General features: G+C 50.6%; 3 protein-coding genes and 3 non-coding genes across 12 annotated transcripts; all 6 read right to left on the reverse strand.

Moving 5' to 3' along the window:
• Positions 1 to 82,058: 82,058 nt before the first annotated feature.
• SDC3 (syndecan 3) lies at positions 82,059 to 135,172 on the reverse strand. Its single transcript, XM_068417869.1, has 5 exons — positions 135,057 to 135,172; positions 93,295 to 93,412; positions 92,243 to 92,841; positions 89,657 to 89,927; positions 82,059 to 88,377 (listed from the first exon to the last, which is right to left on the reverse strand). Exons 1-5 carry the CDS (start codon positions 135,141 to 135,143, stop codon positions 88,211 to 88,213), a joined length of 1,242 nt encoding a protein of 413 aa, XP_068273970.1. The 5' UTR covers positions 135,144 to 135,172; the 3' UTR covers positions 82,059 to 88,210.
• Positions 135,173 to 139,938: 4,766 nt separating this feature from the next.
• Positions 139,939 to 220,619, reverse strand: PUM1 (pumilio RNA binding family member 1). 7 transcript variants are annotated; one of them, XM_068417605.1, is made up of 22 exons: positions 220,526 to 220,619; positions 215,969 to 216,342; positions 200,926 to 200,994; positions 190,183 to 190,288; positions 187,361 to 187,539; positions 185,130 to 185,296; positions 183,876 to 184,146; positions 177,569 to 177,662; positions 175,424 to 175,540; positions 169,511 to 169,662; positions 165,336 to 165,474; positions 163,628 to 163,771; positions 162,368 to 162,664; positions 160,252 to 160,488; positions 154,305 to 154,572; positions 153,140 to 153,269; positions 152,275 to 152,403; positions 150,153 to 150,290; positions 147,874 to 147,999; positions 146,739 to 146,860; positions 145,128 to 145,320; positions 139,939 to 141,769 (listed from the first exon to the last, which is right to left on the reverse strand). In XM_068417605.1, the coding sequence occupies exons 2-22, from the start codon at positions 216,329 to 216,331 to the stop codon at positions 141,638 to 141,640; spliced, it is 3,573 nt and encodes a 1,190-aa protein (XP_068273706.1). In that variant the 5' UTR covers positions 216,332 to 216,342; positions 220,526 to 220,619; the 3' UTR covers positions 139,939 to 141,637. The 7 variants fall into 7 exon arrangements, with proteins under 7 accessions (XP_068273706.1, XP_068273701.1, XP_068273705.1 ...); XM_068417600.1 differs by having other exon boundaries at positions 152,269 to 152,403; XM_068417604.1 differs by having other exon boundaries at positions 175,424 to 175,525; positions 190,183 to 190,291.
• LOC137673357 (small nucleolar RNA SNORD103/SNORD85) lies at positions 144,721 to 144,804 on the reverse strand. The gene has a single exon (XR_011049730.1). It is a non-coding gene; the product is annotated as a small nucleolar RNA SNORD103/SNORD85 (small nucleolar RNA).
• Positions 171,903 to 171,986, reverse strand: LOC137673356 (small nucleolar RNA SNORD103/SNORD85). The gene has a single exon (XR_011049729.1). It is a non-coding gene; the product is annotated as a small nucleolar RNA SNORD103/SNORD85 (small nucleolar RNA).
• LOC137673358 (small nucleolar RNA SNORD103/SNORD85) lies at positions 177,275 to 177,356 on the reverse strand. The gene has a single exon (XR_011049731.1). It is a non-coding gene; the product is annotated as a small nucleolar RNA SNORD103/SNORD85 (small nucleolar RNA).
• A 19,151-nt stretch (positions 220,620 to 239,770) lies between the features above and the next one.
• Positions 239,771 to 249,375, reverse strand: NKAIN1 (sodium/potassium transporting ATPase interacting 1). The gene is made up of 6 exons (XM_068418091.1): positions 249,262 to 249,375; positions 248,966 to 249,103; positions 248,729 to 248,809; positions 245,137 to 245,334; positions 243,711 to 243,771; positions 239,771 to 239,856 (listed from the first exon to the last, which is right to left on the reverse strand). Exons 1-6 carry the CDS (start codon positions 249,373 to 249,375, stop codon positions 239,771 to 239,773), a joined length of 678 nt encoding a protein of 225 aa, XP_068274192.1.
• Positions 249,376 to 286,566: the final 37,191 nt, after the last annotated feature.

The following is a 286,566-nucleotide window of genomic DNA, read 5'->3' on the forward strand; positions in this document are numbered from 1 at the left end:
GAAATTGTGTGATGTTTCAGTTTAAACTTTGTGTTCTTGGGGCGTCCTGGAGAAAAGCCACACGGTGTGCTCTTGGTCTGCCCTTTCATGTTTCATGCTGGAGCTGCTGGTGAAATGGCCTTGAGGGGACTGCTGAGATCCTGCCTGCGTCTGCCTGCGACAGCAACGGGTGCTTGTGACCCCCACAGTGCTGCCTGAAAAGCACTTACAGCTGAATGACACAGGTAAGGGAACTGCAGTCTCTGGGGGGTTTGCCATGTGCTTTCAAATCCTGCCAAAGATAAAAGCAGCAGCATTGCCACCACTTTGAGATCCCTCCTCTCTCAGCCCAGCGCACCAGGGGCGGAGGGATGACAGTACTGCAGAGGGGGAGAAGAGAGCTGGACCTGGTAGACTGTCTCTTCTATGGTAAAACCCCTTTTTTCTTTCCTTCAAAATTTTCACTATAATAAAGTAACTCAATTCAAGAAAACTAATTCATAGACATTCACCAGCATTAGTGAAAACAGCTGGGCACAGGGCATTACATCCATGGGATGATAACTGGCCATCAAGCCCATCTGTATTAAAACAGGGTCCATACACTTGATCCACTCAATAAAAATGTAAACTATTCAGAGAAGTGCTTCAGGAATTTACAGCTCAAATTTATGGATGTAATTAGGTGTCTGGTACCTGGCTGAAGGGAGATGGGAGTCTAAGCTGATTCACAAGCCCTGTGACTGGAACCATGCCATCACCCTTGGGTGCCAACCAAGAACTGAACAGGGCAGCGGCCAAAGGACTTATCTGAGGTCTTCAGGAGAGTCCGTGGCAGAGCACGAGCTTTTGACCATGTTAACCTGCTATGAAGGTTTGTGCTTTCATGCAACCAGCCTGTCTCTGAGCACAGCTGCAGCCTTCGCTGATAGCTCATTTAGGAGCAGTAATTTTCCCACTGAACAACAGACAGATGTATTTTCCTTGCTGTTATGATCACACTTGTAGGTGATGGTAATAAACCAGCCGTAGATGTATTTCAGCTGGCTGAGAATCAGGAGGAAGTACCTGAAATGAAGCATTTCTGCCTCCTGTGCAAGCCTTCTAGAAAGATGCTCCAGGTAAGACAACAGCTAATTCCCCCATCTGGCAGAGCCTTTCCTGACAGACAGGCTGGCCCTTCCCAAAGCACCCCATGAACAAGAACAACTCACTGCAGTGGTAAATTGGGGGCCACAGCAGAGTGATGGGTTTTAGCTCATGTACGGTTTCTTCAGACTGTTGTGCTAGACAAACCAGTGACATCATCACCTCGACAGAAATTAATTTTATACAAAACCTTAACATTCCTCTGACAGGGATGATGGCAGCAAGGATGAAAGCTGGACCTGTGCTACCTGGGTTGTATTAGGATTAGCAAACTGTGGAATAGCAATAACCCAGCAATAACAGCAAAGAAAACTCCTTGACACACTACTGAGATACTGAGAGAAGGCAAAGCTGACCTTCACACTCCTTGCGGCACATCAAAACAGGCTCAAGGTCCCTGTCCTTACCTCCTGGGTCATTGGGTTGAAAATGCCTGAAAGACCAACTAACATCTGGCATGATGAATGTGGCTGAGAGACGAACTCCTTGGCATCACCAGTAAAGGCAGAGCTTATCTGAAGGGAAACAGGCTTTCTCAGGGGAAGACGCTGAAAAACAAGCTCTCTGTCAACATGGGACCAATGCAGACTGCCCTCGACCCCAATCCAAGGGCAAGAGACATTTATCCAACACACCTTCTACACCCCAAAGTTAGTGCAACCACTACAGCTCAGACAAGCAGCACAAAAAGCAACTCATAAAAAATGAAATAAAACTTAAAAATGCCTGGAGAACAGCTCTGGAAAGAATTTACATGGTCCTCAACAGGGAAAAATGAGGAAACTTCTTATGGGACTGAAGTTGTCTCTTTTTTTTTGCTTCTCACAAATAATAAATCCTGCAAAGGAATGAAGCAGTTTCCCTAAACTTTGGAGTTGTTCACTGAACGATTGTATCATTTCCAAAACTGGAAGTGGTAAATGGAAAAGCAGAGCAAAAATTTGCGAAGTTACAACCACGTCCTGGCAGGGCAGGAAGAGCCACGTGGTTGGGGCTTAGGGCTGGTGGATCTTGTCCACCATCACCAAGGACAGGCCACTCTTCCCACAGTGTACCCTCATGACCAAAGTAGTTATAAACCAGCTGAAACAGTGACAGCTTTCAAAAGGAGGGAAGGAAACCCTCCCTGTAATCACCCAGCTAAGCTGTTGCATCCAACCATTTCAGTAAAGGCCCTCTCCCTGCCATCTGCTAGACTGCAGCTAAATCTGTGCCCCAAACACGCTCCTTTACTTAGTCCTCAGAGAGGATTCAGGAACTAGCAGAGGACTGAGAGGAGAAACACGCTTCTGGTGCAAACCTGCAACCTTTCACCTTACCCCGAATGATGCTTGACAGTATTTTAAAATAGATTTACATGTGAAGCCGGGCACATTTGGAGGAACATCTCAGGCAGAAGAGACTCCTTCTTTCTCTCTTTCTCGACCCTTTATCTCTGCTGGCTAATGCTGCAGACAGATCCGAGCAAGCTCTGGTTGCTTCCTCCCTTTCTCAGACTCTTGTTCCATTCATAGTAGAGATTCAGTCTGTCCCCAGAGAACATCTTGCCCAAAGAAAAGCCAAAGGCAGCTGAGGCAAACCTCCCTCTGCCTGCCAAAGCCTACAAAGAAAACCTCTGTAGCAAAATACAAGATGAAAGTCAGGAGAACTGTTCCTAGAGAAGCGTCACTGTGCGTTATGAGTGGCTTTGCTCTGATGCAAGTTATAGAAAAAAAAAAAACAGAAAAGAAGAGGAGGGATGCCTCAATCCTGAAACAAGGCAGGTCTCAGCACCTAAAGGGATTGATAATCCTCAAAGCAGGACCTGCTCAGGATGGAGAATCCAACAGGAGGTTAAAATACTCAGGGCTTGTGGCTTTTGTCTGCTTGTCTTTCATTCCCAAGCTTTGTCTCGTGGGATATTGCACCTGTGACAGCCCAGACCCAGGTGCAAAAGACCCAGTCCAGTGATGTGCTCACAGGCTATGCCTTGGTCTGGATCATCATTAAAAGCATGTTAAATTTAAGTCAAAACTTATCCCAGTTTTCCAAGCAGCTGTGTGTCACAAATGACATTACGCAATCAGAGGAGCCTTTCCACCTTAACAAGAGGAACAAGAGTGTTTTAAAGGTCATCTCCCCAGCTCACCATGAGCTAAAGGTTTTGGGTTGGAAACTGAAAAACTTGGTTCTCTGTAATTGACTTTATATAAATCTCACACATCTTACTTATACTTAATGTCATCTGTCAGCACAGGGTCGTCAAACCCATAGCAGCCTTGATATTACTGTGCAATTTCCCTCTCCTGTTGCAAGTTCTCCCTTTGAATCTCAGAGAAGGTATGAACAGTACATTTAGGCTGAAGGACAGGGTTTGCCAGCCAAAGCTTAGTATCTATGCAGGATGCATAAGAAATAATATCAATAAAAGCACTTTTTCCTCCCCTGTCTGCATTATTGAAACAGCAGAGATCGTGTTATCACAATCGACATGACAACTCTGGCCAGAAAGTTGAGTCAGGGAGAGAGGAGAAGGAGATTAAAAGGGAGAGAATCTGGAAGTATTTCTGCTGAATTTGCTGTAAAAGATGCATCAAAGTAAATTGCAATGAGCCCACATCTTCAACACCTTTCAAATTCCACAAGGTCGCAACCACCCAGACAGCCAGAAGCCAAACGAACATGAAAGATTTCATTATAAAGCATAAAACTGCTTCTTAGAAAGTCTGGTTTTGCTCCTGAACTGAACCTGAACTATGCAATTTGTTTTATCAAGCTGAACTCCCTCTGCCTGTGTCACATCAGGTGCTGATGAACTGTTCCCTGGCCTGAGTCCTTGCCATGGGGTAGATAGTGCCTTGGAGGAGCTCTGAAATTGCTGCTTGATAACTTCATGGCTAAAGGTACTTGCCCATGTACCCACAAACAGAAGAACAGAACTTCCCCATCTTTGGTTAATTCATCTTTTTTATGTACTTTCACCGTTTGTTCTTTCGGTTGCTTAATCTTTTACAGAAGAGGTTTCCTTGAACCACTCATCTCCTCTCTCCAGATTCTCAGTCTTTGTTTGAATTCTCTTGGTCGTGATGGCCAGAGCTGGACATCACTTGGAGCAGCTGATTTCACTCACTGCAATGTATTTCCAGTGTTTCTTTCCCTCCTTCTCAGAGCAGCAGGCTTGAATGAGGCTCAGGCATACCCATGTAATGAACTGTGGGGTTCTCAGCCCAGTGTTTTGCAGGACGGGCGCAGCTCAAACCCGCTGTGAGCACTTACCATCGTGAATTTGCCTCCTTGCGAAGAGCCCCAGCCCTGACCCAAAGTATCATGGCGTGCTGATCCCAGTGGACAACAGCTATCCCTCTGTAGAGCAGGGCACAAGACCCCATTGCTGAAGGCAATGGTTGCAGCTTCTGCCACTGCTTTCTTGAGTGACTTCAGGACTGCCACCCCAGGACACACCCCAGGGAGGGCACCGCTGCAGACCAGCCAAGGAGTGGAGATTTTGGGGCTACCGCTGAATTCTGGCACTAATGTCAGAGAACAGATCTCAGCACGAGCACCCGAGCAACGCTTCAAGGGCAGGGCTGCAGAAGGCTTCCAAAAGCACAGCTGATGCAAGGCATCAGGCAGACGGCAGGTCCTGCCCTCACCATCTGCCTGCTCCCTGCCTCCCCGAGTCCGGCAACTTAGGCAGGAGACACAACCCATCTTCTGCTGACTGGCACCTTAGGGTGCCAAAAGCATGGCAAGAGAGCACCGAGCAAGGCTGGCAACAGCCTGTGCTTCTGGTCCAGCTGGGAGCATGGAGAGCAGGGGATCATCCCATCCCTCAGCCTCCACTGAGCTGATCTGTCAGAGGCAGTTACAAACTTAATCTGTCTTTACTGTGGGGGAAAGGAGGTCCAAGACACAGTGAATTGATCTAGGCATGGAAACATTGCTTTAATTATATCTGCAGAGGGAGCTGAAAGGCCACTAGTGGTCAGCCCTGGCCCAAGCAACTCTCCTGTACTTCTAGAGCATGTTTGGTGCTTCCAGGATCTTCAAAATCAAGGGCATGTCTTAAACCCAGTGACATCAGTGGATGTCTTCTCCAGCACACTTCAGACTGAGGAATCCCATTGGCTCCCACTGATTTCCACACTGATATCCCATATAGCTGTGGCTAGACCTGGGATCTGCAGCACGTGGGACGTTTTCCAGTTAAGTCAAGAAGTCCTGTGTCCTGTAAGGCAGTGGGAGAGAAAGAATGTGGTGTGGAAACCTGCCTGGGCTACACAGCACACCTGCAGCATGGCCAGGGATGGAGTGAGGCAAGTTGGCATGGATGGACCTGCCCCTCCCTTGGCATCTGCTTGTGACCATTACTGGAGACACAGCTGGATGGGCTTCTGATCCAGCATGGTTGCTTTAATAGCACATCTTGCACACTTCAAGCAGCACATGTAAGAAGGACTCAGAGATCAAAATACATTCAAGGGCATCAGAATTGGGGCCTGATGTCTACCTGCCTTTCCCCAAGGAGTTCAACCAACCAGACCCTTCCTGAGCCCTGTGCAGGGGATTGGTAACTCCAACCAGCATTAGCCTTATATTAAGTATATTCCTGACAAGCTCCTGGAGCCACTGGTTCAGTTTACAAGCCAGAAACATTACTGTGGGATGCTTCATCTGTCCCACTTGGCCCCAGCTTGATCATCACCCCCAACAGCACAAAATCCCCTCCACGTCATGCCCACAGCAGGAGTTGTGCTCTGCCAAGTGCTCTCAGGGAAACGTAAGGCAGAAAGCCCCTCAGTTTCTTTAATTTTCTCCCCTGCTCCAGACTGGACAGATTTGTGTCACACCGAAATCCAATTAAGTCAGTCAGCATGGCTAAACCCTCCAAGCCGAACTAATGGATGTCACCGTCTCGCTGAGCAACCCATCAGCTCTCTCCTGCGGTTTCTCCACGGAGACCTGCTCCGTGGGATAGGACAGGGCTGCCTTCAAAGCCCACGGACCGCTTTCCTCCTCCGCTCAGGGGAAGCACAGCCAAAGATGTGCGCCATCATGGGGACACGTCACCGGGACTGACCCTGAGACTCCTGAAAAAACGTTTGAAGTGGGTAATTAGCTTTGATTAAAAGCCTTTTGTTGTGGCAAGGGCTCCTGTAATTTGCCTGGAGGGCGCAGAAAAAGCAGGGAGGGAGCAGATGTTTGGATTTGCTCTTCACAGAACTGGTGGGATTTCATCCGGTTTTGACTGCCTCGTCCCTCTCCTGGGTCCCAGGGCAACGATGTCACAGCACTGCTCACCAGCATCCTCTCCCCAACCCTCTGCCAAGGGCTGCAAGGAGAAGCAGATGATTGCAAACGAATCTGACAGGGGAACCAATTACTGAGGTAAATACTCCCACCCTGCCTATGGCATTAATGCTGCAATAATAGACCAAAGAGGCCATAGAATCATCCCAGATGTGGAGGAGCATCCAAGGACAGAGCATGAGGTGGGTCTGAGTGATGAGTACCTCATCCTCCTCTGCTGCTGCCTGTAACAGTGTGAGGGAAAATGAGGCAGCGTCTCTGTGGCTCTACGCTACCAAATTTGATGTAACATTGGCAAGTGACTTGTCTGTAAGGCAAGGAAAACCAACCTCATGAAAGACTTTGATATCTATAGTTGAAAAGAGCTATTATTTTTATTATTCCCATATGCTTCTCTTGTGAGGTGCAGCCATTGGAGGCCCAATATATTTCCCCAAAATACAGAAGATAAAACAATAGCTGTAAAAGTTAACAACAACTCTGTGGTGCTGCTGGGACCATCCCTGTGAGAGGAGATAATTCAGTCATCTGCCCGCTCTTGCTCCCAAATTAAAATTAATTGATTCCTCTAATGTCAAGTTGTTTATCATGTCTGCAGGCTGGCAATACATGGCAAGTTCCTCAGGTCCTATGGGTTCCTCCTACTTCGAGAAGCTCGATCTATCTTTGAGATAGGCTCGTTACAACAACTAAAATAACCCCTCTCCACGATGTAAGTATTCAAATCTGTCTTTGCAGGTGCATCCCAAACTCAATGCTCCTGGAGGCTTTCTGACCTTGCTCCCAACCAGGTCGCAGTAAGGGACCAGAGCATCCCTGAGGGAACACAGCAAGCCAAAAAAACATAAATTTATTGTGATAAGGGCCAACGGAGTGGTCAGGAAGGGGGAAAGAGAAGGGAAGAACATGACATGGAGAAAGATATGCTCTGCACAACAACACAGCAATATCTGGGGAATGTTCCTATTAAGGGGGTTTTGTTTCCTTGTTTTTTCCATCTGAGAACATGGACTCACTGATGCTAAAACTTTTCATGGGAGCACGCCAGCCTAGACAGCATCCTTTCAAACAGCTAATAAGCCAGTAAACCAGGATGGTTCCTCCAGCTGTTGGAGAGCCTGGTTCAACTCTCAGCGCTGCTCGAGCTGCAGCAGGGATTCCAGCGGGTGTTTTCATGCCCTGCTGAGCAAACAGTCGACTTGGAATATCAAGTTCATCATGAACAAAACACTTCAAAAGGTTTTTGGGTTCATCCAGAGGCGGAACAGACCCAGAACAACAGCGCATTCGATTAAAGTCTAACTGGTAGATGTGACCGCTGGACAGATTTGGAAGGGCACATGATAGCCAGGCTCCTGCTGAACGCAGTGGGAGTTGCCGTCTCTCGCTGGGTATTTAACCTCTGTTTTGGGAAGGAAGAAAGTGTTTGGCATAATGCTCTGAGTGGGCTGCTTATCCCTATCCTTTAGTTTGGGAAAAATGCTTCTCAGTACTACGAAGTTGCCTGCAACCTGGTCCATTTCTGGCAATTGAGGAAAGAACACACCCTGAAATTTTCCTGAATGACTTTTTAAAATAAGGTTTAGGATGGGAAAAAAAAAAATTACCTCAGTTTTAAAACCTGGTCCTCTTGAGAGCTACAAGCTGTCTGCTCTGCCTGACAAAAACACTTCAGTCTCTTTCTGTCCTTCTGAACCTTCGTGAAAACAGGAAAAAATAAAATCCTTTATATTTATTTAATAGATTCTTGGTAAAAATCTCTCCCTATTCCCATGGTCATAACTCCTCAAAGGGTAAATAACAGGTCCCCTGTGCTGCCAGGCCTGCAGGCATTGTCCTCAAAAACAAGTCTGCTCCATGCCCGCTACTGATACAGGACCTGCTTTCCTCCACGAGGACTTGCTAGCTATAAATGCTCCTCTAAAGTTACATTTTCCTTTATTCTCTCCACTAATGAGTAAGAAACTGCCCACAGCTGGACTCCTCGGGGTGAGATATGTGCCTGAGCATCAGAAGAGGTGATCACCCCTTGCACCGACAATTTGGTTGGACAGAGACCGTCCCTGGTTGTCCTGTCCCATCTCCACAGCAGGCAGCAAACCCAGGCGTGCACAGCCACCTCTCCCTGCAGCGCTCATCCTTGCTGCCATGCCAGACCCGCCGTGGGCACCCATGCAGCTTCACTGCCCGGGTCTGCCTGCAGCCAGGCCACCAGCACTGCTCAGGACCCGCACTCAGCCTCTGCACCCATCTGCCTGCCTGGCAGCAGCGGGCACGGCCGCTCCATGGCTCTCGGTGTGGACATCGCTGCTGCCAAAGCCACTGTAGGACACTAGGAAAGAGCCCAGTGATGCTTTTCGGATGCCCCAGCCAGCCCATCCTCGAGGGGTGGCTAACCCATGGTGATAAAGCCCTCAGGGTGGAGCCCACAGAAAGCATCTTTATTACATGAGGAAAGAGACCTCGTTCCCTGTTTAAAAGAGCCTCTCTGCGCAGTAATTAAATGCAGATCTAACCGCTAACAGGAAATGCTGATGTGCCAGGCTTCGCTGTTAATAAGAGCTGCCCAGAGGCTGAGGCTTGTTAGTAACGACCACCATGGGATGGGTGCAACACCCTGAGTTCCCAGAGCAGGTCCCCAGCAGGACCCCCCTGGGATGACCGGTGCCCAGGGTTTATTAACCCCATGCTGTGCCCCTATTTAAGAAGCATCAGCAGAAAGTTCTCCCTCCATGAATAATCGCTGCCTCAGGGCATCCAGGAAATACTTCAAACATCTGCCCTTGTTCAGACTGGCTGCCAAGAAAATCTTTATTTACAGGTCCCTATTCCCATATTCCACTGGGAAGCTGCCCTTGGGCACTTCATGGCTTTGTCTTTGACTTGCGTACTCTTGGGCTAAAGAATAAGAATTTCTTTTTATCTTCTCCCCCATGATACCCACCCAAGGTTTATGAGATACAGGAGCCCCCAGCCTTCCGATTACACCTGGTATTCCTGCCCAGCCTCCCTCCACCCCGATGAAAAACAGCCAGACATGTATTTTACACATCAAGGAGACCAGTAACCTGGGCAAGGCAGCTCCATTAAAATGCAAATATCCAGGCAAGAAGGTGGGCATGAGGGAATCACTGAGGGGAGAAAGGGACTCAAAGCAGCATCTGGGAACAGTTGGCAGAGAGAGAGAGCTGCTGATGGGAGCAACCCAGCTGGGTCTGGATGTCAGTGCCAGGGCACTGGATCAGACCCGTGATCCATCTGGCCTGATCCTGTCTCTCAGAGTCACCCAGCGGTGTATAAACAGGTCAGTTATACAGTGATTCTCCCCTTCCAGAATATTTTCAATCCCCAGAGTCTGTAAGAGACTTTAAGGCAGAAGCGGTGTTTCTGTGTTTGAGCCCTTGAGGCTTTTCCCCCAGCACCCTACGTGACTGTTTTTGAACTCAAAGAAGTTGTTAGCCTCTGCAACATCCTGCAGCAAGGAGTTCCACCGGATAAGCACTTCTCGCACGAGGAACAGCCTCCTCTTGTTCATCTGAACTTACTTCTTGTACAGGGAATGGACCAGGAACAACAGTCCCTTGTTCAGCTTCCCCCGTACTCCGTCCCCTGCCCCAGCTCCTTTTCAATGCACACTTTGCATGGCAATGCCACAAAAGAGGGTCACGAAGTCCTGTGCCAACATCCCCCTTCTCAGAGCGAAATCCCATCCAGGACAATGCATTATTGACTAAGAAAAGGGAGAGGAGGTGATATTCAAACCCCACGGCCCTGCAGCGCTTACAAAACCACCTGCAGCTGCCAAGATTTCCTTTTTCCCCGAGGTACCTGCTCCATCTGGAGCCGGTGGCTTCCCCAGCAGCAGCTACAGCAGTCGAGGCTGCAGGATGGAAAAGCAGTAAAAGCTCAAGTGCTGGGTTGTGCTGCACAAGCCCGGCTGGCAGCGCCCATCCTCAGCTGCAAGGCTGCTTGCTCAAGCTCCGGGTTGTGCATTCAGCCAGCTGAAAGGTTATTAAGGCTTTAGCAAAGCTCAGAAATTAATCTGCCAAGCTCTTGATCCAAAAGTTCCACATAGAGCAGTATAAAAGGGTTAATTAAGCGTTGGTGGCCATGAGTGAACAGATACATGGTGGCTGTAGAGCTCACTGGGGCAATAGGATTTTTCTAAACAGGATTTTTCTAAACACGGATCCACACCAGTTACTCAGAAAAAAAAATTTTCTCTTTTGATCTGCCAGAAAATGTTTTCAATGAGCAGAGAACTGGAGGGCTTGGGGGATCATGGCACCAAGTGCCTCTCCCCACAGGGATGAACAAGGCTCAGCAAAACCACTGAGGATTTTTGCTCTGGCCCAGCACACACAAACCGAGGCTGCAGATGCAAAGGCAAAATTGTTTCCATGATTATTCTGCTGCTGTAAGTCAAGCTTGCAGGAGACGGCAACCCAGCAACACATCCAGGGCCACTTCAGGCTGTTTGGAGCATGTCGAACGAGGCATTAAGGTGATGGTGTGGGATTCAGGAGCCTGAGCTTGCTGACCCTTCCTCCAGCCACCTGCGGTCCCCAAACAGCCTTGTTTCCTTCCCGGGTCTGTCTCTGAGCCCTGGGGATGGGAGCGGAGGGATGCCTGCCATATGCCCAAGGCATGACTTGCATCTCCTCTATGTGCACAGGCTATAGAGCCCCAGGGACAAGGGGAATTTCTGCCCCTTGGGGCACCATGTTTCTTGACATTGAGCTCTTTGGGGAGAAAAAAAACACAAACATTTTTTAACTTTTCTTAGGTAGATAATTCCAGGTAGTTCAGCAACGTTGGAGTCACTTATTGAAGCTTCACAACAGACGTACCACGGAAGTTATGTGAGTCATGGATGCGTGTATTTTGCATATATCCATAATAAAAGGGATTTTAAAAGAATCAAGACAAAGTGATTGATGGTTGAAACAAATATTACCATGTTATGGAAAGGAAATGTCTTGAGCAAGCCTGATCTTTTCCTCTCAAAGTTTTCAGGAAAGTTGTGCTTTCTCTAAAAACCTCAGTGCAAACCTGAAAAGCTCCTGAGCTTTTTTTGACCGGCTCATTTGACACCTTGCAAAGGCAAGTCCTTAGACTAATGGGGAAAATCTCATCAGTGCACGGACAGGTTTGGGCACACAGGACACTGCTCCTGCCACAAAGACTCACCTCCTAAATCAGCTCGACCCGTCCCACCCCACACCCCCTGGCTGCAGCATCCCTGACACCCAGCACTGGCTTTCTCAACACGAGGACATGGCTATCGGTGCCGGGCTCACCAGGCTGATGGTTTTTCTGCAGAGCAGATGGCTGCACCGCGTGGATGAGGCTTGGAAAAATAACCCACGGCTGGATGGATCTCCAGAGAAACTTCTTCCTCAGCACTTCATTATAAAACGGATAAATAAAAGTAATTGTCGCACAATTAGATTTCCCATTTCCTCCAACTTCTTAATCACATCAAGATTAATTATCGGCGCTCTTATTGTTTTGCTTTATGGGTTTCAGTCGTTTGTCTGTTCTTTTGGAGCTGCTCTGAGATGAGAAAAGGCTTTGAAGCGGCTTAAATGTGAAGATCTAGGCGGCAGTTTTGTTAAAGTTGCTGCTTCTTAACAGTCAGCTTCATTTTCTCATCGGGGCTGGATGTTCTGAAGTCATTTAATTGCAATTTAATCTTTCCACTTTCTCCTCTAATATATTTCAGTGCAGTTCACCAGGTTATATTTGCCAATTCATTAACAGCTCTCTGATATCTGACATTTCGCTTTAGGGAAATGCAGGTATGCGATCTTTAATTTTTTGAGGATTTCTTAATGAGATTTAGGGGCTATGGGCTGGGAATTCTGATTTTTTTTTAATTTAAATGTTTACTTCAGGGGAACTTTGGGGAATTTTTCTTGAATTTTCTGATGATGTTAAGACGTGGGGGGGGGGGGTGGAAATCAATGGAAAACAGCAGCAGCATTTGTAAGAGAAGAAACGTGTATCTCCCTCTTGCCTCCTGAGCACACAAGGATTAAAAGTCGTGAGAGTTTCATTTCCTGGTTCAAAATCCCAAGCCTTTTTCCAGGATTTTTGGTTTTTCCTCAAGAAGCACCCTGGGCTTTGCTTGTGCGCTGCTGTAGGAGTTTCTCTGCCAGCTGATTTTGCTGTCATCACACCCAGTAGACAGGGCTCTTTCAGATGCCTTCCCACACATGGCACGTCGCATCCCTTTATTAACACGAATCGCCTCCCTGAAAGCTTTGGCAAAGGTCACGTTGGGATGCAGCTCCCACCGTTTGGCTTTTGCTCCAAAAGCAAAGTAACATTTGCCACGAGTGGAGCTGAGGGATGGATAACTGTCTTTTTGTGATGGCTCACCCCTCTCAGCATAACGATGCTGAAATGAACTCCAGCCTTTTCCTGCTTTCACTTTACTGGTGTGCCTTGAGCTCACTACTTCACGTCTTTTCACCTTGCCTATAAAGGAAATAATAAAAATCCAAAATGCATATATATGCAAGTAACCACAAAACCAGACTTTTAAAGACACTTAAAAAAAAAAACCCAATCTAAAAGCACTTGAGACTTTCTTTTTAATACGCAGACCTCCTAACCCTCAAGGATCAGCACTCGCTGCAGAAAGCCTACACCCCGCACAGAAAAGACCCATCAGATCCCAAAGGGAAAGAGCATTAAAACGGAGTTTTCTGGTGTGACACTTGGCACCGGCTTCAGCTCCATTTCGTGCCTCATTCTCTCTTTGGGCAGTATGGAGTGTGTTGCAGAGAGCTACTGACGCATGAGTTATTGAACACATGCAGCAACTCCTATTAAATGATCATTAGTAGAAATGCAGAGTCAAATATGCAAAAGTTTGGAAATACCAGAAATTAAGGCTGCCTTTACCTCCCTAATTAGGCCCCTGGTGAGCATGCAGCAACTCCCAGCGTTAATCACTTCCCTACAACACTCCAGCCTCCGTTGCTATTGCAGCATTTTTTGAAATTACAAAATATTTATTTTCCTGCTAACCTTTTGCAAAGCACACATCCCCTTCCCACGCAGCAATACCTGCGTGTGCCTCTTTCACTGCAGAAAAAGACCTGTGAGATACCAGTGTGCTTTTTTGGGCAGGAGCCAGCTGATGAATCAAAACAGCCACTAAATGCCATCAGCACAACTGGCACCTGGAAGAGTATTTTGTCTGGCAGGAGGGCTGTTCCATTTATACATTCCAAAGCTGTCTCCAGATAAAGAATGTCTAATTTTGCTGTCTCTTCTCACAAGCAGCATAGAGCAGAGGCTCCTCGTATTTCCCAGCTGTGCCCTCTGCCCCCAGACCATGCCATGCAGCCCAGTGCATCTCCCCAAGCACCCACAGAACAAGCACTCAACCCCCATAAACTTGCTGTTAGGGTGACCTGTGGCTCTGCCAGTGCCTTTTGGACTGGAGAAACACTTGCAGGTCCCAGAGATCCCAAGAAGGGCCCATTAAATAGAAGGAAACTTCCCAGTGTCCTGGTTTTGCTGGCTATGGCTCACCCTGCTTAAGCCAAAGGGAGAAAAAAAGCTGGCAAGATGCAACTACCGTGACTTTGTTTCTTGAGGGGCTGTCAGCAGTGGGAATTTGCCTTTGGGCAGGATTGCAATGAGGTTTATTTGTTTATTAACTTGAGGGATGAAAGGCAGAGCTGTTCTTGTAAAGACAGTTCAACTCTTCCATGCAAAGCCAGCCACACAGCAAAAGCAGGTTATGCTAAACTGTGTGCACTGATTTTGGCTATATAAGACTGTCTCGTGGTTAAGCAGAGGGATTTGGGTCCTTTCATCAACTCTATTCACAACACTTAGTTGTAGGAGATCTATAAACCAGGCAACTTCTCTCTGCTTTAGTTTAAAGCAGTATAATTATTTTTTCTTCTTATGCATCAAGAGGTAGAACTAACTGATGGCTGCGAAGCACTCCAAGAGCCACAGGGAAATGTAGCTCCAAGTAATCTACCATTTAAACTGGTCAGCTAGTGAGGTTTATAACTGGATCGAACATGGCCAAGAGGTGACCTGCCACACGGAGAGCTCAGACCCTGCAGTCTCTGCCTGGTAACCAGAAGCTGCCCTTGATGGGGAGGAGATGAAGATGTAGGGATGGGGGACAGCAGGAGAGTCAGCTCTCACGAAAGGGGCACCTGGGCACCATCAGCAATGCCAGACTGCACCAGAGGGAGAAAACAGGAATATTTCTGCTGAAAGGAAATGCCACATCAAGGCTAATGAATAATTTCTAACTATAAATCCAGCCGCTGTGATGGTTTTATACCAGTATATAGTGCTAGCCCTATGCATTGGATTACTGCCTCTGAAACGAAGCTTAACCTAATAACACTGTCAAAAGTAGAAACACTGTTTAGTCATTAATGGAATTCTAATAGCAAAGTCATTAATTGAAACCCAATAACGCTTTTCCATCCCAGTGACTTACTGCAATTGTTTGTGCTGAAGAGGCCCAGACTTGCATCTGCATCTCCTTTCCACATTCAGCAGTGACTGGGTCCTGTACCTTTTATCACTTCATATGCCTTTGGATCAGGGGATTTTCTGCTTGTGATTCACTCTTAGGAAATTTAACAAGTCTACACAGGCTCTTTAAAGCTAATGTTGCATGCAATGCAGGGATAAACCAACGCAGACAGCTTCATAAGTACAAACATACTATCAAACTGCTCCCATCTCCCAGTCTCTTCCTAATGGTTTTATTATGTAAAATGGTTCAGACTGGAGAAAATCCACCGCTACCAATGCAGCAGTGCCAAGCAGGTATTTAATTCATTATTTAGACATGAAATTTAAATGAAATCATACTGTATTCAAACAAAGTCCTAATAAGACTTGTTGCCACCTAGTTCCCAGGTCAAGGAAGTGATGAAAATTGCCACTTTTTTATTACAAGAAGGATTAATTTACTCCAGAGGCCACTCACTAATAGGAATTAGTGCCAAGAGACCTGCCTATGGATTAACCCATGGGGAACAGCCCTCTTTATGCCTGTATCACCCTTGGAGAGAGACTGTTACAGCTATTGCACATGAAAAGGCATAGATGCTGCACCATTAGTCCAGGTCCAGAGACAACATTTGTACTTTGCACTCTCCCCACTTCCAAAAGCTATGTCAGTGCAGAAGAAGACATTTCAATGCCATGAAAGTCTCACCCAAACTGAATGGGCGTCTTCCAAACAGCTTAAATTTAAACCTCACCATCTTGAATTTAAAGTTGGTGAAGTGTCTGAAGTGTGTGCCACTCTCACTGTCACTGATTATCCAAACACACTTGTTCTTTGGATTTTTTACATTTTTTTTAAAATCTCATTGCAAACTTGCATTTCATGTTTGTTAATAATGCTGGCTGCCTGTGGCTGAAACCCTGCCCTTCATCTCCTGCCTGCTCTTAGCTGATACCATGTGCCTGGGTTACGGAAAGGGGGACCCTGGGGTGGGCAAAGCACCAAGATTTATCTAGCCTCATCTAGGGTGACAGAAATCTTGTTATGATCCTGATCATGTGTGGGTCCTCTATTTTTTTTTGAACTTTCAATGTGTAAAATAAAAATACCCCCATTCATCACAGGCTGAAACTCAACCCTGGACCTTCTTTGCTCTGAGCTCTTCTACTCTGCTGGGTGATGATTGCTGGCCTTAGTCTTGCAGTTTTCTTTAATAAAACAGAGCAGAAAAGAACACATCCATCCCCTCAGAGGAAGGGGACGGACTTGATTAATTTTAGTGAAGCTTTACGAGGTCAAAGGTATATTACTGTTGATTCATCTACATATTGAAGAGATGTCCAGCATTTTCCAGAGGCCCCAAAGCACGACGCATTCAGCACTAAAAAGCCAAGGTGTGTGCTGTCACAGTCCATGTCCTTTAATCTTTGATGTCACTGGGTAATTTAACCAAATTTGACAAAGAGGTAAAGGTCTCCGAACTATTAATATCTTACAGCTTGCTTCAGAAGAGGAGAGATCTGGGCGCTAAAATAACAGATTCAATTTTATCGCCCTAAAAATGTAGACATTTACAATCCTTTCCACATGGAAAAGTCATCTTGGTCCATAGATTTGTTTCATACAGCATGATACGTTGCATAAATCCACTAACATACCTCACACATCTATAAATTTTATTGCCAAATGCATTGTGAAACACGCCTGCTTGCCCAACATCTAAAGTCTGTTGAATGACACAGTGTGCCCCAAATCTGTTTAAAAAACTGTGAAACTTTTAAAGTATGCACACATAACATTAACATGCCTTAGCACCCTGGGAAGCAGCTTGATAAACTCCCTTGAAGACTAAAGTGATGTCTTGAAAAATCAAGGGAATTTCCTTGCAGCTTTGCGCCCGGACTTGTTTTGGCAGAGAAAGTGTCAAAGATTGTCATGTCTTTGTCTTTATAGATTAGACGTTTTTGATCGCCTCTGCTTTCATAAACCCTTTCTTGAGCTGCCGGCAGAGAAAGACCTTCTCAGAGGCCCAGGGCATTACAGTTAAATTAGAGGAGGTCGTTGTTGTCATCTTAAAGCCTAGAGCCTTTCCGACCCCCTGACTCCTGCTGGAGCCCCCTGAGCCCCTCATGACCCTGTAACTCACACTCCGAGTAGAGGAGCTGCTGCGAGTCAGCTCCTACCCATCCTTCTTTACCCTTTTTGGCTGAAAATACTAAAGAAATGAAGCCTCTTCGTGCAATAAAATCATACTGCAGAGGAAATCATCTACTGGATCAGAGAAGGGGTCCTTCCAGACCAGCACCTTTCCCAGCAGTAAGAAGGAGGTGGTGTCTAAGGAGGACACCACCCTAAACCATCACCAACACCCTGTTTGCACAGAACAAGCCTGGAGGGCAATGGAGGACTTCTCTGCTTTAGCTCTTGCACCCTTTGTGCCCATTGAGGCAGTAGATGTCAGAGCAGCAGCTCTGCACTGATGCTGAACAGCCATGAAGAATGACACATTAACCCCAATTAAGTCAGACAGCAAATCAAAGGAGGAGCAGATCCTCCCTTCCACTCTCCCATACTTCAAGGAACAGATCAGGCTTTTGAAAATTAAGCAGACCTTGGGGGTGGGATGGCTCCTGGGACACACAGAGCATGGTCTACTGGGTGATGGTGTGGCTGTCAGCATGGCTGGGGCAGCAGGAGCACTAGAGGAAAGAGCTGTGTGTTTCCTAAACCAAATCCTAAAGATGCTGGATTGCTTACAGGCAGGATCAAGACCCCCATCCACATGAGAGGACTGTTGCTTGTTGTAAGATCTCCCTCATCAATGAGTCCCAGCTGCCAGCAGACATTGTTACGTGGAGGTTTATCTACACCTCCCCACCCCAGAGCCAGCCACACGTCCACATTAGGGGAAGCTCTTCTCTCTGTGCTTTTAGTTCTATGTGGATACACAATATTTTCCTAAAATCTCACCTTGTTACTGACACATAAAAAACCAACCTTCCCTCCTCCCCCCCTTCTCTGTGAATTTAACATCCAAATACTGTTATTAAGGCTGTGTTACTTTTACAAAACGCGTGACAGATCATCTCGTGGTACTCTGTGAAGTGCTATAAATAATTAAACTTCAACTAGACTTGTCAAAATAAATGAGCAGAGTAGACTCGGCTCTGTGGTGCCTTTGATTTTGTTTGTATCTGTTGCTCCTTTTATTTTGTTATCTGCTAAATTGCTAAAACGTAGTGATCAGAGCAAGGAGGCCCTGCCACCAACCTCGTTACTGTACCACAGGGATTAACTGCCCTGCATCCTGCCTGGCCAGGAGGTTTGGTGTCTTCTGTAATGACCAGTCTTGGAGGGAGTTTAGTGGTCACGTACCTCTTCTTATAAGTATCACATCAGGGAAGGAAGCGGAGCTCCTTCTAGAAGGTACATGACTCCTCCCCAGCCACTTTTGAATTATTCATTGGGAATTAATACATTTGACAAATCCAGGCTTCTCTGCATGGATTCTCCACAAAGCAGTGGAGATTATGCTTTTCCCCAAAGTTTACTTTTTCATTTACAAATTGACCAGCAACTAAAATTAGCTCAGCAAGGCTCTGCAAGGACTTAATCCCAAGTCTGCACCAGGACCACACTGTGTGCATTGGCTACGAGTTCAGACCTGCATCCCTCAGCCTGACTGGGCAATGCACGCTTGTGGGGCACCAAACAGGGAGGGCAAAGAGAGTGATACCAGAGCTACATCCCCAAAACACCATCTGGATGCAAAATTAAATGGGGGAGACAGATCACTCTTGCTTAGGGCTGTGGCTTCCCCTTTGCCTGGCTCTGCAGCAGCCTGTGTTGGTGTGCATTCAGATGTCCCATGAATGTGAGGCTCCCACCTGGTTTCAGAGCAAAGCTGAGCCCACGTGCAAACAGAGTATCTATCTTGGTTTCTGCTCCAACACGCTGCTGTAGAAGTTACCAGCCCAAACCTGTCCCTGCAGCACGTCCCTTTCTCCCCATCATCCTCAGCCCCATCAGCAAGACTGTGTGCTTGGGGACACCCTAAATCACCACACTCAGGCTTTAGGTACCTCTGTAGCCCATAGGACATCTCAGCCAAGCCGGGCAACTTGTACAACCATTCACCATCCCCAAACATTCCTCTATAGCCCAGCATTAAGCTCAAAGCCACTATTGTTCCCAAACTGCCTCCTTAATGGGATTAACTTGAGCAGCTCAACGCCACCTCCACCCATCTCATTCTGACTTCTATCTCCTTGCTCTGCAGTTCTTGGTCACACAAAATGGTCCCACCAACCCCTTGGATCTGTCTTAGTTGAAGAAAACTGCTGTAAAGGAACAAGTCTGAGGCAGGGAATGAACTGCAGTATCCATAAAAGGGTTTTTATTTGCTTAATGGCAGAAACAGACTTTTAACATGCAGCAAGAGAGCAAAGGATTCTCACTGCTAACAAAGCTATTAAAAAGAAATCTGGTTTGCCAAGACATGAGCAAGAGGTCTAGGTTTTCCTTTCCAATACATTGTACTGCAGCAAGCCATTCAATTCATTCAATATGGTGGTGCAATTCCTCAGACTCCCTGGAGGTTGTTTTTTCTCCTCCTAGAAGACAGTGCTATTCAACCTCTTTCTGTTCATGCACAATTCACAACTTGATGCACCATTGCCCTGCGCTGTCATCATCTGTACCGGGGAGCGTGAAGGTCTGTTCTTGTCTCATAAGACCTTACATCCATTTCACACTAGCAGGAATGCTAATACACAGTGTGGGATAATGTGACGCAGATTTTACTTTCCCAAGGTGGAAAAGGGTTTTAAACTGAAAGAGGGGAGATTGAGATGAGATATTAGGAAGAAATTCTTTGCTGTGAGGGTGGTGAGATCCTGACCCAGGTTGCCCAGAGAAGCTGTGGCTGCCCCCTCCCTGGCAGTGTTCAAGGCCAGGTTGGATGGGGCTTGGAGCAACCTGGTCTGGTGGAAGGTGTCCCTGCCTGTGGCAGGGGGATTGGAACTAGATGATCTTTAACATCAAACCCAAACCAGTCTTCCAACCCAAACCAGTCTGTGGTTCTACGTTGGTGCAAAAGTTGCTAACCCCCCCCAAAGAAGCACGCATGCATTCCCCATGCTCTGTTCAGGGAGGAGAAGGCTCTGCTGAAAAGATCAGCCATTGTCTCTCTGTGCAGCACATGAATGGAAATCCCTGCATGAAAAACCTCCTCTCTGCCCCAGAATCTGCATCTGGTCCGGTGGATTGTGTATGCTGATAAAGGACCTTCATCCGTGGGTCTGCTGATCCTTCCTACCCTGCAAAGTGGCAGATAGCTCTTGTTTAGGGCTGCCAATAGTAATGCTGCTGCTATTGCTGAGTAACAAAATCAAAGTAGAGCTGACTACAAGGGGTGTCCTTGGGAAAGGAAATCAGCCTGCGGGTCATTGACAGGCAGAGGGCATTAAAAAGAGCATCCAGCTGGAAACCGTAATGACATCAGCTCCTGTACGGTCTTGTGCACTGTCCTAAAGGACAGAGAAAAAGGGGGATTTCTTAGATGGGACACAGGAGCTGCAGAACTTGCAATATCAACATCCCATGGACAGGACTGAAGCTGGGAGGAGTCTTGGAGGCATTGAAGGAGCCTCAGGAAATTCAAGGCACTGCCAGTGGGTCATGCCTGACCAGCCTCAATAGAACTGATGGGAATGATGGCACCTCTTATTCCTGTCCCTCTCCTCTCCTGAGCTTTCCTCACCTGAGCTATTTAAAATAATCCCCCTCTCTTACAGGGCTCAGGTATTCAGAGAGGGACTAGAAGGCAAATCCTAAATCTTCATAAAAATAGGATTTAAAGGAGAATGACTTGAATGCCTTCACCTTAAGAGGTAACTTGAGCCAACGCCAAGAGCCAGATCCGCAGAAGGGGAGGGTGAAGAGCAGGGATATAGCTCATAAGAGCAGACATACAAAGAGGAGATTCAGACCGAGAAGGGATTCAAAGTGATTCATCATTTTTAGGCAGCCTGAAGCACTTCAGCAAGTGACTGAGTTGTCGGAAATGCTGAACTTCCAGCAGTTCTTGCCCAGCTCATGCTCTAGCCCCTGCTTATGTCTGATTTTGAGGTGACACAGTGGATCCGTACCAAACGTAAGAAAATCTGCTCAAAACAAGTGAATTTTCCCAGCGATGAGAAATGCAGAGGTGCCCAGAGAGCAGTGCCCCACCTCCGGCTCCGAGCAGAAGATGAACTCCGCTTGGGAGATGAACTGTGCTCTGAATGGGAGGCAGCGAGGCAGGTTGTTACACGTTATTAGCATTAATTATCCCACTTTCCCTGTGCAGGCACCTCCACCAGTAATCATCACACATCAGCCAAAGGGCCACCCTTGCTTTTCTCTACTTCTAATTCCGTAATTGGAGGGGAGGAAAGAGGGAAGGAAAATCAGTGCTAAAGTGTAAATCTCTACGCTAATCTTCCTAGCACTAATTGTATGTTTATTTTGAAAGGAGGGAAGGATGGTGGGCAGCTGTGGGTAATTACTCTCTATCAGTTCATGGGTGCAAGCAGCTCCTGGGAGGTTACAGGGAGAACTTGGCTGAGCCCCTGCTGCCTCCTGCACGCAGGGTTAGTGCTCGCTGGTTGTGTTACTCACCCCACATACCCTCAGCCCCTCTCCTCTGATCGGCTCAAGCTCGTGGCCATGGGCATAAGGGTCTGCTTGTGCAAGGAGCAGGTCAGGGACTGCAGAAGTGCCCTGTGCCAGCAGAGCCCAGCCTGTCCCCCTTGGCCAGCCCTGCCCAGAGTCAGTCCCATACACCAGGGAGAGCGAGGGAAAAGCAGAGAAAAGCACAGAGAAAAGCCCCTTTGTGCCAAAGCACTGGAGGAAAGGTTTGAATACACCAACTATATCAAAAGCTCCTTTTAGGATCCATCTCACTCAGCTGCCAGTTGTTTTTCAGTCCATTCACATCGCTTTCCTCCCAGCATCTCCCAGCTATCCCTGAGCAGGACAAAGCTGGAGACCTTCCTGGCCAGGGGAGATTGCTGTCGCTGGAGTCAGCCCAGCAATGCCACAGACAGCACCAGTAAGTCAGAGCATCCCCCAGTGCAGAGAGCCAGACCCCCGGGGCAGCGGGAAGGGCAGCAGCCAGGATTTGCCCCCTGTAACTTGTTTCAGTTCAGACAAACAAACAGACAGACATTGCCAAGCCCCTTACATCCTTGAGCAGCTTCCCTGCAATTTATTATAATATTTATTATCTGTCCCACCTCCCTTCTCCTGCCTAGCATCTACGCAGCTAGACTGCCCATGCTACGATCCCAGCAGCCTAAGAGGGTGCAGAAAATTTAGCAGTTTCCCTAAGCAGCTCCATCTCTGCTCTCAAGCACACAGCCTGAAGACCCAAACGCCCAGCACACAACCCTCCTGGATGCCTGGCAGAGGGGTTATCTTCCCCAGGAAGGGCCATGGCGTTGGCCAGGGACAGGTCCCAGGGGCACACCAGGGTCCACCTCCAGGCAGGACATTCACTCCTGCTTGGTATCACCAGGGAAGGCAGTGAGGGTTATGGGGAAGCCCTTCTCCCCTTCCCCACAGTGTTTCTGCCCTTGCTTTAGGACTGGGCAAGGGGTGGATAAGCATCTGCTTTATTTTTTCCTCCTCTCCATTTTCCTCTGTGGTTGCAGCGATGCTCGCTGAGTTTACAAATATTTTTAAGTTTCAGTACTCTTGCTAGAGGCTTGTCTGTGCAGGTTGTTCTACCTCAGATTCGGATATCCAGGTTTCTCTACGCCTATTTTATTCATGGTAATTCAATGCTATCAGCAGCACATTCAGATTTTACCTTAAAGCTCATATTCCCAACCGAAAGTCTGCAGGGGGAAGCACACACTTGACATGCTCTAAGCAAACAGTATTCACACTTCGCAGTTACCCACCTAGAGGAATATGATCTCCTGAAGTACCCTGGCGAGATAAAGTAACCATTTTTCTGTACACTGGTGACCTGAACTCACATTTATTCGGTTTAAATGTGGTATCAAGCTCTACGGAGTGACTTTCACGCTAAAAATAATTGCAGTTTTCCAAATGCATTACAGAATTTCTTAGAAGGAAGAAGTCCAGGGAGGGTTCCCAAAAATGGAATATAAGGCTAAAGAAATGAAAGAATAATTTAGAGCCTTAGAAATTGGATCATTTATTTTTTTTTTTTATATTGCAAAATTCATAAAATCAATGATTCATGGAAATATTTGCCTGGCCATCAAGTCAGCTTTGTAACAGGGCAAATAATCGAGATGCATTTAGTACATTATTTATTTGAAAATTCATAACATAAATAATTCAAAATCAGCTAATTATCTGAAAACTAAAGGCTAAAGGGAGGTAACACAGTCCATTAGCTACGGCCACCTGATGGAATTTAATTCCCCTTTACCAGGAGCAAGAGGCCAGTTCTGGAAAGCAGCAGGGACCCATGCGTGCTGCTGAGCCAGGCACGATGTGACTCCTGCTGATGCCTGAAATGCTGCTGCTGGTCCCCAGATGCCGGCCAAGTAGCATGATCCAGGCGTAGGCTCCCCTCCCCATCCCCAAGATCCCTGGGCTCAGCACTGCAGATGCTGAACTGGTTGCAGGACAAGCCCTGCTGTCTGGGCTGGGTGATTTAATGCCTCCGTGGGATCACTTTGACTTCTGCCTTTCTCCATGCCTGGTGCAGACACCATGCGTGGTCCAGGTCTTCACAGCACCTTTCCAGAGCGCTTTGGAGCTATGGGATGCCTGGTGACACTTTTTCCCTGGGTCTGAGGACTCCGAGCCTGTGGGAAATAAAGGGCTCGGCCCCACTTTTCCTGCAAAAACAGGTATTTTGGGCTTCCCGAGTGGTTGCTGGGGCAGGAAAGCAGATGAGAAAGGACTTAACCGCAGTCAGCAGGAGAGGATGGGACAGAGCAGGGTCTGCTGTCTTCTCCCAGGGTCAGCTCTGGCTTGTATACACTACAAACAGTCCTCCAGGCAGGGAGACCTGGCTTGGATCTCTCTCCTGGACCGTTTACGTGCTTCCATCCATCACACCTTCTTCCCTCCTCCAGGTCACAGAGACGCGGCCCCTCTTCCACAGGGACTGTGCCCTTTGGTAGCTCACAACCACTTGCAACTTCATCAAAATAAAACATCCACGAACACACACATTTTTCTTTATCAGAAAAAAAAAAAAAAGTGAAGTATGGGTATTTTCCACTTACTTCTGTCAAGGCTTTTGCCGTCATTAGCTGAATGCATGCTGCAAAATGCATTTATCACTGTCTAGAAATGTTGACTATGTAAAAATATATTATAAACACAAGATTTTTTTTCTGCCTCTTCTGATGCTAATTTTTGAAATGCACAAGCTTCATTATTAAAAGCACCCGTCTCCCCCCTCTTTTCCAACCTACAAAAAAAATCAGCAATCTGACAGGTACATGGCTGCTGCTTTCATACCCTGACCTTCATCAGGAATCCCAGAATAGGCAGCTTCCTCCCATCAGATCTGCTTTGCAGCTTAGGAAGGCGTTAGTGTCTGGGGTACAGTTGCAAACAAGAATTATAATACAAGATTATGCCTCTGTTTTATAAAATACCACACAAGCAAATGAAGACTTATGTACCTACTTGATATAAAGCATGAATTCCTTATTATGCAGTGCTGTTATTATAATTGTAGCAGCAACGGCAATTATTCTTAATATATGTTTCTTAGCGTGCAACAGTGACTAGAGAGCTCACCTTAGAGGAAGCCCATGCTGTGCCGCAGTGAAGCCCCGGGGCTGGGCTGCTGGGGCTGGGACTGTCACCTTGGGGCAGTGTCTTGCACCAGGGGTCCCAGGCAGTGGTGAGGCCAAATGAAATATGAACTGGACAGACAGTGCAGGAGGAGGAGGCACAGAAAAGAGAGCTCAGGGGTGTGTTGAAGGCTGGAAGAGAGACTAAAAGTGGGTGCACATACTTTACCCATTCAACTGCATTTCCCCCATCAGCATCTTTCCCAAGGGTGTCCGCTTGGTTCAGGGCTGTTGGGAGATCCCCAGCTGTGGCTCTGCCCTCTCCCAAACCTGCTCATGGTCCACAAATGGCTCTGGTGTTGGATTGTGCCTTATAGGGGCTTCATCTAAAACAACAGTCCCACTATTGCCTTGATCACCCCTGGGAGTTACAGGACTCCCTGGGGTGCCCCGGGCTGTGCCCTGCCATGTCCATCCACTCTTCAGGCGCTGGCATTGCTTCTGCACCAGGGCAGGGAAATGTGGGAGGTGGAGACACTGTGCAATCCCTTACTACAAGAAAGACATTGTTGGTGCTGGAGCGAGTCCAGAGAAGGGCAATGGAGCTGGTGAAGGGTCTGGAGCACAAGTGTGATGAGGAGCAGCTGAGGGACCTGGGGGTGTTCAGCCTGGAGAAAAGGAGGCTGAGGGGAGACCTTCTTGCTCTCTACAACTGCCTGAAAGGAGGGTGTGGTGAGGTGGGGGTCGGTCTCTTCTCCCAGGTAACAAGTGATGGGACGAGAGGAAACGGCCTCAGGTTGTGCCAGGGGAGGTTTACATTGGATATCAGGGACAATTTCTTCACTGAAAGGGTTGTCAAGCACTGGAACAGGCTGCCCAGGGCAGTGGTGGAGTCCCCATCCCTGGAGGGATTTAAAAGCCATGTAGATGTGGTGCTGAGGGACATGGGTTAGTGGTGGGCTTGGCAGTGTTGGGTTAACGGTTGGACTCGATGATCTTAAAGGTCCTTTCCAACCAAAATGATTCTATGATTCTAAAGGTGCAACATGCACAGAAGAGCCATGGTGTGGCTTGTGTTTGGAAACCAGAAACGTCTCCAGCCATCCCCTCTCTGGGAACGGGTTTCCCTGCTCTGCTCTTCTCACCCCTTCCGATGCTGAGCAGCACATGAGCACCAGTTTAATGCATCTGTGATGAATTTAGTAGCTGTGTTTTCAGCGTAAGTAGCTCTGCCAGGGCTGCAAGGGTGGCTGAATCCCACCCATTGGGTACACAGCTCCATCCAGCCATGCAGAAACGGCTTTTAGGTGGGATTGGGGGAATTTACAAGCAGCTCCTGAATCCTCAGGACTTACTCATCTCCATGGAGGTTCTCACCTTGTTACAAGCGGATGTTCAAAATCCAGTTTTGCACTGATTTTTACATCACAGGGACTCAGATCTGTCCTGCCCCTGCTGGTGCCTGTGCCCTAGCCCGCAGCCTGGCAGAGTTTCTGAGGACCACAGTGACACCAGCACAGGACAACAAGCCATGGAGGCCCGTTAGCTCCGTCCCGTGCCCACCCATAACTGCCTCAGGCACCCACAGACCAGCTCCATCACCAGGGCTTATTTCATCAGTCAGTGGGTCCCAGCCTTTGCTTACCTCCACGTGCAGGCACAGCACCTTTCTTGCAATACCTTGCTTGTTTCCTGGAGCACTTGGAGGCAAATAGCCCATGCCAGCAGCCCAGGGCATCTCCCCATGCCCAGTACAATGCTGCACGATGTCCCCTGCATCATGGGGACCCCAGCTGGGCCAGACTGGAGGTGCTGGGGCCCCTTCACAGAGCAGCCAGTGCTGCCCTGATCTGCATTCTGCCGCTGTACAGTGCCACCCACCCCTGAGCAGGGGAGGGCGAAGGCTTTGGAGATATTTTCTCTTACAATACCTTTGAAATCTCTCCTCTGATCAGTATGCTGGGGCATGCTCCATTCAGCACACATCCCCTTGTGCTGTCCTTTGCCAGAAGACTCAGAGTTTCCCCCCACTCCTTGCACAGAGCTGCCTTTCAGCTTGAGTCCTGCTTTTGTTTCAGGCTTGCCTCTCCCCAGAGGAGTCATTAACTCCAAGTCGTGACTGGTTTTGTCACCAGTAGCACAAGCTTGGTGTAACAGTCTCTCTTTGACCAGCGAGGAGTGCGGGTTCAGCCCTCAGCTCTGCAGCAGTCTCTTTCAGTGACATTGGCTGTTGTTTCTACCTAAGCCAGCTATGTCCGTGGCTTGTCAGCCTCAGCAGTGCTTCCATCTGGATGCAATCTAGACCTTGTGTCACCCCTAGGAAGCTGAGAGGAAGCCACTGGTTCTGGCAAAGGAACAGCACAGTTATTCTGGCCAGCTTGTCTGGGCTAAGCTGTGATGTTGTCCTCCTCCTGGGACCTGAGAGTCAGATCCTGGCTCTTGACTTGTCCTGCAGCTCACTGAAGTCACTGCAGATGTAATATCTACCCATCCATCAGCATGTGCATCTCACCAGGGTGAGACCCCATGCAGGATCTCACCTTTGCCTCTCACCTTTCAACCTTCGACTCAAAACGTGCCTTTGTCAGGCAAAGGGGCTCCCCCAGCCCAGGGTGAGGGATGCAGCCAGGAGTGATAAACCAAGATGTGAAAGTCCCTGGGAGGCAGCACCTGGGCAAAGGCATTTCTGCTCAAAAAGGCTGCTGGTCCTGTAGCACCCGAGCAGCCCACTGTGTCCCTGACTCAGTGAGAAGCATCTTTACAGGGAGCGTGGGCTGCAGAGATGCCATAGGGCTTAGCTATCAGCACACAGCATCTGCAGAAGAGACTACACTCTTCTCGGTTCGGGACTGGCTTGAGCACCCTCCTCAGTGCCTGCCTCTCGCCCAAGGATGCTGGGAGCTAGAAAGGTGCTGGGAAAGAAGACAGCAGTTGTCCCTGCTGCTGTAATGCTCAAGGCATGGCTGAAGAACTGGGTTGTAAATTGTTACTGACCTCCCTGCTAACCTCCATCCGTCCCATTACAAGTTGCCTCTGCAGAGGTTGCAAGAAGATAAAAGAAATAGTGATTGTGCAGCTGATTTTTAAGGCTCTGCCTGCGCCAGAGCCATCCGCCCACCCCAGCACAGGTCAGGCTTCTGCAACAACCCAGCCTGCCATGGGGAAAGACCACGTCCCACACTCTGCTCCTCACCGTGACCAGGAACTGGACATGCATCCTCTCCATGCCTTGGTCTAGCCATTAATTCAGGCTGAAATTCCCTCTGGACTGGGATCCCTCTCTGCCTCAGCAAACAGAGGCACTTTCAGAGGAAAACCTCTTCTCCATGCAAGCCCACACTGCCTCACTACCTGTCACTTGCTCTCAAGAAAATCATAAATACACGTCAATTATCTCATCCAGGACACCCATCCTGGCCAGCAGTATTTTTAATAAACTGTAATGTTATGCAAATTGGACCTGATGCGTGTTTCTCCTTTTGCATCTCTGAGACTTTCGTGCATAGTGGCAGATAGAGCAATATTGTGTTAGCTCCCTCTTTGCTGTGAAGCTGGGGTTTATAAGTGTGATTTATTCGCCACTTATAGTATCAGCTGATCATGTCTCATGTCCAGGTTACCAAAGATGCTGTGAGGTTCCTTTTTCCCTTCTTCAAGCAAAAATTTGTTGCAAAGAAACCTCCCCCTTTAGAGAGAAGCTTGTCAGTAGTTGATGGGATTTTCAGCACAGAGGGAAGTCTCTGCTGCAAGCTTGGGACCAGAATTGCTGATGCCTTTTCCTTTCTGCTCTTTGCAGACTTCATACTATGCCCATTGTTACCACTGTCAAGGGATTTTCAAGAAAATTACTAAGTTTTCTCCTAAGAACTGGGAAACTGGCAATATTTCTGAGCCCCCACATCCTTGTGAAGATACCTGTCTCTTACAGTACCAAGAAAGACGCTGAACTGAGTTCTGTAGTTTTCCAGACACAAATCTCGTCACACAATTTGTCTTAGAAGCAACATGACCGAAGACAAGTCATGGTTTACCAATTCATTAAAGGCAGCTTTAGGGCGCTTAATATCAGATCAAAAACATTGCAACTACACGATGCCAAGAACTGTATAAACTCACTTGGCTGCTTCAAATGTGTTCAGAAATATTGATTAGTTTTAACTTTGTGCCAGCAGCTTTCCTACCCCCACAGATATTATATGTCCACACAACTAACTTTATTCGAGATCAGCTATTGTCCATGCTCTACTGCTGGATTAAAATCATTAATATGGCAAAAAACTCTGACTAATTTAACCAAAGTACCATCATGTGCCTACACATGATCCAGAGCAAATATATACACCTGCATTTGCTAATGTGCTGGTCAGGTAGTACTGCAGCACTGCAGACTCAAAACTCATTACACTATTTTAACTCATGACCAGCCCATCGTGCTTTCAGAGTTCCCAGGAACCATCTGGGCTGGAAATATTGATGGAGCAATTAAAGGAGGAAGAGAAAGATGGACTTTCAGGTGAGACATGGGGCTATGATTTCTTCCCAGATGAGACAGACCATGTGTCATTGGACTGTTTCACATATCCCAGGCTGGAAAGGGTTAGAAGATGTTCCCCGCTGTAGAAAAACACATCTCTGCATCTGAGAGCTCATATTCCCATCAGTGCAACCCTGTCAGCCTCACCAAAGATACTCTTGATCTGCCTGGATACAAGTGAGAGCAGAACAAGGCACAACAGAGTAAGAAGGATGGAGAAGGCAAATATTACCTGAACGTAGCCCAAGACAACGCAGCCATCAGACCTTCGCAGCCCCCAGCCTGTAGCACTCACAGTTCAGGGGCTGCCTCTGCGTTTCTATTGCATTTGCTCTGTGGAGACCTGGAAGTCAACATTTCTGACCGAAACACGACTGCATCTTAGAAAGCAACAGAGAAGGAGCTGGAGGAGTTTGTTTCACACATCACCTTACCCCAGGCATCCCAAAGCATTTCCCTCTCTGGTGAGGCAGAGAGGCTGCACGCTGAGAAGGCTCGGCACGCTCATGCCTAGCAATTGCTTTTGTGGAGCTTGCAGAGCTAAGACTTGGCCAAGGGCTCGACCCAAAAAACATCCAAGATGATCTGTGAACTATTCCCAACATCAAACTAATTGGAAAAGGGATGTTTTTCTTCATGCAATGACCCCATGTAGTAATTAATCTCCTCTGATCCTCACAGGCTAGAGAGGGATTGTTATGCTGTTTCCACCACAGATGGGGAAACTGAGGCACGGACCAAATCATTTGATGCAGCAAGTCAAAGACAAAACCTCTCCAACCTGGAGGGCAATTCAGAGGGGAAAAAAAATGGACAACTCTGATTTATTATAATAAAGGAAGCTTGAGCACCCTTCCCCAAATTTACAACCAAAACGGAGCTTCACCCAGAAATTTTACGAGCACAGTGTGACATTCTCCATAGAGATGGAAATGTTTATTTAGCCAAAATCCGATGTGCCCCTGCTGAATGGTCTTGTCAGACATTTTTCAAGCAGTCCTGATTTATACAAAGCCAGGGAGAGAGAGCACAGCACTCCCAGCCCAGCCTCCCTCACCCTTGCAGAGGGATTTTTTCACCCCCAGTGCTGGATGTTTTAACTGCTGGGAGCCCTGCCCAGGGTCAAGGCGCTTCTGCGAGCACCAGAGCTCACTCAATTGAAAGGTCAAGGGATAGAAATGGAAACGTGCCCTAAAAAAGAAGAATTCCCGGGAGTGGGCTCTGGGCAGCGGAGATTGTTTGTCTCCGGCTGTTTACACGAGGAAAAGCTGCTGAGGTTCGCAGACAACCCCATCCAGGGCAGAGGCAGCGGCTGGTTTTATAGCCTGTTCGTTAATGACCTTCTGATTATTACCTGACTGTTAGATTTAATGTCTCGGGGAGGACCGGCTTGATTTCTCCTCTCCCCACCACCCCGCTCACCTCTTTCTGCCTCGTAATGGGCTGCATCTGCCGAGCAGACACTGCAAAGGCAGCGGGCGCGATGCTGGCTGTGATCAGCAAGAGCCGGGGAGGTGGGAGGAAAAGGACGAGCTGCCCCACACAGGGTGAGTGCAAATCAAGTTGAGGGGGATGGTGCCCAAAGAGGGGTCTCAGTGATTTGCTGCGGTGCTTTGAGGCGACTCTGCCCTATATCTTGCAGGGGGAGAGGTGGTCTGGCTCTCCTTGGATTCAACCTGGCTCTGCAGTAGGACTTGCTCCACCTCTTGGGGTCCCTAAAGGCATCCCAAGCACAGCCCCCCCATCCCAGCGTTGCTTGCACACACACTGTTTGCTTCAGAGTTGCAAAATTCAGAGTCATAAAGCAGTCAGGGGTTGCCAGCACTCTTCCAAGGTCAGACCTGCCTGTGGGTGCAAAACAATGCAAATCCAGTTTCAGCCAAGCCAAAGGTCGAGCTCTGCCATATCCATTGGGGAGCAAGGTTACAAAAGAGCAAAACTAAAAATTAAACACCCATCATGCGGAACAAGGAGCTTCCCGTTTGGTTGTTGTGATCCCTCTCCCCTCAAATCCTTGAAAAACATTGAGCCCTTTGACACGGGATGACAACTCATGTCCCAGGGGGGCTGTTTCCACTCAAGCCATGAGCAAATCTTCAATTTCAAAGTGTGGGTTTAATTCACAAATGCACAACAGACTGTGGATCCTTCCCTGATGTGCTTCAGAGGATCCACAGGCTGGAAACCTCCCCTGGCTCAAAGTTTTTGGAGATGGTTTAAGGAGGTTGTGTGGGTCAAATCAAGATAACCAACTTCTGCATAACACAGAGCTGGGGGAAAGGAAGGCCATGGGGTTACTGGAGAAAATGGTTTTTCTCCTGCAGCACCCATGCTGGAGCAGGCTGGCGGCAATGCAGGCATCTGGTCACACATGGAGGTGTTAATGGAGGTCAGAGCTGGCTCCAGCCACCTACACCCTGACAGGAAACTCTCCCCGGTTTGGGGAACCCTGTGCAAATTTTCACTTGGACTTCTAAGTCTTCCCCCCACCCCGCCACCCAATTTTCTCTGCAACACTCCCATTCATGATGCTAACAGCTATGTTGCTTAGCTGGCCAAAATTTTGTGTTGTCCCCACCTAACCATGCAAGATCCTCTGCTGAAATGCAAAAGGAGTATTGCTGGAGGGAGAAAGTGAGCCCGTGCTTTGGTGACACAGATATTCAATAACTAGACAGAGAAGAGGATGATGGCCCACGCTCAGGAAACACTATCTCCCCTAATCCCCAGATTGTGTCTCCTGGGGATCGTTAACCAAATATCTTGTCCACAGCTTAATTGTAGCCAATTATGCCAGCGGGGGAAAAGTGCACCTTCATTGTCTGCACACAAAGAAGAGCTGAGCAGGAGAGCTCGGATCAATCTACTCAGAGAAAATGTAACAAATGGAGCTTTGTGAATATCTTTCCTCTTTTTTTTTCCCTTTTCTTTCTTTTTTTTCCCTTTTTTTGGCTTATTGCCAGATCCCAAAAAACTGGGGCAAGGGGTGACGAGGGGGACTGAATTTGGGTCAATCAGAGAAAAAGAGCACCAAGCAAATTAAAAAGGAATGGATTTTGTTCAGATTTTAAGTGTTCCTTGAATCTCCTTAAAAATTAAATGAAGAAAAATCCTATCTGGAAAGGTCATGCTGAATCTAAAAAGAAAACAGCAGCGTCTTTTTTCATGCATTTCAGCTGGGGGAGGAGGAAGGTGTGCTGGGAGCATTTTGGTGTCTCAATCCGTGCTTTTCACTGTGAGGGAAACACTGCACCCAGCTCCAGTAACGACAGAACAGCCTTCAGGCTTCCCACTGCCTTGCATCCCAGTACACCCCAGTGCATCCCAGTGCACAATGGAAGCTAGACCAGCTCCTTCTGCATGTGTCCCTGCCTCCATTTGCCAGGTAACTTTTCAACCCGTGGGGAGCTGATTCCAGTTTGGTGTACCCAACAGCAGTCAGGAACCACGATTTTCTCAAGCCTCAGCCAGCCTTTTCCATCGCTTTCCGGTGTCACCAGCTTCTGGCAGCTCTGAACTGGGTGGTGGCTCCAGGCACAGCGCCTGTATGTCTCAGGTGCCACATTGGGACCACTGCTTGTGTGGGCAGGGTACCCCTCATCTGAGGATGAGAGCAGGAGTGGATTGTCCATGGTCCATAGGGCTGAAGGAGGAAGATCTTCGGTCTAATCCATCCAGCCTCTCCTTCTGGGAGAGGAACCAGTTCTCCTGAACCTACAGGATCTCATCCCAAAACAGCAGGACGTTGTGGGCATGCTGGTCATCAGGGCTTGCCCCAGGCACTCTTAGCTGATTTTGTAAAGTGGCTGGGAACTGCTGGCATGACCTCAGATCTGATTAAAGGGATGGAGGGGGAAATACAGAAGAAAACTTATGGTATCGAATGAACAAGAGCAAAAGAAATACCAAAGCATGTGGCTAGAAAGAGGAAAAGCAGACACGGGGCCAGCACAGCTAGAGAACAGGCCAGGCAAGGGAGCAGAGGAAGCGTCGAAGAGCGAATCTGTGTGTTTTTTCTATTAAAGTGCTCTGAAAGGCAGACAATTCATTGTGCGTCTGCCTCATCTCCTACACCAATTAATTCAGTAATAGAAAAATCTCACACAGACTCATCAGCCACACTCTTCCTTTCATGACTGCTTTCCATCAGCTTATACATATTTAAAATACCTCAATCCTCGATTTGCAGCACGGCATGCAGCACCGAGAGAAACTCCTTTCTGAAAAAGTCTCAGACCAACAGAGCCCATCATTTAAAACCATCACAAAGGACAATCAGACGGTGACTTGCAGAACACAGGGCTGAGTTCACATCCAGCCCAGGCTGGTGGCAGCCAAGAATCACTGCTTTCATACGGTGTTTTTAACAGTTCTCCATAAAAGTGTTGAGGAATAGGGTCTATTTTCATCACAAAAGTCACCTTCACTGATGGACTGGTTGATGGTCCTACAGTGAGTCTTGGACCACAACAGCCAGCTCAGATGGGAATGGAGAGGACTTTCTGCAGATCACAGCTGGGAGGTGATGCTAAAAGAGGACCTCGTGCCTGGCAGGACATGCACAACAGAGCAGCCTTCTTCCCCTGGGGCTGCCAGACTCCACGGATTTCCAATTAAAACAGCAGAGAAATGAAGGCACCCATCAGGACAGGAGCTTTTTGAGCCTGCACAGGCAGGCCCATGTTGTGCAAGTCCTGAATCTGAATCTCTGCATGGCCAGGTCTTGGCCAGGGACCTTCATGGAAAATTCAGGGAGCTACAAGGAGGGGATGTCAGCAGGTGGTGCTCTTCACCTGAAATCGGTGCCCCAGTCTGTGGGATTAGGGGAAGCTCTTAGAGCTCCAGGCATCCTTCTTAATGGCGAGATATAAAATGGAGGTCTTGACCATTCATGACCATTAAACTGCTCAGAGAATTTACTGTAAAAATAGCATCTCGCTCAACATCTCCATTCCCTCCAACACGTCCTAGACATGAACAGAGGCTGTATTGCTTTAAATGCCTGCACAGAGAGGCAGCTAATACCTGCACAGAGAGCTGGTGGGGTGGATCTGGTGCCCTTCTGCATGCTGTCAGCAGAAAAATTCATGGTCCTGTCCAGAAAGGGAGGTTTAGGTGCCTCCTGTCCTCCTCACCAGTTGTATATTAGGCTTCCATCTCGGTGGTGGCTTGGTGCTAGCTTCCCGTTATCTTTCAGCTGGACATGTTTCTTGAAGGCAGTGGCATTTTGCAAGGTCTCAGGGATGGTGTGTGTTTGTCTGTGGGGGATTCATCACGATGTAAGGAGCGGGATGCTCCCAGCGCGTCTGTCAGATCTCTGGTGTCAGGAGTATCAGTGATGCTGACAGCTGGGGACGGGGGAAAAACCAACAGTACAAACTGAGCTTAATTGGTGTGGAGCTCTTGGAGGGCAAACAGAGATGCTGGGATGCCCAGGTCTGCCTGTCGGAGTGGTGACATTTCCCTGGGAAGACCCCAGAGCTCTGCTCTCCCAGCACCCAGGGTGTTAGCACTGATACGCTGATCTCTCCAGATGGTCTTTGCAAGAGTGTCCACTACAGCCCCGGGATCTAATTTTGATGCTTCTGCAGACAAATCCTCAGCCAGTGCAGCTGGGTCTGAAGCCATATGAAACATCCCTGCTTTTTGCCAGACTTCCTGACCCACTGATATTTCTGGCACACATTTTCAGCTCCTCTGGCCAGCTGACATCTTTCATTCTCAGGCAGTGTTCAGACATTTCTTAAGTAATTTTTCCTCCATCGCAAGGTCTGAATGTCCACTCACCTGCCCTGATATGAGGAGGTGATATTTGGGTAGAGCAAAGAATGTAATCTTGCCCTCCAAAATGCTTCTAAGGCCAGTCTGCTGATGCAAGGAGCAGGGCAAAAGGGTTTGGGTTAATAGGTAATATTTACAAAATATGTTATTTCTTAAGAAAGTCTTTGGAAAGCTCAAGCAATCCATTGGGTTGTGTGTGACAAACATCCAGCCAAGAAACACAATATACACTGGGTGCACAGGCCAGCAGACAGCACGATTTGTATGCGCTGCCCGTCTTTGGTAAAACTGCTTTGCTCTACAGATCTGCCTCAAAAGGAAGAACTGTTGGGCAGGTGTTTGTTAAAAGCGCCGTGTTCCTCCTCAGAGCAACACACGGCAAGAAACTGGAGTCACCAAACCTTCTTGGGGGAAAAGTGTGGTGAGGAGGGGTAGCACCAAGCACCTGAGAACACACAGAAAGCCTCTGCCAGGAAAATATAAGACCAGTGGACAAAGCAAAAGCTCTGCATTCTGCTTTTCAGAGTCACGATGCCTTTTGTCTGCTCTCCCTCCACCCCCAAAATACTCTGCATGGACTGTACCGAGACTCCACTCAGCGAAAAAGAGGCAATTTCCACAAGTCTTTATTGCATTTATAATTAAGAGGCACCACTATTTCCTTCCAGCTGAATTGCCTCGGTAGATCAGGGAGTGAAAGGGGCTTGCTTTGAAACAAGGACTATTACTGTTCAATTGGTTATTGATTATTAGCCCGTTCTCATTCCTCAGTAAAAGCAGGCATTAAGATCAAAACGCTCAGCCTGAGATCTAAGACCTTGCAACAGCTCTTAGAAAAACGGGGATTATTTATTGAAGCGCTGGTCCAGTAAAAGCAAATGTGATGGTATCTATTGATATTTGATTAGCATTTTGCCAAGGGGCCAGAAATACGTTATTAAATAAAACTACTACCTATTATATAAAAGAAGAAAAGGATACTGCTGTCCCATACAGCCCATGTGTCTGCCTCCATCTGTGATTTCTCTTTGTACTCTTCAACTGTTCATCTCTTTGTGGGGGAGAAACCATCTTTTTCATAATGAATGTCAAACATCCAGCACAACTGGGCCCGATCTTGGGCTGAGGTGTCTCAGTGTTACACTAATAATCATAAACACCAGTGACTGTGATGTATGAGGCCACGTTGCAAACACCAAGGGAGGACAGGGAAAAGACAAAGGCAACTGAAGAGATTAGGACAATGGGCAGGAAATTGGGGAGGAGCCTTGGCTTGTGGATGAACACACCTGTAATTGCTCAGTAGATGAGGTGGGGAGGAGAGGAACAGTCTTTATTTGAGGTGAAATCTGTCTCACCTCCCTTTATCTGCCCAAAGTTAGGTGTCTAGTTTCAGGTCTCTGAGTCAAATGGAGCCAACACTACAGGTGTGATCTGGTTGCTTAAAAAAAACAGGTATCTGTGTCAGTGAAGATGTGTTAGAGCATCCAGGGCACCCTTGCAGGGCTCGCGGGGCTGGCATGGGACCTTTGGGAAACCTTCCCTCTTCTGAACTGAAGCAGCTGAAGGCTGTGGGATCCTCCTGCACACCTGGAGACACAAATCCTATCCATCCCATGGCAACTCAGCCAGGGAGAGGAGACTGACATGGCATGGGCTGTTATTAGGGAGGCCTGTTTATCTCCATGACTCTTGGGGCACTTTTCTGGCCAGAACACACCTTACTTCAGATGGATAGAGATACATGGGATGAGCCCTGTCCTTCCAGATTTCATAGGAAGGCCATGGGATTTCATCGCTCCAGCTTTCAGCACACTGAAAATGCAGCCTTTGCCCCTTTTTCAGGTGTAGTTTCAGGTCTGATTCAGTCCACGCTAAGCGAGGTGACAGTGACAACATGAAGGAGAGCTGTCAGTAGCCCAGGAGACCCCTCGGCAAGGCAATCCGCATTTCAGCACAGCGTTTCCCAAGGGAGGTGTTGCTGAATGGCATATGGTTGCAGGATAAAAATGATGGTTTGTGGGGAGAGGTTACAGTAGCTCCTCATCTCCTGTCCCCCTCCTAGCACTTCTTTTCCTGTGCCAGCCTGTTCTTCCCCCATATTGTCTGAGTATAACCCAACTAAACTCAGAGCTGTTGGTGTCTACCTGCCGTGAACATTGGAGGTCTCTGTTTCTATTTTAGGTCAAGAATAGCCCTAAAAACAGTCTGGCTTCTTCCCACTACATCTGATGGCTTAAGAAAATCATGCCTTTGTACTGGAAATCTTGCCTAGGATTTTGAAGCCAGAGAGACGTGCTTGTGTGCAGAGAAGCACAAACCCACAGGGAGCCCAGCTCTTCTTTTCATGAACCGTGGTGTCAGTCTGGGCATGTGTGTGCCTGGGATGCTCCGAAGTCTAGCAGTGGGCAGGTAGGTATGTGAGTGGGAAGAATACACACAACCCCCTGGGAAAGCCAGCTTTGCTTAGCCAAAAATATCCAGAGAAAGCTGTAGCTCTCCTCAAATGTCTGCATCCAGCAGAGCATAGGACATACTGCTGGGAATCAGCATTGAAAGGCAGTAGGATGAGACAGCTCTGACCCAGCAGCAGCTGTGCAGCCTGGTGGGGCGAGGAGCGGGCTGGAAGATTTCTGGCCCATCCCACTTCTTCAGTATTCATGGCTACCGATGAATATTTTACAAGGTTTGAAATATTTACGATTGGAGTTGATCTTTTTTTGTTGCTGATACATCACGCATGGTTAGATGTGATCATTTCATGGTGACATTTACTGAGCCATGAAAAAGGCACAAACGCCAATGAAACCACTCCCATGCTCATCTCAGAAACAAGGAGGGACAACCCTGAACAAATCCAGCAGGCTAGTGTGTCCCCCCTCCAAGCAAGAGATAACCACATTCTGGAAGCTCACTCCAGGACTTAAGAAGTGCTCCAGCTGAGATGGGTTGACCCACTCAGTGCTCAGAGGTGTCCCTCTGCCCAAGACCTTTATGTGTATTTCAAGTTTCAAGGCTTTTAGCAGTTCCCAGTTGGGGCAGGACATCCTGAAGCATGGGGACAGGTCATGTCCAAGAGAGGGAAGCAGAATCCAACATCACTTACGAAAATGGCTGAGAGGAGTCCTGGGAGAAGAAGAAGTGATGCAGGCATTGCCAGTAAAGTCCTGGGACTTTTTAAAGGAATGGTTGTATTTATAGCAATCTCTCAAAATCACCTATTGGCCTGGCCAGTGCTTTTTCTTTGTCCCAGTTCAACATTATGAACTGTCATCCTAAAACACACAGTCAAGACATGGCAGTTTAATACACCACTGTCATCAGCTGGGTCACAGGATCTGCCCAACACATAGGCTGGGACAGCAGGGGGAATGCCCCCTTCATCCAAAAAGACAGGAGGGATGAAGATAAGGGGCTTGGATGCTCATCCATCTCATGGAAATGGTCTCCTCCCCAGAGAAAAAGTGATGTAACCTACTACAAGTAGTTAAAGACCTGTCACATGCCTCAATGTTAGGCCAGACTTCAGGTGTCCAGACAGTGACGATACTCTGATCTCCACTTCTGCCCCTCTTTGTAGGTGTCCCAATGCAAATTGTCATCAGAAGGGGCTGTGAGAAGAGCCTGCCCTGATATATCTGCTGTCCTGGGGTGGACCTGAGGAACGTTCCCATTGCACATTATGTTTTGCAGCTGAGTGATCTTCAGTGCCAGCCAAGTCCAAAGATGAAAGAGTCTCCTCCTGGGACCAAGAAAGGTTTGGAAACCAGGAACAGGAGCCTGTCTGCCAGCAAAGCAGCTGGTGTTGTGCTCCCCCAGCCTGCAGGAGAGCAAAGGGGCACCCCATCGTGCCTCAGCCCCAGTCTGTGGGTTCCCACAATGGATGGGGTCCTAGGACCAGCTCCAGCCTAGAGCATCTCAGCCCATCATAGCTAGACCAAAACAGCTCTGCCTTTCCAAAGCTGCTCTCAGCTCTTCTCCCATCTGCTGCTCTCTGGCACAGCAGCAGCAGCAAGGCAAAGCCTTGGGTATCTGCCACCCAGGCCCACTTTGCATTCAAAGCCATCCCATGTATCTTGAGCTCCCACTCATCGCAGAGCAGCTGCAATTCCGAAAACAAAACAAAAAAAAAAGGGTCAGAAGATGCCACTTAAAGCAGCATTTAGCACAAGTGATCAGGCCATGCACCAGCAGAGGCTCCCAGCTGTACAGTGCTCAGCTACTCTGCTACGATTTTGAGAAAGAAACTGCTAACCCTGAGCTCCTTTGGGTTCATTTAAATCAAGTGTTAGCAACTCCTCTTCAGTTTTCCCTGCTGATATTTTTTCCCCTTCTTCCCTTTCCAGCCCATTTCTCCTTCTCCCTCTGTTTTCTCCTTCTCTTTCTCCCCTGCCCTTTTGCCATACAGAAATGAACTAAAGATGAAAAGTATCTGTTTTCTGTTCGCTTTGTGACTATTATTACTGTTCCCCCTGCCTCCACTGTCTGAATGCTGGAGACAGGGTGCAGTAAATGGGATGTTTAATCTTGCTGTCAGGGCCATATATCATTCCCCAAGCTCCTTCTGGGGTAACAAGAGCTGCTCAATTGACAAAACAAGCCAAGGAATGAATAAACCAACAGAAAATATTCAGCCCGTGCTATTAATCCACCCAGAGCCAAAGGCAGATGCAGAAAGGGAGAAACACACACCAGTGACTCCTGGTCACTGTTGCTTCCTGGAAGAGTTTTGGCCATGAGGAATGTGAGCTGCTCCGAGCACACGTGCCTTTCCCACAGCATCACCCTGCAAATGTGCTGGTCCATGAATCTCACTGCCTTGCAACAGCCATGGTAAACAGCAGCACTTTCCCCTCCTCCCACAAGTCTAATTTCCAGGGCGAGATGGACTTAATTTGTATCTCCTCCAGGATGGGCAGCGGCTTCCGCTGTATCTCAGAAGTGCCTGATGTGTTATAAGGTGCTGCTGTCACCGGGAAGAAGGATTCATTAAGGTGATGGAGGGCTGAGTGGAAGTGGCAAGCAAGGGTTGCATTTTGGGAGCAGCCTCGCTTGGCATGATGCCTGCGGCGTTTGGCTGCAAGCCTGCTGCACCCCCAGCAAATCAGCCTGCTTACTGCGAGCGAAGGGGTGCCTGTGGGTACCAGCATGTCCCGGGTGGCAGCAGTTCACACGGACACTGGCAGGACATTTATCTCTGTGCTTTCAAGCTGAAAACAACCTGTCAAACTAAGCTCCTCTGCTAGGAGCTGAACCATGATTGCTTCCTATGTCCCGTTCTGAAACAACCAGTAGTGATCATTTTTAAGATGTCCCACAGGGATGCTGAGGCCAGTGCAAAGCCAAGAGGTCTCCAGGATGGAGCCACCCAGCCCTCGCACCACCCCCAGTCATGGAAACACCCCAAACAAGGATTCAAACACCTCACCTGCCTCCAAGCCTCAGATACAGTTCTTGGAGACCTTGGCTTGGCCATGGCAATGCCATATCCATGATGAGGGATAAGGAGATGGGCAGGAGGATGCTGGACTAGAAAGGATGGGCTGAAAGGCTTTTCCTACTTTCCTGGTGTCTGACATATTCTAGAAACAATAATCCAACAAAAATAGGAGCAGCAGTGATCGATAATGTGATGTGCTCCAGGTCAAAGAGCCGGGCACTGATAGAGGTGCTTTGCCATGAAATATTCAGACAGGTATCAGCACACCTATGTGATAAATGGATGTTGCATGTAACATGCACCACACAGGACAGACTTGCTGCTGGGAGCAGGGTGGGGGAGCTATGTCCTGGCCCTCAGCCAGGCACCAAGGAGGGGGTGGGAAGTGCTGTGCTAACGGCAATGTTATTTTGAGACTCCTGGACAGATTATTACTGACAGGAGACGTCCCTGTATTCAGAGGAGGCTTTCCATCCTCTCCACGGGGGGGAGGACGGGAGCATCTCCAGGAGGCATGTGCCCTGTAGGCCATTACAGCATTCAGGATGATGAAGATGTTTGTTAATGGAGCTGAGGTAAAAGGCTAGACTCATCCAACTGCGAGAAGTTTCTGGAGATGCCCACCAGAATAATAATTGCAGCATTAAGCATTCGGAGGGTACTTAGCAATGCTATCGTATCAGGCAGGGCTATCAGGCGGCCAATAATGCATGCACACAGCTACCCGATCACAGAGGCGGCGGAGCAGGGGCGGGGGGAGAGAAGGGAGACGGAATTTAAAGCATGTCTAACTGCTCAAGCCATGGGGACAGGGGACAAGAGAAAGAGAGATTATTTCAAAGGTGAATGGGAATGCTTTTAAGCATAAACAAACGAAGCATCTGAGATCCCAGATCATGATGGGAATGGATACCGAGATCAGCATTATACCTCTGCGCATTTTAATGGGGAACATCTGCCAAGTCTGCCTGGTCGGTGGAGGACAGAGGCTTTCAGGGAATTGCTTTCTTTCACCTGCAGGACTTGAAATACCTCACACCACCTTGTCTTGGGCAACCCACATCCCCCTCCTCCCAGCCTCTCAGGTGCCCAAAGCCTGGCAGGAGCATACAAATGGGGTCTGGGTGCAAGGAGATCTTGTGTCCACGTACGCACTGTCTGATGGGACGTCTCCAGCCGAGCCCACAAGAGCAATTCTCAATGGAAATCAGTTTTGCAGAAGCAGAAAGTTTCACCTCACTGTCAACAAAGGCTTTACTAACCCCTGAGATAGCTGGGAGGTTGTGTCACCTGGGTCATCTCTATTTTGGCCCCATCTCTGACACGAAATTAATGACCGATGAATTTAATGCATTCACAGCAGTTCCTTCCTTGTGCCTCAGTTTCCCCTGCCTTGAAATAGCAATACCACTTCTTGCTATCTTTGACCAGACAGTTTGAGATGAACAGGGTCAGCTCTGAACGGTGCAAATCAGTGCAAAATTACGGTGCTAATCAAAGCTAATGGGTATTTGCATATTTAAAGCTGCAGCGGCCCAGGCAAGGCACTTAGCACAACAGGATGAAACCCTCAGGGTTTCAAGCGCTCACTGCTATTCTTATTTATACAACCGCTCGATCAACAGCCGCATGCCTACTATAAGGGGAAGAGCAAGGAATGCAGGACATGGGGAAATGGGAGAGAAAACATCTGTGTTTGGAGACGTTATTTATAAATGACGTTCAGTTCATCAGGAACTGAACCAGGAGCCCTGAGCTTTCTCTGCACAGTCCCGGGTTGGCATGAGGTCAGCTCTACAGCGGTGTGGGATTCAAAAACAAGAAGTAAAGGAAACCATTAAAAATGCAGCCGTTACTTCTCTTAAGAAGACGTTCTCTCTGCATTGCCTTTCCCCACACCTACGCAAGCAGCAGCATGTTAAAACAGGACCATGGCACCCTCCTGAGCAAAGACTAATAATGCAAAAAAAAAAAAACCAAACAACCCCCTCACACACAACCTAGATAGAGATCTGCTGTCACTTTCAATCAAAACACTCATCAGCATCCTATTTTCCCCCAAACTGTCACCAATGCTGCAGTGCTACGGCTGCCCCCTCTCCACGCTCCCTGTTTGCAGCAGGGAGGTGAAGGATGTCACCTCCTCCTCGTCAGGTTTTCCAGCACTCAGACCCCACCACCAAGGACCCAGCAGCTCTCGGTCTGGGCAAACTGGGCCAGTGAAGCTCCCCCAGTTCTCTGCGTTTCCAGTGTGGGATCTCCCGCAGTCCAGGTTCCCATTAGTCTTTTACAGCCAAAGCTTGTTTAATAATTAGCCTTCACATTGCTTCAAAAGCAACCACAAAACAATGCCTGTAAAGTTGCAAATCTAAGCACTGAGGAAGGAGGAAGTGCTAAATTTTGCCACCTTTTCACCTAAAGCTGGCTGCAGGATGACACAACCAGCAAGGTCCCAGCAGCCCGGGGCTCCTGCTCCCCTTTCTGGCTTCATCTGAATTGCATAAGGCTAATGGAAAGATTCCCTTAAATTCACCCCCCTGAGATACTGGGGGGGTTGAAGTGGCTCTGGCACCCCTCAGAGATGCTTCCTTCTTCCCAAAATACATCTCTGAAATAACTAGAATGATTTGCTGCTTCCTTCAGTGAGAGGACCTGGGATGAAACCCAGCTTTGATGGCTAGCAGAGGAGAGATGAATCCCTGCTTAGTGTTACTGGAAAATCCTGGTGTAGTTCAGATTACTCAGAAAATAAAGGGGAGAAAAAGTGACTCTGGATCCTAGTTAAATAACAGCAGAACAAAACCAAAAGAGAGCCTGGTCTGGAAACATCCGACAACACGGGTGTCCTAGAGCTGAGAAATACACAGCACACAAGGTCTAGCTCAAGATGAGTGCAAGGAAAAGAACTTTTCCTGGATTTTTTCCTTGCTCTGAAGAACTCTGTCTCGGCATGTGTGAAAGCCACTAGACAATCAGTCTGGATTAGCGAGACGTGTGATTAAAATGAGCGCCAAGAACAATGGCTGCTGATGATGAGTAAGATTGGATTTAGGTCACATTAAAACACCGTGAATAAATCATCCCACTAAAGACCAATTACACCAGAGTCTTTGATTGACGAATGGGAAGAAAAAAAAAATCTTCTGATGCATTTCTGATGATTTCTAGACTGCCCTTTAACCATTCTCTAACTGGAACTAAGCACAATGCTTTTCCAACAAAAGGCTGTGAGCAATCTTCTTGCTCCCTGAGGCTTTTGAAAGAGTGGTGTGGGACAGAGCAGAAACAGGCTCAAATGCACATTTTTCAAATTTAACCTAAAACAGGTGAGATTGTGGCCGTGGATGTTTGTAACCTGGTGGAATAAGGACCAGACTCTCTTCTTGTGCAGGGAAGATTAGTTGTCCCCTGACCCTCACTTTGTATAACTCAGCCTGTCTCCCCTTTTGAAAGCTCCCTCTTAAAACCCATGGCAAATCTTTCACCCAAATTTATAGGTACAGGACCTGCAAAAAGTTGCCTGGCTTGAGCCTGCTCCTGAAAGTTTCGCTGAGATCTTTTTCAGCTTGTGACTCTCTCTTTCCAGGATGCTTCTGTTCTTCCCCAGGCAGCTTTGCCTCTCATCCTTCCTCTGTCCCATCTTCTCTCTCCTAGTGATTCTGCTCCTCCATTTCCAACAACTATAATAACTTCTATTTAAATTTCAGGAGGTAGAAACTAGCCCCACTGAAATCAAAGGTTAAACCAACAATAATTTTTTTTTTTTGGCAAAGCCAGGATTTCATCTTAAATCACCCCTTAAAATAAAGAATAAATACAGGGATCTTTAAGCTAGGTAGTGCATGTTCATGCTGGCTTATTGTGCTAGATGTATAGCTTCCCATAGCCAACAACCTTTATCCGTCTCATACATCAAGTGCTTTTTTATTTGCCACCAGTTATTGTTTTTGATCTGTGTTCATTGAGCTCTTAAATTATTATTTTAAAAAATAATCTCCCTATTGTCTCTCTTTACGATACAAAGAACACTCCAGGAACAAAAGGAGATTCCCCTTCTTAATGGTTCATTGAGTTGGATACGAAGCTCAGCCTGACAAAGCCCAAGTGGATTGCAGGAACTTCTACCTGCTCTAAGCAAATGGTTCATCCTAGACTTAACCAAATGCCCACCCTCCCAGCAGCCTCTCACCCACTACTGTCCAGAGCCGTGGCACCCTAAATCTCCTATTAACTGTTGCACCTTTGAGAGCACCCTCAAAATCCAGGCTTAGTACAGAAACTCTCCTGCAAATGCACGTCCCTATGTGCGCACACACAGAATGTGCTAAGGGTGATTAGGCAGTGACTTTCCTTTCGGAGCCTGGTCCTTGAGTCCTTGAGCTCTACAAAAATTTTCCTGGGTCCTTGTTTACCTTGAGAAGTCACAGCTAACTGTGCCCTCCATGGGGCAGGCACTGGCACAGCTATGCTGGTGGCTGGGCATTGGAAGCTTGTTTTAATGATCTCCCAGGCTGATGCAGAAAGGTTCCTATTCTGTAATAAACACTCCTGGACTGCTTCCAAGGTGAAGGAGAAGGGATTAATTGCTAATCTTTTCTGGTAGAGAAAACCAAGTTAACACATTTATTGATTTTGGTAAATAAAGCTCTTTATGTCGCTGCCTTGTTTACATAAACAAACATATATTTAGATAAAGTGCATATCGCCAACCCTGGGTGCTGTCACTCAGCAGCACCCCTGAAGCACCCTGGGCCAAGCCACTTGTGGAAGTTCTTGAGTTCAGATCCCTTGCTCCCACAAAAATATTGCTGGAATATGCCATATATTTGCTAAATGCCTGCACAGCACTTACTGGTTCTTATTTAATTTCCAGCAGAAGAGAGAGCAGAGCTCAAAGGCAGCGTGCTCTAACCTGCCTCGCCGTGGGGGACGTGCTTGTTAGGAATCAATGGCATAATCCATTTTGTTCTGTCTTGCAATACACTCTTACATTTAATCCACAAGGGCACTGTAGTTTTGGTGCCAAATTAGTGCTGGCACAGAATATGTGTATCACCTGCGCCTGGGAAATCACCTTTACAAATTCCTAACGGTATTGCATTTGGCATCTTTTACAATACAGAGGTTACACAGAGTTTAGTTACAGCTTTGACATCAGTGCTGAAGCACCATGGGAATTTGGTTCGCAGCCTGACATAACACAGAAAACGACCTTCCTTCCTATAAAGATATGAATTACAGTAGATCTTTAAGTATATATTACTAGCCAACATAACGCAAGAATATGTACGATTAATCATATGGTGGGTACATGCATATTTTTATATTTCTCTGACAGCACCAGCACAGCCTGAAGAGCCTGGCAAAATCCACATCCTGACATAAACATATTCTTGATTAACAATATTCTTTATTATCCATATAATCAGTCAACCACTGATTTCAGTTTCATAAACTGGTGACCAGATAAGGTTAGGAAGAACTCAGCTTTTAAAAAAGTAAATAGAGGATAAAGATAAGTGAAAGGGAAATCAATAAAAAGATTAAGACCTTTCAAGAATCACCTAAATGAGGCAGCTACAAAGGGGGGAAAAAAAGTATTTGTCATTATAATATAAGCAAAAAGGTAGATGGTTTCATGAAGTATTTTTTATTCTTTTCCCAGATTCTGCCTACCTAAAATCCTTTGAACAACAAACTCACTAGAGGAGTCCAGACTTTAAAGCCTCTCTCCCAATAGACACATTAGAAGACCAGCAGGGCTTTCAGCAATGCTAGACTCAACCTTCCTGCTCATTCGAGAGCAACCGTCAAGCATAAACTAACACAAATATTTAAAAATCTTTCAGGGTTTCTTTATACATTGCAAAGAAATCACAGCGTGACAGAATTCGCTTTCTAAAAGACATCCTTTGAAGGTCACCTTAAAAAATCCCAGGAGAATGCAAAGCATGGAGCAAAGACCAAAACGCCTTAAAAGGAACTTTCGCGGCCATCAATTCAGCCCTTGCTATTGCTGGCAGCCACATAATAAAACCTATTCATAAAGCTCCATTTTAAACTACGTGGGCTTCTTGCCGCCACCGCTCCTGCTGGAACCTGTTCCAGGACCTCACTCCTCCAAGCTTCAAGACCTTCTAATTTCCGGACTGGGTTTATTGATGGCCATTTTGTAACTATTTGGTCACGGGCCAGCCTCGTCCCTCGGTTCTCTTCCCTGCATGGCATGTCCCTGCGCTGTGCTGCTCTGCTCAAGGAGAGCCACCACCTCTGCTCCTGCATTTCCCCAGGCACACCAGGATGGGACGTGGGGAGTTCTTGTGGCAGAAGGTCACGCCATGGCCCCTCTGCAGTCAATGGGGCAAGAAGAGGCTTTTTCAGAGGGGGATTCAGAGCAAACACCTTGGCTTCTTGCCCTGAATCACCTGCTGAAGGAGTCATTCTCTTTTCATCACCAGGGCAGACTAAAGAAATTAGGCTGCCTAAGATGAAGTAGCCTTTTATGAATAGCTGTCCCCCACTCTGCTTTTGAGCGTCCCCTTCCCCAACCATCCCAGAAACCCTTATCCCAGATCCAGCCTGAGTCCCCTGCTCAGACAACTTGCAAAAGGGGCAGCGAACACCTCCATGTGTTCCATCAGTCATATAAAGCCATGAATTAGCCTTGACATCAGGAAGGGAAAAAATTTCTCTGGTAGGCAAGCTCCAGGTTATACCGATCTTCATAGTGGTACTGCAACGCTGCACATCTTCCTGCCCTCAAAGGAGTGAAGATCTCCTGAGGTAATGAACCGAGCTAGCTGTCATGCAGGGAACCTCAGAGGAGACAAGGCCTTGTAGGTTTTACCTGGATATATCTCCCTGCCCAGGCTCTACATCAGGCAGAGGTGTACAGCCCGAGAGAAGAGTATTCATCTCCTCCAGCAACATTAGAGAAAAAAGGTCTACGTTTTACTGGTCTCCCGTAGGGTTTTACAACAAGACAGTTACCTGGCAGCACAGGAGCTGACAGGCTCTACATCGTCTCCACTGCAATGGTCTGAACAGCATTGTCAAAATCTCCAAGAGCAGGAAATAATTGAAGCGGAGACAAAGATCTTTAGGAAATTCTAGCAGCTTCAGTAGCAATTCTTGTGTAAACCAAACTGAATTAATTTTATTTAAGAAAATGTTGTATTTAATTTTTTTTTTTCAATGGATGTTTTCACCCCAGGATTGTTTTAATTGTGTGTGGTTTTTCTTATGTTTCCAGTGTTTAATGACATGGCTTCAGTGACAGTACATAATATGACATGCCACTCCATGTTAGTGGTGACAGAAAGAACAGGACGCATTAGCTGCTACTCCTGCCATGCCGCAGTGTGACAGAGGTGTCATACTGGGAAGGCAGGAACCAATACAGGTTGGACTTTTATTGTGACCATTTCCCACGTTTTGAACAATTAAGTTAATTTCTACTTGCTACTAATTGAGAGAAAATTTTCTAAGGAGTCGCCTCTTTGTTCTGTAATGAAAATTTGACACTTCAAACATGAAAAGAAGACAAGTACTTAGCACACTAATTAGAGCAGAAACTACTTTCAATATCCGAGGAAGATGATTCCAGTCTAACACTGAGCAACTACCATGCTTCCAATTAAAGATCTCAAAGCCTTTTGCAAACACTAATAAATTAAAATTGTTATTTTTTCTATCTCCATTTCAAAGACAAGTGTAAAAGGAGGGAGGAGAAGGATAGGGACAAAGGGACTACAACTGTGAAGGAGCTAAAAAGCTTTTCCCAAGGCGCCACACACATCCCTGAGCAAAACAGAACCTGTGGCTTCTGCTGTCTAAACCCCACTGCTGAATTCACCGGAGGCTAGCAGCTGGGAAATGGCAGCAAAAGCCAGCAATGACTGAAAAATAGAATATATTATCCAGATCCCAGTGCACGGCACCCCGACCTTCCTCACCTAATAACCTCTGATACTTAAATAAAGAACAACCTTCACCAATGCCCCAAATATTCTGCTCCTCTGGTCGTTGCTAACTGCTCCATAAAATGCATGTTTATGCCACTTTTGGCGACAAATTTAGCCTCCTAAGGAGTGGTTACATTACTGTTTACTGAAGAAAATCACTGTTGCCATTTTTGCAGCCCCCAGGCAGCATTTTAGGTGCCACAATATTTTATTCTGTGCACGCAGGGCGATCCTTTAACACCTTGTGTGGCTGCAGTTGTTTTATATGTAGATCTGAGACCAATGCTCTCCCAGGCACGATCAGAAATTGTACAAGAGCTGCTAATAACGGGGATTCCTCCTGCATTTCTGTGTCAAGAGCTTGTGGCTTTCCAGGCAGGAAAATCCAAGCTTCCCTTGAAACCCTGCATCTTCAGAAGGTTCTCGCTGACCATGATTGCCACAAGTAGGAAATCCCCAATTGCCATGGATACAGCACTGGGTCTGTGAAGGGCTTTGAGAAAAAACCAGGACAGAGAGAGCAAGTGCTTGCAAGGTCAGAGGAGCAGACACAGCCCCAGCCTCCCCCTCCATGAATTGCCCCGGCATTAGGGATGGAGCCCAGCTCCCTCCCTCCCTCCCAGTAAACCCTACAGTGTCCTGCGGATGCTGATGTGGAAGCCACATGTGCGTCTCTGACGCAGCTCTCTCCTCCCTTTCCAAATCTTGGTTGGCAGGTCCCAAATTCTTCATATCGATGTTCCATTTCCCACCCTGGAACTTCTGGAAGATCATCACAGATTCCTCTGATCCCATTCTTGAGTAGCAGGAGGGTACAATGTGCTGCCCTGCGTGGCTGCATGAACAACCTTCAACTCATCATCCTCCACGTTTCAGCAGGAACTGCTTCTGTAGCTCTCAGGGCCTTGGGTGAGTGCAGAAACTGTATTGGCATCATCAACACTTTGCAACTCTCCTTCAGACCATTATAACCACATGAGCAACCACTGCACTCACTGCCCGGCTGGAGTGTTGAGCCTGTCTCCAGTGGGATGTTCCCAGAGCAGTGACACCAGTCCTCTGCGTATGTCCCCCTTCCCTTTTCTTTCACAGCTCAATTCCACCCAGGACATGGCTCTGATCCATCACTGTGTTACTCCAGTTTTATGCACTATAATACCCCAGACTGGAGCCAGGAACCACACCGCATCATCTCTGCCCCTTTTACCCATGGCTGCATGCTGTGGGAATCCCTGGCTTCTGCGCTTTCACTCTCAGGGCTTTCATGGGGACACACAAAATGCTCACTACGAGGGAATTTGCTCCCAACAACATCTGAACATCAGCAGGTCCTTACGACGGCCAAAGACTTAGAGGTAAAGGCAGGTGTAAGCACAGGGCAGGCTGGCTCAATCTGAGAAGAGCCAAGGTGCTTCTTGTCTTCTGTGTCACTCCAGAAAACAGTCTGATTTTCCCACGTCTCTATAGAGTCCACTGTAGAGTGGGATCAAAGTGCTTCCCTTTCAGAAGGGCATCAGGCAGTAAGGACGTGAGAGCTGAGAAATCCTGGATCTCGTCTAAGTACTAGAGCCTGAGAGAGTTCTCCTCTCCATTGATTTCCTTTTATCTTTTCCCATAAATCAGTCTCTTCAACTCTTATGTCCTTTTCTGTTGCTTTTCTCTTAACACACTCCAATCCATCAACCTCTCTGCGATGCCAAATGCCCACAAATGAACGTCCTGTGCCATTCCTAGCTCAACACAGCTGTCGAAGAAAAGGACTAAATTCCCAGGGAGTTTTTGAGTTGGGTGACATTTCTGAGCACTTGATAATGGAAAATCTCCAGTTCTGCCCATATATAATCTGGGACTAAAACAAAGTCAATGGGGACTGCTCAGTCTACAACAGGCAGATAAGACTTGACACACCAGCACCTGCTCTGTAAATCGAGACATCACCAACATAATTTTACAAAACCCCTTCATCCTAAATAATGCAATAGATGTAAATGAGGACTGATGTGTTGATATATCAACATTTTATGTAGATATCTCATCTACATATTTGCAGTCACAACAGATTCAAAGATTGATACCGATACCCAGTAGTTTTATGATATCTATTAAATGTATTACCCTCTCCATCAGAAAGCTGTATGTGACAGCATATTCTCTCCTGAGCCAATACGAGTAGGGTTGGGAGTGGGAGAAGTCATTTATAAAGTGTTCTCTAAATGTCAAGTCTGTCATCTATGTTATTAATATGTCGTGAGTGGACTCTAGGTGATGCTTGCTGTGAGATGAACATTATGAATGGAACAAGCTGCATGTACAATTAATATTCCTCTTGATACATCATTTGTAAGTGTTTTAGAGAGGTTGTAAACAGGGAAAGCTTGCTTAGAGATGAATGAATTAAAGGGAAGGGAAATGAAGAAAGACAGAAAGGGGGAGGGAGGGACTGAATCCCCACATCTGATGATGTTCCATAGACCACCACTTGGAGCTGGGGCTCAGCATGAGCTGTTCCTTTCTTGGCTGCTGTCCTTTTAGGTAGCTCAATTGTTGTCTTAGAAAACAGGTAATGATCCCAAGGAGCTCATTAAAGCATTCAGTGAATTCCTGTCCTCTTGATGCCACTGTCTAACCCCGCTTCCAGGCACAGTTCGAGGTGGAAAATCCTCAAAGCCAGATCTGTGGAGGATGATCTTCCCTGGGGGAAATAATAAGAACTAGAAAGCAAAAAGAGAGGTGTGAAAACAGATGATAACTGAGATAATTAACCTTCTAATCATCCCTCTGGTGTGATGGAAGCATGAAACCGTCGGTCTGTGTGCCTTGGCAAAGGAGGGAGACTTCCCAGGTAGCTTTTCCGAGATAGAGCCTGAGTCCAGCTGCCCTTACGAAACCTGTAGTCTCCTACCAGGTTTATTCTGGGACTGGGTCATTCTAAGTCTCTAAGCCCATTCCCATCCCAGTGCTTCATGGATGATGAACAGTTTGGTCTCATCAAAGAGTTCGTAACAAGCTGCACCCACCACTTCGGTGATCTGTATCCAGTACATCTCTTAATGCAAATACGTGCCAGCAGCCTTTCCCTCCCTTAGACCTGCGAGCTGTGCTGGCTTCACATCTCCTCTCCCAGGGCAGGGTAGGAGCAGACAGAGAGAAGGAATGGCCTCTCCATCCACCCACCCCTCCAGGGCACAGGACTATGCACTCAGCATGAGGAAGGGCTACAGGGAGATCAAGTTGGAAACGTAACGTCTCACCACTCATTTGACCTCATTACTGCATGTTTTGCAGGCATCCTTGGACTCCCCTCAGCTCTTGCTGGTAATGAGAAGATGCCAGTCTTGGCCGGTTACTTTAGACATATGCCCATCATCAACCATTCCTGGGGAGGATCACTCTGCTGTGGGGACAGAGCTCTGCTGGCCATGGTCTAGATGGGGATTTCTGGTGTGATGTTGGATCATATTAGTCAGCCATATCTCCTTTGTGAGCTTGCTGTTGAAGAAAAAGGGTTAGATGCTGTTATCTCCCTGGATATAACCTAGCAGCTCCTAAAACCCTGGTCAGGACAACTCAATTATACTTTGAAACATCCTGAAAGTAATGGAGAAAATGTTAGTTAGAGCAAACCAGGTAACTTCTAAAATCACACTTGTGATCCTTGTTTAGAGAAAAACCTAGAAAAGTATGTGTCTTGGGGATGAATGGAGACAGCAGAAAGATTGGGGTGAGGATGGAAAAGGTTGAATCCCACAGGGGGAAACTTGAAGGATAATTTTGGTCTGTCCCCTGGTGATAGGTGCTGTATAAAAATAGAACAGCAAGTCAACATGGTCTAAATAAAAGATGAAAGGCAGCCAGTGAATACAAGAGACAGCCAGCAAAGCACCCAGGTAACAACACCGTAATGAGCTTAGTGCCTATTATATGCAAGTAGTAATTCCAGCCTCCCTTCTGTCTCATTTCCTGGGCATCCCCATAGAGGGACATCTGAAAGCTGATAGCATCTGTGGTGTACCTGCCCTCTGGACAAATAGAGGACTGTAGTCTCCACAGTTAACAGCATCTCCCACCAGAGTAAATCCACACCAAATGCGACATGAAAAACCAGCATGCAGTGTTTGTGCTTCGTCTGAGTGACAAAACCACTCCTGACAGCCTGACTTTGCACTGCCTTCGTGCTTTTCAAGCAGAGACCCCAGAGGATTTCTCTTTTGATAGGGCTTTCCCCGTGCTTTTAAGAGAGGATTGGATCAAAGAGCGTCATGGAGGATCAGAGAACTGGAAGAGCCCCCAGTGGTGTGAGTAGTATGGTCTTCAGTGAATTAGAGCAGGCTGCTCTGAAGGAAGACCGTGCTTGTCTTCTTCATGCCTGGAACAGTCTGACCACACAAATTCAGTTTGTTCAATCTTGAGGAGGTGAATTCAAGCCCAGGTCAAGTTTTCAGAGCCAAAGGACTTAGGACAGTCGTGTCCCTCCTGCCTGTAGTGGAGGAGCTCAGATTTGAGCTGGTATCTCTCTTTTTGTCTGGGTTCCCCACCGGGATAGCCAGCCCTTCAGCCTGCAGCTAGCCTACAAGCCAGTGCCTAGGCAGTGTGCACCACCAAGGAGACTGGCTTGCTGCAGAAGCCCCAGTAAAACACCCAGACATAGGTACTAGAAGGAGAAAGGACCATACAGACCCCTTCTATCACCAGTTATCACAGAAAAGCTGGCAAATCCAGAGGATTCAAAGCGTGTCTGTTTTGCATATCTCCAGGCTGTAGAGCTTGACATCCAGAGCACTGATAAGCCTGTAGCAAAATACTGAAAGCCATAAGTGCAAAGTGTCAGAGAAAGAGAGATCAGCAGTGCCTCTTACGTGTGCCCTCCCCTTTTGCAGTGGGAATACTCGTGGATACTGTCTTGATCAATCTTTTTGTTTGAGAGAAACACACACACTAGATCATACAGAGAAGAAAAAGGGAAGGCAAGAACATGCAGAAGATAAAAACTCCTCTACACTTTCAGTCCTCTCCAAGGAACAGCTTTGGGATCCTGCAGCGAGAGCCATCACTGCCCAAAGTCCTCAGAGGTGCATCACCAGCAATGTGTTTCAATGTGAGATGGGACCAGATGAGCGGACTCCACACCACCAGCCCTTTCACTTAAATATGTGTCAGGAGTGTTATCAAACCTGATGCTTCTCACCTGCTTGCTGAGCGAAGTGTCACTGTCCCACCAGGTAAAACACATACAGAATTTAAGGACAAACAAAGCCAAAACTTCAGTTCGATAAACTAATGATACTCCATTGACTTACAGTCATGCTTCACCGATTTGCACGTGCTGAGGATCTGCTCAGACAGTAGTGCTGGAGCTTTTCTGGAGAGGAGTCCCTTGTAAAACAAGAGGGTCGCGACACAATCACATGGAACAGGAGCCCCTTCATCTGATAGTGCAGCTGGGCACCCAACTTGAAAATTAACTCCACTCTAGCCAGATCCAGCACAGTCTGAAAGCTGAGTGAGCAGCTTGGAAAGTAGCATTCGCAGTGGTGGTGATGGGGGGAGAAAGCAGGACCCGCGCCGCAGCTCCCAGCTGGCTCAGCTCTGGGGTGGCTGGGCACAGAAAAAGAAAGAAGGTCTGACTCTGACCTGCTGTCTTTCACAGACTCAGGAGCACAGCCGTAAGAGGCTGGTGGTGGCTGGACCCTGAGACTGAGCAGGGAAAAGATGCTTTGGCCAAAACAGCAATTGTTTCATTCTGTGCAAGGAACAGGAGGGGGGAACAATTTCACAATCCTGGAAAACCAGATGAGAGGGACTTATGGTCTCCAGGAAGTCAGATGAGGTGGACTAACAGCCTGAGGGTTATGAATCTAGGAAGAGACAAAATGCAGAGAAAACCTTCCCTTGATCTAAGCCACGTTCCCGGCGAAGCGTGAATAACAGCCCTCGCAGGCCTGGCTGGCTGCTCTCCTCTCCTTCCATTACGGGGAGCCTTCTGGGAGCCATCGCTGAGGCACGACTCTCATTTATTCCTCTGTTTACAGGGACTGGTCATTATTTACCGAAGATTCTCAATGCCTCAACATTTGAAACAAGTAGGAAGTACTGCATTTGTAAAGAGATAGTTGGAGACGACAGAGAAGAAAAGGCCCCCCGTAATTGCTCCTATCTATCATGTTGGTTTCTCTGTTTTGCTCACACCAGGCTCTGCTGCTGTTAATGCCAGCTATGGGCACTCCCTGGCTGGAGTGGGGATGGGTTGTATGCTTCTGCCTTCCCTTAATTCATGCTTTGCAACAACACGTGTTATTTCTTTCAAAGACAAGCAAGATGGAAGCAGAGCTCAATTAGTTCTGAAGATGGACTTTGCAGCGAGACGGAGTGGAATTGAGAGGGTTAGGGGGCAGGAAGGAGCACCAGACTCACAAACACGTGTGGGAATGTGCACACACATGTACACATGTGCTTTCTTCCAAAACATGTTCTGTTGCTTGCCATAGTCCAGGCTCAGCAGGTCTCCATAAATCAAATCTGTTGCAAAGCCCCGTGAAATGCCAGGAGTTTTTCAATCAAATTTGATGAACATTGGAGCTATTATTTCAGGAGGGAGGTGGCTGTAGTAACTTCGTATAAACCACTTTTTTTTTGTGGCAATGCTAATGAGTCATGAAGCTTATACCGTTAATGATGTCGTTGCAAAATGCTCCCAGAAGGATGCAATTAAGAAAGGTTGGTGATAACGGGCGTTGAAGAGACATTTTATCAGCTCTCTATTGAGAGGTAAAAAGTTGCTCAAGCAGGCATGTACCTGGGTACAGCTAGAAGGATCCCACATGTTCTCTTCTTCTGCATCACCTCTTGCCCCAGTCTCCTCTGGTCTGTGTTTTCTGCAGTTGCCATCGTTAGCACTTTCTGTACAGCAATTTTCATGTCATGCAAGCTTCTCTTCAGCAGCCAGAAGGCTCATCTTTTCCATCACTGAAGCCCTTGACTGTCAGACAGGCACTTTCAGAGACACTAGCTGCTTCCACTGACTCAGGATGTGAGATATTCTTGTTCTTGTTCCTCTTTTCACCAGTTCTTCTGCTGTTTCCTCACCGTGCAGCATTCCAGTAACACATTACTCTTATTAAGGTATCTGTGTGGTTCATCCCAGATGAATCCTGACCCTAATGAGCTAGTGGCTGCTTGCACTCAAGGCAGCACCTGCTGCGAAGAGCTTATCATCCTAAAGAGACTAGACCAGAAAGTAGGAAAAGAAGTCCATAAAGAGGGAGTAACTAAACCAAAACCACACAGACGACCAGTAGCAGAGTCAAATCTCTAAGGCATGTTCATCCACCTCAGTTATTGCTATTTTGGGCTCACTTCATACTCTTGGGAAAGTTCACAGCTTACTTCAGTTGTGTTATTCCAAAAGTCTGCTTTAAGTTAAGATGAAGTATTCTGGAGTCCACTATTTGTCTCTACAGACCATATAAGGCATTTAGAGGTCTGGATTAGATAGAGACATCTAGTTACGGTGAGATGAATCCCACGCCTGGTATAGCAGGGCAAAGTCTTAATTCCTCTGTCTCTACAAACTGGGCAAACTAGCATCTCCTGTAAGAACTATATATTCATTAAACTACACTAACTACCTGTTACCTTATATCCATCTCCCAGTGCCTTTGTTTATCAGATAGAGTCCTTAACCTGAGCTTCTGTTTCCTAATACCAATGCAAAGGTGTGTTTGATGCAGGGATTTCAGACTGTATACCACAAAGACACACACTGGACAAAACATCTGAACCTTTTAACATCAGAGCAGGCTGAACACATGACCCAAGTCTAAAGCAGCATTGGATCAGGGAGAACATAAATTATTGTATCCACTACACTATCCCTGCAGCTGGTGACGAGGAAACCCTTTATGTCTATCTATCTTCAGTTTCCCTTCGCTTATGGCAAATAGCTTTTTCTTCATTTCTAATATGAATTACAGCTTTCCAAAATGTTTTCTTTAAAGCAGCTATTAAGAATGAAGGGTTAAAGTTGCCACTTTGTGTCTCTAACATGATACAGTATAACTAGCAGCTAAATTACAGCAAGCCAGATGAAAGGGCAATGAGTCTCTGCTAGCCTTGCAAAAAATGGTTCAGGTGCACTAATGCATCTTCTTGAGCAATGTCTCCTCCAGTGAAATTCTGCTTGCTGAGGTGGTCCTTAATCACAGAAGTTGCTATTACCAGTGACATGACCAGGAATTTGATGATTTCCCTCATCATCAGCAGGGGAAGGAGAAATGCTTTACCAGAGTGGCTAAAAACATCCTATAAACCCAAAGATCAAAAGCCTGTGAGAATGGCCCTGGAAAAGGGGACATCTACCCCTGAAGAAGTGCCTGAGGAAAAGTGATCAGAAGAGGAGACATTCATGGAGAGTATTTTCCAGCAATTCCTTTTCAGGCAGCTCCCAGGCAGATCATTCTTAGCAGAGATGACCCTTTACGGAAGTCTACCTCAACGAACCTGAGATTATAACCTAGTGTTGAAAAGAGCTGGGCAACTCTTTAAGTGGCCATGGGTTGTCTGTGGGATGACCCGGCCACAGATACCCATTCTCCTTCCATCCCCCCAGAGAGCCCATCTGGAGAAAGAGCCTGGTGAATGCTGAGTGCTGCACTCAGGTAACATGGTAATAAATGGTATGAGGTAGGAGCCATGCAGTGGTGCCATGTATGTGCCACATATATATATGAACACAGAAGGGACATCTCTAGGGCTGCTACAACAGCAGTTATAAGAAGAATTTAGAAACACACATGGTAATAAGCTACAGTGGATCTAACACATGCATTTAATCATCTTGATTTCCCCAAAAAACTGTTCTTTTGTATGGGCACTGGCAATCAGGATGAATTTGGTTTTCACCAGCTCTTTCAGCATTCAGTATATTCCTTGCCAGACCTCCCGTAGGCAGGCAGTCACCGGGGGCACAAGTGCCTGACTTCCACGCTATTTCAGAGCTGGTGACCTATATACGAGCTGCGAGCAGTGGCTGCCAGTCAGAGCTAACGGGAGAGAGGCACCTCGGCTCGGTTGTGGAGACACTCACACATGAAGGATTTCTGCCTGGGTCATCAGCCCTCCTCGGCAGAGCTTTCTGATTTCTTGGTTTCACGACACGGAGGAGTGGCCTGGCGTGCACCAACGATGGAGCTGAGATCTGGTGAGATGCTATGGGTGAGATGCTATGGGTGGGATGGGGGTCTGTCCCACACCTGCAACTGCCAAGGCTGCGAGTATTTTCAATGCTGGAGAACAGCCTGTGTTAAGGAGGATGCAATCACGCACAGCTTGCTGACACCACAGTTAAGCAAATGGTGCCATTAGCAGATGAGTGGATTTTATTGGGAACTCCATATAAACCCTCACCAGCCAACAGTCCCTGCTTTAGTACCCCACGGACCACTGCCCTTTACTGCTGCTGAGCTGCTCCCATAGGTCCTGGCAAGGGAGCGGAGTGGGATGTGCTCAAATCCTGCCCCTCCCACCGCAAAGCTCTACGTGCTTGCAAGCAATCCCTGCCAAACCCATCCTTCTTGAAACAGCCCACTGACAAGGACAAAGGCCCCCAGACTTCACTCTGGAAGGTATTTGATCTTTGGAAATGCTGCTAACAGCATGATGCCCCTCCTGGGGTCTTCGCAGCTGGTCCCAAAACCCCACCGTGCCCTCCATAAGGCAGGGACCCTCCCCACCTTCTCCCCCAGCCCAAGCCGTGCAGATGCAGTCACAGCAGAAGGGGAAAAGCTGTTATGTCCAGAGCCATGCTGGAAAATAGGAGATGCACATAAACCTCTGCTATGCTGAGCCAGATCCACATCCCTCCAGCTCCATCAGACGAGCTCCTGACACTTGGTTAAGTTGGGGTTCCCTGTCACTTTGGGGGGGGTCCTTCAGCCTGTCCATAGCCCACAGAAACACACGCCATGTTGCCTACGACATCACACAGCTTCAGACAGATCTAATGAAAAATATGGGGAAAAGAGAGAGACTGCGATAAATATAACTTAGCAAAAGGAGATGTTTCATAGTAGGCTCCAACCATACATGACGGGGGGGACCTGATAGAGATCGGGCTGCAATAAAAACATCACCTTTTGAACAAGATACTTTATCTGCTAAATCAGTTCCCTCTCTTGTCAAATTAAATCCATAGCCCATTTAATCAGGAAAGTCAAAGTCAGATCCAGTGTCTCGGGGGAAGTTTTATTGGAAGCAGGTTCTATCTCTGTGAGAAGGAAGGTAATATATATTTGAGAGTGCATACTGATGCTCACAGATTTGTCAGGAGGGGAAAAAAAGAAAAAGGAGGAGGGAACAGTTCAGTTTCCCCATAGAAAATTATCTAGATTGGGGAAATACGAACTGACCCAGTTTTTAAATTTCTTTTTTAAGCAGAGAGAAGTAAACCTTGTTACTGATGTTTCTGACCTAACATATGAGCTCTGAAAGGCACACCAAAATGATGATGAACTGAAAACAGGAGGGAAACAGGCTAGGATGAGGGGTAATATCCTGTGGTATCTATCTTGAGAGGAGGTTTTGAAAATTTGGGTCAATCCCTGAGAGAGGATGTCTTCTTGCCTTGACCCTTTCCAGCGGCGCAGGCTGGAAGGGTGCTGATGGGGAAACAGGAACAGCTTCCAGGTCCCACGTCTGGAATATGCTTTGAGCTCGTCTGTATGGATGAATCCTTTTATAGTGAGAATAAATCCCAATATAATAAAAGCCAAACAATGCTAATGAGGAGGTATGGCAGAGGGGGAAAACAAATAGGAGAATAAACCAGGACCAAAAAAAATCTGATCCACCAGAAGGAAATACACAGGGAAAGACGCTTTGCTGCCTAAAAATCAAACCAGCCTCAGGAAAGGAAGCAGCTGAATTTAAAGCAACCATTTTGGAGATAAAGACGATGCTAAAATTACTGTTGAACATTATCCAAAAAAGCAGATAATGCCTAGATTACATCTTCAAAGTTTTATCGCCTTAAGCTAAAGGAGAAAGGGAAGGGGGAGCGCAGGCTCACAGGGAGAGAGATTTGATTTCCTAGGACTTTTGTGAGCCACATTGACTTGGACTCCAATCTCCAGTATGTTTAATATGTAGATTGACTTAGGCTTTCTCGGTAAGTAATTTAAGAAAACAGCATCTGGAAAAAAAAAAAAAGTCTTAAGTAATTTAAACTCGCTGCAAGCAAAGGCAGCAGAAGGTCAGTTTTTTTAACACAGGCGAAAAGTGATGACATGGTATCTGGAAGAGGGCCAGATCTGCGCAGTGGAAGAGGATTTCCTGCTTGTATTCCCATCCGTTGTAACTTGCTGCTTCCCTTTAAACGACATCTGTGTGCGTGTGTGGAGATGCACATGCCTACAGCTGCGGCAGGCACCCCACGAGAGTTTTGAGCCTCCAAGGTTTCCTTCTCCTCCCCAGACATAGCTGGCTGATTAAGGAGGTACCCCAGGCTAACGACAACATCTACGAGAGAGGAAGGATCCCATCTAGCATGCCAGAAGCAGCAAGGTAATGATTCAAAGAGATGGATTCTCATTGCTGCCGCTCCCAGGAGAAAATCAAAATCTCTCCTTCATCCCCTCTTTGTCTGGCTTGTCTGCTTAGGGTCCAGCTCAGTGAAGCATTTAAGCGAATGCTTAACTCCCATTGATTTCAAGGGGATTACGCACACAGCCTGAAATTAAGCGTGCTTTTAAATGCTTTGCTGAACCAGAGCCTGAAAAATGTGTTTTGCAGTGGGAGAGGACTCTTCCTGGCATAGCAGGCCCCAAAAGGAAGACAGAAACTATTTGGGAATCAAAATTTTGAGGCTTTTCCCCTGCTTTTTGTCGAACTCCAGTGTGAGACTTCTGCCCCTTCATGTGCTGACAGCTGATGGGCTGAGCAAAGGGCTTTGCGGGGTCTGCTCGTCACAGGGACACGCGATTGCAAAGGTGATGACAAAACCATGCAATTAGAAACTAGACTAAATCAACTGAAATCGTGCAGTCAGGAGCAATTCCAGCTCCAGGTGCAGCTGCATATCCAGACCTATGTCTGCATGAGCTTGGAGCTGTGTCTGGATGAGCTCTGCACCTTCTCTGAGGAGGAAAGCAGGAGATACAGCAGCTCTGGCACCAATATGGGCAGCTGGGAAACCAAAGCTACAGAAGGACAGGTTTAGTCAAGGCCTCACATAAAACCAGCCTCAAGTCATCCCATCTAGAATCACAAACCAGCGGTTGCCTGAGATCAGCATCATCTTTTGAGCTACTTGGAACAACAACACATTCCTGGTGCAGGAACATGCAGAACCTCCAAAGCACTCTGCAGAGCATCCTCAGAGCCTACTTTGACCAAATCTGGAGTTGTTTTCCAAGGTGCAACAAAAGGCACCTTCTTGACCTCCAAATTAACTTCACACGAGGCACTGGAATCCTTTGGGTTTGTTTTAAAAAACTAGAAAAAAAACAGAAGGTCAGCATGGTGGCCTGACCCATTTTAAGCTTTACTCCACAAAAGCTGAGCTGCTTTTCCTGAACATTTCCACCAGCTTTCAACCTGAAGTAAAAACTGAGCCTGGGACATTCCAATCCAAAGATGAAACACTTGACAAAATGATAAAGAATTGAAATCAGAGGCTCACCATGGGGACTACTAGAGAGTACTGCAAAGGCGGGGTACTACCACTACCCACCCAATATAATCTCTTCTTTATATTTCTTTGTGATCAGTCGTTCGTACTCAGTAACCACATTTTAGTATTGAAAACACAATTTGTTCCTATTGCAGTGGCTACAGGAACACCACATCCTATTCTTAACAACCCCATGATGTACTGACAGCAAGCCAAATCCTGTTCTCAATTACACGAGTGTAAATTCACAGTAACTCAGTACATAGCCCTCTGTGAAGGGAGTTAGCAAATGCTCAGAGCTTGTGGAAGTCACATTGCAAGGATTTGCATATGCAATGATAACTGAAAAAGCTGTCAATCAGAGCACGGGGACTGTGTCTAGCAGGCACTTTCCATCAGCTTGGCATTGGTGAAACCATCGTGTGTCCCTGCCCATGCTCTGGATGGCAGAGATTTGGCAAACTGAGCTTGTCAGACAGCGTTCCTTTTCTTTTATGCTCCCACCCCCATGCGAAGACACCATTTTACAGCAGCGTAAATCCAGGAGCAGGAATCAGATCTCTCAGTGCTGTCCCTGCCACTGTCCTCCTGCCCAGGCTGGGGCAAGTCCCTTCCTCTTTGCATCCACAAATGCTGAGCCATTGGCTGCCCCAGCTGGGCAACACACTGCTGAGCCCCAGCATCAAAAGCCAGCAACAGCAGCTGAACAGAGCCCAGCTGCACTTGAAAGACAAAGTCCTTGAGGAAACATCCCCCCCCAACCAGCAGCAAGCACGCCCGAGCCCCCGTACAGCAGCAGAGCTTTGCCCTGCCAGAGACTTCAAATGGAGACATCATCTCCCTTGCGTGACTCCCCCTTTCATGCGCCCAGATGCAGGCAAAACCCCTCACCAGCATGACAGTCTCTGGGTGAGGACGTGCTGGGGGTTTCCCGGCCACCACAGAGCTCTCATTGTGGAGGCAATACAATGGAGTCACCACAGAGCACATGGCCAAGTCGAGGGCTTGGGGAGAGCAGCCGCTTTGATGTGTTGGTGGAGGAGCTGACTGTGGGGTCGGTTAACCCTTGGGGCTCAGCCCAGCGCTAGCTTCTTTCCTTGATCCCCTTGAAAAAGGGGCCTTCAACAGATTGATCCTATCTGACATGGGAGATCCTGAGGAGGGCTGGGAACCACGTGCCAGGATTTTTGGGGTCCCCTTCAAGCACTGGGAGAGATACCCATCCTCCTCACCAAGTATTTTACAGGCTGCAGCATTTCTCTGCTGCTTTCCCATCCCTCTCCTGAACGTTTCAAATGTTACACTTGAGAAAACCCCATTTCCTGAGCTTCCCTTATTTGTCTTTATTCCAGTGTCCAGAGGCAGACTGCTCTTCACCTCCAGCCATTGCACCCTTCACCTCCCCACCACCCAAAGCCTTCTGTCCACCTACTCCAGCACCAATCCCTTTTATACCACCCCACAGGCCATAGACCTCCCATCGGATCTCTCCAACTTCATGCAAAACATCCCATGATGTAAATAAGCTCTCATTAGCTCCACAGAGAGGGAACGTGGTGCTGGGGGAGGAGGAACACAGGCTGTTCTAGATGATGGCTTTGATACTGTGATTTTTTCTTGTTGACCGGAGAAGACTGCACGAAGGGGGATTTCTAGGAGGGAAACATGGCATGGTAGGATCTCATCACATGCATCCTCTCCCTTTGTCAGCATCCTCCCTCACAGGGCGCTTGCAGAGCGCACACAGTTAGTTAAATCAATATAGTGCTTCTGGGGAAGGGAAATTGCACCTGGGCTGTGGTTCATCTGCTGCTCAGACTCCAATATGTATGAAAGCACAAAGTGACTGTGAGGAGCTGGCAGGCAGCTCCTTTGGGATTACAGGAGCAGACTCCAAAGCAAAGCCCTTTCCAAGGCTTGACATGCAAAAATGCAGTTTAGGGGCCTGATGTTCAAAGATATTTATTCTCCAGGATCCTGGCTAGCAATGAGAGGAACTGCATATGGGTGTCAGGGCTGAGCGTCAGGCCCTGAAGCCAAATGTCTGAGAAGATGCATCTCATTCTGAGCATCTTTATTCCAAGACTGTGCCAGAGTGCACTTGTTACTGTGGGTTAATCCAGGCTTCACCCAACACAGCCAGAAGCCCATCACTGCCATCCAAATGGGCAGAGCCTTTACAATGACATCTCTAGAGAAGCAGAGCAGACAGGAGTGTCTTGCAAGTTAGTTTTTAAGACAAAGCAAGATCAGCCATGTCTCGCTTTATTGCTCTTGTTTTACAAGCATCTGTTGTTTTGGAAACATCTGAAATGAACACAGTTCGACACAAGGCACCCTACGCAAAGCATCCTCTGTCAAAGGCGGAAATCTCAGACACGTGTCTGAAAGAGACTTGAGATCTTTTTGTTGTTGTGTTGCTGGTGGTAATTTTGTTTAAAAAAAAAATTAAAGGAAGAGATTCCTTTTTTCAAGGACTCACCCAGATGTTTGTGGCTTGGGATTTTCTTTTTTTTTTAGCGCCTGGTTAGTCTCATGTATATTGAAACCTGCTCTGCTCACACAGAACAAGGGGGCTCTGACAACGTTCAAAGGGATCTGGAGAGCAGCAGTTTACACAAAGCTTTGCTCTGCTTTCCTGCAAGAGAGGGAGGAGGGAGGGAATGGTGGGCAAGAGCTGTAAGGGCGGCTGTTCGCTGAAGTAGCTTAGCCTATGGAAACAAACTGCAGTGGAATAGAGCTTTAAAGCACAAAGTCCCTCAGACAGAGTCAGGCATTTCTCCAGCATAACGTTCCCAAAGTCTTCAACAGCTTTCTGGGTGCAGGTAGAAAGTCCAGCCCATGCCCCAACATGGAAGAGTAATGACCTTGTCTGTGTGTCCCCCAAGCATTAACTGACTCCTGCCTCCCATCAGGGCATGGTGTGGCTGTCCCTGGCATCACCTCTCTTCTGTAAACAGTTATCACAGAGTTATACTTCTGTGTAAGGTGGAGAAGGTAAAGGCTTAGGACAACAGGGAGAAGAAGCCCAAGATGCCCATTAGGCATCAGGATGAAATACAGTGCATTTAGGAACAGTCATGGTGCAATGGCAGGGGTAGGAGGCTGGAAAGATGCAAATTTTCAAACTACTTGAATTCCCCTTCCAGAATTCATGCCATTGCATCCAAAAAGGCATCATCCGTCTGAGAGATTGAACCGACACAGAAACCTGGGTTTGCTGCCTCCTCGTAGGGATGCCAGAAGGACTTGGTTGCTACTCGAGTGCCAAACGTTACCTTCCGGCATAGCACTACAAGGATAAGCACAGCCACCCAGCAGGCTTTAACGCTCCAGTTAGAGCTAGTCGCTGTTTTCCACCCTGAAATACAGTTTGACCTGAAAGAGCATTTAATTGCGACATTTTCCACCAAGACAGGAACTGTCAAGTGGCAGATCAGAGCTGAGCACAAGCAGACACTCTGCAGTCACAAGACAGAAAAGCAACTAATTACCCCCAGATTATACAAATTGCAGGAACTGGTGCTGAGGGAGCTTAGCTATCAAGTGGGTTGGTGAATCGAGTCCTCTTTGCTCAGCAGTATCAGCTCGGACAACGGGAACTTTGCTGCTGCCCTCCCAACATGCCCATCCACCTCAATCCCTTTGGACATCAGCATCTCAGGATGCTGATTCAGGCAGGCAAGCTCGGAGGGGTTGGATGGCTCATAAACCTGGCAAGATCTCAGCAGGAGAAGATGCACAGCCTCTCAAACGTAAATAAATAAAGTCTCTGGAACAGCATCCTCTAGCAGAGAATATGCAAGGCTGGGGCTGGAGAGAGGGAGGAGAAAAGCCTCCCCAGTCTCCGCATCCATCACAGCTAGACACACCTGAAATGGATCCAGGCAGAATAGATGTCCCTAACTAGGTACATTTTTCACCAGGCTAATGAGGAGATGTTTTAAATCTTAGTAAGGAGACCTAAATAATTCAACAAACAAGACTGGGGTAGGTGAGAGGACCGAAGGGAGTTGAGTTCACAGCTCTGAGAAAGCCCAGCAGTATCTGAACCATCACATCGGCTGCGATGACAGCCCCGTGGCACTTGACCATGTAGGTTTGGGCCCTACGGGTGCTATTCATCAAGCAGTGGCCAGAGGCCCCATCCTGATGTCATGGGACTAGTAGCAGAGCTAGGCTGAAGACACAGATCTGCAATGCCCTCGGGCAAGGCAGCTGCTTCATGAACCACTTTCAGGGTCATGAGGACCTGACTTCTCCCCAAACCCTAGTCCTCACCTCTCTTCCCTGCCTGTTTTTTAAAATATATGTAGTAATTTCTAAACACTAAGAAAATATGATGCTGCTGTTAGAGACCTCTGTTTTTTGCTGTGACTGTGATGCCCCAGGATAAGAAAAAAAGGTGGAGAACTGCCTTGTGATCACCGATGCAAAGGGCATTGATCTTTCCCTGCATCCCTCCCTGGGTTGAGCTCCTAGGTCTCTCTTTCCTGTACTGTCAGTTCAAAGAGCCCCACAGGTATGAGTTTACCTGCAGGGCACTTTCCTTCTACGAGGATGTGCCCCAGCAGATCACCACATGGCTGGATCTGGCCCTCAAGGCTGGAGGAAGAGTCATCTCGTGCGCTACCCTTCCCTGTTTCCCTCTACCCTCGTCTTGCTCTCAGGACTGGATACCTGCCAACGAGCAGACAATTTAGCACCAAGTGTCTCTCTACTGATGTTTCCATCAAGATGGGAAACACAAAAGGCTTCGCTGATTTACCAAGGCTTGCTGGTTTTGCGCCTTGACAAGAATTACAAAAGGAATCTCATTACCATCTCCTCGGTTCTCATCAGCCTGGCACGAAGCCCGCTGGTGCACTGTGTCGATCAAAGCCTTGCTCATGAAAGCCCAGAGGGTGCTGGAAGACCTGTTAGAAATATGATTTTTTTCTTCTTGTCGTAGCCGTGGCACTCGTGTGAAAACAGGGGGAAGGCTGGAGGATCAACCAGGGGATGTAGCCACTTTGTGGGCAGTGGGACACAGAGCTAAATGTGCACCCCTGTCTGTCCAGCTGACGGTGGGAAACTTCCAGTTCCAGTTGCAGCTAGCATCTGGAGAAGGCTGTGATCTGGGATCATGCAGAGTATCTGAGCCCCAAGGGACAACCATCTTTCTGCTGTAGGTCCAATTATATAGGGCAAAGCAGAGGGATCGACATCCATGAACAGGCTGGAAACTTATTTCCATGCAGGGAATGGGGGTCTGACTCCACGCTACGAGGTCAGCTCCAAGTCATGCTGGGAACACGCTGGGGACCTGTGTGAAAGGTGGCTTGTGCACAACATGGCCATGCCTGATTTAGGCTTTCCTTCACAGCCCCTGGGACACCTGCACTTTGCAGTGTGTTGGACTGTTGAAAGCCCATGGCCATGGTTTGAGGCGCTCTGCCAGGGAAAGGTCTATGACAAGCCACATGTTCACCAGCAGAAACTGAAGATCTAGGGGATATTGTGGATGAAAATCTTAGCTAAAAGCCCAGGTTTGGCAACAACAGAGAGGGTATGGGACGTTTTAAATCCCTATGTGGGAGATGATCATGCAGGAGGTTATCATGGAGGTCTTCCAAACCCCAACAGACTCTGTATGGATGTCCAGCTGCAGGACTCTCCACTCGGCAGCTTCTGTTAGCTCTGCTCCCTGGCTGCCACGGGCAAGAGCAAACGTTGCAGTCCCTGATGTATGCCGGAGTGACACTTCTATTAGATTTCCCTCTTCAGCTAAATGGAGGCTTGGTTGGAAATAATTTAATGTTGATGGGAAGGGTTCAGCAGAGTTTCCTATTTTTTGGCCCATTCAGTTAGGAAAATCTAATTGGCTTTCCATTCCTCCCAGTAGCCTTTGAACGTGACAATTAATTTCCAGCGAATTTGATAAAGTGGGAAAAGTTTTAAATGTGTTATGGTCCTACAAACTGTGTGAAAATAGATGGCTGGGAGAGGAGATCCTGTTAATGTCTCACTGGATGGCTGCAGGATGAATTTATCTATCTATCTGAGGTGTCAAGCACCAGCGAGTCTACTCTGGAAAATGCTGTTAGGACTGTACCCAACCTCAGGAGAAGTTTTGGTCAGAAATTACATTTCTCTAGGCACAGGCTCAAAGGAGAAGAAAAGGAAATCAAGTATCCCAACCCCAACTACTTGCAGTGCAACTTGTTTTAACCAGTGAAAACATTTCTGGCCTTGACTCTGAAGTTGCTCTAATAATCTGATATATCAAATTAGGGCAAGAAACATGTTTTCTATTAATTATTAAATCGAGTAAGTATTGCGACATCATGGAAATGGTATCTTTGATGTTAGACTGCACAAATGAGCTTTGATGGAGTATGGAATAGGGAATTAGGTGGTAGAAGTCCCTAATGGGGACCCCCAGCACACGGGGTAGGTGCACATCCCAGTCTCAGCACAATGTGACGGGGATTAAGTCACAAAACACCCTCTGAGAACTTTGATGCTGCGAACTAGGTGCTGCAAGGATTTCTTCTCACTTTTACACATGCCGCTTGCCAAAACAGCAGCGTCCGGCTTGTTAACGTCTTTTACAACATTTACACAGCAGTTGCTTTTCTAGTGGCCATTAAGACAATTCCACTTGGCTGATTCCCCCTCACCTCCTATTTGCTGTCACAATAATCTGGCTCTGCGTGTTTTGGAAAACCGGTTGCATTTTATGAGGGCTTAAATCTGGAGTCATCCCCACAGGGCTTCCTTTAAATGTTTTCATCGTCTCCCCTTCCCCTACTCTGCAGGCTCCAACACGGGGGAAATTTTTTCAAAAGCTGGGTTAACTTGCTGAGACGTCATTATAAATCCAAAGCAAATAAGCCTGAGATGTTCCTTGTGGGCCGTTTATTCAGTAAAATGAGTTCAGCAGCACAGCAGTTGCTTTGCAAATACGCTGCAAAGCTTTGAGGTTTGCCTCGGATCATGGGGCATCTCTTTGCTGCCTGCTCCTTGGAGCTGGAGGAGGGATGGGAAGGTCACTGGATTATGCCTGCCAAGAAAATGCTTTCTCACAAGTGTTGGATGAGCCTCCTTTACAGGCTAAAAAAATGGTTTACAGAACTGGGACCCCTACCGTATCTGTAGGGTCAGCTCTTGGAAGATACTTGGCACCACTCACTTTACATCAACCTACTGCCTCCACAAAAATGGTTGAAAATTCCACAGTCCCTGGTGGCACCATCTGCCTGCAGAAACCGCTCACGGCAGAGATGAGTAGTGCAGATGACTGACCTAAGTACAAGTTGCTCTGCAAGAACATGTCTGTGAGAGCAGGTCTCCCCCTTCCTGCCTTTGTTAGATTCTACATATTCTCCTACCACACACATCACCCCCAGCAATGACTTAGTCAAGCCCTGGGAGCTCTGGAGCACCAGGAGTTCATCTCCACTGAGCACTTCAGTGCTTGTAGGGACCAAGAAAGACAGAGGAGTCCAACCATTAGATTAAATGACTAACAGTAGTGGGCAAATTGAAACCAAGACCCAAGAGGGTATGGCTGTCAGACTGGTTTCTGACAAACAGGGATGACTAGGAACCAGAGAGGTACCAGAACAGAAGCTGATCAGATGCACACAATTCCCTTTCCATCCTCATTGGCAGCAGCATGTGCCATCCCTGCTCCCATGGGCGTTCCCTATATGGTGTGTTGGTCCACCCTTGGCCTGTGGCCTTGAAAATTGGGTGCAGAGAAGGACCCAGAGCTGGGTGATGCTGATGAATCAGTGTCTCTCTCTGTTTTCTTTGTCTCTAGAGAGTACAACTGCTGTAAGGCAAACGCTGGCTCCACTCTAGAGATCCTCTAGCTGTTAGCTAAGCATGAATAATATCTTTTGCATTTAGTCACACCTAATGCAGACTAGGTGGGAGGCAGTTCTGGGTGCTCCTTCAGCTGCTCTTAGAGGTGGTTCCTCTCCATTCAATCAACTGCTGTTATGTCAAATATCCTTGCCCCAAGAGATGTATGAACACAGTTTGTTCAGCCTCTGATGAAGGTAGATGAAATCCTCACTCAGTTTCTGGGATTCAATCATGCTAAAATCTATCAATTAACTAAAGACATTGGAGCTTGCTAATGTCAGACTAATTAAGACATTCTTCAAGCAATTCCTATTAGTTATTCTTGTGGTTATTAGGTGTGGAGGAGAGGTTATAAATAGACAGGAGCTCTCTGCTAAAGCAGGAAAAACTGTTGCAAAATTAGGCTCTGGTGGGGTGTTCTGAAATGAAGTTTGAGGGATATTGTTACTTAGCAAAAGAGGGATTTAATCTAAATATTAGCCATATGACAGGACCATCTTGAAACCTCTCAAGGGATTAGAGCCTCCTCATATTAGGGACTGTATGAATAGCTGTAGCTGTCTAAAAGATTTTCCCCAAGAGGCAAGCAATGCCAGAGGACCACTGAGCCTCCCTATCTCAGACACGCTCCTCAATGCCCCTCTCTCTTCTCGGCAAAGGGGACTTTATAAAACAGGCATCTAACATTTAAATAGCCAAAGCTTGGGGTGGTCTTAGCCCTAGGGAGCCTGTGATGTTGTGTGCCCTTGATGCATTTCACGACAACACTGACTTCAGCCCATGGTGCCTGGAGTCCCTTGCCCTGACTTTGCTGGCTCCAGGCCCTACAGCCCAGACATCTCACCCCATCAAAAGCTGGTTTTGGAAACTAGCTTGGAGGCACCTCAGCCATGCCCTCTGGGAGGAGGGAAACGAAGGTTTGCTTTGAGTGTCCTTCAAGCAGGAAGATAAATTAAATATGAATTGGACTTGGGGCTACCAGAATTGGTTTCTGCCAAAAGTATTGCCATTCATATGTTGAACTCAGTCTGGGACATGAGAGCTGGAAGACCAGAGCACCCATTGAATCTTCTCCCTGCTGGAAACAGGGTGCATGATCACACTATAGCAGCTACCATTGCATCTGTCTGTCCTGAGTAACTTGCAAACCTGCTGGCTGACTTCAAGGCCATTTGAGACAGGGCAAGAAGTCACAGGGAAATAATTTCTCCACCAGTTCAGTGGAAATAGCTCATAAGAAAATTCTGAGGGAAAAGCTGCTATATAGATTTAGCCTTTATTAGACTCCTGACTATTCACACAGGAGGAAAAGGCTATAAAGATCCGAGCCACAAGGAAATCTTCCTTTCTCTGGTTCGACCAGAGGATGGATCCATGACATCTCTAGGAAAATTGACATCTTTGTCTGTGCTCCTGCTCTTGGAAAACACAGCTAAAGTGCTCTGAGCAGCCTGGTGAGGCTGGAATTTTCACTCCAGTGGAGCAGAACGAAGCATCAGACCTGGAGAGGTACCCAGAGACAACCTCTTCCTTAAGAAGAAGAAAACTCTATGGCAATCAAACAATCCAGCCCGGCCTCTTTGCTGAGGCCAGTTACACTGGTGGGTTTTTATGAAATGGCAGTGGAGCCCCAGGAAGGAGGACGGTGAGCTGGCAGCTCTTTCTGACACACCACCCCAAGGGGTCACTGGCACCATGGGTTGGAGAAAGTCTCTGTTCCCCCTTCCCATGCCCCTGAGTCATTCAGCATCCTCAAAGAGCTGCTCTTTAATCAGGCATCTGAAATAGCAAATAGAAGAGTCATCCGTGGAAGATGGCCCTAAAGTTAAAAAAGGAACTTGCTATGAAGTCTGAAACTAAAGAGAACTCGCCCATGAGTCTCCTCCTGCAAGTTATTCTCTTCTCCATTCAGCAGAAACCTCAAGGGATCATCTCCCACTAAATTACCCTCTTCTCTGCCAGCCAGAAACTTATACGCATCACCTCCCACTAAATTACCCTTCTCTCTGGCCAGCCTGAAACCTCAGCGGCTCACCTCCCCTAGCAGTCCCCTCTGCCAGACACAATTAGTCCTTTCAGTTGAATTTTCATTCCCAAGTTCTTCTCCAAGTGGAAGATTTGGGGCTCCAGTAAGCAAAAAAAGCCTGCAGGTTTCTAGAGATGTCCAAAGTGACCTTGAGCAGCAGGCTCCCACCAAAGCCAGGCATGAACCCCCAGACTTTGCTTTTGCTGCTCCTTAAAATCTCCCTCAAATGTAGTGGGAATCAAGAGTTTACTCTCTTTCCTTGAAACAACTGCAGCTTTGGGGGATTATTTCCTCATATTCTCATAGGCTGCAGAGGAGAGGAGATGTAAAGCCTTGGTGGGAACCTGACCATGAATCCCTCTGTCCACTGAAAACCAGTGTATAAATTGGTGTTGCGATTTTCTTCTTCGACAAGTTCCTGAGCTGCCTGGAAAGGAGCTGGGAAAGACCCCAGGCCCTGCTCTTCCAGGCCTGGCAGGTCTTGCACCATAGCATGACACTACAGCTTGGCAAGTCCATCTCCCAGCTCTATCCTGTCCCCACAGTGGCCATCTCCAGGCTTCAGTGCTATAAATATGGTATAACATTACTTCCTGGATACCAAGACACAGCGGGTTAATTTGCATTTTAGCAAATAAGAATTACTCAGATATTATAATGTGAACTTCTGGCAAAATCTCAAATCTCCCATGTATTCCCCTTCCCATGCTGGACACCGCTGCAGTTGCATTTCTGTTCTGTCCTCTCCTCGGCATCCCCAGGAAGGACAAAGTCATGTCCCAGCACAGTCAAGGGGCTCTGAGATGTGCAAACGATGGTGATGAGGAAGGAGAAGCATTAAACATTTTTCTTTCCCCCGTAAATCTCTTTGTAAAGTATTTGATCTGGCAGCCTCTAGTACATTTACCGTGGGAGATAATCTTTGCTGTTTGGGGCTAGTGATAAAGAAAAACTGCGTGTTATCAGCTGACCAGCTCATCCCAACAGGAGACATCCTATCTTGGGCACATCAAGGCAGATTTCATTATTAAAGAAGCAGTTTGTTTGCCCTGATCTATGAAGAAAAAAAAGTGGCAATTTCTTTTGTTCTCCACAAGCAGCAAATCAGTGTTTCTGCTCTGTCTTCATTACCTGCTCAGTAATTGTCACTGCCGAGTGCCTGGTGAGACATCAGGAAGGATGCTAAAAGCTTTCCTTTCCCTTTTTGCAGCACCATCTGCTTTTGTCTTCTCGAAGGCTGATGGAGGCAAGGAAACATCAAGGTAATCTCTGGCTTTATTTTTAATGCATTAAATAGTAAAAATCAAATGGCCTTTTGCCTGTCCACCCATTGCCCTCACCATCTGCTGCAGGAGTTGATTTATTGGGAGCAATGTCCTTTGGCTGCGAAGGTGAGGGCTCCCCCAGACACCTCGGCTCCCTGTCCTTCTCCTCGCCCAGAATTAGCAAATCAAGGTGAAATTTGAGGGGTTTCAGAGGTGGTTGGGGAGCAGATATTGCCTGCAACGCCCATTTACCCCTTCATTTCAGGAAAGGACACGGCTTTGCCGGAGGTGTGCAACAGCAGATTTCCTACACAAATGCTGTAGAAATATGGAAATTCAAACCAGAAAGAATCATTAAAAGTCCTTGAAAGCCTAAATGGTGGAAATCTCACAACCGCCTTAGGTAATCCAGCCCCTGCTCCACTATCCCTACCTCTTATTTTTCCCACTTACTGTAATTTAAACTCATGATGTCTTGTCTTCTTCACCACAAGCATCAAAAATCAGATTTAATTTTCATCACACTATTAATATTCAACAAAACTAACACTTTTTAAGGGAAGGATCTACTTCAGCACCCTTCTTCATGTGACTATTTCAGAGTAATTTCTTAAAAACAGTTGAAATGGTGCAGTTTGCCATTTTCAAAGACAACACAAGATAGGTTTCCCATTTTAAAATGACAAACCATTTTGAAATGCAAGCCAATTGCCATACCACTTTCCTTCAGAGGCATTGTTTTAATTTGGAGTATTTCATAATCACTAAAGTAAAATCTTCCCGTTGAACCAGGTGAGATTGCTTTTCTCCAGCTTTGCACAAGTCACATGAAGACCCGATATGGAGATGTTTAGTCCTGTTCCAGGGCAGGGAAAGCCTCTCACGTCTTTTATAATTTCTCACCCCACAGCACTCACCTGCAGAGGATGAGGGCCATAGCATCCCAAAGCGATCATGGTCTTTCCCCTTGACCTGGCTCTGGGTTTTGCCTTCCAGGTCCCTGTCAAAGTCTTCTCCAGCCCTCACTGCCTGGATGCCCTCACTGCCTGGATTTTTAGGAAGCTTGTAATTTCTAGTTTAAATTTATTTATGCTAGTTTATACCCACTTATTTCCTAATTATTGCCTTCAAGCTTAAATAGCTCTTCTCCCTCCCTAGCACTAGTCCTTTGGATGTTATTAGAAACAGAAGCTCCTGCTCGGCCACTGTTTACAGGGTTAAACACAGGGTTTTGTGGTGTCTCAGAAAAAAATGCTTGGGGCTCCCCAAACATTCCAAGAACATTTCTCAGCTCCTCTTTTAGTTTCATGTTGTCTTTACAGAGATACAAATTGCACACAGAGAGCAGATTTTGGATCACATCTCCTACATCTGCCCAGGTGTTTGGCCCAAGCTACTCCCAAGACTCAGGGCTGGGAGAGATCAAACAACCACCGAAGAATGGCTGAATTGCCCTTCAGAGGAGCCGGTCTCTTCCCTGAACAGAGATGGGCTTGGGCTGATGTAGCCTCTCAGGTGGCTTTTATAAGGGACAACCCATCCTTGGCTGGGTGTGTTGTACCATGGGTTACAAACAAACAGCCACACAAAACACAACAGCCTGGAAAGAAAAGATTTCCCTTCCTTCCCCAATCAAAACCAATTCAACTGGTGATTTTAGCTTGCTGGCTTGGCTATTAGTGCAGATGTATGCATCAAGAGATGAGTTTTCTGCTTCACAGGGCAGAGTCCCTCTGATGGAAGAGGGATCCAGGCTGTAGCAGTCATCCCCACGTCCCCACCCTGGGTTGCAGCTCCTCAGTGACCAGGCTCGGAGCGGAGCCACCATTTGCTTGGCCCCCCAAACATCTGTTCTTATTTGAACTCGTAGTACAAAACATTTCAGCCGATTATTCAGTGCCTCCAGGAGCTCTTGAGAAGGCAGAAATAATGAAAAAATATTAATTAGGCTGTTATTAATTTATTATAATTATTAACTGCTGACATTCTGCTCGGCACCAGGCTCGGCTCCAGCTGGTGGGACTGCTGTTGCAGATGGTGAGAGCCTGCCATGAGGAGAGATGATCTTGTTACAGCCCTGCTCCACGCCATGCCCTGAGGTAAGCATGAACAGGGGGATGGGGAGGAGGTACAGGGGCTCTTCAGATGCCTCCAGAAAAAAATAACAGCCCAGGATTTCCATATGTATTAAATTTCCTGCCCAAGCAGCACACAGAGTCTATACTATCTTATAGGAGAGGTGGTAACAGCATAGAGAACAGTTTAAGGATGTGAGCAGTGTTTTTTCAGAGCAGAAGCAGAAAGTCAGGTGAGATGGGAAGGCTCTGGTCCAAAATCTTCTTGGTGGAGCAGGAGGATGCAGAGCACATGCTGTACTTATTATCTCATGCCAGACAGGATCAGGGGTTTGTCTGCATGTCCACATCGATGTGCAGTGCTCTGTCTACCTACACTATCCACCAATTTCTCAACCCACGGAGACCTTATAAGATCAAGTTTCAGAGACGTCCCTTCCCAGGGCACCACTCTTCATGCAAAATACACAGGCAAGAAGTGCCTGAAAACCAACCCGCTTTGAGAGCTTTTTCACAGATTTTAGCTGTTGAACTCATTGCCTTGAGTCGTTTTGGATTCAGCCAGTGTTGGGCTATTATAAAGGGAAATGCCCTGGGGTATAATAATATGGATTCAGACTGAAACCCGAGCCCCAGACTGGCACAAGACCTCGTGTTTCTGAGCAGGAATTAACTCCTAACCGTTCACAGCCAGGAAGAAACTTTCAGCTCTAGTTCAGGGAGCAGCAGAAGGAATCATTTCCATCCACAGCTACATCCCTAGCTGGTGCTATTAGAGAAATTATTGGATTAGAGAGATAGGAGAAAAATACCTGCCCATGCCTCAGTTTCCCTAGTATGTGGCTAAGAGGACGCTAAAGAAACAGTTCAGCAAAAAAGCCTAAAACTCAGAAACTCTCCTGGTTCAAGCACACTGACTATGATTTTAGGATTTTGGTGGAAAACTCCCTGTCTTCCCCCAGTCCCTCCTCTCCCCCACCCACAGCAGCTCCTCTGGGGTCACTGCTGCCCTGCAGTTATCTGGAGAGCACCCCTGGGTGCCAGGGCACTTGTTATAGCCTCTCCTGTGACCCAGGTGTGGAGACTTGCCAGAGCCTTGGCTGATGAAAGCCTTGTCGTTCTCCAGTTACCTTGAAATCACTTTTAACTCAGGCCAAATTAAGGTAAAATGCAAATAAAGGTGTTAATTCCCAGCACTCAAAACCAGACAACACAGTCAGAGATGTTTGTAGAAGATGTAGGTGAGGGAATAAAGCAAAAAACACATTTCACTTAGCTTCAGTAAATTCAAATCAGAGCAGCCTCCCTCTGTAACCCCTCCTCTGTTGTGGGCTTTTCCAGACAAGGTGGTGGGGAGGATTCCCCCTCCCACTGCCCCTGGCCCTCAAATTGCCTCTTTTACTGGCAGTGAGATGGTGGGGACAAGTCTGTCCCCTGCGTGTTCCCAGGGGACGCCACCCAGGGGATCTTCAAGCAGCCATCACCTACCCAGCTTTGCAGGGAAGGGAATAGGTCTCCAATTTACCCACCTCATGAAAGGCACAAAATACAAAGCCATAACAGCACCACTTGCAAGAAACATCCTATCCTCTGTGGCAAATATCCTGAAAACTGATTAATGCAATGATTTGCAGTTGTATGGATCATTTGCATAGAGACATCACCTCTCACTTTTGTTAAATGAGCTCGTGTCCTTCTATTTAAAGGAAGAAGGTTGGGTTAGGAGATGTGATCCAGCTGGATGGTGTGTGGTGGTTATGGGACCCAACTGATAGTCTTCTCAAGTATTTTCAAACTTCTGCAGCTTTGTTTTTTAAACAGAATGCTAATGATTTCTGTAGTAGGAGGCAAGCAGAATTGCCCAGCAGTTCCTCTGGCCAGGTAAGTTTACTTAGACCACACCTGCAGGAGATCTCCCCAACCTGTGCTATAAGAAGATGATGATGACAATGACTTCTACATCTGACACAGTCCTTTCCCTAAAATTCAGGTTGTGGAAGATTAAGAGGCTTCCTGAAACTCAATGGGCCAAGTCCAGAGGGAAATCCCATGGCCATGTCAGGAAACACCGTCTGTGGTGGGAGGAGTGGGGCTGCTTGTGCCCTCCTCTGGAAGTCATTGGCAGGGATGAAATTTAGTCTGAGCTTTATCAGAACCAGCTGTTCCAATTCTCTTTTTCCAATGACTTAGTGTTGATGAGAGAGGATTACAAAAAATAATGAGAAAGGCAGAATCAGATTGGAATGTTTGGATTTTATCTAAATGGAACACTTAAATTGATTTAGCCTTGATTATTATTATTGTTCTGTTACAGGCAGTAGCACAGGGTCCCTATTATTTTTAATTGGCTTTGTTCCTCGTTAGATTGAACACAGATTGTCAACCAGCAGAATTCCTCATTGAATGCAAATCCAGGCACCAAATGTCCAGGCTCCAGCAGTCCTGGACAAACGCTGATTTTTTTTTAATCTTTCTATAGGGGGAAATATCCTACCGGGGAATTCTCTGATCTCTCAGATAGACACAGGGCAAACTGTCCTGTCCACCCATCACGAGGATGGATGCGGCCTCAGGAAAAACCGCGCCTGGTTTGCGGAGGGGAGGAAATGCCTCTGAGCAGGGCTGGGAGTAGGTGAGGACATGTGCGAATCCCAAAGGTATGTTTATCGGCACAGATGCCAATTGTCTTGAAGCAGGTAAATAATGGGAAGTGTTTGACTGCTGTGTTAGTTGACTATTAATATCTGCTGATGCTCAGGAAATGTTGTCACGCAGGGCAGGAATAGGCTGCTCTTTGACTCGAATCCTGTACAATAGACCAAAAATACTCCGAGGCGGCATTCTGGAGCCACCGGCATCCGTCGTGCCCAGATATCCATCACTCCCGTCTAGCAATCCTGTCTTGCAGACCAGGACAAGGAATTTTATCCAGCCATTCTCTACTGGGATTTTTTTTTTTAATATATATATGTGTTTTTTTTCTTTTAAAGGACTTCCTGCACTTAGAAATCGGGGGAAAGAGTCCAGCAGCTACAAAAGGTGGGGGGAAACACAGGGAGGACACTTGGGTGAGGGGGATTTGTTGAGCCCCAGAGATGAGCTGGGTGGGAGGAACCTCAGAAGAAATGGGAAAAGATGGGAATGAGGATGTGGGGGTGATTTGTTTACAGCAATGCAGAGAACTCTGAAATAGGACTTTGTGCATGCAGGATCAGGCCTGCCAGGGAGCTGGGGTGAAAGGGAAGCAGGAGATGACCCACCATGCCCGTGTACCAAGGTGGGAGCAGAGCAGCAGCTGCCTGCTCTCTGGGATGAGGCAGGACAACCCATCACTGCTTTCAGCAAAACTGCCTTGGGAGCAGTAAGTCAGCATTAGTCAGAGCAGTTGGTAAATACGGTTTGTTTGGAGTATGCAGAAAAGCTCCGACAGGATTTGTAACCCTCTGAGGATCTAACAAGGGGTGTCTTCATCACTGCGGAAATGCAGACGGTGCTGGGGTGGTGCGATGTGAAATCTGGGAGCAGGGGTAAAGCCATGAAGGCACTTGAGCCTGACCTCACTCTTCAATATCTAAGTGTTTAGGTGGATTTATGGTCTTGGTAAATACCAGACAGGGGTACAAATCCCTCCCTGCCCTGCTTCCCTTCTAGCATACCCCAACAGCTCACGTAGGTGGTCCCCATCCAGCATGCAAGCCCCTGGCAACACCCTTCCATTGCACCTAAATATCCTATAGCATTTGGGCACCCTGGGAGGTCTGCTCAGGCTCTGGGGACTGCCAGGACATTCATACATGGCACCCTGTGGTGCCAATGTCCCTGGAACCTGGCACCTGACTCCATCATGCCTTTGAAAAGCTGCCTCAGAGAAGCACATCTCCACGGCAGGCATGGGCAACAAAAAGCCGAATCCAGCTGAACCAGCAAGGGAGTTCATGCAGGTGTGCTGCGTTTCAGATATGCTAATACATCTTTCATGGCAGTAAAAAATGTCCCCTCTGTTACCACTGTTGCCTTGGCTATATCCGTGCAAGAAAGCAAAATAACCCGGTGCCCTGATGCCCTGGTGAGGGGCGCTTAGGAGCCCTGAACCTGTTTCTAGGCTTGAGACACATCAGAAAGCAAGAACCACCAGTGGGGTGGCTTTGGGTGGTGGATGCTGAACAGGCTCTCCCTGAGCTGGATAGCGGCCACCTCATCACAGCAGACACATTCTGGGGTCATGGGCAAGGACAGCTGGGACACCTCTGGGCCGATGAGTCACAGAGGACAGCACTCTGCAGCTGCTGCCTTGGCCTGGCATGAAGTGCAGGCATGGACACGGCACATGGAGCCACACTGCGGTGGTCTGCTGGGATTTTGCTGGCTCTGTATCACAGAGATGCACAGTACCTTGATTTGCAGCTCGATAAATGTTATCTCCCAAACTTTAGAATGCATTAAGTTGCTCTGAAGAATGTCTCTTGACCCCTGCTCTGTTCAGCAAATAGGCAGGACAAGTTGCCTTCTCAAGGTTTCTGTATTGGATACTTGGATAGATCATGGTGAATTATCCTCTGGTGGTACTGACCTCTTCACTGATCATGAAGTTTTTCTTTCTTTTTGATGCCTTTCCAATTTATTAAGATGACTTGGAACCCCAGCCCTGTCCGCTGAGGTACTCGCTGTCCCTTTCAGTGAGGTATTGTCTGCAAAGTTAATAATCATCCATGTTATGCCATCATTCAACTGTTAATGAAAATATTGAATAAACCTGCCCCCAGGAGAGACCCTGTCTGGATGCCCACTCAATCCATCTGTCCAGTTTGACAGTGAACTGCTGATGATAACCACTCCCCAGGCACCTTACAAACAGGTTTTTCACCCATCCTGCAATAACTGCATGTAGATGAGGGTCCCCTGTGAGACAGTGACAAAACCTCACTGCCCTGACCATGTTTGACACAGACAGGTCCTTGTCTGTGCACACAGCAAGGTTCCTGGTCACAAAAGGACATTAGATTGATTTGATACATCAGTTCTTGACAAGTCCATCAAGACTGATGTCCTTGTCATCTTCAGGGTGCTTACAAGCAGTGTGACTACTTCATCCAGTATTTTCTAGTTTATAAAGTAAACTGGGAAGTTTAAAGCACCCTGGTTCTTCTTTTCACACCTTTTTGGAAGTCCTTTCGCAGGTCTTCAGTAGGAACTAATGCTTCCAGATGGCTCAGCCAGGTTTTTAAGATGTTTAGTGGGTCCTGGTTATTTGGAAACATCTATCTCTGAACAGCTTGTTCATTCTTTAGCTCCTGATTTGTCTGCTCACCTGTATCTGCACTTCTCTGTGAAGACTTGGTGAGACCTCAGGGCTGAGACTTGCAACCTGTGGACCTTGGCATCAGGTTTGACCTTGCTGCCTTTCTGCTTCACTGTGCATCCCCTGAGCACAGGGACACATGTGGAGAGCTGTTGCACCTCCATCCTCTCTAAACCACTCTTTGCATTTATCTGGGATAAATTAGTCTTGATCTTTCAATTCCTCACGACTGGCAAGCCAATCATGAGAGCCCATGTCATCAAAGTGCCTAAAAAGCCAAGCCCAATGTTAACCCTTTGGCTTGCTGCTGTTTAATCCTTTCCTCTGGAGGCTGAGCAGAGCGTTTTCCCACTCCATCTGAAGCCCATTATTACTCATTCCAGTAATTTCAGTGTTTTTAGAAATCTCCTAAAGCTGGCTAGAAGGAAATGTATTTCAGCTCAGGTGGTGGCTGTTATTGCTTTAGGGTTATTCCTTCATATCTCGATTTCAAGGAGCAGTGGCACGGCATATAAGCCTGGATCTCCCCTACCACAGCTTAAGTTAGGCTGGAGTCCTAGTTTTACCCTTAAAGTGGGCATCTTCTGCAATGCAGCTTTTAGAGCATAGGCACAATGGTTGCTCCAACTGTTGGCTCTTGAAAGCTTTGGGGACAGTTTACCCAGGACAGTGGTAATAATCTTGTTTCCCTCCATGCTCTTTTCAGCTCAGGGTTGGTATCTGATCTTTCCCAGCTGTGTCTCCACGAGGTGGTCAGCACTGGACACTCAGCTGTGCGTCATGGCTGTTCTCGTGCAATTGCCTAAAAGCCTTTTGGACCAAAGTGGGGTTAGTGCCTTTAGCCTGTTAATTTGCAAGGTGAAATCTCAATTACTCTGTTATTTTTGGATGCTCTGCTTATGTCACAGAGATTTATAATGGCTGAGTCACAGGGAGCCCCTTTTGCTGCAAAAAAAAACCCCAATTGGACCATTTGGGGTTATCCTATCAAATCCTGGGGGTCTGCAATGGTGCTGTGGGAAGGGAACGTTCCCATAACAGCTGTTGGGGGGAAAAAATATACAAGAAATGGGGATGGGGATATAATTAGAAGCTGTTTCAAGCCTTCAGCCTGAATACCAACACCTTGCTGCAAGCAGTTATTCACTTCACTTGTAACAGCAGCTGGTTGTGGCTGCTGCCAAGCGTACGGGCAGTCCGACCGCCAGCACAGGGAAATCATTATTGTTGGGGCTGGGGACAAGCTTGAAAACCTGAATGGGTGGCCCTGGTAAATCTGAGATGCTTCTGTAGGTAGTGAGAGCTGCTGCAGGGAGCAGTCCTGGAGTACCTAGGGGCTGGGGGTGATTGGAACCGGCCTGGCTCTGAGAGCTGATGGTTGGGGTAAAAGGGAGGTGATTTGAGGCTCTATCTGCTACCACCATCCAGCAAGGTACGTCTGAGGTGCCTGGCCTCAAAGGAAGGGTGGGGTTTGTCCAGCACAGCAGTTTGTGATCCTTGCTAAAGGCTGTGTTGGGTTATACAGAGCAGCAGTTTAACCATTTTTTAGTGGATGAAGCACTTAGTGATGGAGCATGAGAAACTTCATCCAGAGATCTATAAGGGAAGCAAGGTCCAGGCTGGTAATAAAAACCAGGAACACTTCAAAAAACGTACCCCAAACCCAAACAAAGTGATGTTCCCTGAAATTCATGTCAGCTGTACAACATCACTGGGGCTGGGTGCAGATTTGCTGGCACACGAAGCACATCCAGCCCACGGGGCTGGGGAAATACTGCTGCTAACCTCCTGGGGCACGGCTTTTGCCTTGGCCACGGCTGACTCTCAGGACAGCATGAGGCCATACAAACTGTGCCTTCTGCTGCGAATCGGGACACATCCACAGAGGTCTGGCCTCTGCAACGCAGGAGCTGGTTAAATACACCCAAGTATCTCCTTATGGAGGCCAACAGCATGGCTGCCAAAACTCTCACCGCGTTCGCTTCCAGGAATCGCTTTGGAAAGGAGAGCTGCGAGAGCGGGACCCCAGGCCAACAGCCCAGGCTGCTGTCACCTCCCGCGTGGGGAGGGGATGGCTCTCACAGCTTGGACATCTTCTGCAGCTTGCTGGTGGCACTCGTGGGACGTGGGGACACGGTGGTTTAGCCGAAATGCTCCGCGGCTCTCCGTGCTGTTAGACACACCCGGGTCACTTGCAGCCCCCCCTGCAACATCCAAACCTCCCCCATGGTCTGGCACAGGCACGACTGGGCTGCTCTGGGGTGGTCCACGCTGCCACTGGCTCCTCAGCATCTCTGCGGAGTTGCCATGGAGACCATTAATTAACCACCATCTCTCGCCTGATGGTATCGAGCCCCAAGAACAAGTGAGATCTTCTCCCTTCACCTTCCTCACACGCCAGCACAACAAAAACCCAGGGGCAGGCAGTCCGCAGCAAGAAAGCAGGCGAAGCCCTGGGCAGACAATGTTTAAATGACTTTATTTTTTTTTTCTCCTTTTATAAATGGGCACAGCACAGAAATAATTAAAAAAAATAGACAGTACCATTACAGTGCTAGATCCATTGGCAAAGGTTATTTTTATAGTCTTTTTTTATTATTTTTAAAGTTTTGGCCATTGAGTAAGAACAAAAACAATTAACAAACATTTTATATTCTTTTATTTTTGTTTTTTAACAGACACTATGAAGCAATTTAAGTACTAAACTCTAGAAGAGTTATGTACATACAAAAAAAAGTTCTGTTTAAGATATGTTTCCTATTAAAAATATTTACATGCATTTTTTTCCCCTCCCATATTCATTGAAAGGTAAAACACTTGTAGTTTCTTCTATCGTTAAAGATTTTTTGTTTTTTCTATTGGGATTTTAAATCAGTTCCAAAGAAAAAGTGAAGTGGGGATCACTTGTTGGGCTTTTCTTTTTCTTTGAATTATTTGAATCTTCTGGAAAGGGATTTTTTTTGGACATATATCAGTGGAATTTTTTTTTGTTTGGTGTTTTTTTTTTTTTAATTTATACAAGAATGTTTCATGTTTATTTACAGAAGAACCAATGGGTGGTGATTTATCCTGGAGACATGGTGGTGAGTGTTAGTGAGAGATAAGCACATGATTTTAAAAAGTAGTTCTATCAAACTGCAATGGATATATATATATATTTTTCTCAAGTCAGCAGTTCTGTCTGGTTTGATTGTCAGCTGTACTTTCATGACTTAGACCAGGGGGACCCAGAACAGGAGCAGCTTATGCACGTAAAGTCACTGGTACCCTTGAGGTCTCTGGAGATGCGGTGGATGAGCTGTCTGGAACGTGGGGTGAAAGAAAAACAACATCTGGGCGTCTCCCAAAATATTTTTTTTCCCAAAAATAAAAATAATAGTAAAAAAAACCACACACAAAAACAAAAACAAAAACAAAAAAAAGTTTGTACACTCCAGACTGAGACTTCTCTATAGAGACTGGGTGTGGATACGTCCGCGGAGCTGCAGGCACGAGGTACGTGGGACAAACCAGAGCAAACGGAGCCTTGGCGGGGCTCTGGCGGCCTCGCCAGCATCCTGGGCTCCGCTTCGGCTCCGTCCGGGGCTGCGGGAGCCAGCGAAGGGCTCCTTACCCCCAGCCCTGGCAGGATCAGGCTGTTGCTAGGACAAGGGGCAAGGAAGGAAGGAGCCAGCGGCGCGGGGCCAAATGCTGCAGCCCATGGCAGAGGACGGAGTCCGAGGGCTGCGGAGTCCAGCGCACGATGCTGGCTGACAAACCCCCCTCCTCCTCCTCAGGAGCAGAGTTTACACTGGACCTGTGCACGCGTGCGCGCAAAGCACGCACACGTATATACATATATACATATATATTACTTACATACACGTATATATACATACATACACGCACGACATACCCATCCCTGTCGCCGCAGGCTCCAGCCTGGCCGAGCAGCTGGCGAGGTGCCCGGTGAGAAACCAGTTATTGTAATAAACCTTTCAGTGTTGAAAACTCAATGTCACTTTAGGAGATGCCAGAGCCTCGCAGAAAACCTCCGAGCCTAGAAACGCTTATAATCATAAAAAGGGTGATTGAGGAGGGGAAAAAAAAATTAAAAAAAAATCCATTCTTGTTTTTAGCTAATGGTTTTGTTCCTGTTAAAGCCTCCGTGCTGGTGACTCATGGCAGAGGTCGGATCACTCTGAATTATGAGTCTGGGGAGCAGGAGCTGAGGCTGGCACGGAGCAAAGCAACTCCTGCCCAGGGATCTTCGGCACCCACCAGGCAAAATGGGGAAGGAATGGGAAATTTAGAGGCAAACCAGCACACTGCGGCACACCTCCAGCCCAGCGCCATCGCCTTCCCTGCAGCGGGATCCCCCTAACACAGAGTCCTGCTGCTTATTTTTGAAAGGTCCAAAATCAAAGAGAGTTTCAGAGGAAAGGGGTAACTCACCCCCAGCCCTGCAAATCCCATCCAGGGCTGGGTCCCGCTGCTGGCCAGGGCCGCCTCCATCCCCTGCCCTAACCATCCTCCCACTTCCAGCCCCTCGTTTGGGCTCTTGCACGGGTTTTCTGGTCATCCCTTCTCTTTGACCCCCTCCTTCTGCCTCCTCCTTATTTATGTGGCCCAGGAGACACTGGTGACTTTGTCATCTCCTCCAAGTCATCAGCTGCTGCGAATCACAGTAGAGAGAGAGAGAGACTGAAAACCAGCAGAGCTGGGAGAGGAGCTGACGTCGTCTTTCACACCTCACGATTGCAGCTCTCCTAAAATTACAGAACTGGCATGGCAAAGAGTCTTCCTTCAGCGCCGGTGTATCACACGCACACACAAGCAAGCAGAAAAGAAATGGCAACGCAAGTGGAAAAGCCCTTCTCTACACCCACATGGCTGCCCACATCCTTGGGGCACACAGCTGGAAGGATGAGCACATCTGGGCTCTGCCCCAGCTGGGCGACTGCAGCCGTTCACGGATGATATCACTACAAGGGACATGCACAAGCTGGGGAAGGGGCTGAATTTGTGCAGAGGGGGACAATGCCAAATCCGACAAGCTTTGGGAGGGGATGATGTGGGAGATGCTCAAGCTACCATTGGAGTTTATTTTCCTTGCTCTGCGGCCAAATCAACAGCTGAGAAAAGATGCTTTTGTTCCTCCCCCCTGTGATGTCTTGCCTCTTCCCCATCCATCTTCACACCAGGAATCCCTCAAAAGCCCCAGAGCGAGGCGAGACGCGCGCCCGTGCAGAAGGGCCTGCTGGAGGGAGTAGCTGTGCCCCGCTGCCCACCATCTGCCTCCGGCAGCCCTCGGCGTGGCCTTGGGCTCGGCACTGCTGCCCGGCGTGGGGCCAGGAGCCACAACACAGCGTGTTCATGTGGTGTCACGTACAGCCTCGGGGATGGCCACGCTGCAGCCCACCACCACCACAACCACCATACATACCCTGGCATCATTCACCTGGGTTTCATGGGGGTTTTACCCATCCCCGTTGCTCTGGTAACAGAGAGCCAACAGTATCTGCAGTTTTTTTGGAGCTGGACTTTCCCAAAAAAATGCAGCCTATGTTCAGCTTTATCCCACCACCCCTATCCTACGAGGGAGGCACAAGATCAGCCATCCTCCAGTAACACAAGGGTTTTTTTCTTCCAACCATCAACTCTAACAACTAATCCAGTGCTCCTGGGGAGCTGAGGTGACAGGAAAGACTCCATCATGATTTATCACCACAAAAGGGTGGGCTCCAAGCCCAAAAGACAGTCTCCTCAAGCTCATATCCCCTCTCCACACGGAGAGCAATACAGCAAACACATGGAAGCAGCAGATGTACAATGAATTAAGACTTTGCTCAATTCTTATTACCAGTTAAATTGCTTTCACCTTATTTTCGCATGTGGTCATCTCGTACTTTTAATTACTGCAAGAGAAAGCACTGCCCAGCCTCCTCTCGCCCTCCCACTTCCAGCCTTCCTTGCTTCTGAAACTGTAACGGATTTAAGTGCCAGGATTACAACTTAACACCAGCTGAGCAAACTGAGGTTAAGCTTGAGTGAATAAAAAAATTGTATTATAGAACTTCAGACTATTAAATGGGAAAAAAAATGGAATGAAGAAGATTAGGGAAGCAGCTAAGAAAAGCAGCATTTAAAAGATTAAGCTGGGAGGGGTTTTTTTTTTTAATGCAAGTTCAAAAGATTAAGTCCATGTTTTTCCAAAAGATGGTGATTTTGGGTGGCCTTGATACTTGCTATGCCCAACTCATTAAATCATGAAGAGGTTTCACTTCTGCCACTCCCCAACAGCTGGGGCCCTTTGTGGAGTCCCAACAGGACCAAAAAGCCCAAAAAACCATCAAACCCACAAGTTGAAACTCTCCCCTTTGAGCAGGTCAGACAGTGGCCCTTGGAGCCAGGTTGGCACCAGCCTTCTTCAGATGTGTGGTCCTCCCTTCACAGCATCCTCATCCTTCACAGCCAGGATGGACCCAAGAAATGGGTACATGCACACAAACACGCACACACACTCTCTACATCCAACGCATCCAACATGACCATCTTCTCCAAACTAAAAGAACTAAAACGTTGATGATTTTGAGGCTGACATCTCTAAAACAGGGATTTTAGATCTGGCCTGGGCACAGGGGCTCTGCTCCCTACCCTGAAGTAAAATCAGGTCGGTGTTTCGGGTCGCATTGTGCACCCCAAGGGAGCATAGACCAAACCTCACATCTTCACAACCACAAAGTCCTATCCAGCCATCATACGCAGTGCAATGAAAATTTACAGGGATTTCATTTCATACATATATAACTGTGTGTGTATGTGAGTGTGTGTATATATATATATATATATAAAATATGCATTTGGCCTCTCAAGTTCCTAACATAAAGAAGCGCTGCTGTCTTGTAGCCTCCACAAAGGTCATAAATCCCTATATCCACTAAGACCCTGAGGGGACAAAGGGTCACTGTGTCTATGCAGGTTAATTCATAATGCAACAGAGTCAAAGAAACCAATTTTTTTCCATTTTCCTGTTTAAATTGCTCTAAGAGCAAAGCCAAGGTCTCCATGGGACACCACCGAGATCGCAACCATCGTGAAAACAAAGCTCCTTGACTGCATCGCAACAGCGGTTCAGCTAATTAAAAGCCAACTCATTGAAATATCTAATTGACTTTGCTGTGCAGAGAGCTTGCTCCAAAAAAATCTAGCCTTTCTAGAAGGCACAGTCGGGCTCTGGATCAGGCCCTGCTGCTCTGCACCTTGAGTAGCCTCAGAGGGGAAACCACTACACTTGGGTGACGATGGCTTCCAGGATCTATTGCTCTCAGGCTCCCAGGTGCCCTGTGGGTTATACTGGAATTTAAGCAACAACAAAAGAAACACAAACCATCAGTCCTGGGTCTTGCAAAAGATATTAGCAGCCAACCTGCCCTGGGGCTGACTGGTGGAAAGCCACCGCTCTGCCTTGTCTTCCTCACCTTTTGGATGCGAGTGGCCCCGCAGGACCCCTGCCTGACCCCGGAGGGGACAGATTATTGCCTCTGCTTTGCATTTCTTTTCTTATGCTGCAGTAGAGCTTTGCTTTCTCCTCTGGAGGAACTAGGGAGAGGATTTACCTTCTCCATTTCCAACTCCTCTCCCTGCCAACTCCCCACCAAGCAACGTCCCGCGCCGTTTTAAAACCAGTGCTGTCGGTCGTACTGCGCAAGCTGAGTTTTATTGGTCACAGTGAAAACCCAGCAAAAGCAAGGTCCTTTCTCAACCAAACCCCTCAGCGGCCGGCGACACACAGTTTCTACAGATTTAAGGTCTCTGGCTGTGCACAGCGATGCAGTGAAGCGAGGTGGTGGCAGGAGGGGAGCAGCATAAGATACCCCAATGCAGCTCCTTGCTGCTCCACAAACTCTCCGAAGAGCTGATCTAAAGAGATAATTTCCAGCATACTGGCCATGTTTGTATTTATTTTTTTTCCCCACTCCAAGAGCAAACCCCAGGGCATCAGGTATTCCAGCCCCTTGTGCTTTTTTCAAGGTTCGAAGTGTATTTGAGAGTCGCGTCCTCTCTTCAGACAGAAGCAGGGAGCAAGGTGATTCCTGCAAAGCAACCAACCCCATTCAAAAAGAAAATCCAAAATAAAAACAAGAGACAGGGGAAGAAACCTCCTTCCTTTCCGAAGGGGAAAAAAAAAAAGGAAGATAAATCCAAACCAACCCCCCTGTGCCCCAGGGCTGGTAGAAGGTGTCCGGATCCCAGAGTCTGTTGTGTTGGTGGGAAAAGCCCAGTGACCTCCAGCTGCCGTCAGCAGCCTGACCACCCCGTCCCGCACTCGCCAGGGCACTGCCCGGGCACGGGTTCCTCGGCGTTGGCTCCTTGCCCCGTCCCTCCCGCTGCAGAAAGGCCAGCGGTAGTCAGTCGGAACTCGGCGATGCTCTGGGTGCTTCATTTTTCATCATGCCGAAGATGTGTTTTCTCCTTTAGCTCTTGTGGGTTTTGCTTTTTAAATTCACAGTCTGATCCAAAAAAAAGAGAGAGAGAGAGAGAGAGAGAAAGAGAGAGGCTGGATGAAGTAGAGGAGGAGGGAGAGTTTGGAGCGGGGAGGGAGGGAGTGCGAGGCACACCGGGCTCTCCTTCTACGCGTAAAACTCCTCCTGCTTGTCAGGCTTCTGGTACGTCACGTTGGCTTGCTTGGGCTCCTCCAGCGTGTAACTGCCCTCGTCCTTCTTCTTCATCCGGTAGATGAGCAGCATGACCAGGAAGGCAGCGAAGAGGGCTCCCACCACGCCGCCTACAATCACCGCTGCAACACAGAGAAGTAGCACAGCCATCAGTACTGCCCCGCAGCCCCAGCCTGGCTTCCAGCACAAATAATCTGGGGGGAATTGTTTTAGATTCCAGCTTGGTTTTGTGCTGTGCAAGTTTGCGAGCAACTTTTCTCCTGAAATCTGTGGTTAAGAAAACTGAAAATTAAGGGGCTAATACAATTGCATGATTCAAGGAGCTTCAGTCTCGTGACACCCCCCCTGCAGTGCTGCGTCCAGCTCTGGGGGCCCCAACAGAAGAAGGACACGGAGCTGTTGGAGCGAGTCCAGAGGAGGCCACGAAGATGCTCAGAGGGCTGGAGCCCCTCTGCTATGGAGACAGGCTGAGAGAGTTGGGGCTGTTCAGCCTGGAGAAGAGAAGGCTCAGGGGAGACCTTCTAGCACCTTCCAGTACCTGAAGGGGCTACAGGAAAGTGGGAGAGGGGCTTTTGACAAGGGCATGGAGTGATAGGATGAAGGGCAACTGTTTTAAACTGAAAGAGGGGAGACTGAGATGAGATATGAGGAAAAAATTCTTTGCTGTGAGGGTGGTGAGACCCTGGCCCAGGTTGCCCAGAGAAGCTGTGGCTGCCCCCTCCCTGGCAGTGTTCAAGGCCAGGTTGGATGGGGCTTGGAGCAACCTGGTCTGGTGGAAGGTGTCCCTGCCTGTGGCAGGGGGGTTGGAACTAGATGAGCTTTAAGGTCCCTTCCAACCCAAACCATTCTATGACTCTATGATTCAACAAGCTCCCAAGTGCAGCGATGCTGAAGGGTGGGTAGGACCCAAGGGCATCTACTCTACAGCTGCACGGTGGGCGATGGACTGGCAAGAGGCAGCCCAGGCACATCTCCCTTTAGCTGGTGGTGGGACACTGACACCTCTGTCCCATCCCTCGTGTCCTCCTGGCTGGGACAAGTGGCCCTCCCAGGGTACTTCTCTCCTCCCCTGCAGTCAGAGGTGGCCAGGTGGTGTTCACCCAGCACTGTAGCACATCTTTCCACTAACATCCTATTTTTTAACTGGAAATCCATCTTAGCAAAAGCCAATTGTGCACAGCTCTGCACTCTCCTGGCAAAGACATGAAGACCCCTGGGAACACCCAGGCACAGGCCCTGGAGGTATTTTGGCAGGTGAGTGTGGGTTATCCCAGGCTCAACAATACCCCAATGCCCTGCCAAAGACCACCCCCTCTCCTGGGGCATGGACAGCCCAGATGTCTGTCCCCCCCCACAAACACACCATCTCTTCCCTCGCAAGCCCACAGCCTCCGGTCTCACCTATCAACACTTCTTTCCTCTCCAGGATGTTTTTCTGGGGGAGCTGAGCGGCCGAGTTACCGGAGTCTATCGTGTTGTCGATCAGCCCCGGCTCCGCGTTCTTGCCCAGCCCAGGTCCCGACGGTGGTGTCACCACAGCCATAACCTCGTTACCGAGCTCGGGACGAGTCGTCTCTTCCTCCTCCCGGATCTCAAAGTCCCCGCTGGGGCCGCTGCTGACCGGGACCTCCAGCTCATTGTCGACAACTGTCGTCACATCCCCAGGCTCCATCTGGGAGAAAGTATAAGATGGAGCAGGGGGACAAGGACCAAAGGGTGGTTCCTGCCACCAGCAGCTCTGATGTGTCCAGAGGAAGACCATCACAGTACTGATGACAGGGTAGCCCTCTCAGCAGGGAACATGGGGGATAACATTGAGGTTCCCTTCCCTGTATCACTGAAGTGGACGGTTATAGTGCAGAAAGCAACACAACCCCACATCTTGATGGTCAACAGAAATCTGAGGCCACCGTGACTGGGCTGGACCATTCTTGTCTGTCCCCATCCCAGGTGCCCTCCAGATTCACAAACTCTCACCTGTTCCTTGTAGCTTCCCCTAAAGAGAGCCCCACATCCCAGACCCCCATTTGGGCTCTGTGTCCCCAGTGTAGACCGATGGCTGGCTGAAACATCTCACAGGTGCCTCCTTGCTAGACATGAAATGATGCAACAGTTTGTGCTACAACAACATAGCAAGTGTAAGGATCAGATGCCATCAGATGAGTCCCAGGGAGTCCCCTCTCCCTTTTCTCCCTTCAACCTTCTCTTATGGTTGCAGCCCTGCAGCACAGGGTAGGAGCAGGAAGATGGGTCCTTCTCACACAGGACATGGAGTCAGCCCACCTTCCTGCTGTGGTCCCTGACCAAGCCCCCTTGGCAAGGAGGCGAACCCAGCCTGGAAAGGAAACACGGGCTGGGCAGATGAGCCGCTCCATCTCCCTCCAGCCCAGCCCTGACTTATTCCTTGCCTCCTGTGCATCCCCACACCTGCAGCTCACTCAGGGCCAAATCCCCCATGATCTTCCCCCTTGTCCCAGCAGCCTGACCTGCTACGTGTCCACATGTGGAGCTGGACCACACTGAGCATCCCTGAGCAAAACCTCTGCGGGATCCCTCCTTTGCAGGGCAAACGGCTCCCTCCATGGCTACCTCGGGATGTTACAAATCGGGACGAGCAAAGAGCTCAATGGGCCGAAGCTGGGGTGGGTGAGTAGGAGCCCTCTCCATGTCACGCTGCCCCCGGCGCGAGCACATGGCTCACTGCTTCCCACAAGCAGGCGTTTTTGTGACAGAGATTAATTGAAGGTCATCGAGAGCCCAGAGCACTACACATAAATATATGTACACAGAAAAGAGGGACTAGTTCAGACAAATCACTCCACCTTTCAGTCAAAGCCATTTTCAAAGGGCCCCTGAGGGGCTCTGAGTGAGAGATGGATCTGCGGATTAAATCCCCCGCTCAGGACACCTGATGGGCTGGAAATGCACCATCAAGCTGTAATTGTGGAGCCAAGAAGGCCAATGGCATCCTGAGGTGTATTAGAAGGGGTGTGGTTAGCAGGTCAAGAGAGGTTCTCCTCCCCCTCTACTCTGCCCTGGTGAGGCCGCATCTGGAATATTGTGTCCAGTTCTGGGCCCCTCTGTTCAAGAAGGACAGGGAACTGCTAGAGAGAGTCCAGCGCAGAGCCATGAAGATGATTAAGGGGGTGGAACATCTCCCTTATGAGGAGAGGCTGAGGGAGCTGGGTCTCTTTAGCTTAGAGAAGAGGAGACTGAGGGGTGAACTCATTAATGTTTATAAATATGTAAAGGGCAAGTGTCATGAGGATGGAGCCAGGCTCTTCTCAGTGACATCCCTTGACAGGACAAGGGGCAATGAGTGCAAGCTGGAACACAGGAGGTCCCGCACAAATATGAGGAAAAACTTCTTTACGGTGAGGGTGACCGAACACTGGAACAGGCTGCCCAGAGAGGTTGTGGAGTCTCCTTCTCTGGAGACATTCAAAACCTGCCTGGACGCGTTCCTGTGTGATATGGTCTAGGCAATCCTGCCCTGGCAGGGGGATTAGACTAGATGATCTTTCGAGGTCCCTTCCAATCCCTAACAGTCTGTGATTCTGTGATTCTGTGATTTGGGCCTTCCACTGATGGGCTGCAAGTTGGGAAATGGTATGATGGGCCCAGACACCAAAGCTGCTCTTTCCCCATGGGGTAGTGGTACCCCCAGCCCTGCTCCCCTCCTGCCTGGGCAAGGCAGAGCCAGGGGCACCTTAGATGCATGGCATACCCCTGGGTACCCCCATCAGCTCTTGCACCAGGCCATCACCATGATGTGCCTGTGCTAAACCCCCCACCCTTTAATGTCCCCTCTCCAGCTCCCCAAATGTTCCACTCTCCTCAGAGCTGGGAAGAGCCCAACCTGGCTTGACCTCCCTCTGAGCAAGTGGCTAAGGACGGTTCAACCCCAAAGGCTTCCCATCACCATCGCTTGGCTTCAAATACGGCCCACAAGCTCTTTAGCAGGTGAGAAGGGCTCCTGCCTCCTACCTGGGGGGCTTCTGTGGGTGGCAGCGTGGCAGGACTGGATGGCAAGGCAGTGCTTTTTTCTGTGAGTTCTGCAGTCCTGGAGGTGCTTGGTTTTGGCAGGGACCTGGGCTTGGCCGTGCTGGTGGGTACAAGCCGTGACATGGCCACCTCTGTTGATGTGCTGGTTTCGAGGATGGAGGTGGTGGGTGTCTCCAAGGTGGTGGCTCGGGTGGTGGCTGCCTTGGTGACAAAGGGGGGCAGGAATCTCCGGATGGTGGTGGGCTTGGCAGTGGCCATGGTGGTGCTGGTGGTCGTCGTGGTCGTGGTAGTGGTGGCCATGGTGGTCGTGGTGGTGGTCGTGCTGGTAGGGGACTTCCTGGCAGTGGTACTTGTGGTGGTTGTTTTCCAGCTGGGGATCATTGATGTCTCTGTCATCCTGGGGATATATAAGATGCTGGTTGTCTGCTCGGGAGTGGTGTCCTCAGCAGGGAATGGTTCAAAGGGGGTTGCCATGGGCTGCACCGAGGTGATGGGCAGCACAGCCGCCGTGGTTGGGAGTGTGATGGACATGTCCGTGGTGAGGCTCACTGCCGTCTCGAGCCCCGACTCCTGCTCAAAATCTGAAAGACAGAGAGAAGAGTGAAGGGTGAAGCTGCTGCTGCCCCAGCATTTCCCAGGGCTGACATGCACCTCGCCTCACCCCCCCAAAAAATGAGAGCATGGACTGGTTCCAGGCTCAGCAGAAACCAAGGGCTGCAAATTCCCATGTGGTGGCCAAAGCCCCTCTCTGGGGTCAATGAAACCTCCATAACATGGCACGTGCTATTGTGCTGGGGAGGGGCTAATCCCACCCAGTACAACCAGAGACTGAAATGGGAAATGGAGTCACTTGAGACCAACCTTTGGGACAGTTCCCTTTGCTTTTGTCTAGGAGAGGGCAGGAGGGCAGCTCTGGAGATGGATGAGGGGTGATCCCCTCCCTCACATCCCATGGCAAGCCCCTCTCCAGTCCCACCAAAGCCCATGGCCAGGCTCCCCAGGGACCCTTCCCCAGGAACCCCACAGCTACTTACAGCCTGAGCCAGAGCCCGAGTAGACATCGTCCAGTTCATCGTCCCCAAAGGGGTCATCATCCCCGGAGCCCTCCAGGTCCACAGGCCTCTCATAGTTCTCATTGCGCCAGCGCTGAGCCTGCAGCCAAGCAGGGAGAGACACGTGAGCAGCTCCAGCCTGACCAAATCAAGACCGGTGCCTGCACAGGCATCCCCAGAGAGCCCTCGTGGGACGATGCATGGGTTAAACGGGACAGGGAAAAGCAAGACCAAGGGAGCAGGAGCACAGGCAGCGCTCTCCAGCCAAACCACCCACAATTGTGGGGGTTTTTTTCCCCCAAAACAATTCGCTGATGCAAATCTTTCAGACCAGCTGACATTTTGTGAAGCACTCACATTGACTCTGATAACATTTCCCATGGAAACAAGCCCTCTGGAAAAGGGGCAATAAAAACCAACAACTGCTTTTGGAAACTGTTAGAAAAATTATCAGTTTGGTTCTCCAGCTCGCTATTGTTTTGCTTTAGATGATTTTCATGTGATCACTATCAGCTGCCATAACTTGGAAAGTCTCGATATGAAACATTATCAGACTTCAAATATTCCACTGCTTTACAGTGCTGCTAAAACTTGAAGAGCCCTTGCTAGTAGGGCTCTTAAACATCTTGTTTTGCAGATCAAAGTGTCTCCTGTTTGTGTTGTAAGGAAACAGTTTGACACTTCATTACAACCCAAACAAGGAGGCTTTGATCTGCAAGATAGCATCAGATGTTTCAAGATGTAACAAGCCAGGTTAGTGCTTAAATTTAAAATAAAGGGGTTGAAGGGTCCCCTTCACCTATTAGAGCATTTTACCCCTTGACAACAGCTTCGAGTTTCTTTGTTTTCAGTCCAGATTAGAACAAAAAGGAGTTTAGAAAAGTCAGAAGGTCCCATGACACAGAAATTTGGGACTTAACTCACATTTTTGTCCCCACATCTCTTCTCCTGGAGCCCATCATCTGGCAAGGGAGAGAAAACCCTGCAGCCCTCAGCTGCGGTGAGATATGCTCGGGGCTGGGAGGTGGGAGGTCACTTCCCAGGGGCTGCGAGCTGATTGCTGCCGTGGTGCCCAAGCCAAGGCAATGTCTGCTGCCCAAACCCTGCCTATGTAGTCACTGGGGTGCTGCAGATGTACCACTTGTGTCATACGCCCACGGTGACAGCGTGAGCACATTCCTGGGGACACAAATCTCTTGGGAAGGTCAAGGAGAGTTGGGTTTTTAAGTGTCTGTCTCTCCTGAAAGTGCTGCTGAGCTTTTTCTGGCTGGATCTATTCCTTTATCTCCAGCGATAGCAGTGCTCTCCCCTATCACCACAGCTGCCGGTTGTATCCTGCCACTCTCCAACGTGCCGCACACTTTCCAAATCACTGGGAAGATTCAGTCTTTGCCCCAAGGTAATGCACCATCCTGGAGTTTCAAGTACACGGACACCAGCAGCTCACTGAAGAAGTCTGTTATCCATCAGAATTAATCCGCAGGGAACTGGGAATCGCATGGCCCCTTGCTGAGCCACGGCAGCCAAACACCGCTGCAGCACAAGGCTGAGGATGGGAGTGATGTGCTCTGAATGTGGGAGTCAGCACTTATTAACCCTGTTGGGAAGCCCAACAACTGTCACCGTGCTGGGGAAACAGCCTGGAGAGAGGAGGGACCAAGAGAGATAGGATGGAGGCAGGAGGTAGCCAAGAGTGAGAGGGACATGTCCCTGCAAGGCAGGAGCTTGCTTTCCCTCCTCGGAAATCGTGTTGGGTTTGCTTGATGAACTGACTGCAACCCCCATTCCCCGTCCCCCTGCACCGCTGGGGGTAGGAGGTGGAGAATTCAGGAGTGAAGTTAAGCCCGGGAAGAAGGGAGAGGTGGGGGGAAGGTGTTTTAATATTTAGATTTTATTTTCTCTTTACCCCACTCTGATTGGTAATAAATTAAACTAATTTCCCCAGGTCTAGTCTGTTTTGCCGGTGACAGTAATTGCTGAGTGATCTCCCTGTCCTTATCTTGACCCACCAGCCTTTCTTTATATTTCTTCTCCCCTGTCCAGCTGAGGAGGGGAGTGATTGAGTGGCTTTGGTGGGCACCAATGGGTGACAAGCGAGATGAGCTCGGTGTTGCCAAATGATTTCAAATAACCCTTTGCTCTGATCTATGGAGGAACAGGTTTCAACTCCTGTAGAGGAGATGGTAAAAAGTAGGGACAAACTGATGCATCAAGGATCAGTGCAAGTGGTTTTGCTAGATAAGTGATGTCTCACCTATAAACTGGTGTGCAATGAAAAATAGATGCCCAGATGGGACATGCTGTAGCCCAGGGGGAAGGAAACGGATAGAAGTAAAAGACTCCAAGAACCACCTTTGGTTTCACCGTGCAAGTTTTTCATGACTTCCCCATACTGACTCCAAAACCTCTGGGGCAAAGTCCCTCCTGGGTCAGTAGGACAAAGCTATGGAGCTATGGAGCTCACTCACAGTGAAACGGCCGGTCCAGGACTTCTCTGTCCCTGTGACCAGTGCAGGGAAGCCAGGGACCAGGAGATACTGGGGGACACGCAGGGGCTGGTTCAGTGTCTTTTGAAGGCTGACGGGCTGCACCACCCATAGGAGCCCATAAATTATGAGACAGGCCACCAAAACTGGTGGGAGGGCAAGGAAAAAATGGCAAGGTTTGAGGGGTGGGAGGAAGAAACATTTGGAGTTGCTCTTATTTGCCTTTGGATTTTTTTACACCAAAAATATTGAGGCTCACCAAGAAATGAGGAGACCACTGCGCAGGCGCTCCCCAGACCACCCCTCACCCCTGCCAGCTAGCCCGGACGAGATCCCTAAAGGCTGGATTCTCTGTGCGTGACCTTCAAAGCCTCGCCATAATGGGAGCCACATGGCCCAGCTCCATCAAGCCCGTTTCTTCATTAAATTGGAACCAGACGAGGCAGCTCCAGCCACTGACTCCCCATGCTTGGACTGGGAAATGAAAAAGGAAGCGTATGGCCCCAGCATGCCATGCCAGCCCCCAAATATCCATCCATCCATCCATCCATCCATCCATCCATCCATCCCGCAGGGTGGAGAGACTCAGCAGAACCAATGCGTGTCCTGGATCTTCTTTGCCCAGGAGAAGAGCCTGGAGCGATGCAGCAAGGGCAAATGGGTAGATGCCAACGAGAATTGCCTGGTCCCAAATCCAAAAGCAGACCTTCCCATAAGAATAACACTCCCCGTGTTTTGCTCAGACAGTAACCGAGCCCAGCACCTCCCTGCTCAGCACACAGCCAGGGATGAGTCCCCAGACACCACTGCCCAGTGCCAGCATCCTCCCGGGGTCACTGACCGACACTGTGCTCCAACATGCAGCGTACGGCTCTCCAACATGATGCAGAGATTTGGAGCTGGAAGCCCTTCCTCCAGGTCTGTCACCTCCCCAGATTCACACCTCCTGAACTGGGCAAACACCATTGCTCCCTCCAGGTTGAGAAAGCAGGATCTGTGCCACAGTCCCATGAGAACCCATCTCCCGGAGCTGTTGCCTGCAGCAGGAACAACTTCACAGCAATAAAACACCTCGCAGGGCCAAAAATCACTCTCCGAAGACAACTCCCCCGACGTGAGAGACGTCTCTCCCACGCCTGCCCCTCACATGCCAGCTTGCAGCAGAGCAGAGATGTTCTCAGCCAGGTTTTGCCCTAAGTGGATTTCAGAGGATTGGCGGCGATCAGTGGAGTTCATACCGAGGAGGGACTATGGCAGCCCGTGGCACAGAGCAGTCCGCCAGCAGCCCAGCTCCAGCTGCTGCCTGGACAGCTCAGCGCACGTAATACCAGCTCCTGCACGACAGGGCACCACGCTGCTGTTTCACAGAATCACGGAATCAACAAGGTTGGAAGAGGCCTCTGGGATCATCGAGTCCAACCATTGCCCTGACACCACCATGGCAACTAGACCAGGGCACTAAGTGCCATGGCCAGTCTTTTCTTAAACCCCTCCAGAGATGGTGACTCCACCACCTCCCTGGGCAGCCCCTTCCAATGTCTAATGACCCTTGCTGAGAAGAAATGCTCCCTAATGTCTAACCTGAACCTCTCCTGGTGAAGCTTGAGGCTGTGTCCTCTTGTCCTATCGCTGGTTGCCTGGGAGAAGAGGCCGACTCCCACTCCACTACAACCTCCCTTCAGGTAGTTGTAGACTGCACTAAGGTCACCTCTGAGCCTCCTCTTCTCCAGGCTAAACAACCCCAGCTCCCTCAGCCGTTCCTCGGAGGTCAGACCCTCCAGACCCTTCACCAGCTTGGTCGCCCTCCTCTGCACTCGCTCCAACACCTCAACATCTTTCTTGAAGTGCGGGGCCCAGAACTGGACACGGGATTCAAGGTGCGGCCTCACCAGTGCCGAGTACAGAGGGACGATCACTTCCCCAGACCGGCTGGCTACACTATTCCTAATAGAGGCCAGGATGCCATTGGCCTTCTTGGCCACCTGGGCACACTGCTGGCTCATGATTAGCTGGCTGTCGATCAGCACTGCGATATTCAGAAAGCTGCAGTGTTCCTGCTGCTTGAGGGAAGTGAAACAGAACCTAAAGTGGGATGACAGAAAGTTTCCTCTCTCTTGCTTGTCTACAAGTCCCCAGAGGCTGCCCCCGAGCTGCTCCTGCGTGCAGAGGGAGCTGGTGATATAAAACCACGGCAAGCAGTGCCAGATGCTGGGCAACCCTTTGCTCCTCTCCAGCATCCTGCACTGACGTAAACCTCCTCCTGGCCAGGCTGCCCCAGCTGCAGCCCTGATGGTATTAGGTCAGGCTCATGCAATAAATCTTGGGAACAGTCGGTGTTTATTTGGATTTACTGCTGCTTAGATCGTTAATACTCCGCGTGCACCGAGCCCCGCAGTCGTGCACAGACCCCAGCCTCCCTCCGGCAATGAGGGGCTGCTCCCCCTTGCACAGCTGGGATGAAGGGGAGAGGAACAGTGATTTTGCCAGCCCTGGAAGTCACAAATCATGCAGGATGGCAGCTCCCACCTCCCGACCTGCGGCTGCCTCCCCATCCCTCACAGCCTCCATCGCAGTGAAGATGCAGCTGGCTGTATTTGTCCCAAAAGAGAAAATTCACCCAGACTTTATCCCCGACCCAGCAGGCTCCTCGTGGTCAGAGCAAGGTTGAACAGAGCCCGCTGGCAGGACCCCCTGGGTATGCTGGATCTGTCCCTCGCAGCCCCTGGTCCCGGGGATGGTATCAGGGACTGTCCCGACCCTGCTGCAAGAGGGACAGGGCTGCTGTCCTTGTGGCCAGCTGTGAAGCCTGTGCAACAACCCAGGATTGCCAGCCCCAAAAGAGTTTCCCACGGCACAAATGTACATGCCTGCCTATGGCTGGGAGTCCCACCAGCCGCATCCACAGCCTTGATCAGGATGGGGGAACCCACTCGCAGGACTCCCGCGTCCTCTGTGCATCCCTCTCCGGGTGGCCGATGCACAGCTGGGCCAGGCGGGCAGAGGCTCCTTGGGGCAGGGAGGAAACCCCAGCGCGATACTCGTCCTGGCTCGGGTGTCCCCTGCCCCACGCATCCCCCTGCCCTGCAGCGGGACCCCGAGGGCCATGATTAGCTGGCTTGAGCCAAGGGACAGCAGCTCCCATCCATGCAATTACAGCTTCCCAGTTAATGGCTCTTGGCAGGGGGTTTCACTAACCAGCTCAGCGCTGCTCCCCCCGGCCGGGCTTCATTAGGGAAATTAAACCAGAGGTCAAGGCGAAGCTGCTGGAGGCACCGGGACCCAAGACACCAGCTGGGCTCAAGGTGTTGCATCGCCTTTGGTGATGTCCAAGTTCATTGGAGGCAAAAAAGAGCGGAAAGGTTTAAATGTGCCCTGCAAGGTCCTGGTTCTCTACCAGACCATGCTCAGGACTGTCCTGCAGAAAGGGAACTGCTCGTGCCACGTCCCCGTGGCTCAGCCCATGAGCTGGTCACTGCCACACCAGCCATGGGAGCAGCCCGGACCAGGATCCAGCTCTGGCATCATCCAGACCCCAATCCCCTGCCCTATTTCTACTCCTTTAATGTCCGGAAAGGTCACAGACCTGCTGCTATAAAAGCAAGCCCCAATGTAAAGCAGTCTCCATAGGGCAGGGTCAGAAAGTCAAATTTCAATAGACATTTCTCCAGTGCTCTAAATGACACAGAATAAATGCCAGACCCAAAGGATTTGGATGTCAGCAGCTCTGGAGGTGCCATGGCCACTACATCAAGCTCGGATAGAAAAACAACCCCCACTTGATCCCAGAGGACCCTTTTTCTCCCGCAGCCATCACAGGGCTGAGTGAGATGGGCAGGCGATGACGCCCACCCAGCCGCTCACTGTCCCCTGTGATGCCTCTGCTCCACAGCTTGGCTGGACTGGCCGGGGATGGCAGCCAAGGGACCGCAGCAGTGCAAATCACACCCAAATCCTGTGCTAAGAGCTTTGGAAGGCGAGTGAGAGCTCAGGGCCTTTGGCCCGGCACCATGGGAACTGAGCAGGAAGATTAGAAAGGCTTCAGTTCCTCTCCATCGTCTATGTGCATCAACCCCTCCAGCACAGCAGATGCCCCATCTCTCCCTCTCCTCTCCCTTTATCAAGGTGGGTGGCATCATTTTACAGGTGAAAAAATGTAAAGCTCGAGGAAAGGGTCCCACTAACATACTCAGCTCTTCCACGAGCAGCTCTCCATGTACACCAGAGCATTTGGATACTTAAAGGCAGCCTTCCAGCACCTGAAGGGGCTACAGGAAAGCAGGAGAGGGACTTTTTACAAGGGCGTGGAGTGACAGGATGAGGGGGAATGGTTTTAAACTGAAAGAGGGGAGACTGAGATGAGATCTTAGGAAGAAATTCTTTGCTGTGAGGGTGGTGAGACCCTGGCCCAGGTTGCCCAGAGAAGCTGTGGCTGCCCCCTCCCTGGCAGTGTTCAAGGCCAGGTTGGATGGGGCTTGGAGCAACCTGGTCTGGTGGAAGGTGTCCCTGCCCATGGCAGGGGGGTGGAACTAGATGGGCTTTAAGGTCTTTTCCAACCTCAACCATTCAATGATTCTATGATACGATTCTATGAAAAGATGAGGAAACCAAGGGACCTGCCCACCACCCCCGTGTATGGTACAAACATGCTCCTACAAAACCCCCTGCATCTTTGGACATGTCCTGGGGGACTGGGACCAGTTGGTTTGGGTCTTCCTAAATTCCCTGCACACCCTTGCTTGCACATCCCTCCTTCCCTAGGCGAGGAGGATTCGGGTGCTATATTTTTTAGGGTGTTCCCACTTTGTGGCAGAGCTTTTGCAGAGGCTCTTAAAATTCCCGACACCTGCCCCGAACATTAAACCCCGCACGCGCTGCCCTTGCAAAAGCAATATTCACTGCTGAGTGTCTGGCTTTCACACCGGGAGGAAGGGAGCCTTATAAATCAATCCATCTTTAACCACGGGGAGAGGCGGGGGAACCTCCCCGGGATGCTCTCAGGCCCTTCGCCGGTAGCCATCGGCATGGCAACGGTCGCCATGGAGACCGCCTCCTCCATGGCGACGCATCCAGCGCTGGTGCAGGGCGATGGGTGGTGTCCTCCAGCGCATCCACCCGAACTGGGGCTGGGGTTCCCTTCCCCGGGGGTGCCACCGGGAAGGAGGAATTAAATGGCCTCATGGGGTGGGCTAAGGGGAGGGAGAGGGGGAGAAGAGCCACCTCCAAAAGCACAGAGGAGCTCCCAGGAGAAATCCTGACCCCAGTCCCAGCATCCATGGTCTGTGGGATTTTTGTGGAGGGTCAGAGCATCTCCCCACACCCCAGTCTGGGTGGTGGAAGTGATTGAAGGCTGTGGATGCTTCTAGACCACCTGGCTGTGGACGTTTCTACCTCTCCTGGCAGCGGACAGAAGCTTGAGAGTTTTCCCTAAGGGAATTAAAAAGGAAATAAAAAGAGCTGAAATTTGGTGGTTTCTAAGGCAGCCAGGATGTGGGCTTGGTTTGTGCGTGGAGCTCAGGCTGGTGGTGCTGGGGCACAAAGCTAGGGGGTAAAAATCCTTTCCCTGGCACATGTGTAAGGCTCATTGGCAGCGTGCATGGAGAGCAGAGCTGAGGAATGCTGGGGCGAAGCAAACCCCAGGAAAGCATCGCAGCCTGAGGAGCCCACACACCTCCTCCAACCACCACAACCCCTGGTGCCACGTGTAGGGCTTGGAATGGGAAGGCTCCAGCTACAGGGAGATCTGGCATGTCAAGCTGGGGGTAGAGGCAATTTTATCCCATGATATGGATGTCCAGGGCCATCCAGCAGCCTCCAGCACAACTCTGGGGCATGAGACGGGGTCAAGGCAGGGGAAGGGATGCATGCAGAGAGCATCAGCAGGGATGAAGGGGACCAGCCTGCTCCATGTCCCAACGGGTGGGCAATTAAAGGGGAAAAAGAAGATTGAATCAGCGTGAAAACAGCCTGGGGAAGAGGATGGAGTGGTGCAGGAGAGCGCAAGGACCACCTTACCATCCCATCCCTCCCCATCCCTTGATGCCAAGCACAGGTTCTTGTCTCTCCATCCCATCCTGCTTGCAAAACGAACAGCAAAAACCTAAAGCCAAAGTCCCAAAGGTCTGTTTGCATTTCAACCCAGCGAGGCAGATTTGGGAAGCCCAAACGCCCTGCTCCCAGCAGCAGCAGACCCACAGCCCTGCACGCTGCAAGGGGAGAGAACAAGGTGGGCAGGAGACCAGCCTTGCCAGGACGGAGCGATGGAAATGGTGATGGCAGCAACAGCGACCCGGGGTGTGTCCTCCACGGGAGATGCCGAATCTGGCCGCGTTGGAAGGCTCGGAAGGACGCAGCCAGGGTCAGCAATCCATCAGGGGCTGAAAGCTGTTTTCTCCAGGAAAACGAATTTAAACTGACCATTTAATATATCGCAGGAAAAGCATCGATTATTTCTATGATATTTTCCACGGGATATTTTCAGTTAATCACCCCTTGAAAGCACCTTTTTGGTGTTTTATATAGAAAGCCTTAATAACTCACCCCAACACGTGATTTAGTGATACTATAAACAGTTGAAATAATATTAACTCGCACATAAAGTTGGAATGAAAACATTGTTTCTGAACCTTTAAGACTCCACAATTCTTTTCCCACTACAAAAAAAAAATACCACTGAATTTCCACTCTTCGCTCCAAGGCTGTGAGTTAAAAATAAATCTGTTGGAAAGCTGCTCCAGACAGCATCTCAGCGTCACCGGGACCCGCTGCTTTGGGAAAAGACCTCAGTGTCCCAGCATGGTGAGCCCCGGCCAAGATTTTGCCTGAGGACTGATGTTAGAGACCACCAAAGCTGCTGGAGTTGAAGACGCCCATGGCAAAGCCGAGGAGGCTGGGGTAGAAGGCAGCGCCGTGGCATGGCTGGGGCTTGGGGGTGCAGGATGCTGGGGGAAACTGGGGGGCTGATGCTCACGGAGAGATCCCACTTGCAAAATGTGGTGTGAGCTCGGGCGAGCAGCAGCCAGTTATTTTGTGTAACTTCATTCTTTCCCAGATTAATTAAGCCCCTGAATAACAGCTGCCTAAACCCCAGCGCATTTTGATTTAATAGGCCAGTTATTTTATACAAGTAAAATAATCATTAACATTTACCGAAGAGCAGCAATTATTCTGGCTTTGTATCGATTCTCCGCTGCCAACACAGGCAACGCTGCGAGGAGCTGGGCTGGGAGCTGCGCTCCCTGAAACCTGCCTCCGGACGCGTACGCTCGTGAGTGTTTAATCATCGCTCAGGGAATATAACGAACCGCCAGGTCCAGGTATCCTGGACCAGGCTCAGCTCTTCAAACAGCATCTCTTCTTCCTCCTCCTCCTTGGGATCATCTGTCTCCACCGTAATTTTTATTGCAATTCTTCAATGGATTAGTGCCAGATCCTACCCCACTACACAATAAATATCCCCGAGCCAGGGCTGGCATGAAAAATAGCAAACCTCCCCACATAAATTGTTGCTAACACCTCAGCTCCCAGCACGCTCTGCTTTTTACCTCCGGGGTGATGGAGGAGAAAAAAAAAACAAACCGAACACATGAACAGAAGTCCCCACCTCCTGCTGTACATAAACCGCCAGATGAAGAGGCACAAAAGAGCCCAGAGAGGCTCTGCCACGCATCAGCTGGGATTGCATCAGGCAGTCCAGGTGGCTTCTTGGGGCTCGCCTGGTGTGGCAGGTCCCCCCAAAGCCCTAAGCAGCCCCAGGGACCTCCGTGTTTGGCTCCTGCTGCGTTGGCAGCAGTTCAAAGCGTGGCCCTTCGCCCCACGGCTGTGGGTTTGGCCAGAGCTGATGGAGCACTTGGCTGGAAATGATGCTCTTGGCAGAGGCGGGAGCAGGGCAGGAGGTTCCCCCAAGCCTGCGTGATCTGGTGTAGGGGAAAAGCCAAGCTGGAGCTGGGCTTTACAGACCTCCCTTGGTACCCAGGAGTGGGGAGATAGATACCCACTTGCCGTAAAAACCCAAACCTACGATGCCCTCCATCCTACAGGGACCATCCTGCTCACCCAGGCAGGGCAACGGAGACAACCTGCCCGGGATGGAGCACAGCGAGCCAGGCTGGCAGGGCTGGGCAGGGCTCAGGCAGCCGGGGTGCCCACACCCCCAGCTCTGCCGCCTGCCCTCCTGCACCGCCCCGCTCCACCTGGCCAGGCTGATTTCTGCCCTGAAGGATTCACGGCATGCTCCAGACTCATTAATTCCCGTGGGATCACACATTGCCATGGCGACGCAGGCAGCCCCGGGAAAATCCTGCCCTTGCCGGCACACTGCCCGTGGACCCCAGGCCACCATCCACGGATGCTCACAGTGGGTCCCAGCCTCCCGGGCTCCATCCATCCTTTCCTTCCCGGCACTCAGGAGTCATCACCGTCAGTGGGATCTCCCCTCCAGTCATTACAGAACTGATTTAATTTGCTCTGCTCCATAATCCTATTGCAGCTTAACACACAAAACTGTCTCGAGCTTTTCTCACCTTCCACAAAGGCGCGTTTCAGAGCTCGTGCCCCTCCCCGAGGCTCCAAAGAGCTGCAAAATAGGACTTTTTATATATTCCTGCCCTTCCTCGAGCGCTTGGCACAGGGACTGTCTGTTAAACACCTCCCCGGCAGCCTCCCAGCAGCAGGACTTTGCTAATTGGCACTTCGGGATTCACACGCTCCCCGTCTCGCCTCCGGCTCCCCTGCAGAGACCCAGACAGGCCCCCAGGAACGCTCGGCCTACCCAACCCAGGGGGAAGACAGTCCCGTGCTCCGTATCCAGGACATGGAGATGGAGTTCGGCCCAATGAGCATCTTCAGTGTTGTTGAGGGGAGGGGCAAAGACCTGTGGACATGGCCACATGGCTGGGTGGCACACATGGGGTACAAGTCATTGCGTGCCTCAGTTTACCTGCTTGTGAAATAGATGCAGATAATGCACGTCAGGGGAAGGGAGCAGGCAGGGGCTCCTCTCTCATCCCCCGGGCTCTGGGGACCACGGCGCATCTCTGCAGAGGGGCATCCATGTCTCACACCCTGCTGTCCCAGCAGCTCATGTTTCTCTCTTCCCTCACTCCCCCAGATGAAACTCTGGGCTGAAAGTTAGAGTTTTCCCACCAGCCAGACATATAAAAGCAGCCTTCTGGGGCAGGTGGAGAGGCCAGGGGGAGAAGTAACCTCTGTGCCATGGCTTATATTACATCTGCTGGTGCTGGTGGGCAGCATACTGCGGGACAGGGCATTGTCAGCCCTTGCCTCAGTTTCCCCCTTCCCCAAGGACCATGGGGGAAAGGTGCTAAATCCTCTCCAACCAGGACTTGACCTCCTGATGTGGGATGACAGCAGGGACGAGCTGGAAAGCAGAGCTGGAGGGGGACAGGTAGACGGGTCTGCTCAGGGCTTGGTGCTTTATTCTGCATCTTGCTTTAACCTTGCCAGAGCCTCAGCACACGAGACCCCCTCGCTGTTAGAGTGGATATTTAAAAAAAAAATCAAATCTAGACTTAAGTGACACCAGGGGCCACCACCACATTAAAGAAAGGTTAAAAATCCTGTTATGGGGGTTGGAGATTTTCAGCCATGCAAACGCCGTGGTGGTCAGCGCTGCTGGGAGAGAGCTGGCCCTGGGCTGGATCCTGCAGCCACCGGTGAGCGTGGGGTGAAGGTATTTTTCCTTATGGAAGGGGAAAAAATATCTCCATACAGATCCAAACAGGTGGATTTGGAGATGGCGTGTGCAAGCTGGGAGAGGAATCAAGAGGTGCCCGCCCGCAGGGAGGGAGTTGGCAGGGAACGGAGCCCTGATCTCCCCTCCTAAGGGGTGCACAGCACCCACAACACTGGGACTGCGGCCCGTGAGATGGACAGCCAAGCTGGTGGCAGGAGAAGGTCTCCAACCTGGCAAGAGCCACTCCCGTGAGCTGGATGGCATTTCTCCTCCCAAGCCATCTACTTACTCTTTTTTTGTTCCCTTTTTTTTTCAATTTTCCTTTTTTCCCCTTTTCATTTTTTTCCCCCTTTCTTTTTCATTCTTTTCCTTTTCCCCCTCAGTTCCACACTCCAGGACCCAGGGTGTTGACTGGACCTCTCTGCTCTCCCCAGCAAAGAGATCGAGAGAAAAGCTCATTTCCAGTCCCCTTTACTGGAAAGAGAAGACCAGAAATTTGCACCTTAATGCCTCAAAACTAGAAGCAAAAAAAAAAAAAAACCCAAATACTCGAGAGCTTTTAAGCCAGACCTGAGATGCCAGAGGAGCTCAATGGAAAGTTTTGCACACCCAGAGCTTTGTCCCATAGAAAAATAAACCCAATGACGAGGAGCTGTGGGGGTACATGGATGGGGAAGAACTTGGGTGCTGCACTTTGCTGGAAAGCAGCCTCCTCCCTGCTAATTACTCTCTTAATTACACCTGAGAGGCTTTCACTGGGGACCTGAACTAAGTGTTCCCACTTAACATGACACCTTCATCCATCCTCCTGCCTGTTGCCCATCAAGGGTAGATGAAAATTAATGGCTCCCTGGTTCCTTTGGCCTCGTAAGGGGTTTTCTCCAGCCCCAAGGACCCGCCTGTTCCTTTTGGTTGGTCACTAGAGCTTTGAGCAACCTGGTCTGTTGGAAGGTGTCCCTGCCCATGGCAGGGAGGTTGGAACTAGATATCTTTAAGGTCCCTTCCAACCCAAACCAGTCTGTGATTCTATTGTTCTATTATTAGAGGTTCAGCCTTGCAAAGCCACTGGCAGCCCTGGCTGTAGCCAAGCGCAAGCCGTGTTGAGGGCTGGGTGTTTTTTTGTAACAGCCTGAGCCCCTCCGCGCATCCAAATCTCCCCAGCCAGATGGTTGGGCTGATTACACCCTGCCCAGGTCACCCGAGGGCAACACCAGCATTTCCGCAGCCCCACCAACTCCCGAGTGAGGTGAAAATATTAACTCTCCCAGCCTCAGATAGGGAAGGAGCTTTTTTTATTTTGACCTTTCCACCCTATTTACTGCCAACAGGAGCCCATTTGCCTCCCTTCTTCATAGCCAGGGAAGGACGGACACCTGGAGAAAAGCCACCATGGTGTATCCAAAGCCCATGAGCCTCATGGAGCAATCAGGTCTCTCCAGGTTCAGTTTTTCTTTACAACCCCAGCAGCAGAAAGCAGGGAAAAAAAAATCGGTGCCGGGATGGTTTGATACCCGGCTCCTCGGACACTGGCGTCCTTGTTCTCTGCCGGCCACGCTGCACAGCCGGAGTGGGGGAAACCTAATCCTGCTCCCTCCCCGCTCGGATTTCCCAGCTCTCCTGTGTTAAAGCACTGAGGAGGCAGGGAGCAGTGCTAATGAAATACTATGGTGGCGCCAGCCCTTGAGATGCAACGATTTAATGGCTGGTGTGTCAAGAGCAAGGCAGGGATGGAGCAGGGCTTTGCATGTGCTGCACTCCTCCATTATAGTGCAAGCCGCTAAGCCTGAACGGTCTCTAGCAGGGGGGTTACAAAATCACAGAATCAATCAGGTTGGAAGAGCCCTCTGGGATCATTGAGTCCAACCATTGCCCTGACACCACCATGGCAACTAGACCAGGGCACTAAGTGCCATGTCCAGGCTTTTCTTAAACCCCTCCAGAGATGGTGACTCCACCACCTCCCTGGGCAGCCCCTTCCAATGTCTAATGACCCTTGCTGAGAAGAAATGCTTCCTAATGTCCAACCTGAACCTCCCCTGGCCAAGCTTGAGGCTGTGTCCTCTTGTCCTATCGCTGGTTGCCTGGGAGAAGAGGCCGACTCCCACTGCGCTACAACCTCCCTTCAGGTAGTTGTAGACTGCAATCTGGGTTAATCCTTGTCGAGACCACCCTGAGGATAAGACCCCAAAGCAAAACCCAGAAGGGATGCGGGGAGGAGCACGCAGAGCAACTGGGGTGTGAGGATAATGCTGGGGCCATCAGTGAGGTGCAGGGATTTCCTAGGACTGATGCGCCACTGTCATTGGGGGAAGGCGCCTGATTTGGGGGGTGTCGAGAGACTTAATCAATCAGCACTTGGAAGATGTGCAAATGCCAAGCGTTGATACCTTGACACTTAAATACCCCAATTTTTTGCACCTTAAAAATAGATTGACGGGTGATTATAGAGTCAGAGCAACCAGGTGTTAGCACTGCAAAGGGGGGGTGCGAAAAGCCCAGCTCAGGCTCCTTGCAAAGCGGTTCCCAGCGCACGCGGAAGCGCTTCTCACCGCCAAGAGTAACCCAATTTCTGCTGTCTTGCCTCATCACTCAGATCTCCAACAAGAATTAGAGCAGGGTGGGGAGTTCACACCGGACTCTCTGCTCTCCCTGCCCTGCCCAGGGGAGGAGAGGTGATGCCACGCAGCAGAGAAAGGCCAGCAGCCAGCCTGGGGCCACATCCTGCCTCTACCCAGCCCCTCTGAGCAAGACAGCAGTTGTCCAGGCCACAAAATTCATTGCATCTGCATTTTTCAGCTGCAAAATCAGCCCACCTCCCTCCAAAAGTGCTTGGGAGCAGGTCAACATTTCCCACCCCCAGCAGATCACTGCTGGAGCTCCTCGATCTAGGAAAAAAGAAAAAAAAAAAGGTATTTCCTCTTTCTAGTCCACGCACAAAGAGCCCTCAACCTATATTTATCTGCCCTGAACTTTATCTGCTGCAGTTATTCGTCTGGAAATGTAATCAATCTCCCTTCCGACGGCCCCGGCCCCTTCAGCTCAGCGGCTGCACAGCTGCCCTCCCCTCTGCATCCAGAGGCTTAAGCAATCAAACCTGATGTGTGATCCAGAAAAATAAAAATGCAATTAAATAAAGCAATTTTCCCTGCACGGTGCAGCTCATGCATTTGTTAAACCTCAGCCTTTGCGGATGTCGCCCTGTTTTATGCAAAGGGAGGCGAAATGATCCCAGGGGACGCACTGGGACAGCCCCCAGCAATGGGATCACCCCAAATGTGGTCACCACTGGGACACCAGAACCTGGTTCCCGCTGTGTCCCATCTGGAAGTGCTTAGGCTCTGCACCGTGCCAATAAAGCTAAAGTTTCAAGATGAAAGAAAATGTTTCGAATCTGCCGAAGATCAGAGCCTTGACCTGCGTGTTGCCCATCTCTGGTTACTGGTCCTTGCCCAGGAAACACCGTCAGTCCCGTGGGGCTCAGCTTACTGAGACAATAAAAGAGCTGGAGGCTTCAAACCTTATAAATGAGCAAAGCTTCTGCCAATGGACAAACCCGCTCCCCGCACCGGGAATGGGGGATTTGAAGACTTTTTGCCTCGGGAAATGTTTCAAGATATCCCGTCCGCGTGCGATGGGTGCACGGGCGAGAAGGGGTTATGTTGCTGGCAGGAGTTGTTCAAATATTTATACAGCCCGAGCCTCCTTGTTCCCTGCCCCCAGACGAAGTTCTCTTAATGAAACGTCACTAAACAAGCCATTTCCATTCCCCCTTTCCAACGATAATTACAGCTGATGCAGTAAGTGGGATGGCAGCATTTCAACACCCCGCCGGAGAGACGAAAACCAGCGCCCTTAAGGCAACATCTACCAGGCAGCATCAGCCCCAAAGCTTTAAGAAGAAGGTTTACATTTTGGTGGTGTGACCTCGCCCGGGATTCCACCATCCATCCGCCCGGCCAGGCTGTTCATGGGGCCAAGATGGCATCACGGGTCCTGGAGCAAGAGCCCCTCTGTGCCGCTGGCCCGGGAGAGCAGCCAGGTTAGCCCCAACCTCTCATTGCTCTTTGCCTTCTTCTCTGTGTGGGATACTACCATCACCACAGCAGGTATTTAATTTTGTTGCGGAATAAGCAGCTGAAATGAAGCAGCAGGACCATGTGCAGGGGTGGAGGCTGCACGTGTTGGAGCTGGTATTTGTTGTTGAGTTGTCTGGAGGGAAATGTCCCTTACAGAGCCTCTCCTGAGTACCTCCATCTCACCCATCCCAAAACACTTGGTGACTGGAGGGGAAAAGCATCCTGCTGTGCTTGACATGGAGAGGGAAACTGAGGCAGTGCATGGGAATGGATGTCAGTGGTGGAGTTCACCATTTTCTTGATAAATAAGGGCAGGATCTTCTTAATAAATAAGGGCAGCATCTTCTTAATAAATAAGGGCAGCCTTTGCTCTCCTCCACCTTCTCAAGCTTGCAGGGATTGGATGGACACAGCAAGACATCCCAGTGTGTAGGGCTACCAGTAGAAAGCAGGTTAAAGTCCTTGCTCCACCACATTTCCTTCACCTCTTGGTCAAATCCCTTTGCCTTCCTCCAGCACTGCGCATGTTGGTCACTTGGGCAGCAAGAAGGATTTCAACCCCTTCAATGTTTTCAAGAGCCCAGGGCAGCACTGTGCCACTAGCAGAGAAGACGGGCTGGGTGCCGGGTGCCATGCCCCATGGGTGCTGAGTGCCATGCCCGCTGGGTGCACCAGCAAGAAGGACAGACACCTAACATCACTTCCCCTCTTGGGAGAGGAAATGTTGTGTTTCCCAAGGAGAGATCTCCTGTGGCTGGAGGCAGCAGTCAGGGGTGCTGATGTCCACAATGGATGGATGAATCCTGGGAATGGCTGAAGAGAGCTGAGCATCTCCAGCCTGGGCACCTTGAAGTATCCTGGTGTGACACACACCTCCCCGAGCTCCACGCACCTCAAAAAGGTAGCTGTAAGTTGTAGGGCCAGGCTGGCTTGCAGGGAGCATCTTCTCTGCCATTCAGGTGGGGAAACTGAGTCACAAAGCAACTGGGCATCATCTCCCCAGAAGCCTGCAAGAGCCTGGGAGAGGATCCAGGCGTCCTGGCCTCCGTCTCACTCAGCCTCTCTTCGGGGGATGTGAAAAGCCAAAAATCGGTGTGTCTGGGGGTGACGGGGCCATGACCTGATGCAGCATCTCTCCCAATGCACTCGCAGCACTATCCGGCCTCGCTGAAGTGATGGGTCTCCCCAGAAAACAAAAAAAAGGGGAAAAAAAACCCACCCACCAGAAAAAGAAAAATATTTTCAGCTCACCAGTCTTTTTTTTCAGATCTAAAATTGATTAAAATAAACCCAATGATCTGACTTAGCTGTTTCTATTTAGGACCTGAATAAGGACTTGTGAGCCCAAAAGCTCATCTGCTTTGCAGCTTTTTCCCCCCAGCCGTATCGGTTGCTCTAATAAAAGATACGGCCTCTCCCTGCCAGCCTCCTCACACTCACATCCTTCGACTGTCACGCTTCCACCTGTACAACTACCACAACCACAGATCTCTCTGCTGGCTGGAGTGAGCAGTGAGGTCCTCGACTGCTATTGCTCAGCTGAGGAACGACACCATTACAACTCACCCAGCTGCTGCTTAACCCACAAAAAAAAATCTAAAAAAGCAAGAATTTATGTTCAAAAGCCTGCCTCCTTCTCCCTATTTATTTTCACGGCTGCCAGTGATCTTCCCATGACATTCCCAGCCCTGTGTAGGGCTCAGCACAAATCCTGGGTGCCTACCCAGTGCCAGAAATGATGCTGGAAAAGCCACGGGAGATGGTTTGCATGCAAAGGAAGCAGCAAGGCTTGAGTGCAAGCAAGCTGGGAAACTGAGGCCGGAGCCCAGCCTTGAACGAAGGCCTGGCTGTGTCCGGGTCCCCTTGACCATTTTCCTGTGGATGGGGTGAGAAGGGGACCCAGGAAAGCAGGTCTGTGCTGGGGAACATGTTTGGATGCTCAGACTGGGGATGGGGGAACCGAAACACCAGGATGCAGCGCGGGTGATGGACAGGGGACCACAGTCCCACAGACTGGCTCTCCCTGCATGCCCAGTCCCCAAATTCCAGGCTGAACTGGTGATGCTCCTGCAAGCTGGGCTCCCAGGCCCTCCAAAGCTGGGGTATCTCCCTCCCGCTGTGGACATCAGTGGCTGGTGCCCCCTTCCAGCCTTCCCTCGTGCAAGGAGAGCGGCGAGACACCGCAAACCCACTGCAACACAGCCCCAGCAGCCGGGCTTGCACCAAGCCTCGTCTCCCACCAGCAGATTTTGGCCCCGGCTGGGCAGCGCTCTTACCCTGCCCTGGCCATCGCTCACTTGACAGCGAACCCAAGCTCGCCCCGCGCTCGCTGCCTCGGCCCCGCAGCCAGTTCAGCGAGGGACAGGGCGAGGATTAAGGATGCGCTCGCAGAGGGGATTACCCGCAGCCCTCGCTGGGTGCTCAGATCCCAGCAGCTTGCCTGTGCCGTGGGGGGAGGGCAGCATAAAACCTCGTGCCTTTGCATTTGATGGATTTTTTTACGGTGTAATAAAATGCAGGATTTACCTAAATGCTAAAATTACACCAGGGAGATGTGCACGCGGTGGCAGAAGCAAGCGACATCCATTGCAACACCACGATGGGTGAGCCATCCTCATATGACCAAAGGGGCACTTTTTCCCCAGGAATTTATAACCCCTCTGCCAGTCTCTGAGCAGCTCAGCAAGGCACCTCCACCCCCTTTTCTCCTATGGGGAAACTGAGTCACAGAGCAAATCGTTGGCATGGCTGTAAGTCACCTCTCCATCAACTTCACCACGAACAAACTCAGAAACAAGCAGGAATCTCCTTTGCTCTTCCTTACAGACACAAACATCAGCACCCCTGTGCACCTCAAGGAGTACCCCAACCTCCACCTTGCACCGAGCAGCCTGGAGCTTACGTTCATCCCGGCTCCACTTCTGCCTTTCCTCCTGCCCGCTTCCCAAAATGCACGAGGACACGTGTCTGTAGATAAAAAGCCCTATTTTTAGCCCCTTATATCATAAAAAGCCCTATTTTTAGCCCCTTATATCATTAACCTCTGGGACTCACTGCTATACGTGGCACCCCCAGGGACAAGGATTCAGAAGGGTGCGTCAAACCCAGGGACAGGGAAGGCACACTTACATCAGCCAGAATAAAAACCACGTTATAAATGTTGCACGTTGGTGGTGTGGAGAGGAGGGTGTCCTCTACTCTCACCTCCAACTATCTGAAATAAAGTGGTTTACACGCTCCAGGCTGCACTCAAGATGTGGATTTAGGGTCACATCCCAACCTGGGAGTGGGAACACTGGGAAGTGGTGATGGCTCTGCTCTCCCCGGCTCCGAAAGCCCCCCGGAGCGAGCTGAGCGTGCAGCTTGGCCCAACACCAAGGAGTAATGCAGAGTTTCCTTTCGCAGCTGCTGCAGGAATACTCCGGAGGATGCTCCCCACGCACGCTGCATCGAAATCCCCATTTTTGCCCTTTGCAGGGGGTGAGGCTGTGCTTGCCCAGCCAGGCTCTGCCAAGCCCCGCTCCCTGCCCAAAGCCGTGCCCGGGGCTCGTGGCAGTGGAGCAGTGAGATGCCAGGCTGCTGCGGGGATGGTGGCATGAGAAATAGTGCAGACGACCCTCTGCTGAGGGATGTTCCTTGGAAATCAGCACTGGCTGCACTAATCAGAGCCATAGAGCTGCGAGGGACCCCACAACCGGGCTGCGCCCCTCCTGCCCCGGCTCTCTGCGGCTCTCCTGCCTGCCCCGTGCAGGGTGACCCGGGCAATTGGGTTCCCTCCTCAACGGCTGCTCAGGCTGGGCCCTTGGCATGAGGTGTCCCCACACAGGCACACGCTTTTGGGGGTCCCCGCTGCAGAGGCCAATGCAGCGCATGGGAGTGAGAAGGTGCAACGGGAGGTGGGGGTTTCTCGGCTGCAGAAGGCAGCGAGCATCCCCACTGCTCTCACACCCCATTGTGGGTGAAGCTCCCTGTCCATTCGACATCCCAGTGAGCTGGGGGTGATTGTTCTAAAACCATTCAGAAAAAACCCGTGGACGCCAGGAGTGAGGTGGGGGCAGGGATCTCAAGGCCGGGCTTTACCCAGAGAGGTCAGGAATGCCACAGTCCCCCTCTTACATGCACAGGGCTGCTCCCCCTACCCCAAAAAAAATGTTCTTCAGTGCTGGCACTCCTCATCATCTGACCCCAGCCCAGCCTTGACCTGGGCTCAGCCTGAGCAGCCAAAGGCTGCCATCCAGCCCCTCCCTGGGATGAGCTACCCAGTGTCACCCTTCGGTGACACCACTGTCACCCAGAAGCTCTAATTGCAAGACCCCAATGGCTCATTTCCCCCCCCCAAACCCCACCACACCCCCTCACCCCTCCTCTCCCTGCGGCTTTATCTTCCTTAAGCCGATTGCTGGTGCTGCCGCCAGTGCTGGGGCTGCCCACGGTGAACCTCCGGTGTGCCGCCGGCTCGCCAGCTGCCAGGTGAAGCAGGCAGCTCTTTGGGGGTTGCAGCGGGATCCTGCCTGCGAGGATTAGAGGGAATTACAGCCGCTGCTTAAACGCAGTGGTGGCAACGAGCCGAAGCAAGGCAGGAGACAAGGTGCCACACGAGAGCTGTCCCCAGCCAAGAGCATCTTCCCCAGGGCTCCCCGTTGAGTGTGGGGAGACAGGTCCACTTATTCTCCATCTTACTCCCAACCATGGCAGGTGGGTCTGGTCTAAACCTTCCCTAAACACAGGTGGGAGATGCCCATGGGGTGTTTTCCCTCTCCATTTCCATGAGCATGTAGGTTCCTGGCTCCAAAGTCAGCCCCCGAAGGTGGCACCCACCCCTGCCACCACCAACCATCCCAAAACAAGGTGTTTCCCCCAAGCCAGGCACAGCGAGTCCCTCTGCAGCTGAGGGGCGACACACGGGGAGGTGCTGAGGGTAATTCTTCCTGCACGGATGAGGCCCTCACTGGGGCGTCCCCGGGATGGATGCCGCAGGAGGCTGTCCCCAGCATGGGCACGGGGCTGCGGGGATGGGCTCAGGGCTTGCAGGGAGTTGAGCTGGGGTCTGCTCCTGCAGGGACCAGATGGCTCGAGGGAGCCTAATCCTGCCCAGCGTGGGCAAAGAGGGGTGTGGGACCTCCAGGCAGACAGCTCGTGGAGTGGAAAAGCTGCAGAGGGTAGGAAGGTCCCAAACCAAGGGACAGTAACGAAACATGGCCGTGGGTTGGGGGCTGCTGGCAGCTCTGCGGTGTTCTCAGGGGATTAATCCTCTCCCTGTGCAATGATGCAACAAGGACACTATGGGAATGAGCCCCAGTTCAACACCCCCATGGTGCTGCCCTGGGGTGCATTTTCAGCACTGGTTGCGTATTGCTGGCGTGAGCCTTCTGTGTAGGCTGGGAGCCGAGGCCATAGCAGGCTCTGGCTATGCACCCGACGTCCTTCCATGGAAAAGCAGCTTCTGAGTGTGAAGGAGCTGTATAAAATTCTGCCCCTTTACTCCGCTCTCATGAGACTCCCCCTGCAGTGCTGCGTCCAGCTCTGGGGGCCCCAACAGAAGAAGGACACAGAGCTGTTGGAGCGAGTCCAGAGGAGGCCACGGAGATGCTCAGAGGGCTGGAGCACCTCTGCTATGGAGACAGGCTGAGAGAGCTGGGGCTGTTCAGCCTGGAGAAGAGAAGGCTCCGGGGAGACCTTCTAGCACCTTCCAGTACCTGAAGGGGCTACAGGAAAGCTGGAGAGGGGCTTTTTACAAGGGCATGGAGTGAGAGGACGAGGGGGAACAGTTTTAAACTGAAAGAGGGGAGATTTGGATGAGATATGAGGAAGAAATTCTTTGCTGTGAGGGTGGTGAGACCCTGTCCCAGGTTGCCCAGAGAAGCTGTGGCTGCCCCCTCCCTGGCAGTGTTCAAGGCCAGGTTGGATGGGGCTTGGAGCAACCTGGTCTGGTGGAAGGTGTCCCTGCCCGTGGCAGGGGGGTTGGGACTAGATGGTCTTTATGGTCCCTTCCGACCCAAACCAGCCTGTGATTGTATGATTCTATGAAAACCCTCTGACTTGATGATTGCACGGTCCTTTCTAGGCTTAAAACCTATGAACCAAGGTACATCCCACCAGATCTGTGCCAGCAGAGACAGGAGCTGCTGGAAATGGGTGGGAGGCAGCGGGACTGGATCCAGGCTTGGTCCCCTCTGGCCAAATTTCCCACCATGGATTAAAAAAAAAATCCCCTGGATTTTCTCTCCCTAGTGGTGGCCAGGAAAGGTTTGACGCGCCGAGGAGCGCGGTCTCTGTGCTTCGGCTCCTAATTACAATGCAGAGCGTGAAAAATACAGGTCACCCGGTGCTATTATTACACACCTGGATGGTTTCCATTAATTAAGAGAAAAAAAAAAAGGAAAGCTGCGGAGGGAGATGTGCAACACGGGAGCCTGAAGAGACGGATGTAAAAATACCCGGCGTGGGGACGAGCCGCGGGTGACTCATGGGCAAAGCACGGCCAGCACGGGGATGCCGAGCAGCTGGGCTCCAAAGATGGGCTGGTGGCACTTCCCCATCTGTGCTGGCTCCATGGGTGATGCTTCCATGGACATCCTAGCTGGGGGCAATGGGGTTTTGGGGTGTCTTTCTGTTCTGGGGTGGGCATCCCACCATGGCTGGAGGAGGAGAAGGGTGTTGCACGGCGCGTGGGCTGAGCGGTGGGTGCTGCATGGAGGTGGGTGGGCGAGAGGAACAGTGAGATGCTCTCCCTAACGCCAAATCCCCGCCAGCAAATAAATACCCATCGGCTGGAGCAGAGGGAGCCTCAGCTCCCTCCAGCATCGCACAGGGATGCTGCTGACGGGCTGCACACCGCAATACCAGGACCCTTCAGCACTGTCCATGGGCACCCTGCGAGCAGCGTTTGAGTTTACAGGGCTCCCAGGAGCCTCTTTACACCCTCCTCTTCCTCACCCTTCCCAAGCAATACAGGCCAGCTCCAGCTCCCGCTTCGGGCTGGCTCTCCAAATCCCTACAAAAAAAATGGGGATGTTATTTTTTTTTATCCCCAAACCTCTGACCTGAAGGCTCAGTTCAGTCGGGCACGTTGAAACGCTCCCTCCAGCCAAGCACCAGCGCTGCCAGCCTGCTGTTCCCTGCCTGCTTAGATAACAGCCCTTTGCTAAACAATGAAAACGGCAAGAAAAGAGCAATTACCCTTTTTAAAAGCCAGCCAAGCGCAGCCCCAACCCTCCCAGCCCGCGTACCAGGCTGGGCCGGTCCTAGCTCTGAGATGCAGCGCAGGAACTGGCAGCGTAGATTTCGTCCCCGTGACCTTGCAAGTCCCCTCCTTTACCGGGGCAAAACCCTTCCCTGCAGCCAGGGAAAGGCTTTGGGATGTTTGAGGAGTCACAGCCCAACTCCTTCAATGCTAGGAAGAGGAACCAGCAGCCATCAGGCCACTGATCGCAGGATTTTTGCTCATATCCCCTCCTTAATTTTCAGTGGGATAGGGAGGACAATGCTTAATTGTGTTGTGGGAAGAAGAAAATGATCTCACGGTTGTTCGTGGAAGAAAAGGTTTCAGCTGGAAACGCCCGTGGGCCAAGGGAAATCACCCACCGACGGAGCTGGGACACGGAACCGGCCACGCCGCACCCCAAATCTCTTTTCCATGAGGTTTCCGATGGGGAGCGACAAGGGCTCAGCCCTGCCCGGGGCCAGCAGAGATGGGATGAGCTCAGCGCGGTTATTTGGGGACATGGGGACACGGCTTGGGGACCACAAGCCAGGCTGAAAACCTCTTCTGCTTTCAGGCATGTGATGCCCTTCCCAGCCAGAGCAGACAGGGTGACTCAGGAGGCAGAAATCCCCCTGGTCCAAGACCACCACCATGTCACCTCCCTCCATGGGGAACACCTCTGTGGGGGCAAGTTGTCCCACTGTGGGCAGTGTCAGATGCACCATAATTATTTTGCCCTGCACCAAAAAGGAATAAGAAGAAATCTGGACCCTCACCTCAAAATAGCCCCCTGGGGAGCACGGGATGGCTTCAGTGAGCCAAGGTGCTGTCACCGTGCCAGGGGCTGCTCCACCAAAACCACAAGAGAGGCAGCCGCAGGAGTAAAAAAGACCTCTTAATGACCACAAAAAGCAATTGTGGGCTTTTTTATTTCATTTTGTTTTGTAAACGCCACTTCATTTTCTGGGACTGGCTTCATTGTGGTCATTAAGGTGGCGAGGGGAACACTGAGCCTCCTAGGGCTGGGCTGGGGTGAGGAGAGGAGGGCTATGGGGGCAGACCTCAGCCCCTTGCTCTTAGAGAGATCTTCCAGCCCTACAAACCATCCCCCTTCTCCCAACCATCCCCTCACTTGCCAGCTCCTCTCCCCAGTGGCCTCTGCCTCAGTTTCCCTAACCCCTAATTGAGGACTCATGGCAATGACCAGCCCTCCACGTGCTGCAGCAGAGACGCTTGGTGGGACCTGAGACCTACCCCAGCCATAAGCATCAAGATCAAAGAAATTGTCACCATTAAGGGGGATTTTCTCCACGGTTTCCAAGCACACCGGGTCAGCAACATGGGGAAGGGTGCTGTAGGGAGCGGAGGGGCCGCATCCTGCCCCCACGGCAAGGGCAGGCAGCAGGGCCCACAGAGCTGCGTGGTCCCCTACATTTTAACAGCTTTTTGAGGGTTTCATGCAAACCCCACCAATATGGGAAACTGGTTTCTGAAGCTGCTCCCAATGCATCAGCCCTGTAACACTGAGGAAACCCCCACCAGCTCCCCCCCATGAGCTGCCCCCTCCTCGGATGCAGGGAGCCCACCCGAAAGCATCGCTCTCAGCATCATTTTTTAGGGGTGCAGCAAGCATCCAGGTTGCACAACCACCACGAAAATGTCAATAAATGCATTAAAAACCAGGGGGGGTTGAGGGGCTGTTTCCTTCGTGCCACGTTTAAGCGGCATGGAAAGGAGAAGAGCTATCGCCATCCCGACGCCGCGATAACCATCGCCTGTCTGCTCCTAAAACCGTTAGGGTTCAGTTACTGGAGCCTTGTTGCCCCTCCCAATCTGTTCTCACGCTGAGCCACAGCTAACGAACCTCCTAATAATGATTAATCAGGAATAATTAGAGCCTTTTGCATGCAGCTGGAGACTAATATCGACTCCCCCTCCCCAACGGCAGGTCCCCCCAAACCACCGGTGGAAAAAAATGAAGGAGCCCTTTTCCCAAGCAGCCCTTTTCTTGATGGCATTTAATTAGGAATAATTAATTAAGGGTGGGGCTTTGCTGACCGGGGTGTTTGGAAGCTTGTGTGCATTCAACAGGAAGGATTTTCTACCCACCTTCCCCGGAGTTGTCATGGAAATTGTAACGGATGTTGATGAAGACGCTGCGCTCGCCAAACGCAAACGCGTCGCGATGTTCAGAGGGGACCCCCCCAGCTTGAAGGAGATTTGCTGGAATAATCCTGTGCCAGGTTCAAGGGGAATTGTTGGAGGGAGCCCCGGCCCCTTGCTGGGGATGGAGAGAGAAAGGAGACGCCTCAAGTCTGCCCAGAGAAGCTTCACGCTTTGCAAACGCATCCTGAAAGGGATTTCTTTCTGCCCTGTCTAGGAGGAATTAAAAAAACCTAAAAAATTCTAGGAGGAATTAAAAAAAAACAACCACAATATTGGGAAGCAGGGAGCTGGGGTGGGATGTGCCAGCCGCTGTGGCCAGCGCTGCCCGGCGTGGGCAGGGATGGAGGCAGGGAGCTCAGCACCCATCCCAGGAGCAGGTGGAGAGGTTTCACCTCACTTCCCCTGCCCGGCTGGACCAGGAGGTGATCCCAAAGCTTCATCCCAAAACCGCAGACGTGAGCATCTGCTGTTCACCCCAGAGGTGCAAACAGCATTGGACCCACCTGCAGGGCCCCGGCATGAGCCCTGCGGAGGGGATGGAGAGTGAGGCATTGCTCAGAGCTGCCCAAGCCTGCAGCAGAAATAAACCCCATTTACATATGTAGGACGGAGCCCACCACGCCAGCGCGCCCACGACCTACTTTCCTGCCATTCAGGGGCTGCGGTGGGCTCAGCTCGGCCCCCCCCGAGCAGCGCCCCCCCCCCGTGATGAGCAGAAATAGGCTGGGAGTCCCGCTCTTGACGCATCCCCAGGTTTTCACACCCAAAAACGGCGGCTCCCAGGGGATGCTTCGGCTGCTCACGCCTCTGCTGTCGATACCTACAGGGAGGGAGCGGTGGGCTCTGAGCATCCGTCGGGTTTAGTCCCACGCTCGCTGTGACTTGCTCTGGAGCTCTGAGCAAGCTCAGGACCCGACTCCCACACGTGTCACGAGCTGTGGGGGCTCAGCTCCTGCATGTCTCCATCTCCTGGTCCTCGCTGCCATCCCATAGGCCACAAGTAAAGGCTCTTGCAAGATGAGGCACATGGTATGAAGACCTCCACGCACCCTCTACACGCTATTTTTAATTTTATAAGCTTTTTTGCAACACTGAGCAGAAAGCAGTAAGCTTTTACCAGTGCCTCTGGGATGCTCCTTCCCCTCAGGACCGCAGAAACCGATTGGTTTCCGTACGAACACGGCTTTTTCCATTAAGGAAAAAAAAAAAAGAAAACATAATCCACCACTGCTGAGCATCTTTCCCCTCACAGGCATTTCAGCAGCATTCACCTGTGGGTCTGAATCGGGGATGGCACCAGGAACTCCCTGAGGGGAGAGAAATGCCGATATTTATTTCACACCTTGTTCTTTCCCTCAGCAAATATCCAGGTAGGAAGGAGGTTTCTGCTCCTTTATCTCTACAATAGCAAAGATTCAAAGCAGCTTTAGCCTTGTGGTGGAAATACCCCTGCCTGATATTTTGTGTTATTTTCTCAGAGCTATTCAGGGCTTCTAGTCCCTGCTGTTGAAGAAAAACTTAATATTGTAGAGGGAAAATAAAAATCACCTCAACCAGCTCTCAGATATAGTCCCTGGAAGCAGATGAGGATCGACTAACCAATGCACAAGGAGGGTGTTTCACTGCATCCCTCAGCTGAGGCCTCTTTTCCATCCAGCATAGTTTGCTTTAGTGCCCAACGGCTGAAAGCACGAGAGGAAGAGACAAAAGGAAAGAGAGAAATGTTCCACCCAGCTCTCCTCCGGCCTCAGGGCCAGGGAGGGTTGAGAGGGGAAGAAAGAAGAGAAGCCTCTTTCTTCTGAGGGTGGGTGGTTAGTGCAATGTCAAACGAACCAGCGTGTCGGGGGGGGGACAGGTACCTGCATCCCCATGGCAGGGTTGTAAATGTACCAGCATCCCTGCGTGGGGACGGGCACCAGCATCCTCATACAGTGACAGGTACCAGCATCCCTGGTATGACCTTATTGCAGTCTACAACTACCTGAAGGGAGGTTGTAGTAAAGTGGGAGTCGGCCTCTTCTCCCAGGCAACTAGTGATAGGACAAGAGGACACAGCCTCAAGCTTCACCAGGGGAGGTTCAGGTTGGACATCAGGAAGCATTTCTTCTCAGCAAGGGTCATTAGACACTGGAAGGGGCTGCCCAGGGAGGTGGTGGAGTCACCATCTCTGGAGGGGTTTAAGAAAAGAATGGACATGGCACTTAGTGCCCTGGTCTAGTTGCCATGGTGGTGTCAGGGCAACAGTTGGACTCAATGATCCCAGAGGTCTCTTCCAACCTGAGTGATTCTGTGATTCTGTGACCCTCACAGGGAGACTGTCAAACACACCAGCATCACTGTGTGGGGGGTTGTCAAACGTACCAGAATCCCCACACAGGGACAAGTACTGGCATCCCCGCACACGGATGAGTCCCAGCATCCCTGCATGGGGGACTGTCAAATGTACCAGCAGCCCCATGTGGGGATGGGCACCAGCATCCTCACCCAGTGACAGGTACCAGCTACCAGCATCCTCACAGGGGGGACTGTCAAATGTAGCAGCAATGCTGCATGACAATGAGTACCAGCATCCCCAGACAAATACCACTCAACTACACCCAGGCCCCACCCTCACCATCTCCAGCCCTGCAACTCTTCTCACCCACAACGCAAAAGCCAGGAGGAAAATTAAAGCAGGGAGAACTCCATCCCAGGGCAACACCCAGCAGGAGAAACCACGGGGCTTGTTTCACCCCATGCTGTCTCCCCCAGGGGGATGTTTCTGGCCTCTCTACAGAGCGAGGCAGAACCTCTCCAGGCAGTGGCCATCTCCCACCACACACCGTGTCAGCCTCAGCTCCACGAGTCAAGGGATTCGCCTTGTGCTCAGAAATTTCCAGCTCCTAACTCAGCAGGCAAAGCTTGGAAACGGGACCCCGAGAAGCTCACACAGCCCCGTGGGTGAAGGAAACAGACCCAAAATTTGGATTTCACAAAATGGGAAGATTTTCGTGCGGGTTTCACTGCTGATGTGATGGCACTGGAAAGGAACGCTGTCGCAAAAGTGAACGTTAAAAAGTCACGACATTTATTAGCCTCAAACACCAACCGCCCCTTGGTGTTCAAGTCTAAACAGGCCAGCTTGTCTTAGTAACAGGTTCTTTTTTTTTAATTTTCTTTCCCCTAGGAAACACTTTTTTACACTTTATTTCTGGGAAAAATGTGGCTTTCCAGCTGCCCTCCCTCCTGCCATGGGCAGGATCTGCTGCCAGCCCTGGGCAGTGCCCGCCCAACACCCTTCTGGCCGTTTCACCCAGACCTGCTCTTCCTCCCCGGATTTCCCCTCCTGGGATTTTCTTTCCTCTTTCTCACGCAAGCGAGGTTCAAGCCGTGCCATGCCAGGCCCTCCGTCCCAGAGCCACCCAGCCGGGGCATGCAAACCCTCGGAGCTCTTTGCCAAGACAAGCCCTGGTCCCCAAACCCTTCGGTAACGCAAAATGCCATGACACCGGGCGCTGTGGCAGGGATAACCCCAACCCATGCCCGGTCCTGGACCACAACCACGGTGGACCCTAAACCTCCATCTCCTTGTCCCAGAGAGGCAGCCGTGCTCCTCAGCCAGGCTAAAACCTTTGCAGAAGGGAAGAAGAAATCATGAAAACCCAGAAAAAAAAAGATTTTCAGGCAGGGACGTGCAAGGCTTGAGCAAACGAGCATGCCCCTCGAGCCCTGCTGCCCGCCAGAGGACTGGGGATTTTTTTCCCAGAAGATACTGGGTCAAACAAAGCTACATCAAAATTCCCCTTATCCACAGGATTTGACCTGTTTTCCCTCATCTCCCGCCCCATCCTCAGCCCGGGGAGGGGAAGGACCCGTTTGCACACGATAAATCCCACTGCAGCTGGTGAAGGCGCTGGGGAAGTTCAAGCCTGGGGCTTCCCTAATTAACGGCGTCCAGAGACACACGGGAGGCACCGACCCCGCTCCGGCACCGCTGCAAACACCAGAAAGAAGAAGGAACCCAATTAACTTCTTGGTGCCCTTTTCTTTTGAGTCAAGACAGAGTTTTTACGGTGCTTGGGAGAGGCACAGGACGGAGTTTGCAGAGCGGTTTGGCACTCCTGGTTATGAGAGGAGGGGGTTAGACCTTGTCCCACCCTCCAGAGCCACCACGATGGGAGAGCAGGATGGAGGGAGCCTGCAACCCCGGCTGAGGATGGGAATAACACACAAACCCTGTTGTTGGGGTTGAGGGTTTTTTTTCCCCCTCTAATTACTCTTGCTATTTTAACCGAGACAGACATTTCCTTGACGATTTTCAAGGGCTATAAATGTTTTATGTCCCTTTCCTCTACGCTCAGACAGCAACTTTTGCTGATGCTCGGCGCAAGCAAGACCTGGAGTGGAGCAGCTGGGTGCTGCCAGGGTGCAAAGGGACTGGGACACTGGCCACAGGGAGAGGATCCAGCCCCGTATCCACATGGAAAGTCATCATTCCCCCACCATGTCCTCTCCTTCCCCCTGTTCCTAGAAGGAGGTAGGAGATCCCACTGCCCAGCCTCTGTGCAAGATGTTTTTCTACTCCAGAAAAACTATATATAGTGCCTAAACCCTTTGGGGGCTTTCAAAATATTATAGCTGGAGGCATACTCCAACTGTGCTTGCTGGGAGCAGCTGGAATTGCACTGGGAGAGGCAGGATCGGGCCCGTGCCTGGAGCAGGGGAGTGGGCGCTGGGCGGAGCATCGTGCCTGGCAGCCAGGATCAGCCCCCAAAAACACCAGTCTCCTGAACTGCCATGGGAGAGAAGGTGTGGGGTGCTGACGTGACAGGGATCAAGGGGTTTGGGGAGATATTTCATCATAGAATGGTTTGGGTTGGAAGGGACCTTGAAGACCATCTAGTTCCAACCCCCTGCCACGGGCAGGGACACCTTCCACCAGACCAGGTTGCTCCAAGCCCCATCCAACCTGGCCTTGAACACTGCCAGGGAGGGGGCAGCCACAGCTTCTCTGGGCAACCTGGGCCAGGGTCTCACCACCCTCATGGTAAAGAATTTCCTCCTAATATCTAATGTAAATCTCCCCTCTTCCAGTTTAAAACCGTTCCCCCTCGTCTCATCACTCCACCCCTTGTAAAAAGCCCATCTCCAGCTTTCCTGTAGCCCCTTCAGGCACTGGAAGGTGCTAGAAGGTCTCCCCAGAGCCTTCTCTTCTCCAGGCTGAACACCCCCAACTCTCTCAGCCTGTCTCCAGAGCAGAGGTGCTCCAGCCCTCTGAGCATCTCCGTGGCCTCCTCTGGACTCACTCCAACAGCTCCGTGTCCTTCTGATGTTGGTTGTTTCTGGAGTTTTTTGGCCAAATCATCTGCAGCAAAGAGGATGAGGCACAGAGCTGAGAGGCTCAGGAACAGCCCAGCCCCTGGTCTGTGGCTCCTATCCAAAAAAGCAGGTGCCCAACCTTAACCCGTTTCACCAAGAGCACCTCCCAGGCAATGGGAAACCCACCCCATGCCGCCCCTCACCTGCTCCCAGCACCCAAAGTGGAGCAGGAGGGATGAAATGGTCCCTTCTCCCAAACCCTCAGCGTCCAGCCCTGCTCCTCTCACACACCCGGCTCGGGGAGCTCACACAGCCTCATGGCTGGCAGCTCGTCCTCCTCCTCCCGTCCTGACTTTAATACAGTCCATCAGGCAAAACACGGCGGCTGAAGCAAGGAAAATAAGGGGAGAGAGGGATGAGGAGGGGCCCGGCCAGATGCCCGCGGGCAGCAGCCATTTCCTGAGCTGGGGGATGCAAAAACCTGATGTCAGGAGGCAGGGAGGGATGAGGGGCAGGTCGTGAGCACAGGGGCTTTGCACCCCAAATCCTGCCCGATGGAACATAACTGCTCCCTTCCCTGTCCCAGCATCCCCGACAACACCAGCACATTCAGTAATGCCTTTTATCCGGGGGTTACAGCCCCGGGATGCTTGGCCCCGAGGGAATTACCCCGGCTGCAAACGCATCCTTTGCTCACGCTGGAGCTGGCGAGAGCAACCGGGGGGGTTTGGAACTGGGTCAGAAGGAAAAGAAAACCAAACACCCCATGTTTGGGTTCCCAGGACCCTCCCGTGTACCACCAGGTGCTTTGCAGCCGGGATGGCCCCAGCCAGATCCTCAGCCTCGCACCAGGCTGGTGGGACCAGCAGCCAAAAAGCTGCTCGGAGGGAAAAAAAAACCCAAACAAACCCTAGAAATAAAGTCTTTTTACCAAATATTGTGTCGGATCCTACACAGAGGAGCCCACAGGGTTGATCTTCCAAAGTCCCTTTGGTGGTGCTTTTAGCCCAGCACAAACCCCAAGTGCTTGAGGGCTGGAAGGGAGCACCCCGAGGAGACAGCCCCGACAATTTAGACCCCAAAAATCACTGTTTAGACCCAAAAAGTCACTCCTCTGGCAGGAGGGAGGCAGGACACAAAGCTATTGCTTCCTTCAGCCCCAGCCACCCCCCGCCTGCTGCCTCCCCTTTCCAGCTGCTGTAATTCCAAGTTCCTCTCGGGTCAGGGTGTGTTTGAAGCTGTATCACTGCATCCAGAGCTTTTTTTCCCCACCCCCCCTTCTCTCATCAACCAAAAATACTCCAAGGACGTGCCCCTCGCAGGCTGTTTCCAGATCTTGTTTGGGATGCTACAGACACAGAGAGAGGTTGGTTGTCTGCAAAGCGAGCCCAGACTTTGGGAAACAGCATCCTCTGCACGTAGGTCTCTGGTCGGGGCGTTTCGTAGTGTCCGGGGGATCTGGAGGATTTCACGCCGGTGGAGGGGGATGTCTTGCTCCGAGGATGCAGACCCCCGTGGCACATCCTCCCCGCTGACTCTTTGCAGCCCCTTTTTACTGCAATATAAGCAGGTCCGGTCCGGTCGAGCTCAGCCCAAAGGCAAGGAGCCACGCGGTGGGTGCTGCTGCGGGATGCCACCGAGGGAGAAATGTCCGTATGGGTGCGTATGTCCCCGTGAGGGACGGTGTGCCAGGGGCTGGCCTGTGGGTACCAGGCAATCCCTGCAAACCCAGCCGTGCCCATCCGATCCCCGTGCCACGTTCAATGGATTCCCCCTCCCATCCTCCTCCTCCACGGTAGCAAGAGCCTTCCTTCCCACCCTCCTCCTCCTCCTCCAGCCTTTGGTGGGGTGTTTGAAGAGCTCTCACCATGGAAAACAAATGGATTCGGGATGCTCCACAGCCAGGACCTGCCCCCAGACAGGACCAGGGCTGCAATGATCCCCCCAGCACGGAGAGCATCCACCCACCTCCGCACCAGCATCCCCGCGGATCACCCGCGGTGGCTTTAAGGACACTTGCGTAGGGACAGTTGGGGGTGGCGCGACCCACGCCGCAAGGTCCCGTGCATGGCTTTAAACACCACAGCGTGGAGACAGGATGAGCACCCCGAGTCAGAGGAGCAGACATTAATTAATCCCAATTAAAGGCAACAGGGTAAAGAGGGAGAACCAGCTGCATCGCCCCAATTACAGCACCAAGGGATGCGGCTCATAATTAACACCCTAAAAATCCCGGGGGTCCTGCCCAGCAATGCGAGCCCCCAACACCCCAACACTGCAGGGGCCACCCCAATGCCACAGGGGCCACCCCGAGGAGCCAGGCCAGCTTGCTAACCCTCCCTCCAGCCCTCTCCCACAGCCTAATTGCAGCCTGCCAAGCAGCTAACGAGCAAGTTGCACCCAAAACAATTATTTCCTGATAAATGGGGAGAAACAGCTCCTTTCCGTGCCAGGAGAAAACAAAACCAACCGATTAGGGAGGCTGGGTGCTGGTGGGTGCCGTGTCGCAGGCGGCTCCGCTCACTGGAGCATCCCAGCCGGGTGCAGCTCCGACACCTCGGGCACTCGTGGGTCCCCGGTGGGGTGATGCTGCCCCACAGCCACTGAGCCCATCACAGGAGCCTATTTCATCCCAGCTTGATGCCTTGAGTCCCTGTTTGATGCCCAGGTCCCCATTTAACACATCCATTTCCCCGTTGGTAAATACGTGTCGGCACACTCCCTAATTAACACCAGGCTAATTAACCCCAGGGTCCCACCCAGGTTTGCAATCCTCCGACAGCACCACAAAGGGCATGAGCCGTGTGTGCGGGAAGGGCACCGACTTGCAACCACTAGTAGCTAATTAGGGCTTAATTAGCGCTCATCAGTGCCGTGGGAGCACAAGGAGTGGGTGCTCCAGGTTGCAGCCCCTTGGCACCCAAGCATGCTGCCCGGGCTGGGGTGCACCGAGCTCGACAGGCCTCATGCAGGGGGAAGCACTGATTTATTATATTCTGCTGGTTTATTATATTCTGCATTATTTGTCCCAAAGGAGGAAGCGAGAAGAGGGAGCAGTGACACCGGCCGAGGAGCAAAGCACCCCAAAGTCACGGGGATGCGGCAGCCGCCTCGCCTGGCGCCTCCAAAAAAGGGAACCTCGCGCTCGGAGCAGCCTCCCGGGTGCGGGTTAAAGCATCGCAGAAAATCAGCCCGTTTCATCAACAAATACCTGGCAGCTCCGGGTTTTTCCACTGGGCCAGAGCCAGGGCTTCGGGGGGGTTTAAGTGCCAGTCCCTGCCTCCTCCCTGTAAGTGCCGTCTCCGGTGACACTCAGCTCTGGCTCTTAAATACCCTTGTCTCGGTGGCAGGAGATTCCCACGACACCCTCACCTCGCACTGAGCAAACGCACGTGCAGCCCGTGCACGGGGGAGGAGGGAAGTGAAAGGCTGGAGGATGCTCCTCGCCAAAAAGGCTCCAAAACGGGAAAAAAAAAAGCATTATTCCAGCTTCCTCTGATTAAACTTTATGGGGTGCAACGGAGATGGTTCCCGGCAGCATCTCAGGATCAGACATCCCTGGGACAGGCAGCACCTAGAAGAGTTGTTAGGAGCCCAGTGGACCCAAATTTGCCTTAAATCACAGAATCAATCAGGTTGGAAGAGCCCTCTGGGATCATCGAGCTCAACCATTGCCCTGACACCACCATGTCAACTAGACCAGGGCACTAAGTGCCATGGCCAGTCTTTTCTTAAACACCTCCAGAGATGGTGACTCCACCACCTCCCTGGGCAGCCCCTTCCAATGGCTAATGACCCTTGCTGAGAAGAAAGATGTGGAAGAAATGTGGAAGAAGAAAGAAACGATGTGGAAATGGTGGACTAACATCTAGTTTGGGATAGTAAAGCTCTTCACATGCTCCCTGCCAGCACCACTCGCCGCTGCAGCGGCTCTGGGCTAGGAGAGAAACACAGAGGCTTTCTGTTCACTTATAGCTTTCCTTGCAAAAAATAAGAAATAAATAAGATTTTTATATTGAAATGCCCATTTTGGACCAAAACTCCCACTCTTCCCCCAAAACTCAGCCCTCCAGTATATTTTTGGCATTTGCTAACGCGAGCATCACATAAATCAAGCCAACCTCGTGCTCGGGACCGCACGCCCTTCTCAGCAGTTATTCAGCCCAACCAACGTGGCTCGTGAAATAGCTTCATTCCCCTCCTCCTCCTCTGGAAAACAGCATTTTTTGGCAAATAAACTGTTTTGCCAACAAGTTGTGCTGCCTGAGAGATGATGCTTCTCCCTGGCTCCAGCCTCCTCCACCCCAATGGGCCTCGATTCGGGTCCCAAACTGGGGCTACAGCGGTGGGGACGTGTGCCCGGGCTCCCCCACATTGAGGTTTTCCCCCCCCCTTGCTAAAATAATCCTTGTTTTGCCATCGGCCGGGAAAGAAGCAGCAGCCCTGAGGTTGCTGCTGTTATTTTTATCTTGAAATAAATAGTTTGAGCCGTGGCCAAGCTGCTCCGAGGGAGGGAGATGCTTTGCGTCGTGGCCGCAGAGATGTAAACACACGCGGGCTCCGTCTCGGTGGGGGTACATCGCGCGGCCAGGGCAGAGCGAACATCCCGACCCAGCCCGGAGAGAGCTGAAATTGCCTCTTCTGGGATGCCGAGGTGGAAAAGGGGGGTGCACGGCTCAGGGACCATCCCTCCCAGGGTGGGAACCGCAGCGGTACCCATCGCTGTTCACCCCCAGATCGATGCCGTCCCCTCTCTCTGCTCATGGCATCGCATGCACCGCCGCAGCGGGGTTAAACACTGGTTTAACCAGGACCAGAATTAACCTTCTGAGTCAATTTTAACAAAAAAACCTTGAAAGAACCAGCTCTAAAAACGCTTTCACCTTCCTGACAGCAAAAAGGAGCATCCCATCACCACCCGCATGACCCCAGGTTCAATCCTATTCCTTCCAAACTGCAGCAAGACCCTAAAAAAACACAGTTTAGGGGGACAGATGCTGCAACCAGACTCAGTTTGGCAGCCCCAGGAGCTGCCCTTTGCCTGGATCCGGCCACATCCTTCCCCCCTGCCTTGACTTCCAGCGGTTCCCGTCCTGCCCCGCGGGGCTGGGCACAAAGCAGGGTGGAGGGGCCCTTTGCCCCACACGCAAAGGTCACCGAAATTGCACGAGAAGCTCGGCGTAAATGTCAGATTAATTAACTGGGAAAGACGTACCCATCGCCACAAAAAGCCCTCTGTTCCGCCCTGCCTCCCACCTCCGCTCTCCCCAGAGCCGGGCGCTGGCTGCGGCGTGTGAAATTCACGGCCGGGGGAGGCGAAGGACCACTGGACGCTCCTGATGGCAAATAGATTTCCCCCAGCTATAAAGCACCGCATCAAAGGAACAAGGAAAAGCACAAAGCGAGGATGGAAAAGCTGGGAAAAAACCTCTCCGGCAGCCGCTGCTCCTCCCTCCGCACACGTGTCGTGGCACCATCTCCCGGGACACGGCCGGCAAGGGACGAGCATCTTCTGCCGGGGCCAGGCTGACACCACCGGGGTGACAAACAGAGGCACGTCCCCCCTTGCTGCCCGCGAGAGGCTCGGTGGCATCATCCGTTTTGCAGGATAAATCCTTCTCCAGCAGCTCCCCGGGGTCCTGAGCCAAAGGAGCCTCGTGCAGGCATTAACCAGAGCAAGGAGGATGAGGAGGGAAGGGGGATGCGGAGGGGATGCTGAGGGGATGCTGAGGGGATGCTGAGGGGATGCTGAGGACCACAGCTCTGGCGAAGGTACATGCCCGCTGCTCCCAGGGGATGCCAAACCACGTGGCTAAAGGGGATTTTCTCCCCCCAGATAACTGCTCCCCATCTCCTGAGCACCGAGGCTGGGTTTGCAGAGATGCCAAGTGCCGGGTTCAAGCACTGAGGAGCAGAATAAAAGCAAAAAACACACCCAGAGCCACGCAGGGTGCAAGGATGCGATCGGACCTGGCCTCCCTGCCCCGCTCCGAGCATGGGGAAAGCTCGGTGGGATGAGGATGTGGGTACAGAATTAACACCCTGACCTAAAACTTTTAAAGTCTTTAAAGGGTCAGGAAGGGAAAGGCTCCCGTCTGCCAGGGCACAGCCCCGGGTTCGGTGCCTTCCCAGCTGGCCAGCCCAGAGGGGTTTGGTACCCGGCTCACGTCGCGCTGGGGACGGGCATTCCCATGGCCCCGCTGCCGTCTCCCAGGGCTGCCACACATCCCCCGGCTGCTCTTCCGAGGGGAAAGAGGAGCCTTGGGGACACTTGGGGACTTAACTCCCACTTAGCCCATGCCACACATGGGCAGGGACAGGAGGTGCCAGCAGCTGGAAGACCCCGTGCTCCTCAAGAGGATCTGAGACCCTATTATTATTATTATTATTATTATTATTATTATTATTATTATTATTATTTTTAATCAAGTTTCTCTCCACAAACTTGCTCCCCCTCTTGCTCATAAGAGGAAGGAGACGGGTGCTGAGCACGGCTGACCAGGGCGAGCTGGGATGTCCCTACAAACAGGGCTGGCTCAAACCACCTCATTACCCCAGCTCACACCAAGGAGGCTCAAATCCACCCCCCTGGGAGCCAGGCTGAGCCCCAGCAAACTCATTACATGCCACAGGATTTCACAGCAGCCCCCAGAGCACCCCCAAACCTCAGAAGGGAGAGATCCCCCCTCTCATAGCCCTGATGTCAGGCTGGCCACCAAGGAGCCACCAACCCCAGACCACTAGCAAACACCACGGGAACAAGGGTGCCCTGCAAACCCCCAAGCCCCCACATCGGTACCGGTGGGACCCAGAGCTGTGGGGGTGCTGACACCCCCAAATCCTCTGCAAGGGGAGGTGGATGCTCCACCCCACACCTCTGTGGGGCCATGGGGCATCTCTGGGTCCCACGTTCCTCATCATCCCTCCGGATCGAGCCAAGGGTGGATGTTACAGGATTGTGAGGAGTGAGGGATGCCGTCCCACAGTGACCCCCGCCAGGAGAGCCCCACGGAGACCCGCTCCAGCACTAAATCAGAACCACCTCCCTGATACCCTACAAAGAGGAGCAGGATGAGGCCGGCCCCAAAGCAGCCCAGCCCTGGAGCCGTCCCAGGCAAAGCTCCAGCAGGGACACGGATGTGAGCGGCTGGGACCTGCGGAAAGGTTACGGCTGATCGATGCTTTCAGTTAATTAAGGTGACGAGCTGACCCCTAAGCTCACGGCTGGGCCAGACAGCCTAGGTGAAGGCAAAACACCCTTCCCCGAGGGACTCAGGGTGCCCAGACCGGGGGTGTCACCCAGGGCTGGCTGGCAGCCCCCCACTCCCCCGGCACCTCGGCACAGCCCAGCGCACGGGTCACCCTCACTGCCCTCTGCCCCTGTCCGCGCTGTCCCCAAACAGTCCCCAGCTCCCACCACCCCGGCTCCCCACCCAGGCCCTGTGCAGAGGAGGAAGATGAGGAGGAGGAGGAGGGAGTGACCCTCCCAGCCTGCGTGTGGTCTGGGGGGTGGGTAGCAGCCCGCTCTCCTGGCTGCGCAGAAAACAGCCCGTGCTTGGATTCTCGGGTGTCTAATAAGGGGTTGAGCTCGCCCCTGCCATGGGCACGGCTGGTACAGGGGGGTCCTCTCCACCGACTGCCTGGATCCCCCAAAATGGTCCGTAGCCATCTCCAAAGCGCTGGGGGTCGGCAGGGATGGACAGAGTGAGCTCGTGAGATTCACAGCCCTGGGGCAATCCCAGCCAAAACCATCCCTGCACATCCACGATGCTGTTGGGAAAACCCACTGCCAGGATCAGATCTGGCCGGGAGAGGCAGCCCCTGCCCCGCAGCGCTCCCGCGGAGCACACAAGGGGTTAAAGGGACCGATCCCAGCAGGACCGAGCCCAGCTTCCCCAAACCCAGGGCCAAGAGGGACCACATCCATCACGAGATCAAAGGGAAGCGCTGAGTCCCAGGAGGCTCGTTTGGTTCCCAAACACTCCAGCGACGCCACATCCCTGTGCCGAGGCCGGTGGCCCCCGTCCCTCCGCGTTCCCCCAGACCGGGGACAGGGAGACGCAGCGCTGGGCCCGTCCCGGGGAGCCCGTGGGCTCGGTGCCAACAGGAGCCGGAGTTATTTGTCCGGTCTGCGCAGTGCAAATATTAATTAAATCTCCAGGTGCTGCCCTGGAGAAGGGCTCCCTGGCAGGGAGCAGGATCCGGCCCAGGGCATGCAGACAGCGTTACCCACTTGCCTGCACAACTGTGCCGGGGAGACGAGGGTCCGCAAATCCATCCCCCCATCCCATTACCAGTGGTGCTGGGATGCACCAGAGCTGGGCTGAGTGACTCCAAGAAGCTGAGACTTTGTGCAATGAGATCGATTTATTTAAAAGCCTCAGTGAAGGGAAGGAGGGGAGAGGAGAGGCCTCGGTCCCCTCCAGGTGAGGATGCCCCATGTCCCCTCAAGGGGGAAAGCCGCCTCCTCCCTCCCTTGGGCTGCCTCCCCCAGCCCCGTGGTCCCCCTGAGCATCCCATCACCTCCCACCCTGGTTATTTAACAAACCCCACAACCTTTCCTGCCTCATTACCCTCAGCAAATGCCAGCAACTACCCGCATCACCATCCTCCACCAGCAACTAAAACTCCCCAGATGAGGAAGGGGAAAAGCTTATCTGGGGGAGAGCGAGCACCCACGGAGCCAACCCCACGCCACGGGTGCTAGAGATGCCGCACACACCTCTCACTGCCGCCGGCACCCAGCGATGGAGGGGAGGGAGCTGTCGGCGGAGCTCGGGCTTCCCTGGATCAATGGCACAGCGCAATATTCAGCTTAATAAACCGCCTTTTGATCCAGCGCGCGAGCGGCATCGCCAGGAGCCGCGATATTTATCGCCGCTCGGATGAGTACATCACACACCTGATGGTCTTTTCAATAGCGGCTTCGGCAGCCTCCTCAGAAACGCCAAAGTTGCATCGGGCTTTTCGGGACGGGGAATAACCAGTGCCAGAAGAGCTGGGCAAAGACCCCACACGCACCCACTGCCCCATAGAAATAGGGGTGCCGGCCCCCGGTGCCCACAAACCGGAACACGAGGAGGATGGGGAAGGGCTCTGGGTTATTTAGTGTGTCAGGTCGCATGCTGGAGAGCAGCCAGGCCCTTGGGACTTCTTCCCCTCTTAAAGGGAGGAGGAGGAGGCAGCCTTCCTCCTCCCCACGCTCTCCCCTTTCTCCTGGGCTGCGCAGGTTGCGTGGGAAAAGCATCTCCTGGCCACAGCGGGATCCCTCCTGTGGAGCATCACCCAAGGGCCAGCGCCCCGCAAAGCCACCCCGGGGGCTCCTGAAGGCTCCTGTAAGCGGTTCATGGAAGAGCGCGGGCAGGGCAGGGTGCAGGCAGGGCAGGGTGCAGGCAGGGCAGGGTGGCTCTGATGGAGGGTTTCCCAGCCAGAGGATGCTGGAGGTGGGGAGAAGCAGTTTCAGAAGTGCCCCAAGAAGCCGCTGACCTTTTCCTCCTGCGGACACCGAAATCCTCTCCCAGGAAAGAGCCGGGGCAGAGTGGGGCGATGCCTGTGCAGGCGAGGGGGGAGCAGCAGGCAGGGCCTGCCTGCACCTACCCCTCGCCATCCCGTAAGGGGCTGGAGGTGCAAGAGGGATTCTGGGGGGCAGGTGGGGGGGGGAAGGCAGGGCTCAGTGCCTGCAGGGATGGGGCAACCCACCCCCTCCCCCCAAGTTTCTTCTGCCACTGAAAGGCAGGAGCGGATTTGCCTCCCTCTCCCCCCACCCAGGGTTATTTTTAAGGCCTGTTTCCCTACGACCTTCAAACGGCATCTGCCTGCGGCCCCCTCTCCACGCACACGGCACGGCTCCGGCACCCTGCCTGTCCCCCCTTGCCTGCCTGTTCCTGCCTGTCCCTCCCGCCTGCCTGCTCCTGCCTGCACCCACACCCCCACATTGCCCCGGGGGGTGCACAGGGGATGAGGGGGCACCCCCGGGGGTGGCACCGGCTCCTGCCTGCGCTGCCCGCTGGGGTCTGCGGCTTTGGGGAGGCGGGGGTGTGCAGGCAGGGAGGGGCTGGTGCGGAGCGGGGTGCTGGGGAGCGGAGCCCCCCGGGAGCTGGGTGCCCCCCCCCCCCCAGCAGGGTGCGAGTCCCGGGGTGGGCGGCGGAATCCCAGGGCCCCCCCAGCCCCCCAGCAAGGTGCCGGCTCCGGGACCCCGCTGCCCGCCGGGTGCGGGTCCCAGGGCAGGGTGCCGCCCCCCTCTCCAGCCGGTGCCGGTCCCCTCCCCGCGCTGTGACGGTCCACACACGGTACCGATACCGCTCCCACGCCCCCAGCCCGGTGCCCCCCACCCGCTGCCGCTCCACGCACGACACCGATCCCGGTCCCAGCCCCGCCACCCGCTGCTGCTCCCCCTGCCCGGGGCTGGTCCCACGCGTGTCCCCGTCCCCCCCCAGCCCAGCACCGCTCCCCCTGCCCGGGGCCCGTCCGTGCACGATGCCGCTCCCACCCGCCCCGCTCCCCGCCCGGTGCCGCTCCACGCACGATACCGGTACCGCTCCCACGCCCCCAGCCCCGTACCAGTGCCCCCCCCCGCCCCGCTACCAGTCCACGCACGATGCCGGTCCCAGCCTCCCCCGCCCCCCAACCGTTGCCGGTCGCTTCTCGTCCCTCGCCCGGTGCCGGTGCCCCCCACCCTCTACCGGTCCACGCACGATGCCGGTCCCAGCCCGCCCGGTCCGGTCCCAGCGCCCCCCCCCCCCGCCCCCCGACTCGTTGCCGATCCCCGCACGATGCCGCCGCCGGTCGCCCCCCACCCGGTGCCCGGTGCCCCCCGCACTCACCAGCGCGGTGCGGGCCCCCAGCAGCAGCAGCAGCACCGCGAGGCTCCGCAGCCCCCGGGGCGCCGGCGGCGGCACCTCCCCGGGCATCTTCCTGCCGCACGGACGCTGGCGGCGGCTGCGGCGGCGGCGGCGGGAGGCGGCGGCGGGGGCGGGGAAGGGCCTTTGTTGCCGCCGCCCGCGGGAGGCGGCGCGGGTGGGTGCGGGGGGCGGCGTGGGTGCGGGGTGGGTGCGGGAGGGGGGCGGTGTGGGTGCGGACCGCCGCGCCCCCCCGCAGGAAGCTCCGGCCCCCCCCCCGGTCCCGGCCCCCCCCGCCCGGCTGCGATCGCTCCGCCCCGGCGCGGCTCCACCGCCGGGGGCACCCCCGGACCCGGCCCGGGGGGGGTGGGATGGGGGGGGGGGTAAGTGGGGGGGACCTGGGACAGATGGGGGGACTCTAGGGTAGACACAGGGGGGGATCTAGGGGAGATTGGGGGACCCAGGGGTAGATGGGGGGGACTGGGGCAGGGAAAGGAGGGGACTGGGGTAAACTGGGGGGGACCTGGGGCAGACTGGGGGGACCCAACGGTAGATAAGGGGGCCTGGGATGGGAGAGGGGACTCTAGGGCAGACACTGGGGAGCAGCCTGGGGTAGATGGGGGAGACAGGGGTAGGTAAAGGAGGAGACTGGGGCAAACTGGGAGAGACCTGGGGCAGACTGGGGGGACCCAGGGGTAGATAAGGGGGCCTGGGGCAGGGAAAGGAGGGGACTGGGGCAAACTGGAAGGGACCTGGGGCAGACTGGGGGGATCATGGGGCAGATGGGGGGGGGCTGGGGCAGACTGGGGGCACGTAGGGGTGGATAAGGGGGCCTGGGACGGATGGGGGGACTCTAGGGCAGGCACTGAGGGGACCTGGGACCCCCACCCTGCCCTAGTCCCTGCACCTCCCCTCCATGGGACCCTCGGTCACCCCTGGGTGGGTGCTGGGGCCAGGGAGGGAGGGGAAAATCCTCCGGGCAGAGCCAGGACTCGCTCCCAGCCCTGGGCCAACCGCTCAGCCAGCCCCACGGCACCGTGCCTCAGTTTCCCCTTTCCAAAAAAAAAAGGGGGATAACAGTGGGACTGTAGTCCCCTGTTGTGACAGCGACTTCCAGGTGGCTGCCAGGTGACCCTGGGGTGACTTTGCTCCGAATTTTGTGTGTTCAGTGCACCCCGATGGGCCCGGGAGGTGGTGGGTGTGGGTGAGCTGGGAACAGACGGGATGGGATGGCAAGGGGTCGTTTCTCACACACGTGTAACGGCTTTCGCACGCTTTTCTGTGAAAAGCCTAAAAATATCTTCAGGTACTCATAAAAAAACCTCATTTGAATGCAAAATATACTCGGGGGGGGTCAAGGGGGGAGCAAGGGGGATTATCTGGAATAAGGGGCATAACCGCTGGTTGGGAGGGGGGAAATGAGCCAAATACAGCTAAAAATTGGGGTGCAGCCCCCGGGTGAGGAGAGCTGGGGTCTGGCCCGCGGCTGAGCATCCTCCTGGGTCCCCCTTTGATGGGAAACTCAGCGCAACCCTCCAGTTCAGGGGTGTGAAACATCATGGGGGGGGGTTTCTGCTTCGGGGTCCCCACCTGCCCCTCTTCCCTCCATTTTAATTGCTCTGTAATTAGCAGGATCCAAATTAATAATAATATTATTAATAATAATAATAATTAAAAGGTGTATTAATATGATCAGCAAGAAGCTGGCGGGGGGCAAAGCCCGGGGAAAGGCTGGTGCAGAAACACAGTGGGGATGGGGGGGGATTCTAGGGGGGGGTACCTGGGGCAGTTGGGGGGGTCCCTGGGGCAGTGGGGGGGTCCCCGGGCAGGGGAGCGGAGCGGAGCGGGGCCGGGGGCGCGTTGCTGGGGCTGCACCGCCCCGCCGTGGCCGCGGCCACCCCTGCAGCTCCGCCGCGGTGCCACCCGCAGGGATGGAGCAGCGAGGCCAGAGTCCCTGAGGGTCCCCAACCACGGGAGTGTCACCCGAGAGGTGGCCCCAAGTCCTTGCAGGTCCCCACCAAGTGGTTGTCACCCAGCAGTTGGCCCCTGACGCATGGCAGGGAGAGAGAGATGCCTGCACACGAGAGTCAGGGTCCCACGGGAGGGGCTGGGGGGGATGGACACTGCCTGGCTGTAACAGGGTCCTTTTCTACTCCACTGCGTCCCCACTGGAAGCAGAAGATCTTGTTCTGTCGGATCAGGGTGATGTGATGGATCCTGGATGGTATGATGGACTCTGGGTGTCATGGTGGACCCTGGCTGATGTGATGGATCCTGGCTGATGTGATGGACCCTGGCTGACATGATGGACCCCAGCTGATGTGAGGGACCCCAGCTGATGTGACAGACCCTGGGTGTCATGATGGACCTCGGGTGATGTGTCCTGGTCAATGTGATGGACCCTGGCTGATGTGTTGGATCCTGGGTATCGTGATGGACCCCAACTGATGTGATGTGTCCTGGCTGATGTGACAGACCCCAGCTGAGGTTATGGATCCCTTCACATCCCTTCTCCAGCAGCAGCCAGCGCTGCTGACCGGATCCTTCCTCCCAGGTCAGGCCTGGAGCAGGAGTTTGCAGGTCTGGGTAAGAGCTAAACCCATTCCTGAACACCTTCACTGCTGCTGCCGTGGTGGGATGGGTGCTAGGGATAACCCCAGACCCACGGGTGTCCAGAAGAAGAAACACAGAGCCTGTGCAGCCTCTCACCCCGCTCTCTGACCTCACACCTGAGATACGTGCTCAACGCTAAATTAAACTTTAAAAAAATTACCTATATCCCTCACTTTCACCACGTTCTGCTCCAAATCCGCAGCCATGCTGCTGCCTCGCTGAGCTGCTTCAACACCGCGGGTCAAATGAAGTGTTGGAGAGGTCTAAGAGCCCCAAAGGCTGCAGACATGGGATCCAAGTGCTCCTCTAACCTTCATGGCTGTTCCTGATCGCGTAGAGGCACAGGTTGGCTTCAAACCCGGGGCAAAAAAGGTGTCAGGAAGCCCAAGTCGTCTCTTCCTGCTAAATTTAACAACAACGGGTGTGAAAACTGATGAAAACCACTGCTGGGTCACCGGGGGGTTGGGTTTTTGTTGAGGGATGAGAAGAAAAGCGGCAGCGTGGGAAGGATCAGTAATTTGACACATACTCCAAAATCAAACTGGTTTAATGCCCTGAGGCAAACCCCTAATTTTCAGTAAAAGGGGAAGTTTCTGCCCCTCCATCAATTCATCACGTCACCCTGCTTGCACAAGTGCTCAAACTGGTCAGGATTTCCCCCGCGATTCTGACAATAACCTTCAGAAACGGGTCTCTAAAACCAGCAGCCGCTGAACTGCACCACAGGGAGAGGGAAGTGCCTTTACACCAGTAAATGAAGAAAAATTGGTGGTGTGAAGAGGTCAATTTTCTCCCCGAGGAAGGGTCACGCATGGAGTTGTGTTCAGCAGCGCAGGGGATGAAACGCGGAGCTGGAGCTTCCCTGAGACGGGGAATTGGGGGCGTAAAGGACAAAGGCAGACTGAGAAGTTGCACAAGAACATGGTCTGGGCAGAAGATGGTGAACTGGGAGCAGGGGTGGGACACGATGCGGGTGAGCAGGACAGTCCTAACCGCTCGCCCAGTGCTGGGCTCCGAGCTGAGCGTTTCCTCTTGGGAGGGAGAGCTTGGGACTGGGGAGAACCTCTGTGGAAACATGAGCTTGGTGTTTGCTCTGGCTTTTAGGAGTTCTCAATGAACCATAAAATATCACGGCGCTCAATACTGCTGGGGCAGCCCCACCTTGACTGCTGGGTGCCGCTCCCCAGTCATAGAATCACAGACTGGTTTCGGTTGGAAGGGACCTTACAGACCATCCAGTTCCACCCCCCTGCCACGGGCAGGGACACCTTCCACCAGACCAGGTTGCTCCAAGCCCCATCCAACCTGGCCTTGAACACTGCCAGGGAGGGGGCAGCCACAGCTTCTCTGGGCAGCCTGGGCCAGTGTCTCACCACCCTCACAGCAAAGTAAGAAGAAATATGAAATCCCCTCCCAAAGCCTTTCCTACCCACACCCCAAAAGGCAAAGAGGAGGATGAGGATACAAACAGCTTCTGCACAACCATCGACTCCGTGGTTCACCCACCCCAGCCTCCAATGAGGGCAGGAGAGAGGAGAGGACGAAAGCAACAGAGGAAACCATGAGCAGAAGACGAGAGGTACCAGGGAAAGTTACTCCCTACCCCTCTGTGGAAGAGTTATAGTGTTTAAAATGACCAAGACACACAGGGTGGTTTTTCACCTCCAACTGACTGCCAGAGGATGGAGGGTGTGGGTGCTTCAAGATTGTATGGGCTCTGAAGAGGTTTAGATGTGCTCAAAGAGGGGAGGAAAAGCTGAAATGCCAGAGCCCAGGAGGAGGGGTTGCAACAGAGCTTGGCAGTGCTGGGTTCACAGCTGGACTTGATGATCTCAAAGGTCTTTTCCAACCAAAATGACTCCATGATTCTGTAGCAGGAGGCAGATACACAGAATCAATGAGGTTGGAAGAGTCCTCCGGGCTCGAGTCCAACTGTTGCCCTGACACCACCATGTCAACTAGACCAGGGCACTAAGTGCCATGTCCAGGCTTTTCTTAAACCCCTCCAGAGATGGTGACTCCACCACCTCCCTGAGCAGCCCCTTCCAATGGCTAATTACCCTTGCTGAGAAGAAATGCTTCCTAATGTACACACGTGGCTGCTCTGCTCTTTGTCTTCCCCGTGTAGGTGCAGCTCAGAGTGGACACAGCCACCCTCGGCCAATGCGGGAAAGCTGCTCTTAAATAAAATAAAAAATAGAGGTAAAAAGTAGTGGGGGTGCCAGTATTGAAGGTGTCCAAAGTAACCACAAAGCCAGATTCCAAAGTTCTGTATTTTTCAAAATAAAGATCACACGTTGTTTAGAGACAATCTACACAAGAGTTACAAAAAATAGTCGCCCAGGCATAAGCATACACAGGTTTGTTAATTATACACATATGGTTACAAGTGTGCTTGCAAAAAAGTTCATTGGAAATATACACAAGGCTCTGTAAATGTACACCGTGTAGTGTTACAATTCTATATTCAAACAAGGAAAATTGACAGTATGTTACATTCACTTACAAGTAGACAAAATGCAAAATACAGTTCATCTTCTGTACAAAAAGGGGACGTGATTCACACTTTACAAGGTGGAAAGGGACTCTGATTGTAAGGAAAAACTAGGGGGGGGGCTGTACTTTCGCACTTTTTGTTTCGTACTGTCACAAAAGAAGCAAAACATTACTTTGTAAGAGTCAAAAAAACACTATTTCGAACTGAATCATTTCTGGATAACATTTAGAAAGGATCGCTACTCTTCCAACTAGGTGACAAATAAAACCAAGCATTTATTATTTTTTTTTTTGTTGTTTTAAACATTAACTAGGCTGTATAAAGAGAACATTTCCTTCAAAAGAAAAAATTTACTTCTGGTTGAAATTACAATTTACAATATACAACACTATATGCTACGACCATAAAAGGTGTGAATATACACTGAAATGCACAGGTTTTGCTAATTCTTTTTTTTTTTTTCTTACCAAAAAACGGGTTTATGTCGATTCAAACTTCTCCACATTTACATTACAGAGGTTTACAAATGTACAATTGTACAGTCAGAAGTATGTTCCACTACTAGGGTACATTATAGATACAGATCAGACATCAAAACAAGAAAATACTACAAATTTTTATATATGTAAAGTCTACACCAAGTATACACTATATATTTATAGAAGCAAGACCAAAGCTGAGTTGGATTTTTTTTTTTCCCTCATGCTAAATAATCAAATTGTGTCTCTCCACGTTACCAGACCGAGGGCAGTTGGCAGTGAAGAAGTCCACTCACCCCCTCGCTTTAAAAATCTTCCTGGGTGTGTACGTTTTCTTCCCCCAAAAGCTAAGCTACCTCCTTCAGCATGTTATAGTCAACTAAAAAAAAAAAAAACAAAAACAAAACAAAAAGCAATTAAAAAGTTTCAAAAACTTAATTCTGTTTTTTTAAACCGAAGCTCGAGCGAGTTGAATTTTTTTTTTAGTATTTATAAACAGCGTTAAATGCGTCATCGGTGCCGTTTTAACTAAAATTCAAACTTCTCGCTGACTTTTGACTAAAAGGAGAAAAAACAGGTATTTGCAAGAACGTTGCCTGCGAGGCAGATGAATTAAAAACAGGTTTTTTTTGTTTGTTTTCTTCAAACCAACCACCCTGAAAGTTTCCACATTTGGAATATAGATACAACAGTGAACAAAAAAATGTGGCCTTCCATGTACATTTGATACCTATGTACAAGTATTCTATACACCAGTAAAACAGCAGGGCAATTAGTTAATTAAAAAAAATAATTAGTACATGTTATGCATAATAAAATTAAAGAAATTTACAAAGGCTTTTCTTTTTTTTTTTTTCTTCCTGTTTTTTTTAGCAGTTTAGCAACCAGAGAACATTTTTCTAACTGTATATTGGAATATTGTCGGTTGCTGGTTGTCGGTGTCGGATGGCCAGGGAGCTCCTCCCCAGTTCGCTGCTTCAAATGATACCGTTCGGTGGTCCACAGATGGGCCCCAGGTCCACCCCGTTCTTCATGTAGTATTTCTCCAGCTTGGCTAAAATGTGTTTGCCGTAGGTGTATTTACGGAGGGTCGCGATGTGAGGCCGGATCTAGGAGATAAAAGACGAGGGAGTGAAGATTAGGAACCCGAATTAGCTCTGGGTACCAACCGGTCAGGGTGGCGGCCACCAGCAGAAGAGCAGAAGATCACAAAATGCCTGAAATATTCAAATGCCATTTCATAGAATCACAGACTGGTTTGGGTTGGAAGGGACATTAAGGACCATCTAGTCCCAACCCCCTGCCACAGGCAGGGACACCTTCCACCAGACCAGGTTGCTCCAAGCCCCATCCAACCTGGCCTTGAACACTGCCAGGGAGGGGGCAGCCACAGCTTCTCTGGGCAACCTGGGCCAGGGTCTCACCACACTCACGGCAAAAAATTTCTTCCTCGGATCTCATCTCAATCTCCCCTCTTTCAGTTTAAAACCGTTCTCCCTCGTCCCATCACTCCATGCCCTTGTGAAAAGCCCCTCTCCCGCTTTCCTGGAGCCCCTTCAGGTACTGGAAGGTGCTAGAAGGTCTCCCCGGAGCCTTCTCTTCTCCAGGCTGAACAGCCCCAGCTCTCTCAGCCCTCTGAGCATCTTCGTGGCCTCCTCTGGACTCACTCCAACAGCTCATCATCTCACTTGCTGTCATCATCTCAATTCCTGTGATTCAAGTTAATGTTCCATAACTCACTGATGTTATTTGTAGGAGAAACTTCTGGTCAAGCAGGTGGCATCATCTTGAGCCCTATTACTGGAATCCAGTTGGATCCAAGCAGGTGGATGGACACAAGGCTTTGTCCCAAGAGAGGAGGCTGGAAAGACACAAGCTCCTGGATGCTCGAGCTGCCCAAGGGTGTCCTGGACATTGCCCCCAGTCCGGGGGCAAACACACTAGGGCAGAGAAGGCATCAGAAGGGTCTAGAGGGGCTGAGCAGGGTCTTCTGCCTCCTTCCAGGCTACAGGCTGAACCTCAAAAAACTGCTAAAAGCCCAGAGAGTTGCTGGTATGAATTTGAGCAGCGTATTTGAAAGAGCTACTGGGAGAGGCACGCAGGGTTCCTGGGCTGAACAGCAGTTTCATTTCTGAACCTGACAATTAAAATATTTATTTTAAGCAGAGGAGAGGTCTGTGGAAGCAACCTTCACCCGCTCACGCTATTTCAGAGTAAAAGCCACTTTCAACACCACTGTCACGACTGCACCCAGAGTAAAACCACCAGTAAAACCACCTTTCCTGCCCAAGCACCCAACAAGGAAGGCTGGTTTTGCTCCAGTGACATTGTTTTCTGCTGAAGTTCTCCTGGACAGTTTCAGAGGAACGAGACAGAAGATCAATTCCTTTTCATGACTAGCTGAGAAATATCCCACCCCACCAGTACCTTCCTTCAATGACACCATTACAACGGGCTTCTTGCTCTACCAGGGGAAGGTGCAGGCACGATGAGAGAACAGCCAGAACACGACGTGCAGCCTCCTGCGCCTCGGGTGGATCCATGACCGAGACTCCCCTGAGCCAGGACCATGGGAAATCCATCCCCAACTCATCCTATTTCACCAGCTCAGCCTCTAACCGATTAAATCCCTATTTCAGTTCAAGGATCCATATTGTAAGGATGATAAATCCATGCCTTGGCCCTCCCCACATCCCATTTCCAAGGTGGTCTGACTGCTGCTCTGAGGTTAAGGAGAAGGGAAGCTCCCCAGGTCCAACAGTTCATTCTTGGTTCACCTTCGTTTCTTAGACCTTTTTTTACTGACCGAACTGTTAAAATCGCTTTTCAATATTTTTTTTTAAATAAAAGTGCTGCTGTCACCACTAACACAAACTGCTTGTTTGTACTAACAGCCATTTGTACAATCCAAAAGCCACAGCCGACACGCTCCATCTTCCCAGGCTTTCCTTCAGCTTGATAACGTAGCTGAGATCTTCATCTTCAGTCAGGCCTGTTTAGCTGTCAGCCCCGTTCTATTTTTGACAACCACACTGATAACCTAATTAGCATTTGATTCAAAAGACTTTGCTTGACAGGAGAAAGAACACGTCAGTAAAGATCATTCATATATATTTTTTTAAATATATATCTCTCTACTTGTAGATTAGCAAAGCTACAGGTCACTCTGCTACAGTTAAACCACATATATCCCTTGCCACACATTTTTATTTATCTTTATAATTTCTTTTGGACTAATACAGATTTTGGTTTAAAAGAACTACTCTGAATTATTCCTAAAGCTAAGAATTAACCTCCCTGAAGATATCCCAGCTGCATGTATGTTGTTTATATACTGATAACTGCCTGGTGTAGCTCAAATCAGCACCTTTGCACACATAATACCCACTTCTTTTTACAAGAAAAACCACTTGCTCCATTTTGCTCAAGGATTCTTAAATATACTTGATTTCATTGGGGTTCCTCTTAGAAGAAAAAAAAGTATGGGGTTTTGCAAGCCAGCGTTAATCACTATTTTATTTCTAATAACAGCTCTAGCTCTAGCTGCTGTTTTCACAAAGTAACAGCCCCTAAAACCACGCGACTGAAGAAAATCATCTCAGTTCCACTACACATTTAAAAGCCTATTTTTTCCATTCATTAGAGTTATAAAGACCCACAAAGGTGACCTTTAAAAGCAGGAAAATGAAGACATCACCTGATTTTTAGAGCCTCTTGCCCCCAGGGCAGCAGGCATACAGCCCTGGAAGGCAGAACTGGCAGCAATGCGTATTTAATTCCCAAACATCTTCATTTTTGACAAATATTAAGTCCTGAAACTGTCACGCGTTCAAACACGGCAGCGTAACGCTAAACCGTGGGAGTGTCTCATCAAAACCACACTCAAAACTAAGAAATAAAGAGAATTTGATTAATGGCCCCAGGCGCAGACGCTACAGCAACGCGCCCCGTCAGCGGGGCGTTACCGGCCTACCCGCCCGTCCTGAGCAGGGTGGAGAGAGGGGACACGAAGTGACAAGGCAGCGCTGGCACCCTCAGAGACACTGCTGGTGTGGCGAGGTCTGGCTCGGCTCCACTGAGCGTCAAACTGCTCTCATCAGCGACCGCTGCTCTCAGTGAGGGCAAGTGTGTCGTCATCGCCAGACCTTCCTTTGGCCCTCGCGAGGCACCAAGCCCCTGGCGCTGCTGCTCTAAGAGTCTCCGTGCTTTTTTAGCAGCGTTCGCTACACCACGAGCGCAGAACTAGGTTACTAGGTCAGAAGAGATTGCTAGAAGCAACCAGCTAGTTTTAAGTCCAAATGGCATCTCATTATTGCACATTTTGCTATTTCAGCTACTACTGAAATACTCCACTTTGAAATACCACCGTTGGTAGGAAATTCCAATCATCTCAGCCTAATTTTCTCTCCGCAACCAGCGTGGCAGTGACAAACCTCACATCCTTATCAATCCAAGGCAGCTCCTTACCTTGTGCATGACAATCTTCCGCTGAGCTGGTTCTGCCACATCGATCATCTTCTGCACCACGTAGTTGGCGTACTGATCTTTCATCATGGTGTATAAGGCACTGTGAGGGCCATCGTTCATAGTGCACACCTCATCGATCAACACGGCACGCTCCGTACGGGAGGCGTGAGTAACGCACTTCTCCACCACGTTGCTGTAACAATAAGAGAAGGACAATCTGTGAGGATGCAACATCTCTGCTGGGCTTTTCATGCAACCCCAAGGAGAGCTCTTACACTTCTAGCAAGGGCAGACCATTTGGGAGAGACATATTCAGCAATGTGCAACAGAAGAGAAGTCTAAGGACTCGGGATCCGAGTGGGAATTTGGGTAAAGGACCAGTTCAGGTTTTATTTCACCCAAATTTGTGCAACTCTGCAATGATGCTGTATCCGAGATCAGCGTCTGTTCTCACAGTGTGCCCATCGGAGAAGCAGATAAGTTGTTCTTTGTTTGGTTTTCTCAGTACTGGAGCTCGACAGTAACGAAGGTCCAAGGTTAGAACAACAGGGAAATGCTTAGTCAGGAAGGAAAGATCTTAGCAAAGGCAGAGGACTTCCAAAACTCCTGTATATATTAGATGAGTAGCCTCTGCTCTCCAGAGAGCCAAGTTAAACAGGATATATGAAAGGGGACGGAGAGGTTTGCTCGTCTTATCTTCTGCATCCCTGACTGAATCATAAAATCACCAAGTGGTCTGCCACAACTAGTGCTCAGCTCAGGGGACACCCTACACTAATTAACGCTCCATCTGGAAAGAAGGTTAGAAAAAAAGAGCAAGGCAAGTCAGGGAGAAAGAATCTGAAATAACAACATTAAGACCAAGCTCTTCTAATTCTTGTTAATGTTACACTTCCCTTGTGTCCAGAAGTATTAAAGCACTGTTTTACTAATCATAAAAAGGGGGGGGGGGGAATATTGAGCCTTTGAAGAGCTCAGCTTTCATGTTCCTATGGCTAGAAAGGGATTTACCAATGTGGGAAGTATTACTTCATCTTGACATCCACTAAGGTAGCTGCATTTTGCTTCTACCCATGCGTAGCTCTGTAGCATCTGGACTAACAACCTCGGACTGCTGCAGCCTCCCTAAGAGGGTATCACTACGCACGTGTCTCAAAGGACTGCAAATGAAAAGCACAGGTTCTTCTGTGAAAAGCAAGATGAAAAAGAATTGTTGCTACACTGATTTCCCAAATTCCCTTGTGGCTTGACACAGCATCCCAGAGGCAGTGGAATGCTCTTACGGCATGTTATTATCCAAGGGATAGTGACCACTTAAAAAACACCAGAACAAAACAAAAAGCACAACACACACAAAAACTCTTGGTCAAGTTCAGGAGCTTGGATTAGAGCTACTCTTCCACATCTTCATCTTCCTTCATGACAAGTAAAACTTACCTTGCCAGTCACTCATCCCAGTTTACAAGCAGTTCTAAATAGCATTCTGTGCTAAGAAAAAAGTTATTTTCACCTCCTTTTCACCTACCTACACCCCACCCCTAACTCTGTTGCAACTCTAGCATGTGTCCATGCTCCCACGGGGCGTGGAGACTTTAAGGAACAAATTCATACCTAGCAAATTTATGTTGACTCAACACGAGCACGTTGCCTCTAATTTCTGCTACAATCTTGCTCTTATCCTCAGGCCGACCATGTTCTAGTACATGCTGGATAACATAGTTCCCATACTGATCCTGTTTGAGAGACAGCAGAAGTGTGTGACAAAACGTGGACAGGAACCATTAATATCAAACTAGTTCCCAATGTGAATTAAAACTTACAAACTTGAACTAAGCACTACTTAAAATATCTACTGTATAAATCACATAAATACTTTCTACTTCTACAAGAACGTGCATTCTAGAGTTCTACCAGGGGGGAAAGTGCTACATCTTTGTACCAATTATAAAACTGAAAACAATTTCCTTGAACATGAAATGTCAATACTTGGCTTATTTCAAGTTTCTTTGCTTTCTCCAGGTTCAAACATACCAAATCACACGTCCTGGAGGGCTGTGCCATGGTTGTAGCTACGGGAGACTGTCCTTATTGCATGTCCATATTCTGAACGTGTGTATACTCAGATCACACGATAGATATTTTCCCAGTTCACAATATCAGAGGCACGACCCAATGCCTCACCTCCATGCCCAACCTCTTCCCACTTTCCATGTGCTAAATACGTGAGCATACAGGGCAGGGTTCATTTGCTGTTACGCCCATCGTGCCCCAACACAAGAATCCTAGAAAAACAAGTTCTCAGAAGGACTGCAAGGAAGAGGAGAGGCAGCCAGGAAGGGGGTGTGCATAAAACCAACACAGTTTAAGAACTAAAATCACTCGGCATTTTCTTTTCCTAGAAGTAATCAGCTCTTTGCATCAACTCCCTTACGATCTTACTTGCACTGTAACTTCTGGAGTGAAGCATTAGGACATGCACCCACTCAGTACTTAAGATCCTTTTCAAAAAGGAAAGTAACTACAACTTTGATACTTGCTGGATATTTGCACATAGCCAAAACAATGAGTAGTGATGCACTTCTTGTCTGCCATGTTCCTTCCCACTCCTCCTCAGGAACGGAGTCCCTGTGTTCACAGGACCCCAGCAGCACTAGAGCTGCAGTCCCAAATAGCAAATTAATTGCCAGGAGCTTTCCTAATACAAAGCAGTAACTGAGAGACCCACATTCCCCCTTCCCACGCTGACCTGAACGAGCTGCTCGGTGTGTTGGTGAAGTTCCTCCAAGATGGGAAGGGTCTGCTCAGGAAGACAGTGCTCGAGGATCCTCTGGATCACACGACAGCCATATGGATGCGTAGACAACGCAAAAACCTGCGTTCAACAAAGACAGGCAAGCACAGGCAGCAACAGCTCTGTTAGTCTTTGTGAATCCTAGAAACCTTTCGGAATTAAATGAACCCAGGGTGGTTTTTCCCAGGTAACGCCAGTTTGCAGCACGGCAGCTCCAGGTAGCATAGACTGAAACTGGAAACAGCTGCTCCCCACTGCCACAGGACTAACGGGGCGATCGCAGGCACATCACACCCCTACCTGTGCTCCAGCTTCCCCTTTCACAAAACAGGAAAACTAATGGGAAAACCTCTTGATTGATAACAAGAGCACTGGGACAGCCAAGCATTATTAGAAGCTGTGTTAAAACACTATTTCAGCAGAATAAATCCAGCACACTGTTTGCCAGCTACGTATTTTAAGCTGTGTAAGAAACTGTATGAGCCAGAAAGGTTAAAAATGCTCAGCAAAGGATTTTCCTCAACTATTTGGATTTGTTTAAAAGCCTTAACTACGCTTAGGAGAAGTGACAACAAAGAACCTTCTTTCTCATTTCTAACGGATTACCAAATCTGTTGGTAAGAACATGACACATTTTATTATCGCTGCACAGCTTTCTGTCTAGAAAAAGTCCTATTTGGTTACTTAAAATTAACAAAAGTAGCAAATCCAAGCACCGAAGTTAAACTGAGTCTACAAATTTTTAATAACTATTGAGTAAGCTACTCAGGAAAACAGGACTTAAAGTGTAATTAACTGCAGAAAAATAGCTTGAGGTGATAAGTTTAATCTTTCATACGAAAGGTCGGCTGAAATTGGGACGGCTGGTCACAGAGATGTCAGTGCCATCAACCAAGCTCCCAGAGGTATTTCTGCCTTGCCTAACTCCCTAGTAGAAGGTCCAAAGCTAAACTCTAATGAGCAAATCTGCTGAGCAAGTTCCCAGCTAGGATCCTGCTTGTTTTGACACAGCCAAGCAAGTCCCCACTTTCACAGCTGTTCCAGGAGCAGCCAAACTAATAAAGCTTGGTTCCTGCTGTAATAACCCCAGGCTATCCCCACATCCCTGTGGCAAAACCCTCCCTACTTCAAAGTCTCCCTCCAAAGGCAATTAAGTTGAAGTTGGAAACGCCCAAACCAGTGCTTTTGTAATGGAAGACAAGCTGACTAAAGGCAGAATAAAGCCAGCTACACAATTAATATCCAGGACATCAATTCAGGAGAGGATACTAAGAAAAATTTGGGAGAATAAAGCATAAATAACTGCCCTTTTCTAGATGAAACTCATGTTTTTCCCCTGGTCTGAGAACCTTGGGAATGAGCAGTCCTCAAAGCCATCCTCACAGACAAGGATCATAATGAAAGCTTACTACACCCATCACAAAACTCTGCTCACCACCTTTACTATGAAGATGGATTAGTGAGAGACTTGTTTTCCCCTCCATTACTCAAAAAATACTTGATGTTCCAGGAAAACCAGATTTTTGCAAGGATGCTTTACTGTGATATACCTGAACAAAAATGGTAACAGAGGCATGACCAAAATGTTTCTAGGCTCCCTAAGGTGGCTGCAGAAACTTTTCAACTTGGGCCCCTCACGACAAGAAAGACCTCGAGGTGCTGGAGCGAGTCCAGAGAAGGGCAACGAAGCTGATGAAGGGTCTGGAGCACAAGTGTGATGAGGAGCGGCTGAGGGACCTGGGGGGGTTTAGCCTGGAGAAAAGGAGGCTGAGGGGAGACCTTCTCGCTCTCTACAACTGCCTGAAAGGAGGGTGTAGCGAGGGGGGTTCGGTCTCTTCTTCCAGGTAACAAGTGATAGGACGAGAGGAACCGGCCTCAAGTTGTGCCCCGGGGAGGTTTAGATTGGAGATCAGGAAAAATTTCTTCACCCAAAGGGTTGTCAAGCGCTGGCACAGGCTGCCCAGGGCAGTGGTGGAGTCCCCATCCCTGGAGGGATTTAAAAGCCATGTAGATGTGAGGGACATGGGTTAGTGGTGGGCTGGGCAGAGCTGGGTTAATGGTTGGACTTGATGATCTTAAAGGTCCTTTCCAACCACAATGACTTCATGATTCCACGATGCTTGCTAAAGTTTAAAATTCAAAATAGTTGAACAAGTCACAGCCACTCCTATGCTATGCAAAGCAACATATAAGAATACAGAGAATGAGAGTCAGTATCTTGGGCAAGGACTTACCTGTCCCTTAAATGCATCAATGATAAACTGCAGGGACTGAGGCTGCACACACTCAATACACTTCTGCACCACATGATTACCGTTCTGGTCTTTCACGCACTTCAGGACATGGCCATCCAGCTCCCGTACCATCTCATTCTATTAGGAGGAGAGAAAGACAAACAGAAAGCACCACCAGGATTCATGGCTGATAAATGCAAAGTTTTCACTGCTAAATGTGGTCAAGAATATGTAAGGTATGAAGGATGCACCGATGTATTTCAGACTGGTTTTCCAGTGGCGAAGTGCTGAGATGAAGCTTGCTGTGCTACAGAAGCCACCAAGAAAAATACTATTAGAAATGAAGATGAAGCACTCCCTTCATCAAACATGAGCGTCCTCTTACAAGTTAAGTATCCAAATTTAACAAATTTTGCTGATCCACAACTTTGGTGTGCATCCCCCATTTCCTCCTCTGCTCCCCTCAAAGAGAAAGAAATCTAAAATGCTCAAATTTCACAAAGTTTTTGGATATCAGCTTCCTATGTCACTCAAGTGGGGTCAGCACTGTGGTAAGAACTTGCTAGTATTTTACATAGACAAGGTAACACTGCACGAGAATTAAGGGATCCGAGCAGATAAAGGTTAGATATGACTAATGTACCACACGTGCAGGCTATAAAAGCTTCACAATCAGAAAACAGAGAATGGCAGGTTTGGGGAATTTAATGATACTACGAAACTGGACGAGTTCAGTTTTGCAATCAATACAAACCCAGGCATTTCAGGAGCACAGACTACTCAAAAATACCGTTCTGGAGGAAGACAATGAGTAAATCCTCAGACCAGCAGTGCTGGAGCTTGGGCACCACCCTGCTGACACACTAAGGCAACAGCTTAGCTCAGGCTCAACCTAAAGCCTCTCTCAGTTTTTTAATTTAATAACCTACATTGAGATTCTTGTATAACGATTCCTAACAGCTTTATTAGCTAGCTTGCCTAGCGTATTTTTTCATCTTAATTCATAGTTCATAAAACCCTAGAGGAACTGCTTTATTAATGAGCTTTGAGCAGGACTCTGGCTATCATCTGCATCTCTCCAACGCCAGGCCTGGCTCGACAGGACCTCGGAGCTCCTCGTACACCTCACTGCAGGAAAGCAGAATATTGACCCACATATCAAAGCAGTGATAGCTCAGCAAATATTAAAGGCAGAACTGTGGCACTGCTTCCTTCAAGGGATTTAAAAAGATCTTCTAATTCACCATCATTCTCAGTTTCCCCTACGTACAGAATAGCCCAGAGGGCCAACCATGTCCTGAGGTGCATCAAGCACAGTATTGCTAGCTGGTCAAGGGAGGTGATGTCCTGCTCTACTCTGCGCTGATGTGGCCTCACCTTGAGCACTGTGTGCAGGTTTGGGTGCCACAGTATAACAAGGATATGAAGATACTGGGGAGTGTCCAGAGGAGAGCCACAAAGATGGTGAAGGGTTTAGAGGGGAAGCCGTACGAGGAGCGGCTGAAGTCACTGGGTCTGTTCAGCTTGGAGAAGACTGAGGGGAGACCTCATTGTGGTCTACAGCTTCCTCACAAGGGGAAGTGGAGGAGTAGGCATTGACCTCTTCACCCTGGCAACCAGTGACAGAACTCGAGGGAACGGCAGGAAGATACGCCAGGGGAGGTTTAGGTTGGATATGAGGAAAAGGTTCTTCACCCAGAGGGTGGTGGAGCTCTGGAACAGGCTCCCCAGGGAAGCAGTCATGGCGCCAAGCCTGACAGCATTCAAGAAGCATTTGGACAATGCCCTCAGACACATGATGTGAATTCTGGGGTTGTCCTATGCTGGGACAGGAGTTGGACTCGATGATCCTTGTGGGTCCCTTCCAACTCAGGACATTCTATGATTTCAGGGAATTAACAGAGAACCAACACCATTAGCGATTAAGTGGAACAAGGAGATGACAATGAGACCCAAGAACGGTGTCACATACTTATCATGCACATGAAACGTAACAAACATGCCATAAACCAAACCAAAAGAACACCAGCCACAAGAGGAACAGAAGGTCGCAGTTCAGGTCACCAAACGGCAAGGAACGTTCAACATCAAGAAGAAAGTTAAAATTGAAACTTACAATTACCTGCTGGTCTGGGGGAATAAACTCAAGGGCCTTCTGGATCACCCTACAGCCGTACATCTGCAGAGCCAGGGACAGAACGTGCCCACGGATACGTTCTGCCAAGGCTAACTTCTGCTCCAGGCTGCCAAACTGGGAAGATGAAAACCAATCACTACAAGCACACAACCCCTCCCGTGGCCAAGCGGCACGGGAGCCCTCCCACGCTGTCACGCTGAAGTGTTAAACAACACTCTGCCTCCTGAAAAGAAAGAAGCTACCAAGCACACCTCAGTGGATGTCAACAGGCACAAGCCAGACTCTGTTCTGTGTCTGTCAGACAGGCCTGGCACATGTGAAACAAACTCCAGAGTCAAAGGTGCTGCAGCCCCCAGGGTGCCACGTGCCAGTTCACTAACCCTTGACAGGGTTGCTATAAAATTACTGGACAAAAGAACCACCAAGGCTTGGTGGAGAAGGAACAAACCAGTTTCAAGGAGAGATGGGCATCTGCCCAACCTCCTGCTATGACAACACAACAATTCCTTCACTGGAGAAGTTTCCTCTTTTGTTCCTAAGTACGTGAGCACTGACAGCTCAGCACGGCATCCCTGAAAAGTCTCGCTGGACCTACATCTCCTGGATATGTTGCTATTTATTCCTACACCTTTTCTATCTCAAAGCAAAGTGTTACTTTTCAGATGAATCTTTATGAGTCCCACACCTCAGTCACCCCAACAGGAATGATGCAACAGCCTGTGGGAAGGAGATGGCATCAGTGTTGACAGATATCCACCATTTCAGGCAAATAGGAGGGTTTCTACCAGCTCATCCAATACCTCAGAAGAGCAGGCATCCAAGTAAGACTTGTAGGGGAATGCAGACTTACTTCAAAGAACTTCTGGATGACGTAATTTCCAAATACATCGACCATCAACTGGTAAGCTGCCTGGAGGATCTCGTTGAAGACAAGCTGACGTTCTGCTGGGGTAGCACGCTCCAGTTTCAGCTGAATAAACCTGAAAAATACGGCTGGTGTGATGCCACTGGCACGTACGCCCTCAACACATTTGTTAATACCAATCCATTCAGAAGCCTCATACATTAAGCTCTTGCAAAACATGAATCTTTAAAACACAGCTGCCCTACCCAGCAATCTGAAACCTCGGAGTGGTCGCAGCCATGAGGTCCATGGCCACACATCATTGTTGGTACCCCAAAAATCTCCTCATTCCAAACATTCTCCAGTTCTGGGCCCCGCACTTCAAGAAAGATGTTGAGGTGCTGGAGCAAGTCCAGAGGAGGGCGACCAAGCTGGGGAAGGGTCTGGAGGGTCTGACCTATAAGGAACGGCTGAGGGAGCTGGAGTTGTTTAGCCTGGAGAAGAGGAGGCTCAGAGGTGACCTTAGTGCAGTCTACAACTACCTGAAGGGAGGTTGTAGCGCAGTGGGAGTTGGCCTCTTCTCCCGGGCAACTAGTGATAGGACAAGAGGACACAGCCTCAAGCTTGGCCAGGGGAGGTTCAGGTTGGACATTAGGAAGAATTTCTTCTCAGCAAGGGTCATTAGACACTGGAAGGGGCTGCCCAGGGAGGTGGTGGAGTCACCATCTCTGGAGGGGTTTAAAAAAAGACTGGACATGGCACTTAGTGCCCTGGTCTAGTTGACAAGGTGGTGTCAGGGCAACGGTTGGACTCTATGATCCCTGAGGTCTCTTCCAACCCGGTTGATTCTGTGATTCTGTGAAAGCAGATCTCAATAAAATAATACAGCAAGGTCTTGCGTCCAAGTGGCTCTTTAAAGTGAGTTAAGCTATGCCAGTGGGATTAGCAAGCCAATGATGAAGCAAGCAAGCTCCTCTTTAAAGGAGGAACTCCTGCTATCAGCATTTGTACCCAAACAATCTTTAAAAAGAAGGGTCAGAGCATTACACTACTTGGCTTTCCACACCTCCTTTTCCCTGGTTCTGCCTCTTTGCTTCAAGCTGTGATGCAAACGGTAAACAAAGAGCAGCTGTCCCAAAAGCTTCCCATAGCACAAGGTTTTTAATCCCACCTGGATCCATGCTGATCTTGAGAGAACTCCATGATGTGCCCAGCAATCTCCCTCAGCTGTAAATTAGGGTACCGGTTATTACGAAAGTCTTCAAGCAGCCTGCTTCGGCCGGAGGGCATAACGTCAGACATGCCATAGCGCAAGCGAGACGAAGGGAAGAGCGTGCTGCTGGGGCTGAAGAGGCTGGAGGCACTGCTTGCACTGCGGTACTTGGCTTCAGCTCCGGGAGCAGCGGAGATGTAACGGCCGCTCCCGTTTGTGAGCCCTCCTGCGAGGCACAAAAACGAGGGGATTTCACAAGATGAAATAAAGTGGCCGAGGGATTAATTTACAACCTGTGCGTGCCAGTTTACTTCTAATTACTCCTTTTCCATCGAGACGGGGTTCTGACACGGTTCAACTAGGAAGTGTTCTCAACTAAGCTAAAGGAGCTCCCGCTAAAATAACTTCGGTGGGGACGTGTTCAAGCATCGTTCTTCAGCACAGCACCTTTGTATTAGGTTAGGAACAGCCACAGGCTTCAGCAAAGAACAGGCTGTAACAATTTCTGTTCCTCATTCTGTCACAAAACCGTCTAAAGCAGATGAACTGTCAATCCCACCGCTTGCTAACTTGCTGTTTCTAATCACCTTATCCTCCGTCCTTAGTTTCTTTTCCACCTATTCTGCTGCTGTGTGAAAGACTGAAAAGAAATGTGGGAGTAGGGACAGAATTAAGACAAAATTAGGCAAGAAAAAGGCAGCAAGAAGCAAATATAAACATTTTGGATATAAAAACCAAATCAATATTAAATATAGGTAAATAACAATAAATTAAACCCCATAAATATATACTGTAAAAAACACTGCGCTTTCACAAACTCCCTAAAGATTTTCATCCACATTGAGACAGCTGCTGGGTTACCCAGTAACAGGTCCAGGGAACAGGTAATGCTTCATCACACAGTTAAACTGCAAGTGTGGACAGGACCCAACTATAAACCTTTAAAGGTTCTTTCCTTGCCTGTAATGTTTCAACACTTGCTTCAGAGCTATGGCAGAGAACTCTGCCCTCTCCTGCAGGGCTCGAGATCCCTCTGCTGGTCAAAGCCCGCAAGATGCCTTCAGCCAGGATGGTTTTTCCTGGGTAGAACAAAGTCCACCCAAGAAAAATCTTTTTAGCACGTGGGAACCTGCCACCTGAAAGGCCAACGTGGGCAAAACCACCTGAAAAAGAAAATCCCACCTACAAGAAGGCTTGGCAAAGGAGGGAAGACCTTCAAGGCACACGTCGGCAGGGCTGTCCGCAACGAGAGCAGACCTCCTGGCAGCACGTGGAAGTGTTCGATATAAAAATATTAAATAAAATAAAAAAAAGAACTGAGTGAACTGCACTCCTCTGCCACCAGTGCCTGAAGGAAGCTCCCGCGCAGGAAACACTATATGAGAATTAACTATCTGATAACGGCCTAATTAAGTTCCCCTGTCTCTGAGCTGGGCAAACATGTTCTGACTTCTCCGGAGCTGGTGCCAAACCTCCCCTTTTCTCCAGGAGAAGGAGACTCGAGACCTTCCTGTTCACATCTCTCTCTTATGCTGCCTTGCCAATGCTGTGGCCATCATCATCTCTATCTGACTTCTTAATTGAGTAAGAACTCTGAAAAGTGACCAAGTGATATTCCTTACTGCTGGAAGGAGCAGGATACTCAAAGGAACAGTAAATCACCTCTCAGGTAAAGGAAACCCAACAGCAACAAGCTGAGCCATGACATACCAATGTTTTTCATGGTATTCAAAGAGCTCAGAATTACCACTTGTTTTTTGAAAGCCTGGAGCCAGTAAGAGTCAGAGCACTAACGCGCTGAAGTGGAAAACTAGTTCCTGATCATGTGCAAATGGTAGTAAGAGGAAAGGGTTTAGCGCTCACACTGATATCACCTACGCCTTATCTCTTAGTTAAGAGGGAAAGCACAGTTTGCACAGAAAAAGTCTTCTCTGTCAGAGGTTTTCTGAGAAAAACCTTCTGATCTTTTTGGAGATTCAAAATAAATCACCAATTTCTCCAGTTTTCTACCCATCTTTCTTACTTCTGATGGAGACGCTGACTGCAGATCTCCCCATGATGTTCAACATCATACTGGGACAGGTTTCCTAAATCAAGCAAACCCTTCTGAAACCCACCTCTTAGCCACCAAAGGCCACAAACCTTGGAGCACCTCAAGTTCCTTTATGCCAGTGTGTGGCTGGGAATACGGTGACTTTGCCGGATCCCAGACTCCAACGGGTTCTTACCAAGAGCTACAATGAAACAGCTCCTTGTTCAAGAGCAGTACAACAGAGGCTGGAAGCTCCTGAAGCTCTTAGGGACACTAGGGTAGAATAAAGGGGCAAAAACCCCAAACAAGGGACAGGACTCCTGCAAGATGCTGGCACTGAGAGTTTCTCCTGCGTCCTCAGCCAGAACAAACTTCAAAAATGGGTCTGCAAATTGTGTGGAAACATCCCGTCGTGCTAACACCACGCTGTGCGTGCAAAGCACTCGGCACCCACGCACGACAGCAAACCAGTGCTGTAGAGAAGGGCCGGCTGTGGGGTGGGTCTGTCTCTGAAGAGATTGACTGTATTTTCTTAAAAGTGTCTGGGATACGTCAGGAAAAAACTGTATCTGGGGAGGACAAAGTGCACAGACTATATATCCTGGGGACTCCAAGGCGGACACGTTACTCAGACTCACACCGTGGCCGTAACAACTGTCTCCTATTCTGAAATGTAAGTCATCTTCTCGGTGCTCGCTGGGCCACTTGAGACCGACGTTAACCTGAAAGAACGACTGATTTCAGGGGAAAAAAAGGACAATGAAAGGATGAGTCAAAAAGAAAACAGGGGAAGAAACGCACAGGCTGCTGTCTGAAAACAAAGCACTTCCTAAGCCAGCTTCCAGGGCAGTTTTATAAAGCCCTCAAATTGCTCTGCTACGCAGGAGTTCCCAGTATGAAAATTGCCAGAACAATGGGGGAAAAAAAGGAAGAAGAAGAGCTGGCTCTGTGAGAAAGCAGGCGGAGCGGGCGGCCCTGCTCCCTCCCCTCGGAGGGCTCGGCGCAGAGGCGCCAGCAGCGCCCGCCCAGCCCAGGGGACCCCGCGCTGCCGCCCCGGGGCTGGCAAAGGCAGGAGCCAGCAGCCCCCCAGACACCCCCCAGTGTCACTGCCCTGATCTGTCACCCCGTGCAGCCCAGTGCTGGGGTGTGCCACCAGCTGCCCGTGGAGACGCAGCCCTCCAGCCCTCCCAGTCGGTCACACTGACTGGTTATCAACTCCCCAGCCAGTTTTCCCAAAAAATCTCTAATAAATTAAATTCCCACGTGTGTGTATCAGCCTCCTGACACCCACCCTGCCTTTGAAATTACAGGTTGACTACAGGATGGGTCAGCTCTCTCCCAAGCAGCTCCTGCAAGAATATAATAAAATTAAAATAATTACTTATCCACTGCAAACCCTGATCCCCATTCCACACTGGGAAAACCCAGAGCCGGACACATTCAGCCCCAGGCTGCAGCATGGTGAGTGTTTCTATTGGGACCACACCAGCTACGTACACAAGGGCTGACAAAAACTGCTTGGGGGAGTACGTGAATCGATGTGAAGTGTAACCTGGCCAAAATTAAATTTTCTAATTTAAAAAAAAATTGTATTTAGTAATTTATAATTCCATAATTTTGATCTTTTGGAGAAGAGGAGGGCCACTGCTGCCTTCAGAACCCAAAAGTGCATCTTTATTTACACTATTCTAGCTATGCACAGCTGCATATGTTGCGTACACCTTTGAGTTTCAAGTGTGTATTTAGCTCAGCCTTCCTCCTCCAGTAGTTCTTTTCCTCAGAACTGGCTGCACGGTTATTTCAGGTACTCGTGATTGCCCAGACATTTCACAAGGTCACTTTACAACACCAGAAAAAACCCAGCTTGTTAAATACACACCATTTTTCACAGCTATGAGCTTTCAGAGAGGCAGAAGAGCCGGAGCTGGATCTTTACACACGCCACCAACCCAACAAATCACTGACTTGTGCATCCATGAGACCTGACGAACTCAAAGCTACAACTTACACTGCGTTTAGCCACGGATTTGCTGACTGCAAGTCAGGTTTAATGCCAACTTCTTATGTCATCGTGTAACCCTGAAATCAAAGTTATTTGAAGTGACTCCCCCCCACGTAACACAGCAGTAGGACGTGGTTCTAAACCCAACTGCTCTGATTTCCCTTTTTGCAAACACCACGTTTGGGTGTTCCCATCTGTCCTTTTATTTTTCGATATTTAGAAATACTCCTCGTCCTCTTTATCACAAACTACTTCTGATACCACTCCCAAATAGAAAAGGAGGCAGCCTCAAGCTTCTTACAAGGAAAAACAATGCCTGTGCTGGTTTTACAGCATTAAAACTTATTTTATAAGCAAAGGAAACTACAACTACATTGAACACTGTCTTCCATCAGAGGTGAAAGAGAAATTTAACAAATAAAATGACCTTTTAGGGATTTCAAGGTGAAAACCACACAAATGCAGAGCTATTCTGTAGATTTTTCTTGCAGCATTACCAAGCACAACATCAGCCATGGAGGAAACCTGGCTACGAGGAGAGGAATATTTTATCAGGAAGACCCACGCTAACTGCTCTGGGGCACAGCCCATTTACGGATGGTAACTTTGCTTTCTTTCCAGAGTTTGTTCTCTAACAGATTAACCTTTCTCCGATCCAGTTTTTAAGATTCATTCTTTTGTTCGCCTGAAGGGGCAACAGACTTTTTCTAGTGCCAGGTTTGGAATCTGGTTAGTCTTCAGCATTAATTTATTGTAGCTATTTAACTGTCAGCTTAAGGACTGTACAGCTGCATAAATAAAGCTAAAACCCCTTCCAATTCCATTAAAGCTCTGAATAAGGAAAGATGGTAAATGTAAACTTGATCTTGAAAAATCATATTTATTACTATGCCATGTGAACCTTTACCAGCATCAAATTTATCACGCATGCATGTAATAAACATGATAAATACAGTGTTTGATGAGTGCGTATAGGCACAGAAAACTGCCCTGGTCACCACAAGTTCTGTTAAATCCAGACAGATACATGACAGAACCAAACCAAAATGATTTTTTGAGCAAGTACTAAACGATCTGGTGCAGATGCAACAAAACCTATTCTGTTTGTTTACGAGGCCTGGAAATGAACACTTCAGGAAGTTCAGAGGAGCATTGCTTTATTATTTAATATTTGCTTTATTTATTTTAAAGATTTACTTTATTATATGTAAGAGCTCTGGGCCAACTAGAAGCTCTTCCAGAAGATGTAGCTTGCATAAAGTAATGTATCTTCCCAAAATTAAGAAAGCCTCTCCCATGCACTAATGTGCTTTTGATAAGGCCACATTGATGGGAAATTTTCAAAAGCAAACTCACAAAATCCTCCGCTAGAAGCTCAGTACTGCTGCAGATAACAATGCATATTTTGGTTAAAAGAAGAAACTGTATTCTAAGCTCATTAATTTATTATTTTAAACTTAATGGCTATTTTAAAACACTTGACAAGTTTAAGGGTCAGCCCTACATAACTATTTCATTCAAGGATAACAAACAATTGGTGGTGTCACTGAGACCTGTGCGAGAAAATCTTTGTTTTTCAAACACTCGGAACTGTTATCCATAATTTAGAGATGAGGAAAGGAGGAGGCAATACAGAAACCTTCCTGTTTAACAGCTGAACTGCTGCAAGAGACAAACACATAACACAGATGCTACAACTCCTGCTTCAGTGTTTCACCTACTTCTTCTGCAAAAGCTGGGACCCTGCCCCAGGAATAAGAGCTGGGCAGCAGGTACCTCACCCACCCAGCAGCGAGGTGTTCACGTCTCTGCGCCAAGGGAGAGCAGAGCAGAAAGCTGCCGTGCTGGGACAGGGGACCTGTGGCTCTTACCCAGGTTTAAACTTGAAGATGATCCATGTGAAGATAAGGAAGGTGGTGGAGTCTGAGAGTGGCCAGGTCCTTGGCTGGGCAGAGGCATTCCCACAGGTCCAGGAGAGGAGGAAAACCCAAGGCCATTATAAAAACTGTGTCCTATAGGTGTCAAACTGCTGGATGTCCTCTTGTACACGTCACTGCTCCCTGTAAGGGAGTCTCGGCGGGAGCCGCTGCCCGTGTTGGAGTTAGCGACTGGAAAGAGGAAGAGAGTAAAATCGCGTGATGTCAACGAGCTGCTCGAGAGAACCGGAGAGCTGGAGAGCCAGACCCCGTAACAACGTCATCGCACCAGGCTGCTGCTTTGTACCTAAGGGTGTTGCATGTGCCCAAATGAAATGCATTCATTAAAACCACATTGTTAATGATCAAGCAGAAATCCTTGATGTAAAAAAATTAGCTTGAATCCTGTCTTTGCATGCATAGTTTTGTAGTTTTTATACCGACAGAACACATCAAGAAATACAGCTCCAAAAATGTACAAGCAGAAAGGTCAAGAAGATAAAAATCTACCTGCAGGAAGTGACAGAATGAAACGACAGCGAAGGGGTTGGTTTTTGGACACAAACACTTAACACTTTGCTTCTGAGCCTTCAGAAGGAGGCTGGGAGATACTTCAAAGCTCTTTTCCCCTAAGCCTATCACTTAGTTTAACAGAAGATATTGGATCGCCCTCCAAGCACTGCCTCGTATTTGTTCTTTGGCCATTAGCGCTACAACAAATCCAACATGAGATTTTGTCTGTTCATGTTTACTTAAGAGCATGTACAGCTCCGTGTACATTTACCTGAAATCCTTGTGCTCACCTTTCATTATATTAGAAAACGGCTCCTGTTTGCACCAAGCTTTATTGAGATGGAATCAGAATTCAATTTAACACATAAACCCAATGTTTTTTTGAAGAGTTTTCTTAATACTCAAATACAAACTCTTTAAATGCACTGTCAACTTGAGGGAAAAAAAATCGGTTTTGCATTAAAATATTGTTTAATAAATAGTGGAATCATTAACTGTAATGAACTAATCATTTTTTATGACTGCACACAAGTTCTAGAAGCAACAGCCTCACATTTTTATTCATTGATTGAGGGAAAACAAGTTTGTGCATCTTGGCACTGAGCAAACTAGTAATTGAATTGAATTAGTTAAATAAACTGAAGTGAAAGAAGGGAATGCTGTGTTTCCCTGAATCCAAGATTGTTCAAATTCTCAGGCTGGGTTTAAGAAAAATATTTAGAATAACTTTTATTTAAAACTGTGATTTGATGCAGTGACAGTATGTCCCTCAGTCTTTTCTGATGGAGCAGGTTCAAAAGGCATGTTTTAACTCGCCCTTCACGCTGATGAAAGCAGGGAAGTTCAGGACGTAATTACTACCTCTGAGACTAAGCAGTAATTAAAACAATTGTTCTACTTCAAAAAAAAAAACCAAAAAACGTAAGGAAAAAAAAACCCAACCCACAGACATCTTTCTTGTTTGGTTTTATTCTGAAAAAAAAAAATCTTTGTCTCCAACTGCCTAACAAACCAAAACAAACCATGTACGTAACATTTCTCGCAGCCGCAATAACTGACTTTTTTTGGTGTATGATATAAAAAAATCCCAGAATAAAGCATGGAAACCATCTCAGATAAGCTTTTTTAAAATCACAAAAAGTTACTTAGCCATTATGCTGAGGTCAGAGTTAGCACACGGATGGATACCGTGGAGCCAGTTCCTGTTAGTCCAGTATCTCCACCAAGCACATGCAGGTGAAGCCAAGGGAACTCAAAGCTGTTTAAAAACTTAATGTGTAGCAACAAGGGGATGACTGATAATGGATATAACAAAATAAATTCATTACTTTGGTACTTCTATCGTCTACTAAAAGAACTTTCACCAGAAAGTGCTGCAGATTTTGAAAGCCAAAGTAGTCCATAAAGAAAAATTTCCATTTAACCTCCGATGGATGAAGAGGAGGGCTCAGCAGCTCGGTGCACCAGGGCCAGCTCCAGCAGCTCACAAGCCCACTAGCCCCGTTTGGAGCTATCTGCTTCTCTCCTTTTTCCCCCATGAAGAAGCTGCTGTTCTTACCTGCTGTCCCAAATCCTCCCAGCGCAGACCCCAGCGTGGCACCGAGAGAGCTGCTGCTTCCGAATCCCAGGGAAGTGTTGGCAGGTTGGGCAGAGCCCTGAGAAAAGAGTGAGCTGCTCTGGGAATTGCTGCTGAGAGAGTTGTTGCCGTAAAACGAGCTGGATGCCAGGTTGTTGGTGGGCTGCTGCTGGGGTTGGGGTTGGGGCTGCTGAGTTCCGAGAGGGCGAAATGGTCCGTTTGTCGTTCCTGCCAGGCCACCCGCTGCACCGTTGGCCGAAGCTGCAGCTGCTGCAACCGCTGGAGAGAAAGTAAAATTGGAAGGATAGACTAAAAAAATCCATTTTCATAGCAGTTTTGGAAGTGAAAACTTAGCAGGTTCCCTTTATTTACTATCGATTTTTTTCTTTTTCCTCAGGATGAAAATCTCCCTTTCACATCAAACTCTGCATAAAGTCTCTTTACTTTATATCTGAGCTCCACAAGTCTTGCACAGAGCCACTGAATACCAACAGTGCCTAGTTATTATTATTGCTGCTTGTATTATTAGAGCTACACAGATCAAACACACACAAATGTTCCCTTTCTCCTAAGATCTAAGATTCCAATCAATACAGCCACACACTTAGCAACAGCCAATTAAGAAACACAAGTTTTGAAATAAGCAAAATTGTCCTTCAGCGCATGAAATGCAATCCTGTGGTGCGAAGAACATCAAAACCAAGTACTTTTGTTTTTCAGCCAGTTCCAAAGTAAAAGAAAAAGCAAAATAAACAAGAGCTACAAGGAAACAATTAAAAGGCCCGTTTCATAATCCGTTACTAACACTGGCAAATACTGCTTACACGCACAGATTCTGCCTGAAAAAAATCCTTTTAAAGCCTTGAACTCCCCAAGAACCCCAATAAAACCCAAACCAACTCATGGCAAAGGCCAGGCATGTAACATTTTACGCAAGGTGATCCTTTGGGAGTTCTGCACAGGCTAAAACCTTTTATTACAAGGGCAACTACATGCCAGCAGACAAATTTAAATAACTGTCATGAAACCCTACAAAAATATGAGAGTTTATGCGACGCTACCTCTCCGAGGCTGCTCTGGAGGCTCAGCACACAGGGAGCGCAGAGGATGCTCTCAACAACAATCCCCGCAATGGATCTCAGTGAGGGCAAGTGTGTCATCACGGCCAGCAAAGCCCCGAGGATTTCAGGTCCACCCTCCACTGGGGATGGAGATTTTCCACTTGATGGGACTGGGACTCACCTGCTTGAGCTGCGGAGGAGCTGATGATGACTGGAGCGGGGGCTACCAGACGGACGGGGGCCCCCAGGCCGTTCCTGGCCCCGGCGTTCACCACGAGAGCACCTGTTTGGTCGTAGTAAGCAGCAGGAGCCAGCACTGGGTAACCTGAAGAGGCAAATTACAGGTGCACAGGTAAGGTAACAAGCAACGCACCACAGGGCTGATCAATCGTCTTCAGATGAGTAGAGCAGAGGAAGATTTTTAAAGGAAAATCTGAATGGAAAAAGAAAAAGCAACAACAGCTCTGCTTCTCCTGAAGCAAAGAAAAACCAAAAAAAAGCTGCATTAACAGTCTACAACTTTACATTAATAAGACTTTCAGGCAGAGATGACTTTCTTGCCCCCCCCAAACCTACTATACTAGTGTTGCCCTCTGTGTCAATTCAGTTATACAGATATAAAAAGGTCTTAATATACAAAAGCACTATTTCTTTTCTGTCATAAGTACAACGTGTGCTGGGACTTGTCATATATGTGAACACATTGCACTTCCAAGTCTCCCACTGTACACTGAAGTTGCACACACGTGCAAACAAGACAATGAACTTAAAGTTAAGTATTTTTGAAGGTATGTATCATAAAACATTCTTTAAAATATCAATAAAAACTCTTAAATATGCTGGTGATACACAAACAACAGCTTTTCAGTAGTACATAGCTATTTAGGTACCTTGTTGTATAATTCTACAGTTAAATAAAACTTCCAGGAAAAAGTGAAGTGATTCTCCAGGTGGGGTCACAAAGAGAATGTTCTCTCTGAATATCTGCTTTGCAAATATAACCCCCAAAACCCCAATAATGCAGATTTAAGGAAATCTGCAGACAGCTGAAAAACATGCATGTTACAGTTCACTCTGTAATACAGCAACATTCTTCTTAAACCATAAAAAACCCCCGTGTAACAACCACGTGACACTTCCAGCAAGGAGACCTGAGGTTGAAATAATCCCGTTCTCTTACATTTAACCAGCAGGACATACTTCCACATTATTCAAAAAAATACTTATGTTTGCCCTTGCCACTACAATAATATTCTGTATAACTGAATGTCAAAAGCATTTGTACCACACAGCCTCATGGATCAGAGTTAAATTCATACAGCAGCTCCTCTCCTGCAGAATTATAAATGAGAATAAAACCCTGTTTCCTTTTATTCGTTTTCTTTTCTTGTTTTGAAGCCACTAGTATTTGCCTGGAAGAAATCATGAATGGGAAGTCCCTACCCTGTTCAAGTCAAGCACCTGGCAGGGATGGAGAGACAAGGCTAATGAATGGGACTAAGATATCTCTGAGGTTTTAAAATAAAGATCACGTAAGCCAGCGTGATCCACAGAAAAATCTGAAAGCAGCTTTCAATAGGAGCCATCGATTCTTTTGAGTACACAAGCAACTAATGCACCCGTACAGCAATACAGCTGGTAACGGTTGTTTTCATCTGTGACACAGGGACCTAATCCCTGATTTAACTTAAATGCTGCACAGGCAGTTAGGTTCACATCTAAGAGCCTCTCAAAAACACCTCGTATACTCACAGATTAAAACCGAAAAACAATAAAAGCAAACTACTGCTGAACACCAGGCAAACGTGACACCACGCAGAGACAGAAGATATAATTTTCTTAGATCTCCCTGGGCACTGGAGATGTTACAACTCCCATGGAGCCCCTACCTGGCATCCCTGCTGCCAGCCCTTGTCCAAAGGCAAGGGCAGAATTGACGGCTGCCGCAGCCACCAGCGGATCAGTCTGCTGTCCCTGCTGGTTCTGATTTGGGGTCAAAGGACGCTGGCTGGCTCCTCCGCGGAGAACCTGGAGAAGACAGAGGAACATCGATCTGTTTATTTGAGGACCCAGGAGCAAGCCGCAATCACGAGACACTTGCAGGAGCATCAGCAACAATCTAGTTGAAGTTCTTGCACAACTAGTGTGTGGCAACCCCTCCCCTTCACTCAGGACAGAGCTGCCTTCACCACCACGAGCCTTCACGCTACTACCAAGGGTAAATGCAGAAGAGGTAATTTAAGTAACACATCCCCTCTCAGGCTTACTGAGCATAATCTGGAAGCGCTTCATCATCTGATCTCTTTCATTTCTTGATATACCTTCAATACTCGTCCTTCGTTAGAAGTGTTTGCCAGCCATCTGCCCCAGCCCAGCCCACTTGAGCAAAAGCCTTAAAAAGCCCCACGTAGGAGCTGGGGGAGCAGCTGGCACGAGGTGACATGGGTTTTTCCAAGCCCCCGTAGAAAACAGCGACCCAGTGACATGACACTTACTCATTGGAAATAATGACCAAAGATCACACACCGTCTTTTCTATGTAGCTCTTGTGGTTTAAGCACGTTGCTCTCAAAAGGGAAGATGGCAAACTGACCTTTCCTGTAATTACCTGTGACAGGCTTTGTTTGCAAAAGCCTTTTACTCAAAGCCATGATGCAAGAGTCTGCACCCACTAGCGAGGTCAGCTTATGAAAAAAGCCATCCTTTGGTACTCAGCACGTCTCGTTGCAAAAACGTAACACCGCGTGTGTCACCCGATAAAGGTTATTAAAAGGAAAAAATGACTTTGCGCACTGAGAGACTGGGAGAGGATCCTGAAGTTAACTGACTGCAACGTGCATCCCAGGGTTTGCTATCGCTGTCAACGCCTGAACGTGAACTCTTCAGCCTGGGGAGTCTCACAAGCGGCAGCTGCTCGCTGCGCGAGGGCACCGTATGGGATATCCGCGAGGGACGGCAGGCTGCAGGAACGGAAGTGTTGGCATTTTTCATAAATACCCTATTAAGATGTCGTAAGCATCGCAAATCAACTGTCCATAATCATCGCTGTAGGTTTCCAAAACATTTGCCTCAGCGCTTCTTAGAAAAATTTCATCCAAAAAATATCCACTGTATCCTCTTACAGATGGTAGGTTTGCCTTAAAAACTATACCCACGATCCCCATCCATGCCTGCTTCATGGCCATAAAAGTAATGAAAAATAGTATAAAACCTACTGATGACTGGTATTTTTTACTTTAATAGCCTAAGCCTTTGCAGAAGCTCTCTTAGCACACACCTTCCTTACGGGAAAGGCTCCCAGTTTGAATGCCAAAGCACAAATGGCTTTAACACACCCTTAACGCCGCTTTACCTGGGCGCACGGGTACATGCGGGAGGTCTGTTCACCACGCTCCTCTCTGTGACCTGCCGGGTGGGGAGGTTGGATGATTAACTTGGTCAGGAGCAAAGTGTTCTCCTCCTGATCACTGGTCCTGAATCGTTGGTGTGAAACATCACTGCTTTTATTAGCTGAAAAGGCCTTATAATGCTACCAAACATGGGGGTTTGCTTTAGTTTTCATAGCAGAAGCTAAGAAATTCAGCTGCCAATTGCTGTCTTCTAGAACTGCTGCCCCACACACGAGGACCAGGAGGGAAGGCTTTGTGTGACGGTGAGAAAGGAGTCGCCTCACTGTTCGGTAGGATAACAAACCCGTTTTGTCTCCAAGCAGAAAGCACCGCAGGACACAAGCTGATAAAACTGTATAAAGCCAACGTCAGGTGAGGACCAGCGCTCAACCAAACACTAGCCAAACTAGCTGGGGTCGTGCTGGAGAGCTGGCCAGGTCACAGAAGCATTTCCTCTCAGCAAGGGTCATTAGACACTGGAAGGGACTGCCCAGGGAGGTGGTGGAGTCACCATCTCTGGAGGGGTTTAAGAAAAGACTGGACATGGCACTTAGTGCCATGGTCTAGTTGCCATGGTGGTGTCAGGGCAACGGTTGGACTTGATGATCCCGGAGGGCTCTTCCAACCTGGTTGATTCTGTGATTCTGTGACTCTTGACACCCATCCTAGGGGCCCGGCTGAGGTCTGAAAGGAGAAAAGTGGACCATATCCAACCATGTGTCCAAGGGGAACACGAACCAAAACAAGGATGGTGGGATCCCTCTCATCCTTCTAGCATTTAACTTAATTACTCGGGTTTAGTAGCCATCAGTTTAGTCTGAAAGTTTGGATATTGCTTTTTAAATGCTGATTTAAATAGCAAGCTACCATTTTGTACTCCTATATACAACGTCATAAAACGTTTAGGATGGCTTTTCATTATAGCAAAGTAAGAAAATTATCGTTCCCCATTAATTCTCATACCAGCGTCTCAGTTTCTACCTTCTGCTCCAGCATTTGCTAGATTCACATTTGTGTCATCTGCATCAGAGCTACAACTATGACCTTTAAAATACCAGACCTTTAAAATGCTTATTTTACCTAACTGAAGTTAGGAAAATTAATGCAGTTAAATTCCAAGTACAGAAGAAAAAAAAAAAGCAAACCAAACCCCAAAACTGAACAAGAAGTTACGCAGTGATTCACCACAAAGATGCATAACGATTTGCAACAGAAGAAAAAGCACAGGCTATATAATGCAATATGCTGCCACTGCCAAGGGATTACGGCAGAAGAGGTGGCTGGTGCAAACCCCTCCAAGCACACATCATTTACAAAGTTTGTAAGGAAAAACTTCCCCTTATCTGTCCCCAGTGTGACCCCTTCAGTGCTTTTTTGCAAGAAGCAAATCCCATTTAAACAACAGATACCTGTTTCAATATTCATCTCTAACACACTTAAAGGGGTAACAGCAGATCATATGAAAACCCTTCATTAACTTCATTAATTTTGTCCTTTTAGGGGTCAAATTCTCCAAATTTTTGTGCAGACTCAAGCAAAACAGCTGCAGAGTTCACCTTATAAAAATAGCAAATTCAGTGTTCTCTTTTAGCACTCATCTCTTGTCTCCAGGTCCTCACATGGATACCAAACCAATTCGTTCTGCTGTTACCGTGACTCTTTTAAAGCTAGTCTTCACCAAAAAAAGTGTTCTATACTGGAGAGTGCCCTGAAGATAAGAACACACTTATTGACGTATTGGACACACATTTTCATCTTCTCTGTGGTCTTCAAGTTCCAGCAATGGGCACAAAACCAGATTGCAAGATGATGATATCCACTCGCACGCCAACGGCACGTGTTTGCCACCGCGCTGCTCAGCAGCGGTCACCAGCTGACTAGATTATCTGTTTTCCAAAGCGTTACTGTGCAATAATTCACCACCACAAATGTACACGCTCCATGTGGTCCTCCTCCCCCTCTACTCTACCCTGGTGAGACCTCACCTGCAGTATTGCATTCAGTTCTGGGCTCCCCAGTTCAAGAGGGACAGAGATCTACTGGAGAGAGTCCAACGGAGGGCTACGAGGATGATGAAGGGACTGGAACACCTGCCTTAGGAGGAAAGGTTGAGAGACCTGGGGCTTTTTAGTCTGGAGAAGACTGAGAGGGGATCTGATTAATGTGTATAAATATATGAGGGCTGGGTGTCAAGAGGAAAGGGGCAACCTCTTTTCACTTGTGCCCTGCAATAGGACAAGGGGCAATGGATGCAAGCTAGAACACAGGAAGTTCAACCTCAACATGAGGAAGAACTTCTTTACTGTGAGGGTTACAGAGCACTGGAACAGGCTCCCCAGAGAGGTGGAGTCTCCTTCTCTGGAGACTTTCAAGACCCATCTGGATGCGTTCCTGTGTAACCTGCCCTAGACTGGTCCTGCTCTGGCAGGGTGGTTGGACTCTATCTCCAGAGGTCCCTTCCAGCCCCTGACATTCTGTGATTCTATGTGCATGATGCAGAAACGACACAACAGAGTGTACAGATGTTTCTTCTCCTTTTTTTAAGAGAAGCCAAAGGCTCTTCTCAATTACAACTGAGTGTCAGGAGTGGTCATTGAAGAAAAAAAAAATCAGGATTCTTCAAAGCTGCTGTGTTGCCTGTAAATGACTCGACGTGCAAAGGACCCCACCCCTTACCTGCTGTTGGCCCTGCTGGGTTTGCTGGGTGGTCTGCTGATTTGCTGAATTAGTCGCAGCGGCAGCGGCGGCAGCTTGCTGCTGGAAGAGACTGGCAGGATAAACTCCCCAGGGCGTAACTCCATAGTACTGGTGAGGGACGACCGCCGGGCCTGGAACACCAAGGGAAGCAGTGAGCTGCTGTAGCACGACAGGCGTTGCACAGAAAGCGTCACCAAAAATACCTGCTCATCATATTTGGTTTAATAAATCCTATTTCAAGGTGATTTGCTTTAAAGCCTCTGCAAATATAGAGGGATTCTGGCATTTGTATTATTCATTTTTAAAAAGATTAGAAGTCAGACCTGAAATTTCATCTTTACTTGCTTTTACCTTATTGGACGAGGTCAAATTCTGCTACCAGTGATCCTGTTGAAATTCCACGTTTTTACTCTTGTGTCCTAATTTTATAGTGAAGGAACAAAACTTTACCTCTAACCAAAAGAGAAGGAAACTTGTTTAAGCACAGAGCTACAAAAGTCTCTTCTAATCTCAGCTGACATTCACAGCTCTATCACATCTATCATTTAGCTCCCCAATAAAGTAAAAAACCTCTTTGCATCTGGGTAGCATCAATTCTCAAGTGTTTAAAATGTTATTTTTCTCGCCACTTTGCATTTGCAAACCACCATAGAAGAGGCTGTACGATCCTGTATCTTTTCACATTCCCTCCTCTTCCAACTTAAGAGGCTTAAAAAAAAAATACATCTCGGAGAGCACCAGATAACTTTTGAAGATTCATTGTGTTTTACCAAGCCTCAGGACACCATATACTTAATTCAGAGACAGCAGAACAACAGCCTATATCCTTAAATAATTCGAGTTGGCAGAACGCTGAGGAAGCAGCGAGTACCCTGCGCTGAACGGCAGAGTCCCTCCCCCCAAATAACACGTAGGTGAATTCAATAATAGTTTTTAATATGTCTGTTCTATATCGTTTGGAAAGGTCAGCAGAAAAGTAGAAGTATTTCCTTTGCTTTTCAAATATATCACCTATCCCACGGGTTCCTTCCCCAGAGCAGGAGTAACTTACAGCACACTAGGCTTTGTAAGGTAGAGTGCCACAGTCGTATTTGACACTGTAGAATAAACAAGTCTTTAGTGAATTTGAACCACTCGCTTGTTCTTATACAGAGTAAAAATAGTTTCTATTTTAAGAGAGACGGTTAGCATTTGAGTTCTAACCAAGTCACTTCAGTATTGCTGCTTGTTACGTCTTACAGTAAGACACTGCAAGGAGAACAAGTGTAACACACATAAAGACGATGAGTGTTTGCCCCAAGAAACTTAAAAAAATATCCCCCCAAAATGAGGGATGACAGTAAAAAGGGAGGTACAAAAAGACACTGCTGAGCGTAACTCAGGTATGACAAAGGGGGGAAAAATCCAGGAAGCACTTGTTTTCTTTTGGTTTTGTTTTTTTTTTATACGGTAACATGTGTTTGTCTCAAATGAACTACTGCATAATGCAAAAGCAATCCACTGTGCAACAGCCTGGATCTCAGCCTGGATGAACTGCTGCTCCTGCAATCAATACTGCAGACTCGTGAGATTCGGCAGCGCTTCCAAGATATTCACGTCATATTTAACGTCAAATATTAAATTCATATTTCAAAAGTGTAACAGTTACTCTCCTTTATTATTTTGGTTTTACCCACGTTTAGGATTCTGTAGTGTCATTAACACCCATGCCCAGCCCTATGGCACAAGCAGCCTGCTGTCTAACGCAGCACTTCAGCAGCACAGGCTGAACAGGCGGATTTGTGTCTCACACTAAAGCCACAAAATCCACCCTTGCTGGATTTACCGCGTAGCGTCAGTCAGAGAAGGTGACTTGTCTGTCTTAGTTTTGTCTTGGAGCAGCAACCACTTGTTCCTTACCTTCCAACCTGGGAATTCATGAGCAGTGGTAGCTAAAATTAAAAAACTTGCAGAAAATAAATCAGTCCCACAACGGTGCTGCCTACCTCGACCTAAGCCGTTACAGACACATAGCTGATCGGTGGGTTATAACCTGTTTATATTCAGTCAGTGCAGATCAGATGGCAACTGCCAGGGTGCTTCTGCACTCAACAGGAAAACAGTTGCAACTGCTCCGTTCTATGCAAGTAATTAGTCTGCGTTTGCCCTTAGGCTACCGGGAAGATGCTGCAGTACCCTGTATCTGGGCAAAATTTGGGCATCTCTCTGGGTGGTTTTAATCTCAGTTCTAATTATCAAACAAGCATAGGCTAGATTCTTTTTCAGCATTAGAGGTTGCTCATCAGATCTGTAAGAACCTTAGGTGTTCAAAAAACAAAGAGGCACAAAGTCTTTGAAGTTTGCAGGCAGCTGGGCTTAAAAGAGCTGCAAGTCTGGCTCAGCTCCTTTGAGCACGTGGTGAGGCTCATTATTGAACAGCGTTCTCAGTGAGGGCAAGTGTGTCATCATCGCCAGACTTAGAAAAACACGCAGAGTGTTTCTTTACTTCAGGAGATATCGCACCTGCTTTTACACTTAATAAAGATACATATACAGGAGAAAATAAAAGCCACTCTAGTGCCTTTGAAAAGCAAATATTCAGTAGTGGTCCACTCACACACAGGCCACAGACACCCCCAAACATTCCTTTCAAGAAACATTAGCAAAACCATCTGTAACTGTGTTCATAACAAATTTTTTGCTTTTCATCCCAGCCTTCACACTCCAGTCTCTGTAAGCAGAAGCCGTACCTGCTCTCGGCAGGAACAGCCAGCCCTCTCTTGCCAACGATGAGGACTCAGTGACCACCAGGTTAAACAGCCTCAAGAACCTCACGTCTGAAAATGCACGGCTGGAAATAGCAACTTGATCAAATACTCTTGACTCGGGAGCTGATCACTTCCCAATTACCAGTAGGGCAACCACAGATACCCATGACGTGGTGTCTTTTTAGGGATGGGGGTGAGAAACAGCTGAACTCCAACTCTGGTGCAGCCTCACGCAAACCCGGCTGTAGAGCACCCAGGGCCAGCACCGATCCAGAAGAGAAGAGGCACCCTGGCGTGACACCGTGCCCGGGGCAGCTGGGGAAGAGCCAGCTCACGTGCTCCCCGAACCCCGGTCCCAGGCGGTACGTGCATGCATCCACACCTGGCTCTGCTTGGGACACAGGGCAGCACCGAGTGACTGGGACTTCTAGAAACCCAAGCTTGAGAAGCCCAGTGCAGACACATCCCAACCGACTCTACCTTCAGTCTGGGAGCACTGTGTTTGTCCTGTATGCAGATTATTCCAGCATCCACTTCTCTACAAAGAACAGAAACACTTTTCTACCTGTAACACACCACCTCAGAGGGAATCTACATTTCCCAACCTGTCTTACAAGAGGCAAGATTTTTTTTTTTTTTTTGAGTGACATCTTTCTCAAATGACAGAAGGCAATTTCACAACACTTTTTAAAGACAACACTATCTTCCCCACGGTTTAAACTCACAAGTGATTTTTTTCTTGAGTCTAGGAAGCCCTTCCCTCTGCAAATTTGTTCTTTAAAATGCTACTATTGTTGGGAAGAAAAGAGTTTTATCACAGGGCTGACAGTCTCACAATCGTAAAAAAGCTGCCGTAACGGCAGAATCTTAATTGACAAAATTATTTCTGCCATAAAACATACAAAAGTTTCCCCTCCGCCCTAAGAGTAACTGTGAGCAATAAACTACCAACAACTCTAAACTCATTTCTTCCGTCTCATAAACTTCTCCAAGTCCTCCCAATTTAACACTCCCATACGCATCAGGGAGGCCGCCTGACTTTAGACAACACCTAAATTGCCCCCCGCCCCTTCAGCGCTGCACTCAGTCATTACAGAGAAAAGGCTTTCAAAACTGCCCGAGTCTAGACAGAAAAGGTGCTTTTCCCAAAACAAACACCAAGGAGGATGAAGATTGTTTTAAGCTTGGTTTGTCCAAAGCCCAACGAGACAAAGTAACTCGTATTTCTCGGTGGTGTAACCCTGTAAGTACATTGCAGCGCATTCCACGTTCTTTTGTTTTGCTTTCAAGAGTCATAAAGTTTAAAAATTATTCAAGTTGAGATCCTGATGCCAAGTTTTGGGATGCTTTAGGTATCCTGGGGTACGTTATTTCCCAGTTCAAATGTATAAGGCCCCAATCAGATATTCAGGAAGCTGTAGCTCCAATACTGCTGCAAAAAAATGGAAAAAAAAAGTTGTGACCAACACACTTGCTGTTTCCTAGAAATCTGGCAGCAGTTACATGTGGTCTTTCTGTGAAATCAAGACACTGACCTCCTGCTCCACTGAACTTCAGTGTGTTACTGAAGAACAAGCACCAGCTTTCGAAGCACCGAGGTGATGTAAAAGGCCCAGCAGAATCCTCTTTTTATAGTATTCATGTACAAAGCTCCTCTTCTGACTGTAACTGGAACTGCTCGTGTCCCAGCACCTCTTCCTCGCTAAGTCCTGACTGAAGCTTCCTACTTCTATCTGCCACCAAGAGCTCAGGTCATTCATTCACTGCCACACATTCATCATCACATGATAGTTTATCGACTCCTGGACTATCAGAAATACCCTTGTACTCTAGCTCTTGGCTTTCTTCCATTTAACCACAGCGGCATTTGTTTGCCAACAACACGTTGTTACCTAAACTTCATCTTGCATCGTTATTATGCAATCAGCATACAAAATCCACAACAGTCAAAAAGCCCAAAAGCCCATCTTCAAATTATAATTTCAATTCTTTACACACTTCCATGTGAGCCACTAAAAATGCCATCCAACTGGGTAACACTTGCTGAAATCCCATTTCAGAGCTTGACCTGATACTGGCCTCAAAGCTCAAAAGCTAAGCAGCAGTTAGGTTCAACACGCCGAAAAGTCACGTACCAAACCACAACGCTGGCTGGCACAACGCTGTATTCACGCACAACCAACGCTTTATCACTTTTACTCAGTACAAGCTATCCCACAGTGGAAGAGACTGGCAGTGAGTACACAAGTTGTAAGCGGAGTGTGGCAACAGCACGCAGGCTCCACTAAAAAGCAGTTCTTATTTAAAACGTAGACGGTTTCCTCTCCTGGTGGCTCATGGGAAGAAAAGCATGGTTATAAAAATGTTTTTCTGAAAGTACGTTCTTCCTTTGTCCTCAGGCAAGAACTTTATGGCAGACAAAGCAAAAGTTCAAGGTACAATGTGTTCTTCACACCGCCTGATAAGCTGTTTTACCGAGCTGTCATCTCAAGATACAACAATTTTGGCTATGACAGTTGGAAAGGATTTGGAAACTGATAGATGAACGTTTGGGAGAAAGATCTTGCATGAAGACAAGAGCCACCATCTTCACTTGCCATCTGGAAAACTGCATATTCATAGTTTAAGCCTCATAGCAGATATGGGATGTTTTTACCTAGAGAACCTAAAAAGCATAAATCCTTAACAGACTCTTGCAGAAGGGAAAGAGATCGTTTGCAGGATGCACCACAGTAAATTAGCTCAACAGCAACGAGATACAACTTTCCTGGCAGGAAAATGCATCCTCCATCTTTCTAGCCTTTAATAAGTATATTTTCAAAGGTATCTCTCACTACTGTCAGTTACCGAAAAACCCCAAACTCGTAGCAACATTTATGTCTGCAAGTGTTTCACGTCAGATTTGCTCTGGTTGTTTATCCTCAACAGACAGAGAGCCCACAGCAAGTGTTATACAAGAATTATCACATTTCATCTACAGAAAAACAGGGTTTCCAAGACAAACTCTGCTTCAACTTACTGATATACGATTATCTCTCCACAGGAATGACAACATACTAATATTTAACTTCCACAATCACAGACTCAAGAGCAGTTTTGGTACAGAAAATGGTCACGAACACAGAGGTAACTGGAAGCATCTCACCTAATGTCGCAGCTGCTGCAAGTCCGGCTGCGTACGGATCTGTTCCCGGTGGGGCGGCGCTGATGATGTACGGATTGGGGACAAAGGCAGCAGGAGCTAAACCTGCTGAAAACATACCTGTCAGTAAAAACAAACTTAACTAGAACTGAAACCCTACCAAAATACCTCTGGCTACCTGGCTGGTGAATACAAAAGCTCAGGTTGCTTTAGTATTTTCAAGGTTTTTACAGGTTGTTTTCTATAAGGAGCGAGCTAGCACGGCATTTCCCAGAGCCTTAACAGAACAACCTACGGAGGATGTAATTTACATAGAAGAAACCTAATTCCAGGGATGCACTGCCCCATAAGGAAAGCTGAAGTGGTAAAATACTCTATGTGGGTCGGGGCAATCCCAAGCACAAATCCAGGCTGGGCGGAGAATGGACTGAGAGCAGCCCTGAGGAGAAGAACTTGGGGTGATGGGTGACGAGAAGCTCAACGTGAGCCGGCAACGTGCGCTGGCAGCCCAGAAAGCCAACGGTGTCCTGGGCTGCATCCCCAGCAGCGTGGCCAGCAGGGCGAGGGAGGGGATTCTGCCCCTCTGCTCCGCTCTCGGGAGACCCCCCCTGCAGTGCTGCGTCCAGCTCTGGGGCCCCAACAGAAGAAGGACACGGAGCTGTTGGAGCAAGTCCAGAGGAGGCCACGGAGATGCTCAGAGGGCTGGAGCACCTCTGCTATGGAGACAGGCTGAGAGAGCTGGGGCTGTTCAGCCTGGAGAAGAGAAGGCTCCGGGGAGACCTTCTAGCACCTTCCAGTACCTGAAGGGGCTACAGGAAAGCTGGAGAGGGACTTTTTACAAGGGCATGGGGTGATAGGACGAGTGGAAAGGGTTTTAAACTGAAAGAGGGGAGATTGAGATGAGATATTGGGAAGAAATTCTTTGCTGTGAGGGTGGTGAGACCCTGGCCCAGGTTGCCCAGAGAAGCTGTGGCTGCCCCCTCCCTGGCAGTGTTCAAGGCCAGGTTGGATGGGCCTTGGAGCAACCTGGTCTGGTGGAAGGTGTCCCTGCCCATGGCAGGGGGGTTGGGACTGGATGATCTTTAAGGTCCCTTCCAACCCAAACCACTCGATAATTCTATGACAATATAGAATACACAATACCCACGCTTGCTCAGGTATCTCTGCAGTGCAGACACATCCTCACTGTTTGGGTGACTTAACACCAGCTAAATATTAACATTATCTAATTGCTTGTTACTATTCGTGTTTCCTACAGCAAGTTAATCAAGAACGGATTTACTGCTTCCCGAGTTCCATGCCCACTGCACAATCCCAGTACTTCAACTAATGAGCTCAGAAGGAGCTCAGGAGTGTACAGGCAACATGGCAGGGCACCATCGCTGCCGTGTCGGCACTACCTGCCTCTGCAAGGAAACAGTTTAATCATTAGAGAAATTACCAGTGGGCGGGAAGGGGGCGTGGAGGGGAGGTGAAGGTGAAGGGGAGTAAGTTAAAAAGCTAAATAATTTTAATTCAGGTCTGTCACTGAACTCCAGTAAGCACACAAATGCACTGCAGAGAGCTGGGAGAGTCCCAACACATTTGTCCTGGGCTTTTGGAGAGGAAGAACTACCACTAGATCACTTACTGTGCTCAAAACATTTAACCCTAAGATAGTGATTTTCTATGCACAGGATTAAGTGCTTTCTTCCCAGTTAGTCTACACAGTTTTAATAATATGAATCATGTGCTTGCACAAATTATACCTTAAAGTCAGAGCCCAGGCAGCTGAACCACAGGACGCACATTCAGGGGTACATTGAATTGGGCATTTTTCCCCTCACTTCACTGTGCCGCTTACCCCAATTCCTGCCTCACTCAGAGCAAGTACTTCAAAACTCTCTCATCACTGAACAGCACTCTCAGCAAGGGAAAGAGTGTCATTTCTGTCAGACGGGAATGCTCTAGAGCTTTTAAAGGGTGCAAGAGCTTCCTCCAGAATTTTTCAAGTAAATCTTAACTATATACTTCTGTTTGCGTGTTGATTACCAGTTGTAAAAACATATTTAGGATGCTCTAAAACCTTTTTGCCTGCTATTTTCCCAACGTATTCTGTTAGTCCTCAGTTAGTCCAGTAAAATGTAACGTATTAAATGCGTGACTTACCTATGTGAGGCTGATGGGCAGCTGCCAACGCGTACTGCTGCTGCTGCGCTGCTGTTAGCTGTTGAACAGCAAGTGCATTCGGTCTTTGGAACAACTGAAGGGACAAAAGCACAAATATGGTCCTTTACTCGTGCACAAAAAGCATTCTCTTACTTCCTTTTAAAGCAATTCCTTTACACTAGATTTATTTTCGCAACTACAGACACTCCTTCTTTAACGGGAAACATTTCAAAAGGAATTGAAAAAAAACCAAACCTCTTTGAAATCAATTGTCCATGAGAATCCACCTGAAAAAAAACAATTATTTCTGAAGTGCAGCTGAACCACAGCCAGGGTTTTCTCTGCTATTCTCTGCATAATGCCCAAAAGCCATTTTTTCCCCCACTCCTCCTCAAACACACACCCCTAACTGCAGCCTGCAGATCACCAGTAGCTGCCACAAGTGCTTCCAGATCTCAAACAACACTGAGCACAGTGATATCACAGTTACACCGGCGGACAACCCGTGTGCCTGTCCCAGACGGTCTGAAGGGCTGCAGAGCGAGGCGTGGGAGAGGTGATACACTTGAGATGGCTTCAGAGCCACCTGAAGAGCCATCAGATGGAATACCAGTGTCAGGAGCTCACGAACCCCCAGACAAAATCCTTCCTTTACCTGCTAAACTTCCATCTCCAGCATCTCCTACGTGAATCCCGGCAAGAAGTGTAAATTCTTCTTTGATCACAGGCAGAAGCCACACCTGGGGACTTTTTGGTTAAGTCATCCAAAGCATATGCAGATTTGCCAGCTTACAGCTCACTACAATCTTAGGGAGCAATGGGCAGTGCTATTGAGGATGGTCATTCTCAATAAGAAAAAAGAGAGAGGATTACATCAGGCTTTTAAAGAAAAAGTGTATTTGCTGAGGTTTTCCTTTGTTTCATTCATCCAGGTCCTTACTAAGCTTACTGCCCCAGCTTCCTATGCCAGAGCAGATCATAGAATCACAGACTGGTTTGGGCTGGAGGGGACCTTAAAGACCATCCAGTTCCAGCCCCCTGCCACGGGCAGGGACACCTTCCACCAGACCAGGTTGCTCCAAGGCCCATCCAACCTGGCCTTGAACACTGCCAGGGAGGGGGCAGCCACAGCTTCTCTGGGCAACCTGGGCCAGGGTCTCACCACCCTCACAGCAAAGAATTTCTTCCTCATATCTCATCTAAATCTCCCCTCTTTCAGTTTAAAACCGTCCCCCTTGTCCTATCACTCCTTGCCCTTGTAAAAAGCCCCTCTCCAGCTTTCCTGTAGCCCCTTCAGGTACTAAAATGTCTCTACCCAAGTGAAACCCTCCCTAAATCAACCCATTAGCAAACCATCACTTAGCAATAATTAAAACATTTAAGAACACACAAGCTGAGCAGCCACTCCGAAACTATCCAGAAGCAATGTTCATCCCCACTTACTTCCAAGTGATCATTTCTGAGGTGTGAATGACTTCACAAACCGCTGTGATAAATGTTTTCTCTCTCCGTTTACTTGGAAAAAAACAGGCCTAAATGCTATACAATTTTCACACCTATTATCTCTGCCCTCCTTTCAGACAAGACAAGTGAGCTAGTTCAGCTGTCAGAAGCAGCAATAATAATTCTGCCCAAATTTTTGGCAGAAACTTGCAACCATCAAGAAGCAGCACGGAATAATTTACAAAATTAGGGTGTTTTTTTTTTAAAATAGGCAAAAATTGGAGTTGGTTCTCCTGAGAGCAGGATGAGCAACTGCACTGTTTAGGCAGAAAATATGAAAAAAGATCAGTGATCATCTTGAGATGAGTCTACCTCTATTTTCTTCTCTTTGTACAAGTTCAGAAGGAAGAAAAAAACATGTAAGGGATCAGTATCAGATGTAAGGTGTGGAACTCACTACTCGGGGGATCCAGAATTGATCTTCTGTGTGCTAAAAACCTCGTCACAACTGTTTTCCCCGAAGACTGCTCACCCCTTAAGGTGTTGGGGCCCCTCCATATATCCAAGGAGGATTGTAATGCTGCTTATGGAGAAATACATCAAATCCACAGTTATTTTATCACCTCCCTGGGCCTAACATCAGGACGGCTATAAAACATTCTTAGCAGTCCTTATGCAGAACACACCTTTTTTTTTTATTTTCTTTTTTTAAACATGTCATTCATTCAACAATACTTAATGCTTACACAAAGATGAGTGCTTATAAGGGGTGTAATCTTCGTTAATATACCATCTGTCATTAGTAGCTGGATCAAAGGCTCTACTGACATCTTTTAGCTAAAACAAGCAAGGACATCACAGGCAAAGTGACCTACAGAAAATGGAATGAGGGATAGCGGCTCTGTAGGAGTCTCCAGCAATGTCTTGTTCACTGACTGGCATCAGCAGATATGGAAAAGAAATCATAAATATATCCCCTAAACTGCTTCACTGCTGGGTGAGCTACATCTAGAACAGCCATCCTTGTTTTTGTGGTCTACTTTTGTATTGAGCTCAGCAACCCAGTATTTTAGCTTCAGCTGCAAACACTTCACCAAAACCTTTCATTTTCATATTGTTTTGCACCCCTGAGATCTGTTTTTCCAGTCCGTTAATGTGTATTCTGCCAAGGTGAACAGCGGAGGAAAAGGCTAGGTTATTAGTTGCCTGTCTAAAGGGAAAAAAAGCACTTATCTTCTCTGAAAATACTTTTTCCTATGCTCAGTTCACATGTGCGATGACTTCCCCACCTCCCAAATGCATCTCAAAGATCCATTTTTATATTAGAAGTACCAGCAAAAAATACACAGCTACTCAAAGCATGAATATTTCACCTGCTGCTGCTGAGTTTGTTTGTTGTTGCTGTCTGCTTGCTCTCTCCCCCTCTTGTGAGCACCGCTGAGGACTGCTAGATCTGACTTTCAGACATCCAAGTACCCACCCCAGCTTTGTGCATTTTTCTTTTGCTGAAATCAAGGCACAGTATGCAGAGCACTCTGCAAACAGCTGCTGTTAAGAGTTCACCTAAAGACTCAAAGAGGGAGATTGAAAAGATGCTCCTTTCCCTAAAATTACTGGCATTACAGAAGGGAAATGCCCTTCTGTGGCAGAGTCCTTTCATCCGCTCAAGAAAATCACCAAGAGTCTGTCTGCATCCTCAAGTCAAAGAAACCTACAGACTTAGCTCCAACTTAGTGACACTTACTTCCTCAGACAATATTCTTGAGCCTCTTTAAAGCCCCTTGCAAACGTTCTGCATTCACGCCGTGTTGCAAGCTCGAGGAAGGGCTGGATTCCTTCTGCCTGCAGCAGGCCTCCTTTCAAATCTTTAGTTTCCCTTCCAAAGAAAGCTCAGGTAAATGTTGGTATCTAAGCCCTGCACTCCGGCACTGACTCCAATCAGCGACTTCTGCCTGCTTTAAATCACAGTTTCTGCAAACCTAGACTCAACTTACCCACAAGAAATTCAGTGTGAACAGCTAAAACCTTTCGCAGCTGCAGATTTCGTACTGCCTGCAGCGGAGACAACAAAAACAACCACAATTTCAGGCTTTGCTTCGCCAGATAAGCCCCTGTGCCTCATGAGCTCTGGGAATCATCAACTCTACGTATTTAGGAAGAGTTATTAAAGCCTCAATGCACTGTCTCCACCTGCTGACAGCAAAGACCTACTTCCAAACAAACAAAACAGCAAAAAGTAAAAACTCCAATAATAGCTTTTTGTCATCTTATTTAGAACCCTGCTGGATGTGAAAATTAGGTTAAACTATGTATCAGTATTAAATCGTGGTCTCCAGTACATGGAAAAAGGAAAAGAAACCTCTTTAACAGGAACTAAATTAACTGGAATTTACAAAGTGAGGCTGAAGTTATAAAAATGTGTCTGTGGAGAATTTCAGCCTATTAGAAATCACATTCAGAGTGAAAACCTACCAATGACTGCCATAGTTCAGTAGGATCACCCCACATTTCAAACAGCGAGCCTATAAACCCTCTCTTACACACGCACACAAATGAAGCATCATTTACAACACGCGGGGGAGTTCATCGAGGGGATTCCAAGAACCCAGAACATGGCAGTCTGTATTATACAGTTATGGGAACACGGCATGATTAGATTTCTGTAAGCCAGTTTCTTCTGCAATATAAACATCTGACATCTCTAATCAGATTACACGTGGTTAAGACCTTCCCTTCTTAATATTGCTTTTAGCTGTACTTGCTTGTAATCCCTTCAAAGTGTATGACGCTTCCCAACGGACCGAGAAAGACATTTACAGACGAGATCCTTTCGTTCAGGACATATTTCCTTCTGACAACTGAATGGGGAAGACTAGACTGCCAAAAGACAGATTTCTTTCATACTGGCAGACAGCGAACACCAAGTACCAGTGGCTGCTGGATATCATATATTAAGAAAATGAGTACGACTCTGAGCCAAGATACATTGCGTTTACACAACCGTGCCCCGAGAGGTCACATCTGGCAGAAGAATGAACCCTTATCTTCAACACAGCAGTTAGGCTTACACAAGCCTGCCGTCTGCATTTACTGTAGGTGTAAGGAGCTGTTGCAACAAACTTTAAAATAACAATCCTTCTTAAACAGCCTGGCCTGCTTATTCTCTGCGTGACCTGGGTGGGAGCTGAGCACGCCAGAGCGACTGGGTGGGCAGGCAGCTGCGCTCACAGCACCAGGACCTCCTGCTCCCCCCCCAGAATTCACAGTTCACATAGACAAGAGAGACCTGCAGCTTCACAGGCAAGCCAGCAGGAGTTTTAAGCATGATTACACGGAGATGACATCAGCTCTACGTGGAGATTACCCATCCACTTTATACAAAGAAAAAAAAAAAACAAACCCAGACCTGTCTACAGGGCCAGGCAGAGGCAGAAAGCCGTACTGCATCCCTGCTGAAATCAGCACGATTTCCAGGTCAGCCTCACTTCAAGAGTTTTTATTCCCACTGGCTGGGCGCAAGACGTGCCCAATTTTAAATCCTATTTTTTAACGGCTGGAAGAAAGAAATAGAAACTACTTGAACTTGTAAATGAGCCTTAATGTAAATAGAAAACACTAGCAAAATGCAAATTACAGGCTTCACATTCCTGCAGTTATTTTCCCATATGTAACGGTTCTTTACAAAGCAGCTCACTCATTCAGCTCTAACATACCGTTTTAAAAAAATACATGTTTCGTTGTCTGAAAGTAATTCTTGCATTCAAGGCCCTACACCAGAGTGAGACAAAGACTTGAAAGTAGCTTTTTTTCTTTTTCCTTTTTCAACTATACAGCAGCTATTTAGTTTAATCATTAAAAAAATTTTCCATCATTAACCTCCCAAGTATGCTATATAATAAAACAACTGATTAAGCTGTGACGTAGATATTTACATTGCTTTTAAGACTATGATAACTCTGAAGGTGGGCCTTTAGCACAGACTTGACAAGGGCTTTTCCTCACCACGGAGTGGGGATTTTGCTAAAAAAGATCAGATACTTCAGGAAACCCAGGGCTAGTGATATACTCTCACAATCAGCTACAACAAAGGATTTTATTCTTCTTTGAGGGATATCACAGTTACAAGAGGAAGGCAATAAAAGTTTACAATCATTACCCAAACTAGAAGGAACAGGAGTGCATTACGAGTCGATCGTTGGATCTAGGCCCAGCATTCAAGAGAAGCCAACAGCAAAGCAAGGGCTTGCGTTACTTGTCCGGGATGAGAAGCTCGGGCCGCTTGCGTGGGAGAAAAGGTCAAACAAACTTTCCGGGCTGAGATAAAGTTTTGTAGTTCTGGACTCTGACCTCAGATTTTAAACCACGCTCAAGTACGAGCAAGCCAGTTTAAACTCATTATTCCTTCAGTCTGCTCCAGTTGAGTGCTGCAGAGATCCCAAAGCAGGGCTGCAACACCGAGCCCGAACGGTCGCTTGAGCTTTAAGTCACTTTAAGGGCTTGAGGGTGGGGTGTGGGGGTATTTTTTGTTGTTTAGCAGTTTTTACTAATTTACAACTCTTCTCCAATGCAAACTTACTCAAGCTAAAAATGATTAATACACAGAAACGTGCTGTTGATAACTGCTCTTTATTACAGGTCTTTAAGACTGCTGTTCAGGTGGACATGTTAAGTAAGTAGATCTCCTGGCTCGAGCTCCCTAGGAGGACACATGCAGCACTCTACAGATGGCATAGAGATGATGAAACCATTCCAAGTCTTTCTCCTTCCCTCTCCCCAAGACAAGAGCCTGAGCTCAGGCTAACCCCATGCTGACTCTCCTGGAGGAACTGGAGCGGTAGGGTAGGACCAATGGCCAACACTTTACCTGCTGTTGGGAATTGTAATCGAAGAGCCCCACGGTGGCTGCAGCCGAGTCCACAGGTACTTGAGTGCCAGAATAATCAAACTGAAGAGGCTCCATGCCAACGTGCTCCATGGGATCCAGAGGGACACTCTGGGACTCGATGTTGGAGAAGTCCTCCACTGGCTTGGCACCATTAGTACTTGCCAGCTGGGCTAAGCCCTCTGATCCATTCTGGTTTGGACCCAGAAGATCTACTTCACTAGCAGAGTTCTGGCAATTACCAGGTGTACGGCTACACAGAAAGAAAAGATACTTGTCACTAAGCATGTCCACTTAATGCTATGTCACACAGCATTGATTAACAGCAACAGACACTAGTACTCATCAGAACTGCTTGTAGATGTTGTGATTAAGGAGGTAAAAAAAAAAGAGAGTCTGAAAGAGTTCCCTAAATGAATTCTAAACAGAACAATTTCTGTATTTAAAAAAAACAAACAAGAAAACCACCCACAAAACCCCCAGTCCCACTGCCTCAAAGACCTGTTACACTACAAGTGTACAAAAATTCAGTTTCTTTTTTCTCCTCAATCAAGCAGAGTCAGCCATAACAAGACAGGATTTCAGAAACGCCAAAGTTATTTTTTCATCAAGCTCTTCGGTAATTATTAACCATGTAACGCTCTGGCACTGTATCTCACTTGCAACCTTGCTAAAGTAGCTGCCATGGTTTCCTAATGACCAACAGAAGCACTGGACTCAAGTGGGAAATGGTTCATCTCAATGCAAGAACCACCAGTATGAGCCTCAGAGCACACTTGTTTTGCTTTTACAGTCTTCCTATGTGTCAACACGAGGTGCAGCAAGCAGGTAAGCTAGCAAGAAATACACGTGCATTGATTGCATCAATAGCCACAACTTCAGAAGGCTTTAACGTCTTGAGAGCTCCAAGGAACAAGTCCAAAACCCTGACTGTAATTTAGGCTAGTATATAAGCAGAGTCAACGTCTTCAGTAGGTATTTCCATAGGAATCCCACACAAATTCATTAAAAGCAGGTGTGAAAATAAAACAAGATTACAATGTACAGGACTAGGTCTGCACAGATGAGAGCTAGCAGATGTTCTCCTCCACCTTCTCACAGTGCTTCCCTGTGCACATTATCATGTCCTTATGACACTGCTTCAATGAATCAAAAGCTTTGTCACTACAGCATGGAAACTCTCTCAAAAAACGTTAAGTGTGACGCTGATTAATCATTAACTAATGGTGCACGTACCTGAAGTCTTTGACATCTGCATCGATTCCATTCTGCACAGGCAAACCATTTGTTTTATCCATCACATCCCCCTCCTCCTTCAGATCTCCTAATTTATCGCCATCAAATGTGCCCTTATTTTTCTTATCCCCTTTGTCATTCTCATCATTCTCTGCATCCCTCGGCCCCTAGGCAAAAGAGACATTATTTTAATAAGCTTAGTTTTCAGATCAATTTTACTTTTATTCCGAGGTGGTAACAAATCAAAGAAACACATCACAATAAAGTAAGTCACTTGCAAACATTAGTTCTTACAAATAAACATGTAAAAAAGTAAAAAAAATAATCATAATTGAAGAAATAAGGGAATTAGTTCTCACTCTTCCGAGAGAGGTTCTATCTATCTATTCAGATTCTTCCATTTAGTAATTCCGGGTCTGACTCTATAGGCTCTAAAAATCCCACCCCAAAATAATTGTAAATAATACTTATCCAAATCCTCTTTCTAGATGGGACTCAGGCACTTCAAAATTAAACTCAGGAGCTTTTAAATACGACAGCATGTACTGAAGGGGTGTAAAATGAATTAGTGCCCCTCCAAAAGTCACTGTCTCGGTGTCAAAGATGCAATAATTGACGGGACAAGTGCCTGTATTTGAGCAGAACAGGATCACCTCATTTTTGGGGGGGCTTTACTGTGATTTGCACAGTGAACTCCAAGGTACAGCTCATTTAAGAGCGCTCAAGTCAATCACTAGCTCCATCATTGGTTCATATAATCCTAAAGCACATTTTTGGGGAGGAAAAAGGAAGGGGGAAAAAAAAAAAAAGAGAGAAAAAAAGGATTTCTGTTCTGTTGAGCATTTTATGAGTGGTATTACATCTGCAGCATTCCTGCCCTTAATGTCTGCATTTTATTTCACTTGGGAGAAGAATAAAGGGTGATTATGCCAGGGGCAGAGTTTTGAACAACAAAAGGGAGAGGAAAAACAACATAATTTATGATAAAAAACAGCAAGGGGCATATAAACATATTTATCAGAGACAGCTTTGGTGCTGTCACAAAGACAGACATTCAAACCCCATCTTCCACTTCATTTGAGGGAAAAGTACTCTGTACATAACAGAGCATTTGAACCCTGTATCAACTAAATAATTTTTCCATTCTCTTTATTTGGAGCAGGGGAGTTTTTCCCCTCATATTTAGAAAAAAAAAAGGTTGTTTTAAGAGCAATCATCTTCTGATGCTGCTTCTTAAAGAAAATAAAATCATGTCTTCTTAATATTGAAGAGCAGACTTGGAAATGCCAGTTATAAACACAAATTTGGAGCCCAGTTCTCACTCACACAATGTGATATTCACCAGTGAGACCCTTCGTTTCAGAACTGGCATCCTGACCATCAGCGCTGCGGAGCAGACACCTCTCTAAGCCCCAATTCGGATGATAAATTGGCTCCTTCCACTGCTTGTTCATTTCTCAAAAAAAATGATCTTTCTTAGGCTCAGGGTTCAACAAGGTTATCAGGTGCCCACTAATGAGGGACAATACTAAGAGGATGGATAAAGGAAACCACAAATCAGCTCCCTGAAGAGATGAGCACAGCAGGCTGACAGTAACGAAGCTACTTCGCTTTTATGTTTTTCAACAATTCCTGATCTAGCACATGGCCGAGGAGGCAGAGCTGAGATGCAGACCCTTCTTCCCCACTACAGGGATTGATTACACCTCCCTCACCACATCCTCAGATTGGAGGCAGCAGCGACTGTGCTCCCATCCCCACCCCACGAAGCACAGCAACTAATGCCATTTCTCCGTAGGACACAATATGCCCTTGGAAGCATCCCCAGCTGGAGTGGCTTTGGTAGCTACGTTACATTTCTAGCCTCATTACATGGAGCTTTTTGTTCTTAGCCAGTAACAAAGCAGCCACACGCTCATTCAAAACCCACGGGTGCATTTGCATCCTTTTCCAACGACAAGCTTAGATGGGGTGTTACTGCCGAGGTGCTTATCCAAAGGACCAGGGAAGGTCACGTCCTTCACACCCATCTCCCATACTGCATCCCCTAAGTCAAGAACAAGGGTTAAACCGCTAGCCAGCCCGTTTTAAGAAAGAGAGCTAAACTAAGAGCAAATAAAAGCAAGAAGAAACATCTGCCTTCAGGAATGGATTAACAAACAAACAAACCAAGCAGCAAATGGAGAAAATAACATAATGGGAACTCAAATGTCAGAATCAGGCACACTTACAAATCCTCCTTTCCTTAGGCAGGAATCTCCAGGAGATGAGCTCAACACATACTCCACCATGCTAACTCCAAGTCCTCCACTCTCTGACCGTGGTGAAAGCACTGAGTTGACTTCACTATTCACATGAAACCCCTGACCAGGTCTTCTCTGAACCATAATTGGTTGGGAAACAGAGTGATCTGGAACAAAAACACGTGTAATTCTTATAAGTAGATCCATCTATTCAAAGGAGGCAAGTCATTAAATACGTACTCTCTAGGGTCTTAATTGTACTAAGAAGCGCCAACTTTTTGACTCTGATGATGTCCATCAGAAAAAGCAGGATGGCTTTCTCATTTTTTAAATTCTAGAACCTGTAAACCTACAAGCGACAACTACACTTAAAGTCTAAAATAATAAAATTTCAGAAGTTTAAGTCTCTAAGTAAAGGTTGTAATTAAAAAAAAACAAAGTTCTAGTTTTTAGTTTTAGTAAAACTCTTGCATTAGTACAGTGAAAAAAACAATCAGTCTTGGTTTGTCATTTAAAACATCGTCCTACCGTTACACCAGCCTACATTTGTTTTCTTGGTCATGTGAACTGCCATAGTCATGTCACAATCAGAGCTTCTCTTAGCTGCTATATCCTCAAGAAAAAGTTTGAGAACTTCATTGCTTCTTCCTCATCCCCCCTTCTCCTGCATCAGCCCCATCCCTGCAGCGTGAGGGTTTGATCCAACCAGAACAGACTAAGGAGAGATGACTCCAAGTCCTTACGAGCTCTGCAAAAACTGCTGGCTGGGCAGCAGAAGGTGACCTTACATCCCCAGCGAGGGAAGGGAAGAAGCACTCGGCTCCTGCCTGCTCCGACTGGCAACAGTCAGCCAGTCAGTAACGACAGGCAGCAGACAGAGCAGTTGCCAGGGGCTGGTGGAGGAGACATGCAATGATATAGATACTCTAGTTTCCTTATAAAGCAGGCATAAGCTGTCAGAAGAAGTAATTCTATTCTGTCTTTGCTCCCAGCTACGCTCTCCTGCCTTCTCCCTCAAGCCAGCACAAGCCTCTATGTGGCCACAAAGTGGACTGGGGAGACTTTTCGGGGATAAAGCTAACGAAGAAAAGAGAAAAGCTAATTTTAACCCAGATCAATTCCCCAGCAGGTTTCATTGCACCGCTGCATAACTACTTGTCCTACCAGGAGGTGGCCTGCATCAGACAGGACTGCTTCTTTTAGCGGTACTGGCTTCAAATGCTTTAAAACTACAACTTCACGGCCGAGGAGTGAAGGACCAAGGCCATATGGGAGGACTGCAGTGCATACTGTGGACACAGACAGGAAGGAAAATGGATGGAGCAAAGGGCATCTTACAGAAAACCAGGTTTCATTAGTTCCACTGTTCACGGAACAAGTAGTCTTCTGGCCAAGGACACTTCCACACCCCACCTCCAAGTTGTGCTCCTTGCTCTGGGGCAGTGAGCTTGAGCAACTGCTCAGACCATGGCTGTTCTCTTCATTTTAGATGAGCAAAAGGGGAAACTATGACTTCCCTGACTCACAGACACCAGTGCAGGCCATGGTGCAGGAATAAAGGCTGTAAGGTGCACAGGATTAATTGAGAATAAACAAAGGAAGAGACGAGACGAAGGGCTTTGACTCATGGAGATTTATGATCAGCGTAGGAGGTTACCTCCCCCAGATGTCTACCCTGCCTGTCTGGAGGGTGTAACCAGCCCAACAACACAGGCAGCAAGGGAGAAAGTCTCCTTCTCAGCTCTTGCTGTTCAGAGGCTGGCTCAGCCCTTGAATCCACCCTCAGCTTCAGTTTATATTAATACAACCAGACACAAACTGCTGCTGAGGACTGGATGCAGGTGCTGCTACGGAGATCCACCACGGACAGGCAAGTCAGACAGCTGGAGGCAGCAGCTCCCGAAAATTTCCCCAGTACCCAGCCAGACTGCAAGATTCAGCTGATCAGATTTTGAGAAGCTTTAGCCCCCTTTCACAGCCATTTTGAAATTTAAATAATAAAAAAACCACTCTTATCACTATCCCACTACATTCACCCTAATAATGGATATTTTCAGCAAGAAAAAAACACCACCCAACGGTGACGTTGCTCTAAATCAGTGGTGAAGTTGCTCTAAATCGCATCTCCCCTGGAGGTTGGCAACTGCACGAGATACTCAGCAGTGTTTAAGGAGCACATTCATTACATACAGAAAGCACAGAAAATCCAAAGTAAAAGGTTAGCATTTCAAATTCAGCACATGCATGTGATTTTTTGCCATTTAACTAAAACCAACTTGAACACTCTCCCTTTAAATTCAAAATAAGGGACAGTCTCTGATCCAAGAACAAAATTCTTGGCAGATAAACTTTAACACTGCTAATTCAAAACATCACTTTTTTTTTTTTTCTTTTTTAAACTGTCATTGGGTTTTGGTTGGTTGGTTTAGTATTTTAAAAACTGTGTTTATTTATTTTTTTTAACTAATCTTGTCCTCTCATCTCTTTGTTCAAACTTCAAGTAATTCATCCCAAGGCAGAAAATATACCAGAAAGTTTAAATTGAAGTTTTTATGGCAATCTAAAATTTTTAAGCAGATAAACATAAGGGTACACACATTGACAATAGACAATCTTTTTATAACTATGGATATCTTTTAACTCTATCACAAAGCACTGTGGGGTTTTCTGTTAGTTTTCTATTATGTAAAACAGATGTTTTTAAAAATCTTCTCAAAGCTGTGTCATCCAGACTGGCCAGCAATTTTGAGTAGACGAGTTGCACATTTCTGTATTCAACCCCAACTAAATTAAGTAAATAATTGAGCTACCTGATGTTCCCCAAGCACTGTCTCTCCACTGATCTCCCAGAAATATCCCTTTTGGTCCATCTTTGCCGGAATCATCAGATTCCCAAAACTTTTTACCCGGCAACAGCTGCTGCAATTAAAAAAAATAAAAAAAAAACAAAAAACAAAGCATGATTAAAATAAGTATAAAATGCAAACAGAAACCATAAGCGTCTCCCTTCTAAACATGAATCAATCATTAAACACAAACTGATACATGCTTTATAATCAAAATATTTATATATTCCTAGGGTGAAGCCATACAGCAACTGAGACAATGATTCAATCTCCGCAATCCTCTTACATTCTTAAATGCTTTATGAACCCCACACACGTAAGCACACACATACAATTTACATTCTCCACCCTCTCAGCACGAGAGCTACTTGCAAGAAAAATATTAGCGGAAAAACCCTGTTCTGATCAGAACATTATCATGACTTCCACTGAGCTGCGAGGATACCTCTAAAAGTACCCAGCATTTCCAGCACAAATTCTTGCCTTCAAATACTGAGGTTCTGATGCTGGCAAGGACAGAACAGCTCAAGAGGTGCCAAGAGCTCTCACTTCTCGCTTATTTAATGACTCCTGAGGACTCTCCATGCTATGAAGGTTATTTGTAAACACTAATAAGAGCGAACAGTTCTGGGCCACCGCACCTGCCACGCACGTGTTGTTCCTACAGGATGAAAAGAAAAAAGGTTATGAACTTACTGAGAACAAGACAGAAAGTCATCCTTGGCTTGAATGAATCCAAGGAAGATTGCTCTGAAGTTCAGAAGATGGCAGGATAGCGTGCCCTGTTTCGCAGATATATTTTGAATATAGCAGCTTCCCCGAGGAAACACCTGCCGCGCGGCATCCACATATGGCAAGGGGAATTTCGAGCCCTGCTTAAGTGTCTTAGATGTCAAGCATACAATCTTCGAATTAAATCTTCTGGCTGAATGAGATGTATGCAATTCAGGCAGGAAACAACGGCGCATTCAGAGCAAATTAACAAAATAAATGAGCCTTGCCTGCTGAAGTTGGAATAAAACTAAAAGGAACTGGAAGATTAACAAGTACTTGCATCTGTTTGAAATTACCACAGAACAAACAAGAATCATCAGATTAGTCGCTGTCTCCTATACATTAGGAGCGTTGATAACGCTATACTCCATCAGCAGACGTGCAAATTTAAGGCTACAGCCTAACAGAGTAAACAGGCTGCTGGATGAAGAGGAAGCAAGCACAAATGAGTTCTGGTTTAAGACAGACAATCAGGAAAGTTGTGCTCACCATTTACTTTTTAATTTAACGAAGATCTGTTTACTCAGAAACGTATCGCAAAGCAGGTCTGTACGTATGAGGTTAAACCCAAGGTTCAGATTTGGAGAACTGGACAGATTACACAGAAGACAGGTATTATAATGAAAGCACCATCCATTTTACCCCACACCTGAAAAGTAGAATTCCTTCCAAATACTACAGAAAACCCAAAAAACCACCACAGATAAGAGCGCAATTACATTCAGCTATTTAACTAACACTCGAAGTTGCTGTTGACTAGAAGTAATCCTGCTTTCGTGCCAAGATCAGCAGAGAATAAGGTCAATCCATGACTTAAACATGGCAGTCGCCTACAAGGGATGATAAATAAATAAATGCAATCCCTTTGGGAAAAAAACCCCTCGTAGAGGCACAAGATGGAGGGCAGGCACTGCCGCTTCAGGGGCTCTCTGTCAAACCTCAGGCTGTCCACAGCCCTGCGAGTTTTACAGCAGCAGAAACGCGCCCCCAGCTCCTCGGCTCGCTGCTGCTGACTGTAAGCCCTGAGGAAGGGCTGGCGCGGGGGCATTTTCCAGCTGACCTGAAACTTTTATGCACACACCTGCATATTGTCTGTATAAGCACACAGGAATGTAAAACAAAGCGATCCTCACCTACAGAGGTTGAATCAACACCTCAAACTAACATGGAACAGGTCAAATTTTAGGATGACGTGTGCCACTAACCCTCCTCTTGTGCCAGGCACACCAGGAGCTCCAGCACAGAGGTCATCACGGCTGAACCAGCTGAGATCCTCCTACAGGGCTGAAGACACCGTGTGTGTGTGCTGCTTGCTGCCACAGCGCTGAACAGAACTAATTCACGGACGAATGTTGCTCAATTCAACTGCAGTTTTTCTTTTACTCAAAGTATACACTTGTACAACTTACTTCCCCACCCAAACCCCCTCTTCCCACTTGCAATAGCCTTCCTCCAGCTAATTCAAAAGCAAAAATCTTCAGATTAGTCTTCAAACTAAGGATGAGATGAGCTTGTCCACCTTCTACACCCCAGCACAACACAGAGTACTCCGAAGTCCTTCAAAGGTATGTGCACTTCAGCCCCACCTGGACTGACGGCCTCCAGTACCGGGGCTGTCCCTAGGGCAGGTGAAATAGCTGTACACAAAGTGTCAGGGACACGCAGGACTTGTACCCGCCCTGATCCACAGTGTTGATTACAGATGCAGAGCCTAGAATCACAGAATGGTTTGGGTTGGAAGGGACCTTCAACGATCATCTAATCCACCCCCCCTGCCATGGGCACAGACATCTTTTCAGCATCCTTCAGGCTGCTCCAAGCCCGATCCAACCTGGCCTTGAACACTTCCAATGATGGGGCAGCCACAACTTCTCCGGGCAACCTCCTCCAGTGTCTCACCACCATCATTGTTAAGAATTTCTTCCTTATGTCCAAGAATTCTCCCTTTAGCACAAGAAAAAAACCTTCCTTTCCCTACTATCAAATATCCATCCAAACCACTGGCTTTGACTATCAGAACTTTTCAGTACAGTACAGAAACATCAACCTTCAGTTTCTCCAGCTCTTCAATATTTGGCACACCATCCATGCCTACAAACTCTGCATCTTGCACACAGTTTGTCCAAGCAAGACCATTTAATTGCCTGTTTTCTCTACAAGGTATCCCATTCTAGTTTCAGCAGCAGCAAGTCATTTCCACCTAAACCTCTCAAAAAGGTTAAAATGTAAAGAAAGCATTTTAATCCAAGCTCTAAGTTACCTCTGGGCTTTTATTGTCTTTTTCCTACAGAGAGAACAAGACTCAACTTGTTCTTTTAACTCTCAAATCACTGAGTAGAAAACAGTGTTTTCCCCAGTTGCTCCTTCTCTCCAACCAGCCCAAGAAACACCACGAGATATCACCACGTCACTCACTTCTTCGAAATGTGTCGGTGACTTTAGGATTTATCACAATCGTAAACACGATTCTCTCAACTGAACGATAAAAGCAGGGGAGCTTGCACCGCACTCCCCTTTTATGTAAGCCAAAAATAACTCAAGACAACTGTAAGGACAAGTGACTCCCATCAGCAAAACTCCTTGCAAAGCCCACAGACTAACCTGTTCCTCCATCTGCCCCGTGGGGTGACGTTAAGGAGGTGAAAGCCAAGTCGGTGCTCTCCAGTATTTATGAACATAAACATGCATCAGGTGTGTTCCAATTTTTTTAAGCTCCTCTCATTCCTATGTTTCTTAAAATGCAGCTTTTTGACTCCTGCTGCTGCCACCCCAGCAAAAATAGCTACTCTCCTCCTCATTCCATTTCAAGGAATTTTGAAGAAGAAAGAGATAAGGACCGTTAAAACAAAATTTTAGCTGCAACTAAACACTCCTTTGACAATACCTTACAGTGTAGAAGGACACAATGTGTTCTGCAGTCACACCTCAAACCAAGCATGAGAAGGGGCATGGGCTTGAAGAAGGAGACAGGAAAGAAGTGAGCAGAATATTTTCTTTTCAAGGAAAGAGCCATCTCTAGTTCACAAGAAAATTAAACTCCTTTCATAAGCTCTCGAGTTTCCAAAATGTTAATAAGTTTTCCTGATATACACAAGAAAGCAATAATGAATTCTAGACTTATGAAATCTATTTCTACTTTAGGGTAAAAGGCAAAATGGAACTTAAGCAAAAAAATCAAGTATAATGCAAACCTAAGAGGAAATCTGCATCTGCAAACCAGCACAGAAAAGGGCAACAGAGCGTCCAGCAGCTGCCTGGTAAGTACAGTCACGGCAAATCTCAACGTTTTTAAAGTAATCCTAAAATCTGAAGCAGACACACGTAAAGGTTCAGTAGTTGCTTCTCCTGAGGAAGTCTGCTGCAGCTAATGAAGTTCAATCTCCCTTCTTGGTATTAATGCTTTGAGGTACTCGCTTTCTCATGCGATACATACAGTGGCAACAAAATGAGATTTTTTATTTCCACCATTTCAAAATTTACAAGACATTTCCAAACCAGCAGCTCCAGCAGAATTCATTGGAGTAAGGCCATGCTCGACAATATTACCGGACAAAGGTATTTCCCCCGGCGTGTCCCAGGCGCCAGAGCACGTGCCCCCCTCCAAGCCCTCTTTGCAATCTGTTGCAGGTCCATGATGCACATTGGCCAGAGCCCTTGCAAAGAGCAGCCTGCAAATGTGGCTGCTGAGAGGGCTGGAGGAGGCAAGGGAAGATGTTTGCAACACACCCGCAAGCACTCCCTGGCCGCTGCAAGACCAAGAATACCTTAAACCAGTGTTGCCAACACTGGCATGCTGTGCCTCACGAGACACTTTCAAATCTCAATTATAGCAAAATTATACTCTAAAGATGTGGAAAGGGACATCCACAGACACGAGGCACCAGGTTCAGACACACTTTGTATACAGCTGCATAAACCAGGCGTATGCTCCTACCTGAAAGATAAGGAAAATGAACACTTCATATGTACATGTGGTTATGAACCACAGCAACAAGCTGTGTGATAAAGTGGAATATACAGAGCAAGCTTTTATTTGCATTCTGGTTGCTCATTTAAATAAATACTCCCATTTTCCTGACCATACAAACTGGGTCGCTATCACAAAAGGTAGCAAGACCATTTCTCCCAGCTGGAGAGTGACTTGAGACTAATTTAGCCCTTTACTGTTTCGCCTACCCTCTCTCTACCCCTCTTCTTAAGGGACAAAACACATCCACTTACCAACAAGAGCCTGAAGAACTGCACCCAAACACCTTCTTACAGTTTTGCAGTGAATCACAGACAAGGATTAGAAAAAATTCTGATACTATCTTGTGCACACACACACCCTTATTGCACAACTACAACTCTATAGTTTAATCTTTTTTCTCCCCAGAAGAATAAAGTTTCCAACTGTGTACCATAAGCAGAAAGAAAGAGAATATAATGTTTATTTTACATACAGATTCCGGATGTATTTACAGATCTTGGGGAGGGCAAAAACCAAAAGACAATATTAACAGACAGCAATGGGGGTCCTTGTTCTGTCAAGTACTGCTCCAACCAAAACTAGACGTTTAGCAAGCAGCAATCATCTGCCCTGAATTATGCAGGAGGCTGAAAGACAACAAATTTTCCTCATGGAAAGTTGTCAGTTGCAATGGGGAAAAAACAAAGAAACAAACAAAATTATTTTAAGTGAATATCATCTAGTTCTTCAGGTTGGAAATTAAAAAAGAACATGCAGCAGTTTAGAACCAGACTAGTTTATTTGTTCCCCAGTTTTTATTAAAATTGACCCTATCTAGTATGAGAATAATCCTCCTAAGCCCTCTTACAGAGGACTTACACAGTTAGGCCAATATTCAATTTGAGCGGGGAGGAGGGTACGGGACGACTTACACATCAACAAAAGCAATTCTACAACCAGCAAGTACAGAGCCTGTGCACACAGATCCCACTGAGATGGGATTACGAATTAGACAAATTAAGTAAACTGATCCCCTTCAGACAAGGCAAATATTAAGATAAAAGAAGCCATCTGTGCGGTTGGAGGACTCAGTTTATTTGCAGCAACAGGTAGGAGAAGGCAGAGCGTGTACTTACAAGTCACATTTGGGCAGCACTGCAGGTTTACAAACACTAAGATGTTATCTACCCTGAAAAAAATGTTGCCATCTAAAAAACCAAACAAGACAGGGAGGCTGAGCACACAGCAAGCAATCCGAGCTGGGGTGCCACCGGCAGCTGTATAGCAAGGGCGGCTTTTGCTCTCCTGGCCCACAGAACAGGCAGTTTTCTGCCAGCTCAGGGAGTTAAACCGGCTCGCAGGAGGGTCTGATAGCACAAAAAAAAGGCAGAATCATAAAATTGGGAATATAGTGGGGAAGGTTAAATAAATAAATACACAAACCTCCACCTCGCCAGGGTGGCACGCTGTTCAGCGGTCTAACTGCATTTCACCAACCCCGCAGCGGCCAACGGCCATTCACCCATCCCCTGGTGCGTCCCTGCTCAGCTCCTGCCCCAGTTCTGGTGCTCTCGGAGCCTGCACTGAGCCATCCCGACGTGCCAGAGTAGCTGCTCTGGCACCATCACGCTTCACAAACACGGCTTCAATCCTGCCATTTCTAGTGCTGCTAGTACTAGATGAATTGAAAGGGGAAAACACAAAAAACTGAACAGAAACATTATTCAAAACTCTCAATACTCCCCAGCCCAGCTGCCAATGAATCATAAATTTATGAGAAGACAGTAAAGACACCACTAGCAGGGAAAGCTGAGTCATGTGGGGGATTTTAGTGTTTTGGGGGGTTTTTTTTGCTTGGTTTTTGGTTTGTTTTTTTTTTTTTTTTAAACCAGATACGAGAATGTCTAGGCCCAGTGTCCCAACCACTCTGCTTTAAAAAAAAAAAGCACGGGTCACTGGAGAGGCAGGGGCTCACCTAGGACCTAACCAGTTGCATCAAGGGGACATAAACATGGACATGGTGAACCACCTGTCCCTTCAGCCTTTGATGTTTAAGATCTCTGCTACAACAAACCATGGGGGTTGTAGCAATTTCACTGTCTGGCCAGAGTCAGACCTACACTAGACTCCAGCACTAAAACCTGCAGGGGACAGCAGTGGAGAGCAGTAATTAAACGCTCGTCAAATGAAGTGGAAAATATTTCTTACCAGTGTTTCTTTTCAAGTGTAGGCTGAGATTCACTGTTACCCTTGATATTCGTACTACAAAATTTTTGGTCCAATTCCTTCCACTTTTGAAGTTAAGTACCAACCAGTTGCCTAAAGTCTTTCTGTTCCCATCCTCCTCCCACCCTCCTGGATTAAGTTACAGCTAGCAACTCACCCAGCTGCTCTTTTATTCTCGACGCAGGCTTATCCCACAGCATAACCTACTACCAAATCAAGAACGTTGCCGCAGTTTAAAATGCATGTAACGCACTGGTGACAAAGACAACCACCACCTCGCAGTCTCTGTGCACTGTTCATTACCCCAGAAAGACACTGCACCAATATTCCATGTTGCAAAGCTACAAATAAAAGAGATTTAAGTGAAGAAAAGCAGATACCCAGCTCCCCTGTCTTGAAGGTCAGAAAAGGAGGAGAACTTGCATAGCTCATGTTAAGCCTCAGATAAATATCACTGCTGTGTGATCGAAGATGTTGGTCTCTTCTCCCAGGCAACAAGAGATAGGATGAGAGCAAATGGCTTTAAGTTGTGCCAGGGGAGGTTTAGATTGGAGATCAGGAACAATTTCTTCCCTGAAAGGGTTGTCAAGCACTGGCACAGGCTGCCCAGGGCAGTGGTGGAGTCCCCATCCCTGGAGGGATTTAAAAGCCGTGTAGATGTGGTGCTGAGGGACATGGGTTAGTGGTGGCCTTGGCAGTGGTGGGTTAACGGTTGGACTCAACGATCTTAAAGGTCCTTCCCAACCAAAACGATTCTCTGATTCTAAGACAGCACAAGCAGCGTGGCCACGTGTTCTGCTCTATGTGCTAAAGCAACAAACCCGACCAGCGCCTTCTGAAGTGCCATTCTCTTCCTTCACCAACTGCTAGACACCATCGCTTTTTATTCTTTTCCAGTTCAACATCTGCTGAGAAGGGGAGTTTGATACAAGACTAGGGAAGATTTCATTATGCTAATGGGGCTTGTAGTAAGGCTCCAAGATTACGTCCTTCGTTACATCTAACAACCTGGACAAGGTGCTAAAAAAAGGGGGAGAACAGCTACCCCTTTTAGAAGGCTACTACCAACATTACCGACCACGTTCGCTATCAACAGCCTGAATCTCTTCCATCTTAGAGCGGAGCAAAAGGGTTTCTGTGGCTCTTCTTTTCAATCTCATGCTTGAGAGAGTATCACACTTCCACTCGCACAGAAATCTAGGGGGGCACACGGCTGGCTGCAGTGGGGGGAGGGTGGGATTTTGAAGATGGAAACAGCCAGAAGGCAGATGAAAGTTGTGGGGTTTTTTTAAACTATTCTTAATTCTCCTACATTAGGATATCTGTTCATCACCAAGTATTATCTACCCTGCTGTCAAAATGCAGATAAGACTTTTAATTGTTTGACAGGGCCCTTTAAAAAAAAAGCTCTGATGTCTTCAGAAGCACAAACTCCTTAAATCACTAAAATTATTATGATGTTTCTTACTGAGAAGTGAGAAAACAAGATAGAGAGATACACTAAATGCGTAAACACTCTTTTCCTCATCCTTCTCCTCCAGGTTTTTCACTACCAACTCAAAGTATGAGATTATTGACACTTGCTGCAGGTAAGACTCAGAAGACACAAGATCAAGAAACACAAATCAAATTTGCTCTTTTCCTCATTTATTTCAGACATAATTTTTTTCTTAGTACACTGACTTTCTCCACGACTTTCCTTCACATTCCAGGAGCAGGAGGAAGGGAAGACACAGAGTGCCTTGCATCTAAACACAGATAGGGCATGCTGCATAAAATCAAAGTCTGTAGGTGAAGAACACGGTCTTGAAAGCCAATCCGCATATCCTGCGGGGATCTCAGCTTACATAGCTCCCTTAAATCAGCCAGCTGGATCTATGGTGAAATACCTTGGGGAAATACAGAGAAAATTCAATGGACAAAGAAAGGAAACTGTAGGACTGAGGGAGAAAAACCCCAAGAGAAACAAGAAATAGTGTCTTAGTTTAAAGAGAAGGGTGAGATGTCACCTTTCCTGGAAAAACATGCACATTCCAGCATGTGGAAAAGCCCAGAGACAGAAGGATGCCATCTCCAAAACTTTCTGCATCACAGTTACAAGAAGTGGCGGGGGGAAGGGGAAAGGTGGGTCATCACCAGAAGGCAAACCTCACATCCTCCAACAAAACCAACACAAACTCACTTCTCTCAAGAAATGGCTAAATAAAGGAAGAGTTGGTAAAACTCAGCATATTTAGGAACACCTTCAGGTGTTTAAGCTAACATGATGTAATGCCACGTTAAGTACAAAACAAGTGCTGTACTTTTAACAGGTTTTCCAAGAGCCTGTACGCTCTATATCTGAAAATGAACGTCTTGCCCAAGTGAGGTGTTAAAAAAAATAATATTCACAGAACACTCACACCCCCATCATTCCACTAGCATGCTTCATATGGAGGCACATCAGCTGCTTTTCAGCAGCTTCAGATCGATTTTTAATGTCATGTTTTCTTCTTTGTAAATCATTTTCCTCTACTCTTAGTCAATAGTCTCAATGTAGGTTAATAAAATCTAGAGAAACAGATTTTACTATCAAGTGCCATCAAATTAAAATGCAACTCAGTATTACGATCTTCCAGAGAAGGAAGGAAGGAAGAGAGAAGCTAAGCTGCAAGCACCATGAATTCCCTGAGGTTTTTCACCTGAGGGAGGGTACCTTCTTATGAATCCCACCACATAGTAGTTGAATCCCGCCACATAGTAGTCCTTGTTTGCTGTTTTCTCCAAAACAATAATTTTGGGGTCTAGGGATTTTTATTTTTATTTTTAACCTGGCTTATAAACAAGGTAACAGAGATAGGATGGACTAAATGTGGAGAAAATAAACTAGTCTGAACTTGACAGACAACACAAAAAGGAAGGCTCTCCAAACAACAGACCTGTATCAAGCTAACCTGTCATACATTAATATCCTCCTATATGACATGATTTTCTCATCTCTGTTCTTCCACAAGCCTCTACAGGGACTGACTATAAAGGAAAAGGGAACAGGGCAAGGAAAAGAAGTGTTTACATCCAACTTTCAGGAACCTAACACAGCCAGCTACAGTAACTTGCTATCCTTTCCAGTCACTCTAAAAACAGGTAAATTCTCTCTTTTCAAAGAAAACCAATGGCCCAAATCTGCCACCTCCTTACTGTGCTCTGAGGTTAAAATAACTCTCACTGGGTTTCTGTAAAGTTAGAACTGAAGGGCCCATTATCTGACAACTCCTACTTCAGTCCTTTGACCTGTCCGAAGCACTTATCACTTCTGCACCCCTTGATTACATTGCTCGGCTACTTTAAGCGTTAAACACAGTCCTGTGCTTTATGACAAGAGCCAAAAGGTGGCCAGGAGTGGAAACAGGGCAGCAGACAATGCCAGACAACTAAACCCACAATATTATGGGGTCTGAGATCACCAGATCCCAAAATAAACATGCTGCAAGTATTGTAACACTTGTCACAAGACATATTTCTAACTGTTCTTTTACAACCACCATTTTCCTGTTTGATGATACAACAGGTGGAAGGCTTAGCTGTTCCTCCTACTAAGATGTATTCCAGCCTGACAGGTTTTTATTTTATTAAACACACACACACACACACACACAAGCTTCACAGTCACAATGGAGAACTCTCAAGTTCAGAGTCATTCCAGCAGCCTCAAAAACTGTTATTTTTTTTTCTCCTCCCCCCAAAATACACAGATTATTTTCTATAGGCCTTTCACTTACCTCTCCCATAGCCCGTCCTTCCAGAGCAAGCGCTTGAAAATCATGATTCAGCTCATCCATGGAACGCACCTATTTATAGATGGGCAAGAAAAATACATGAGGAAATGCCTGTATTTCTTTTTCTTAATAATAATCATAGTGTATAGCAATTTTTCTGATGCTACATTCTCTATTACAGCATATAACAAGGTCACTGAGCTCCAAAAGATGACTTACCTTTAAGACTCCCAGAAGCTACAATGTTTATAGTGTTAGATTTATACACGCACAAAAAAAGGAAAAACTAGCTATTACTTTTAAGGCACACAAAGCCTAACGCAACTGCCTTTGCTAAGTGTATTGCAGAGACTAATATTTCACAGTGAGGTGCATGATTTCAAGTGAGGGAGTCAATGCATAAGCGAGCGAGTCAGCATCATTCCCTTTCAGGTGAAAATCAAGTAAAGACTCGGATAACACAGGCAGGTTTATATTCAAGTTACATTGATATGAAAGAGAAAAGCACAACGGTAGAAACAAAAAGCAAATTAAATTAAATAACGCCATTTGAAATGGGGGTGGGGATGAAGAAAGGAGAGCAATGCCTTAAGATCAGTTGCCAATTTTTAGTTACTGTCCCCACAAAGTCTCGTTTAGTTACTGTCCCCACAACAACGTCTCGAAGTGGAAATCCAGAAGCACAAACCGGGGTGCAAAACACCCTAAGAAAACCCCTGATGGGGTACGGCCTTTTCCTCATTCCCAAGAGGTTGCTGCTGTGTGCATGGCAGCCACACAGCTCCGTGGCTATGTTGGGGGCCCCAAGACTTGCCAGCTAAGGCAAGGGAAGGGCAGTAGTGAAGCAGTCCTTCCAGATTCACACAGGGCAGAGCTCAGGGGCTGCGGGAGCAGGGGGACGGCCCCGGGAGGTGACACTGACCTTGCTCACCCGGAAGACCTGCAGCTATCCATTTACTTGGGGAGTTGTGCCATTTTCTGCTTCTGCTTTGGATCACGATTTGATGAAAATTGATTCAATTAGAACATAAAAACCAGCAGCAATTTCAAACTGTTAGCCAAGTAAGTCGGATATGTTGAAAACTCAAGAAAACACTTCTGATTTTCATCCCCAAATCTCACCCAGGCAAGTCCTGATAGATGCAGCCACTGAGCACACGTGCAGAAGCAAAGGAAAAAAAAAAACAACTAAGGACTTGAGGGCAAAGCACAGAAGTTCAACCCCGTGATAGGATTCAGAACAAATTATTGCCCTCCTCAGATAACACACCTCTAGCAAAGTAGTGCTTATTACAACAGCCACAAACACTTACCATGGCACATAAGCAACACTACACACCTCCTACTCAGTGTTTACATAATCACTGCAACCCAACAGATCCGATACACCTTTCTTCTAGAGCAGGGGTAATAGTTTGTAAAACACTTATCCGTGAGTCACCCACACGCTCTATTCACTGCAGTCCTTTATGGGCTCTCTTTAATACGCAGTGTTTAGTCATGTCACCACTGAAGACACAGCAGGTGATTTGGACGCAGCCTCCTCCAGGCCAAGGGAAGGAACCCAGTAATACGTGGTGGGTGATTTATAGGATAAAAGAAACCCAAAACAGGTTTAGATGCTAATGCACCACCCTGCCAGTGACCAGCGCTGTAAGCAGTTACACCATGTTCGCTAACCTTGGCCCTGACTTCTGATACTCATGCCACTATTTCCAGCAGAACGAAGTCAAGACTTTGTTGCGATTACGCTTTATTTCTATTTTTAAACAAGATTCAATAGACTTCATCCAAGAATATCAGATGTAGGGAAAGCACTACCGACAACCTCCAGAAGTCCCCTCCACTCTGAATTCTTCTACTGCTCTGTGACAACACGACTTTGCAAAAGATTAGTGACACATTGTTAAATTATCTAATACGTATTTATGTAATTTGCAAATCCTCAATGGCCAGTCACACGGAATCTCCGTTTAAAAACAAGGTATCCTCTTATTACTATATCTCAGTTCAAAGTTATTTTCAGTTATGCCTCAGTCTTGCCACCTTCTGCGGTGACGCTTATCACATCAACCACGAACACACAGAGTGAAAACAGGACTCCACCTTCCAGAAATTACAGCGCAGGGCAACACCAAAGACTTTCCTTTGCTGTCAACTCCATCACTGACCCTGCCAGCAAAGATATCTCGGTTGCCTCATGTGAGACAGAAGTTAATAGACCAAATTCTTCCGTGAAGCATTTCAAGCTGAACTCATGGAAAGTGCTGCAGCCCCCAGACATGCTAAGCCACAAAAGCTGAAGAGCAGCAAATTATTATTTCAATGAGCCATCCGAGGAACAGAAAAGCTCTACAAAGAGATTCAGGAGGTGATGTTCATTACTCTCTCTGCTAAAGCAGTGTCCCAGCAAACCACAGATGCAGCCGCAATGGCACTGATCCAGGACTCGCAGTGCTGTGGTAAGTGCTAGTGCAGAAACAGAGGCTGCTTTAGCGTGTGGCCCCCGACTTTGCCAAAACAAATAAACTCCCAAAGGTGGATGACGTGCTGTGGGAATCTCAAAACAAAGCTGTAAGAAAGATATAATTATTACATTCCTGGCATAAATCAAAAGGATATTAAGAGACATTTGTATTTTGTTTTGGTCATACCCCAGCCCTAGCGACTCCCCGCTGCCAAGCTGCTCCCCTCGCAGCCCCCGGTGCACTACGATCCCTGGTGAAAGCCCCGTGCAGAACACGCAGGCAGCTTCGAAACAAGAATGAACTCTACTTCTCAGCCCTCTCTCACCCTTCTTTACGGTACTTCAGCATGTTACCTGGCCATCTTTACTCCACCAAACATTTTTAGAAATGCCAGAATCATGTATTTTATTTATTCACATGAGATGCAAGAACATTTTCACTGATGTCTTGTTCAAGTATTCGTTTTGAGTGGAAAAATGTGTTATCATCTCGTTAAACCAATTACAGCAGCACAACTATGTGATTTACATCCACGTGTGAAGCTGTGCTCCCATGCTGGCCTGAATTTTTGGTGGAAAAGCTAAAGCTTGTGTAACTCTTAACAACGACATCATCTCCAACACGGTCAAAGCCTTCAATGCAAGTTCATGATCCTCTACCAGCAACCACAACAATTCAGCAATTCCTGTTTCTCTAAGAGCTGCACTCCAGTAAGCACACATAGCCCTCCTCAGTGTTGACCATTTGTCCGTTTCCAGGGTGGAAAAGCATGTTTGTCTTCAAACGATGCCAGGACAGTTGATTACTACAGAGCTGATACAGAGACCAAGGCAAAACGCAGGATAAACATGAAAGCAAAGTGCACTCCAGCTGTTTCACACCTGGCTGGTTTAGCTGCACACCTAACGAAGCGCTATTATTTTCACTCCTCTCTTAAGGGTCTGAAGGAAGCTGTCCTTCAAACATGTCTTAGATTGCAAATTGCCATCTTAACCTCCCTGCTAAATGATACACAGTAGAAACAGGCTGCCTCCATCTCCTTCCCAAATATACTTTATCCCAGTCACTATCAAAAGCAGAAAAAAATAATATTGGCTTCTCTATGTGCTATCAAAGCTCAGGTAACGGAAGAAATTATTCATTACAGATATTTAAGTCACATCCCTAATCATCTCTCTTTCATCAATCCTAACAATTATGGATTAAAACATTTTCTAAATCACGTCTTCATGCCTGACTTTCAGACACTGTATGCTCAAGCTGTACATAATCACCAATTTTGAGGCCCTTTCAGTCACATAGTTCCTTTATCTCCACTGATCACTGTATCTATTTGTAATACCGGCTAATTTATTATTCAGTTTTCAAAGACCGTACCCAAAAGGTCATCTTCTCATTTCCCCACTTCTATAGTATTAAACAGCAACACCTCTTCACCTCGTTTTCCTACACAGTACGCACAAATATCACAGGGCTCCCTCATTTACCTTTGAAAGAAGAACAAACAGCTTTTGAAACAGCAGAACATGAAGCCAAAGTCATGACTACCTACACCTTAGTCTTCCAAAAGGCAGGCAATACTCTGAACTGGTAATTAAATGATACAGATGATTGGGATCTATTCCTGAAACCTATCACTGATGTATAATGAACACAGGTACGTAGAGTCACGATGGTGTAAACACTAGAAACAAGGAGGTCCACAGAGAAAGAACTTCCTTACAGATGAGCGCTAACATCAATGAGATTTGATTACCATAAAATCTGGCTTGAAAAAAATCCAGAAGACAACGCCAAGATAAACTGGCTGCACAGGGAAGCGATGCCCTGACATCTGGCTATGACATGACAACCTGGTTCCTTGGAGGAAGAGGTGATCTCGAGAAACATCAGGAATCACATGAAGAGAGGTCAGCTGTAGTCCTGACTGCTTCCCAAGTGATCCAACCAAACCTGACTCCTGCTCTCAGCCAGCAGCACCCCTCAGTCTCACCCCCGTTTCAGCCTCTTCCAGGCACGCCGCCTCTGCAAAGCAAAATGCAGAGTGCACACCCTCTCCAACCACCAAGAACAGACCTCCCTACCTTCTTGTCAAGAGTACTCGTTCTTTCTGATAAGGCAGACAACGTGCAAGCTTGCTTTTGAAGCCTGCTTAACAAAATTAAGGCTCTGAACATCAGCAACACTGCTAGTGAACGAGAGTTTCAAAGCAATTTCATTGCACAAGACCATCCCTCCCCTTCACATTAAATGCTGTGTATGCACTCAGGAATTATGTAAATCTCACCAAAATTAATGAGAATCTCATTCAAGAAGAGTAATTTCCACGCACACTAATATATGAATGTGTGTCACTATAACACGCTCCAGCTTATAGCCACTTCACTGACTCAGGAATAATCTCCTGCCTGCACGGAGGAAGCGCATTCCCCAAAGCGGATTCGCCCGGCGCACTAACTACGAGCCACACCGAGGAACTGGAGTGAACCCACCAGATCGCTTCGCTTCGCCGAGGCTGAAGTCAATTCAGCATCTCAAAAGCCCTCTTAACCAATTTTCACCTTTGCTCTGAAAAACACGCGAGAGGCAGCTGTATTACTCATTACCCAGGCACTCTAGGTCAGACCTCCAAATCTTATTTTCAGTCTCCTGAATAAAACCCCCTTGGCCTCATCCACGCTGAGGCTACAGAAGCCTTTCCAAGTTTCAATAGCAGATGCCCACCGCCTGTTTTAGAGAGGACAAGACAGAACACAATGCTTTCTGCTCTCACCTACTGCACATTGCAACAATGCAAACCAATTTCTCTCTAGGTCAATGGCCACTTTCAAAACTCAACCTCCCACGCAGCAGAAGAGCTTCTCAGCAGCTCTGCGCTGAATTATATTCGCTGTGGATTTTCCAACCCCTCAAGCAGCACGCAGCTAATTTATGTCAGGTAGCTATCTTACACAGGACAACTACTTTTTTTTTAAAAATAAGATCAGAGGGCCTCACCACTGCAAAATTCAATGACAGCAACTCAGAAGCAAATGCTTTCCTGCTCCCAAAGCTACACAGTCACTAGTCCTTGTCCGTATCTGGAACACTTTTTAATTTGTATCGCTATACCAGAAACAGAAACAGCAATATTCCAGCAGCTGGAGATGTTCCATGCGCTGGTACCATTTTGTACTGGACCTGCAGCTCACCCACCACACCACAAACCCAGGCAAGACACTTTTCCCCGCCTCTGAGCCCCCCCAAAACATGCTCTGTCACAGACGTAGCCGTATTTAGAAGTTTAGGAACTTTTTCCTTTCAAAGCAGACTCAGGCAATCATCCCAGGCATCACCAAAGACCCAAGGATCCGAATCACCCACGAGAGAGGGTGAGAGCAGAGGGGACAACTTACAAACATAAACCAGGACCAAACCTCTTCTGTTACACCTCCAACAAGCCATCCCAAAACAGGGTTTGATGTCCCCAGCACTAAAAAGCTGCAAGGCAGCAAAGGATGAGCAGGGAAACCTGCGAAAGCACCATCATGCCCAAAGAAAGAAGCAATAAACCCAAGCACCTGACAGGACACGCTGCACTGCTGGTACCGAAAACTCCAGTTAATTTTAACCTCGCAAACAACAAGGCCCACAGGGCTAAATGGCAACTGTCAAAAGGAATTCTGTAGTCAGTTACATTAACAGGAACCGGGGCCTCAAACTGTCCTTATGATTACTAAACAGGGGTTTGAAGGACCTAACAAATTAATGGGAGAGCAACAGTGTATTTACCTTTCGGATTTCCAGTCCTATATTTTTTATTCTAGAATAATCCAAGGTGTTTTTTTTCCCCAAACTGATAGCTACCAGCAAAGTAGCTGAATTGTAAGTTTAAGTAAATATTAATGTCAATGATCAGTGTTAATACTGCACCTTATATTAAGCAAATATGGTTGCTAATATGACCTTTACATATAAATTCAAAGTGTAATACTGTATCACGTTTCATGGTCTGCAGGTATCTCGGGGGACTGTACACTAGCCTTATATCTTAAGGAATCCTCTTTTATGTAGAATTTATATTCACCTAGACAGACACACGGCAAGACTATCAAAGGCTAAATTTCACTCTTAATCACAAAGGATTTTTTCTTCCTCCTTATGCAAGTGATGTTTCCCAGTAAGAGAAAGGTCAGGTGGAATTAAACAAAGAAAAAAAAAAGCCAAACATACAGGAATGAAAACAAGCAAACAAACAAACTAGAAACTCCTCTGCAGAAAAAGAAGCTGAGAAATATTCTAGCTGATGATCTAAAAAAATTGTCTCTAGAAGTGCACCACGAAGCCTGAGGGTTTATGATTTTTAATTTATTTTTTGATGTTGGACAACATTAAACAGGTCAAACATCTGCATTTATTAGTGGTAACGGCGACTGAAGAGGGTTTAAACTATCTATTTCTATTAAGCCAATTATGTTAAACAGGGTAACCAAAGCAAACGACAAGGCTGCTTCTGTAAGCCTCGGCTCTCCAGTTTCTCCACTTCCCCTCTCCCTAACGCCGCTCCCCATGTGGCCCCATTTCAAAGGCTGCCTTTCTCCTTCCCCAGCACTTTCGCATGCCAGGATCTATCTAGCCCCCAGCTCTCCTTCCCTCACCTTAGAGCACTTACTCTCCCACTACCCCTCTCCCCCTACCCCTCTCCCCCAATTCTACTTCTGACCAGGAAGCAAAACCCCCAGGCCAGCATCTGCTAAAACCGAGCTAGGCCAGGCACCGCAAAGACAGGATTTCATGGAGTTGGAACATGTAAATAGCTGCTTTCAAAATTTCTTTGATCTACAGTAAATTACAGGGCCGACTGCAGCCTTCAGTCCTGCCAGCCAAGCAAACGAACTCCAGGGTATCCCACAGATACCACCATAAGGAATTCTGGGCGAAGCACCCTAAACTTATCTGCCATCCTGGCAAACAAAAGCACGGGCAAGAGCCGGGTGCTGGGACCACAGATCCCGGGGGAAGGGCTCATTCCTCAGCCTTCGCTCACGCTGGCTGTGTTCCTGGCAAGTCTGGAGGGAGCTCACTGACAATTTAAGCTCTGCACGAGCTTGATGGGATCACCTTGCTGTGAGACCACTTGTTTTGCTTTTCTACTCCTGCAAAGTAATGTGGGAAATTGTGTTACTGTTGCGCTTGTCAGGATAGATCAAAATGTGAGGATTTCTCAGCTCCTAAGACGAACAACATTCGGTTGTTGCCGTGAGAAGACAAGAGATGAGAGATCCCAAGTTCCCCCTGTTTGCACAGGCACATTACAGGTGCTTACCTAGAGCACCTCAAAAGTGTGATTATTACTTGGATATTTATTTATTTTTAACTCGTGCACTCTGCAAGCGTGAAAAGGCAAGTGTCATGTAAAGTTTCCATCCATTAGGCCTCCAGATTTTAAGACTTGTTCAATTTGTAACAGAAAAAAGAAAATCCAAAACCTCTTTATTTTTTAGTAAAACATTCCTCAAAAAAATGTCAACATTACTACAAGAACACTGGGACTGAGGTAGTAAGAACAAAAATATCAAAAATATTCAGGCTGCTGCCTGAATAAAACATCCTTAGAATGAAGAGGAGAAAAAAAAAATGGCTGGTTGAACAGCCTAAATACTTCGTAGCGCTTGATTTATATACTCACAAGTTGTTAAAGCTTTTTAAATTAACCCAAGGTTTACAAATTTCAGATGGAAACAAATGCCTCCTACTCAGCTGTAGGAGACTGCCTGCGTTTGTCTTGTTTGAGCAGCTCACACAGCACGTTATTTAAAACAAATCTACCCTGCATGTATACACACACACTCATATATAGTATCTGCGAGAGAAAAAAAAGGTATTTACCAGCTGACAATAAGAAAAGCACCGCACACTGTCAACAACGGGCTTGCCACTAACAACTAGATCAAGGGTTAAAATATGTTGTTCCACCAACTGATTACAGCACTATTTTTAGTCCTCTCCTACAACAATAGTCGGTAAAGAAAGAATGTGAAGTCACAAGTATTAGATAGGATTACGTGGTTTAACTACTATTTTTGTAGTAAAGGATTCATCATTAGAATTGCTACTACCATTAGCGTTTGAAGCAAAAAGCTATTGAAATTGCAGATTGGTTAATGCTTTATGTGGCGTTTAGCCAAGATGATTAATGATTCAGGGTACAGGAATACACGCAAGAAAGGCAGCCCTTCAGAATGGCTCGGCTTAGTTAGCTAATTATGTTTTTCCTCAGATTTTATTCACAGAGGGAAGCGCTTCATTAATGTGGAATTTAGGTTATTCTGCGATGTCTTGGGCACATGTTGGGGTGCAAACTTCCAAAATATTGGATTACAGAAGACACAACCATAATTTTGCCCCTCTGGAGCTGGCAATCCTTGGGAAAACCATCTTCTGCTTCCCAGATGCACGCAAGGATCAATGTTTTTGTGCAAGCACTCAGGGATATGCTAAGCTCTGGCTCGTTTGACCCCTGGGAAGGCTTTTCCTTTCACTCCCACCCCTACTCTGACCTTCTGAGGTTTAAATTCAGAGGGAAAAAGGTGTGAAGAAGGGACACAGCAATGTCTCATCCCAGTGCCAAGCTCAGTACCTCTGTCACAAACAGATGCGAGCAGCCCCATGCCACACCGACCGTTGGCAGCAGGGCGAAGGGCTAATTTGAGAGTTTAATAACAGTCGAGTTTCACCCCAGCGCAGAATCAAGGTCTGAGGGGCAGTTTCAGTACAAGGTAAGTAACACAGACAGATGCTCCCAATAAAAACAACTGCCCCAGAACAAAAGTTACCCTTAACAAAGGAAGAGGAGTAACGCGATATCTGAGAGCAGATCACTCGACGGGAGGGAGCGCAGCACCACATGATATCCGCACACAAAGGCAAGTTTGTTCCTCGCACACCCGCAAGATCATCATTCGGAGGAGCCAGCTTTAAAATTGTCTCAGCATCCACCTATACCCAAGTTTTCAGACACAGGCAACACTAGATTCAATGCTCTGGAACAGCTCTTTGTTAAGGAGCTTTCCGATCAGCAGCGGAAATTAACTGTGCCAGTTTGCAAGGAAGAGGCTGCTGTGGGTGGATTGTATGGTTCGTATCTTATGTAAAGTTCCACCCATTTACAAAAATACTACGAGTATCACAACCTGTTCTGCAGAAGCACCGATAGGTCACACCAACTCAGCAAACCACAACAGAGCTGATAAGAGGAAAGCAAAGTCGCAGAGGGTGGAGGAAGAAAACAAGCAGAAGCTATACTCTTTTGAAACACACTTGGGCACAATATATTAACTGAAATACTTCAAGACTTCTTGAAGCATTCAAATTTGCAAATTCAATAGTGCGAAAATATCTTTGCTCTGCCTGAGCAAGCACCACAGCAAGGACGTGCAATACAAAGACAATATACCACAGAGAAATCCCAAAGCCAGCACATCAGGTCGCTTGTGCAATCCCAGCTGAAGCCAGATATCTTTGCAACTGCCTGTCAGGGACTGTAAAACCTCCAGGTTCAGAGGAAGCAGATTCTTAAAGTGACTTTCTGAAGATTTCAGGGTGGTTCTTCTCCCCTGTACAAGAGAAGGATTTTCCAATATCCAACCTTAATTATCCAACTTAGCCGATCCACTCATGCTCCTTCTGTCTCAGGAGGAACTTTTGAAGGGCAATGTAAAGCAGAAAACTAAATTAAATGTTCCAATTCCCCTTCCCCAAGATACTCCCTTTACTACAGAGAAATCTCTGCGAAACAAGTCAGCCAAACTAGACATTTTATTTCAGCGAGGTATTATGTTCTAAATTATCTGGGTATCAAGTTAGCACAACCATTTCAGTGTCAACGTAAGACCAGCCCTAACCAGTTCACTGTGTCACAAGGAAGTACCCATGAAAATTCAACAGATTTAATGAAACATACATCAGAAAACGATCTTCAAGCACACAGCCACATGTTCTGCCACGTGGTGTACGTGATTAAGGGCTCGCTCCATGCCTTCAACTCTAGCCCAGACAACAAGCCACATTATTTGGACCACAGCAGCCCTCATACTCCAGAGCTTTCCCTAGGCAGATGAGGAAATCTCTGTCCTGAAGAGTTAACTGTCACTTAAATAGGATTTTACTCTAGAAGAATTAATGCTACAGCTTCTGCTTCCTTATCTTCCAGGATCTTTTTTGAGGACCTTGCCACGACTCCAAGGCAAACCCTGGTCCTGGTGCCTGCCAACAGGCACCAAGCATTGTCAAACGACATCAAATCCAGACACTTTCACACCATCAAGCAGCATCGTTTGAGTAGCCGTGCTCTAGAAGGGCAGCTGCCAGGAGAATTACCTTCTGTCTCCACTTGAATGCAAGTTCCCAGTTAAGAAATTGCATGGTCACATTGCCAAAAGGCAAAACTGAGCATAAATGCAGTCCCAGCCCTGTTGCTCTCACTATTCTTCACCAACTATATGTGAAAAATTCCCCACATTCAACAAGACGATCCCTGCAGAGTTCTATTGTCTCACATTATTAATTAAACATGCTCTCAAAGAAAGTAAATCCTTAAAATCATTTGCTTCTACTAAGCAACTCCCATATTACCCTAACTGCAATTCAGACAGTCTAAGTATATCCATCCCCTGGAATTCAGAAGGGACCACCACCAGAGAAACTCTCGCTTCACTGCAGTTCAAGAACATACACGCATGCACAAGCCACAAGAGACGCCATCCAAGAAAACCCAGCCCATTTTCCTAAAAGCCTGCTCAGTGTTGATAACTTCTCCCAGCTGAGTATCTCGACCATCTTCATTCCCCTCAGGAGTAGTAGATGGCTGTTTGGATTTATAATGAGATATGCAACCTTTCATAACCAAGACAAATCCAACCTAGGCCACTACTCATCAGGAGTCATCTTGTACCTCTTCACTCACCTACTTGAAGTGAAATTCTGATCTCTGCCCATTTTTTTGCAGGACAAACACCCTGGTGCAACAAGCATAACTGTCTGCCTGAACAGCCTGAAAAGTAATCAAGCATCGTCGATTAACACCAGCCTAAACCTCCTTCCGTTTTAATCTTAGAATTACTGGTGGACCTTGACACTTAACCTCATCTTGCTGCCTGTTGTGGATAAAAAGAGAAGACTACGTTTTGCAGTCAAGACCTGGCTGATGGAAGTGTCTTCCATGTAGTTTGGGGATTAAGTATTTGTAGCTGCAGACAGCTGGAAGTTTGCTTAGGGTTCAAAGATTTCCATCTAGAAAAAAATAAGTCCAATTTCACCATTATTTCAGCGTCTGCAAGAACAAAGAGGAATTTATAATATATGCTATTTGTGTGGATGGCTTATCTTTGATACCTAAATATGCAAAATGACAGTAGCCTCTTTAATTGCTTGATTTTATATAAAAACATAATTATTCCTCCCTCCCCTTCTGCAGGAGAAGGGAAAAATGCATAGGGAACAGAAAGTTTCTAGGTAAAATACAAAAAGAACCAGCATTTTCCTGCTGTTTGCAACAACAGGACATTATCTACTTCCTTGGGAGCATAGAAACTTTGTCTTAAGTCACTCCTACTAAAGCCATTCACAGCTCAATTCTCAGAGCTGCTAGTCAAAGTACAACAAATGACAAGGAGGAACAGCCAGAACAATAAAAAAATGAAAAGCAAGGACCCCGTAAATAAGTTCTGACTCACAGCACTCATAGCTATTTAATAACACATGATGAAATGCTATCATTTGGTAAAAATCACTGGAGTATTATCACCAACAGACAGAAACAGATGTCTGTCTACATATGTAACAAAGAAGAAACTGGGATTCAACAATTAAAAAAAATCCCTCTACCTTTAATTACGACCTCCCAAGCTCTAGGCAGGCATTAGCCTATATTACCCTATAATTATTTTTTCTAACTTTCCATTATCTTTCAGCCACTGAGCTTCCTAACCAGTCTTCAAGGCAACAAGGCAAGGGCTCTCACTGCGTTATCTTTGAAAGTTTGAAATCAAAAGTACAGTTGAAATCAAAAGTACAGTAATACAAGTGTATCTATAACAAACTGAGACTCAGAAGACATCCATGATGATTCCTCACCTCTCTGCATGTCCCAGCACTTCCTTCCATTTCTATTCTTGCAGGACAAATTCAATTCTATCCTGGCTAAGTCCAAACTGAATTAAATCATTTTGCATGCATAAGACCAGTTCTTGCTCCAAGGAATTTATAATTTAAGAAGCAGATGCAGAGGTGGCCAAGAAGTCAAAAGCAATGGCAGTGTTAGGATTACATATATCCTGCATTCTGCTTCCCATGAGTAAAACCCTGAGGCAAACAGAGAATCATAGAAAAAGCAGCACTCAAGAAAGGCTGAAGCAATACACAAAGAGATAAAACTGCCCAGCAATCAGTGGAGTATACGGTATCAAATAAGACACATGAGAAAAGGGTTACTGCCCCATCTCAAGAGTTGACTTTGAAGAAATTAAACACAAAGAGTGGTTTAAAAATGCATACTGAATGCAAAAAACCACCAGGAAGCAGAACAGATAAGGTTCCAACGTTCATTATATTATGGTGGGTATTTCTTGAGCTTCAGATCACAGAACACGTGGGGGAAAAACAGAGAAAGCATCACACACAACCTTGTGAGCTTAATCCTGCAGGTGTATTTTGTCCATAAAACCAGAAGCGTTCTGCCTCCAAAGCATACATGCATTATTTTTAAAAAGCTCATTTAAACTACTATAAGCTAACTAGATTTCTTTTTTCAGTAAGTGGTACAATTACTAGTATCATTTTCTTCAAGAACTTACTGAAGAAAATCAAGCTGAGGAAAAGCAACACATCTACTGACACCAGGGCAAGTCTCTCTAACAGGCAGGACTCTTTTCTTTGAGTGAAAGTTTAAGTTTTCTGGTTATTAAAGAATGCAGAAAAAGAAGTTCAAATACCAGCACAATTTTTAATGAACTCAGGGTCTGGGCATCCCCTTCACCCCATCTCCAGTGAGTTTTGTTGGTTTTGCTTTTATGGATTTTTAGAGAAAGGAAGATGAAAGTATAAGTTGAAGGAAAAGAGGGATGAGAATTTTATGACGTTCATTTTAATTCATGAAGTCATCTTCCCACAAAACGTCCAAACAAAAGCAGTCCCTGCCCAAACACCTCCACACCAGACCACACGACAGTTTTTATTTAAAAAAAACTAAAAGTTGCAGCCTTTCCATTATAAATTTTTGCTTACTGTTTCTTACACAACTTAAAGCGCATTAAGATCTCTTCCATCGATGTTCTCTTGAAACAAGTTTTACATTTAGTGACTGAAAACTTGGATAGTTAACAGAAAAATTACATCTCATTTCAATGCAGTTCTTCCCTTTAAAGTGATAACTAAATACTGTGTTTCCACATAAGGGAATAACTACAATATTCTTCTAGCTGCTTAGTTCATATCGCAGTATTTTATGTGATTTTTCTTCCAGAAGAAGTTAACAGGGCACTTGGGTTTACTTCTTTGTTGATGTACACACTGACTTCACCGAGGTTGCAAAATTCACTGCAACGTTTGCTTTTAAATGGTCCGGATGGCAACACATCCCCTGGGGAGGCACAGCAGAGGAACAAGGGTTTGTTGGCTTTTATTTGAAAAACTAGAGGCAGGAGAGATTCACAGAGGTTGCAAAAGCTTTGTGTCTGCTGCTCTGACAATATTTGTGGGAATCATTCGTTTTTAAAATGTGCTTACACTTAAGTTCTGCTCCCTTAGCAGAGGAAGCACATCTCATTCTTCCGATGAGTTACAGGTCACAGACAGAAAGCTGGGGTGAGTCACACACTCATTTAACTCGCAGCACATCTGACAATGCAACTACTGAAAAGACTTCTAGTAAACACCACTACTGAGACACATTTTGGCCCACTCCCCTTTTAAAAACGTTCAGTCACTGTAAGAAGTTAGCTGTGTTTCTAAAAGCACTGTTTCATGACATTCTTAAGGCTCTTCTCAGTTCAGCGAAGCACATTAATAGCTCCTTCCCCTCCCAATTATAACCAAGAAAAACCCAAACCCGAAAACAAACAAGCAAAGAAACCCAGGAAAACACGCTACCAGCAACTTCCAGAACTGTGTTTTTCAATATTGGGAATGGTAACAGCTCAACCTACATGCATTGGCAGTTTTGTAATACCATTACATAAGAATTATTTAACTACAGCAACAGATTTGAAAAGCAGCAGCAGTCACTGCTACACTGGTTCACACATTAAAAAAAAAAAAAAAAAAAAAAATCAATACAGGGAATGATAAATTTTGCAAACATGCATTTGACTGTCACAGAGAGCGGATCGGGATTTCAACACCCTCAAGAGCAGAAACGTTTCAGCTTATAGCTACCAAGGCACCGCAATCCTGAAAAGAGAAAACAAAAAGCACGACTGTTGCCATTCCAACCGCACCACAACCAGCTTAAGCTTTAAGAAGTGTCATTAAAAGCATCTGTCGTAAGCCCAATGCGCTCACGTGTTGAGTTTGGAAACATTGAACTTTTGTTTTTTTTTTACCTGATGTTCTGCATGAATGTTATCCCCGGTAGGCCAGCGATGTTTGCTGTTATTATAGCCGCCTCCACCGCTTCCTCCTCCCCCAAGCTGCTCACCATGCTGCCTCTGGAAGAAATAATCCACCATAGCGTCGTCCTGGGAGCGGCCTGCAACTCCTATGGATCCAGGAACAGGACTGGAGTGTGTCCCTGCTGCAAGCGCTTGATTTGCAGCCGGCTGTTGCTGAGCCTGGGACCCTGTTCCAGATGTCAATACAACAGGCATGTTGGGATTAGCTGTATCTTGAGCGTGCTGTTTCAGGTGGGGGCTGAACGAGTCCTGCCAGAGTACTGCTTTTCTCTTCAAAACACACGCAACGCTCATTCCACCAACACCTACGGGGGGGGTGGTGAGGGGAAGGGGGAGAGACGGCGAGAAAGAGAGAAGGAAAAGAAAACATGAAATCCTTACAGCTTCAGCTTTACATATTAAATAACACACCCATCTTGTGACTGGCAGGGAAACATCAGGATGCCAAATCTGACTCCTTTTAACACAGTTATTTGCTCCATTAACCCGGCAACTAAAATATCATCTAAAAATGCACGCTAGCCAAAACCCCCACACTTTGTGCTGCGAAGTGTTATCGGTATACACAAGATTCATGTAAGGTGCCCATTACACTGCAATCAGAATGCCAATTTATGTGATGGACAAAACACCGACTGGAGTGCTGCTACAGAAAAAGATTGCTAGAAAAAAAACCCTGAAAAACCCGGTGGAACACAAATCACACCATCAGTGCCTGCCGTGCTTGTTTACACCCGACAAACTACGAGGCGGATCTTCAATCAATACCCGAGTCCCACTGTATCACAACGCGCTCACTCAGTCATGCAAAACATCAAGGCAACAGTTTGGGGTTTTTTCCAAATGCAAACTTAAAATACTGGATTTCTGCTTATACAGTTAATTAAGTCCCAAACACAACGTGCACTCTTCCTGCAAACTCAGAAGCTGGCTTCGGTCATGAGATGATAAAACACACCAGCATGTTCTGTACAAGATTCCCTGGAGAAAGCACAGCTAACCTCTCAGTGCTTGGGATCTCGGCAGAACCTTCCAGAGCTGGAGCAGCCAGCAGTGCCCGTCCCACTGTCGACCGCACCAGGGGAAAGCTGGCTGAGTTGTCGAAACCATCCAACACTGAAAATACCCCAAATGTTTTGCATACACCCAAAATCATCCGCGTGCAGGAAGACAACTGGCAGACCAGGCTGACAGCAACTCACTGATTTACTATCCCCCAAATATTTTGATAGCATCCCAGCAGCACAAAACCACACAAGTTTGTTATTTTAAGACAACATTATCAGCTGATCTTGAGAGCAATAAAGATATTACAGGTGTGAACAGGAAAGTGTTTTCCCCTCTTATGTAATGCTCAGCCAATGCAGAGCGCGCACACAAATCAAATTTGTTTTTAAAGGCATGGTCTAGTCAGAATTATTATTTTTTTAAAAAGATTGCTAGTTTATGACTTCAGTTCCCTAAATGCAACCCCACAAATACCACAGAGAGTTATAAGGATGAAATTGGGGTGTGTGGGGGAATGTTCAGCCCTTGTGGACTCCCACCACAGCTGCATACCAGCACGAGAATGCTTTTACTATTGTACCTTGGTGGCTGTAAACCTTGGCCCTGATCCTCACGGCAGCTCTGACGGCCTGAAAGGCGGCTCTGTTTCCCCTCTGCTCATCATAGTAGTTTTGAGCAACGGTCAAAACAAGCAACTTTGAACAACTACAAGCAACTTCCAAGAGCAGTTGTTTAACAGGGGAGAGAGACAGTTGACACAAAAAAAATCCAAATCCTATCTTTGATCAAACTCAGTCAAGTTTGTCCCGCTGAGAACAGTGTGAATATTCAGAAGAAAAACACTGCAAGTACTGCAGAGAGAAAATTTTTCTAATTGCCCCTACAACATGCAGCTGGTGACACACACACACAGCCTCCGTGGCCACAGAAACAAGCAACTCTGCAAAGCTTTTTATACAAAGACCTTCACAACTGAAATACCAATAACATTCAAAAGAACTAACTCCTCTGGCTTTCAAAAATCTGGAAATCACCTTCCCCAAATACTTCAAAAAACACTGTGACAACACCTGATATTACTAAACCTTCTCTGATTTTTAAGACTACAATATCACAATTTAATGGCATTCTCCAGTCAGTTTCCCTTTAATAAATATTATCAAAATACTTCAATAACATGAAATGAAGCAATAAAGCTCCTCTGTGCAATAAGAAAAAAAAATTAAGTAATTACTGCTAAGAAATTCACATATCACCAAGTTGGGGTGTAGATTAATCGTAGACAATGAAATCTGAGAAGCCTGTATGAAAGGATGTCACAAGTTCTTTCTTTAAAAGAAATATAGGAAGATACTATGAATCCACAAAAAGTTTGAAGTATCTATATACTGTGGCAAGCCCTGCCTGCAGTGGAAATACCACAACCTACAAAGTTGCAAGCGGAAACCTGCACAGCCACAAGGTTCCTCTCCCCCCTCAAAAGGCAGCGGGCTGCAAGGTCCCTCCGTTCACCCGCACAAATTCACTTCTGGTTTAATTTGCACACAGATCGTTAATAATTGCGTAACTCTAAAAATTGAGGAGGGTTTTTTTTTTTGAGACTCTAGAAGAATCTCAGTCAAGGTACTACGAAGATTCGCACGAGTGCCTCCTGCTCCCAGACGCTTCCTCTTTCGTCCAATACAGCCGAGGCAGCTCCAAACGCGAGAAGAAAAACTTGGCAAAGGCGACATTTTGAAAGGGAGCAAAGGGGAAAAGAGCATTGTGGGTAGTTCAAGTTTAGTTCCAAGACGTGTTTTTATAGAAATGCCGTGTTAAATGTAGCGGACAGCTGAATCCTGTCATTCAAAGCACACAGAGCATCAGAAATATGTGAAGTCACCTACACACAACACACATTCATTAGCTAACCGGCAGCTGCAAGACTCGTCGCTGCTAATGGCCAATTTCATCCCCAAACTCTCAGTAAAAATATATAATAAGCTTTTCCTAGGTAAGCCTTTTGCTGGGAAGAGTTACGTATTTCCAAACAAGAGCTTCTACAACTGCTACAACGCACACCAAGCAGCCAGTTTTCCGTTTCCCTTGATAAAAACACAGCATGTAAATAAACCGCTCTGCGTTACCATTAAAGCAAAATCCTTTAGATTATGGGACGTCCCACAAGAAACCAAAAACTTCGGAGACATCTCCAAGCAAGTTTTAAGTTTAAGTGGCGACAACGTTGAATAAGGCAGCTTTAATCCGCATCCAGCACAGAGATGCGTCCGGAGCTTCCTTGCCCTTATTCAATATTCCTCTAAAAATAACAGACGATATTAAAAAAATTAAGTCGGCACGAGATGCGCCTTTCAAAAAGTTCAATCGTGAACTAGAAGAGAGTTTGGGTTGGGTTTGGTGGGGTTTTTTTTGGAAAGTTAGACTGGAAATTAAAGCGCAGCCATTGTTCGAGAGCTGTGTGGCCTACAAGAACTTTTAACGTGAAACCTTGTGTTTTCCTGAAAACCTGGGGAGACGCAGCAGGAAGCGGGTAAATTGATCCCCAACCAAACTGCTTAAACCAGCCCTAAAACACCTTAAGATAAATGCTACCCCCTTACCCCACCTCCCTCACTCTTAATAAAGGAAATTCCTTACTCATGATCTGTCGAATAAAATCTCTGTTCAGAACAAAGTTATTAAACATTGACCAAAAAAAAAAAAAAAAAAATCGAGTATTTCTCAGGTTGAGGCAAGAGACAAGACTCTTAAAATTAGAAGTTTGCAATTAAAAAGGGCTAAAGACTGTTATTACTTGAAAACGAGATAAAAACAAGGAAAAAAAAAAAAACCCACACAAACACAAAAACCCCGGGGTCACCCAGCACATCAAAAAGTATTGGCTGCATTTTCCTCCCCTCCCATTCGCGAGGCCCCGTCCCTCTCCTCTGCCAGGGACACCGAGCCCCCCCCCAGCCCCGCCAAAGACCCCCCCAAGGCCGGGGTGGGGGAAGGAAACCCAACCACCCCCCACACCACCGCGGGCCAGGGCCCCCGGGGCAACAAAGCGGGGCCTCGGCCCTCCCAGCGGGCCGGGCTGGGCCCCCCCGGGGAGAAGGGGGAGCCCCCCGCGGCGGGCCAGGCCCGGGGGGAGGCAGGCGGGGGGCGCCGGCGCCGCCCGGCCGGGATGGGCCCGTGGCCCCCCCAACAATAACACCCCCCTCGCTGCCGGCCGGGGTACGGCGGGCAGCGGCCGTGGAGCCGCTGACGGGAGGCGGGGGCCCGCCGCGCCCCCCCTTCCCGGTAACAATGGGGGCCAGGCCCCGGCCCCCGAGCGCCGACAAGGAGCCGGGCGGGAGAGCCGGGCGCAGCGCCCCGCCGCCACTCGCCTTCGGGGCGGCCTAGCGCCGCTCCACCCGCCCCCCCCACCAATATGGCCCCACCGGGGGCTCCGCTGAGGGGCGCGGCGCGCCGGGGGCCCGGTTCGGTGCCGATACTCACGGGCGGAGCGGTAGGATGAAGACGGATCTCGGCCCCCCCCAGGCCGCTCGCCGCCTGCCTCTCCCCCTGCCTTTCACTCCGACAACATGGCGGCCCGGCGGGGACGGGGCCGCGCTGCACGCCGGGAAGGCGAGGCCGCTCCAAGAGCCGCCGGGGCCGCCGCTCCCCCGGCCGGGCCTGGCCGGGCCCTGCCCGCGGCCCCGCGGCCCCTTCCCCGCCACACCCGCCCCGGGAGCACCGCGGGGGGGGGGCACAGGCCGTGCCCCGCTCCCTCCTGCGTCTCCCCTCGGGGTGTCGCCGCTCCCCGGCCGGGCCGGGGCCGGCGTGGGGCCAGGCCAGGCCCAGGCTGGGGTTCTCAGGCTTTAAGCACAGCCCCTGCCCCAGCTGGGGTTGCAGGGCACGGGCCGTGCTCGGTACCACTCTGCCACCATCAGTGCTCCTTCGGCTAACGGGGCTGCGGCTGAGCCCCCCCCTGCTGCCACCACCCCCGGCCTTGGGCACCCGCAGCCCCCCGGGGCCACAGTGGGGAGGCCACCAGGCAGCTGCCAGCCCCCCTGCCCCAAACAGCAGCCACCCGCTCGCGGGCTGCTCACACAAAGGTGGTGAAGAACCACACCAAGGCACAAAGCACAGCTCAGCTTGGGCAGGGAGAGCGGCTCTTCCTCGCCCTGCGCCTTTACGAGCCCAGCACCAGCAGCCAAGCACATTTTTGAGGTGTTTTCCCTCCATATCCCATCCCTCCTTGCTCCACTCCCCTTCCCCACAAAGCCAGGGCTGTGGGGAAACTACACACCCCAGCCTGCGCCGCTCCGGCGCCGGCCAGGCTCGCGGTCTGGACAGTAAAACAAAGCGCTGGACTCTGGGAGAGGTAGTTTCTGCAGTAACACCTCCATGTTAAAGGGACAGCTCGTTCGGGAGCGGCCGCTGTAGGTTTTCTGCACCCTCCTGCATTGGGGTGTTGGGCTCCTATGTTTTGGGGGGGGATTTAGCACCTGCAACAACGCTTAGATGTAATATTTTCTCTCCTCCTAGCCAGGCAAGCGAACCACCCGTGAAAAAAGGGAGGAAGCTGCCAGTGCAGGGAAGCAGCTTGGGGCATGCCCTCACATGCACGCAGAGAGCAAACAAGCAGCAGCGCAGCGTTTCAAAGGGCTTCGTCAGCCGACGGGGTCCCGCAGGCTGCACAGGGCTCAGCAAGAGATTTCCCTGAAGTCTGAGCTTTCGTGGGCGAAGCAAGCGGGTTGTGGTTTCAGGTACAAGAAGTTACTTCAAGCCCGGTTTATCAGTCATCAAAGCATGAGCAAGGCCAGACCCAGCTGAGATCTGGCAGCGTAGCTTGCGTCCATTTTCTCCCCGAAGGGCTGCCGGGGTGATGGGTGTCTCCGCTGCCACGCTGCCTTTTCCAGACGCCGCGCTGGGGCATGCAGCCCGGCCAGCCAGGGCTTGCGGGGAAGCAGGGCCTCACCCCGGCCGCTCTCCAAAACCCTGGGGAAATACAGCTCATGGCTGCAGCCTGGGCGGTGCTGAGTACCCCAGGCTGGGCATGACAGGGGACCTTCAGGATTAACAGCAAAGGCTTTCGCTGTCAATGCTGTTTTTTAAGCCAAGCCTTGCGTAGCCACCCAAAGCTTTCTTCAGCCAGCACCAGCGTGGCTTATTTGACCTGGCAAAGCCCCTCTGTGATAAACTCAGCTCTGCTGGGTTCAGCTGGCTGCACCGCAACAGCACGTTGCCCAGACGTGTGCATGGCACTTGGCATGGACCCCCCTGCCCTGCTGCCATGCAGCCCTGTCGGGCCCTGAGCACCCCACCAATGGCTGCAGCGTGGATCCTGTGCAACGAGTAGCTCCTGTTAGCGAGGCCTGGCCACCCCTGGGCTCTTCACTGGAGTAGGAACATCAGCAGGTTCTTCTGGCGGGCACCCCAAACGAAGGTGCAGCTCATTCTGCCGAGCTGCGCCGCCCTGTTACAAGGAAACCGCCTCGGTGACGCAGCCAGACCGTCAGAAGCACGCTTGTGTGGTGAGGCCAGAGCAGTTCTCCACCTTCCAGGTGGTAGAGCCCTAAACCTGGCTCTGCCCTGCCATAGTGGACCATGCAACGTCCCCAAAACACCACCGGTGTGAGCAAGGCCAGCCTCTTGGTGTAGTGAAGGTGTGACTAGTGAAACTGTGTCATCTTGGCACTGGAGCAAACACATCTGTCCAGACACCCTTCTCCTTTGGTTGCATTCTGCAACATCTCCTGAACATCCCAGGCTAATACAAGAATCAGCATTGACTCTTGGGTGACAAATATTTGGGGTGTGAAGCATGAGACGTTAGCAGCTCTTTCCCACACCGTGTCTTCACTGTGGAGCCCAGGGGAAGGAGGGCTGGCAGGTCCCTACCTGCTTCTGCTGGTCAGGTTTTGGGGTGCCGTGCTTGCAAACTGGCAACCTCAGCACCCCAGGGGCCACCTGTCCCCCAGCTATCGTGCTGGCAGTAGCACGGTGGTCCCCAAGCAGTGCTGACCCTCCGCTGCGAGCCAGAGATAACAGCTATGCCGCAGCGGGCTGCAGCACACACCCAGGCTGCTTGCTGACAGTAGAAACATGATTTCTGTTAATTATACCTGGCATAATTACATTTATACCAGTATAATGAGAGGGGGAGGGAAGGAGTCCTCCTGTGGACAAAGTATTAGTGGTTAAAACCCGCTTATGCCAGTTAGTTTATTCGGTTTAGGAAGAAAGGCCCAGAGAAATGGCACGTGGGGACACGCAGCTCTGTGGCTATGGGACTGAGTCGGAGTTTGGGTCTCACCTCCAGCACCTCTGTCCCTCCCACACCCTCTTCTCTCTCCCACCGCTGCCATCCTCTTCTCTTGTCCCTTAGACCTTACCCAAGCTCCCAGCTTGTTGCAATTCATGGAAAGTCTCCCACTGGGAGAACATGCTGCTCTGGAGACTTCGGAGCCACGGAGGGCAGGCGGAGCAGGAGGAGGAGGCAGTGTGGGCAGTGAAATAACTTCCACTTCCATGGGAAAAACCTTCTGGAGGTAGAAATGTCCTTCTGATCTTTGTCACACCGTTGGCCATCAAGGGCTTCCCCAGCTCCTTGGCCCTGGCTCACCTCGTACCAGCCCTGGCACAAGTTATCCTGGACTTTGTCTTCAGCCTGCAAAGAGAAAAAGGTGCCTCCAGAAAGTGGCTGATGTCCTCCTAACCTCCGAATGACTCTCTAGAAGTGCCTTTCTCCCTCTGTTGACTACAGAAGGGGCTTCAGTCAACTGTACTCTTCATTAAACATCAAAGTTACTTCCAAAGCCAAATGCCCAAATGCAGACCCTCCATCCATGCTCTGCCCAGACTGTTCCTGGTGGCACGATGCCCAACATGACAGTATCTTCTCTTTGAAGGAGCCTTCTAGTCTAAAAGCAGATAAACCCACCGCTGCTGTGATTCATACTCCTCGGAGCAGAGCTTCCCGCATCTCGACAGAGAAGACACATGCACAGGACAGGGGATTCAGCTGGAAAAGAAAATAGATTGAGTGATTCCATAAATCAAAGATGAGTGACTTCAGTACTGTGCCCAGACAGACCTGGCTGTCTCCAGCCTCGGGGAAGTGTAGGGAGGTCCAGCACTTTTATTTCAATGACAACTTGGTCTCTGAAATGAAAAGCCAGATGGGAGGAAAGAGCATCTCCCCCCACAGTGTCAATTCCTTCAGCGGGGCAGCAAAATTTTGTTGGCCACCAGAAAAAAAAAACACACTGAATTACTTGATTTTTTCTAAACTAAGTGAAAACCTGCTGAGATTTTCATGCAGGGTATTTTCAAAATGTGTCGGCTTGACCAAAAAGCTTTAAGAGCCAACTACATCATTCCGCTTCATCATTGGGACAGTGTTTCATCAAACCACGTTGCCTTGAGACAGAAAGTAATGAGCAGCCCTGCAGCTGGGCAGCTTTAGTAGTTGTTCATGAACATGGGCTGCGTGCTGACGCAGAGCTGCTCCACAAAGATGGCCAGAAACCTCAAACCATGGGCCTTCCCCAAGGGACCTTCCCCGTGAGATCCCAGTCCCACACGCACGCAGATGCAGGGTGTGCACGTAAACGCTTTCCGGGCTGGACTTGTCATCATCGGTAGATCTAGACGGGAAACGTCCCTTCGTTTCTGCAGCAGCTTTCAGCGATCAGATAAAAGTGTGGTTTTCGCCGACACTTTTCGCCTACGGGTTTCCACGTTCTTGTTGAGAAACCCAACGCAGATGTTTTCAGGAGTCAGCAGCCAAGTGTCTAAAAGCGGCTGGGGAAATGTGGTGGTTACGGCAAGCTGAAGGAAATTCTGGCTGCAGACACACCTGATAACAGTAAAGTCTGCAAGTTTCGTTTTGGCTGGAAAATCGCTTTTTCTTGCAAAAATACATCCCCCTAAAGTTAACATTTTTAAGCAACTCCCACCAACTGGCTGTGCTCAGGGTTGTACCGAGCCTGACATGGAGTCTCTGATCCTGGGTGCAACAACAACAACCAAGCAGCTCTGGGTGATGTCTTGAGGTTCATTATCAACAAATCCCACTATTTCCTCTCTGTGCGCAGGAAGGCAGTTGGCAAAGCCATGCCACACGTCCCACGGTTGGAAAACAGCCGTGCCGAAGCCTTCCTGCGCATCCCGGTGATGTCCTCTGCTGTCCTCCAGTTTGCCACGGCTCACAAAGCCACTGCAGAGGAAGAATGCCCTGGAGAAGTGGAGATAAATCCAGGATGGATTTATGGGATCCAGAGTGGCTTAAATCCAGGGTGAGAAGAGACACACAGGACTTCTCACTCTTATGGGGTCAAAAAGGTGTTTTCCCCATGGACCAGGCAGCAAGAAATGTTTTTGGCAGGGTCACTAGCACACGGAGCCAAGTGCTGTTGGGAAGGATCCTTGGGTGCCCCTCTGCCACCCCACTGATACAGTCTATTAACAAGAAGGTAATTGAGAAACCTGCAGAAAAAGTGGCTGCACAAACAACAGACAGCAGCTATAAACCAGGAATAAGGAAATTCTTGTTTGTTTTTTAAACCGTGTGGGTTTTCCCCCTAGACCTCGCTGCTGAGACGTGTCACGGCAGCAAGGAGCGGGGCTGAGCCCTGCTCCACGTTCCCACCTTTTCATCAGGCTTTTTAACCAGCCGCCAAACCCTGTAGGGACCCGGGCACCAGAGCTGCAGAGAAAACAGGAGCTCTGCTAGATGCTGATGGATAAAATAAAGGAGCGTTTGGGGTCTGAACAGCCATTCCCTCCCTAGAGCCTTGCGGGCAGGTAGGGCTGCGCTACGGGGGGCAGCAGCTGGGTTGGGTGCAACCCTGGGAGCTGATGGGATCCGAAATATCCTGCAGCTTAGCAAAGCAGCTACAGGCAGGGGAGTTCAGGTGGTGGCACCTTCCTCCCGAGAGAGATGTGGTGTCGGTGTCCCCACTGAGAGCGGGCTGCTGGCCAGCGCTTGTTTGATACCCAGCTGGAAAGGAGCTGGCAAGCTCCAGGGCTGCTCTTGACAGGACATAGTGGAGACTTGTCACTGCTCAGGCCATCCCACCCGCAGTGTCTGTCCCTCCAAGCATGTTGCAGGCCAGCCACGGCCTGGGGAGTCAATGGACTGTACATACATATGGTCTAGTTAGACCACCCCAAGATCCAAACTGGATCCTTACACTTACCCGCCTCTCTTCTTCGTGGTCCCCAGGAGGGTATGGACACCCACCAGGAGCAAGGGCATGGGACACAGGGGTCCCTCTGCTTCTGATGCCCCGTCAGTGAGGCAGGTGAACACTACCTGGGGACATTTCACGTCCACTGGTGGCATGTTGTCCCCATACGCTGTCACTGGCAGGAGAGACACCATCTCCTTGCTGGGTGCTTGTGAGATTCCCCTTCTTGGGGATCATCCCCCACACCACGTCTCATCCCGACTTCTAATCATTAGAGCTCCGAAGCAGGAGGCTGATTAAGCTTTCCAGCTTGTTTGTTATCATTAAACATATCAACGCCGGGTTTTCTCGACAGGCAATTACATGACTAAGCCCTTTGGAAGCTTGCTACCTTCTCAGTCCACATGACTTCTTCTTGCAGTCCCCGTAGCCTGATTGCGTTTCGTGGGGAGCGATTTCATTCTACCAGCTCCGCGTTTCCTACTTGCATTGCATCAGCTCTTCCTCGGTGCGAAAACGAGCAGGAGGGATGCTCTGACTTTCTCCTGCCTCTCAAACATCTCATGAGTTGAGCTGGGCTGGAGCAGAGCATCGAGACTGGCGGATCCTTCCCCTGCAGACAGAGCTGTTTATCCTATCAGCTGCTGCTGGGGCACGTACAGTGGATTTAAATTGCCCACCCAGGAACCGTGTAGGCTGTGCACACGGAGATTCGCAGGGCAGCAATGCTGCAACAGGAGCAAGGGGATGAGTGGTGATTTTCCAAGGGACTGTTTAGCCAGAAGGTTTTCCCAGTCCCCAATCCCACTTCTTTGCTTCCAGCTTTCCCAGACTTTATTTCTCGGGGTTTAAGTCATCCGATTTACTCTTGTCCTTGTCACCCTGGAGAAGGTGACAATGTGCTGCTGCTGCCAGCCGTTGCAGTGGCCTCCCGGGGCCCTCCCCAGGGCACAGCTATCTGCACGCTGCACGTTTGAGATGTTTTCCTGTTATGTTCCCAGTTAAGAAAAAACAAAAGCCCAACGCATTGTCACGTTTAGCAGAACATCACCCCAGCTGCAGACTCATACGCTCAAATTTAGGAAATAGCAGCGTTACATTTGCTTGCACAACCTTAATTCAGCCCATTAGGCACATGCTTTGCGATCCAGGCTTTAATTACAGGTTCGTAGATGAGGTTTTTCCCATGGCACCCATGGCCCAGTTAGGGCTGGCTCAGCCCCGGGGCAGAGAGATGGGGGAGATGTGGGTGTGGGACCCCCATGTCCCCTCCTGCCCAAGCTGGAAGGAGCGTGCAGCGCGAAGGACAGAGGTTTGACGCTTGAAATGCTTTTGCATTTCTTCTCTCTTATAACCTGAGCAATTTTGCTAAAATCCAGGGTGCTACAGGAGGGTTTGCTGAGCAAGAAAGGGTGAAGGGTGAAGGTGGAGCCTCTCCGCTCCCGCTCCAGATCTCACTGCCACCAGCATCCCTGCCAGACCCCCTGGTCGCCACCTCCCCGGGCTGCCCAGGGCTCCCCTCCTCTTGCACAGACAGAGACCTCTCAAGCCGAGCTCCACACCGTCCCTCCACCAACGCACACCTTTGATTTGGACACTGAGATGTGCCCAGGCGCTGGGTGGAGGCTGCTTTTATTCCAATTTCCTCCTTGCAGAAGGCAGCCTGCCGGCTCTCACAGCTCTGCCTAATGCAGGCAGCTGCTCCTCCTGCCTGCTGCAGCCCAGCCCAGCCCACGGTGACAGCCCAGGGATCTGGATGCCTCCTGCCTCTGCTTCCACATCCCCATGTGCCATGAAGCTCTACAAACCGCTCAGCCCAAAGGCAAGGGGGCTTTGCATGGTGGGGAGTGGTTTGCCACTGAAGGCTTTGCCAGCGAAACCTCCCAGTGTGGCTGTTTTTGTAGAATCATAGAATCACAGACTGGTTTGGGTTGGAAGGGACCACAAAGACCTATCTATTTCCAGCCCCCCTGCCACGGGCAGGGACACCTTCCACCACACCAGGTTGCTCCAAGCCCCATCCAACCTGGCCTTGAACACTGCCCGGGAGGGGGCAGCCACAGCTTCTCTGGGCAACCTGGGCCAGGGTCTCACCACCCTCACAGCAAAGAATTTCTTCCTAATATCTCATCTCAATCTCCCCTCTTTTGCATGGAGGGAGGCCTGGGGTTTGCTGGGGGGCCAGAAATGATGTTTCCCAAGTACTGGCTAAGCCCACCCCACCGCTGCCTTGCCCAAGCAGCGCTCGGCTCCCATGTCCTCCGTGCACCGGAGCTTGCAGGCCCGGCACCACACTTCCCAGCCACAAGCTCCCAGTGCTCCTGGTTTGATCTTCATTGCACAGACAGAGGCTCAGATATACCCTGGAGACACCTGGCTTTGAAAGCTAATTGCCCTCAGCGTAATTTGGAGGCAGTGGGCCCATGATTCTGGGCTGATTCACCCTCTGGACCTGCCCCTGCTCCTCCTGTGAGGCCAGAGGGATCCGAAGGCAGTGGAGCAGCACCCAACGGAGATGCCTAACGTGGGTGACCCCAGGCTTCAGGGTGGTGGCGGCCCCTTCCTCAGGTGCCTGCTTGCAGACCAGGATTTGCTTGAGCAAAGCTGTGATTGGTGTCAGCAGGAGCCGAGCTTTGCACGCATGGACGGGCGATGCATTGCAGAGACCTCGGAGATGTCTGGTTTGGAGGGTCCTGAGTGCTGGCTGCATGCTCAACCGACCCCACGTGGTCATTTGCCCATTATTCCCCGTTCTTGCACCCATCTTGACTGTAACTGCATGGATTTCCACCAGATCACACCCAGGCACTGCGCTCGTGGTGACGAAGGGTCGTGCAGCCTTCTGCCAGCCCTGGAGCCGCCAGCCCTGAGATCTTTCTCGTGTGCTTTCCCTGCATGGGAGGTGATGCGTGGTGGTTACAGCTGGTTGCATCTCCACCGCTTTCACGTGCAAAACCCAGGGTCTGCAGGGGGAGTTTGGGAAAGTGGCTCCACCACGTGCATGGAGGAGGCCCCAGAGACGCAACCAAACCACCCTGAGCAAGAGGCACCAGTGCCAGGAACAACACGGGGTAGTCCCATGGCAACAGGGCAGGGAGACAAGTTTGGGGAATGGTGTAACACGGCTGGCACCCGCCCCACTTGCAGGAACAAAACGGAGTTTTTCCTGCCCAGCCAGCTGCTCACGCCGGCTCCCACCTTCCCCCTGCACCTGGATGCGTCCCCTGTCCTGCCCTCCGTGGCCCTGGGACCGGTGTGCTGCTGGCAGGAGTCCTGGCACCAAATCCTTTGCAAACTCCACCTTCGTTGTCCCCATTGGGCCTTGGCTTTCCCCTACATGTTTTCAGCTCCAATGCTGGCTTCCAGGCACGCTCCAGCCCATCCTCAACCCTTCTTGATGCTCTGGAGCTAAAAGCCAGCTGATTTGGAGGTGGCTTTGTTGCAGGACTGGAGCATGATATAGCAAATCATCTGAGCTGCTCTCCTGGGGAGCGATGGGGCCAGTGGTCCATATATACTATATAGAGATGTGCAGCATAGAATCATAGAATGTTTGGGTTGGAAGGGACTTTAAAGATCATCTAATTCCAACCCCCCTGCCACAGGCAGGGACACCTTCCACTAGACCAGGTTGCTCCAAGCCCCATCCAACCTGGCCTTGAACACTGCCAGGGAGGGGGCAGCCACAGCTTCTCTGGGCAACCTGGGCCAGGGTCTCACCACCCTCACAGCAAAGAATTTCTTCCCTATATCTCACCTCAATCTCCCCTCTTTCAGTTTAAAACCGTTCCCTCTCGTCCCATCACTCCATGCCCTTGTAAAAAGTCCCTCTCCCGCTTTCCTGTAGCCCCTTCAGGTACTGGAAGGTGCTAGAAGGTCTCCCCGGAGCCTTCTCTTCTCCAGGCTGAACAGCCCCAGCTCTCTCAGCCTGTCTCCACAGCAGAGGGGCTCCAGCTCTCTGAGCATCTTCGTGGCCTCCTCTGGACTCGCTCCAACAGCTCCGTGTCCTTCTGACGTTGGGGGCCCCAGAGCTGGACGCAGCACTGCAGGGGGGGTCTCACGAGAGCAGAGCAGAGGGGCAGAATCCCCTCCCTTGCCCTGCTGGCCACGCTGCTGGGGATGCAGCCCAGGACACGGCTGGCTTTCTGGGCTGCAAGCGCACACTGTCGGCTCATGTTGGCATCTTTCAGGAGAAGGCAGCTCCCAGGCAGGCTGCAGGGAACTCATCACGCGCTTCAGTCTCTGCCCAGTACGAGCCATGTGTTGTGCATCCCGAGCCAAAAATTGTGCATATGCCCGTGGATGCACTACGGCCAGCGGAGAAAGGCCAAGAACTCCCACCAAGGCAGCCATCGCGTCCATCTGACGTTCATCTGGGTGAACACCCACCTGTGTATCACCTTCCAGCTGGGACTGGAGGTGATGGGAGCACCGAAAAGAGCATCTTTTTAGGGATGTGGGGCTGCGGGTTTTGGGGGGCTCACACCCGTACCGTGGCACAGGTCTGCTGGGCAACGTGATGCCAGGAGAAGGGTGTCCCTTGGGGATGCCACTGCATCTTCCACCTGGCAGGGACCACTGGAGAACCATCCATCCCTGCTAAGGAATCAAAGGGGGAAAAATAAGGCCCAAGATATGTTTCTTAATCAATTTACCACTAAAAGCAAGCAGTGAGCTTCCCTCCAAGCACGAAAACATTGTTCTCATTCAGCCACCGCATCCTCACTCCCGCTCCTGTTTCCCTGGAACCAGCCGTATTTAACTCGGCACACCTAGGACCGCGGCAGCTGGATCTACAGATCTTCTCGAGTCCCTGAAAAGCATCTCTATGCCTTTGTTTGAGGTTGTGAAAGCGGCTTTTTTACTCCTTAACATCTGTGACTCGCTGGGGTCCCGCGGCTGCGGGAGGGAGCTGGCGTTTCTGTGCGGGGTAAATTAATCCTTTGTTGCTCCTCAGCCATTTCTTTGCTCGGGTTGGGATGGAAAAAAAAAATCAACTCCTTTTTCTTCCTGCTCTTCCTGTTTACGGCGACACAGAGTTTCTTCACATGATAGCAGCGAGAGATGCTTGGACTCTGTAATTACATCTCAGCCGCGGCCAGGCAGGGGACAGCGGCTGTAAGGAGGGACCGGATTGGTCCAGGCGGTAAGGGGATTCAAAGCGAAGCCCTCTCAAACCCTGCCGTGGCTCTGGGTGGTGGTGCAATGCCCACACTCACGTGCTTTTTAAATTTAGGGTGCCCTGGTAGTTTTTGGGCAGTGAGAGCATCGCTGCTGGAGATGCTGCACCCATGTCCCAACTTCAGGAGCAGGAGGGGGGACATAGAATCATAGAATCACAGAATGGTTTGGGTTGGAAGGGACCTTAAAGACCGTCTAGTTCCAACCCCCGTGCCACGGGCAGGGACACCTTCCACCAGACCAGGTTGCTCCAAGCCCCATCCAACCTGGCCTTGAACACTGCCAGGGAGGGGGCAGCCACAGCTTCTCTGGGCAACCTGGGCCAGGGTCTCACCACCCTCACAGCAAAGAATTTCTTCCTCAGATCTCATCTAAATCTCCCCTCTTTCAGTTTAAAACCGTTCCCCCTCGTCCTGTCACTCCATGCCCTTGTAAAAAGCCCCTCTGAGCTTTCCTGTAGCCCCTTCAGGTACTGGAAGGTGCTAGAAGGTCTCCCCGGAGCCTTCTCTTCTCCAGGCTGAACAGCCCCAGCTCTCTCAGCCTGTCTCCATAGCAGAGGTGCTCCAGCCCTCTGAGCATCTTCGTGGCCTCCTCTGGACTCTCTCCAACAGCTCCGTGTCCTTCTCTGTTGGGGCCCCAGAGCTGGACGCAGCACTGCAGGGGGAGTCTCAGGAGAGTGGAGCAGAGGGGCAGAATCCCCTCCCTCGCCCTGCTGGCCACGCTGCTGGGGATGCGGCCCAGGACATGGTTGACTTTCTGGGCTGCCAGCACACGTTGCCGGCTCATGGTGAGCTTCTCGTCACCCATCACCCCCAAGTCCTTCTCAGGGCTGCTCTCAATCCATTCTCCACCCAGCCTGTGTTTGTGCTTGGGATTGCCCCGACCCATGTGCAGGACCTTGCACTTGGCCTTGTTAAACTTCATGCGGTTTGCACAGGCCCAGCTCTCCAGCCTGTCCAGGTCCCTCTGGATGGCTCAAGGTCCCTCTTGATGGCAATATGACATCTCATATCAGGGACAGCTGGTGCCATTCAGGTGATCATTCATATCCTTTTTGGTTTGAAGAAATTCCCCTGCTGCTCTGAAGATAAAATTATGGCTGTAAGATGAAAGCGATGGGAGTGATGTACCCTCCATCTGCAGGGACCTGAGGGAAAGGCACCTGCTCATGCCCTGAGCATCCTCCGTGCTCACCAAAGGATGCACCAGCTCCAAACTGGGAGGAGAAAGGCCTCAGGCTTTCCTGGGGAAGGCGGAAAGGCAGGAGGTGTTTCCCACGAGCAGGAAGTCATTTGAGGCTGTAACATGCCCAGATAATGGGGTGGATGTGGTGATGCTCCCAGCCAAGGCGTCGCCGTTCGCTCTCCCCATGAGTCATGCTGGGATGTGAATTAAAGGTCGGGTTATCGGCCGCCTTCATCTCCTCCAACGGGTCCGTGCCAGCGCCCAGCCTTGCCCGAGGACCCCGGGGTGGGTGCGCGGCCCCCAGGTTCACGGGTTTAAAAAAGCTCCTTTGTTAGAAGACATTAAAATCTGACTTGTTATAACTCCTGAGACCCCTGAGCACATTCTCACCCTTTAGCTACAGATGCAGATTCATATTTTACCTTTTACTTATTTATTCACTTTTAAAATTTATTTATTTATTTGCATATTAAATTTATTTACTTATAAGTTAATATATTTGCTTATAATAAATAATTTTTACTGCAAATAAGTTAAAATATTTACTTTAAATAATTTTTATTTACTATAAATAAGCTAATATATTTACTTATAATGAATAAATAATTTTTATTTGCTATAAGTAAATAAATAAGCCAGTATATTTACTTATAAATAAGTAAATAAACAAGTTTTAAAAGTAAATACATGTTATTTAAAAATAACTAACCAACTAACTACTTAAATTTTAAGTATATGACCCTGGGGCTGGACCAGCAAAACCCATCCCCTTCCTCACCCTGGAGCTGGAGGAAGGATTTCAGGAAGGGACACGCTTTGGAGCGGTGCTGAGCGCCGTCTGCAGCCCCGCGGTGCCTGGGGTGGCTTCAGCTGCACCCCAGAGCACCCACATCCCACGTCCCAGCTGGGGATGCCCAGCGATAAGGCACTGCCCCCAGCCAGGATGGGCTTTTTTTGCTTTTAAAGCAGCTTCCCGAGTATTTTTCTTTCTTTTTCTGTGCTGCGGGGACATCTTGGAGCCGGGAAGCATCTCCCTCATCTCCCTCGTGGTGGCTGCGGGTGGGTGACAGTGACTGTGGCTTCTGGAGGGGCTGCTAGAAACCACCTCGTCCCAGCGCAGACGGGAGCCCAGGGCTGTGGAAAGCCGTCGCCTTGCTCTGATTTAGGGTCAGGTTAGTAACAGCAATAAAATCCCCCCCGGGAAGGCTCCCGGAGCCATCCCCTGCATTGCCCAGTCCCACCAGTGCCACCTTCCTGGTGTGCCCAGATCACTGCTGGGAGGCAGCTCACGAGCCAGGGACACCCAGGGCTGCTGGGGACAGCACTGCCACGCTCCGGCCTGTCCCAGCTGGGGACAGAAGGACTCTTGGGGGGACGAAGGCTCACTTCCCATAGGGACAGAGATTTGGGGACAAGTGGGAACAAGCCAACATTGTGTCCCCAAAAAGCCGGTGACAAAACGCCGTGGCGGGGACTTGCTGAGCAGAAGCATCACAGCCCAGGGGAGAAGGAGCATCCGACTCCTCTGGGCCCCGATGTCACCACAGATGCCATATTTGCTGCCCTGGCCTCACCACATTTGTATTTTGATTTAAAAAAATAAGATTTAGTTCAATGTCATTGTCCCCTTCCTTGTCCCGTTGAGCTGGAAAAGGCAGCGAAGGGGAGAAAAACCGAAGGCAGAGGATGGGAGCGGAAGGCGACGGCCTCTCCTTGGGAATTGATGGAAAATAGAGGAAGGAAAATGGCTTCGGAGAATTCAAATGAAACCACGTGTGAAGTGAGCATCGCCCCGAAGGGCTGGCGTGGGACTCCACTGAAATCCCTGCTTTGGTCATGGAAAATAGGAATATTGGGGGAAAAAAAGCAACTTTTCCCACGGGGCTGCAGCCTCAACCTGGCATCTCCCGCCGGGGAATCCCTGCCCTTGCTCCTTGCAGGGCTGGAAAACTTTTATTTCAGGAGCTCAACCTGAAAAAACAACCTGGGGAGGTTCTTAAGAATTTTCTTTGGGGTTATTAATATTTCTTGGGGGGTTTATTAATATTTCGCTTACGGGAAGGGAGGCTGCAGTCCCCCTCGAGATGCACAGGGGTGGGATGTGCTGCCTGCTGACACGTCCCCATCGCACGGCGGGTGGTACCCATCCCACACCCAGCCCAGAGGAAGATGTTTTCCTGCATTTCTGCTTTTTTTTAAAATTTTTTCTATTATTTTACTCCCAGGGAGGAAATTACCTTTGTGGGTAGCGAGGGAAGAGGCAGGATCTCACCGGGCCGTCATTAAAAAGAAGCGCTGGGGTATAAGGCAGCACAAAGCTGGGTGCTGCAGAGCTCACGGGCAGCATTAACGGGGGAAAAAAAAGCAAAAATTAAAAAAAAAAAATCCCCACCACTTTTTAATCGATTCAACTGCACAAGGGCGGGTGATGCCCCCAAACCAGAACAGCCATCAGATGAAACTTTCCTTCGACTTTTATAATTACAGAATAGAAAAGAAATCCTCGGTTCACGTTACAAATACAGTCTTGTATAAAAACAAGCCAATGGAAAAGAAAAAAAAAAAACAAAACTCAAACCCAAAAGGTTACGGAGCACCGAGCTCGGGAGGGAGGGAAGCTCTTTTGACTGAGTTTGAAATGACGGCGAGGCTTTTCCTTCTGCTTCTCGCTGGGGTCGAGAAGGGCTTCGAGCAGGCGGGTGTCTGCCCATCCCACCCCACCCCACCCCACGACGGGTCAGCGAGAGCATCCTTGGTCCTGGAGAGGGAAATAACCCCCGGCGATGCTGCTGTGCCCAGGGGCTGGGACAGCGTTTGGGGATGGGGATGTCTTGGGGGACGGGGAGGGATCCGTTGCCTGAAAAACACACTTTTTCCTTGGAAAAAAAAAGAAGGGAAAAGGGCGGAAAAATTATTGCCTGTAAAGTTCACAGCTTGGCTGGAGGCAGCGGAGGGGCTGGTGGGGGGACGCAGCCCATTCCCCTGCCCAGGGTTTGGGCTCGGGCAGCTTCGGTCGTTGGCACTTCACAGCTGCTTGGTGGGAAGGATTAAAAAAAAAAAATCACTTCAGGGTGCAAAAAAAATCGCCAAGACGGGAGGAAAAGCACCCAGGAGGCAGAATTCCTGTGCCCCCTCCTGCTCCCACAGGCACAGGGTGGGCTTGGGGCCGGATCCAGGGATCCAGGAGAACCCGCATCCCACCGCCGGGAAAGAAAACAGGAGAACAAGGAGGTCGGGGGGGGGGCTGAGATGCTTCGTGAATCTATTTTTGTCCTTCCAGCTTCTCCCGAGGCTTTTAATTCCCAGCTTGTCTTCACCTTGCAAAGCGATCGCTGCCCCACGGCCCCGGCACATTCCCCCCGTCCCAAAAATAACCGGCCCCCACGTGCCGGCGTCACCGGAGCCGAGGGATGGATTTGCCACCGAGCCCCCGAATGGATGGAGGGGCTGAGGGGGGTGGAGAGGGACCGAGCTGCCCCCCACCAGCCCTGGGGGGCACCTGGGGTGGGCAGAGGGTTGGGGAAGGCACGATGTCGGCCTTGGAAGGAGGGGACCCGGCGCAGGCTGGCCGGGGGGGGGTTGTGCTCAGCCAGAGTCTACTCAGGCACTTTAAATTAAAACCCAAAAAACCCCAATAATTTAAAATCAAACCCAACCCAAAACATTCATCAGGTTCGTTAAAACAGCCGGCGAGGGGCTGTGCCGAGAGCAGCGGCGGTATTGCCAAACTGGAGCAAGACCCCCCAAAAACACGGCAGGGATTTGGGGTGGGGGGGCTTGCGGGGGGATTTCGGGGTGCTCTGTCCCCCTCAGCCCCAACCCCATGTTTGGGGGGGGTCGAGGCAAGACGCTGACGGCCGGATCCAGGTCCTCGGGGCGAGGGGAGCGTCCTGGACCGAGCCCCTTCGCCGCCGTTTCATCCAACCAGGGCTGGAAAATGCCTTTGGGGAGCAAACCCCTCATTTTTGGGGCCAGCCCGACCCCCAAACCCGCCCTTTAGGGGAGTCGTCCCAACGCCGCGGAGGACGAAGCTGCCCTGAGTGCCCCGCTGTCCCCAAAGCTCTGTTTATCCCCTCCCCGAGTCCCAGTTTGCCCCAAACCGGCTGGTTTTCGCCCCAATCCTGCTCCAGGCCCCCCTCCTGCCCCGCATGCCGGGAAGGGCTCCAAGGAAAAACCAGGCTGGGAGAAACAGAAGAAAAGTGTCCGGTGAGCGCTGCCACCTCCCCGTGTGTCCCCATGTCCCCATGCTGGGGAGGGTGTGGGAGGCTTGGGGAGGTCCCCCCATATCCAGCCCCCCCTGCCCTGCCATGGGGGGGTGGTTTGGGCTCGGCCACATCCTGGGTGGGATGGACGTGCAGCTCCTGGCTCTGTTTGCAGGGGTCTTGTGGGGTACAGGGAGGCAGGAGGGGACGGGGCGGCTCGGCGTTGTGTCCCCCCCTCGGCGGGGGTTGTCATCAGGTGTGGGACAGTTCGCTCTAGGGGGGTCCTGTGGCCTTGGGCTCCCACGCCGGGCCAGGGCCGGATCCAGGGCAGGAGGAGGTTACCCAGATCTGGGGAGAGAAGCAGAGAGGAGACATTAGGGGTGGCACCGGGGTCCGGGAAGTTGTCCCCACGTGGGGACAAGGAGTCACAGCCACAGGCAGCCACCAGCTGCCCATCCCGTGGGACAGGGACCTGCCGGGGTGACCCAGGGTGGCTCTCGTATGGCCATCACCCTCGTTTCACCCCCCAAAATGTAAGAGACCAAGTGGGGCCAGGCTGGGGACCCCCAGTGGGTTGATGTCCCCCCCACGGTGACACAGGTCTGCCATCAGGGCTGACCCAGTCACCCATCCCTGGCTTCTTGCGGGCACCGAGGGGACACGGAGGGGACACGGAGGGGTCTGGGGGATGGTGCACATGCCTGCAGGCTGGCTGCTCCCTGCGTGCGTGTGCAGGCGTGCGCAGACGTGTGTGGGTGCGTGCAGGTGCATGCGTGTGTGTTCATGCCTGTGCAGGCATGTGTGTGTGCATGCAGGTGTGTGGAGGCATGTGCAGGTGCGTACACATGCGTGCACATGTGGGCAGGGGGTGCAAGTGGGTGTAAGCGTGTACATGTGCACGCACGTGTGTGCAGGCATGTGCAGGGGTGCAGGTGTGTACAAGTGCATGCATGCGTGTGCGGGGGGGTGCAGGTGGGTACATGTGCACGCACATGCGTGCAGGCATGTGAGAGCGTGTGCACAGGCAGGTCCGTGTGCGCACACACGTGTGCACGCGCAGGCACTGCTGTGCACCTTCACGTGTACACGGGCACAGCGTGGGTGCCCGGGTGGGACACGGCGGGTGGGGACCCGCTGCCACCCTGGCCGGGCAGGAGGGACCCGAGGGGACGAGGAGCGGGTGCTGGCATGTCACATCCCCCTCCTTCCGCTGGGTGGAAACCCATCCCCGCGCCGCCATTAATCCAATTACACCCAATTGCTAATTGCAGAAGCAGCTTTAATTTCTCCGCCTCTGCCAGCAGCCCCGCGTCCCTCCTGCCTGCCTGTCCCCTGGGGACACAAGTGACCGGACCCGCTCCGCCGAGCCAGGACAGGACCCTGCACATCCCTCCACCGGGGGTGGGTGGCAGTGACACCCCCAGTGTCCCCCCCCAAGACGGGGTTACCGCTGCCCCGGCACCCCCTCGCGTCCCCCGGGGTGTCACCGTGCCACCGCCGGACCCAGCGTCTCCCACCTTGGGGACTGGGTGCATCCCCCTAAGTCCATGAGCCCAATCTGCCACCGCTGTCAGGATGATGGATGCGCCTTGATATAAATTATAGCTGCATTAATTAGGCGGTGGGTCATTAATGAGCTGCCAGGGTAGTTCGGAGGGGGCTGAGGGCAGCGGGGAGGTGGCAGCGCGGTGACAGGGTGACCCCCCACCCCAGGCCCTGCCTGCAGAAAGGCTACAAGGATGTGGGCAGCCCGAGCGAGATTGATTAATTAGGAAGTGACCTAATTACACGGCGGGCAGCCCCCAGCCCACGAAGGGCAGAAGCCCACGGGGGTGTTGCAGGCAGCAGGCTGGATCCGTGCCGGGGAGCGGGGCAGCACCGTCCCCAGCGTCACCTTGGGATGAGCCGGGACCCGGGTGGCTTCACACAACCCCAGCATCCCCCCACCACCCCAAACCAGGCCCTGGGCAGCCGAGGGAGCCCTGGAGAGGGGCTGGGTTTGTGGAGGGTACGGGGTTGGGTTAAACATCTCCCAGAAAGGAAGGAGATGTCCCCCATGTCCCCCGTGTCCCCTGTGCTGCCGGAGGCTGCAGGCAGGAGAGGGGCAGGCAGGGCTCCCTGCCTTCCCCACCACCCGTCTTCGCCACGGTGGCTTCGCACCGTCCCACCAAGGCAGGTCTGAAGGGGTTCCCTGACATGGGACATGTCCCATCAGTGGGACAACGCTCTCCTGGGTCCCCCCCAAGGGTGGGCACCCGACTAGGGGAGGGCAGGACACCCATGTCAATCCCCAGGCAAGGGTGCTGGCACTGCTCCCACCCCAGGGTGACACCAGGGTGACACACCAATGCCACCATCCATGTCCCCATCGTGGGAAGCTCCAGTCCCACTCACACCTGCAGGGCTGCGGGGCTCCCAGGGAAGGACCAGCTCCACGCACAGCACCCATGGGTGCTCACCCGCACCCAGGCACTGGGGCAGGCACGTGAGAGGCCCTCTGTGCCCAAACACCCAGGGAGGGCTGGGCACTATCACAGAAGCGTTTGTCCCACCGCAGCCCTCTCTTTGTACCCCTAACTGCGCCGCGTGCCCTTGAATTTGCATCGAAGCCTTAAAACATAATTAATTTTTGGCACCCGCCAAAGCCCCACACGAGGTTAATCCCTTTAGGTTTTTGCAGCCTTATCTCATTTGAGCATTTATCTAGTTAAGCTTAATGGGTGAGGGAGAGGAAAAGAAAAAAAGTCAGCTCCAGTTATCTGAAGAGCTGCTGGTCCCCCCGGACAGCCCCGGCAAGTCGAGGCTCAGCAGCCAAGGAGCAGCAAAAACCAAACCAAGGGCACGATCCCCCCGAAAACTGCCCAGCCCTGGCCCCGCCGGAGCCTCTGGGCTTCACACTGAGGCCAAACAGATTCAGAGCCCCAAATCTTTCGGGTTATGATGGTGCGATGAGGCACCTCGGAGGGGCTCCCGCATCCCCCAGGCTCTCCCCGGACTCACGTGTAGAGCGGCTGTAGCTGTAGGTGTGACGTCTTCTGTGGCGCCTGGTAGCCGTAGGAGTCAAACCCGCCGATGAAGTCGACTGGGGAGAGGAGGGAGAGCAGCAGGGTGAGCTGGGGAGGGCAGCGGGGCAATTGCCCTGCCTCCCCCCGCCCCATGGCACCCGTGGGCTGTGCGGCATCCCGGGTCACCGCAGCATCCCGGGTCACCACAGCATCCTGGGGACACGCAGCATCCCAGGTCACTGCAACATCCCGGGATGCTGCAACATCCTGGGTCATTGCAGCATCCCAGGGACATGCAGCATCCCAGGTCACTGCAGCATCCCGGGTCACCGCAGCACCCCTGGGACATGCAGCATCCCAGGTCATTGCAACATCCCAGGACGTCCCAACATCCCCGGGTCGCGGCAGCATCCTAGGTTGCCACAGCATCCCAGGGACATACAGCATCCCAGGTAGTGGCAGCATCTGGAGTCATGGCAACACTCCAGGGAAATGCAACATCCTGGGATGTTGTGACATCCCAGGTCACTGCAGTATCCCGGGTCACAGCAGCATCCCGGGTCACTGCAGCATCCCGGGTCACTGCAGCATCCCAGGAAAGTGTCAGCAAGAAGTGGAGGAACGGAGCAGGAGCGACTTGCCACGGTCCCTCGGGCTCTCTCCTCCTCACCACAGCCCTCGCATTGCGGTTTGGGCAAAGTGGGTAAAATGACCCCGTCGCTGTCTCCAGGGTGGGCATTTAGGGAGAATTATGGGGGAATTGCACCTTGTTTAAAGCATTTCATTTAGGGGAATCGCAGACACCAATAGATCAGCTCTCACGGCTGCGGTTTCCAGACCAGGGTTGCTGGGCGTCCCCCAACTTCTCCCACCACCATCCTACGCGCCCCCAGACCCGACCCCTCCCACGGGCACAGCCCAGGACCGGGCACCGTGCGCAGCCAGGCTGGGCTACCCCAGCCCTTCCAGGAGCCCTAACCCAACCCACCTCCCCACAACCCAGCCCTCCATCCCCACGGAGCTGTGATCCAGGGGGATCCGCACACGAGTGTCCAAGAAACAGCAGCGAGCTCGAGGGGGGAGCCCAGTTCTCCCACCGTATTTATCTTCCTGACTTAATACTCAGCCAGCTCAATTTTGACGCCATCCATCCATTTCCAAATCTAATAAGATATTCCATTAAAAAAAAGATGCATTTGAATCGTAGGCTCCGGCTGCGTTAATATTAAAAGTGTATCGAATACGGGAGTTTTGTTTGAATGCAAACACGTTTCGGAGCCGGCGGCGGTTGATAAACCCTTTTTGCCAGCTCCCTGCGTGCAGAAACAACTTATTACCGCCGGCAGCGGCCGATTTCACACAGAGATTTTCCTTTTCCGCTACGCCGGTTCCCGGCAGCAAGGGGAAAAACACGTGGGGACGCTGAACCCCGACACCTCCTGAGCCAGCCTGGGACCATTTCTGGGGCCATGGTGATGCTGATCCCGATGCTGCGGGGAAGGAGCCCGGTGCCGAGCGCGTCTTGGGGGGTTTTTGCCGTGCTGGCAGTTGCGGCATGTCCCCACCTGCCATCGGCTGCCGGGAGCCGCCAGCTGGCGCGAATTAATTAACGGCAGATGAGTATTTAATGCGGTTGGATGGTCACAGCCTTAACGGCCTGATTAATCGGGGCCGGGGTGCTCAGCGCTTCCAGAGGGGTGTTTGCAGGAGCGCTGGCAGCTCGGGAAGCACAATATAGATTGTATAAAATTAGCCTGTAACTGGGCTTAAATTGCTGCTTTTCCCTTTGCTTTGGGGTGTGAAACCTCGAGGCGGGGAGGAGGGCTGTGCCGCCCCGCTGTCCGTGGGGACACTGGCCAGGGGGACATCAATATTGCCCATTTCGTCATCCCCAAGCTCCAGGGGGGTGTCGAAGGGGCAAGGAGGTGATGGTTGGCTCCGGGGGACAGGAGCAGGGAGGACGGCTCTCCGGCAGCCCTGGCTCTGCGCCACGAGGAACATTCACCGTGGATTCATCGGGGCTTGGAGGTGGCTTTTTACAGCAAGGGTGATTGTCCCCACTGCCACGCCGGACCAGGAGATGCTCCATCCCAGAGGAGATGCTCTGACTTCCAACGGGAAGTCTTGCTCAACCAACTTGATAGCCTTTTATGAGGATGTTACCCGGTGGATAGATGATGGTAAAGCTGTGGATGTGGTCTATCTCGATTTCAGTAAAGCGTTTGACACGGTCTCCCACAGCATCCTCGCAGCTAAACTGAGGAAGTGTGGTCTGGAGGATCGGGTAGTGAGGTGGATTGTGAACTGGCTGAAGGAAAGAAGCCAGAGAGGAGTGGTCAGCGGGACAGAGTCCAGTTGGAGGCCTGTGTCTAGCGGAGTTCCGCAAGGGTCGGTTCTGGGACCAGTTCTATTCAATATATTCATTAATGACTTGGTTGAGGGATTAGAGTGCGCTGTCAGCAAGTTCGCTGATGACACAAAACTGGGAGGAGTGGCTGAGATGCCGGAAGGCTGCGCAGCCATTCAGAGAGACCTGGACAGGCTGGAGAGTTGGGCGGGGAGAAATTTAATGAAATATAACAAGGGCAAGTGTAGAGTCCTGCATCTGGGCAAGAACAACCCCATGTACCAGTACAAGTTGGGGACAGAGCTGTTGGAGAGCAGCGTAGGGGAAAGGGACCTGGGGGTCCTAGTGGACAACAGGATGACCATGAGCCAGCAGTGTGCCCTTGTGGCCAAGAAGGCCAATGGCATCCTGGGGTGTATTAGAAGGGGTGTGGTCAGCAGGTCGAGAGAGGTTCTCCTCCTCCTCTACTCTGCCCTGGTGAGGCCGCATCTGGAATATTGTGTCCAGTTCTGGGCCCCTCAGTTCAAGAAGGACAGGGAACTGCTAGAGAGAGTCCAGCGCAGAGCCACGAAGATGATTAAGGGGGTGGAACATCTCCCTTATGAGGAGAAGCTGAGGGAGCTGGGTCTCTTTAGCTTAGAGAAGAGGAGACTGAGGGGTGACCTCATTAATGTTTATAAATATGTAAAGGGCAAGTGTCAAGAGGATGGAGCCAGGCTCTTCTCAGTGACATCCCTTGACAGGACAAGGGGCAATGGGTGCAAGCTGGAGCACAGGAGGTTCCACTTAAATTTGAGGAAAAACTTCTTTACTGTAAGGGTGACTGAACACTGGAACAGGCTGCCCAGAGAGGTTGTGGAGTCTCCTTCTCTGGAGACATTCAAAACCCGCCTGGACGCGTTCCTGTGTGATATGGTCTAGGCAATCCTGCCCCGGCAGGGGGATTGGACTAGATGATCTTTCGAGGTCCCTTCCAATCCCTAACATTCTGTGATTCTGTGATTCTGTGAATTCGGGTCAGCGGGGAGCAGCGAGAGCGATGCCCAGCCCCAAATCCACCCCTGAGCAGCCACTCGCGGGGACGAGCATCCCAACATCAACGGGAGCTGGACCCGGTGCCGCGATGCTGGTGCGGGGACCAGGGACAGGGGACCGGGGACCATCTCAGCCTCCTCGTGGGCTGGTGTGGGGACGAAGCCTGACCCTACATGTTGGATGAAACCATTCCCATTCCTGCACCCGAAGGCTGTGAGCACTGCAGTCCCGTGGGAGACACGGCTCAGGGCTCGCTGTCCCCGTCCCCCTCCTCTCCCAGCCCTTGCCAGGGTGCAGCACCCTCCCCGAGGCTGGCGTGGGGCAGGCACCACTGGTGGCACAGGGTGGCACTTCACACCCCAGCGCATCTGCCTCATGGGGGGATGGAAAGATGGGGCAAAAAAACCCCAACGAAAGGGATCCCTTCACCTGCCTGTGACCCAGGCACTGCTCCCCCGGCCCCGGCCAAGCGCTGGCTGGTGTCACCCGAGGCCATTTCGCAGCACAGTGGTGTCCCCCCTCCCCGTGACCGATGGCAAAGGCACTCACAGCTGTCTTCTTCCTCCAGGAACACTTTGCTGACGTAGCAGGCGTAGACGAAGCCAAAGAGCTGCGAAACAAACGCGGGCAGAGAGAAGTCGGTTATGGAGGTGATGGACATGGTGGGGGGACAGAGCTAGGTGCTGCGAGGTGGGTGCCTGGGAGCACCCTGGGGGACCCCGGCAGGATGGGGCTGTCTCTGGGCTGGCAGTGCTGGAGCCAATCTCCGGTGGGTCCAGGTGCCAGTTTGGGACGCAGCAAGGTCGGATGGTTTCAGCTGCGCCGGGGGTACAAGGGTGGTGGCTCTTGGGGGGACAGGCTGGCACCGCACTGCGACAGCAGCACAGAGGGAGGCAGATGCGTGGCAGCCACTCTGGACTCCAATTCCCTTTAAAGCTTTATTTTCTTGCAGCCCCCCAAGGCTCCCCAGGAGCTTTGCATCCAGGTGTGTCCCCTTCCCACATCCCCAGGGCGTGACACAGCCACCAGGAAGGGGGGACCTCCCTTTCCAGCAAGGACCACGTCCCACTGGCTCACGCTCCAGCAACGCAGCACCTGGGTGGGTTATACCGAGATACCCAATTCCTGCATCATCCAGCCCACAGCCTGCCCGGTTTGGGGGCAGGCAGCACCCCTGGGGTGCTGGCGTGGGCTCTGTCTGCTCCTACCCCTCAGCCAACGCCACCCTTGATGCTATAAAATGGATGTGTGATGGCATGGTGGGACATCGATTAAGGAATTGTGACCAGCAGGGCGAGGGAGGGGATTCTGCCCCTCTGCTCCGCTCTCGTGAGACCCCCCCTGCAGTGCTGCGTCCAGCTCTGGGGCCCTCAACAGAAGAAGGACACGGAGCTGTTGGAGCGAGTCCAGAGGAGGCCACGAAGATGCTCAGAGGGCTGGAGCACCTCTGCTCTGGAGACAGGCTGAGAGAGTTGGGACTGTTCAGCCTGGAGAAGAGAAGGCTCCGGGGAGACCTTCTAGCACCTTCCAGTGCCTGAAGGGGCTACAGGAAAGCTGGAGAGGGGCTTTTGACAAGGGCGTGGAGTGATAGGACGAGGGGGAACGGTTTTAAACTGAAAGAGGGGAGATTGAGATGAGATATTAGGAAGAAATTCTTTGCTGTGAGGGTGGTGAGACCCTGGCCCAGGTTGCCCAGAGAAGCTGTGGCTGCCCCCTCCCTGGCAGTGTTCAAGGCCAGGTTGGATGGGGCTTGGAGCAACCTGGTCTGGTGGAAGGTGTCCCTGCCCATGGCAGGGGAGCTGGGACTGGATGGTCTTTAAGGTCCCTTCCAACCCAAACCATTCAATGATTCCATGACATCTCCAGCTGGACCACAGCAGCTCTGCCCACCCCGGTCCCTGCCATCATCCCCCCTCTTTCACTTGGCAATTTGGGGTGAGGGATGAGGAGGAAAGGTGCCAGCAGCCACCCTTACCGCCAGGAATATCTGCGTGGCACTGCTCACCACCTCGATGTACTGGTAGTCGAGCAGGCAGCCGCTGACGGTGATGACGTGATGGTCCTCAGGCGCCAGGTTGGAGTTCATCACCGGCGTCACCAGGCAGCCCGGCCCGTTCTCCATCCACCACGAGCGGTGCAGTGAGGTATTGAAGGTCATGATGAAGTCTCGGTCCTGCAGGAGAGGAGCAGAGGAGGAGGCACAGACCGTGGAGCTGGGGGGGCTCTTTGTGGAGGGCTTGGACAGAAAATGGGCTTTTCCAACCCAAGAAGGCTCCACGAGCGTTGCACGCACCCGGACCACGTTAGTGCAGTGTAGCCACGAACCCCAGCATCTCCCTAACCCTCAGCCGGTGTCCCAGGGTTTGTGGCTTCCTCCCATGCCGGCGTCATGGACCATTTGGTCAAGCAGCACCCAGCTGCGTGGTGATGCCCAGGTGCCACCACAGATGTCATGGAGTGGTCACCAGCACGGCAGCTTGGCCTTGAGGCAGGGAAGCAGCCGCTTGCGATGCTGCTGGCCGCATCCAGCCATCCAGAAGATGGAACCATGCCATCACCCCGCCAGCGTGGGCCAGGGATGCAGGGCGATCCCCTCTGCTTCCCCGGGGGTTTCAGGGTGCCATCCCCCCACCCCATCCCCGTGGAGCCTTGCGGGGGCCTCGCTCCCGCACATCCCCTCCTCGTAAGCCCATTACCAGGCTTTGGGGCTCTCCATGGTTGATCTCCATCAGCTTTCAGGCTGCAAGGCACGGCTGCGGGCTGTCACCGGGGTCGGATAGGACACAGGGCTGATCCCCCAGCCCCTGCCTGCGCCCGCCCCAGGGCAGGCTCGTGCGAGGCTGAGCTGGACGTTAACAAAAGCAGCAGGATGGGGTCTGGGATCCATCCCAGGAGGCACCGTGGCACGGTCGGTGCCGATGCCCCCACCCATGGATCTGGCAGGGAGATGGAGGCTGCGCATGTCGGGATACAGCCCCGGCACAGGGCTCTTGCAGGCAGCAGTGGCACAGCTGGGTGAGCACCCATCGCATGGTGAGGTCCTCCTGGCGCAGCTGGGTGAGCATCCATTGCATGGTGGGTCCCTCCAGCACAGCTGGGTGAGCACCCATCACACAGTGGGTCCTCCTGGCGCAGCTGGGCGAGCACCTATCACATGGTGGGTCCCTCCAGTACAACTGGGTGAGCACCCATCACACGGTGGGTCCTCCTGGCACAGCTGGGTGAGCACCCATAGCATGGTGGGTCCTCCTGGCACAGCTGGCTGAGCACTCATCACACAGTGGGTCCCTCCAGCACAGCTGGTTGAGCACCCATCACACAGTGGGTCCTCCTGGCACAGCTGAGTGAGCACCCATCACATGGTGGGTCCCCACAGCACAGCTGGGTGAGCACCCACTGCATGGTAGGGTCCCCCCAGGACAGCTGGGCAAGCACCCGCAGTGGGGTCCTCCTGGCATGGCTGGGCAAGCACCCACCCCACGGAGGGTCCTCCCAGCCCCTCTCCACACCCCCAGCCCTTGGATGTGCAGGGCCGGGGGGGCTGGGAAACCCGCTGAGCATCCTCGTGTAGGAAATCACCAACGTGGGATTAGAAGAGTTTTGTGGGTAGGGGTGGAAAAAATAGAAAGAAAGTGGGTTTTGGTTTCTAAAAGTAAAGGCTGTGGGTTGGGTGCCGGGAAGCGTAAGGAGGGGGTGGGCTGGCACTGCAGCGGGGATTTCCACCGACAACGCTCGGTGGGAGCGAGTCCTCCCCGACGGCATCCTCCGTGCCTGCTGCATTTCGGCTTTATAGAAGAGCCTCAAATGCCCTGTACCAACACGGGAAGATGTTTTGTCCTTGCGACCCCCCCAAGAAGCCCCTTCCCCAGCTGTGGGCAGCTGCAGAGCAAGCGGGAGCCTGTTCCCCCCAACCCTCTGATACCCCGAGCACAGTGCAGGGAACAGCCCCCGCGGAGCCGGGATGCCAGCGCGGGGCACGTCCTGGGCACGGGGACCCCAACCGTGGCCTGCGGATGCTCAAACCATAGAATCACAGAATCGTTGTGGTTGGGAAGGACCTTTAAGGTCATCAAGTCCAACTGTTAACCCAGCACTGCCAAGGCCACCACTAACCCATGGCCCTCAGCACCACATCTACACGGCTTTTAAATCCCTCCAGGGATGGGGACTCCACCACTGCCCTGGGCAGCCTGTGCCAGTGCTTGACAACCCTTTCCGTGAAGAAATTGTCCCTGATCTCCAACCTAAACCTCCCCTGGCACAACCTGAGGCCGTTTCCTCTCGTCCTATCGCTTGTTACCTGGGAGAAGAGACCAACCCCCACATCACTACATTAAGTTTTGCTCTTTTTTTTGGTGTAAGAGCTATAATTTAACAGCCCAGGGTGAGAGGGGCACAGCCCTGCTCACGGCCTCACCCCCATCGCCGCCACGATGACTTTTCAAAGCCATCAGTGATGTCCAGCCGCTGCTGGGTGCTCTGGGGGGCTCCTCCTTCCTCCCGTCACCATACCCGGCCCTGCCTGCAGCGCAAGCTGCTGCAGACCCTGCCCCAACCCTTCCCGTCACTGCTCGTCCCCATGTCCCCGTGTCCCTTCTCCACTTTATCTCCTCACCAGCACGTCAGGAAACGGCGCCGTCCGTTTTCTGCACCCCATAAACCCCGGCAGCACCGAGTAACAAGCGCCCTGCAATCCCCCACTCATCAGCCTCATTAATTTTGCTCTCCTGCTTCGAAGCCACCCCACCAGCTCAGCCTGAACCGTCCGTCTGTCCGTCCCGCACACCCCTGAGTGCGCGGTGCTGCAGCCGGGAGCCCCCGGGGAGCCCCCCCAGCACTCAGGTGGGTGCTTTACTGCCAGGGTGGGGGTACCCCCAGGCTCTGGGTCCCGTTTGGGGGGGGCAGAGCTGTGGGACAGGGGAAGAAAGAGGAGGAGGAGGGCAAGTGGCAGGAGAGCAGGAAGGATGGGAAGGCGGAGGGAAGAAGGATGGAGGGAGGGAAGGGAGATGGAGGGAGAGGAGGATGATGGAGGGAGGGAAGGGAGATGGAGGGAGGAGGAGGAGGAGGATGCAAAGATGGAGGGAAGAAGGAGGGAGGGAGGAAAGGAGGATGGAAGGAGGGAGGGAAGAAGGATGGAGGGAAGGAAGGAAGGAGGATGGAGAGAGGGAGGGGAGAAGGATGGAGGGAGGGAAGGAGGATGGAGGGAGGAAGAGGAGGAGGATGGAGGGAGGAAGAGAAGGAGGACGGAAAGATGGAGGGAAGAAGGAGGGAGGGAGGGAAGTAGGATGGAAGGAAGGAGGCAAGGAGGATGGAGGGAGGGAGGGAGATGGAGGGAGGAAGAGGAGGAGGATGGAAAGATGGAGGGACGGAGGATGGAAGGAGGGAGGGAAGAAGGATGGAGGGAGGAAGAGGAGGAGGATGGAGGGAGGAAGGGAAGGAGGATGGAAAGATGGAGGGAAGGAGGATGGAAGGAGGGAGGGAAGAAGGATGGAGGGAGAGAAGGGAGATGGAGGGAGGAAGAGGAGGAGGATGGAGGGAAGGAAGAGGAGGCAGGTGGGGGGTTTTACCTGCGACAAGCGTCCGACCTCCAGGTAGAAGCAGATGATGAAGGCGTTCCAGCCGACCCACAGCACCAGCCACACCGCGTACTGCCGAGGAGAGAGGCCATCAGGGCACGCCGCGCTGCCCGCCCAGCCCTCGGCGCGGCCCCCTGCTCCCCCGCGGGTCCCCGGGGTCTGGGTTGGGGTACCGGAAGGGACCTGGGGCTGAGCCATCCCCGGAGCGGCATCCACGGCGGTACGTACCATCATGAGGTATTTGGATCTGTACTGGATGGTCCCAAAAATCCCCAAAATAACGGCCATGATGTGTAAAAAATTAGCCAGGATGGGTGCCCACTGGTAGCCCAGGAAATCAAAGATCTGCCTCTCCAGCGCCGCTACCTGCGACAGAGCAAAGGAGGGGTTGGGGGTGGCAAAGCAGGAGGGCATCTGTCACCACAGCAGCTCCCAGGGATGCTAAAGGCAAAGAGCAGCCAGTAATTAATGGGAAATCCCACAGATAATTAGCTGCGATAGGCTGAACCGTTGGCGTGACGCACCGGCTGGCGGTGGGCGAGAGAGGAGCTCGTAGGAGAATTTGGAGCTGAGAAGGGGGAGCAGGGAGACTTCAGCTCGTCGCCCTGCCAGCACCCTCCGTGCCTCAGTTTCCCCATCACTCAGGTCTCAGGCGTTGCTGGAAATCACCCTCTAGGCTTGGTTTAACCCTGAGCTCAGCTTATCCAGGGAAAAACTCCTGCTCAGGTCATTCCCGGGGTCACCCGGTATTTTACAAGTGATTTTTCCGCCCGTCCCGATCAGTTCGTCGCGTGCCTTCCCCTATTTATTGGGTTTTGATCACCGTTATCATTTGGAATCCACAAATAAGGATGTGACGCAGCTTAAATCGGGCATTGCACTCCCCAAGCGTGCGGGGACAGGGCTGCAGCGAGATGTGGCTCCAGCAGCTTTGCAAACTAAAAAAACCTCTTTACATTTATTTTCCCGACAGCCCAGCCCTGTCTCGTCACTCTCTGAGATGCCCCAGATTCACCCAACAAACCCCGCGAGCTCCAGGGCCCTGAGTCCTCCCCGCAGCATCTTGCCTCAGTTTCCCCTCCTGGTGCAATGACTCTCCTCCTCCAGAGAAGTGGGAGTTTATCCTGAAAAATGCAGGAGAAAATGGGTTTTACATCCCCCTCTCCGTTCACTGGCAGCTTCCCCCATGATCTGGATTTAGGGGAGCTCCATCCTGAAGCTCCCCTGGAGGTTACGGCCAGGGCCCCGCAGCATCTCTGCCCATCCAGCCTGACTTAGTGTCCTAATTACAGCGGGGGGGAATAAATGAGGTGGCAAAAATCCTTCCCTAAGTGTTTCGTGAGTATGAGCCGCGGCTAATGCGTCTGGGTGTGCAACTGCCAGCCGTGCCTCAGTTTCCCCATCCATAAAACATCCATAAATCATTGAATTGCCTTAGTGAGGGCTCTAATTAACGCTCATTTTAGCCCAGCTCCACCCTGCCAACGGGTGGGAAGCCAAAGGCAGAGCCAAGGACCGTGGTATCCCATTCCCTACCCTACCCCTGCGATAGGATCCCCTGGATCCGTGCCAGCAGGACCCCAGTTTCAATTAAAGGTGTTTTAATCAAATGGATCGGTGGGGCCGGCACCAAAGCTGTTCGCATCGAAGCTTAATTCACTTCCACGTTGTTTAAACTCTCCGAGGAAACAGCCTCTGGAAATACTTACAACGGGGCCCGTAAATCTTTTCAATTGAGGAACGTAAATAATAAATGATACGAGGCGCGCGGTGCTCGGGGTTTTACAGCCGCCCATCGATCTGGAGGCTGGTGACATTGCTGCTCAGCAGGAGCTGGCTGGGAAGGCTGCGAGGTTTTTGGGTACCCGTGAGTCTCCGAGCTGAGGCGTGGGGCTGGGAAGAGCCCGAGAACATCCCGTGGAGCTGGAGAGATGCGCTCACACCCGCACGGCTCCTTGAGTCCGTCAGGCCAGGACAGGTGGAGGGAGAAGGAGCTGGGAAGAGCCTGGTGGAGCTGAATCCTTCATCCCAGGGGGGGCAAAATTACAACGAATGACCAGCGGCGTTCCTCAGGGGTCGGGTTTGGGACCGGTGCTGTGTAACATCTTTGTCGGCGACATGGACAGTGGGATTGATGTGCCCTCAGCGAGTTTGGGGACGACACTGAGCTGTGTGGTGTGGTCGACACACTGGAGGGAAGGGATGGCATCCAGAGGGACCTGGACAGGCTGGAGAGCTGGGCCTGTGCGAACGGCGTGAAGTTCAACAAGGCCAAGTGCAAGGTCCTGCACGTGGGTCAGGGCAATCCCAAGCACAAATCCAGGCTGGGCGGAGAATGGATTGAGAGCAGCCCTGAGGAGAAGGACTTGGGGGTGATGGGGGACGAGAAGCTCACCATGAGCCGGCAACGTGCGCTCGCAGCCCAGAAAGCCAACCATGTCCTGGGCTGCATCCCCAGCAGCGTGGCCAGCAGGGCGAGGGAGGGGATTCTGCCCCTTTGCTCCGCTCTCGGGAGACCCCCCCTGCAGTGCTGCGTCCAGCTCTGGGGCCCCAACAGAAGAAGGACACGGAGCTGTTGGAGCGAGTCCAGAGGAGGCCACGAAGAAGCTCAGAGGGCTGGAGCCCCTCTGCTCTGGAGACAGGCTGAGAGAGCTGGGGCTGTTCAGCCTGGAGAAGAGAAGGCTCCGGGAAGACCTTCTAGCACCTTCCAGTACCTGAAGGGGCTACAGGAAAGCTGAAGAGGGGCTTTTGACAAGGGCATGGAGTGATGGGACGAGAGGGAATGGTTTTAAACTGAAAGAGGGGAGATTGAGATGAGATCTGAGGAAGAAATTCTTTGCTGTGAGGGTGGTGAGACCCTGGCCCAGGTTGCCCAGAGAAGCTGTGGCTGCCCCCTCCCTGGCAGTGTTCAAGGGCAGGTTGGATGGGGCTGGGAGCAACCTGGTCTGGTGGAAGGTGTCCCTGCCCATGGCAGGGGGTTGGAACTGGATGGGCTTTAAGGTCCCTTCCAACCCAAACCAGTCTGTGACTCTGTGAAAATTAGTGGCAAACACCACAGTTTCCCCACGGACGAGCGAGGGCTGCTCACGGCACCCAAACCCATTGCCGGAGCCCCTGGTCTGTCCGTGCTGTTATTTAAGCACGTTCCCTCCGCACATGAAGCAAATCTGGATATTTTCAGCCTCGTCGGATCCTGCTTGAAGTGACGGCAAAAATGGAGACACGGCACAAATGCGGCGAGTCTGTGGCTGCAGCTCCCCGGCACCCTCTGCCTGCAAAGCACTGAGGGCATCCCGAGGGCAGCGCAGCACGAGTGGGTAAACTGAGGCACGGCTACACTCCAAGGGGTTTGGGCAATCCTTGCATGGGGCATTGCAGGGCTGAGCAAGCACCGTCTTCAGCTCAGAGCGATGCTCCTGGCTTGCTCCAAGCACTTGTCGCCGCTCACTTGCCACGAACCCCAGGCTGGGCCAGCACCCAGAGCATCCTCACCTCATCCTTCAGGGGTGAGATGTCCCCTAAGTAGCAAACTTCAAGACACACAGGATTTTCATGCAGCCACCACCAGCCGTCCATCAACAGTGACCCTAAATGAAGCAAGGGCAGGGAGCGAGCCCGGTCACGGGGCTTGGCATCACCTGCCAGCACGGTGAGGGGCTCCGCAAGAAACCTTCAAGCAACTTGGGGACAGGCAGCATCCAACCCCCCCCAAACCCCAGTGACTCGTGGAGCTCCGAGCATCCTTCAGGCTGTTCTCCTCCCATCAGGGGTATTTCCCATGCTAATAGCACCCTCATTAACACCCCACCCTCATTAACACCCTTTCAGCTCTTACTCCTGCTCCGCCACCTGAGCCGTGATGCTCCTGGATGTGCTGGCCCAGGCACCACTCACCCTCCTGCTGCTAATGAAGATAAACCTGCAGCCGATCGATGCAACGAGTTTTAGGGCTCCCTCTTAATTAAACACTCTCCGGTTTAATCGATCGGCCCCCAAAGTTCCCTTCGCAGCAAATCGTATCAATTAGGCGGGGGCAGGCGCGCGCCGGAGTCCCGCTAATTGAAACGTGTCGCCTGCAATGATTTTAGTTTAATCAAGAGATCGAAGCGGGCGAGACGCGAGGAGCAGGCTCCATCGGCGTGTGGCTGTCCCCGGGGGGGACCGGGGCAGGGGGGGATGTGTGCGCAGCCCCTTGGGGACAGGGAGCTGCCGGGGTTCAGCCCGTGGGCTCTGGGCACACAGAGCTGGAGGAAAATGGGATTTTTTAGGGGTGCTGGCACCAAATTCAAGTGGGAAGAAGCTCGCCTGTCCCCACATCGCCCCGTTATGGCACCTTCACCTTCCTCGGACCCACCCCGTTACTCGGTGGGGGTTTCCCAGCGCTTTTTAATCCCTATGACAAGGACAGGAGAGATGAATCCTCCTCTGCCGGGAGGATTGCACAGGCACTGGGGAGCACCTTCCCCACCAGATTGGATATTTTGAGGTTGGAAATCCCTCCTGCAGCCCAGCTGGGCAGCGTTGGGCCCCAGGAAGAGCATCACTGACCGAGCACCCTCCAGCCCGCTGCAGCATTAAACCAGAAATCTCCTCGCTCAGCAGCTGCTGGTTTTGGTCTCTTGGGATCAGAGGATCACAGGATGGGTTCGACTGGAGGGAGCTTCAAAGAGCATCTAGTCCAACCCCCCTGCCATGGGTAGAGACATCTTCCACTAGACAGGTTGCTCAAAACCCTGTCCAACCTGGTCTTGAACACTTCCAATATGAAATCACAGAATGGTTGGGGTTGGAAGGGACCTTCAAAGATCACCTAATACACCTGCCCTGCCATGGACATCTTTTCAGCATCAGGTTGTTCAAAGCCCCGTTCAACCTGGCCTTGAACACTTCCAATGATGAGGCATCCACAGCTTCTCTGGGCAACCTCTTGGGCAACCTCTTCCAGTGTCTCACCACCCTCATCATAAAACATTTCTTCCCTACGTCCAATCTAACCCTCCCCTCTTTCAGTTTGAAACCATCACCCCTTGTCCTGTCACTCCAGGCCCTGCAGAAAAGTCTCTCCTTTATATATTGAAAGGCCACAATAAGGTCTCCCCAGAGCCTTCCCTTCTCCAGGCTGAACAGCCCCAGCTCTCTCAGCCTGTCTCTAGAGCAGAGGGGCTCCAGCCCTCTGAGCATCTTCGTGGCCTCCTCTGGACTCGCTCCAACACCTCCGTGTCCTTCTTATGTTGGGGGCCCCAGAGCTGGACGCAGCACTGCAGGGGGGGTCTCAGAAGAGCGGAGCAGAGGGGTAGAATCCCCTCCCTCGCCCTGCTGGCCACGCTGCTGGGGATGCAGCCCAGGATACCGTTGGCTTTCTGGGCTGCCAGCGCACGTTGCCGGCTCATGGTGAGCTTCTCGTCACCCATCACCCCCAAGTCCTTCTCCTCAGGGCTGCTCTCAGTCCATTCTCCGCCCAGCCTGGATTTGTGTTTGGGATTGTCCCGACCCACGTGCAGGACCTTGCACTTGGCCTTGTTGAACTTCATGCGGTTTGCACAGGCCCAGCTCTCCAGCCTGTCCAGGTCCCTCTGGATGGTATCCCATCCTTCCAGCACATCAACTGCCGCACTCAGCTTGGTGTCATCTGCAGACTTGCTGAGGGTGCACTCGCACTCCATCCCACTGTCTATGTCACTGATATTAAATAGTACTGGTCCCAGTACGGACCCTTGAGGGACACCACTCGTTACCCATCTCCACTTGGACATTGAGCCACTGACTGCAACTCTTTGGACACAGCCACACAGCCAACGCCATAACCATCCAACAATCTCTCCATCAAACCCACATCTCTCCAATTTAAAGATGAGAACGTTATGGGGGAACCTCTTCCTGCGTCTCACCCTCTATTTTTGAGATAAAACCAACCCTGCCCTGCTGGGTAACACGGCAGAGACCAAGTCCTTCTGCTGCACAGCGAGATGGACACCATGTCCGCAGGGTGGCCATGAGGTCCCAGCATGGCCTGAGGTCACCCCTCGTCCTGCCATCCCCAGCGGGGACAGGCTGGAGCCACCATGGCCCCCCCCAGCCCACGACCCTGCCTGGGGTTTATGAAAGCAGGATTTGGCAGCAGATCCTCCATCGTATCCATCACACCTGATGGCTCTTAGAGACTTGTCCAAAACCCTCTTAATTACCACCAAAACTGAAGGGATGAGAGGACATGGCCACCTGCGGACACGAGTGCCCCATGGGCATATGTGTCCCGGTGCTCAGCAGTCCTGGCAATCGCAGGGATGATTTATCCACATCCTCCTCCCGCAGCACCCAGGGGAGGTGACGTGTCACCAGAGCCCGGGGGCGAGGACACTGGCCCGGGGCAAGGACGCCGGGTCCTCCTGGGGACTCCGGGGGGGGGAGGTGGTGCTGCCCCCCTCCCTGCGCTCCATCCTCTCGCCTCGGCTGCGATGGGGATGACACGTTTGCTGACGCAGACGCATAAATATATTATTGCATCCCCAAAGCCTCGATAATTAACGGGTGGAGAGAGATGGAAGCTCACTCCAGCACTGGAGGGGGGTCACGTCCCGGGGGAGCCAGGGAGGGGGACGGTCCCTCCATCCTGCTCGCTCGCGAGCATCTGTGGGGGGCCAGTCCCTCCTGTCTCTCCCCGAGCCCCCCAAAGCCGCAGAGCCCCATGGGTGCGTGCTGGGCGATGCTCTGGGGCCATCCCTGCTGCTCGCCATGCCCTCGCCCAGCCCGAAGCCCCCCAAGCATCACCCTGGGGTGCACCATCACCTTGAGGTGCAGCAGGCAGGGCGTCATGCCTGGGGACACCGGCAATGACCCCCCCGTCCCCCAGCTGCACCTCAAGCCGTGCCACCCCCCCCTGCCCACACAGTGATTTTTCTGGGTATCTGATTATGTATTTAATTGTTTTTAAATAAAATCCCCCTCTCCCCGACGTCTCCGAGGGGGAACCCAGGCGTCTGGAGGATGGGGGCACTGGTGACATGGTGGGGGGACGTGGTGACACAGGGGTCCAGCCCTGTTAATTCGCACAGGGTGACACCGGTCACCCCGTCCCTCTGCCCATGGGGACAGCCCCAGCGAGGCCACCATGTGCCCTTCCCTGTCCCAGGGTCTCCCCACTCGCTGCCGCTTCATCTGGGCCATTTTGGGGCAGAATAGGGGGTTTGCACATTTTTACTATTTGGGCAAAACACTTTCTAGAGGGGAAACATCCCTTTTCTCTGGGATGGAAATGCTTCCCATCTATTTTTTTCCCCTTTCTAGGAAAAATCAGGGGGGAAATATCCCCTTCCCCTTACTAAAACCTTCAGAAGGTGACGGGTGGGTTTGCTCCAGCCTGCAGATGTCAGAGCCCCATCCCGGGGAGCCGGCAGCAGAAGAGCTGTGGTTTTGGGGTGGGGGAAGAAATTCCTGAAAAATCCCCTTTTCCCCAACCTCCACACCTGGGGCTGGCCGGGGGGAGCTGTGGGGTGAAACCCCCCCAGAATCTGGGGCAAGACCCCGTGCGCTCAGGTGCAAGATGCCCCGGCCTGGCGAGGGGAGATGGTTCCCTTGGGGTGAGCCTGGGTGGGTGGTCCCGGATCCAGGAGGAGCCTGGGGGGATCCCGCGGCGCTGGGAAGGGCCGGCTGCGATGGGACGGGGAGCAGCGGCCGAGCAGAGCCCGTGGGTGTGGGTGCTGTGGGGGCAACGGAGCCCGGGGTGGGAGGAGGCAGCGCGTGGGCATACGGCCTGTCTGCACGTATGGTCTGTGTGCTCTCGTGGTCTGCCTGCACGTACGGCCTGTCTACACAGAACCACAGAACCGACCAGCTTGGAAGAGACCTCCGGGATCACCGAGCCCAACCATTGCCCTGACACCACCATGTCAACTAGACCAGGGCACTAAGTGCCATGTCCAGTCTTTTCTTAAACCCCTCCAGAGATGGGGACTCCACCACTGCCCTGGGCAGCCCCTTCCAATGGCTAATGACCCTTGCTGAGAAGAAATTGTCCCTGATCTCCAATCTAAACCTCCCCTGGCACAACTTGAGGCTGTTTCCTCTCGTCCTATCACTTGTTACCTGGGAGAAGAGACCGACCCCCCCCTCGCTACACCCTCCTTTCAGGCAGTTGTAGCGAGTGAGAAGGTCTCCCCTCAGCCTCCTTTTCTCCAGACTAAACCCCCCCAGGTCCCTCAGCCGCTCCTCATCACACTTGTGCTCCAGAACCTTCACCAGCCCCGTTGCCCTTCTCTGGACTCGGTCCAGCACCTCAAGGTCTTTCTTGTCGTGAGGGGCCCAAAACTGCACCCAGGATTCGAGGTGCGGCCTCAGCAGTGCCGAGTACAGGGGGACGATCCCTGCCCTAGTCCTGCTGGCCGCACCAGTGCGGACACAAGCCAGGATGCTGGTGGCCTTCTTGGCCACCTGGGCACACTGCTACACATGCCCTGCCCGCACACATGATTTGCCTACACACACTCTCTCCCTGCACACATGCCCTGCCCGCACTCACAGCCTGCCTGCACATCACCCCCCCCCACCCCAGAGCGGGGCCGCCTGAATCGGGGTGCTCTGGGACACCCCACCGCCCCCAGCCCAGCCCTCACTGGGCAGCGGGGCCACCACACGCATGGGTGTGCCCATCGTGTCTGTCATGTTCCCATCACGTGTTGTGTGCCCGTCACACGTGGATGCATGGCAGTACCCCGCATCCCGCGCCAGTCCCCAACCACCTCATTTTCGGCACAGCGGGAAGCATCCCAGCACAGCACCCGCTGCCAGCTGGGGCACAGCACCCGCTGCCAGCTGGGGCACAGCACCCCAGGAGCCCCGAGGGGACCTGGCCATGGGGTGAGGGGGGCAGAGGGGTGAACCCCCAAACAGGACACCCCACCACGGGGAGATTCTCAACCCCCAAAGCACTGCACCCCGCATCCCCGAGCGCATGGGGTTTTGCTCCAGATTTTGGGGGGGGGTGTTGATGCAGCAGGAGCCAGAAGCTCCCCCTCGAGGGTAGAGGGTGGGGAAAAGGGGATTTTTAAGGGATTTCGCGGGACGCTGCTCCCGGCTGCCTGCTGCCCTTCATCTCAGCAGCAGCATCTGTGTGTCGGGTTTAAATCAACCCTCCGGCCCCTTCCCCTCCGCGCTGCAGCGTGGCAGGAGCGGAGCCGGGGGGCGCTTCGGGACCCCCCGATGGGTTATTATCCTTCAGCCGGGCGATTTTTCTCTCCCGCACGCCATATGCCTGGGGCTCGCCGGGGATTTCACTTTGCATTTCGCTGCGTTTTCAAGAGGTTTCGAGGTTTTATTCCGCCACGATTTCCCCTCTGTGCTGCACGTGAAGGTGCTGTGAGAGCATCAGTCCCCAAAACTGAGCCTGTGCTGGTTGTTTGGGGTAGAATTGTCCTGTTTCTAGGAGGTTTGGCCAAAAAAATATTGCGGTTTAGGGGAAAAAAAAAACCCTGGGGCAGGATTCGGCCCGTTAGCAGGACGCCCGATGCTGTCGGTCCCCGTAAGGGACATTTCCCGCATCATTGGGGCTGACGAAGGGCACGGGGCTCCTGGCAAGCGGCCAGATCCTGCCCCTGGCCCCAGGAGGCAAAGCAAAGCCCAGCGCCCAGCACTTTTCACTACCAAAGGATGCTACGGGACCCCGCATCCCCCCGCTGAGCCCCCACAGCACCCAAGCACCCCCTCGTAGGCTCAGCCAGCCCTCCGCAAGCCCTTTTTTTTAAGGCAATTTCAAGCATTTTGCTGATTTTCGCTCTGCTAGTGCCTTTGCCCCGTTCCTGGGGAGCCCGAGGAGCCGTCGGAGGCGTTTTCATCGCGCGGTTCCCGCGAGGTGCCCGTCTCCACGTAGGGAAATTGGCTGCGATTGAAGCGAACGCCAAGCGAGCGACTCGACTATTAAGAAGGTGCAAACACCGCTGTGAACCCAGGGACTTCAGTTAATGACTTGGAAACAAGTTCTTGACCTACTTCCAACTTGCAGAAAGCTTTCGTGAAATTGCGAAGGAGAAATTTAAAGGCACCGGAGCTTTGATGGCTCGCGGGTATCTGGGTGGTGCTGAGCAGGATGCGGCCCTTCGCCGAGAAGATGCTCTGGGACTGAGCAGCCCCATTGTAAAACAGGGGGAGGAGCAAAAAGTGGGGTGAAAGAGGCACAAATGGGGTCCTTCCTCAGCTGTTGTAACCCTTTGTTGACGCCAGCAGGTTTTTGGGGGGGGGTCCTGGCCTCTGCACAGCACCTTTCTGCCCCCCTATGCCGGTATCGCTGGGTTCAGGAGCTCCCAGCACATGGCTCAAGCACCCCGGAGCTCCGGGATGTGGCTGCGGGTGCTGGGGGCACAGGCAGAGACTTGGGGTGCGTGGGGTCCCTCGCCCAGCACCCACCACCCACCCCATGGGTTTTCCTTCCTCTCATCTATTCCCCCCCCCCACCATTCCTCGTTATTTATCTCATTTCGGCGCATCCGGCAGCGTTGCCATGGGAACGCGGCGGCAGCCCCGGCTGGATGCGCTTGTCTAGACGCTGCGCCCTGGGAGCTCGCCGCCGGCAACCTGCTCCATGGGCTGGATACGGCCCCGGGCTGGGCTGCACCCCTGGGTGCGGGGGCACCCACTGCACCCATCCCCAGGATCCCTGGGAGATGCCAGCACCCCTATGGCTGGGCCCCTCCAAGCCCCGCACCCAGATTTGTGCTCCGGGCTCCATCCATCCCTGGGGAGTTTCTCTGCTGTACAAGGAGGGCTGGGAAACACGGCCTTGGGGCAGCTAACGGCATTAATGATAATAATAATTATAATAATAATAAAACTAATAATAAATCCCCTAAATGTAGCCCAAGGGTTGAAAAGTGCCCATCGCACAAGGCACGTTAAACCCAGCCCCCTCCTGTTTTGGCTCCATCACAGAATCACAGACTGGTTTGGGTTGGAAGGGACCTTAAAGCTCATCCAGTCCCAACCCCCTGCCATGGGCAGGGACACCTTCCACCAGACCAGGTTGCTCCAAGCCCCATCCAACCTGGCCTTGAACACTGCCAGGGAGGGGGCAGCCACAGCTGCTCTGGGCAACCTGGGCCAGGGTCTCACCATCCTCACAGCAAAGAATTTCTTCCTCAGATCTCATCTCAATCTCCCCTCTTTCAGTTTAAAGTCGTTCCCCCTCATCCTGTCACTCCATGCCCTTGTAAAAAGTCCCTCTCCAGCTTTCCTGTAGCCCCTTCAGGTGCTGGAAGGTGCTGGAAGGTGCTAGAAGGTCTCCCCGGAGCCTTCTCTTCTCCAGGCTGAACAGCCCCAGCTCTCTCAGCCTGTCTCCACAGCAGAGGGGCTCCAGCCCTCTGAGCATCTTCGTGGCCTCCTCTGGACTCGCTCCAACAGCTCCGTGTCCTTCTTCTGTTGGAGCCCCAGAGCTGGACGCAGCACTGCAGGGGGGGTCTCCCGAGAGCGGAGCAGAGGGGCAGAATCCCCTCCCTCGCCCTGCTGGCCACGCTGCTGGGGATGCAGCCCAGGACACGGTTGGCTTTCTGGGCTGCCAGCGCACGTTGCCGGCTCATGGTGAGCTTCTTGTCACCCATCATCCCCAAGTCCTTCTCCTCAGGGCTGCTCTCAATCCATTCCCCGCCCAGCCTGTGTTTGTGCTTGGGATTGCCCCGACCCACATGCAGGACCTTGCACTTGGCCTTGTTGAACTTCATGCGGTTCTCACAGGCCCAGATTTCCAGCCTGTCCAGGTCCCTCTGGATGGCTCAAGGTCCCTCTGGATGACATCCCGTCCCTTCAGCGTGGCGACCGCACCACACAGCTCGGTGTCATTGGTGAACTTGCTGAGGGTGCACTCAATCCATTCATCCCGTGCACTCAATCCAGTCATCCCATCCATCCCACCCCATTCCATCCATCCCATCCATCGGTCCCATCCCATCTCATCCCATCCCATCCCATCTATCCTATGCATCCCATGCATTCCATTCATCCCATCCATCCCGTCCCACCCAACTCACCATCCATCCATCCATCCATCCATCCATCCATCCATCCATCCATCCCACCCCATCTAGAGGCTGAGGATTAATTAAAATGGAGCAAAAATCCCTAAAATACCCTAAAAATGGGGAATTGCTTGGAGCAGGGGGACTGATCCTGCCCTGCTCCAGCCTGGGATGGAGCTGGGGCTTAAATCTGGGGGATCCTGGGTTTCAACCTGGGAGATCTTGGGCTTAGATCTGGGTGATCTTGGACTTAAATTTGGGGAGTTTGGGGCTTAAATTTGGGACATCTTGGGCTTAAATCTGAGGGATTTTGGGCTTAAATTTGGGAGATCTTGGGCTTAGATCTGGGGGATTTGCGTCTTGAATCTGGGGGATCTTGGGCTTAAAATTGGGAGACTTTGGTCCTAAATCTGCAGGGTTTTGGGCTTAAATTTGGGGAATCTTGGGCTTAGATCTGGGGGATCTTGGGCTGAGACCTAGGAGATCTTGGGCTTAAATTTGAGGTATCCTTGGCTTAGATGTGGGGGATTTGGGGCCTAAATCTAGGAGATTTTGGGTTTAAATTTGGGGGGTGCACAGGGATGGCAAACAAGATGGGGAACCAGGAGAGATACGGGGAGCCTGACCCCCTAAATAACAAATTCTATGGGGGAGACACAGACAAACAGTGGGGCTGGACCGGGATGGGGAGCGAGCAGGAGCCGGCACCTTGACTCTGGCCGAGCTCTGGCACAAGAGGGGACCCCAGAAAAAGCAGCTTTGGGCCATTGGGAAGGGGACGAGCAGGACAACCCTGTGTCCCACCAGACACTGCCCTGGGTGGGACAGGACAGATCCTGGCCGAGATGTCCCCACCAGCACGTGGTGGCCGAGCCTCTTTGGACAGGGATTAAGCCGCAAGTAATTTCGATGCTAATTCTCCCGGTGAAGTTCTTTAGCCCGACATCTGCGAGAAGCAAGAGGTAATTTCCCCCGGATCTCAAACGGCGCCCTTAGTATAATCCGATTGAGGGGAGAAAAAAAAAATACATATATATATATAAAAAAAAAAAAATCCGATTTACTGACTTATTTAGTGACACCGTTCGTAATCAATTCTCCCAGGAAAGAAATCCTGATTAAAGCCAAGCGCATTGCTATGGAAACCGGCAGTCCCTCCTCCCACGGCCCGCAGGCTGGGAAGGAGAAAATCGAGTGAGGAAATCTGCCTGGTAACAACCCCGTTAATGAGCCGGGGAGCAAAAATAATCCCTCGGCGCGATGCCGCTGCGAAAGGAGCAGCCGGCAGCAGCCGGTGGGGAGGCGAAACTGTGTGCGGCTCCCCCAAAATATTTATTTTTATAGGAGGGTTGAGCTGTTTCGGAGGAGGAGGGGATGCTCCTGCATCCTGGAGGGATGAAGGGGGCATCCGGAGGTGGCACCCATGGGTGGCTGGGTGCACGTGTGGGCGTTTCTTCCAGCGCTTATCTCATTTTTTAGCCTTAAAATACAGGATAAACCCACCCTGAGACGCGGCTTTAAGAGATTCACCTGCCCCACAGCCTGCGAGGAGGTAGCTCCAGCACAAAAGGGTTTTATATGATAAACCCCATGGGTTTTGTTCTCTTTGGGGTGATTCCCCAACCCACGGGCAGCCACGATGCCTGGTGAGGGGCAGCGCTGCCCGCTGCAGGCAGGGCATGCTCGTCCCCGGGTGACCAAAACCCTCATGGGACAGAATTTCTTGGAGAATTGGGGATTTATTCGTATTTCTACATTGAATAATGGCCCCAAGCTCCTGGAGGGGTTTGAGGGGTCTCCTCCTGGCTGGATGTGTCCCTCACCCCAGCACCCTGCAAGGAGAAGATGCTCGAAGTACCCATGGGTGCTGGCGAGGTGAGGGTAAATCTTCCCGTGGGCTGAATACAAAAGCACAAGGGAGGTGGGCAGCGGGAGGGACCTGGGATGGGAGCAGAGCCCCAGTGCTCCGGCAACAGGACCATGGTCCAGCCCAGCGCCGCGATCCCGCAGGCCCAGAGCATCCCCCTGCTGCCATCACCCCATCGACCTGCACCCCAGGTGCCCCAACCCGGGGCATCGGAGCTGGGTGGGCAGCCAAAGGGATGTGCTGGCCTCAGAAAATCAGAAACCGGAATATTTTGAGCGATTCCTTTAGCGAACAAGCCAGTGTTGCTCAACCCGCCGACCCCTTTCCCGTTCATCGTGGGAAGGATTTAATAAGGCGCCTCAGCAGAGCGTGCCGGGACCACCGGCGCCTCGTTAAACGCCGCGATTAGCAGCTGCCGCGGATGGGAGCTCATTAGACACTTCTTAAACCTCCATAAAAATTGTTTTTATTAATTGGTTCATTCTATTTTTCTCCCCACCGCGCTCCGCGGGGGTTTTTTTGGGGTTGCTTTTTACGAACCCCTCGTTTACACGGCGGTGGATGGGCAGCTCCTGGGGCTGGATCCATCCCAGCACCCACCCTGGGGCCGCCCCGCGCCACTCGGCCGCGTCCTTTAATGACAAGGTGTGACACCGGGATGTCACAACGGGTGACAACATCATGGCTAAGCGTGGGGACGATGCCACCCCAAGCATCCCAAACCCCACAGTAGGGCTGGCATGGCCGTCAGCCCCCCACATCCCATGGGGATGTGAGCCCATCCCCTTGGCATCGGGGCCACGGATAAAGAAAACCAGGATTTTCCCCAAAAAACTTGTTTTTTCCCCCCTAACCACATGCGATGGCTTTGACAGTTGGGTGATGGGTGCTGTCCCCAAATTCAGCACCCACAGAGTGCTGCCCCCAGTTTGGGTGCACCCGCAGGGGGGATGGGGTTTTCCACACCAACATTTTTGGGACAAAAAATGAGCCCAGCAGCACCCATGGCCTGGACACAGGACTGGGGGGGGGACTCCTGGGGTCCCCTCGTGGGTCCCCCCATGGGAAATGGGGCTCTGGGGCTCTCCCCGTGTCCCCCTGCTCCATCTCCTCCTCCCTTGATGGGGGGGGACACCAACCCCACCATCGACCCTGCTAACGAGGGCGCCACTAATTGCAGGGCAGGCGGCGAGCCTGCACCCCATGTATAATTCAAGCCCCTTCGTTAGGGCTGGGTTTGCTTTGTCTGGCAAGTGCCACCTCCCCACGGGAGCCTCCCCCGCCCTGACCTGGCCACCACGCTGCTCCTACTTTGTGGGGGGAGCCTGATTAAAAATAATTAGGGCTTGGGGGCTGCTGTGAGGCTGAAGGTGGTGTCGTTAGCGGGGTCGGGGTCATTAGTGGGGTCGGGGTCATTAGTGGGGTTGGGTCCCCTCTGCGGAGGAGGAGATGGAGCAGGGGGACATGGGGAGAGCCCCAGAGCCCCATTACCCACAGGGGGGACCCAAGAAGACCCCCCCCAGTCCTGTGTCCAGGCCATGGGTGCTGCTGGGCTGAGTTTTCCCCGCACATTTTGGGATGGAAATCTTCGTCCCTCCTGCAGGTGCACCCAAAAAGGGGGGATGCTTTGAGGCAGCAGCACCCAGTGGGTGCCGAAGGTGGAGGCAGCACCCATCTCCCGGACGGTGGGGTGGGAGCGCTTGTGGGGTGATGGGGAGGAACTGCGCCCAATGGGGCGGAAACTGTCCCAAAACTGGGTGAGGGTGTCCCTAAACACGGCCCCTGACACCCATCGGAGCCCTGGGTAGACACCCTGAAGGTACCGCAGCATCACCCACGCTTCCCAGACCAGCCGTCCCCAGCGCCAGGCGTGGGCGGTGACAGCACCCTGCCCATCACCGCTCCTGAGCTCAGCCCAGGGTTGACTCTAGGCTGGGCTTAATGGGCAGCAGCCCTGGGAGGGGCTGCCTTAAGATCCAGCAAGATGCAGCCCAAGGAAGGCTGGTGGCCCCAGGGATGGGAAGGGGATGGGACAGGGATGTCCTGCCCCCCATGCTGGAAGGGACCATGAGGTCCCAGCCCGCGCCAGTCTCCGCTCGCTGTCACCCACACAACTGTTGAACTCCGGGGGGGGGAAATTAAAAAAAATATATAAATAAAGTCTTTAATAATCAATTGGTGTTTATCGAGCGGGTCGTACCACCACCGGCCTGCTGCTGCCGCCCAGTTAAACCCTTGTTGGGAGGCACCGAGTCAGAGACGTGATGCAAGTTCCCAGGAGGGAATAAAACAGGTCCCGGCACTGATCCTGCACGTGCTTCCCCGTCCCTCCAGGCCCTGTCACCCCCCAAGGAAAGGGGGGTGACAGTCTGGGTGTCCCCCAGGTGCAAAGGGAAGGGGACGTGACCATGTCCAAGGCTGGAGCTGGAGGGGACGGAGGCACGGCCAGGCTGGGCACGGGGACCCCAGCCTGTGGGGACCAGCCCAGGTCCCCATGAGCTCCACACCCAGTCCCAGCCCCGCAGTATCGTCCCCACGATGTCCCCACCAAAGCCTGGCTGCAGTACCCATGGCCATGGGGCTGCCGGGGGCTGCCACCACCAATACACGTGTGTCACCCAGTGCCATCTCCAGCCCTGGGGAGCAAACAGGCACCCCCAGACCCCCCCAAACCTCACTGCACTCTGGCCACCCCACCAGCCGCCGTGTCAGCGGTCCCCACACCACCATGGGGACTCAGTGCCAGCCCTGTGCCACCCCGGTGCCCGTCACAGGGCTCTTGCTGTGTCCCCTCTCCCCGAGCCGAGGGAAAACTGCGCCAGATGCTACAAAAAGGGGCCAGGAAAGGACGGTTTCGCCTGAGAGTCCCGGCAGCTGCTGAGGGGAATTGGCAACCAGCCGGTGACAGGCTGGAAGTGGTGGCAGAGGAGGGGACAGCAGGGGACAGGAGCCCGGGGGGAAGTCCTGGAGGTGCAGATGGGGACACCATGCCCCTGGGGTGGGTAAGGGGGACAGGGCCAGTTCCTGAGCCAAAATAGGGGGGAGGGGGAAGAGCAAATACAAATTGGAGCCTGCAAAGGGTTTGTGTAAAGCTGCTGCACCCGCCCGGTGGGGGCCAGGTCCCTGCCCCGGGGCTGGGGAACGAGGTTCGAGGCAGCGGGGCTGAACCCCACGGCCACGGCCGGCACCAAGAGAGCCCCGAGGGATCCCCGGGGACGGGACATGGACTCGCAGGTGACATTTACAGGCCATGGCTGAGAACCACCGTTCACCTGAGCCGTTACTGCACGGACGCAGGGAGTGGACAAGTTTTCGCTGTCAGCCTCAGCGTCCCTCGCTGTGCGGCCTGAGCGCCCTCCATGAGGACCCCAACCATCCTCCACTCCAACCAGAGCACCCCCCACTCCCACCCCCCTCTCCCCTGGGACATTTCCCAGTTGGGTTTTTGTACCTGCGTGTCCCCACGAGCGTGCCCAGGGGACAAGGCACCAGGCAGAGATGCACCACTCCAGTGACATGCCCAAGCCCCAAACTGGGCCAGCGCCAGGCCCCCCCAGCCCTTTGGCTTCCCAAATCCCTTCCACCAAAGCTCCTCACATTTTCCTTCCCCAGCAAGAGCCCCAGGGAAGCAAACCCGCCCTGCACCAGCCCCTCTCCGCTCCACGGTGTCCCCAGGACACAGGCCCTGTGCCCCGTACCCGCACTGGGAAAGGGCTGCGCTGTCGATCTGGTTATGGGAAGAGGCCAGAGTGCCCCAGAGTGCTAATTAGCCCTAATCAAGGTCATTAGCCTGACAGCCAAGCAGCAGGCCAGCCCTGAGCTTGCTCCCTGCCCTGCCTCTGGTTGTATCCCCTCCGTGTGACAGCGCAGCTGTGACCCCGGGCCAGGCACAGTGGCCGTGCCCTCTGCCCAGGTGACACCCAGTCTGGGCAGTGAGGATGATGAGGGTGCTGGGACACAGTCAGGCCAGAGGCCTGGCAGCTCGGCCAGCGCTGGTGGCTTTGCAGTGCCATTGCTGTCACCGCCAGCCCCCGGGTACCCCAGGGATGCTCAGCGCCGGGGGCTGCAGTGCCACCACCCCAGCGTCCCCCCATGGGGACGGTCCCTGCTGCAGGGGGGGAGCCGGGATGCGGCACCGCTCGTGTGCAGTGACCAACCTGCACACGTGTGACAAGGGGCGGTGTGGGCAGCCCCCTCTTTGGGTGACAATCCCCACCATGGGCTGCGAACAGCCCCCAGCCCAGCTCGGGGGTCCTGCCGGCCCCGAGGGGTGCAGCTGGGTTCACCGCAGCCCCCAAATCCTGGTGTTTTCTCAGATGCTTTTGGGCACTGAGCAGCTCTGGCACGTGCCCCCCAAAGCCCCCCGCGCCCTCCTCCCGTCACCAGGACGTGTCGAGCCCCCCAACACCCATTCCGAGCCCCCCGACTCCCTGCGGGCTCCCAGCAGCCCATATTCGATGGGGAAGGGCTGGGGGTGGTGGGGAGGAGTTTTTTTTGGGGGGGAGGATTTATTTTGGAGGGGGGAATAGCCCCTGGAAAGCTCTGTGCCCCCACAGCTCCATCCCTGATGGGCAAGGGGGAAACATCACCTCAACGTGGGTCCCTCCTGCCCCAGCACGGGGACAACGGACTGCATAAATTGAATAATTTATGTAAATTTATGTAAATACGTAAAACTTAAATAATAAGGCAAAACATACTGGTGTACGTCCCCTGTTGGGGTGGGGTGGGAGGGGTGGCTGGGGACGGGGCTGCATCCTGCCCCACCGCTCCCAGCTGGGTGCAGGCAAAGCAGCACTTGGGCAATTGGCTTTTTCTCCCCCAAATCTCTTTCTGCCGCAGAACAAAACCCAAAGACGGGTGAAATTTCCCAGCCGAGCGCACGGGAGTTGTTATTAATCTTATTAATAACCCTTGGGGTTTAATGTCCTGTTTAAAAACGACCGGGGCTGGTCTCTGCCCGCTTTGCCTTCCCAGTTTTCCACGCCATTACGTATATATTTTGAAAATGGAAATAAAAAGCTGCTTTCAAATGTGGGGGGGGAAGAAAAAAAAGATGCCTAGGGGCCCATCCTGAGCCCCTCTGCCCCTCCGAGCACCCCCTGGGATTCGGGCAGGGTATTTTCTTCTCTTCTTTCTCTTTTAGCGCTTCCAGTTACAAACTGTGCCCAGCTCTGCGCTGCGCTGGGGCCAGGGACTCCCCTCGGCATCCCAGGAGGATGAGGGATGGGAATAGAGCCTGGACCACCGGGGTGAGAGGGGTTTGAAGGGACCTGCAGCTTGGTGTGGCCAGGCACCGCAGCGACCAGTACGGAATGACCCGCATCTCGCCGGCTGGCGCTGGAGGAGCTGGTACGACGTGCGTCCGGCGTTGATGGGAACGTCAAGGTTTTGTGGGTCTTTCAGCCCTGCCATGTGCTCCTGGAGGTGCCATAAAGAGATCCCCTTTCCATAAGTATAGTTCCCCCGCTTCCAGTACCTGAAGGGGCTACAGGAAAGCGGGAGAGGGGCTTTTGACAAGGGCACGGAGTGACAGGATGAAGGGGAACAGTTTTAAACTGAAAAAGGGGAGATTGAGATGAGATATGAGGAAGAAATTCTTTGCTGTGAGGGTGGTGAGACCCTGGCCCAGGTTGCCCAGAGAAGCTGTGGCTGCCCTCTCCCTGGCAGTGTTCAAGGCCAGGCTGGATGGGGCTTGGAGCAACCTGGTCTGGTGGAAGGTGTCCCTGCCCATGGCAGGGGGTTGGAAATTGATCGGATTTAAGGTCCCTTCCAACCGAAACCATCCTGTGATTCTGTGATTCTATATCCCTCAAGCCCCAGCGCTGGCTGCAGCATCTTCTTCTCAGCAAGGGTCATTAGCCATTGGAAGGGGCTGCCCAGGGAGGTGGTGGAGTCACCATCTCTGGAGGGGTTTAAGAAAAGACTGGACATGGCACTTAGTGCCATGGTCTAGTTGACAGGGTGGCGTCAGGGCAACGGTTGGACTCGATGATCCCAGAGGGCTCTTCCAACCTCATTGATTCTGTGATTCTGTGATCCCAAGGAGTCCCCAGCCCGGCTGGGAGGATGCCGGTACCCCGGTGCCTGTCCCCAGCGTCCTCCCCACAGCTGTAACCCACCCCTGTATCGCCAGTTGTGGGTGAAGCAGGATCAGCGCAGGGCTGGCACTGCTGTGGGCTCAGCGCCGGGTCTGAGTCCCAGGAAGGCATGTGGGTTTCCCATCAGGAATTGAATGTCTCTGCGATGAGTTTGGAACTGTTTCAGCCCCGAATCCTTCTCCCTGCTCAATTATTCAGCCCCTCCAGGTCCTCCCTGGGCTTTCTCTCCAGGGATACTGGGGGGAGCGGAGCCAACAGCTCCATTGCAAGGGAAAAAAGCGGTGGGAGCCGCCGGTGCCCAGGGGCTGGGGAGAGCATCCCCTGGGGCTCCGAGTCTGCAAGCAGACAAAGCCACGAGGAGCTTGGCCAAGATGGGCATCGATCCACGACCAGCGAGTTCCCATGGCAAAACCCACCGGTTCGCTGCCGACACACAGCCCAGGGCGCCCGGCGCTTCCCAAACGGGTCCACTTGTCACCGGCGCGGGGACGTCCCCGCAGTCCCCTGCATCCCCTGTGGACGCCCGGAGCTGGCCACTGGCATCGAGCCCAGTGGGGAAAAGCCGTCGCACCCAGAGGTAATGCCTTGCTGCAGTTAATCCCTTTTGGGGCTAAAAAGTCACTTTTCTCCTCACAAGTTGCTCCTTTTGCCTTATTTCTCCTGCATTAAGGACTGTCGGGACCTGGATTCTCTTCCTCCCTGTTTTCCCTCGGAGCAGCCACAGAGACTGAGCTTCTCAAGTGGCCGCTTTGCCACGTCTTCCAACCTTGGATCTCCCTTCCCAATCCCCTCCCCATGTCCTGGCAATGTATTTTGGGATGGGAGACCCAGCCGTCCCCCGGGCTGGCAGGGACACGGCACCGGGGGGGCCCCGTCCCCATCTCACCCCGCGCCAGGCAACGCCCATCACCGTCCCATCGGGCCGCGCGTTTTCTCCGGCGATGATTTTCTTCCTTCTCTTCTTTCTTCCTATTACTGAAACGAGCATCATTGATTTTTTTTATAGCACTAATTTTTTCCCTAACAGCAACCACGCGGGATTCAATCAAATCGCTTATCGGCATCTGAACGCTATCACGGCAGCTCGGTCCCTTTCAGCAGCCAAACTTGTGAGCTCAATAATCAACACGATCAAGTCGGGCTGGACAAGGCTCCTTTTCCCAGGTACCAATTAGGCCGCTGGCTTCTAGGCTTTGCTGATCACACCGTGCATCAGCCTCTCCTCCCTGAGCTCTCACAGCTTCGCTGTCGAGCCGAGCTGTTTTCTGGCTCATCCTTTTTATTTTCTCTACAACCCAGCCCTGCGAGACATTTATTTCCCCAGTCCCCATCGCTCCCAGCTCTCTTACGAACCGCCATGAATGATTTAGAGAGTTCTTCAACCAGTCTCGTTAATACTCTCGGGGGCACATTAGCCAGTCCTGCAAATTCAGATGTACGGCGCTTTAATCGTGGCTTTTAATTGCGAGCTGTAACGCTTCTGCCTCCCCAAACGCGCCGATAAACCTTTACGGCGGCCTGTCAAGCCGAGCTCTGCCTGTGAATGATGCAGGTGCACCAGAGGATGGTCTCGCTGGGCTGGGATGCTTCTCCACAGCCACCCACACCCACGGTCCCTTGGGGTGGTCACCCGGGGAGGTGACAAGGTGGGTTGGGGTTTTTCATGCCTCTAACACACATAATTCCCACTTTGGGGTCATCTCCGGCTCCTCGGTGCTGCTCACCCCTGCAGCAGCCCCATCCCTCCACACCAGCACCCATCACCCCGCAGCATCCCCATCCCTCCACACCAGCACCCACCACCCCACACCATCCCCATCCCTCCACACCAACACCTACCACCCCGCAGCATCCCCATCTCTCCACACCAGCACCCACCACCCCACAGCATCCCCATCCCTCCACGCCAGCACCCACCACCCCACAGCATCCCCATCCCTCCACGCCAGCACCCACCACCCCAGATCATCCCCATCCCTCCACACCAGCACCCACCACCCCAGATCATCCCCATCCCTCCACACCAGCACCCACCACCCCAGATCATCCCCATCCCTCCACACCAGCACCCACCACCCCACAGCAGCCCCATCCCTCCACTCCAGCACCCACCACCCCGCAGCACCCCCAGGCATGGAGGCAGATTTCTATGGTCCTACGATCCCCGCACCCATCGTGTCCCATCCCATGGAGACGGGGCACGGGGAGACAAGGGGTTCGCCCTCCCTGACACCGCCGTCAGCTCCCCCATTTCCATGGCAACCATGCAAATGTGAAAGCTTTCCATAATCATTAGGGAGCGGAGCCGAGCAGTATAAACAGTGCCTGCAGTAGATTACATGCCTATTACGAACAGTCGCGCCTTCGGAGCGCTGGCAATTATACCTAATTGTGCATTTAATTGTGTAATTGAAAACCCCCAGCCAAGAGTTCAGCCCGGGCTCCTTTCCCCCAGACCAGGTGGTGGGGAGGTGGCTGGGGGCAGCTCCGGCCCCGCTGTCCTCGTGCTGTCCCTGTGCCGGGGATGGGGCAGGGTGGGAATGGCGCGAGGACAAAAGATGCTGGTGGATGTCGGAGGCGGCTGACGCTCGGCGGTGCCGGAGCTGGAGGGTTGGTGGCCAAAAACGGGCCAGTCAGGGCAGGAGGGGTGGTGGGGACACAAGGGACACAGGGCCACGAAGCCCCCGAGGGTGCAGCGGGGTCCCGCTGGGGAAGGGGATGGCACGGAGGGTTGGTGGGTGGTTGAGGGATGCGGGGATGGGACACCTGCTCCCTTCAGCCATCCTTCGTCAAGCCGACCCCGTCAGGGCCCTCTCCAGGCTCGGTGATGGCAAGATGGGCTGGACCCGCGGCCCCTCTCCCTGCACCCCAACCCCGGGAGGCTGCGGGAGGAAGGATGCCAGTGCCGGCACGGCATGGCCCAGCATGGCACGGCACGCCGCCAGCCCGGCGGGCTCCGGCAGGCTCAGCCAGGCGGGAGGTACCAACTGAGCTTTGCTTTTCCAGCCAATTAAAGGAGAAGGAGAGAAACAAAGAAGGAAATGAAACGTCGGGTCGGGGAGACGCCGAGCTCTGCCAGGAGGAGGTGGGAGTGCTGAGCATCTCCTGGCCCCATCCAGCTCCGGGGCTGGGGCTGCATCCCACCCCCGATGAGCCCCACGCCGCAGGGGGAGGCAATGGGGTCACTGCTTTGGGATGGAGAAGGAGCCCGCTGGAGCAAGCCTGCCCTGCGCCAGCGCCCGGGCACAGCCCCAGGGTACAGAGCGGGACAGCCAAGGGGCGCGTGACAGCGTCCGGCCGGGTCCAGCCAGACCCCAGCTCCCAGCACCCACATCCCCATGTCCCGTATCACCGCCGCCGAGGTTGGGTACACACACACCCCACCCACAGCAGATCCCGATCTGCAACCGACACCAGTAGGCTCCAGAGTTAACGAGAGCCGCAGCTTGCAGCTCTCACACCCCCGTGCCCGTGCTGGCAGTGGTGAGCGAGGTGGTATCACCTCTGGGTTCATTTTCCATCCAATCACCTCAGCAGCTCTCATCTTCACATAAAGAAAAGATAAATCTTCCCAACAACACCGGGCATCCCAGAGAAAGGTTCACTAAGCCACTGCGAACGCCCCCAGCCAGTTATCCGTCTCCCAGATGATGGGGAGGTCCAGCAAAAACCCACGAGTTTTGATTTCCCCCCAGCTCATCAGCGTCACTATCTCCCGGCAGCCCCTCTTGAGGTGGGGCAGGGCCGGGGGGGTCTGGCAAGGGGATCCCTGGGGGTTTTCCAGAGAAAAAAACATAAATAGAGGCAAAATCTGGTGGGTTCTGCTTGTCCCCTGGGAACGGGCTCACCCAGCGCTCACAGCGTCGCCTCACTGAGGGGTGGAGAAGGAGCACGTAGGATATTCGGATCAGAGAACCACAGAGCCATCTGGGTTGGGAAGGACCTTTAGGATCATTGAGTCCAACCGTTAACCCAGCACTGCCAAGGCCACCACTAACCCATGGCCCTCAGCACCACATCTACACGGTTTTTAAATCCCTCCAGGGATGGGGACTCCACCACTGCCCTGGGCAGCCTGTGCCAGTGCTTGACAACCCTTTCGGGGAAGAAATTGTCCCTGATCTCCAATCTAAACCTCTCCTGGCACAACTTGAGGCCATTTCCTCTCGTCCTATCACTTGTTACCTGGGAGAAGAGACCGACCCCACCTCGCTACACCCTCCTTTCAGGCAGTTGTAGAGAGTGACAAGGTCTCCCCTCAGCCTCCTTTTCTCCAGACTAAACACCCCCAGGTCCCTCAGCCGCTCCTCATCACACTTGTGCTCCAGACCCTTCACCAGCCCCGTTGCCCTTCTCTGGACTCGCTCCAGCACCTCAAGGTCTTTCTTGTCGTGAGGGGCCCAAAATTGCACCCAGGATTCGAGGTGCGGCCTCACCAGTGCCGAGTACAGGGGGACGATCCCTGCCCTAGTCCTGCTGGCCACACTAGTGCTGATGCAAGCCAGGATGCTGGTGGCCTTCTTGGCCACCTGGGCACACTGCTGGCTCATATTCAGCTGGATGCTCTGAAGCGGCTGCCCTGGCTCCCCGCCATGCCATGGCCTGAAAACCACTTTCCCAAACTGGTTCAAGTGCAACCGCTGCCCCCAGGTCTGGGCTGCGCGGGGTGGGGCAGGCAGGGCTTGGGGGTCCCCAGCGTGGGGGACCCTGTGCGTGGACCTTGCGCCCAGTGGGTGCCAGCAGTACCCCGGCACCCCACAACCATGGACCATCCTCTGCCACCACGAGCATCCCCCGTGTCGGGGGGACAAGGGACCAGGGGCGCATCCCTCGGGAACCAGGTTACAAATATTGGGGAAACCAACGGGGACGTGAGAAGGTGCCCACGGGGTCACGGCGGCACCCGGGGAGCTGCGGGAAGGTGGCCCGGCAGCGAGGACCAGCCGGAGATGACGGCATCCCCCCAAAGCAAGCTGCATCTCACCCACGCTGCTGTGTTTAAGGGAAACTGAGGCACAGGCCTGCCGTTGAGGTTTAGCAAGCCAGCGCGCTCGCTGGGTAGCCTCGCTGTTGGCACAAGCCGACCCCACAGCAATGGGGCATGACTTCCCAGGCAGCCCCAGCACACACCAGTCCAACCCCAGCCCCAGCCGCTGGGGGCACTGGGAGCATGGCTGTCCCCTCCCCATAGCACAGAGGGCCCAGGACAGGCGTGGAGCCTGGTGGTGCCGTCCCCGTGTTGGGGGTGGCCCAGGGCAGCCGAAGCAGAGGAGAGGAGCAGAGCCGGGGTCAGGCGCCAGCCCCGCTCCCCATCGTCCCCTCCCAAACCTCGGCGCTGCCTGGCCACTTCACCTCGGGGATGGCTATTGGCCTCGGTCCCCTGAGGGGACACCCTGATGGCACCCGCCACCTCCACCGCGTCGGGGCTGGCTCAGCCCAGGGCTGCAGGTAGGCACTCAGACCCCCCCCCCACCCCAGGCAGGGCACCCAGCAGCACCTTTTCCCCATGGGGTGGGTGGGTGCCACTGCTGTGGGACAGGGTGCTGGGGGGGGACATCTCCCCACGGCCAGTGGGACGGAAGCTGCTGCCTCAGGAGACGGGAAGAAGCCTGGAGAACATCCCACGGGCTGGGGTACCGGCCAAGCCTTTGGGGACACCAGCAGCACCAGGGGACACGGGGCGAGCTGCCTGACCCCAATCTGCAGCACAAAGTTTCTCCGGGTGCGAGCAGGAGCTGCTCCCCCAGCCCGGCAGCTCACACCGATTCATTTCTTCCCCTAAAATAAATCGATTAAAATCTCTCGGATCTGGGATATCGCAGGGAATAAACACCAATAAACCCGTTTGGGAGCTGAGTGGTAAAAGAAAAGTGACCGAAAGCCAGAAAACTCCCGCACACCTGGAAAACACCCGTCGGATTGATCCTGAGTAAAGGGGACGGTGAGCGAAGCGCAGAGGAAGACTTCACAGACCAAACCGGGGGACAGTCGGGGACACGAGAGGCCGTTCCCAGACTTCAGCCCCAGGGATGAGCCCACCGCGGCCCCGCTGCCTGGGTTGAGGACTGGCTTCAAAGCTTCCCGCGTCCCCCCAGGGAAGCTGGGTCCCCCCTCTCTATCCAAAAGTGGGGTCCCCTCCCCGCTCTCTGCCTTCGGAAGGACGGAGAAGGAACAGAAGCGACGGTGGGACGCGAGTGCCCAGCAGCAGGATGCCACCGTCACCCCCCGAGCGGCTCCGCAGCCCGTTTCCATCGCCGCCTCCACCCACCCCATCACCCCCCAGTCCCTGGGGACATCACAGCTGACCACCACGCGTTTTGGCAATCCCCCCCCTCGTTTTCCTCACCGCAACAAGCCCTGGGGGCAAGTTGTAGGACGCTGATTCTCCCTTAACGAACAACCCGGCCGGGATAATTAATCGCAACCTTGTCGGCGCTGGTTTTGTGAGAAAACCCCCCCGAATACCCCACACGCTCCCTTCGCCCTCTCCTCTGGCAGCAGCCTGATGAGGATGGATCCGCGAGTGGCGGCAAGCACAGCACCTCGTTATTACGAACACCAATAATCCCATTAAAACGAACCCTCTCCCTTCTCTCTGCCCCAACACCCCGGCGTCCCCCGGCTGCGGGCACACGGGTCCCGCTCGAAAGCCGGAGAGTTTACAAAGTGCTGGCAGCAGCTCCGAGTTCCCGACTCGGGGGGACCCGCACCCCAAGAAACATCCTTGGAGTCACCAGGATGGGAAATGACCGGTGGGAATGAAGTCAGCGATGGCAGCGGGGAACAAAGCTCGCACCTGCTGCAGACGCAGCCCTGGGCGCTGGCAGCGCAGGGAACAGGGTTGGCGTCCATGTCCCCAGCCCCGACTCCAGCCAGTGCTGCGTTGAGGCAGGGCAAGGGTGGCAATTTCGTTCCTCCTTGATTATTAATTTTTCTCTTTTTTTTGGGGGTTGGCAGCGAAGCATCCCCAAGCCGGTCCCACACAGCAAGGTCACCGCCGAGCCGGAGCGGGTGAGCGGTGCCAGCCAACACCTCGCACAACGCACGACCCGGCATGCTGACGGGCGCAGGCGGCCCCATGCCTTACCAGCTGCAGGCAGCAGAAGCCGACCAGCGTACATCTCCCATTGCATCTCCCCATGGTTTCCCAGCCGGGAGCTTCGGATTTTCCCCTCACCGTGGCTTCGCGTCGCCGTCCTTCAGCTTCCTCACCAGCCAGCCCTTCGCCAGCGCAGCCGCCGCCCGGGGACCATCAGGGGGGCATCAGCACCGCGGCCCGTTCTCCAGCCTCCAGCCAGCCCCGGGACTCGCTTCACAGCAGCCCCGCCGCCTCCCGCGCCCTGCCGGGGGAGCACAGAGGCGGGCTGGGCTCAGCGGGGGCCATCGCCCCCCTTCTCCGCCTTCCCCCCTCCCTCCAGCCCCGCTCCCCCCCGGGCCCGCTCCATCCCCCGGCGCAGGGTCCCCCGGGGCCGCGCACACACCTCGCCATCCATCCCCGGGACGCGCAGGTTTGCGCGGAGCCCGCCCGGCCCCTCTATTGTCTCTCCCGCACAGCCCCGGGGGCGGGCGGGGAGGAGGCGGTGGTGGCGGCGGGTGGGGTCGGGGGCGCGGCGGTGGGGCGGGCCGCGGGCACCGGAACAAGGGCGGGACGCGCGGGCGGCGGGGCCCGGCAGGCGGCGCGGCCGGGGGGGCCGGAGGGGCGGCCGGGGCCGCTGCGCTTGGCCGAGCCCTTGGCGGCTTCCGGGGGCGCCGGTGCGTGGCCCCTCCGCGGAGGGCGCGGCCCCTGCTCGCTCCCGCCTTTCCCTATCGGCAGTGTTTGCCTTTTAATCGCAGGGTTTTTTTATTATTATTATTATTATTATTATTATTATTATTATTATTATTATTATTATTATTATTATTATTATTTCCTCCCCCTCCGGAGCCCGCTGGGGCTGGGTGAAATCCCGGCGATTTGTGAATGAAAGGGCTGGGGAGCTGCTGCCCGGCCTCCCCGGCCCTTGGGTGGTGCGTGGCCCCGCGGCACGGGGACCCCCGCAGCCACCTCCTCTTGGGCGGGGGTGGGGGATGTCCCTGGGGTGGCCCTGCCAGGGCAGCAGCTGGGAGAACAGATGGCCCAGCCCTGGGAGGAGAGTCCCTGCGATCCCTCTGCAAAGCCACAGCCGCAGCTCCAGGGCCAGGAACCACTGCCAGCCCCAGGCATGACATCCCCCAGCCCCCCGGCTTTGGGGCTCTGCTCCCAGAGCGCTCACAGGGTCAAATCCAGCAGGTCTGGGTGAGAAGGAGGGTGCAGGCAGAGCTGGCAGGGTACGGCCCCCAACCGCCACCCACCCAGCTCGCCTTTGTTCTTCTTTCACAGCCCAGCTTCAGGGGGATCGGAGGGTGCACATCTGCCCAGGAACAGCTGGGGTGCTGCTTTGCCAGTGCTTTAGAAACCCCCTCCTGAAATGCCACCCAGCAGAAGGACTTGGGAACAGTCTGGTGCTTTTCAGTTCTGTGATTTCTTAATCCTCAGCCCTGATTTTTGTAACGAAGCATCTCCTAAACCAGCCCCACACACCCCCTCAGGCGTCAGAGCAGGTCTGCACGGGATCAGAGGAGCTGCAGCCTTAGTGCCCCTGTACTCGGCACTGGTGAGGCTGCACCTCAAACACTGGGTTCAGTTTTGGGACCCCCTGGGCAGCCTGTTCCAGTGGTGACAACCCTTTCAGGGAAGAAATTGTCCCCGATCTCCAATCTAAACCTCCCCTGGCACAACCTGAGGCCGTTTCCTCTCGTCCTATCACTTGTTACCTGGGAGAAGAGACCGACCCCCCCCTTCGCTACACCCTCCTTTCAGGCAGTTGTAGAGAGCGAGAAGGTCTCCCCTCAGCCTCCTTTTCTCCAGGCTGAACACCCCCAGGTCCCTCAGCCGCTCCTCACAAGTTCTCCAGACCCTTCACCAGCCCCGTTGCCCTTCTCTCAACTCGCTCAAGGTCTTTCTTGACCCCAGGATTTGAGGTGCAGCCTCACCAGTGCCGAGTACAGAGAGACGATCCCTGCCCTAGTCCTGCTGGCCACACCAGTGCTGATACTAGCCAGGATGCTGGTGGCCTTCTTGGCCACCTGGGCACACTACTGGCTCATGTTCAGCCACCATCGACCAACACCCCCAAGTCCTTTTCCCCCAGGCACTTTCCAGCCACTCTTCCCCAGCCTGTAGCGGTGCGGGGGGTTGTTGTGCCCCAAGTGCAGGACCCAACAATTGGCCTTGTTGAACCTCACACAGTGGCCTCAGCCCATGGATCCAGCCTGCCCAGATCCCTCTGCAGAGCCTTCCTGTCCTCCAGCAGATCAACAGCCCCAGCCAGCTTGGTGTCATCTGCGAACGTACTGAGGGAACCTGGCCCCCCTGTGGTACTCCTCACTGTGGGCTTGGTTCCATCACCCCCAGCGCTCCTGGCTCCGTCATCTCCAGTTCTTCACCAAGAGCCTGAGCGAGGTCCCATCACTCTCATCCCAGGTGTCCCAGGTTCCTAGGGGTAATCTGGCTGCATAAGCGGGGGGACCAGCCCATCTCCAGGATCAAGCTTGTGGGCTCCTCTTGGATTTAAGCACAGCAGAAACCCGGAGCAGAGGGACTGGTTTCACCCCATGGGTCAAAAAAAGATGAGGATCCAACTGCCCCTTAGCATCTCCTCGGCAATGGCCAGGCAAATCCGCTCAACTCAACCCTCCCCATCAGCTCCAAAAAATACCTGAGAAAGGCAAAACGCCCTGATGTAAAATCATGAAAACCAAGATGTTGGTGCTGAGATCCTGCCTGGCTCTTGACCAGATGGAGTTTTGTGAGGAATAAATTTTAGATTAAAAAAGGTCAATATAAGCGTGTCAAGGCACTTCCCTAGAAGATGAGGAGAGGGAACTAGTTGATCTTTAAGGTCCCTTCCAACCCAAACCATTCTATGATTCTATTCTATGGCTTCATTTGCCAGCGGGTGGGGAAGGAGCCCAATGGTTTGTCTTTTGCTCCGCTTGTAACCCGCCATCCTCCAGACCCCACAACCCTTGGCCTTTATTGTTTTTGCCAGAAAAAAACCCCTGATGACCAAAATTATGGAGGAAATATTAAGAAGAAATTAAATCAGGGTCATGGGGATGGGAGGGAGCCGTGAAGATACGTGCTTTGATGTGCACCCTGAGCTGCCACCAAGCCCTGTGGGCCTCAGTTTCCCCAACACCCATTGCGATACCGGAGCCTCATCCCAAATCCCACATCCCTGCCCTCCAGGAGCCTGAACAGGGCTTTGACCCTCAGCCTGGCCCTTTGGGATGGAGATGGGAGAGGAACTGTCTCCCCCAGGGGCTGAACCTCTGCTCACATCCCATGGGCAGGTGACAGGAGTTGTCCCCCATGGCCACCGCGAAGGTCACCAGCCATGGGGACATCCTCACGCCCAGCTGTTTCACAGCAGCAGGTGACCTCTCTGCTCACCCAGGGGCTCTGGCAGCCCCCCAGGACCAGCAGCAGGGCCCTCCGTCCCCAAGGCAGGAGGAGCCAGCTGGGATCACTTCCTCAGGCACACAAAATCATCTGCTTCCACCAAAAAGCCGTGTTTTAAGTAAAAAAACACCTGGATCCTTACACCAGAGAGAGATATCTCTGCTGGGGTATAAACAGAACACAGGAAAATAGTATTTTTTTCACTGAACTGGTATTTTTACCCAAAAATATCTGTTTTTTGCTCAAGAAAACCAACACAGAGATTTTTTTTTTATTATTTTTTTCCCTTTTTCCCCTAAAAAAAAAACTCGGAGTGGAAAGAAATGCCGCCACCAGCAGGTTTTCCTCCCCTTCCTCGGCCAGAGACAGGGACGTGCCATGGAGAGCCGGGTACCTGTCGGGACACCAGGACTTTGGGCATCATCAGAATTATTCAGTGTTTCCAAACGGAGCCAAAAAATAAACTGTATCCGCCGCGATGAGCCTCAGCAACGCTCCCAACACAGCCAGTGAAGAGTTATTGGGGGGGCAGAAGGAGTCTCAAAGGTGCTGCAGGACAAGCCAGGCTGGGGATGCTGTTTGCTGCCTTAAAAAAGGCAAAATCAGGAAAAAAAGGAGGTTTTAGATAAATAGAAAACACGTAGGGGACATCAGAGGGCTGCAGCCCCAAGCCCTGGCATTGGGGTTGGCTTTTTTTTGTCCCCTTCTTTTCTTCCTGGGCTCTTGGGGTTGATTTTTTTTTTATTTTGGAGCTGAAATCATTGTCCAGACCTGGCGATGATTCCGAATGTGAAATCTGGGGGCAAATTTATACCTCAAGGATGTCCCCGGGAGAGGCTGATGTGCCAGCCCACGGGAGCTGCTGCGGAGACACAGCCAAGGGGGCTGGGGAGCGTCTTTCACCTGCTCCGGCGGTAATTAACGGCACTAAGTCGTCAGAACAAGACAAAATGATGATTATTTTTTTGGCAGGTTTATTGGCAAAGAAATCTTTGAAGGGGCCCCATCTATCTGGGTTACAGTGACAGGGACAAGATATTTATTCCGATGCACTATGTAAATCAGTGCAGGGTAAACACATGCAAATCATCGGCACAGGTCACGCGTAATTAAGCGGGTCTGGTAATTCCCCTTAACGGGGAGCGGGGACGGGGTTTGTGTTTAGCTCAGGTTAAATCCCTCCAGAGGCTGATGGGTGGCTGGAGTTTGGTGGCAGAGCCACGCTACACACAGCTTTGCTGCTCGAGGGATGAAGGTCTCCGGGATTTATGCTAATAAGCCCCTAATTAACCAGCGGCTGGAATGAGAGCAGCCCCTCGCAGCAGTGACAGGGTGCAGCCCAGCACCTTGCGATGGGGCAGCCAGGCTGGAGGAGGAGGTGGGGATGGACACGGCTCCTCTGCGCTGTGCTGGGACAGAGCAGCCTGGGTACAGGGACATCCCGGTCCTGGGGTCAAGGATGCTCCAGCCTGGGATCCAGGGATACTCCATCTGTGGGGTCAGGGACACCCCAGCCCTGGGGTCAGGGACATGCCATCCCTTGGGTCAAGGGATGCTCTAGCCCTGGGTGTCCCTGACCCCAGGAGTGCTCCATCCCTGGGGTCATGGATGCCCTGGTCCTGGGGTCAAGGACGCTCCATCCCTGGGGTCAGGGACGCTCCATCCCTGGGGTCAAGGACACTGCATCCCTGGGGTCAGGGACACTCTCTGTGTGATGGGGAGCGCAAATCTGGGCATCAGGCTGGTGACAGGAGTGCTGGACACCAGCCCACACCCAGCACTTCCACCGCTGGCCTGGACCCTGAACCCATCCTTCCTCGCTTCACCTGGAAACAGCCCCAAACGCCAGCGACTCGAAGCCCCAAGGGACACCTCGTGTCACCCCATGCAGGGCATCTGCCACCCATGCGGCCCTGCAGGGACCGAGGGAAGGGCCACAATGGAGCAAAGCAAACCAAAGTGAAACACCGGTCACAAGTGGTGTTCCCCAGGGCTCAGGACTGGGGCCTGTTCTCTTTATTTTCTTTACTAAAGATATTATTAAAGAGTGGCTGCCCCCTCCCTGGCAGTGTTCAAGGCCAGGCTGGATGGGGCTTGGAGCAACCTGGTCTGGTGGAAGGTGTCCCTGCCTGTGGCAGGGGGTTGGAACTAGATGGTCTTTAAGGTCCCTTCCAACCCAAACCAGTCTGTGATTCTGTGATCAATGATCTGGATGAGGGGATCGAGTGAACCCTCAGTACATTCACAGATGACACCAAGTTGGGTGGGAGTGTTGATGAGCCTAAGGGCAGGAAGGCTCTGCAGAGGGATCTGGACAGGCTGGATCCATGGGCTGAGGCCACTGTGTGAGGGTCAACAAGGCCGAGTGCCAGGTCCTGCACTTGGGGCACAACAACCCCACGCACCACTACAGGCTGGGGAAGAGTGGCTGGAAAGTGCCTGGGGGAAAAGGACCTGGGGGTGTTGGTCGATGGTGGCTGAATATGAGCCAGCAGTGTGCCCAGGTGGCCAAGAAGGCCACCAGCATCCTGGCTTGTATCAGCACTAGTGTGACCAGCAGGACTAGGGCAGGGATCGGTCCCCTGTACTCGGCACTGGTGAGGCCGCACCTCGAATCCTGGGTGCAGTTTTGGGCCCCTCACGACAAGAAAGACCTTGAGGTGCTGGAGCGAGTCTAGAGAAGGGCAATGGAGCTGGTGAAGGGTCTGGAGCACAAGTGTGATGAGGAGCGGCTGAGGGACCTGGGGGTGTTTAGCCTGGAGAAAAGGAGGCTGAGGGGAGACCTTCTCGCTCTCTACAACTGCCTGAAAGGAGGGTGTAGCGAGGTGGGGGTCGGTCTCTTCTCCCAGGTAACAAGTGATAGGACGAGAGGAAATGGCCTCAAGTTGCACCAGGGGAGGTTTAGATTGGAGATCAGGGACAATTTCTTCACCCAAAGGGTTGTCAAGCCCTGGAACAGGCTGCCCAGGGCAGTGGTGGAGTCCCCATCACTGGAGGGATTTAAAAGCCGTGTAGATGTGGTGCTGAGGGCCATGGGTCAGTGGTGGCCTTGGCAGTGCTGGGTTAATGATTGGACTCGATGATCTTGAAGGTCCTTCCCAACCCAAACAACTCCATGATCCTGAAGCGATTCCCCAAGCACCTCCAGCAATAACCACACGTCTCTTTAACCATCCTTTCCCCGATTTTAACGTACTGAGCCATCAGGCTGCCAATCCCCGCCAGCTCCCGCAGCTCCCCGTTAATGCATCACCGTTCAGCAGCGGGTATTGAATCGATACAGAAATTAAAATGCATTCAGGCCGTTCTTAGTTGTCATCTTATCTCGGCGTCTAGCGACGAGCGCAGCAGATGACAGAATCCGTCATCATTTGCCCTTTGTAGCTCGCAAATTTCATAATTAACAAAAAATTTCTATTCACTTGCTCATGTAATTTAATTAGTTTTCCATTAAAGAGAGACTAAATATCATCTAATCCCCCGACAGAGCAAATAATTGTTTCCCATTCTTTTAGAAATTATCACTTGCTTATTGTAACTATCAAAATTCATTAGAAGGCTCAGAGCAGCGGCGGGGAAAGGTGGGAAAAGCGCCGGAGGAAGGACAGGGAGGTCACCAGAGGGGGTGGCAGGGCGAGGGCTGCCCTTGGCTGAGCAGAGACCTCTCGGTGGTGTCCCCAGAGTGCCCAGCATAGAGATCACGACACCAAGCTGTGTGGTGCGGTCGCCACGCTGGAGGGAAGGGATGTCATCCAGAGGGACCTGGACAGGCTGGAGAGCTGGGCCTGTGCGAACGGCATGAAGTTCAACCAGGCCAAGTGCAAGGTCCTGCACGTGGGTCGGGACAATCCCAAGCACAAATCCAGGCTGGGCGGAGAATGGATTGAGAGCAGCCCTGAGGAGAAGAACTTGGGGGTGATGGGGAATGAGAAGCTCAACACGAGCTGGCAACGTGCACTCGCAGCCCAGAAAGCCACCCGTGTCCTGGGCTGCACCCCCAGCAGCGTGGCCAGCAGGGCGAGGGAGGGGATTCTGCCCCTCTGCTCCGCTCTTGTGAGACCCCCCCTGCAGTGCTGCGTCCAGCTCTGGGGCCCCAACGTCAGAAGGACATGGAGCTGTTGGAGCGAGTCCAGAGGAGGCCACGAAGATGCTCAGAGGGCTGGAGCCCCTCTGCTGTGGAGACAGGCTGAGAGAGCTGGGGCTGTTCAGCCTGGAGAAGAGAAGGCTCCGGGGAGACCTTCTAGCACCTTCCAGTACCTGAAGGGGCTACAGGAAAGCTGGAGAGGGACTTTTTACAAGGGCATGGAGTGATAGGACGAGGGGGAACGGTTTTAAACTGAAAGAGGGGAGATTTAGATGAGATATTAGGAAGAAATTCTTTGCTGTGAGGGTGGTGAGACCCTGGCCCAGGTTGCCCAGAGCCGCTGTGGCTGCCCCCTCCCTGGCAGTGTTCAAGGCCAGGTTGGATGGGGCTTGGAGCAACCTGGTCTAGTGGAAGGTGTCCCTGCCTGTGGCAGGGGGTTGGGACTAGATGGTCTTTAAGGTCCCTTCCAACCCAAACCAGTCTGTGATTGTATGATTCTATAATCACCAGCACCCAGCGCAGGATCTGGCCCGCTGTGCCATGCCGGAGTGCTCTGGGTACCCATATCCACCCTGGTTGGGATCGCTTGCTTTGCCAAAGGGTCAAAGATGGGGATGGGGACGGGGATGGGGACAGGGACGGGAACAGGGACACAGGGCCATGGTAGGGGGTCACTGCCAGCCCCCCCAGCCCTCATAGAGAGGCCGGGCAGCAGCCGGCAGCCCCCGCCGGAGCAGCTCTGGTGCACAGAGCCCTTTTATCCAGATCCCTGGACAGATTTAATTTATAGTGGAAATCTCTCAAGCAAATACCTCCCTCGGAGGAATAAACCTGTTTAAGAAAACAATTTTCTCTGCGCTCGGATTAGGCCTTTAAGGCTTCGCTGATGCGACGCTCCGGAGCTGGCGCGGCTCCGGCGTGGGATGGGAGCCAAGAGGGGCCCGCGGTTGCCCCGGTGCAGCTGGATCCGGGGGGCCACCGGCCCCAAACCCCCCCGGGGCTGTGCTGCCCAGCGCGGGGCATCGCCCTGTCCCCGAGGCCTGGTGGCGGTGCCGGCCCTGGCAGTGTCTGGGGGGAGCGTGGGGATGCGTGGGTGTGTGTACGCCTGCGCACACGCGTGTGGGCACAAATGTGCATGTGTGTGCATGTATGTGTGCGTGTTTGCATGTGTGTGCATGGGAGTGCAGTTTTGTGTGCACATGTGAGCATGTGCATGTGTGTGCATGCACAAATGTGCACGTGTGTGCATGTGCGTGTGCATGTGCATGCAATGTGCATGTGTGTGCATGGAAATGTGCATGTGTGTGCATGGGCTTGTGCATGCACACATGTGCATGTATGTACATGCATGCACACGCGGGGCACAGCCTTGCAGTGCTCCCTCTGCACAGCAAGGATTTGCCACGGTCCTGTGCCAGCCAGCCCTGCCGTGGGTGCCAGTCCCCCATGGCAGGTGCCAGCTCCCCACGGCGGGTGCCAGCCCCCCCCATGATGGTTGCCAGCCCCCCCACAGTGGGTGCCAGCTCCCCACGGCGGATGCCAGCCCCCTACGGCGGGTGCCCAGGTCTCCCAGAAGCCCCACGGCCCCGCAGCGAGCCCAGGGGCAGGCTGAGCCTGGGGAGGGTGGCACGGGGCTGGCTGCGCTCACCGATGTCCAGTGGGGCTCTGCAGAGCGTTGAACCTGCTCAGCCCTGGGTACCACCCGTAGCAAATGACATTAAACCCACAAATCACCCCACCAGCGCCGTAGTTACGACCCCCTGAACGTGTGTCCTGTTAGGAGCAGGCAGGTGCTTCTCCTAAATCAACTCTAAGCTCTCCCCAAGGGCCGGGACATCCACACAGGGTCTGAGCCATCGCGCTGGCATCGATCCGGCCCTAATTGCAGACGGTAATTGGCAGCATAACTCAGAGCTGCAACCGTCCGCATCTCTCTCCTCACCCTCCATTGCCATCAGACATTTCTTTCATCCCCAAGTTCCCCGGCGCTGGGGAGCAGTGATTTCTCTTGCAGCGCCGGGATGGGCACAAGGACCTGCCTGGGAGGCTGAGCTGGGCACTCACTGCTGTGGTGAGTTTGCCAGGGCTGGGGCGGCAGCAGCCTGTGCCGGGGGGGAAGATGCTCTCAAAGGCAACCAGCTGCCTGCCCCGGCGCTGGGCTCGCTCTGCCCCGGCTGCTCCCTCGGGGCCGGGGGATTTAGCGTTAATCTGGATCATTTCCCCGATCTGGGTCATGGCTCCACGCACACCCGATGCGCTGGAGGGGTGTCAGGGGGCAGAGGGGGTGGCACCCGCTTGCTCCTGGGTGGGCTGCGGATCCATCCAGCCCCCACCGCCCGATGCTGGGAGCTGCAAGGTGCTGAGCATCCTGCACAGGACCCCTGGGTGCAGCAACCGCTGCCCAACAAAACCCTCCCAGACCCAGGGCAGGGGGAGAGCGATGCCCCACCCGGGCTTCCCTGCAGGTTTCGGGGGTGGGAATTAGGGGAAAAAAAACCCTTTTTCTCTTCTTTTAAACAAGCAAGATTTGGAAAACTGCGGCATTATCATCCTGGTACCACCGGCTCAGCCCCAAGAGTTTCTCTTCCCTCTGACACTTGGGCATATATTCAAATAAAACCACAAACACTCGAGGATTATACCCGGGTCTAATTAAGCACTAAATCCACGTGCTGGCACCTCCTCGCTGGACAGCCCTCGGTGAGGTGACTGCGGTGCGGTGCCGGTTCCCAGGTGCAGGGCTCCCGCGCCGGTGGCTCTGGAGAGGTCCGTCCCGCACCGCTCCCGGCTGGAGTCCCAGCTCTCATTCACATGCGTTTCAGGGAGTTATTGAATACTCCACAGAGTTAAAAATAAATCTTCCCCCTGCTTCCAGCTCTCTCCACCCACCTCTCCAGCTGAAGGGGGATTTGTTTGCATTGATACATCCCTTCAGCACGATCTGGCGATGGCTCTGCCCGTGTCTGCACCATCACCTCCCCGACGCCCAGCTCCAGCGGCGCACGGTTCCCTCCGTGGGGACAGACAACTGTGGAGAACGGTGACACAGGGACAACTGCAGAGTCCCAGGGCTGCAGCAGCCGTTCCTGTGGGATCCTGCCTGCCGTTCCCGCTGGGAGTCGGGGGAATGACGGGAGATGGATGTCGGGAGCTGACAGGGACCAGGCCCGTGCCGGTGAAGCTGATCTTCCCTGCATTTGCACCCAGAGCTCTGCCGAGTCTCAGCGTTCAGATCTGATGCTTGAATCCATCAAGCCATGGACGGAGAGGGTCAGTGAAGGAGGTTCAGTTGGGGTCG

The sequence above is a fragment of the Nyctibius grandis genome, chromosome 24 (assembly GCF_013368605.1).
Source record: "Nyctibius grandis isolate bNycGra1 chromosome 24, bNycGra1.pri, whole genome shotgun sequence".
NCBI lineage: Eukaryota > Metazoa > Chordata > Aves > Nyctibiiformes > Nyctibiidae > Nyctibius > Nyctibius grandis.

Bases quoted from the DNA above. Each gene is read 5' to 3' on its own strand.
- PUM1 (XM_068417599.1), bottom strand. From the start codon at position 216,331: ATGAGCGTTGCGTGTGTTTTGAAGAGAAAAGCAGTACTCTGGCAGGAC. The intron at 163,772-165,335 runs GTAGGGGCTCCA...TTGCCTCTTCAG, and splicing joins GCTGGCAGCAGGGATGCCAG to GTTACCCAGTGCTGGCTCCT. The intron at 148,000-150,152 runs GTAAGTCCTTGC...TGTTGAACGCAG, and splicing joins TTGATGCATTTAAGGGACAG to GTTTTTGCGTTGTCTACGCA.
- NKAIN1 (XM_068418091.1), bottom strand. From the start codon at position 249,375: ATGGGGAAACTGAGGCACGGAGGGTGCTGGCAGGGCGACGAGCTGAAG. The intron at 249,104-249,261 runs GTGCGTCACGCC...GCTCTGTCGCAG, and splicing joins CTCTCGCCCACCGCCAGCCG to GTAGCGGCGCTGGAGAGGCA. The intron at 239,857-243,710 runs GTGAGTGCCTTT...TCCTCTCCCCAG, and splicing joins CCTGGAGGAAGAAGACAGCT to TCGACTTCATCGGCGGGTTT.
- SDC3 (XM_068417869.1), bottom strand. From the start codon at position 135,143: ATGCCCGGGGAGGTGCCGCCGCCGGCGCCCCGGGGGCTGCGGAGCCTC. The intron at 93,413-135,056 runs GTGAGTGCGGGG...GCTTGGCTGCAG, and splicing joins TGGGGGCCCGCACCGCGCTG to GCTCAGCGCTGGCGCAATGA. The intron at 88,378-89,656 runs GTGAGACCGGAG...TCTGTGTTGCAG, and splicing joins GAGGAAAGAAGTGTTGATAG to CGGTGATTGTAGGCGGCGTG.